This window comes from Carassius carassius, chromosome 11, assembly GCF_963082965.1.
Source record: "Carassius carassius chromosome 11, fCarCar2.1, whole genome shotgun sequence".
NCBI lineage: Eukaryota > Metazoa > Chordata > Actinopteri > Cypriniformes > Cyprinidae > Carassius > Carassius carassius.
In genome coordinates this window covers 11121197-11409554 of record NC_081765.1, presented here as the reverse complement: position 1 = coordinate 11409554, position 288358 = coordinate 11121197, and the positions used below count along the sequence as shown (strand labels likewise).

The following is a 288358-nucleotide window of genomic DNA, read 5'->3' as shown; positions in this document are numbered from 1 at the left end:
GTGTTGGCCCTTCTTTTTCAGGACCTCTGCAATTCGACTGGGCATGCTCTCAATCAACTTCTGGGCCAAATTCTGACTGATAGCAACCCATTCTTTCATTATCACTTCTTGGAGTTTGTCAGAATTAGTGGGTTTTTGTTTGTCCACTCGCCTCTTGAGGATTGACCACAAGTTCTCAATGGGATTAAGATCTGGGGAGTTTCCAGGCCATGGATCCAAAATTTCTACATTCTGGTCCCCGAGCCACTTATCACTTTTGCCTTATGGCACGGTGCTCCATCGTGCTGGAAAATGCATTGTTCTTCACCAAACTGTTGTTGGATTGTTGGAAGAAGTTGCTGTTGGAGGGTGTTTTGGTACCATTCTTTATTCATGGCTGTGTTTTTGGGCAGAATTGTGAGTAAGCCCACTCCCTTGGATGAGAAGCAACCCCACACATGAATGGTCTCAGGATGCTTTACTGTTGGCATGACACAGGACTGATGGTAGCGCTCACCTTTTCTTCTCCGGACAAGCCTTTTTCCAGATGCCCCAAACAATCGGAAAGGGGCTTCATCGGAGAATATGACTTTGCCCCAGTCCTCAGCAGTCCATTCACTATACTTTCTGCAGAAGATCAATCTGTCCCTGTTGTTTTTTTTTTGGAGAGAAGTGGCTTCTTTGCTGCCCTTCTTGACACCAGGCCATCTTCCAAAAGTCTTGGCCTCACTGTGCGTCAAGATGCGCTCACACCTGCCTGCTGCCATTCCTGAGCAAGCTCTGCACTGGTGGCACTCCGATCCCGCAGCTGAATCCTCTTTAGGAGACGATCCTGGCGCTTGCTGGACTTTCTTGGACACCCTGAAGCCTTCTTTACAAGAATTGAACCTCTTTCCTTGAAGTTCTTGATGATCCTATAAATTGTTGATTTATGTACAATCTTAGTAGCCACAATATCCTTGCCTGTGAAGCCATTTTTATGCAACGCAATGATGGCTGCACGCGTTTCTTTGCAGGTCACCATGGTTAACAATGGAAGAACAATGATTTCCAGCATCACCCTCATTTTAACATGTCAAGTCTGCCATTCTAACCCAATCAGCCTGACATAATGATCTCCAGCCTTGTGCTCGTCAACATTCTCACCTGAGCTAACTAGACGATTACTGAAATGATCTCAGCAGGTCCTTTAATGACAGCAATGAAATGCAGTGGAAAGTTTTTTTTTGGGATTAAGTTCATTTTCATGGCAAAGAAGGACTATGCAATTCATCTGATCACTCTTCATAACATTCTGGAGTATATGCAAATTGCTATTATAAAAACTTAAGCAGCAACTTTTCCAATTTCCAATATTTATGTAATTCTCAAAACTTTTGGCCACGACTGTACAAGAAATTATTCAAAATTCTAACTAACGCCCATGATTAAATTAGTATTACAAACCACTTTCCTTGCAACAGCACTTTCTGTTAGGAATATGTAGTTAATAACGTTAATTTTGTAGCAGATGTAAGATCGCACATAAAACAGACGCTAAAGCAAACAGTTTTACTCAATAGTTTCCCACTTACTGCACAAAATAATTTTTTATTTGGTTTTCTTCACGTAAGTCCATATGTGTCACATATACGCACATGACACCATTGTCTTCCTGTTAAATAAGTTTGACTAGCTTTTTATTACGATTTGGGCAAAATTGCTCACTGTGGAAATATCACTTTTAACGTCATTAAGACAAATAATTGTCTATGAACAGCATACTCTGAACAGTTACTCGTGCGAAGTCCCCCTCTGCTGGTGACACTTTGAAACTGCTGCAGACAGTGGTTCTCAAACCTCTTCATGAAGTACCCAGCACTGCACATTTTGTATGTCTCCCTATATCAGACACACCCACTTCAGATCTTGCAGTCTCCACTAATGAGCTGATGAGTTGAATCAGGCGTGATAGATGAGGGAGACATACAAAATGTGCAGGGATGCAGGTAATTCATGGAGAGGTTTGAGAATCAGAGACAATGCATGTTAGAATACATTCCTTAAAAGGATAGTTCACTCCAAAATTATTTAATTAATTACTCACTCTCATGTCGTTCCAAACACGTTTGTCTTCAAAACACAACTTAAGATATTTTTGAGTAAATCTGAGAGCTTTCTGACCCTGCATAGACAGCAACACAACTATCATGTTCAAGGCCCAGAAAGATAGTGAGGACGTTGTTAATCTAGTCCATGTGACATCAGTGGTACATCCTTAATTTTATGAAGCTACGAGAATACTTTGTGTGTGCATCTTTTCATGATTTAAGTGATTTTTGAATGCACAGACACATGAAATATATGACAAAGTCTAGGTCACACTTAGCCACCATTTTATTACAATATTTGGTATATTTAGTGTAAGTTTCATCTTAAATATGAATATTTTCCTTTTGTTTCCATTGTTGTGCATGCGACCGATGCCTATTGGTTTTGAAATAGTAATTACATCACTTGCAGCTTTCCTAGAGGCTGTGCTTTGAGGTCTCACCACAAACTCTCAAATGCCCTGGACTTCCTAATTCTGGTGCTCCAATAAATGTTTGATCCATGAACCACTAAGAGGCTGGCTATGTGACACAAATAAATCAGAACCATCTGCTGAAATGTGATGGAGATTTTGCGGAGAAACTCTGGAGTTTATGAAGCTCCGTTCATTCCAATCTGCAAATGAGGCTGACCCATGCACAACCCACAAACATTTATTTTCTTTTTTTCTTCCTTTTTTATGTATTTGAATCACATGTAACTGATTTAAATAGACTACTGAAGCAAATCATTGAGTCCCGTTTTTATGGTTGTTTATGGCATAGCTTGAAGTAGTAGCTTTGAATCCATTCAGTAATTCAGGTGGTAAAAACACAAGATCCTGCAGAAAGAAACAGCTCTTGTAGGTGTTGGTCTTATGCATTTAGCAGATTTATCTTTTTAGCTTTTTTTTATTAACCTTATCTTATTTGACTTTATCCAGAGCGACTTACAGTGAATTCAGGCTTTTTGCTTAACATGTGTTCCCTGGAAATCAAACCCACAACCTTGGGTTGCCAATGCAATGCTCTACCACTTGAGCCACAGGAACAATCTCAAGTTTATTTATATGTCCCATTTCATTGTAAAATCGACAAGAGGCCTAAAATAATGGGTTGCGGGCGGCCTCGTTGGTGCGACATGAAAAATAGTTTACTGTCTCTTTAAGACTGCGCTATTGTCATTGGTGAACGAGCCTCTGTGTCGAGTGTGCTTGTGCGGGTTTATTCTATTCCAGGGGCGAGTGTTATTATAAGGCCTACAATTGAATGCACCTGCATTGAGCGAAATATTACTCTGTTGAATAATATATTTTAACACATGCTCATTTGAAGCGTTTCTAGCAAATAACACAATCAAGATAAACATGGCTGAATTACCGATGGGGAAAGGGGTCTCCGCAGGAAAAATAGCAAGCAATGTACAGAAAAAAATTACCAGGGCTCAGGAAAAGGTAAGACACCAAAATAACCCGATATACATCAATTACATCATCTCAAAACGGATCTTAGTATTATCTACCTTACATCTCAGTAAAACCTCCTCTATCGTGATAAAAACGCGGTCAACGTATCAGAGCCGATCGAGGCTCATCCATATACTAACTAGCAAATACTAAAATACACGCATTTCCATTTTCCATATATTTGCAGATGTTTTAAGAATTTAATGGATAAGACAATTTTGGAGACGTAAGATCTCTCGCTGTTTATTTCACTGCAGTGGTGCTGCTATGGAAACGAATAGAAAGCTGCTTCTGAAAAACAAGATTTGTGCGTTCGCTCTGTGTGTTTCACGCTTACACAATCAATTTATTGCTTTTGAACCATTGCATTAACCTGTACTCTCTCAAAAGGTGAGCGCGCCAGTGCGGCGGCGATTACCGGATTCGTAAACGAATCGTTCTTTTGAGTAGGATATTTTTTTAATGAACCAGTTCAAAATAAAACAAGTCCAAACGATTCGTTCACGAATCTGATCACTCATCGGCTCACTTATTCATTAACCCGAGATCCGCCACTATCGTGCATGTCATAACACAAGAACTGTATGATGTAAGTTAATTTTAGTATTTTAGTACGTTTAGAATCAAAAAACGTTTTTTATGAGTTGAAAAGTATATAGGTAGAATATAGATTAAGCTGACGTTTTCTTTATAAGATTAATGTCTACTACAAAATAAACTCAGGAATTACAATAAACAAACAAACAAAACAAATATTAATGTAATAAACAGAAATATGAGCGAGCGTGCATTTTGGAATATTTTAGAACATCACGTTGGGATGGCAGCCCAGATAGCAAGCAGTTTCGGCCCAGATCTGGCCACATGGATTTTACGCAGGCCAGATGTGGGCCGGTTCTGGGCCGAAACTGCTTGCTGTCTGGGAGGAAACCACATAGACCGAATAAAAACAGCAGGAGACACGCGATGACGCAATTGCGTTGTTTTAACCGGTTCTTCGAACGAATTGTTCTAAAGAACCGATTCGCGGAAATGAGTCGGACTTCCTTTCACCACGGTAAATGAGCTGCTGCATCTGCCCATCATCCTTCATCACTTTTGATTACCGCAGCCTGACATTTGGCAACTTTATGTACAATTAACCAACAGCTATTTTTTTTAGACTCTTCAAACTCAAAAGTAAATTGTGGTCATAAATGTTACCAGTGGGATTAAATGCAGCCATCTGGCTTTTCTGACTATTAATTCTGTGTTTACTTTAGAATGATGCTTGGGTTCTTCACACCAACTTTCACTGAATAAGGCTATGGAAATTAGAGATTTCATGGTCTTTGAGCAATATATACATCATTGACAGTTTAGCAATAATATTAGTACAGCATTTAGTAAATATAGTCACATTTAGTAGGCTATGTCTCTGTGGTCATCTGTGCAGCCACAGGAGCTTGACTTGAATCTGGTGCTGTTGCTTTCTAAAGAGCAGCAGTCTTTTATGTTGCAGACACATTTATAGGATAATACAGGTATCCAGGTTTAACCTGTGTGGTTCTCATCAATGCAAGGAAGCTCTCTCTCTGGTTTGTCACTGCACATTGAAAATTATTATTATTATTATTTATAATATATGAGCAATGTGGTCAATAATGCAACCATCTTCTCTCAGGTTCTCCAAAAGCTTGGCAAGGCAGATGAGACTAAAGATGTGGCATTTGAAGAGGGTGTGATCAACTTCAACAAACAGCTAGTAAGGATTTTTTTTTCTAACTCAATCATTTTTCAAATGTTCATCTTGGTCTATGACTCTCTGTTTCAATTTTGTACCATGTGCTCACATAGGTCGAGGGTACCAAACTGCAGAAAGACCTTCGGGCCTATTTGGCTGCTGTGAAAGGTGAGATTATGGATTGACAAATTTACACACCTAAATGCAACATGAATGAAATATGTTGTTTTCTTAGCCTTGCTGATGTCTTTCTCATGGTTTCCCCCAGCCATGCATGAATCTTCTAAACATCTGTACGAGTGCCTGGATGACATGTATGAGGCTGACTGGTATGGCAAAAAGGATGTGGACTCACTCCTGGAGGTTATTTTGTACTTAAGTCATTGTCAGTAAAATGTGTTTTAGTAATTAAGGAGTAGATTGAACCCTATTTTTCATATGAGAAAATGTGTTGTTTTTGTCTGACTTTATAAACCATACATTCAGACGAAATTATCTAGAAATAAAAATGCATGTTCTTCCATGTTTTTTATTTTTTTAAATCCCTTTTATACATCTAAAATGTATAGTATTTATTGTAAAATAGACCAAAAAAGTTGTTGACTCGTCTTGCACTGTAACAATCTTGGTCTATTAAGAAAAAAAACTTCCCCAATATCATTTACAGCTGACTGCAAGAAGCAGATCTTTTCCAAATGACTATTGCTGTCTTGCCTCCGCTTTATATTTCAAAAGGAAATCATTTCAGCACAGAACAGAAACTTACAGAAAACAATTTCATGGGTTTAATTTCAAGAGTAAACCAGATGATCAAGAATGACATAAGCTTCCTTTAACAGTTTTAATTGAGGGCACATATGGCACAAGGTATCCCCAACAGCTTTTTTCCTTTTTATATTATTGTTTTTAATTCACGCCCATCTGTCATTTCACCATGCTTTTATTACATATTACACTACAATTAAAAGTTTGGGATTGGTACAATTTTTTTAATGTTTTGAAATAAGTCTCTTATGCTCGCCAAGTCTGCATGTAATCGATTAAAATGTAATGAAAACAATAATATTGTGAAATACTGAAAAGTATTCATTTATTTATTTTTATTGTATCTTACTGACCCCAAACATTTGAACAGTAGTGTAATCTGTGCACATTCTACATGTCCACCATTTTTACTTGATTTCTGCTTTCTTTGAAAGGAATGTTAGGAGTGAGGAAACAGATGGGAGGTAACTCAAGGGGTTTTGATTATAATTTAGCTTTTGACTCATTGTTTTTTCTCATAGCTAGTTTGTAAACATGTAAATGCTATATGGTTTTTCAGCAGTAACCACATTAAAAATATTATTTAGCCACACAAGTAGTTACACTAGAATTAGCCTAAATAGTTTTAAACACTAAGGATCCAGCTGCTCTGTAGTTGTCTCTATGGATACAGTACATGTCTCTGTGAATGTATGTGAAGTTGTAATGTATTTAAGATGGTTTTGCACCATTGTGATATTTTATTTCTATTGTTGTGTGTGTATAACAGGATTCAGACCTCCTTTGGACAGACTTCCATCAGAAACTTGTGGATCATGCGCTTATATCCATGGACACTTACCTGGGCCAGTTTCCTGACATCAAAGTACTAAGATCCCATGACGATGTTGTAGTTTAGCATATCATGCCGTAATTTTCTGTTTAATGTCTGTATAATTCTTTCCAGGCTCGTATTGCAAAGCGCGACAGGAAGCTGGTGGACTATGACAGCGCAAGACACAACTATGCTGCGTTGAACAAAGGCAAGAAAAAGGAGGGGATCAAGATCACCAAGGTGCAGCCCTTAGTTTTGATGTTGTTTTAATTTTTCTACAGTCAGAGGAAGATTTATATTTCATGTATTTTCTATTAATTTTTTTCTCTACGTAGCCAGTTTCCCTGCTGGAGAGGGCTGCCCCAGGCTGGGCACAGGGCATCCTGTCTGCTCATAACGTGGCTCAAACCAACCTCACCAGGAGTCAGGTGACACACTATAACTTAAAATGATAGTCTGTCATCATTTACTTACCCTCAAGTTGTTCCAAACCCATTTGAGTTTCGTCTCTTGGGTGAATGAGATGATTGAACTCCATGTCATGTGATAATGTAATTTGCTGTGTTTATAGGCAGAGGAAGAGCTGGAGAAAGCACAGAAAGTGTTTGAGGAGATTAATATAGATTTGCAGGAGGAACTGCCATCTCTGTGGAACAGGTCTGGATTTATTTACTGTCTTACTTTCACAGATCTTTTCTGTGTTTCAAAGAAATTAGTGGAAAATGTATCTGTTTTAAATAATATGTAGTTTAATTGCTAAGAGCAGGTGCCTCAATCAAAAGTCTGAACATATTTCACAGATTCAGTGCCATGAGCCTCTGTGTTTGCCACTCTGTCAAATACAGTACCAGCACACCCTGAATCACAGAAATTATGTAGAAGCCTGAGAAGCAGTTTGCACCAGATGGGTCATAAATGGTCCATGGGTGTGCCGTCTTAGACTGAGATCTGTTGTCATCTTGTGGAGGGCTAAGATTGTGTTTGCTATCTTCCAGTCGTGTTGGCTTTTATGTGAATACATTCCAGAGCATGGCTGGCCTGGAGGAGAAGTTTCACAGAGAAATGGGAAAAGTAAGGACTGCAGCACAACCCCATCAATATGTTTTGTATATAAATTGTAATTTAATTAGAAGTAAAACGTCTGGTAATGTATGTACAGTATATATTTACAGTATATACTGTATTTTCCAGACTATAAGTCACACTTTTTTCATATTTTGGCTGGTCCTGCGACTTATAGTCAGGTGCGACTTATTTATAAAAATTAATTTGACATGAACCGAGAGAAATGAACTAACAGAAAACATTACTGTCTACAGCCGCGAGAGGGCGCTCTATACGGCCAGAGATGCTGCTCAGTGCTCCTGTAGTCTACACTAAGGAGCATATAGCGCCCTCTCGCGGCTGTAGATGGTAATGTTTTCTCTTGGTTCTTGGGTCTAAATAAATGCGACTTATGGCGCGTTTCCACCGAGTGGTACGGTACGGTACGGGTCGGTACCCTTTTATTTGCGTTTCCACTGCCAAAAGTTGAGAATGGTACCAAAAAGCCGAACCGTACCGTACCACTTTTTGGGTACCCTTCCGTTGGGGTACCTAGCACAGTGGAACGGTACTAAAGGGTGGAGCTAGACTCACTGCAGAACGTTGATTGGTTGACAGAGAATCGTCATTTGCGCGTGCCGCAAGGGGAAAGACACAACACACGAGGCGCCATTTTTAAATTACAACAACGTCGCAACAATGTCGCCGCGCAGCATAATAACTTTACCGTGGTCGACCCAGGAGGTGCAGAACTTCTTGGGTATCATCGGTGAAGAAAGGGTGCAAAGGGAACTCGATGGCATGGTGAGAAACGAAAAGGTTTTTCAGCATGTTTCTGAGAGGATGGCTGTCGAGGGTTACCAGCGGACGTCCGAGCAGTGCCGCATTAAATGCAAGAAACTGCGGAGTGACTATCGTAAGGTGAAAGACCACAACAGCCAGAGTGGTGTTCACAGAAAAAATTGGAAGTGGCTAGAAATGATGGACGCCATCTACGGGCACAGACCGGCGAGTTTGGGACGAGAAGGAGGCATCGATACGGCTACCTCGTTGCTGGAGTCGATGATGGAGCCTCCCGGTAAGTTTGTAATTGTGAAATATAACGTTAGTATACATCGATCACGGGAAAGCTTACGTTCAATGCACAACTTTTGTGCAAGTCTGTTGTTTGTCTGTCAGCCAGCCAGTGTGGTATCAACCGATCATTTGCAAGCTAGCAAAACGCTAACGTTAGTTTATTAGCCTGTGGTGGACGGAGTACATGTCCAGTAACGTTACTTGTAGCCTACAGATACCCTAATAAAATACAACTGTTTTATTACTAAACATATTCTACTAAATATATATTAAAGAGAGATGGGTCCAATGATATAGCTTAAGGAAAGAGTAAGAACTCCGTCTGAAAATTATTATGAAATATCAGAGCAAGGTGAAAATGTCCACATTCAATAGGCTTAAACAGTACAGTAATGTTGTGGGGTAAAAAGTACAATATTATGCTTTGGAATGTAGTGCAATAAAAGTTACTCTTATAAAATTATAGATACTTGAAAAAAAAATACTTATGTACATTATACAAAGTAAAAATGCTTTGTTTGGCTACCCACTCAGTCCTACTACGTTGTATGTTCAGTATTTATCTCAACCGCATTGTTGCCGTTTGTGTTATTAACGTGACTTTTGTAAATTTTCAGTTGAGCATCCTAGCTGTCAGGAGGAAATGGAGGCACTTGATGAGATTTCCATTCTTGAAAGCTCAAGTTCGCCTGCCAGGACATCAACCCCGACACCACCACCAGAATCTGCTCCATCAACTTCGAGTGAACCTCGGCGTATTACAATCGGTAAGACATAAACACCAGAGTGAAAAGAAATGTATAATACTGTAATAATATATACTAGAGGTGTAACAATATATCGTGCCATAATATATTTCGCAATACAAAAGCGCAACAATACGTATTGTGGATGTTGACAATATGTATCATGGATAGTTCTCCCAAAATAAAAATTACTGTGTGAGAAATAATTCATGTTTTCAGAGTGTCAGTACTACATTAAATTACTATATAATGTTGCTTATGATGTATACTAATGCAATGGGGGAATATTTGTGGGTCCTCATAATGGCAAATGTCTTATTACCAGAACGTTAAGAATATTCGTCTAAAATAATTCAGTATTTTCAGCTTCAGAATCATGAATATTTTTATTCTGGTGTCACCATTGTCCTTGGGTTACAAGCACCAAGTCCAAGCCTATCCATTTAAACCCACAATGTAATATCCAAGTTTTCATTTTAATCGACAATAATTTTTTTTTTTTACCTTTTATCATATGTCGTGGAGTATCGCAATATTGTATCATGAGTTCATTATCGTCATATGTTAATATATACATGTCCAATTTAGACATTGTATTGTAGTACTGTAGATATCTCCCCATAATATTGGTTGGCTCAAATCACAAGGATCAAAATGCTTCGCTAAACAAACCAACATTCCTGTCTCTTTTGCATTCCAGGCAAGAGGAAAAGGGGGCAACAGGATGTTCATGCGGCCCTGGTTGAGATGCAGGCAGCTGATGAGAAGCAGCAGGAGTGGTTGGAGAGGATAGAGGAACGCCGTGACCGGCGCTTCGAACTTATGCTGGAGGATGCACGTGAGGCAAGGCGGCATGAGGCTGAACTAACTCGCCAACACATGGAGCAGTCTGCAAGCTTCAATCAGGCCTTCCTCGGCACGCTCAGTCAGCTGGTGCAGGCGTTGAGTAGTCGCCCCAACCCTGTGCCATGATCCAGCCACTTGTGCTCTTTTGCACACAGCACTTTAGACTTGTTTACTTTTTTGGACTTGTTTAATTTTTTTGGACTTATTTAGTTTTTTGTTTGCACTCGTTTACTTTGTTTGCACTTTTAATTTTTGTTTGCACTTGTTTACAAAACCTTTTTTCTGTCGCACAGCTCATTTTTTTGTCAATAGCATTTGTTTGACTTTTTAAATTAAAGTACTTTTTCATTACCTCATGTGTCCTGTGTTCAATGGCCATCTCACACAATTCCTCCCTTACCCATTCTATAAATTGAGGTCGTTTTATTAATGTTCCTGTCATCTGGTGTCAATGACATCTATTGTTTGCTACCTTGGCCATAATGGCCATTTGGGAGATTATGCTTGCCTTAAATACAAATTAGTTAGCAATGTGTTACTTTACATTTATTGCAAACAAAATCTGAATTTATTTATTTTTACAGTCATAGGTATTGCAGAGTAATAAGTTCTTTACCCCAAATATTATAAATTAATATTATAAATATTATAAATTGTTCCCTTATAATTACACGTGTACTTATAAAGTATGTACAATAATTACAGAAAGGTACGCTGTAAATTCGGTGTACTTATGCAGTACTTTCCGGGCTGTAATCATGAATTACTGCATAAATTATTTGTAATTTTCCATGTTTTTTAGCATAATAGGTCATAAGCTACATACCATGTAATATTAAAATAATTAGCCCTTAGTTGGGTAGCTTAGTTATGAAATACTGCATTTTATTTGTATTTTTCATGGTTGTTACTCCTTTATTCACCAAATATTATAAATTGTTCCCCTATAATTACATGTACACACTCTATAATTACCAAAAGGTATGCTGTAAATTATGTGTACTTGCGCAGTATTATCTTAAGCGTTACCAGATTGGCCATTTGATATAGTTACCCAAAATGAATTATTATTGTTTCAACACCATCTACATAAGAGGCAGCGGCAAAAATATTTCACAAAATATGAAGAGGCAGGGTAAAAGTAAAAAGGATTTATTCATGTCCATAAAATCAAAACTTAGCGTTTACACAGGTGTGCCTTTGCTATCTGTACAACAGATTTAACTGTTCAAATAACGCATCAGACCCTCGCGTACATCCCTGCCCTCCTCCTCTGCACCCTGTGCCAGTGGCACCACAGGCTCTGCAGCAACAGGTGTATCCCATTCGTGCTGGTAATCCTCTCCATGCCTTTCACAAAGATTGTGCAGAGCACAACAAGTCAACACCATGGACTTCACCAGTTCGATGTCACTGTCATTCCTCTTCATAAGGCACCGCCACCTTCCTTTGAGTCTCCCAAAAGCATTTTCTACCACCACCCGAGCCCTGCACACTTTTTTGTTGTAGGTCAGTTGTTCTGCTGTCAGCCGGCCATTGTCAGGGAATGGTTTTAGGAGCCAATTCTGCAAAGGGTAGGCAGAGTCTCCTAGCACATAAAAGCCAGCATTCACCCCACTGATGTTCCTGGTGCAAGCTGGGTAGAGGCTTCCACGCTCGACCAACTCCCACAATGTAGATAGTCTCAGAACCCGAGCATCATGCAAACTTCCAGCCATTCCTGCATATGCACTCCAAAATAGTCCTTTTCCGTCAACTACTCCTTGCAGGATGATGGAATGCCAGCCTTTTCTATTAAAGTAATCGCAGTGGTACTCCTTTGGGGCTATTATGGGTATGTGTGACCCATCAATGGCACCAACACACTGTGGAAGCCCCCACCGGTTCTCAAAGTAGGCTGCCATCTCTTTGAACTTCTGCTGGTCAGGGAAACATATCTGTTCTGGAACTAACAACATGCTAGCGGCCTTGCAGAATTCCTGGACGCACCGACACACTGTTGTTCTGCTGACACCAAAAAGATGGCCAATACTTCTGTAGTCGCTGTTGGTTGCAAGCTTCCATAGTGCAATGGCAACTCTTTTCTTAAGGGGAACACACTCTCTGTAGTTTGTGTCCTGCTTTTCCATTGCTGGATGCACCATGGCACAAAGGAATATAAATGTTTCTTCAGACATCCTGAAGTTGTTCAACCACTGTGTGTGTGTGAATCCTGGAACGATCACATCCCACCAGTCATTTGAGCGGCTGAAAGTCCAAACGGTTGGTCTGCGGCGCTGATTTTGCACCAGATTGAGTATCTAGAAAACAAACAAACAAAAAAGTTAAGATTAATACAATGTCGCAGTGATGGTGGGTCATTTAATTAAAAGTGCAACTATCATACGCCGGATGAAAAAATACATAAAGTATTATATAAAGTATTATAAACATTGTAAGAGTTACCCTTGGACACGATAGAATATATAAATTTGTTAAAATATCTAATATACTGCACCAGAGAGGGAACTTTGGTGTCATTAAAGCACAAAGAAAAAATAGCTTACAGATATAACTATTTTCTCAAAATTATACTTCTAATCTATCATTAACCACAACTAGTATTGCACTTGTAATAATATAGGCATCAACAGATTCATGTAAAAGTTTAATGATCTTAAAAAGTAACCTTCATAGTGCTTAATGAATAGACTGTAGTTTACAGTTGGCACAGTTAAAATCTGGTTTCACAGGCAGGGCTTATTGTAATTATTTATTCAGTGTAGGGTTATTTAATCTATAACAATATTGCTTAGTTAGCACATAAGACGAAATACATTAATACATGACATAAAAAAGTTAGCTTAGCTCAAGCTTACCCGCCTGCGCCGTCGTGTTTGTCTTGCCTTGTCTTTACTCGCGCGGTTGTCTGTCTCGTCCCAGCTCCTTAAAATTTCCCAAATTCCCCTGTATTTTTCCGCTGTGTTTTTCCTTGCAGCACGTAGCCTTTGCTCAAACAAATATTGTCTCTTCCTTGAGATAAACAGCCACACACCGAGAAGCAAGAATAGGATCTGCTGTATGTCCTCCATTGTTGTTTGCGGTGAACTTTCCTCTTCCCGCGCGATCGAATGACGTCAAGCTACTTTCCGTCATACACCACGCCTATCAAGTGACGTTATCACTACTTTCTGGAATACACCACGCCTATCAAGTAAGGGTACTGTTGGCGGTGGAAACGCTAGCCAAATCATGGTTAACAGACCGTACCGACCCGTACCGTACCGTACCACTCGGTGGAAACGCGCCATTATAGTCCGGTGCGACTTATATATGTTTTTTCCTCGTCATGACGTATTTTTGGACTGATGCGACTTATACTCAGGTGCGAAACATTTTGTTAGTAACATAATCCATTAGGTATTGCCTACACATTTTTGTTAATAGAATCAGAATATTTTTATGATTGCTTTTGACCTAGATTGTTTATCACATTGATTTGAATTGGATAATATTTTACCATATCGATATAAAGATACAAAAAGTAAGAAAATATATTCAGTTTGTTGTAATTAACACCATATAATGCATTAAACTTTACATTATATCAAGTTTCTGCAAACTGGGGTTCTAAAAAATTCTAAAAAATAAAATCAATTTAAAAAAAATTATTAAATATTTTATTTGTTTACCTGCATGTCATGTGACCAATAGCCAACGTCAGAGAATGGTGAATGTTAATGTGATACTAAATTATTCAAATATTTTTTTTTTATCTAAGTGGTACTTCAAGTAAATATATATGATAAAAAAGATTATCAGCATTACATGTAAATAAAAAATAATGTGAATGTGTACATTTGAATGTGTACACATGGAATGCCTTCCAAAGTGACAGAATTACATGGTTAAAGTAAATCAGATGATCACCTGACTAGTGACTAGTCTTTGCATGAATTAACCTTTCTCTTACAGATTAATCAGAATCTGAATGATACGCTGGAGAAATTAGAAAATCAAGATATGTCCAGGTTAGTCAAATTTATTAGCAGCATACACACATAGTGTTTCATCTATAAGCACTGAATTGAATTTATTGTAAATTTTAACCATGCTGGTTCATTTGTATACATTCTGCCTCAAAATGGTGTCTAAATTGCATATGGCAATAATTAGTATTGGTATAATTACATATACAGTAATTACAGTTTATACAATTAAATAAATGAACAAACCCCAACACCACTCTCATAGAAAAACAGGTAGCCAAGGGGTGAGGACATCAGCAGCCCAGAAGAGGTAACCTTGGTAGCCCTACAGTGGTGTGTTTGTGTTTGTGTTTGTGTTTGTGTTTGTGTGTGTGTGTGTGTGTGTGTGTGTGCGTGTGTCTCTGCATTCTGTACTGAAGCTTTTTGCGTCCCCTCAAGTGCTGCCCAGCTAGACAATGGTTAGTGCAGTCCGTCTGCAGCACTGGAACTGTAGGAGTTATATAGGAATAATTTCTAGCAATAGTTTTGCATTCTGGAATTGTGTTTGCATTCTTTGAAATTTGTGATGCCTTCACAGTGTGTTTGATTTCATTGCATGAGCAGAATGAGTTTGCACAGGAAGTAACTTTGTCTGCATGGATAACTGTTAAGTTTGATAGTATCCGGACTATGTCAGTTCTGGCTTGTAGGTATCCTAGATAGGCTTTTGGTTACACTGTTCATCTAAGACTATGGCTTGCACTGTAAAGTATTGGTGCTTGGGTTGTGCCTAATCAAAGCATGACACAGAGGGGCTCTTCATAGCCATGGTACTGTATATCATTATCTGTACTTTATGCTCCAGTGACAGAACACAAGATGCCAATCACACGTTGAGCCCAGGAGGACTGCCAGCCATTCCCAAATCTCCGTCCAAGGTATGGATTTAGAAAGCAACATGTATTTGCCATGTACAATAACACAGCCCTGTATCTTGCAGAAAAAAAAAGCTAGTGATTTGCAAATTTTTTTTTTGATAATGCAGAGTACAAAGATATCAGTAAAAAAACTTTCCCAGCACATACAGTTTTCACAAAATAAGAATGAACATTTTCTAAATTATATATATATATATATATATATATATATATATATATATATATATATATATATATGCTTGAGCAAAAATTAGTAATTGCCATGATTTCTCAGTATTGCAGTGATTGGTCAATGAAATATGAATCCGTATTTCATATTTATGTGTGTTTCTAGCTAAAGCCTGTGGTTCCTCCACCTCCTAAAGTTACTCCATCAAAGGATATGAAGCAGGAGAACATTATCAATCTGTTTGGTGAGGCTGCCACACCAAACATCAGTGTCACTTCGCCAACACAGGTCAGCAGTACCTTCTTCTCTTGTATTCCTCGTCTTCAGGAATGAAGATGCTTCTTATACTAACAAAATTATAAACGCAACACTTTTGTTTTTGCCCCCATTTTTCATGAGCTGAACTCAAAGATCTAAGACTTTCTCTATGTACACAAAAGGCCTGTTTCTCTCAAATATTGTTCACAAATCTGTCTAAATCTGTGTTAGTGAGCACTTTTCCTTTGCATACCTTTGCCGAGATAATCCATCCACCTCACAGGTGTGTCAAATCAAGATGCTGGTTAGACAACACGATTACTGCAAAGGTGTACCTTAAGCTGGCCACAATAAAAGGCCACTCTAAAATGTGCAGTTTTACTGTATTGGGGGGTCTGAAAACCAATCAGTATCCGGTGTGACCACCATTTGCCTCATGCAGTGCAACACAAACACTTAAGTCAGTAAAATTAATTCCCTGCATGTTGACCAACAGAAATTTTCTCAGTTTAAAAGTGGCAATGGAGCTTTGTTTTTCCTGCAGAATCTCACTGGAATTTCACTAATGTGATGCTACTCTGTTTGTATGCTGTGATCTTTCTGCCCACAACAAGTAAAATCAGTCACTTAATAATATGAAATGCTCACTGGAGTTATAAAACCAAAAATGAAAAAAGGATACTTTCTTCTTTTTATCAGTATGATGCTCCAGCCACTGCTAATCTGCTTGACATGGATCTGGACTCACTTCAGGCTGCCACCACACCAGCCGCACAGGTCTGTCAGAATTAGAGGAACTAAGTATTTCATAGTTTTAATTAAACTTTTATTCAGTTTACCTTATAGCACTGTTCTAGTGCTTCATATATTCATGCAATGGAACTTCAGTGTAAATGCCTCTTAATCAATTTGACAAATCTGTTCTGTCCAGTCATTAATTTTGCTTAGTTTTTGTGCATTTTGACAGACTTGGGATTCATGGGAGGTGAGTGTGCCTTTATGTTTGCTCAAAATTCTAGGGCCCTATTTTAACGATCTAAACGCAAAGTGTAAAGCGCACGGCGCAGGTGCACTCAGGGCATGTCCAAATCCACTTTTGCTATTTTACCGACGGAAAAACGGTTGGCGCGCCCGAGCACATGGTCTAAACGTGTTGTCCCTATTCTCTTAATGATTAATGGGTGTTTTTTGGGCGTAATGTGCAATAAACCAATCAGACTCTCATCTTTCATTCCCTTTAAGAGCCAGTTGCGCTCGTGCCATGACGGATTTGCTATTTACATGGCGGAATTTGGCAAGTGCAAAGACAGAACGCGTCTCCGAGATTAAACGGAGCTGCTCGTGTGTGAGCAAATAGATTAGCCTAATTCTGATACATGCGACTATCCATTATGACATGTAGGCATTTTTATATTTAATTAGCCTACAAAAAAATTCTTATGCATTGCAATCCTTAAATGTAATATTTGGCATGTTTGTGTGCTGCTGTGCGTCCCTGTGTTTAATAAGCAGCGTGTACGCGCACTGTGGACCTGCCTATACTAACACGCTCTTTAAATAACAAAGAAAAAACATTGCGCCAGACTTTAGACCAGATTTGAGTTGGTCTATGGCGCAGTCTATTTTCAGCTTCTTATGGTAGCATTGTGCCAGCAATACACCTGAACAAACCTCTTTTTTAGATCAGCACGGCCATGGGCACAAAAATAGGCGCAAATGCATTTGCTAATTAAACGACGTGGCCCTGGACTGGAAAATGCGAACAGCGCCGGACTGAAACTATTAAACACACTTGCGCTGCGCCTTGTGTTGCATTGCGCCGGGTGTATGATAGGGCCCCTAATGTGTATCAGCATACATAACCTTTCCTTTTAATTCACACAGATTCTTACGCTATTTTAGCCAATATCATTCAATATATGTAATGGTTAGAGAAATCGTTCTGCCTCTGTATGGTGTCAAACAGTTGCAAAAAAGCTATTCCATTAAATTTCCTTTCACTGCAAAGCTTTCCTGCTAAAGATTGTAAATGTCTGTCTGTCCCACTTAAGTAACTGTCCACGATATTAATGTTGCACGTCGCACGTCATTCCATAGAGGCTAGATGACCTCCAGTACTTTGTTCAGGTGCTGTGTTTCACAGTCTTTCTGGCTTCTCATTCTTTCTCCACTCTGAATGATCCCTGCTCATGCTTTTCCCCTGCTCCCACATGCCCCCTTCCCCAACATTCCCATCACCGCCGTACCTGCCCACCTCCATGGCACATGTAGCAAACACAGAATGAAGCTGAGGTGCCTCAGACATGGGACGATGATGATACCCAGCCTGTGCACTTTGGCTGGGGCGATGATGGCACTCAGGCTACCTGGGATGATGATGGTAGCCAACCTGTGCATGCTCCGGCCGCATACCCCGCCTGGGATGATGATGGCTCTCAGGGGAATGTCAGTGATTCTACCCTGCAGGCCCCAGGGTGTGACGATGATGGGGCTCAGGTACAAATCTCATAGAGCAAGCTAACAGGAGCTGAGCTGTGCTATATTGAGGTCATGCTCCTGCAGGAAACTCTGGATGGGAGATTAAAGATGCTTAGCATGGCAACTGGGAGAATGCTGGTAGAAGTGCTAGTAGTAGCAGTAGTAGTAGTTGTAGTAGTAGTAACAGCAACAGCTGGGCTTGCTATGTTATGAGTATAGGTGTGTAATTTGCCTCTTTTTGTTCTCTCTTTCAATTCTTGGCTCTCTCTTGGTATTTCTGCCTTTTATTCCTCAATCTGTATTGGCTCTCTCCTTCTTTATCTCCCGGTCTTTCCCTTTTTGCAGGCCACAGAAAAGGCAGCTGTTACAGAAGAGGTGGTGGCTGAAACTGAAGTAAGTGATGAGTAAATGAATAAAATGGCATAGCGTATGATCCAAAAGTGAAAATCTGATAACCCAAAGCAAGAGCCTAAAAGACATACAGGAAGTCTATAAGTGACTCAAACCTTGCATCAACATAAACTACCGTTCACAAAAAATCACACTGACTACGTTTACATGCAGCCAATAACCCGTTCAAAACCGGGATATTAGCAATAACCCGGTCGCGCACAAGCATGTAAACACCAGCAAAAACCCGGATATGCTCATATCCCGGTTTTTAAAAACCGGGATATTATACCTGGGGTACCCCTTTTCTAACCCGAATATTTGGTCTTGTAAACGCGTTTCGGCATATCACCATCAAAATGTGTGTTCTGCGCATGTTCTATTCGCAAGGAATCTTGGTCTTTTGAGTAGAGACGGCGCATAAAAAAACCCTGCGTGCAGTATAGAGGCACAGTAGTGTCAAGTGCTGCTGGTGGATCAGTACCAGCGCCAAAGCGCAAACAAAGACTATCGCTATCTGCCCCAAACTATTCATTATCCGCCTGCTGCTGCTGTTGTTGTTGTTGTCTTTGTTGCTGTTTTTACTGTGTTTCTGATCAAATAAATGCAGCCCTTGTTGCAAAAATAATAAAAATTCTTTTGAATGGTATTTTATGCTGATAATCAGGTGATTATCACTCCCTCTGGTGGACTGAAGGAGCAGATGCAGACTTTGAAAGGGTAGCATCAGCTTGTCAGGCACTAAGTGGAGAACCTTAAATGTTTTGATGCTAATTATACAAATAATATATTAAAACATATAAAGTCTATGTATGTTGTTGTATTTACATTTCTTGTTTAATCCAGACTGCACAGGCGACCACAGAGAGTGTAGAGATGCCAGAATCCTTCCTGTTTAAAGTAAGTGAAAAATTATTGTTTAATTTAACTATCATTGGTTTTTTTTTTATCAGAATTTGAAGCAGAAGAAGTGAGACAGGTATCTGTGTGAATATAGGTGAAAACGATGCACGACTACAATGCCACTGACTCCGATGAGTTGGAGTTGAAGGCTGGAGATGTGGTGCTTGTAATGAGCTATGAAAACCCAGAAGAGCAGGTTAGTATAGTCGTTGTTTTGACCAGTTCTTACCAAGATCTTGATGTTAGGATCACCTAACTTGACTTTCTGTGCTTACAGGATGAAGGGTGGTTGATGGGAGTCAGAGAGTCTGACTGGGTTCAGAGTAAAGATCTTGGGAAAAAAGGGGTCTTTCCTGAAAACTTCACCCAGAGGATGTGAAAGCCTGTGATCCGCTTGATCTTTTGTTAAACCCCTTCTACATAACTCCTTACTGCTTCCCTTCAAAAAACACTGTACTAGACCAACAAATGCACAGCCACAGGCAGTCTGCTGGTTATGTTTGTGAAAGCTGTTGACAAGTTAGTATTTGCATTGTTTTGGGTGTCCTCACTGTGACTCATATTTGACATGGTGCAAGTTTAAAAAGATTGCATCAACCTTTGACTTAAGTCCTTGCTGTAGATGTTTTTAGACAAGCCACTCTGAACCCTGTCCCATTTTGTGTGGAGATGTTTTAGGCCCAATCCCAATTCTATTTTATACCCCATCCCTTAAAAGAGTGCCAAGGGGTAGGGGAGAAGATATTCCCCTAAGGATTGGGACACCACTACCATGACGTCACACGTCATCAGCGTTCGTCGTCTAGCTCATACAATACACACATATACTGGTGTGCTGGTGTGCATTAGAGCCTTTAATTAACGTTCTGTATTAATGAGCTGCTTACTGACACACACACACATATCGGAAATCGTGCAGCTCACACATCCAGGAGAGAATAAACTTGTCAACGCTGCCCCATGACTTTTATTAAATACAGTTTAAATACTGAATCACTACATTGTGGAGTGCAGTAAGTGAGGAGACAAGAGACGGAGATGCGTCGAGTCAGCTTTACTATCCACTTCAATATATCTATCACACAGTACAGCGAGTGATATCAAAACTAAAAAACACACAAATTAACCAGCACTCGTCATCGTCTAAACCCCCCTTTTCTTAAAGGTGCAGTCCCTTGGTGAATGTCTCTTTCAGACATCCTTGTGGGTCACCACACAGGCCCCCCCAGAATTCACCCATAATAACAGGGCCAGGCCGAACATGTACCCCAAATAGAACATGTGACACTATGCACTAGTGCAAAACAGAACAGTCCAGCACATAACAAAGTCAACGCACAGGGGGGCGGACTGGGCGGCCATACCGGCTGCGCCTAACAGTAGAGGGGCCAAGGGCAAGGGGCGGGGCAGGGGGCAAGGTTGCCGCAGGTGGGCGCCCTCGCCGTGGGGGCAGGGCCAGGGCCAGCTGAAACGGTTCGCCAATATCCACATGAGCAGGCTTGAGACGGTCAATAGCCACCCGCTCAGGCCTGCCCCCCATATCCACAACAAAGTTCTTAGACCCCCCCTCCAGGGCACGGAAGGGCCCATCGTATGGGGGCTGCAGCGGTGTCCGATGGCCATCGTGGCAGATGAAAACATACTTGGCTGATGGTAAATCCTTGGGCACGTAGGACCGGGGAAAGCCATGGTGGGACGTTGGAATAGGAACAAAAGCGTCTGCAATGTCCCGAGACGCAGCCCGATGTGAGGCAACTGACCACGGGGCCGTGGCATCCGGAAGAAACTCCCCCGGGATACGCAGCGGCTGGCCATACACCAGCTCGGCAGATGAGACTTGAAGATCTTCCTTGGGGGCGGAGCGAAGGCCAAGCATAACCCATGGGAGGCGGTCAGCCCAGTCGCTGCCCGTAAGGCTGGCCCTGAGCGCGGCCTTCATGTCACGATGAAACCGCTCGCACAATCCGTTGCTCTGTGGGTTATAGGCTGTGGTACGATGGACCTTCACCCCAAGGACCTCGGCGACCGCAGACCAAAGCTCCGATGTGAACTGCGGACCCCGGTCCGAGGAGAGGTCGGACGGTGTGCCGAAACGGGCCACCCAAGCCGTAATGAACGCCCGGGCCACTTCCGCTGATGTAGTGGAGGACAGGGGAACTACTTCTGGCCACCTGGTGGTCCTGTCCACCATGGTGAGGAGGTATGTGTAACCACGGGAGGGGGGAAGTGGGCCCACCAGGTCCACATTCACATGATCAAAACGTCTCTCTGGCACTTTGAAGGGTGCCAAAGGAGCCTTGGTATGACGAGTCACCTTTGCGCGCTGGCACGCCACACAGGCCGCAGCCCAGGCCCTGACATCCCTCCGCAGGCCCGGCCAGACGAACTTGGCCCCCACCAGCTTGGTAGAGGCCTTCACCCCCGGGTGGGAAAGACCATGGATGGCATCAAAAACTTTATGCCTCCAGGCAGCAGGTACCATGGGGCGAGGTTGCCCAGTGGAGACGTCGCAGAGGAGTGTAGCGTTAGCCGCGCCAAACATCACATCTTCCATGAGCAGCGCCGTGGGGGGCCGTCCTGTAGGCTTGCACCTCAGAGTCCGCCGTTTGATCCGCAGCCATAGCCGCATAGTCGAGGCCCAAGTGGACGGAACCAACGACCGCCCGGGAGAGGCAGTCGAAAGCGCTGTACTTCCTCTCATTGTCCCGGAGCTTCCTGCTGAAAAAGGCCAGCGGCTGCCAGGCTCCGCTCACCCACTGCTCACACACAGCCCCCACGGCGTAATCAGAGGCGTCCGTAGTAAGAGCAACTGGGGCGGTCGGAGACGGGTGGCATCCGTAGGAATTCGAAAAGGCCAAAGGGTGTGATGACCGCTGTTTTGGGGACATCCTGCGGGTGGACAGGCACCTGGTGGTAACCGCGCACCAGGTCCACCTTTGAGAAAATGGTGGCGCCGGCTAGGTGGGCGGAGAAGTCCTGGATGTGCGGCACTGGGTACCGGTCGGGTGTGGTGGCGTCGTTCAGGCGACGGAAATCTCCACAGGGACGCCATCCGCCATCAGCCTTGGTCACCATGTGCAGGGGAGAAGCCCACGGGCTGTTGGAGCGGCGCACGATGCCGAGGTGCTCCATGGTGGCGAACTCCTCCCTGGCGATAGCGAGCTTGGCAGAGTCGAGGCGCCGGGCTCGTGCGTAGACTGGGGGGCCCACCGTGGTGATGTAGTGCTCCACGCCATGCTTAGCCACCGCCGATGAAAACGTGGGCGTGGTGATGTCGGGGAACTCAGCAAGTAGGCGTTGATACAGGTCCCCGTTGGCCAGCGTGTTTGACAGACAAAGCACCCCTGCCCCTCCCAGCGTGCAGGGGTACGAAGCAAAAGAGAGGGCGTCAATCAGGCGGCAGTTTGTAACATCCACCAACAGTCTATAAGCGCAGAGAAAATCTGCCCCCAGGAGCGACGTAGACACAGCAGCCATGACGAAGTCCCAGCTGAAACGCCGCCCGCCGAAACACACTTCCACATGCCTCGTGCCATAGGTACGTGCCAATGGGTGTGCCGTTAGCGGCGTCCATCGGGGGGCCGTGCCCGCCAGCCATGGTGTCCACCGGCTGCGCCGGCAGGATGCTGCGCTGAGCCCCAGAATTGACCAGCAGCCGCCGGCCAGACAAGGTGTCAGTGATGAACAACAGCTTGCAGTCACGGCCAGCGCCCATAGCTGCTAATGAGCGCCGGCCCTGGCTTTTCCCTGGGCTCCAAAACTGCAAGGCTGACGACACTGCTTGGCTTTGGCCCCAAACCTGGAATGGTAATAACACCACCCGTCCTCACGCTGTCGGCGGGCCGTCACAGCAGCTGCAGTGTCTGGGTCGTCCTCCAAGGGTGGAACAGATGTGCGCTGGGTGGGCAGCAGTGCATGGCCAAACTGCTGTCGGTTGGCGAGGAAAATCCTGTCTGCCTCCACCGCCAGTGCTCGGTAGTCTCTGGAGGAAGGGAGGGGGGAACTAGCCAATGCAGTGCGCACGGGTGCTGGCAGCTGCCGCAGGAATATGTGGGCGAAAAGGAATGAGGGATCCGCCGCGCCCAGCACCGCCAGCATCCTCTCCATTAACTCGGACGGCTTGCTGTCGCCAAGGCCGTTCAGGGACAGCAGGCGGTCTGCCTTCTCCAGTTCTGACAGTCCAAAGAGGCTCAACAGGAACGTTTTAAGTGCGTCGTACTTGCCGTCAGCAGGAGGAGCCTCTAACAGCGCCATAGCCCTGGCCGTCGTCGAGGCATCTAAGGCCGCTACCACGTGGAAATACTTTGTAACGTCCTGTGTTATTCCTCTCAGATGGAACTGTGCCTCGATGTGCTGAAACCACGGCCGTGGATTATTCTGCCAAAAGTCCGGAAACTTGATGGTGGCTGCATAGATAGCGCCGACATTAGCCGCACCGCTAGCAGCCGCGCCGCGGCCGCAGCGTTTTCACCACCGTCGTTGTGTGACATAATTCAGCAGTGTTCAACTCGCGACGGGGTCACCAAATGTGGAGTGCAGTAAGTGAGGAGACAAGAGACGGAGATGCGTCGAGTCAGCTTTACTATCCACTTCAATATATCTATCACACAGTACAGCGAGTGATATCAAAACCAAAAAACACACGAACCAACCGGCACTCGTCATCGTCTAAACCCCCCTTTTCTTAAAGGTGCAGTCCCTTGGTGAATGTCTCTTTCAGACATCCTTGTGGGTCACCACAACATTATATTTTCCAGCGACGAGAGGACACAATCACTTTTTTTTAAATTTGTTTTTAAGTAAACTCACTCTAAAGAGATAAACGAACAGACGCGAATACACGCAACCTCCATCTCTCTCTCTCTCTCTCTCTCGAATAGGCAATATTTGAGAAAATGGTTTAGCGATTTCTAATTATTGGGGGGATTAGTCTACGGCAGTTATCATCCTGATCAGACATATGCTGTGGCACTATCATGCAGTCTGTAAGGATATGACGTCAGCAAATATAAGCGATTTTTTTGCAAACATTTCTTTAACATGACCGTTAATATGAACTCACAATTGAATGTAACATAAAACAAATGATTACTTTTCGTTAAAATCTTTATTTATGCCAAAAAAGCTTACATTTATGTGTCTTTTTGTTCACTGTAGCAGCCAGGTTGCCGAGATAATTCATACCCCTTCGTTTGAAGCGTTCACAAGTCTCTATAGTCTAATAGTGAGCACTACCTGAGCTCCATGATCTATATAGTTAAGCAAAGAGTATTTCTTTTTTAAAAAGTGAATAATATTCCTCTCAATGCTGGAATACACTTTAACAGCTGAGCATTCCTGGCTGCTCAGAGTCAAACATCTACCAGCACCATATCTGCATGTTTAAATCGGGAACAAACTAAAAAGTTAAAAATAAACCGGACTAAAGGAGTATTTTATGCTTCTCATTAACACAAAAAACATATGCACTCGTTTCATATGCAGTTATTGTTGACACTAAAGAGGCTGACATAGTTAACCCCTCTTGCTCAGGTTAGATTTAAATGAACCTGTGTGCTGTCTTTCACCTTTAGCTTTACAAAGTATTACTGTCCACCTATTTGTTTGTTTCTTTCTTTTTTGATGAAGCCATTTCAGATTTTAATATGTAATTAATATTGTTCTTCACTGTGGAAATGGAATCATGTACACATACTTGTCTTGGTCATGTAGTAAAATGCAGTTTTATTCAGTGAAGGAGAATTTCTGTCCTTTTTAACCTGAAATGCAATAATCTCTGCATTATTAGATTTTTATTTCTTTATGAACTGTATTCATAGACATAGTCGGAAATCTTGGATATTGGCATTTGGTGATTTGAAAGTGGATGTTAATGCTTACTTGTGTGAATTTTAATCCAATGCAACATTCAAAACTGACTCAGAATATGCATAATACCAATTCAGTCCTCTGTAATTATAGTTTTATTTTTATACATTGTGAGACAAATGAGAGTTAAAATTATTCTATATATGTGCCATAAACACTGGTTTTTAACTGGGGTCTTTTCATGTTTGGATCAAAACGTACTATCATAGCAACAAGAGCAGAGCAGGTTTAGTGAGGATGTGAGCTTTTATAAGGACTGAACTCAAGCTGGTATGGCAAAGATATTGATTCTCCAGTCATCTATTGTGCTGAATGAGAACTTGTTTGCTTGCTACCCCTGATGTCTTGCTAACTGGACATGTTATGTGTGACCCAAGCTTGGAGGAGATCTTGCCACGCTTCACCAGTTTTGAAGCAAGTTTGTGTGTGTTTGCTTACTTGTTTTTTGTATCCTGTACTGAGAAATCAGTGTGATCTGTATAGAGACTGATTAGTGAGTTATTTATGCTGCCAATGAATCTTTAATGACCTTCCGCGGAAGCTCTAACTAAATCGAAAGTCCTCATGTGTGGACAAACACTTCCTCTTCATGTATTTGAGCGCAGTTATGATATTTGCTAGTGTTATTGTGTTGTTGCATTTGTAGCCGTGATCATTGTGTAGTTTTGTTGAGTTTTGTAACCGAAGATACAAATTCTCTGAGCATTTCTATATCTGATATTAGTGTGAATGTGAAAGGGGCATGCTTAAATCCATTAGCAGTGTGTCTGTGTGTAGTTATGTTTTCTTGCTGAAGTGGCCTGGGAAACCAGGGCCACTTTACACCTCTATAAGCCACGAGTTGAAGTCATGCTGCAGTCCTGTATCCTGCTGACACACCAGTGCTAATAAACATGGATTTAGTCCTGTCATATTTCATCTTCTGTGTCCACATTCAAGTACACTATGCTGCAAAAAAAAAAAAAAAAAAAAAAAAAAATATATATATATATTGTTTCAGTAAATGTGAATTATCTTCTGTATGTGCAACTTTACATTTAATATGCACTTAACACTACAGTGTACATAAAACTGAGTATATATTACAGAAATAAAAAATATAAATATATATATACTAAATTTAAAAAAATATATATATATTAAAAATATATACTAAAGTGCATACTGAATGTAACTGCATTAACTGTGATTTTGTTCATTTTAATTAAATTAAAACAAATTGTAGTTTAAGTACTTTAATAGGTAATTGTCATTGAAATATGGTTAAAGTGCACTGCCGAAATTAAAATAAACTTAATGTCATTTCTACTGAATATTTTGTAATATATACATACAAAAAAATAAAAATAAAATACTTGTAATTATTAATTTTTAATGAAGTTGCAAATCAGTACATTAAAATATATTTATTTTAAATGCATTACAATTATGATGAAGTTCTTTACATGTGCTTTAGTATGTTAGTCAAAACAACAACCTACATCTTTAACGCGTGACAAAAGATCATTAAAATAATGATTTAAATTTGACATTATTAAAGTGCAATTTTTATTCTCTGTAAGTACAGTTAAGTGGCATTTTACTTCATTAATATTGGTACACTTAAGTGGCATTTTACTTCATTAATATTGGTACAGTTTTTTTTTAATGAACGCATTTAATATTTGAAGTACATAGCATTTGCACATTTAATACAATTGCAATCAAAAAAAAAATCTGAAAAATCAAAATGGTTTTGTTCCATCGACCTCTGGGTTATGGGCCCAGCATGCTTCCACTGTACCACTCTGCTGTAATGGCCCCAGATGGGACTCGAACCCAAAATCCCTGGTTTAGGAAGCCAGTGCTTTATCCCTTAGGCCACTGGGGCTGTTATATTGTAGCTAACTTTCCCTTTTAAATCTCAATCTTATTCAGGAGGCCTTTACAATACACACAAAGAGTCTTCTAGATGAATGACTATTATGAGAGGTCAAAGTGGCCTCAGCTTTTAACGAACAGCCTGTGGTTGTTGCCCCTTTTTGGGGATTTAGGAATGTCTAGAAGTTAAAAAGACTCAGCAGAGAAAGGTTACGAGCCATAGACCTTTGGGTTATGTGCCCAGCGCATTTCCGCTGCGCCACTCTGCTATAAGACACCTCATGGGGACTCGAACCCACAACCCCTGGCTTAGGAGAACAGTGCCTTATCCATTAAGCCCCTGGGTCGATAATGCAGTTGCTAACTTGCCCTTTTAATTCTCCATTATATTCAGGACTCCTTCAAAATACAAAGTCTTCTGGATAAATGATTACTATGATAGGACCAACCTTCATGACCAGCCTGTGGTTCTTGCCACTTTTTTGGGGACTCAGGAGTGTCTAGAAGTAAAAAAGACCTAGCAGAGGATGGTTTCAATCTATCAATCTCTGGATTAGGGGCCCAACAAGCTTCCACTGCGCCACTTGGCTGTAATCAGCCCAGACAGGACTCGAACCCACACTCCCTGACTTAGTAGGTCAGCGGCTTATCCATTAGGACTCTGGGGCTTTGATGCAGTTGTTAACTTGCACTTTAAAATCTCAATCTTGATCAGGAGGCACTTACAATACACACAAATAGTCTTCTAGATGAATGACTATTATGAGAGGTCAAAGTGGCCTCAGCTTTTCAAGACCAGCCTGTGGTTGTTGCCCCTTTTTGGGGACTCAGGAGTGTCTTGAAGTTAAAAGGTCTTAGCAGAAGACGGTTTCGATCCATCAACCTCTGGGTTATGGGCCCAGCACGCTTCTACTGCACCACTCTGCTGTAATCAGCCCAGATAGGACTCGAACCCACAATCCCTGCCTTAGGAGCCCAGTGCCTCATGAGTGTCTTGACGTTAAAATGTCTTAGCAGAGGATGGTTTCAATCCATCGACCTCTGGGTTATGGGCCCAGCATGCATCTGCTGCACCACTCTGCTGTAATCACCTCAGGCGGGAGTCAAACCCACAATCTCTGGTTTAGGAGGCCAGTGCCTCAGGAGTCTTGAATTTCAAAGGTCTTAGCAGAGGTTGGTTTTGATCCTTCGGTCTCTGGGTTATGGGCCCAGCACGCTTCCGCTGCGCCACTCAACTGTAATCGATCAAATGGGACACGAAACCACAATGCCTGGCTTAGGAGGCCAGTGCCTCAGGAGTGTCTTGAAGTTAACTCTTTGTGTGTATTGTAAAGGCCTCATGAATAAGATTGAGATTTAAAAAGACTTAGCAGAGGACAGTTTCAATCAATCGACCTCTGGGATACAGGCCCAGCATGCTTCCGCTGCACCAATCTGCTGTAATCACCCCAGAAGGGACTCAAACCCACAATCCCTGGCTTAGGAGGCCAGTGCCTTACCCATTAGGCCACTGGGGCTGTAATGCAGTTGCTAACTTGCCTTTTTAAATCTCAATCTTATTCAGGAGGCCTTTACAATACACACAAAGAGTCTTCTAGATGAATGACTATTATGAGAGGTCAAAGTGGCCTCAGTTTATCACGACCAGCCTGTGGTTGTTGCCCCTTTCTGGGGACTCAGAAGTGTCTTGAAGTTAAAAGGTCTTAGCAGAAGACGGTTTTGATCCATCGACCTCTGGATTATGGGCCCAGCACGCTTCCACTGCGCCACTCTGCTGTAATCACCCAAGGTGGGAGTCGAACCCACAATCTCTGGCTTAGGAGGCCAGTGCCTCAGGAGTGTCTCGAAGTTAAAAAGTCTTAGCAGAGGATGGTTTCAATCCATCGACCTCTGGGTTATGGGCTAAGTACGCTTCTGCTGTAAGCACCCCAGATGGGACTCGAACCCACAATCTCTGGTGTAGGAAGCCAGTGCCTCAGGAGTCTTGAAGTTAAAAGGACTTAGAAGAGGATGGTTTAGACCCATCAACCTCAGTCTTATGGGCCCAGCGTGCTTCTGCTGCTCCACTCTGCTGTAATCACCCCAGATGGGACTCAAACCCACAATCCCTGGCTTAGGAGGCCAGTGCCTTATCCATTATGTCACTGGGGCTTTAATGCAGTTTCAACTTGCCCTTTTAAATCTCAATCTTATTCAGGAGGCCTTTACAATACACACAAAGAGTCTTCTAGATGAATGACTATTATGCGAGGTCAAAGTGGCCTCAGCTTATCACGACCTCAGCAGAGGATGGTTTCAATCCATCAACCTCTGGGTTATGGGCCCAGCAAGCTTCCGCTGCGCCACTCTGCTGTAATCATCCTTGACAGTACTCGAAACCACAATCTCTGGCTTAGGAGGCCAGTGACTTAGGAGCGTCTAGAAGTTAACTCTTTGTGTGTATTGTAAAGGCCTCTTGAATAAGATTGAGATTTAAAAAGACTTAGGAGAGGATGGTTTCGATCCATCGACCTCTGGGTTAATGGCCCAGCACACCTTCACTGCACCACTCTGCTGTAATCACCCCAGATGGGACTCGAACCCACAATCCTTGGCTTAGGAGGCCAGTGCCTTATCCGTTAGGCCACTGGGGCTTTAATGTGGTTGCTAACTTGCCCTTTTAATTCTTCATTATATTCATATCTCCTTTAAAATACAAAGTCTTCAGGATAAACGATTACTATGATAGGACCAAGCTTTTCATGACCAGCCTGTGGGTTTTGCCACTTTTTTGGGGAATTAGGAATGTCTAGAAGTTAAAAAAAGATTTAGCAGAGGATGGTTTTCGATCCATCTATCTCTGGGTTATGGGCTAAGCACGTCTCTGCTGCCATCACCCCAAATGGGACTCAAACCCACAATCTCTTTTTTAGAAGGCCAGTGCCTCAGGAGTCTTGAAGTTAAAATGTCTTAGCAGAGGATGGTTTCGATCCATCAACCTCTGGGTTATGGGCCCAGCACGCTTCCGCTGCTCCACTCTGCTATAATCACCCCAGATTGGACTCGAACCCACAATCCCTAGCTTAGGAGACCAGTGCCTCATTTTTTATTATTTTTTTTATTTAAGAAATTTCAATCAATAAAATACAATAGATTAAACACAATCAATAGAAAATAGAGAAAATTGTCTTAACACATCTTTTCCTTACACATCTTTCCTTTACATAGATAATTTAAAAAACTATTTCACTTCCTGGCAGCTTCTACATTAAATCATTTAAAACACAACAAACTTTTGGGGTAAAAACATCATAAAAAGAGTCTAACATATCTCCACCTTTAAAGTATTTCAATATATAATTCTGTTTTCCTTTTAAACACAGTCCAAACATCCAACACATTTTTTTCCTTTTTAGCCACTGTTCTTCTGTCCCATATTGCACTTTTCATTAGCATTACACACAGATTAATGAAACCTTTGTTTTGACACTTTTTTCCCAACCAAACATCACAACTCTGTTCCATTCCATTCAATTTTCATCCCACTCCTCAGTCACATCTTTAATTAAACATTTACATTTCCTTAAAAATTCCTCCAGCTCTCTACAATATAAAAACATATGTAAAATCCCCTCTTCCTCTTCCTGGCACACTTTACACAGAGCATTTTCTTCCATTCCTATTTTATTTAAAATAACCTCAGTAAAAAACACTTTATGCCTTATAAAATACTCCAAACATTCCAACCACACACTTCCCGGTCATGTTTCTCCATATACAGTCGTGGCCAAAATTTTGAGAATTACATAAATATTGGAAATTGGAAAAGTTGCTGCTTAAGTTTTTATAATAGCAATTTGCATGTACTCCAGAATGTTATGAAGAGTGATCAGATGAATTGCATAGTCCTTCTTTGCCATGAAAATTAACTTAATCCCAAAAAATCCTTTCCACTGCATTTTATTGCTGTCATTAAAGGACCTGCTGAGATCATTTCACGATTACTCGTCTTTTTAACTCAGGTGAGAATGTTGATGAGCACAAGGCTGGAGATCATTATGTCAGGCTGATTGGGTTGGAATGGCAGACTTGACATGTTAAAAGGAGGGTGATGCTTGAAATCATTGTTCTTCCATTGTTAACCATGGTGACATGCAAAGAAACGAGTGCAGCCATCATTGCGTTGCATAAAAATGGCTTCACAGGCAAGGATATTGTGGCTACTAAGATTGCACCTAAATCAACAATTTATAGGATCATCAAGAACTTCAAGGAAAGAGGTTCAATTCTTGTAAAGAAGGCTTCAGGGCGTCCAAGAAAGTCCAGCAAGCACCAGGATCGTCTCCTAAAGAGGATTCAGCTGCGCGATCGGAGTGCCACCAGTGCAGAGCTTGCTCAGGAATGGCAGTAGGCAGGTGTGAGCGCATCTGCACACACAGTGAGGCGAAGACTTTTGGAAGATGGCCTGGTGTCAAGAAGGGCAGCAAAGAAGCCACTTCTCTCCAAAAAAAACATCAGGGACAGATTGATCTTCTGCGGAAAGTATAGTGAATGGACTGCTGAGGACTGGGGCAAAGTCATATTCTCAGATGAAGCCCCTTTCCGATTGTTTGGGGCATCTGGAAAAAGGCTTGTCCGGAGAAGAAAAGGTGAGCGCTACCATCAGTCCTGTGTCATGCCAACAGTAAAGCATCCTGACACCATTCATGTGTGGGGTTGCTTCTCATCCAAGGGAGTGGGCTCACTCACAATTCTGCCCAAAAACACAGCCATGAATAAAGAATGGTACCAAAACACCCTCCAACAACAACTTCTTCCAACAATCCAACAACAGTTTGGTGAAGAACAATGCATTTTCCAGCACAATGGAGCACCGTGCCACAAGGCAAAAGTGATAACTAAGTGTCTCCGGGACCAGAATGTTGAAATTTTGGGTCCATGGCCTGTAAACTCCCCAGATCTTAATCCCATTGAGAACTTGTGGTCAATCCTCAAGAGGCGGGTGGACAAACAAAAACTAGAGATGTTCCGATACCATTTTTTCCCTCCCGATACCGATTCCGATACTCGTGCTAAGGGTATCTGCCGATACCGAGTACCGATACCAGTGTGTTAAAAAAAAAAGAAAAAGATCATACTACCTGCATGACATTGATATGATTATCATTCTGGTAAGGCCTGGCTCAGGTTAAACCCTTTGTAAAACATGAATGAATACAGCAAATGGAAGCCATTTATTTTTACATTTATTTTTAAATAGAACAGTATAAAACAGTAGTGCAACAGCAACTTAAATAAATATAGGAATAATTATTTAAAAAAAGAAATAAAGTGCACCCACAATATTGTAAAATAAAGGCATTTAAATTTTTAAATAGAACAGTATAAAACAGTAGTGCAACAACAACTTAACTAAATATAGGAATAATTTTATAAATAAAAACAAATTTTAAAGTGCAGCCACAATATTTTAAAATAAAAGGCATTTAAATTTTTAAATAGAACAGTATAAAACAGTATTGCAACAGTAACTTTAAAGATTCCTTTAAAAAACAAAACAACTTAAAGTGCAGCCATTATGTACTAAAATAAAAAGGCATTTAAATCTTTAAAAAATGCAGTATTTAACAATTAGTGCAACACCAACCTATAAAGTAAACATAAAAAAATACAAATCAAAAGAGCAGCAGCTACACAGTAAACAAAAAAATACTTTAAAACAAGTAGGCTACACATTGCAGTATTTTAGCAATTTAGTATTGCTCATAATTTCAAGAGCAAAGGCAGATTCTTCTTCAAGAAGATAAGCATTTCTGCCCTCTCTCCTCCTAGCCTGTTCCTTCTTGCATCAACAATGTTGGACGCTGCACTGAACAGTCTCTCGCTGTCAACACTGGTACAAGGAGCACAGAGAAACTTTGCAGCTGTGGCAGCCAGGGTGGGAAACCGAATTTGGTTGACTCCCCAGTACTGGAAAGGGCTGTCTGAGCGTGGGACTGTTTGCTCTGTCAAATATGTCTGTATTTGATTTTGAACTTGTGTGCTTGTGCTACTTGCCCCACGTTCCTCATCATGCTCCTGCAGGATTTCCTCAAACAGGCCTTTCAAGCTGCTCTTTCTGCTGCTGCTGCTGTCTGGCTGTGCTTCCATATGTGGAGCTTTATGGGGGTTTTCTGGCACTGTCTCTGCTCCCTCAGGTGTGGTCCTGCTCAGTAACGCCTCCATCTTCTCCACCTCTTGGGTCAGAGCATCCTTGGCTTGCTTGATGCTGTCTGCTCCTGTGAAGTATCAAAAAAAAATGAAAAAATAAAAAATAAATAAATGTCTTTATGTGTAAAATAAACAAATAAACAACCTCCTCCATAGTAGCTTTTAGTGGTAACATTATTAATGCAATAGTAAATCAATAATAATGCAATATCTAGTTATCCAAAACACCATTTAAAAATTTTGTTTATAATATAGATACTTAATAAAAATATTAGACATACCTGTCTTTGAATCGTGGGTCTAAAAGAGTGGCAACTGCATACAAGGGCTCATTCTCAGTGGTTCTGAATCTTTTCTGGACAGCCTCAAGAAGGGTTGTTTTCATGGTTTTTATACCCGTGTCCCCCTCGTTCTCCCGAGCAAGCAGGCGTTTCAGCACTGTAACTGAGGGGATGACTTCAGCTGCAGAAGAGGTAGAGGAGCTAATCTGTCTGGTCAGTTCTTCAAATGGTGCCAGAACAATGATTATTTTCTCCAGTAAAGCCCACTGGTTAGCTGTAAGGGTCACTGGCAGGTCGTGGTCAGCTCCATATGCTGAAATTGACCGCTTCTGCTCCAGTAAACTCTCAACCATAGTAGTACTCTTATAGTAGGTACTGTTCCACCTCGTTGCTATGTCTTGGTGCAGACGTTTGGTGGGCATTTGGAGATCTTTTTGAATATCTTCCAGGCGTGTAGTAGCCAGTGGCGAGTGTTTGAAATGCCCTACTAACTTCCTACCATTCGCCAGTGCATCACTCACACTTCTCTGTGACAGTAACCCTTCATGCACCACTAGCTGGAGAGTGTGGGCGAAGCATCCCAAACTCGGTACATCCATCTCGTCCATGGCTTTCTTCATGTTGCTAGCGTTGTCGCGCAAAACAACATGAACTTTGGACTTGGGGATTTTCCACTTTACTAGCATCCCCTCAATTGCTTCGGCAATTAATGTGCCAGTATGTGACCCTCGGAACTCGTTGGCGTGCAGCACCGCACTTCGAGGGGTAAATGTTGACTCTCTGTCCACCCAGTGTGATGTTAAACTTAGCAAAGACATGGGGCACACGTCGGAGCTCCAAATGTCCGTGGTAAAGCTGATTGCATGCACGTCTTTCAGCATACACGAAATGTGTTCCCTAACTGTCTCATATAATTTGGGTAGCGCAGTTTCTGAGATATATTTACGACCTGGCAAACAGTACCTTGGCTCCAAATGCTCTATTAAGCGGCGAAATCCCACATTTTCGACGACAGACGGGTTGGTCATCCAGGACAATAAACTCCAAAATTTTGTCTGTTATCTTTGTTGCTTTTTGGCTGTCTTTGGGGAATTTATCTCGTCGCTGGAAGGCAGCTTCCAGAGTTTGCTGCTGCAGTTCGTCCTTCTTTTTCCCCTTAGCTTTAAATTCAACGTGCTCTTTAGCGTGACGCGTCTTCAAATGTTTAATTAAGTTGCTGGTGTTGAAATTTGCAACATTTGTGCCACCCCTCGAAATTGATTCCTTGCATATGTTGCATGTCGCCGTCTTACTGTTGGGAGCATCCACTGTAAAATACTGCCAAACCGCCGACATGATGCGCTAATGTTAGCTTCTTTTAAGGAGGTGTCACGCGATTAATTCTTCTTCGCCCCTCTAAAACAGCAGCTGCCGGTGGCTGCACGGCGCAACTGTTTTAAGAGCGGCGAAGAAGAACTGCGTTAGAGCTAACGGAGCTAACCAGTAAATAGATTCCTATTTCTAATAAATTGCGTGGTATCGGATCGGTGCCTGGACTCCAGTACTCGCCGATACCGATGCCAGCATTTTCGGCAGTATCGGACGCATTTCCGATACTGGTATCGGAATCGGAACAACTCTAACAAAAACCCACTAATTCTGACAAACTCCAAGAAGTGATTATGAAAGAATGGGTTGCTATCAGTCAGGATTTGGCCCAGAAGTTGATTGAGAAAATGCCCAGTCGAATTGCAGAGGTCCTGAAAAACAAGGGCCATCACTGCAAATACTGACTCTTTGCATAAATGTCATGTAATTGTCGATAAAAGCCTTTGAAACATATGAAGTGCTTGTAATTATATTTCATATCACAGAAACAACCAAAACAAAGATCTAAAAGGAGTTTAGCAGCAAACTTTTTGAAAACTAATATTTATGTAATTCTCAAAACTTTTGGCCACGACTGTACACTCTTTTTTTAAATCTTTGAATTTCTGCACCCAGTATCCATTTGCAATCGGCTTTTCAAAAACACCATCTCTAAAAGTACAATAAATCATTTTCAGAGTACATTCCTTAAAATCATACAATTTTTCCCCCAATTTCACATAAATACATTTCTCTTTTGGCTCTCCTTCCATACTTTCTATTCTTTTAATCCACTCTTTGGGTATTGCAGTTTTAAAGATTTCATATTTATTTAGTATTTCTTGGTCACTGTAATCCTCTTTTGCCTCCTCCATTGCTTCCACAATAAATTGTGTCGGTTAAAACCCTTCTTTTAAATTCATATAAAACGTGTCTCTCACTCTTGTTATCCCCACTTCCATCCATTTCTTAAAAAAAAATCCCTTGTCTTGCTTTAAATTTTTTTGGTTTAAGAACAGAGGTTGATTTAAAATGTTTTCTCTCCCATGTGGATCATACTCAACTTTATCTAAAAAAATTTCCCCAAGCACTTAAAATTTCTCTATAAAACTCAGGTAAATTTTCTGTCATCCAATTCTTTGTTTTCATCCATAAAATTCCATCCCCCATGTTAAAATCCCCAAATTTGTTTACAAAATATTTCATCGTCTTTTTCCAATCTGGTTTGCCCTCATCTTGTAGGTATTTCTTCACTACTTTCACTCTCAAACAATTTTTCCTCTGTTCCACATCTATTAAACCTAAACCCCCCTTCTCTACCTCACCTAAAATCATGTTAAAAGCTATTCTTGCTGGTTTCCTCTCCCATAAAAAGTCAACCTCTTTTCTGTCCACAATGGCATATGCGACACATATAAAACATTCCATAGCTTAGACACCATTAAAACATTCAATACTAAAACCTTCCCTTTCAAGTTTAATGTTCTTAATTTCCAAAAATTTAACCTTCTCTCTATTCCTGTTACTAGTTCCTCCCACATTTCATCTCTTACTTTCATCAATTTTTTACCCATTAAAATTCCTAAAATCCTAATTTCTTCCACTTCCTTAAAAACTATCCTTTAAAACCATTGCTTTACCAAATCTCATATATACCGTCTTTCCTTCATTTACTTTACACCCAGATCCTTTACAATATTCCTCTACAACATTCATAACTTCTTTGATGCTCTCTTTTCCTTTTACTATTATCGTTGTGTCATCAGCATATTGAAAAACCTTTCCCTCAGCCTTATTTTCTTCAATTTCAATTCCAATTATTCCTTCTTTTTGTTTTATAGCCAATCCTAACGGTTCAGATACAGGTGAATATAATAATGCCGAAAGCGGACAACCCTGTCTTATCGAACTTGTGATTTTAAAACATTCTGTTAAAAACCCATTACATTTTATTCTCGTTAAAGCGCCCTTATATAAAATCTCAATCCATTTGATAAAATATCCCCCAAACCAAATTTATTTAAAACATCAAATAAATACCAGTGTTCAACCCGATCAAACACTTTTTCAAAATCTAGACTAATTATGTAACCATCTTCATTTTGTTCTTTCATGTACCATATTGTTTCTCTTATACTCATTGTTATGTCCGCTATATCCCTTCCTTTTACTCCATATGCTTGGTTTGTTTTGATTATACTTGGCATTACTTCCTTTAACCTGTTTGCTAAAACCTTCGATAAAATCTTAAAATCTGTGTTAAGCATTGTGATCGGAATAGTTTTTTAAATATATTTTTTCTCCTTTCCTTTTTGTTATACTTTCGTTATGACGATTCGTATTCAAGGAGACTCTGGGTGCACGCAGAACTAGTCTAATCATGAGGATTTATTAACTCGACTCAGACTCGCAACATGAGTGTTCACTCTTCAGCAGCATAATACACCCTGAACTTTTTTAGAGCCAATCTGCATAAACTTTACTGGCAAGTGCTATAGCCAATAAGAACATAGGATACAATGTCTCTGACATGTGATTGGTTCTTAGCAGAATGTAAGAATACTACACCCCCCTTCTTTTGAAATAAACAATATAAAGAACATATTGCATATCATATTAAGTGAAAGAAACATTCAGCTTTCAAAAAAAAGTCACATGCACAAACTAGAGCATCCATATAGTATTATACTAAAGTACTTCTTTGTAAGGGCAGCGATCCGCCTACACCCTTGTAAAATCACAGATCCAGAATGACTCTGGGCTTTATCTGGCGTCCATATCTGGTTCTGTAAGTGACGGATTTGGGCAGGTCATCAGTGTGGTCAGGTGTGTGTATAATGTCATTGTGTGGTGCACTGCTGATTGGTGTTTCACATAGCTCAACACCATCATGTCCCAAGGATATGTCAGAACTGTCCTGAGGTTCCTTCGTGTCCAGGAGGTGACGTCTGTTTCGTCGATATTCCTGTCCATCAGAAGTACGCACGTGATACGATCTCTCAGTGCCGGCTGATCTGACGATAACGGCTGGTTTCCAGTATCCTTGCTCATGTACTCTAACTGCCTGTCCCTCCTTGAGCTGAGATAAAGGGCTAGCCAATCTGTCATAATAGCTTTTTTGGCTCTGTTGTTTCTGCAACCTCTTTGCTCTGACATCCTTCCTCCTGACGACTTTTGGCAGGAGCTGCTGATTGGTATTTGGTAGTGTTGACCCCAGGCGACGACTCATCAACAGCTGAGCTGGGGACTTGAAACCATCAACAGGGCTGTTGCGATACTCCAGGAGACTGAGGTGTGGATCTCTTTTGTCAGCCTTAGCCTTTTCCAGCAACATCTTTGCAGTTTGCACAGATTTCTGGAACTTTGTGACTGATCATTGGTTCTTTGGTGTTGGAGGGGCGATATGTGAGGCAGATTGAGCATTTCCTAACTATGTTCTCTATTTCCTTCCCCATCCCAGGCCAGAACATGATGTCACTGGCTCTCTGCTTGGTCTTCTCGACACCTAAATGACTGGCATGTACATGTCATGCCATGAAATTAAAAGGGCTTAGCAGAGGATGGTTTCGATCCATCGACCTCTGGGTTATGGGCCCAGCACGCTTCCGCTGCGCCACTCTGCTGTACTCACCCTTGATGTGACTCGAAACCACAATCTCTGGCTTAGGAGGCCAGTGCCTTATCCATTAGGCCACTGGGGCTTTAATGCAGTTGCTAACTTGCCCTTTTAAATCTCAATCTTATTCAGGAGGCCTTTACAATACACACAAAGAGTTAACTTCTAGACACTCCTGAGGCACTGGACTCCTCAGACAGAGATTGTGGTTTCGAATCGTATCAAGATTGATTACAGCAGAGTGGCGCAGCGGAAGCGGGCTGGGCCCATAACCCATAGGTCGATGGAAAGAAACCATCCTCTGCTAAGTCTTTTTAAATCTCAATCATATTCAGGAGGCTTTTACTATACACACAAAGAATTAACTCCTAGACACTCCAGAGGCACTGGACTCCTCAGACAGAGATTGTGGTTTCGAATCGTATCAAGATTGATTACAGCAGAGTCGCACAGCGGAAGCGGGCTGGGCCCATAACCCAGAGGTCGATGGATCGAAACCATCCTCTGTTAAGTCTTTTTAAATCTCAATCTTATTCAGGAGGCTTTTACTATAGACACAAAGAATTAACTCCTAGACACTCCAGAGGCACTGGACTCCTCAGACAGAGATTGTGGTTTCGAATCCTATCAAGATTGATTACAGCAGAGTGGCGCAGCGGAAGCATGCTGGGCCCATAACCCAGAGGTCGATGGAGCGAAACCATCCTCTGCTAAGTCTTTTTAAATCTCAATCTTACTCAGGAGGCTTTTACAATACACACAAAGAGTTAACTCCTATAAACTCCAGAGGCACTGGCCTCCTAAGCCAGGGATTGTGGGTTTGAGTCCCATCAGGGGTGATTACAGCAGGGTGGCGCAGTGGGACCGTGCTGTGCCCATAACCCAGAGGTCAATGGAATGTAACCATCCTCTGCTGAGTTGTTTTAAATCTCAATATTATTCAGGAGGCTTTTACTATACACACTAATAATTACCTCATAGACACTCCAGAGGCACTGGCCTCCTCAGACAGAGATTGTGGTTTCAAGTCCTGTTGAGATTGATTACAGCAGAGTGGCGCAGCGGAAGCGTGCTGGGCCCATAACCCAGAGGTCGATGGATCGAAACCATCCTCTGCTAAAACCTTTTACCTTCTAGACACTCTTGAATCCCTAAAAATGGGCAACAACCACAGGATGGTCATGAAAAGCTGAAGCCACTTTCACCTCTCATAATAGTCATTCATCTAGAAGACTCTTTGTGTGTATTGGAAAGGACTCCTGATTAAGATTGAGATTTAAAAGGGCAAGTTAGCAAATGCTTAAAAGCCCCAGTGGCCTAATGGATAAGGCACTGGCCTCCTAAGCCAGGGATTGTGGGTTCGAGTCCCATCTGGGGTGATTACAGCAGAGTGGCACAGTGGAAGCGTGCTGGGCCCATAACCCAGAGGTCGATGGATCGAAACCATCCTCTGCTAAGACATTTTACCTTCTAGACACTCTTGAATCCCTAAAAATGGGCAACAACCACAGGTTGGTCATGAAAAGCTGAGGCCACTTTCACCTCTCATAATAGTCATTCATCTAGAAGACTCCTTTTGTGTATTGTAAAGGACTCCTGATTAAGATTAAGATTTAAAAAGGCAAGTTAGTAACTGCATTAATGCCCCAGTGGCCTAATGGATAAGGCACTGGCCTCCTAAGCCAGGGATTGTGGGTTTGAGTCCCATCTGGGGTGATTACAGCAGAGTGGCGCAGTGGGACTGTGCTGTGCCCATAACCCAGAGGTCAATGGATTGTAACCATCCTCTACTAAGTTGTTTTAAATCTCAATATTATTCAGGAGGCTTTTACTATACACACTAATAATTACCTCATAGACACTCCAGAGGCATTGGCCTCCTCAGACAGAGATTGTGGTTTCAAGTCCTGTCAAGGTTGATGACAGCAGAGTTGCGCAGCGGAAGCGTGCTGGGCCCATAACCCAGAGGTCGATGGATTGAAACCATCCTCTGCTAAGTCTTTTTAAATCTCAATCTTATTCAGGAGTCTTTTACTATACACACAAAGAATTAACTCATAGACACTCGAGTGGCACTAGACTCCTCAGACAGAGATTGTGGTTTCGGATCGTATCAAGATTGATTACAGCAGAGTGGCGCAGCGGAAGCGTGCTGGGCCCATAACCCAGAGGTCAATGGATCGAAAACATCCTCTTATAAGTCTTTTTAAATCTCAATCTTGTTTAGGAGGCTTTTAATATACACACAAATAATTAACTCATAGACACTCCAGAGGCACTGCCTCCTCAGACAGAGATTGTGGTTTCAAGTCCTGTCAAGATTGATTACAGCAGAGTGGTGCAGCAGAAGCGTGCTGGGCCCATAACCCAGAGGTCGATTGCTCGAAACCATCCTCTGCTAAGTCTTTTTAAATCTCAATCTTATTCAGGAGGCTTTTACAATACACACAAAAAGCTAACTCCTAGAAACTCCAGAGGCACTGGCTTCTTAAGCCAGGGATTGTGGGCTTGAGTCCCATCTGGGGTGATTACAGCAGAGTGGCGCAGTGGGACCGTGCTGTGCCCATAACCCAGAGGTCAATGCATCGTAACCATCCTCTGCTGAGTTGTTTTAAATCTCAATATTATTCAGGAGGCTTTTACTATACACACTAATAATTACCTCATAGACACTCCAGAGGCACTGGCCTCCTCAGACAGAGATTGTGGTTTCAAGTCCTGTAAAGATTGATTACAGCAGAGTGGCACAGCGGAAGCGTGCTGGGCCCATAACCCAGAGGTCGATGGATCGAAACCATCCTCTGCTAAGTCTTTTTAAATCTCAATTTTATTCAGGAGTCTTTTACTATACACAAAAAGAATTAACTCATAGACACTCCAGAGGCACTAGACTCCTCAGACATAGATTGTGGTTTCGGATCTTATCAAGATTGATTACAGCAGAGTGGCGCAGCCGAAGCGTGCTGGGCCCATAACCCAGAGGTCGATGGATCGAAACCATCCTCTGATAAGTCTTTTTAAATCTCAATCTTGTTCAGGAGGCTTTTACTATACACACAAATAATTAACTCATAGACACTCCAGAGGCACTGCCTCCTCAGACAGAGATTGTGGTTTCAAGTCCTGTCAAGATTGATTACAGCAGAGTGGCGCAGCGGAAGCGTGCTGGGCCCATAACCCAGAGGTCGATGGATTGAAACGATCCTCTGCTAAGTCTTTTTAAATCTCAATCTTATTCAGGAGGCTTTTACAATACACACAAATAGTTAAATCCTAGAAACTCCAGAGGCACTGGACTCCTAAGCCCTGGATTGTGGGTTCGAGTCCCATTTAGGGTGATTACAGCAGAGTGGTGCAGCGGAAGCGTGCTGGGCCCATAACCCAGAGGTCGATGGATCGAAACCATCCTCTGCTAAGACCTTTTACCTTCTAGACACTCTTGAATCCCTAAAAATGGGCAACAACCACAGGATGGTCATGAAAAGCTAAGGCCACTTTCACCTCTCATAATAGTCATTCATCTAGAAGACTCTTTGTGTGTATTGTAAAGGACTCCTGATTAGGATTGAGATTTAAAAGGGCAAGTTAGCAAATGCCTTAAAGCCCCAGTGGCCTAATGGATAAGGCACTGGCCTCTTAAGTCAGGGATTGTTGGCTTCAGTCCCATCTTGGGTGATTACAGCAGAGTGGCGCAGTGGGACCGTGCTGTGCCCATAACCCAGAGGTCAATGCATCGTAACCATCCTCTGCTGAGTTGTTTTAAATCTCAATATTATTCAGGAGGCTTTTACTATACACACTAATAATTACCTCATAGACACTCCAGAGGCACTGGCCTCCTCAGACAGAGATTGTGGTTTCAAGTCCTGTTGAGATTGATTACAGCAGAGTGGCGCAGCGGAAGCGTGCTGGGCCCATAACCCAGAGGTCGATAGATCGAAACCATCCTCTGCTAAGACCTTTTACCTTCTAGACACTCTTGAATCCCTAAAAATGGGCAACAACCACAGGTTGGTCATGAAAAGCTGAGGCCACTTTCACCTCTCATAATAGTCATTCATCTAGAAGACTCTTTGTGTGTATTGGAAAGGACTCCTGATTAAGATTGAGATTTAAAAGGGCAAGTTAGCAAATGCATTAAAGCCCCAGTGGCCTAATGGATAAGGCACTGGCCTCATAAGCCAGGGATTGTGGGTTTGAGTCCCATCTGGGGTGATTACAGCAGAGTGGCGCAATGGAAGCGTGCTGGGCCCATGACCCAGAGGTCGATGGATCGAAACATTCCTCTGCTAAGACCTTTTACCTTCTAGACACTCTTGAATCCCTAAAAATGGGCAACAACCACAGGTTGGTCATGAAAAGCTGAGGCCACTTTCACCTCCTATAATAGTCATTCATCTAGAAGACTCCTTCTGTGTATTGTAAAGGACTCCTGATTAAGATTGAGATTTAAAAAGTCAAGTTAGTAACTGCGTTAATGCCCCAGTGGCCTAATGGATAAGCCACTGGCCTCCTAAGCCAGGGATTGTGGGTTTGAGTCCCATCTGGGGTGATTACAGCAGAGTGGCGCAGTGGGACCGGACCGTGCTGTGCCCATAACCCAGAGGTCAATGGATCATAACGATCCTCTACTAAGATGTTTTAAATATCAATATTATTCAGGAGGCTTTTACTATACACACTAATAATTACCTCATAGACACTCCAGAGGAACTGGCCTCCTCAGACAGAGATTGTGGTTTCAAGTCCTGTCAAGATTGATGACAGCAGAGTGGCACAGAGGAAACGTGCTGGGCCCATCACCCAAAGGTCGATGGATCGAAATCATCCTCTGCTAAGTCTTTTTAAATCTCAATCTTATTCAGGAGTCTTTTACTATACACACAAAGAATTAACTCATAGACACTCCAGAGGCACTAGACTCCTCAGACATAGATTGTGGTTTCGGATCGGATCAAGATTGATTACAGCAGAGTGGCACAGCGGAAGCGTGCTGGGCCCATAACCCAGAGGTCGATGGATCGAAACCATCGTCTGTTAAGTCTTTTTAAATCTCAATCTTGTTCAGGAGGCTTTTACTATACACACAAATAATTAACTCATAGACACTCCAGAGGCACTGCCTCCTCAGACAGAGATTGTGATTTCAAGTCCTGTCAAGATTGATTACAGCAGAGTGGCACAGAGGAAACGTGCTGGGCCCATAACCCAAAGGTCGATGGATCGAAACCATCCTCTGCTAAGTCTTTTTAAATCTCAATCTTATTCAGGAGTCTTTTACTATACACACAAAGAATTAACTCATAGACAATCCAGAGGCACTAGACTCCTCAGACATAGATTGTGGTTTCGGATCGTATCAGGATTGATTACAGCAGAGTGGCGCAGCGGAAGCGTGCTGGGCCCATAACCCAGAGGTCGATGGATCGAAACCATCCTCTGCTAAGTCTTTTTAAATCTCAATCTTGTTCAGGAGGCTTTTACTATACACATAAATAACTAACTCATAGACACTCCAGAGGCACTGCCTCCTCAGACAGAGATTGTGGTTTCAAGTCCTGTCAAGATTGATTACAGCAGAGTGGCGCAGCGGAAGCGTGCTGGGCCCATAACCCAGAGGTCGATGGATCGAAACCATCCTCTGCTAAGTCTTTTTAAATCTCAATCTTATTCAGGAGGCTTTTACAATACACACAAAAAGTTAACTCCTAGAAACTCCAGAGGCACTGGACTCCTAAGCCAGGGATTGTGGGTTCGAGTCCCATCTGGGGTGATTACAGCAGAGTGGCGCAGCGGAAGCGTGCTGGGCCCATAACCCAGAGGGCGATGGATCGAAACCATCCTCTGCTAAGTCTTTTTAAATCTCAATCTTATTCAGGAGGCTTTTACAATACACACAAAGAGTTAACTCCTAGAAACTCCAGAGGCACTGGACTCCTAAGCCCTGGATTGTGGGTTTGAGTCCCATCTAGGGTGATTACAGCAGAGTGGTGCAACGGAAGCGTGCTGGGCCCATAACCCAGAGGTCGATGGATCGAAACCATCCTCTGCTAAGACCTTTTACCTTCTAGACACTCTTGAATCCCTAAAAATGGGCAACAACCACAGGATGGTCATGAAAAGCTGAGGCCACTTTCACCTCTCATAATAGTCATTCATCTAGAAGACTCTTTGTGTGTATTGTAAAGGACTCCTGATTAGGATTGAGATTTAAAAGGGCAAGTTAGCAAATGCATTAAAGCCCCAGTGGCCTAATGGATAAGGCACTGGCCTCTTAAGCCAGGGATTGTGGGCTTCAGTCCCATCTGGGGTGATTACAGCAGAGTGGCGCAGTGGGACCGTGCTGTGTCCATAACCCAGAGGTCGATAGATCGAAACATTCCTCTGCTAAAACCTTTTACCTTCTAGACACTCTTGAATCCCTAAAAATGGGCAACAACCACAGGTTGGTCATGAAAAGCTGAGGCCACTTTCACCTCTCATAATAGTCATTCATCTAGAAGACTCCTTCTGTGTATTGTAAAGGACTCCTGATTAAGATTGAGATTTAAAAGGGCAAGTTAGCAAATGCATTAAAACCCCAGTGGCCTAATGGATAAGGCACTGGCCTCTTAAGCCAGGGATTGTGGGCTTCAGTCCCATCTGGGGTGATTACAGCAGAGTGGCCCAGTGGGACCGTGCTGTGCCCATAACCCAGAGGTCAATGGATCGTAACCATCCTCTGCTGAGTTGTTTTAAATCTCAATATTATTCAGGAGGCTTTTACTATACACACTAATAATTACCTCATAGACACTCCAGAGGCACTGGCCTCCTCAGACAAAGATTGTGGATTCAAGTCCTGTCAAGATTGATGACAGCAGAGTGGCGCAGCGGAAGCGTGCTGGGCCCATAACCCAGAGGTCGATGGATCGAAACTATCCTCTGCTAAGTCTTTTTAAATCTCAATCTTATTCAGGAGTCTTTTACTATACACACAAAGAATTAACTCATAGACACACCAGAGGCACTAAACTCCTCAGACAGAGATTGTGGTTTCGGATCGTATCAAGATTGATTACAGCAGAGTGGCGCAGCGGAAGCGTGCTGGGCCCATAACCCAGAGGTCAATGGATCGAAACCATCCTCTGATAAGTCTTTTTAAATCTCAATCTTGTTCAGGAGGCTTTTACTATACACACAAATAATTAACTCATAGACACTCCAGAGAGAGGCACTGCCTCCTCAGACAGAGATTGTGGTTTCAAGTCCTGTCAAGATTGATTACAGCAGAGTGGCGCAGCGGAAGCGTGCTGGGCCCATAACCCAGAGGTCGATGGATCGAAACCATCCTCTGCTAAGTCTTTTTAAATCTCAATCTTATTCAGGAGGCTTTTACAATACACACATAAAGTTAACTCCTAGAAACTCCAGAGGCACTGGATGGATAATGGATGACTCCTCAGACAGCGATTGTGGTTTCGGATCGTATCAAGATTGATTACAGCACAGTGGCGCAGCGGAAGCGTGCTGGGCCCATAACCCAGAGGTCGATGGATTGAAACCATCTTCTGATAAGTCTTTTTAAATCTCAATCTTATTCAGGAGGCTTTTACAATACACACAAAGAGTTAACTCCTAGAAATTCCAGAGGCACTGGACTACTAAGACAGGGATTGTGGGTTTGAGTCCCATCTGGGGTGATTACAGCAGAGTGGCGCAGTGGGACCGTGCTGTGCCCATAACCCAGAGGTCAATGGATCGTAACCATCCTCTACTAAGCTGTTTTATATCTCAATATTATTCAGGAGGCTTTTACTATACACACTAATAATTACCTCATAGACACTCCAGAGGCACTGCCCTCCTCAGGCAGAGATTGTGGTTTCAAGTCCTGTCAAGATTGATGACAGCAGAGTGGCACAGCGGAAGCGTGCTGGTCCCATAACCCAGAGCTTGATGGATCGAAACCATCCTCTGCTAAGTCTTTATAAATCTCAATCTTATTCAGGAGTCTTTTACTATACACACAAAGAATTAACTCATAGACACTCCAGAGGCACTAAACTCCTCAGACAGAGATTGTGGTTTCGGGTCATATAAAGATTGATTACAGCAGAGTGGCGCAGCGGAAGCCTGCTGGGCCCATAACCCAGAGGGCGATGGATCGAAACCATCCTCTGCTAAGTCTTTTTAAATCTCAATCTTATTCGGGAGGCTTTTACAATACACACAAAGAGTTAACTCCTAGAAACTCCAGAGGCACTGGACTCCTAAGCCCTGGATTGTGGGTTTGAGTCCCAACTAGGGTGATTACAGCAGAGTGGTGCAGCGGAAGCGTGCTGGGCCCATAACCCAGAGGTCGATGGATTGAAACCATCCTCTGCTAAGACCTTTTACCTTCTAGACACTCTTGAATCCCTAAAAATGGGCAACAACCACAGGATGGTCATGAAAAGCTGAGGCCACTTTCACCTCTCATAATAGTCATTCATCTAGAAGACTCTTTGTGTGTATTGTAAAGGACTCCTTATTAGGATTGAGATTTAAAAGGGCAAGTGAGCAAATGCATTAAAGCCCCAGTGGCCTAATGGATAAGGCACTGGCCTCTTAAGCCAGGGATTGTGGGCTTCAGTCCCATCTGGGGTGATTACAGCAGAGTGGCGCAGTGGGACCGTGCTGTGCCCATAACCCAGAGGTCGATGGATCGAAACATTCCTCTGCTAAAACCTTTTACCTTCTAGACACTCTTGAATCCCTAAAAATGGGCAACAACCACAGGTTGGTCATGAAAAGCTGAGGCCACTTTCACCTCTCATAATAGTCATTCATCTAAAAGACTCCTTCTGTGTATTGTAAAGGACTCCTGATTAAGATTGAGATTTAAAAGGGCAAGTTAGCAAATGCATTAAAGCCCCAGTGGCCTAATGGATAAGGCACTGGCCTCTTAAGCCAGGGATTGTGGGCTTCAGTCCCATCTGGGGTGATTACAGCAGAGTGGCGCAGTGGGACCGTGCTGTGCCCATCATAACCCAGAGGTCAATGGATCGTAACCATCCTCTGCTGAGTTGTTTTAAATCTCAATATTATTCAGGAGGCTTTTACTATACACACTAATAATTACCTCATAGACACTCCAGAGGCACTGGCCTCCTCAGACAGAGATTGTGGTTTCAAGTCCTGTTGAGATTGATTACAGCAGAGTGGCGCAGCGGAAGCGTGCTGGGCCCATAACCCAGAGGTCGATGGATCGAAACCATCCTCTGCTAAGACCTTTTACCTTCTAGACACTCTTGAATCCCTAAAAATGGGCAACAACCACAGGATGGTCATGAAAAGCTGAAGCCACTTTCACCTCTCATAATAGTCATTCATCTAGAAGACTCTTTGTGTGTATTGGAAAGGACTCCTGATTAAGATTGAGATTTAAAAGGGCAAGTTAGCAAATGCATAAAAGCCCCAGTGGCCTAATGGATAAGGCACTGGCCTCCTAAGCCAGGGATTGTGGGTTCGAGTCCCTTCTGGGGTGATTACAGCAGAGTGGCACAGTGGAAGCGTGCTGGGCCCATAACCCAGAGGTCGATGGATCGAAACCATCCTCTGCTAAGACATTTTACCTTCTAGACACTCTTGAATCCCTAAAAATGGGCAACAACCACAGGTTGGTCATGAAAAGCTGAGGCCAGTTTCAACAGGGTGTCTTGAGATTTTTAAATCTCAATCTTATTCAGGAGTCTTTTACTATACACACAAAGAATTAACTCATAGACACTCCAGAGGCCCTAGACTCCTCAGACATAGATTGTGGTTTCGGATCGTATCAAGATTGATTACAGCAGAGTGGCGCAGCGGAAGCGTGCTGGGCCCATAACCCAGAGGTCAATGGATCGAAACCATCCTCTGATAAGTCTTTTTAAATCTCAATCTTGTTCAGGAGGCTTTTACTATACACACAAATAATTAACTCATAGACACTCCAGAGAGAGGCACTGCCTCCTCAGACAGAGATTGTGGTTTCAAGTCCTGTCAAGATTGATTACAGCAGAGTGGCACAGAGGAAACGTGCTGGGCCCATAACCCAAAGGTCGATGGATCGAAACCATCCTCTGCTAAGTCTTTTTAAATCTCAATCTTATTCAGGAGTCTTTCACTATACACACAAAGAATTAACTCATAGACACTCCAGAGGCACTAGACTCCTCAGACATAGATTGTGGTTTCGGATCGTATCAAGATTGATTACAGCAGAGTGGCGCAGCGGAAGCGTGCTGGGCCCATAACCCAGAGGTCGATGGATCGAAACCATCCTCTGCTAAGTCTTTTTAAATCTCAATCTTGTTCAGGAGGCTTTTACTATACACACAAATAATTAACTCATAGACACTCCAGAGAGAGGCACTGCCTCCTCAGACAGAGATTGTGGTTTCAAGTCCTGTCAAGATTGATTACAGCAGAGTGGCGCAGCGGAAGCGTGCTGGGCCCATAACCCAGAGGTCGATGGATCGAAACCATCCTCTGCTAAGTCTTTTTAAATCTCAATCTTATTCAGGAGGCTTTTACAATACACACATAAAGTTAACTCCTAGAAACTCCAGAGGCACTGGATGGATAATGGATGACTCCTCAGACAGCGATTGTGGTTTCGGATTGTATCAAGATTGATTACAGCACAGTGGCGCAGCGGAAGCGTGCTGGGCCCATAACCCAGAGGTCGATGGATTGAAACCATCTTCTGATAAGTCTTTTTAAATCTCAATCTTATTCAGGAGGCTTTTACAATACACACAAAGAGTTAACTCCTAGAAATTCCAGAGGCACTGGACTACTAAGACAGGGATTGTGGGTTTGAGTCCCATCTGGGGTGATTACAGCAGAGTGGCGCAGTGGGACCGTGCTGTGCCCATAACCCAGAGGTCAATGGATCATAACCATCCTCTACTAAGCTGTTTTATATCTCAATATTATTCAGGAGGCTTTTACTATACACACTAATAATTACCTCATAGACACTCCAGAGGCACTGCCCTCCTCAGGCAGAGATTGTGGTTTCAAGTCCTGTCAAGATTGATGACAGCAGAGTGGCACAGCGGAAGCGTGCTGGTCCCATAACCCAGAGCTTGATGGATCGAAACCATCCTCTGCTAAGTCTTTATAAATCTCAATCTTATTCAGGAGTCTTTTACTATACACACAAAGAATTAACTCATAGACACTCCAGAGGCACTAAACTCCTCAGACAGAGATTGTGGTTTCGGGTCATATCAAGATTGATTACAGCAGAGTGGCGCAGCGGAAGCCTGCTGGGCCCATAACCCAGAGGTCGATGGATCGAAACCATCCTCTGCTAAGTCTTTTTAAATCTCAATCTTATTCAGGAGGCTTTTACAATACACACAAAGAGTTAACTCCTAGAAACTCCAGAGGCACTGGACTCCTAAGCCCTGGATTGTGGGTTTGAGTCCCAACTAGGGTGATTACAGCAGAGTGGTGCAGCGGAAGCGTGCTGGGCCCATAACCCAGAGGTCGATGGATTGAAACCATCCTCTGCTAAGACCTTTTACCTTCTAGACACTCTTGAATCCCTAAAAATGGGCAACAACCACAGGATGGTCATGAAAAGCTGAGGCCACTTTCACCTCTCATAATAGTCATTCATCTAGAAGACTCTTTGTGTGTATTGTAAAGGACTCCTTATTAGGATTGAGATTTAAAAGGGCAAGTGAGCAAATGCATTAAAGCCCCAGTGGCCTAATGGATAAGGCACTGGCCTCTTAAGCCAGGGATTGTGGGCTTCAGTCCCATCTGGGGTGATTACAGCAGAGTGGCGCAGTGGGACCGTGCTGTGCCCATAACCCAGAGGTTTGATGGATCGAAACATTCCTCTGCTAAAACCTTTTACCTTCTAGACACTCTTGAATCCCTAAAAATGGGCAACAACCACAGGTTGGTCATGAAAAGCTGAGGCCACTTTCACCTCTCATAATAGTCATTCATCTAAAAGACTCCTTATGTGTATTGTAAAGGACTCCTGATTAAGATTGAGATTTAAAAGGGCAAGTTAGCAAATGCATTAAAGCCCCAGTGGCCTAATGGATAAGGCACTGGCCTCTTAAGCCAGGGATTGTGGGCTTCAGTCCCATCTGGGGTGATTACAGCAGAGTGGCGCAGTGGGACCGTGCTGTGCCCATCATAACCCAGAGGTCAATGGATCGTAACCATCCTCTGCTGAGTTGTTTTAAATCTCAATATTATTCAGGAGGCTTTTACTATACACACTAATAATTACCTCATAGACACTCCAGAGGCACTGGCCTCCTCAGACAGAGATTGTGGTTTCAAGTCCTGTTGAGATTGATTACAGCAGAGTGGCGCAGCGGAAGCGTGCTGGGCCCATAACCCAGAGGTCGATGGATCGAAACCATCCTCTGCTAAGACCTTTTACCTTCTAGACACTCTTGAATCCCTAAAAATGGGCAACAACCACAGGATGGTCATGAAAAGCTGAAGCCACTTTCACCTCTCATAATAGTCATTCATCTAGAAGACTCTTTGTGTGTATTGGAAAGGACTCCTGATTAAGATTGAGATTTAAAAGGGCAAGTTAGCAAATGCATAAAAGCCCCAGTGGCCTAGTGGATAAGGCACTGGCCTCCTAAGCCAGGGATTGTGGGTTCGAATCCCATCTGGGGTGATTACAGCAGAGTGGCACAGTGGAAGCGTGCTGGGCCCATAACCCAGAGGTCGATGGATCGAAACCATCCTCTGCTAAGACATTTTACCTTCTAGACACTCTTTAATCCCTAAAAATGGGCAACAACCACAGGTTGGTCATGAAAAGCTGAGGCCAGTTTCAACAGGGTGTCTTGAGATTTTTAAATCTCAATCTTATTCAGGAGTCTTTTACTATACACACAAAGAATTAACTCATAGACACTCCAGAGGCCCTAGACTCCTCAGACATAGATTGTGGTTTCGGATCGTATCAAGATTGATTACAGCAGAGTGGCGCAGCGGAAGCGTGCTGGGCCCATAACCCAGAGGTCAATGGATCGAAACCATCCTCTGATAAGTCTTTTTAAATCTCAATCTTGTTCAGGAGGCTTTTACTATACACACAAATAATTAACTCATAGACACTCCAGAGAGAGGCACTGCCTCCTCAGACAGAGATTGTGGTTTCAAGTCCTGTCAAGATTGATTACAGCAGAGTGGCACAGAGGAAACGTGCTGGGCCCATAACCCAAATGTCGATGGATCGAAACCATCCTCTGCTAAGTCTTTTTAAATCTCAATCTTATTCAGGAGTCTTTCACTATACACACAAAGAATTAACTCATAGACACTCCAGAGGCACTAGACTCCTCAGACATAGATTGTGGTTTCGGATCGTATCAAGATTGATTACAGCAGAGTGGCGCAACGGAAGCGTGCTGGGCCCATAACCCAGAGGTCGATGGATTGAAACCATCCTCTGCTAAGTCTTTTTAAATCTCAATCTTGTTCAGGAGGCTTTTACTATACACATAAATAATTAACTCATAGACACTCCAGAGGCACTGCCTCCTCAGACAGAGATTGTGGTTTCAAGTCCTGTCAAGATTGATTACAGCAGAGTGGCGCAGCGGAAGCGTGCTGGGCCCATAACCCAGAGGTCGATGGATCGAAACCATCCTCTGCTAAGTCTTTTTAAATCTCAATCTTATTCAGGAGGCTTTTACAATACACACAAAAAGTTAACTCCTAGAAACTCCAGAGGCACTGGACTCCTAAGCCAGGGATTGTGGGTTCGAGTCCCATCTGGGGTGATTACAGCAGAGTGGCGCAGCGGAAGCGTGCTGGGCCCATAACCCAGAGGTCGATAGATCGAAACCATCCTCTGCTAAGACCTTTTACCTTCTAGACACTCTTGAATCCCTAAAAATGGGCAACAACCACAGGATGGTCATGAAAAGCTGAGGCCACTTTCACCTCTCATAATAGTCATTCATCTAGAAGACTCTTTGTGTGTATTGTAAAGGACTCCTGATTAGGATTGAGATTTAAAGGGCAAGTTAGCAAATGCATTAAAGCCCCAGTGGCCTAATGGATAAGGCACTGGCCTCTTAAGCCAGGGATTGTGGGCTTCAGTCCCATCTGGGGTGATTACAGCAGAGTGGCGCAGTGGGACCGTGCTGTGCCCATAACCCAGAGGTCGATAGATCGAAACATTCCTCTGCTAAAACCTTTTACCTTCTAGACACTCTTGAATCCCTAAAAATGGGCAACAACCACAGGTTGGTCATGAAAAGCTGAGGCCACTTTCACCTCTCATAATAGTCATTCATCTAGAAGACTCCTTCTGTGTATTGTAAAGGACTCCTGATTAAGATTGAGATTTAAAAGGGCAAATGCATTAAAACCCCAGTGGCCTAATGGATAAGGCACTGGCCTCTTAAGCCAGGGATTGTGGGCTTCAGTCCCATCTGGGGTGATTACAGCAGAGTGGCCCAGTGGGACCGTGCTGTGCCCATAACCCAGAGGTCAATGGATCGTAACCATCCTCTGCTGAGTTGTTTTAAATCTCAATATTATTCAGGAGGCTTTTACTATACAAACTAATAATTACCTCATAGACACTCCAGAGGCACTGGCCTCCTCAGACAAAGATTGTGGATTCAAGTCCTGTCAAGATTGATGACAGCAGAGTGGCGCAGCGGAAGCGTGCTGGGCCCATAACCCAGAGGTCGATGGATCGAAACTATCCTCTGCTAAGTCTTTTTAAATCTCAATCTTATTCAGGAATCTTTTACTATACACACAAAGAATTAACTCATAGACACACCAGAGGCACTAAACTCCTCAGACAGAGATTGTGGTTTCGGATCGTATCAAGATTGATTACAGCAGAGTGGCGCAGCGGAAGCGTGCTGGGCCCATAACCCAGAGGTCAATGGATCGAAACCATCCTCTGATAAGTCTTTTTAAATCTCAATCTTGTTCAGGAGGCTTTTACTATACACACTAATAATTAACTCATAGACACTCCAGAGAGAGGCACTGCCTCCTCAGACAGAGATTGTGGTTTCAAGTCCTGTCAAGATTGATTACAGCAGAGTGGCGCAGCGGAAGCGTGCTGGGCCCATAACCCAGAGGTCGATGGATCGAAACCATCCTCTGCTAGGTCTTTTTAAATCTCAATCTTATTCAGGAGGCTTTTACAATACACACATAAAGTTAACTCCTAGAAACTCCAGAGGCACTGGATGGATAATGGATGACTCCTCAGACAGCGATTGTGGTTTCGGATCGTATCAAGATTGATTACAGCACAGTGGCGCAGCGGAAGCGTGCTGGGCCCATAACCCAGAGGTCGATGGATTGAAACCATCTTCTGATAAGTCTTTTTAAATCTCAATCTTATTCAGGAGGCTTTTACAATACACACAAAGAGTTAACTCCTAGAAATTCCAGAGGCACTGGACTACTAAGACAGGGATTGTGGGTTTGAGTCCCATCTGGGGTGATTACAGCAGAGTGGCGCAGTGGGACCGTGCTGTGCCCATAACCCAGAGGTCAATGGATCGTAACCATCCTCTACTAAGCTGTTTTATATCTCAATATTATTCAGGAGGCTTTTACTATACACACTAATAATTACCGCATAGACACTCCAGAGGCACTGCCCTCCTCAGGCAGAGATTGTGGTTTCAAGTCCTGTCAAGATTGATGACAGCAGAGTGGCACAGCGGAAGCGTGCTGGGCCCATAACCCAGAGCTTGATGGATCGAAACCATCCTCTGCTAAGTCTTTATAAATCTCAATCTTATTCAGGAGTCTTTTACTATACACACAAAGAATTAACTCATAGACACTCCAGAGGCACTAAACTCCTCAGACAGAGATTGTGGTTTCGGGTCATATCAAGATTGATTACAGCAGAGTGGCGCAGCGGAAGCGTGCTGGGCCCATAACCCAGAGGGCGATGGATCGAAACCATCCTCTGCTAAGTCTTTTTAAATCTCAATCTTATTCAGGAGGCTTTTACAATACACACAAAGAGTTAACTCCTAGAAACTCCAGAGGCACTGGACTCCTAAGCCCTGGATTGTGGGTTTGAGCCCCACCTAGGGTGATTACAGCAGAGTGGTGCAGCGGAAGCGTGCTGGGCCCATAACCCAGAGGTCGATGGATTGAAACCATCCTCTGCTAAGACCTTTTACCTTCTAGACACTCTTGAATCCCTAAAAATGGGCAACAACCACAGGATGGTCATGAAAAGCTGAGGCCACTTTCACCTCTCATAATAGTCATTCATCTAGAAGACTCTTTGTGTGTATTGTAAAGGACTCCTGATTAGGATTGAGATTTAAAAGGGCAAGTGAGCAAATGCATTAAAGCCCCAGTGGCCTAATGGATAAGGCACTGGCCTCTTAAGCCAGGGATTGTGGGCTTCAGTCCCATCTGGGGTGATTACAGCAGAGTGGCGCAGTGGGACCGTGCTGTGCCCATAACCCAGAGGTCGATGGATCGAAACATTCCTCTGCTAAAACCTTTTACCTTCTAGACACTCTTGAATCCCTAAAAATGGGCAACAACCACAGGTTGGTCATGAAAAGCTGAGGCCACTTTCACCTCTCATAATAGTCATTCATCTAAAAGACTCCTTCTGTGTATTGTAAAGGACTCCTGATTAAGATTGAGATTTAAAAGGGCAAGTTAGCATATGCATTAAAGCCCCAGTGGCCTAATGGATAAGGCACTGGCCTTTTAAACCAGGGATTGTGGGCTTCAGTCCCATCTGGGGTGATTACAGCAGAGTGGCGCAGTGGGACCGTGCTGTTCCCATCATAACCCAGAGGTCAATGGATCGTAACCATCCTCTGCTGAGTTGTTTTAAATCTCAATATTATTCAGGAGGCTTTTACTATACACACTAATAATTACCTCATAGACACTCCAGAGGCACTGGCCTCCTCAGACAGAGATTGTGGTTTCAAGTCCTGTTGAGATTGATTACAGCAGAGTGGCGCAGCGGAAGCGTGCTGGGCCCATAACCCAGAGGTCGATGGATCGAAACCATCCTCTGCTAAGACCTTTTACCTTCTAGACACTCTTGAATCCCTAATAATGGGCAACAACCACAGGATGGTCATGAAAAGCTGAAGCCACTTTCACCTCTCATAATAGTCATTCATCTAGAAGACTCTTTGTGTGTATTGGAAAGGACTCCAGATTAAGATTGAGATTTAAAAGGGCAAGTTAGCAAATGCATAAAAGCCCCAGTGGCCTAATGGATAAGGCACTGGCCTCCTAAGCCAGGGATTGTGGGTTCGAGTCCCATCTGGGGTGATTACAGCAGAGTGGCACAGTGGAAGCGTGCTGGGCCCATAACCCAGAGGTCGATGGATCGAAACCATCCTCTGCTAAGACATTTTACCTTCTAGACACTCTTCAATCCCTAAAAATGGGCAACAACCACAGGTTGGTCATGAAAAGCTGAGGCCAGTTTCAACAGGGTGTCTTGAGATTTTTAAATCTCAATCTTATTCAGGAGTCTTTTACTATACACACAAAGAATTAACTCATAGACACTCCAGAGGCCCTAGACTCCTCAGACATAGATTGTGGTTTCGGATCGTATCAAGATTGATTACAGCAGAGTGGCGCAGCGGAAGCGTGCTGGGCCCATAACCCAGAGGTCAATGGATCGAAACCATCCTCTGATAAGTCTTTTTAAATCTCAATCTTGTTCAGGAGGCTTTTACTATACACACAAATAATTAACTCATAGACACTCCAGAGAGAGGCACTGCCTCCTCAGACAGAGATTGTGGTTTCAAGTCCTGTCAAGATTGATTACAGCAGAGTGGCGCAGCGGAAGCGTGCTGGGCCCATAACCCAGAGGTCGATGGATCGAAACCATCCTCTGCTAAGTCTTTTTAAATCTCAATCTTATTCAGGAGGCTTTTACAATACACACATAAAGTTAACTCCTAGAAAATCCAGAGGCACTGGATGGATAATGGATGACTCCTCAGACAGCGATTGTGGTTTCGGATCGTATCAAGATTGATTACAGCACAGTGGCGCAGCGGAAGCGTGCTAGGCCCATAACCCAGAGGTCGATGGATTGAAACCATCTTCTGATAAGTCTTTTTAAATCTCAATCTTATTCAGGAGGCTTTTACAATACACACAAAGAGTTAACTCCTAGAAATTCCAGAGGCACTGGACTACTAAGACAGGGATTGTGGGTTTGAGTCCCATCTGGGGTGATTACAGCAGAGTGGCGCAGTGGGACCGTGCTGTGCCCATAACCCAGAGGTCAATGGATCGTAACCATCCTCTACTAAGCTGTTTTATATCTCAATATTATTCAGGAGGCTTTTACTATACACACTAATAATTACCTCATAGACACTCCAGAGGCACTGCCCTCCTCAGGCAGAGATTGTGGTTTCAAGTCCTGTCAAGATTGATGACAGCAGAGTGGCACAGCGGAAGCGTGCTGGGCCCATAACCCAGAGCTTGATGGATCGAAACCATCCTCTGCTAAGTCTTTATAAATCTCAATCTTATTCAGGAGTCTTTTACTATACACACAAAGAATTAACTCATAGACACTCCAGAGGCACTAAACTCCTCAGACAGAGATTGTGGTTTCGGGTCATATCAAGATTGATTACAGCAGAGTGGCGCAGCGGAAGCGTGCTGGGCCCATAACCCAGAGGGCGATGGATCGAAACCATCCTCTGCTAAGTCTTTTTAAATCTCAATCTTATTCAGGAGGCTTTTACAATACACACAAAGAGTTAACTCCTAGAAACTCCAGAGGCACTGGACTCCTAAGCCCTGGATTGTGGGTTTGAGTCCCACCTAGGGTGATTACAGCAGAGTGGTGCAGCGGAAGCGTGCTGGGCCCATAACCCAGAGGTCGATGGATTGAAACCATCCACTGCTAAGACCTTTTACCTTCTAGACACTCTTGAATCCCTAAAAATGGGCAACAACCACAGGTTGGTCATGAAAAGCTGAGGCCACTTTCACCTCTCATAATAGTCATTCATCTAAAAGACTCCTTCTGTGTATTGTAAAGGACTCCTGATTAAGATTGAGATTTAAAAGGGCAAGTTAGCATATGCATTAAAGCCCCAGTGGCCTAATGGATAAGGCACTGGCCACTTAAGCCAGGGATTGTGGGCTTCAGTCCCATCTGGGGTGATTACAGCAGAGTGGCGCAGTGGGACCGTGCTGTGCCCATCATAACCCAGAGGTCAATGGATCGTAACCATCCTCTGCTGAGTTGTTTTAAATCTCAATATTATTCAGGAGGCTTTTACTATACACACTAATAATTACCTCATAGACACTCCAGAGGCACTGGCCTCCTCAGACAGAGATTGTGGTTTCAAGTCCTGTTGAGATTGATTACAGCAGAGTGGCGCAGCGGAAGCGTGCTGGGCCCATAACCCAGAGGTCGATGGATCGAAACCATCCTCTGCTAAGACCTTTTACCTTCTAGACACTCTTGAATCCCTAAAAATGGACAACAACCACAGGATGGTCATGAAAAGCTGAAGCCACTTTCACCTCTCATAATAGTCATTCATCTAGAAGACTCTTTGTGTGTATTGGAAAGGACTCCTGATTAAGATTGAGATTTAAAAGGGCAAGTTAGCAAATGCATAAAAGCCCCAGTGGCCTAATGGATAAGGCACTGGCCTCCTAAGCCAGGGATTGTGGGTTCGAGTCCCATCTGGGGTGATTACAGCAGAGTGGCACAGTGGAAGCGTGCTGGGCCCATAACCCAGAGGTCGATGGATCGAAACCATCCTCTGCTAAGACATTTTACCTTCTAGACACTCTTGAATCCCTAAAAATGGGCAACAACCACAGGTTGGTCATGAAAGGCTGAGGCCAGTTTCAACAGGGTGTCTTGAGATTTTTAAATCTTATTCAGGAGTCTTTTACTATACACACAAAGAATTAACTCATAGACACTCCAGAGGCCCTAGACTCCTCAGACATAGATTGTGGTTTCGGATCGTATCAAGATTGATTACAGCAGAGTGGCGCAGCGGAAGCGTGCTGGGCCCATAACCCAGAGGTCAATGGATCGAAACCATCCTCTGATAAGTCTTTTTAAATCTCAATCTTGTTCAGGAGGCTTTTACTATACACACAAATAATTAACTCATAGACACTCCAGAGAGAGGCACTGCCTCCTCAGACAGAGATTGTGGTTTCAAGTCCCGTCAAGATTGATTACAGCAGAGTGGCGCAGCGGAAGCGTGCTGGGCCCATAACCCAGAGGTCGATGGATCGAAACCATCCTCTGCTAAGTCTTTTTAAATCTCAATCTTATTCAGGAGGCTTTTACAATACACACATAAAGTTAACTCCTAGAAACTCCAGAGGCACTGGATGGATAATGGATGACTCCTCAGACAGCGATTGTGGTTTCGGATCGTATCAAGATTGATTACAGCACAGTGGCGCAGCGGAAGCGTGCTAGGCCCATAACCCAGAGGTCGATGGATTGAAACCATCTTCTGATAAGTCTTTTTAAATCTCAATCTTATTCAGGAGGCTTTTACAATACACACAAAGAGTTAACTCCTAGAAATTCCAGAGGCACTGGACTACTAAGACAGGGATTGTGGGTTTGAGTCCCATCTGGGGTGATTACAGCAGAGTGGCGCAGTGGGACCGTGCTGTGCCCATAACCCAGAGGTCAATGGATCGTAACCATCCTCTACTAAGCTGTTTTATATTTCAATATTATTCAGGAGGCTTTTACTATACACACTAATAATTACCTCATAGACACTCCAGAGGCACTGCCCTCCTCAGGCAGAGATTGTGGTTTCAAGTCCTGTCAAGATTGATGACAGCAGAGTGGCACAGCGGAAGCGTGCTGGGCCCATAACCCAGAGCTTGATGGATCGAAACCATCCTCTGCTAAGTCTTTATAAATCTCAATCTTATTCAGGAGTCTTTTACTATACACACAAAGAATTAACTCATAGACACTCCAGAGGCACTAAACTCCTCAGACAGAGATTGTGGTTTCGGGTCATATCAAGATTGATTACAGCAGAGTGGCGCAGCGGAAGCGTGCTGGGCCCATAACCCAGAGGGTGATGGATCAAAACCATCCTCTGCTAAGTCTTTTTAAATCTCAATCTTATTCAGGAGGCTTTTACAATACACACAAAGAGTTAACTCCTAGAAACTCCAGAGGCACTGGACTCCTAAGCCCTGGATTGTGGGTTTGAGTCCCATCTAGGGTGATTACAGCAGAGTGGTGCAGCGGAAGCGTGCTGGGCCCATAACCCAGAGGTCAATGCATCGTAACCATCCTCTGCTGAGTTGTTTTAAATCTCAATATTATTCAGGAGGCTTTTACTATACACACTAATAATTACCTCATAGACACTCCAGAGGCACTGGCCTCCTCAGACAGAGATTGTGGTTTCAAGTCCTGTTGAGATTGATTACAGCAGAGTGGCGCAGCGGAAGCGTGCTGGGCCCATAACCCAGAGGTCGATAGATCAAAACCATCCTCTGCTAAGACCTTTTACCTTCTAGACACTCTTGAATCCCTAAAAATGGGCAACAACCACAGGTTGGTCATGAAAAGCTGAGGCCACTTTCACCTCTCATAATAGTCATTCATCTAGAAGAGTCTTTGTGTGTATTGGAAAGGACTCCTGATTAAGATTGAGATTTAAAAGGGCAAGTTAGCAAATGCATTAAAGCCCCAGTGGCCTAATGGATAAGGCACTGGCCTCATAAGCCAGGGATTGTGGGTTTGAGTCCCACCTAGGGTGATTACAGCAGAGTGGCGCAGCGGAAGCGTGCTGGGCCTATAATCCAGAGGTTGATGGATCGAAATCATCCTCTGCTAAGACCTTTTACCTTCTAGACACTCTTGAATCCCTAAAAATGGGCAACAACCACAGGTTGGTCATGAAAAGCTGAGGCCACTTTCACCTCCTATAATAGTCATTCATCTAGAAGACTCTTTGTGTGTATTGTAAAGGACTCCTGATTAGGATTGAGATTTAAAAGGGCAAGTGAGCAAATGCATTAAAGCCCCAGTGGCCTAATGGATAAGGCACTGGCCTCTTAAGCCAGGGATTGTGGGCTTCAGTCCCATCTGGGGTGATTACAGCAGAGTGGCGCAGTGGGACTGTGCTGTGCCCATAACCCAGAGGTCAATGGATCGAAACATTCCTCTGCTAAAACCTTTTACCTTCTAGACACTCTTGAATCCCTAAAAATGGGCAACAACCACAGGTTGGTCATGAAAAGCTGAGGCCACTTTCACCTCCTATAATAGTCATTCATCTAGAAGACTCTTTGTGTGTATTGTAAAGGACTCCTGATTAGGATTGAGATTTAAAAGGGCAAGTGAGCAAATGCATTAAAGCCCCAGTGGCCTAATGGATAAGGCACTGGCCTCTTAAGCCAGGGATTGTGGGCTTCAGTCCCATCTGGGGTGATTACAGCAGAGTGGCGCAGTGGGACTGTGCTGTGCCCATAACCCAGAGGTCAATGGATCGAAACATTCCTCTGCTAAAACCTTTTACCTTCTAGACACTCTTGAATCCCTAAAAATGGGCAACAACCACAGGTTGGTCATGAAAAGCTGAGGCCACTTTCACCTCTCATAATAGTCATTCATCTAGAAGACTCTTTGTGTGTATTGGAAAGGACTCCTGATTAAGATTGAGATTTAAAAGGGCAAGTTAGCAAATGCATAAAAGCGCCAGTGGCCTAATGGATAAGGCACTGGCCTCCTAAGCCAGGGATTGTGGGTTCGAGTCCCATCTGGGGTGATTACAGCAGAGTGGCACAGTGGAAGCGTGCTGGGCCCATAACCCAGAGGTCGATGGATCGAAACCATCCTCTGCTAAGACATTTTACCTTCTAGACACTCTTGAATCCCTAAAAATGGGCAACAACCACAGGTTGGTCATGAAAAGCTGAGGCCACTTTCACCTCTCATAATAGTCATTCATCTAGAAGACTCCTTTTGTGTATTGTAAAGGACTCCTGATTAAGATTAAGATTTAAAAAGGCAAGTTAGTAACTGCATTAATGCCCCAGTGGCCTAATGGATAAGGCACTGGCCTCCTAAGCCAGGGATTGTGGGTTTGAGTCCCATCTGGGGTGATTACAGCTGAGTGGGACTGTGCTGTGCCCATAACCCAGAGGTCAATGGATCGTAACCATCCTCTACTAAGTTGTTTTAAATCTCAATATTATTCAGGAGGCTTTTACTATACACACTAATAATTACCTCATAGACACTCCAGAGGCACTGGCCTCCTCAGACAGAGATTGTGGTTTCGGATCGTATCAAGATTGATTACAGCAGAGTGGCGCAGCGGAAGCGTGCTGGGCCCATAACCCAGAGGTCGATGGATCGAAACCATCCTCTGCTAAGTCTTTTTAAATCTCAATCTTATTCAGGAGTCTTTTACTATACACACAAAGAATTAACTCATAGACACTCCAGAGGCACTAGACTCCTCAGACAGAGATTGTGGTTTCGGATCGTATCAAGATTGATTACAGCAGAGTGGCGCAGCGGAAGCGTGCTGGGCCCATAACCCAGAGGTCAATGGATCGAAAACATCCTCTTATAAGTCTTTTTAAATCTCAATCTTGTTCAGGAGGCTTTTAATATACACACAAATAATTAACTCATAGACACTCCAGAGGCACTGCCTCCCCAGACAGAGATTGTGGTTTCAAGTCCTGTCAAGATTGATTGCAGCAGAAGCGTGCTGGGCCCATAACCCAGAGGTCGATTGCTCGAAACCATCCTCTGCTAAGTCTTTTTAAATCTCAATCTTATTCAGGAGGCTTTTACAATACACACAAAAAGTTAACTCATAGACACACCAGAGGCACTAAACTCCTCAGACAGAGATTGTGGTTTCGGATCATATCGAGATTGATTACAGCAGAGTGGCGCAGCGGAAGCGTGCTGGGCCCATAACCCAGAGGGCGATGGATTTAAGCCATCCTCTGCTAAGTCTTTTTAAATCTCAATCTTATTCAGGAGGCTTTTACAATACACACAAAAAGTTAACTCCTAGAAACTCCAGAGGCACTGGATTCCTAAGCAAGGGATTGTGGGTTCGAGTCCCATCTGGGGTGATTACAGCAGAGTGGCGCAGCGGAAGCGTGCTGGGCCCATAACCCAGAGGTCGATGGATCGAAACCATCCTCTGCTAAGACCTTTTACCTTCTAGACACTCTTGAATCCCTAAAAATGGGCAACAACCACAGGTTGGTCATGAAAAGCTGAGGCCACTTTCACCTCTCATAATAGTCATTCATCTACAAGACTCTTTCTGTGTATTGTAAAGGACTCCTCATTAAGATTGAGATTTAAAAGGGCAAGATAGTAACTGCATTAAAGCCCCAGTGGCCTAATGGATAAGGCACTGTCCTCCTAAGCCAGGGATTGTGGGTTCAAGTCCCATCTGGGGTGATTACAGCAGAGTGGTGCAGTGGGACCGTGCTGTGCCCATAACCCAGAGGTCAATGGATCGTAACCATTCTCTACTAAGTTGTTTTAAATCTCAATATTATTCAGGAGGCTTTTACTATACACACTAATAATTACCTCATAGACACTCCAGAGGCACTGCCTCCTCAGACAGAGATTGTGGTTTCAAGTCCTGCCAAGATTGATTACAGCAGAGTGGCACAGTGGAAGCGTGCTGGGTCCATAACCCATAGGTCGATGGATCGAAACCATCCTCTGCTAAGTCTTTTTAAATCTCAATATTATTCAGGAGGCTTTTACTATACACACTAATAATTACCTCATAGACACTCCAGAGGCACTGGCCTCCTCAGACAGAGATTGTGGTTTCGGATCGTATCAAGACTGATTACAGCAGAGTGGCCCAGCGGAAGCGTGCTGGGCCCATAACCCAGAGGTCGATGGATCGAAACCATCCTCTGCTAAGTCTTTTTTAATCTCAATCTTATTCAGGAGGCTTTTACAATACACACAAAAAGTTAACTCCTAGAAACACCAGAGGCACTGGACTCCTAAGCCAGGGATTGTGGGTTCGAGTCCCATCTGGGGTGATTACAGCAGAGTGGCGCAGCGGAAGCGTGCTGGGTCCATAACCCAGAGGTTGATAGATCGAAGCCATCCTCTGCTAAGTCTTTTTAAATCTCAATCTTATTCAGGAGGCTTTTATAATACACAAAGTGTTAACTCCTAGAAACTCCAGAGGCACTGGCCTCCTCAGACAGAGATCGTGGGTTCGAGTTCCATCTGGGGTGATTACAGCAGAGTGGCGCAGCGGAAGTGTGCTGGGCCCATAACCCAGAGGTCGATGGATCGAAACCATCCTCTGCTAAAACTTTTGCCTTCTAGACACTCTTGAATCCCTAAAAATGGGCAACAACCACAGGTTGGTAATGAAAAGCTGAGGCCACTTTCACCTCTCATAATAGTCATTCATCTAGATAGTAGACACTCCAGAGGCACTGGCCTCCTCAGACAGAGATTGTGGTTTCAAGTCCTGTCAAGATTGATTACAGCAGAGTGGCGCAGCGGAAGCGTGCTGGGCCCATAACCCAGAGGTCGATGGATCGAAACCATCCTCTGCTAAGTCTTTTTAAATGTCAATCTTATTGAGGAGGCTTTTACAATATACACAAAAAGTTAACTCCTAGAAACTCCAAAAGCAGTATTCAGGAGGCTTTTACTGGATTCCTAAGCCAGGGATCGTGGGTTCGATTGCCATCTGGGGTAATTACAGCAGAGTGGCGCAGCGGAAGCGTGCTGTGCCCATAACCCATAGGTCTATGGATCGAAACCATCCTCTGCTAAGTCTTTTTAAATCTCAATCTTATTCAGGAGGCTTTTACTATACACACAAAAAGTTAACTCCTAGAAACACCAGAGGCACTGGACTCCTAAGCCAGGGATTGTGGGTTCGAGTCCCATCTGGGGTGATTACAGCAGAGTGGTGCAATGGGACCGTGCTGTGCTCATAACCCAGAGGTCAATGGATCGTAACCATCCTCTGCTGAGTTATTTTAAATCTCAATATTATTCAGGAGGCTTTTAGTATACACACTAATAATTACCTCATAGACACTCCAGAGGCACTGGCCTCCTCAGACAGAGATTGTGGTTTCAAGTCCTGTCAAGATTGATTACAGCAGAGTTGCGCAGCAGAAACGTGCTTGGCCCATAACCCAGAGGTCGATGGATCGAAACCATCCTCTGCTAAGTCTTTTTAAATCTCAATATTATTCAGGAGGCTTTTACAATACACACAAAAAGTTAACTCCTAGAGACTCCAGAGGTACTGGACTTCTAAGCCAGGGATTGTGGGTTCGAGTCCCATCTGGGGTGATTACAGCAGAGTGGTGGAGCGGAAGCGTGCTGGGCCCATAACCCAGAGGTCGATGGATTTAAGCCATCCTCTGCTAAGTCTTTTTAAATCTCAATCTTTTTCAGGAGGCTTTTACAATACACACAAAAAGTTAACTCCTAGAAACTCCAGAGGCACTGGATTCCTAAGCAAGGGATTGTGGGTTCGAGTCCCATCTGGGCTGATTACAGCAGAGTGGCGCAGCGGAAGCGTGCTGGGCCCATAACCCAGAGGTCGATGGATCGAAACCATCCTCTGCTAAGACCTTTTACCTTCTAGACACTCTTGAATCCCTAAAAATGGGCAACAACCACAGGTTGGTCATGTAAAGCTGAGGCCACTTTCACCTCTCATAATAGTCATTCATCTACAAGACTCTTTCTGTGTATTGTAAAGGACTCCTGATTAAGATTGAGATTTAAAAGGGCAAGATAGTAACTGCATTAAAGCCCCAGTGGCCTAATGGATAAGGCACTGGCCTCCTAAGCCAGGGATTGTGGGTTCAAGTCCCTTCTGGGGTGATTACAGCAGAGTGGTGCAGTGGGACCGTGCTGTGCCCATAACCCAGAGGTCGATGGATCGAAACCATCCTCTGCTAAGTCTTTTTAAATCTCAATATTATTCAGGAGGCTTTTACTATACACACTAATAATTACCTCATAGACACTCCAGAGGCACTGGCCTCCTCAGACAGAGATTGAGGTTTCGGATCGTATCAAGATTGATCACAGCAGAGTGGCCCAGTGGAAGCGTGCTGGGCCCATAACCCAGAGGTCGATGGATCGAAACCATCCTCTGCTAAGTCTTTTTTAATCTCAATCTTATTCAGGAGGCTTTTACAATACACTCAAAAAGTTAACTCCTAGAAACTCCAGAGGCACTGGACTTCTAAGCCAGGGATTGTGGGTTCGAGTCCCATCTGGGGTGATTACAGCAGAGTGGTGGAGCGGAAGCGTGCTGGGCCCATAACCCAGAGGTCGATGGATTTAAGCCATTGTCTGCTAAGTCATTTTAAATCTCAATCTTATTCAGGAGGCTCTTACAATACACACAAAAAGTTAACTCCTAGAAACTCCAGAGGCACTGGATTTCTAAGCCAGGGATTGTGGGTTCGAGTCCCATCTGGGGTGATTACAGCAGATTGGCGCAGCGGAAGCGTGCTGGGCCCATAACCCAGAGATCGATGGATCGAAACCATCCTCTGCTAAGACCTTTTGCCTTCTAGACACTCTTGAATCCCTAAAAATGGGCAACAACCACAGGTTGGTCATGAAAAGCTGAGGTCACTTTCACCTCTCAAAATAGTCATTCATCTAGAAGACTCTTTGTGTGTATTGGAAAGGACTCCTGATTAAGATTGAGATTTAAAAGGGCAAGTTAGTAACTGCATTAAAGCCCCAGTGGCCTAATGGATAAGGCACTGGCCTCCTAAGCCAGGGATTGTGGGTTTCCAATCCCCATCTGGGGTGAGTACAGCAGAGTGGCGCAGTGGGACTGTGCTGTGCCCATAACCCAGAGGTCAATGGATCGTAACCATCCTCTGCTGAGTTATTTTAAATCTCAATATTATTCAGGAGGCTTTTATAATACACAAAGTGTTAACTCCTAGAAACTCCAGAGGCACTGGCCTCCTCAGACAGAGATCGTGGGTTCGAGTTCCATCTGGGGTGATTACAGCAGAGTGGCGCAGCGGAAGTGTGCTGGGCCCATAACCCAGAGGTCGATGGATCGAAACCATCCTCTGCTAAAACTTTTGCCTTCTAGACACTCTTGAATCCCTAAAAATGGGCAACAACCACAGGTTGGTAATGAAAAGCTGAGGCCACTTTCACCTCTCATAATAGTCATTCATCTAGATAGTAGACACTCCAGAGGCACTGGCCTCCTCAGACAGAGATTGTCGTTTCAAGTCCTGTCAAGATTCATTACAGCAGAGTGGCGCAGCGGAAGCGTGCTGGGCCCATAACCCAGAGGTCGATGGATCGAAACCATCCTCTGCTAAGTCTTTTTAAATGTCAATCTTATTGAGGAGGCTTTTACAATACACACAAAAAGTTAACTCCTAGAAACTCCAAAAGCAGTATTCAGGAGGCTTTTACTGGATTCCTAAGCCAGGGATTGTGGGTTCGATTCCCATCTGGGGTAATTACAGCAGAGTGGCGCAGCGGAAGCGTGCTGTGCTCATAACCCATAGGTCTATGGATCGAAACCATCCTCTGCTAAGTCTTTTTAAATCTCAATCTTATTCAGGAGGCTTTTACTATACACAAAGAGTTAACTCCTAGAAACTCCAGAGGCACTGGCCTCCTCAGACAGAGATTGTGGTTTCAAGTCCTGTCAAGTTAGATTACAGCAGAGTGGCGCAGCGGAAGCGTGCTGGGCCTATAACCCAGAGATCGATGGATCGAAACCATCCTCTGCTAAGACCTTTTACCTTCTAGACACTCTTGAATCCCTAAAAATGGGCAACAACCACAGGTTGGTCATGAAAAGCTGAGGCCACTTTCACCTCTCATAATAGTCATTCATCTAGAAGACTCTTTGTGTGTATTGTAAAGGACTCCTGATTAAGATTGAGTTTTAAAAGGGCAAGTTAGTAACTCCATTAAAGCCCCAGTGGCCTAATGGATAAGGCACTGGCCTCCTAAGCCAGGGATTGTGGGTTTCCAATCCCCATCTGGGGTGAGTACAGCAGAGTGGCGCAGTGGGACTGTGCTGTGCCCATAACCCAGAGGTCAATGGATCGTAACCATCCTCTGCTGAGTTATTTTAAATCTCAATATTATTCAGGAGGCTTTTACTATACACACTAATAATTACCTCATAGACACTCCAGAGGCACTGGCCTCCTCAAACAGAGATTGTGGTTTCAAGTCCTGTCAAGATTGATTACAGCAGAGTGGCGCAGCGGAAGCGTGCTTGGCCCATAACCCAGAGGTCGATGGATGGAAACCATCCTCTGCTAAGTCTTTTTAAATCTCAATATTATTCAGGAGGCTTTTACAATACACACAAAAAGTTAACTCCTAGAAACTCCAGAGGTACTGGACTTCTAAGCCAGGGATTGTGGGTTCGAGTCCCATCTGGGGTGATTACAGCAGAGTGGTGGAGCGGAAGCGTGCTGGGCCCATAACCCAGAGGTCAATGGATTTAAGCCATCCTCTGCTAAGTCTTTTTAAATCTCAATCTTATTCAGGAGGCTTTTACAATACACACAAAAAGTTAACTCCTAGAAACTCCAGAGGCACTGGATTCCTAAGCAAGGGATTGTGGGTTCGAGTCCCATCTGGGGTGATTACAGCAGAGTGGTGCAGTGGGACCGTGCTGTGCCCAGAGGTCGATGGATCGAAACCATCCTCTGCTAAGTCTTTTTAAATCTCAATCTTATTCAGGAGGCTTTTACTATACACACAAATAATTAACTCATAGACACTCCAGAGGCACTGCCTCCTCAGACAGAGATTGTGGTTTCAAGTCCTGCCAAGATTGATTACAGCAGAGTGGCACAGCGGAAGCGTGCTGGGTCCATAACCCATAGGTTGATGGATCGAAACCATCCTCTGCTAAGTCTTTTTAAATCTCAATATTATTCAGGAGGCTTTTACAATACACACAAAAGTTAACTCCTAGAAACTCCAGAGGCACTGGACTCCTAAGCCAGGGATTGTGGGTTTGAGTCCCATCTGGGGTGATTACAGCAGAGTGGCGCAAGAATGATTACACCCTCCTCAGACAGAGATTGTGGTTTCAAGTCCTGTCAAGATTGATTACAGCAGAGTGGCGCAGCGGAAGCGTGCTAGGCCCATAACCCAGAGGTTGATGGATCAAAACCATCCTCTGCTAAGACCTTTTACCTTCTAGACACTCTTGAATCCCTAAAAATGGGCAACAACCACAGGTTGGTCATGACAAGCTGAGGCCACTTTCACCTCTCATAATAGTCATTCATCTAGAAGACTCTTTGCCAACTCTTCTGTTTTAGCCAACAGATTGAAAGAGGTAATGCCAACCATAATTGAAACAAATCAAGTGTATGGAGTTAAAGGGAAAGATATAGCGGACACAACTTTAAGTAGAATAGATAGAATAAGATATATGAAAGAAAAAAAACAAAAAAGGATATGTTATTAGTTTGGATTTTGAAAAGGCTTTTGATAGAGTGGAGCATGAATATTTATTTGGAATTTTAAGAAGGTACGGGTTTGGGGAAAATTTTATCAAGTGGATTACAATTTTATATAGGGGAGCAATAACAAGAATACAGTGTAATGGTTTTTTAACTGAATGTTTTAAAATTACTAGATCAATAAGACAAGGATGTCCATTATCAGCGCTTTTATATTCTTTAGTTGCAGAACCATTGGGATTAGCTATTAAAATAGACGAAGACATAAGAGGGATAAACATTGAAGGAAGCGGGGGAAATGAAAAAATATTTCAATATGCAGATGATACGACAATAATAGTTAAAGATATAGAGAGTGTTAATAAAGTAATGGAAGTAGTACAGATGTTTTGTAGGGGATCAGGAGGTAAGATAAATGAAGAAAAAACTATATATATGAGATTTGGAGGAGTGACTGTTTTAACAGAGTATTTTCATTTTAAAGAAACAAAAGAAATAAGGATTTTAGGTGTTCTAATGGGAAAAGAAGAAAGGAATGTTAAAGAAAAAATGTGGGAAGAAATAGTAGGAGGTATTGAAAGAAGGTTAAATTTTTGGAAATTGAGGACATTAAGTTTAAAATGGAAGGTTTTAATTTTAAATGTGTTAATGGTGTCAAAGTTGTGGTATGTTTTATATGTGACTGCTATGCCAATGTGGGTGGAGACAAGGTTGAAAAAATGTTTTTTAGATTTTTTATGGAATAGTAAACCGTCAAGAATTGCATATAGTACATTAATAGGAGAAGTAGGGAAAGGAGGGATGGGATTAATTGATGTTGAACAGAGAAAAAATAGCTTAAGAATTAAAATAGTAAAAAAATATCTAGATGATGGTCACCAAACTGCATGGAAAAAGACAATGGAATATTTTTTAAACAAATGTGGGGATTTTAACATGGTGGATGGGATTTTATGGATGAAAACAAAGAATTGGATGACAGAGTGCTTACCAGAGTTTTATAGGGAAATGTTTAGTGCCTGGGGAAAATTTTTAGATAGACTTGAGTATGATCCACATGGGAGAGAAAACATTTTAAATCAACCTCTGTTTTTAAACCAAAACATTTTAAAACAATACAAAGGAATTTTTTTAAAGAAATGGATGGAAGTAGGGATAACAAGAGTGAGAGATGTTTTGTATGAATTTAAAGAAGGGTTTTTACCGACACAATTTATTGTAGATGCAATGGAGGAGGCAAAAGAGGATTACAGTGAACAAGTAATAAAAAATAAATATGAAATCATTAAAAATGCAATACCTAAAGAGTGGATAAAAAGAATAGAAAGTATGGAAGGAGAGCCAAAAGAGAAATGTATTCATGTGAAATTAGGGGAAAAACTGTATGATTTTAAGGAATGTACTGTGAAAATGATTTATTGTGCTTTTAGAGATGATGTTTTTAAAGAGCCGATTGCAAATGGTTACTGGGTGCAGAAATTCAAAGATTTAAAAAAAGAGTGTATATGGAGAAACATGACGGCGAAATGTGTGGAAACAAAATTGGAATGTTTTGAGTATTTTATAAGGCATAAAGTGGTTTTTACTGATGTTATTTTAAATAAAATAGGAATGGAAGAAAATGCTCTGTGTAAAGTGTGCCAGGAAGAGGAAGATGGGATTTTACATATGTTTTTACATTGTAGAGAGCTAGAGGACTTTTTAAGGAAATGTAAATGTTTAATTAAAGATGTGACTGAGGAGTGGGATGAGAATGTAATGGAATGGAACGGAGTTGTGATGTTTGGTTGGGAAAAAAAGTGTCAAAACAAAAGTTTCATTAATCTGTGTGTAATGCTAATGAAAAGTGCAATATGGGACAGAAGAACTGTGGCTAAAAAGGAAAAAATTGTGTTGGATGTTTGGAGGGTGTTTAAAAGAAAAACAGAATTATATATAGAAAGACTGTATGTGTACTTTAAAGGTGTAAATATGTTAGACTCTTTTTATGATGTTTTTACCCCAAAAGTGTATTGTGTTTTAAATGATTTAAAGTGGAAGCTGCCAGGAAGTGAAGGAGATTTTTAAATTATCTATGTAAAGGAAAGATGTGTAATGTAGAGATATGTAAAGACAATGTTCTGTATTTTCTATTGTTTGTGTTTAATCTATTGTATTTTATTGATTGAAATTTCTTAATAAAAAAAAAAAAAAAAAAGCGTGCTGGGCCCATAGCCCAGAGGTCGATGGATCGAAACCATCCTCTGCTAAGTCTTTTTAAATCTCAATCTTATTCAGGAGGCTTTTACTATACACACAAATAATTAACTCACAGACACTCCAGAGGTACTGCCTCCTCAGACAGAGATTGTGGTTTCAAGTCCTGTCAAAATTGATTACAGCAGAGTGGCGCAGCGGAAGCGTGCTGGGCCCATAACCCAGAGGTAAATGGATTGAAACCATCCTCTGCTAAGTCTTTTTAAATCTCAATCTTATTCAGGAGGCTTTTACAATACACACAAAAAGTTAACTCCTAGAAACTCCAGCGGCACTGGACTCCTAAGCCAGGGATTGTGGGTTCGAGTCCCATCTGGGGTGATGACAGCAGAGTGGAGCAGCGGAAGCGTTCTGGGCCCATAACCCAGAGGTCAATGGATCGAACCCATCCTCTGCTAAGACCTTTTACCTTCTAGACACTCTTGAATCCCTAAAAATGGGCAACAACCACAGGCTGGTCGTGAAAAGCTGAGGCCACTTTCACCTCTCATAATAGTCATTCATCTAGAACACTCTTTGTGTGTATTGTAAAGGACTCTTGATTAAGACTGAGATTTAAAAGGGCAAGTTAGTAACTGCATTAAAGCCCCAGTGGCCTAATGGATAAGGCACTGGTCTCCTAAGCCAGGGATTGTGGGTTCGGGTCCCATCTGGGGTGATTACAGCAGAGTGGCGCAGCGGAAGCGTGCTGGGCCCATAACCCAGAGGTGGATGGATCGAAACCATCCTCTGTTAAGTGTTTTTAAATCTCAATCTTATTCAGGAGGCTTTTACTATACACACAAATAATTAACTCATAGACACTCCAGAGGCACTAGACTCCTCAGACAGAGATTGTGGTTTCGGATCGTATAAAGATTGATTGCAGCAGAAGTGTGCTGGGCCCATAAACCAGAGGTCGATGGATCGAAACCATCCTCTGCTAAGTCTTTTTAAATCTCAATATTATTCAGGAGGCTTTTACTATACACACAAATAATTAACTCATAGACACTCCAGAGGTACTGCCTCCTCAGACAGAGATTGTGGTTTCAAGTCCTGTCAAGATTGATTACAGCAGAGTGGCGCAGCGGAAGCGTGCTGGGCCCATATCCCAGAGGTAGATGGATCGAAACCATCCTCTGCTATGTCTTTTTAAATCTCAATCTTATTCAGGAGGCTTTTACTATACACACAAATAATTAACTCATAGACACTCCAGAGGCACTGCCTCCTCAGACAGAGATTGTGGTTTCAAGTCCTGTCAAGATTGATTACAGCAGAGTGGCGCAGCGGAAGCATGCTGGGCCCATAACCCAGAGGTCGATGGATCGAAACCATCCTCTGCTAAGTCTTTTTAAATCTCAATCTTATTCAGGAGGCTTTTATAATACACACAAAAAGTTAACTCCTAGAAACTCCAGAGGCACTGGACTCCTAAGCCATGGATTGTGGGTTCGAGTCCCATGTGGAGTGATCACAGGAGAGTGGTGCAGCGGAAGAGTGCTGGGCACATAACCCAGAGGTCGATGGATCGAAACCATCCTCTGCTAAGACCTTTTACCTTCTAGACACTCTTGAATCCCTAAAAATGGGCAACAACCACAGGCTGGTCATGAAATGCTGAGGCCACTTTCACCTCTCATAATAGTCATTCATCTAGAACACTCTTTGTGTGTATTGTAAAGGACTCCTGATTAAGATTGAGTTTTAAAAGGGCAAGTTAGCAACTCCATTAAAGCCCCAGTGGGCTAATGGATAAGGCACTGGCCTCCTAAGCCAGGGATTGTCGGTTCAAGTTCCATTTGGGGTGATTACAGCAGAGTGGCGCAGTGGGACAGTGCTGTGCCCATAACCCAGAGGTCAATGGATCGTAACCATCCTCTGCTAAGTTGTTGTAAATCTCAATATTATTCAGGAGGCTTTTACTATACACACAAAGAATTAACTCCTAGACACTCCAGAGGCACTGCCTCCTCAGACAGAGATTTTGGTTTCCAGTCCTGTCAAGCTTGATTACAGCAGAGTGGCGCAGCGGAAGCGTGCTGGGCCCAAAACCCAGAGGTTGATGGATCGAAACCATCCTCTGCTAAGTCTTTTTAAATTTCAATCTTATTCAGGAGGCTTTTACTACACACACAAAGAATTAACTCCTGGACACTCCAGAGGCACTGGACTCCTCAGACAGAGATTGCGGCTTCGAATCCTGTCAAGATTGATTACAGCAGAGTGGCGCAGCGGAAGCGTGCTGGGCCCATAACCCAGAGGTTGATGGATCGAAACTATCCTCTGCTAAGACCTTTTACCTTCTAGACACTCTTGAATCCCTAAAAATGGGCAACAACCACAGGTTGGTCATGAAAAGCTGAGGCCACTTTCACCTCTCATAATAGTCATTCATCTAGAAGAATCTTTGTGTGTATTGTAAAGGACTCCTGATTAAGATTGAGATTTAAAAGGGCAAGTTACCAGGGATTGTGGGTTCGAGTCCCATCTGGGGTGATTACAGCAGAGTGGCGCAGTGGGACCGTGCTGTGCCCATAACCCAGAGGTCAATGGATTGAAACCATCCTCTGCTAAGCTGTTTTAAATCTCAATATTATTCAGGAGGCTTTTACAATATACACAAAGAATTAACTCCTAGACACTCCAGAGGCACTGCCTCCTCAGACAGAGATTGTGGTTTCCAGTCCTGTCAAGATTGATTATAGCAGAGTGGCGCAGCGGAAGCGGGCTGGGCCCAGAAGTCGATGGGTCGAAACCATCCTCTGCTAAGTCTTTTTAAATCTTATTCAAGAGGCTTTTACTATACACACAAATAATTAACTCCTAGACACTCTAGAGGCACTGGACTCCTTAAACAGAGATTGTGGTTTTGAATCCTATCAAGATTGATTACAGCAGCGGAAGCGTGCTGGGCCCATAACCCAGAGGTCGATGGATCGAAACCATCCTGTGCTAAGACCTTTTACCTTCTAGACACCCTTGAATCCCTAAAAATGGGCAACAACCACAGGTTGGTCATGAAAAGCTGAGGCCAATTTCACCTCTCATAATAGTCATTCATCTAGAAGACTCTTTGTGTGTATCGTAAAGGACTCCTGATTAAGATTGAGATTTAAAAGGGCAAGTTAGCAAATGCATTAAAGCCTCAGTGGCCTAATGGATAAGGCACTGACCTCCTAAGCCAGGGATTGTGGCTTCGAGTCCCATCTGGGGTTATTACAGCAGAGTGGCGCAGTGGGACCGTGCTGTGCCCATAACCCAGAGGTCAATGGATCGTAACCATCCTCTGCTGAGTTGTTTTAAATCTCAATATTATTCAGGAGGCTTTTACTATACACACTAATATTTACCTCATAGACACTCCAGAGGCACTGGCCTCCTCAGACAGAGATTGTGGTTTCAAGTCCTGTAAAGATTGATCACAGCGGAAGCCTGTTGTGCCCATAACCCATAGGTCGATGGATCGAAACCATCCTCTGCTAAGTCTTTTTAAATCTCAATCTTATTCAGGAGGCTTTTACTATACACACAAAGAATTAACTCATAGACACTCCAGAGGCACTAGACTCCTCAGACAGAGATTGTGGTTTCGGATCGTATCAAGATTGATTACAGCAGAGTGGCGCAGCGGAAGCGTGCTGGGCCCATAACCCAGAAGTCGATGGATCGAAACCATCCTCTGCTAAGTCTTTTTAAATCTCAATCTTATTCAGGAGGCTTTTACAATACACACAAAAAGTTAACTCCTAGAAACTCCAGAGGTACTGGACTCCTAAGCCAGGGATTGTGGGTTCGAGTCCCATCTGGGGTGATTACAGCAGAGTGGAGCAGCGGAAGCGTTCTGGGCCCATAACCCAGAGGTCAATGGATCGAAACCATCCTCTGCTAAGACCTTTTACCTTCTAGACACTCTTGAATCCCTAAAAATGGGCAACAACCACAGGCTGGTCATGAAAAGCTGAGGCCACTTTCACCTCTCATAATAGTCATTCATCTAGAACACTCTTTGTGTGTATTGTAAAGGACTCTTGATTAAGACTGAGATTTAAAAGGGCAAGTTAGTAACTGCATTAAAGCCCCAGTGGCCTAATGGATAAGGCACTGGTCTCCTAAGCCAGGGATTGTGGGTTCGGGTCCCATCTGGGGTGATTACAGCAGAGTGGCGCAGCGGAAGCGTGCTGGGCCCATAACCCAGAGGTGGATGGATCGAAACCATCCTCTGTTAAGTGTTTTTAAATCTCAATCTTATTCAGGAGGCTTTTACTATACACACAAATAATTAACTCATAGACACTCCAGAGGCACTAGACTCCTCAGACAGAGATTGTGGTTTCGGATCGTATAAAGATTGATTGCAGCAGAAGTGTGCTGGGCCCATAAACCAGAGGTCGATGGATCGAAACTATCCTCTGCTAAGTCTTTTTAAATCTCAATATTATTCAGGAGGCTTTTACTATACACACAAATAATTAACTCATAGACACTCCAGAGGTACTGCCTCCTCAGACAGAGATTGTGGTTTCAAGTCCTGTCAAGATTGATTACAGCAGAGTGGCGCAGCGGAAGCGTGCTGGGCCCATATCCCAGAGGTAGATGGATCGAAACCATCCTCTGCTATGTCTTTTTAAATCTCAATCTTATTCAGGAGGCTTTTACTATACACACAAATAATTAACTCATAGACACTCCAGAGGCACTGCCTCCTCAGACAGAGATTGTGGTTTCAAGTCCTGTCAAGATTGATTACAGCAGAGTGGCGCAGCGGAAGCATGCTGGGCCCATAACCCAGAGGTCGATGGATCGAAACCATCCTCTGCTAAGTCTTTTTAAATCTCAATCTTATTCAGGAGGCTTTTATAATACACACAAAAAGTTAACTCCTAGAAACTCCAGAGGCACTGGACTCCTAAGCCATGGATTGTGGGTTCGAGTCCCATGTGGAGTGATCACAGGAGAGTGGTGCAGCGGAAGAGTGCTGGGCACATAACCCAGAGGTCGATGGATCGAAACCATCCTCTGCTAAGACCTTTTACCTTCTAGACACTCTTGAATCCCTAAAAATGGGCAACAACCACAGGCTGGTCATGAAATGCTGAGGCCACTTTCACCTCTCATAATAGTCATTCATCTAGAACACTCTTTGTGTGTATTGTAAAGGACTCCTGATTAAGATTGAGTTTTAAAAGGGCAAGTTAGTAACTCCATTAAAGCCCCAGTGGGCTAATGGATAAGGCACTGGCCTCCTAAGCCAGGGATTGTCGGTTCAAGTTCCATTTGGGGTGATTACAGCAGAGTGGCGCAGTGGGACAGTGCTGTGCCCATAACCCAGAGGTCAATGGATCGTAACCATCCTCTGCTAAGTTGTTGTAAATCTCAATATTATTCAGGAGGCTTTTACTATACACACAAAGAATTAACTCCTAGACACTCCAGAGGCACTGCCTCCTCAGACAGAGATTTTGGTTTCCAGTCCTGTCAAGCTTGATTACAGCAGAGTGGCGCAGCGGAAGCGTGCTGGGCCCAAAACCCAGAGGTTGATGGATCGAAACCATCCTCTGCTAAGTCTTTTTAAATTTCAATCTTATTCAGGAGGCTTTTACTACACACACAAAGAATTAACTCCTGGACACTCCAGAGGCACTGGACTCCTCAGACAGAGATTGCGGCTTCGAATCCTGTCAAGATTGATTACAGCAGAGTGGCGCAGCGGAAGCGTGCTGGGCCCATAACCCAGAGGTTGATGGATCGAAACCATCCTCTCCTAAGACCTTTTACCTTCTAGACACTCTTGAATCCCTAAAAATGGGCAACAACCACAGGTTGGTCATGAAAAGCTGAGGCCACTTTCACCTCTCATAATAGTCATTCATCTAGAAGAATCTTTGTGTGTATTGTAAAGGACTCCTGATTAAGATTGAGATTTAAAAGGGCAAGTTACCAGGGATTGTGGGTTCGAGTCCCATCTGGGGTGATTACAGCAGAGTGGCGCAGTGGGACCGTGCTGTGCCCATTACCCAGAGGTCAATGGATTGAAACCATCCTCTGCTAAGCTGTTTTAAATCTCAATATTATTCAGGAGGCTTTTACAATATACACAAAGAATTAACTCCTAGACACTCCAGAGGCACTGCCTCCTCAGACAGAGATTGTGGTTTCCAGTCCTGTCAAGATTGATTATAGCAGAGTGGCGCAGCGGAAGCGGGCTGGGCCCAGAAGTCGATGGGTCGAAACCATCCTCTGCTAAGTCTTTTTAAATCTTATTCAAGAGGCTTTTACTATACACACAAATAATTAACTCCTAGACACTCTAGAGGCACTGGACTCCTTAAACAGAGATTGTGGTTTTGAATCCTATCAAGATTGATTACAGCAGCGGAAGCGTGCTGGGCCCATAACCCAGAGGTCGATGGATCGAAACCATCCTGTGCTAAGACCTTTTACCTTCTAGACACCCTTGAATCCCTAAAAATGGGCAACAACCACAGGTTGGTCATGAAAAGCTGAGGCCACTTTCACCTCTCATAATAGTCATTCATCTAGAAGACTCTTTGTGTGTATCGTAAAGGACTCCTGATTAAGATTGAGATTTAAAAGGGCAAGTTAGCAAATGCATTAAAGCCTCAGTGGCCTAATGGATAAGGCACTGACCTCCTAAGCCAGGGATTGTGGCTTCGAGTCCCATCTGGGGTTATTACAGCAGAGTGGCGCAGTGGGACCGTGCTGTGCCCATAACCCAGAGGTCAATGGATCGTAACCATCCTCTGCTGAGTTGTTTTAAATCTCAATATTATTCAGGAGGCTTTTACTATACACACTAATATTTACCTCATAGACACTCCAGAGGCACTGGCCTCCTCAGACAGAGATTGTGGTTTCAAGTCCTGTAAAGATTGATCACAGCGGAAGCCTGTGGTGCCCATAACCCATAGGTCAATGAATCGAAACCATCCTCTGCTAAGTCTTTTTAAATCTCAATCTTATTCAGGAGGCTTTTACTATACACACAAAGAATTAACTCATAGACACTCCAGAGGCACTAGACTCCTCAGACAGAGATTGTGGTTTCGGATCGTATCAAGATTGATTACAGCAGAGTGGCGCAGCGGAAGCGTGCTGGGCCCATAACCCAGAAATCGATGGATCGAAACCATCCTCTGCTAAGTCTTTTTAAATCTCAATCTTATTCAGGAGGCTTTTACAATACACACAAAAAGTTAACTCCTAGAAACTCCAGAGGTACTGGACTCCTAAGCCAGGGATTGTGGGTTCGAGTCCCATCCGGGGTGATTACAGCAGAGTGGAGCAGCGGAAGCGTTCTGGGCCCATAACCCAGAGGTCAATGGATCGAAACCATCCTCTGCTAAGACCTTTTACCTTCTAGACACTCTTGAATCCCTAAAAATGGGCAACAACCACAGATTGGTCATGAAAAGCTGAGGCCACTTTCACCTCTCATAATAGTCATTCATCTAGAAGACTCTTTGTGTGTATTGTAAAGGACTCTTGATTAAGACTGAGATTTAAAAGGGCAAGTTAGTAACTGCATTAAAGCCCCAGTGGCCTAATGGATAAGGCACTGGTCTCCTAAGCCAGGGATTGTGGGTTTGGGTCCCATCTGGGGTGATTACAGCAGAGTGGCGCAGCGGAAGAGTGCTGGGCCCATAACCCAGAGGTCGATGGATCGAAACCATCCTCTGCTAAGACGTTTTACCTTCTAGACACTCTTGAATCCCTAAAAATGGGCAACAACCACAGGCTGGTCATGAAAAGCTGAGGCCACTTTGACCTCTCATAATAGTCATTCATGTAGAAGAATCTTTGTGTGTATTGTTAAGGACTCCTGAATAAGATTGAGATTTAAAAAGACTTAGCAGAGGATGGTTTCGATCCATCAACCTCTGGGTTAAGGGCGCAGCTCGCTCCCACTGCGCCACTCTGCTTTAATCAGCCCAGATGAGACTCAAACCCACAATCCCTGACTTAGGAGGCCAGTACCTTATCCATTAGGCCACTGGGGCTTCAATGCAGTTGCTGTCTTGCCCTTTTAAATCTCAATCTTATTAAGGAGGCCTTAAAAATACACACAAAAGCTGTGTCCCAAACCTAAGTGCATGGACTCCGAAGTGCGCATTTGAAGTGCGAATGCGTCACAGGAACGCGACGAAGGGTGTCCCAAACTGAAGTGTGTGGACTCCAAAGTGCGGATGTGAAGTGCGATTGTGTCACAGCGTCACGACGTAAGCTGTCCCAAAGTCAGAATGCGCACTCAGAAGGGCGTATTTGAAGTGTGAATGCGTCACCGCGGTGCGAAGAAGGCTGACGAATTTTGAAAGCGACTTCAAATGCGCCCTTCAGTTCCCATGAAAATGAAGTGTACATCTATGGACACTTCACACCCTATCATATCCCAGAATCCCTTGCGTGCATATGACGACGAAGGCAGTTGAGAGTTCTGTGGAGAACTTCACATTAATATATAAGTAGGCTATTGTATTTTCATTCACTCAAATACCTAGCGAAAGATTTAAAAGGGGTTTTTTTTTATTTAATTTTTTTTTACATAAAGCCCAAAAAACAATAAGACAGCCGCTATATAAGACAATGGTCTTTCTCTTCGTTGTGTTTTTGAAGTGCTGTCATGCAAGAGATGTCTACAAATGTTTTATCCACACTTTAGCACTTCAGTATTTTGTATGCATGGCCTGCTGTGTCATATTTTCTATTGTTAAGATTACAAACCTGTCTTTATATTTTTATAAGTGTTTCCATTTTCTCTTGTTTTATTACTATTCTGGAGCGAGTGAGCCTGCTGGGAAAGACTTAAAAATACAAAGTTAATTGTACTTTTTTTTTTTTTTTTTGCTGAAATTCATTGTGCTGTTGTTGTTAACAGGCATGGTTTATTTGCTAAAGTGTCCTGGGACGGGTGAGAGAGCGAGTGGAGCTGCTCAGGGAGGACATCAATCTCCAGAGAGAGAGAGACGAGCGCAAGTTTTCTCTTCTTAAGAGAATGCATAACAAATACATTCTTCATTAGCCAAGAGATAACAGTAGGAAAAAATGTGTATATTACAGTTTTTCAATATATATTTTTTAAATGTCATATTGTCAATGGAATAAGCTAATTTCTCTAGTTTATTTTTGTGATGAAAGTTAAAAATGAAATGCATAAGTTGTATACATTATTTTTTAGTGTGTAATTTATTCATAAATAAGCCTGAGTAGCCTACTATATCATAAAACATGGCATAAGTGTTTGAAATCGCACACATGTGCAATGACACTCTCTATGATTATGACCAAAGCATTCTTACAATTAAAAGCAATTTAAACGCGAATTTTTAAGAAAACAAAAGTAATATCTCATATACCTTACGAACATCCGGAAGTGAATGAACCTGGATATGCGCATTAATGACAGTCAGTACGGCGCGTACGGCGCACAATCGTATTTACGGTAAATACATATACGTTACTGCGCATACGCGGTAAACACATGTCACGTACATACGTGACATACATACGTGACGTCGCCGCGCTACAGTCTGCAGCGAGGAGTACTTGAAACTCTTTGGCTCTTTCAGTTGTTAGAATTGGGTTATACTTAAAAAAATAAATAAAAATCCTTAGACTGTGGACGGGCAAAATAATCAACTGAAGTATCAAGGCATTCACTGTCTCTATGATCTTTCCCGCCCCCTCTCTTTCACTCTGCACATTGAGTTTGAGCCTATAGCTAGCATGTTTAGTTTTGCTTATAGCTTAAACTTTACCTGAAGGTTCCTGCTCTGACTCAAAAGCTGAACTGTCCACCCCCTCTTGTTCAACAGCAGGAGCACTAGCAGCACTAGTAGGCTAGGCTGTTGCTTCCTCTGTCAAAAACTGTGAGAACATATTTTTTGAACCCGGTTTGTTTTACGTGTTATTTATAGTAAACCATATTACAGATGCTTTGTCAGATTTAAGTTGAACAGCGGTCCCCAGCGCGTGCTGAACCGTTTGTGGTGAACTGAACGGTTCGTTTTTTTCAGTGAACCGTCCCATCCCTAGTAAATATAAATGTAATTCTGACCGACCTGCTCCCTTACTGGCGAACATGGCTGGGATTTCGCAGCAATTTGCTGCGTCTGTGGCCAGGGCTTTTCTCCTTTTCATACGTTCCATCTCTGCTCCTCATTTGCATTTACGGCTCCATTTTTTTACCATATGTTACTTGACATAAAATAAATGTTAACAGGAATAAAACACTGTATTATTTATTAATATCTAAAACCATTTAAACATTTAAAAAAAAAATGAACTGAAATACAATATTTATACATTTATTTATTTTAGGGTTTTAAAACTAAAAATGTATTACTTGAAATAAAATAATTGTTACCTGAAATAAAATATGTCAGCTAGTTGCCTAGGCAAAATTTAAACATTTTCATTGAAGAACTAAAATAACTAAATCTAAATCAACTAAACTATTAAACAGATCAATAAAACTGAATAAAAACTATACACAAATTAAATAATGAAAATTACGTAACCGACCAAGGGTGAAAAAAATATAATGGTATATAAATTAAACTAAAATGAATAGAAATGTTTACTGAACACCAAATCAGCACATTATATCTATTTCTGAAGGATCAACACTGAAGACTGGAGTATTGATGCTGAAAATTCAGCTTTGCCATCACAGGCAAAAATTCCATTTTAAAAATATTATTTAAACAGAAAACAGTTATTGTAACACTATTTGTAAATTATATATATATATATATATATATATATATATATATAGAAGTAGTAATCCCCAGAAGTAGTCAGGAATAAGTGAAGGGACTTCGAGAGTGTGACAAAACGGAGGGCTGCGGCATGTGAGAGGGAAGCAAACAAGACTGATGGGGTATCAATTCAGTTCCTCCTCTCCCTACAGAGGAAGAAAAAGCTTTGGCCATCCTGGGGCCTGTTGCAGTGGAAGGATCCTTGGTGGTATAGATACATGTGCATCAACCAGGCCTTTGTCTTCAAAGTTCAGGCCTCCAACATCAGGCCTTTTCCACCCTCGGCCTCCAACATCAGGACCCTTCTGCCTGGCCCTCCAAAATCAGGCCTTTTCCACCCTGGGCCTCTATCATCAGGCTTCACATCTTCGGAGGACAATAAGAAGAAATTATGCTTTAAATTCAGTTGTTAGCTACACTGCATTATTATGCTGTTGGAAATTTATGGAGGTGGTGGGTGATGAAAGCACACATGACTCTTTTGTGTGGGCCACTTCTCCAGTTTGCAGTTGGCTAAAGAGGGTGCATGGCTTTGGTGATAGCTGGCTGCTGGAAGACAGTGAGTATCCATATATATATATATATGTACATTCACACAAAAACACATCTGTAGAGAGTATTCTATATATCTAATTCTGTAAAAACAACCAAATCACTCACTTATTTATACATTTCTACTTTATTTTGGTACATTCATTTACTATAAAAATACTGTGATTTGAGTGTTAACATTTAATATAAGTGAAAACCTTATATAACCAATATTGTTATATGAGAAATATGTCTTTTGGAATGTTTTTACAAAGATAACTGTCTCAGGTTACGTATGTAACCATAGACACTGCGTCCTCTAAGGGTCGCTTTGGGGAACACCTTGTCGTGACCCGTGTCTGAAGCATACATTGAAAAAACACCAACTTGTTGGCCGGCAACAGCCTCCGACGTCACTACCGGTGCGACTATAAATAAGCACCGGGAGAGCACGTCATTATCTTCTTCATCTGAAGCTTGCGTTTGAAGCATGGCAGGGAGCTAGAGCATGCAGTGTCTCGTTCCCTACTCAGGGAACTATGGTTACATACGTAACCATTGACAGTTCCCTTTCGAGGGAACTCCGAACTGCGTCCTTTAGGTGTCACTTTGGGGAACAGTATACCCACGCCGCCATGCTGAGGGGAGTGCAGGCCAGAATCATGGCGAGCACTAAGTACCAACTCTACCATTTCCATGGGAGTTGCCCCTGGGACGTTTAGACGGTTGTCTGTGACAGTACCCCTTATGGCCAAAAGGCCTAAGCTACATACCCAACTTAATTGTTAGGGCCTCGGCCCAGGGTAGAGCTGAAGGCTTGGAATCAGGAAAGATTCCTTTGAAGGGATACGGCTAAGAACCTAGCATTTCTACCATGTCTTGCCTGTCACACAGGGGCTACCGCTAGCTTACGCATAAGCTTGCTGAAAGAGCTGTCTCGACAGTTCTCTAGTAGCAACACCCTGTTTAGATAGGTATCCGAGGATACATAGGTGGAGTGGCGCCCAAGATGAACAGGGCTTTTACCAACTCAAGAAAGGGCACGAAGCAACCACGCGAAGCCCTCACCATATAGGATTTTATAAGGAATGCAGAATACTAGCGTGCAAACTTACCACAGTGTGGATTCAGAAAGTGTGCAAAGACTTCACGTGCACACTTGCCATAGCATGGATTTTCAAATACTGTTCTAAGGAGGGGCTCTCGTGACACTCTGATAGAGCAGCTCATAGATGGAATGTTGCATCTCAAAACAGTATGATTGAGAGTCATCAACTCGATCTATGGAAACAATACTGGAGCGCTCTGGGGAAAAACAGAGAACGCAGTCTCATATGAGAGGAGAACTCCGAGCTCAGAGTAGTGCGCTCAAAGACGACCCTTTTTTGGAAAAGGGGGAGCGCTGCTAAATTACCACGAGAATCACCCAAATAGCCCCTCATGTTGAGGGAAGCGATGCTTGAGGTGTATAAACAAATACACACTGGCTGAATGGAGCCCAAGGAACCAAGGTCTAATCATCTCAAGAAAGGGAATGAAGCGGAGCGCGTAACCCTTATCGTACAGGATTTCAGAAAGTTTGTAAAGTCTTGTGTGCAAACTTACCACTTGTGGATTTTTATAAAAGTGCACAAAGCGTTCATGTCCACACTGACCACCATGTGGTTTTGAGAAAGTACACAAAGCTTAGCGTGTGTACTTAAAGGTTCCTAAGCATCGCAGAGGTGCTGAATCTCACGGGAGAGGCAAGCTCAATTTTACAAACCTCGGGCGAGGAGAGCATCACCTGAGGCAGCATATACAAGAAGACTTCTGTAACTGCCACCTCCACTTCCCGCTAGATGCGACAGCACCCCTAAGCGGCCAGGAGACCCCTTGGGGTGCTGTGCCAGGCCTGATGATCAAGGAGGCTCCCTCAGAAACCTGTGATTTCAGCAGCCTAATACCGGAACATGAAGCCGGATGGCTGGTGCTGGCGAGTGTTAAGTAAACACTGTAACTTAGCACTGCAAAGGAAACTCACAGAATTTATTAGACACGTAACCACCAGCAATTTAATAAACATAAGTATATACAGAGAGGGTTACAACTACTCACCCACCCTCCTGCGCTGGAGCCCTGCTCAAGGGGCGCCTCCTTTTAGTCAGAAAAAGCCCCCTGCCTCTATGCAGGTCTCTTAGCAGATCAGTCTGATATGCTTGAAGCACCAGCATTGTGTGTAATAAAGCCACAGCCTGACCTGCTACTGCGTATGCCTTGCCATTTAAGCGAGATGATTTTCTGAAGGGGCTTAGATGGCAAAGAGGGAGATTAGGAGAGGATGTTTCCCCTGCAGAAAGAAAAATTTTCCAAAGATAAAAATTATTTATATAAATTTTAGCTCTTTCTACTGGGGGCATTCCCTCATGACCGCTTTCGCGCATCACCTCTATGTCGGCAGATTACTTTCATGCCGAAACCGATGGATGCGAGAAGAAAACGGCATCTTTCATTTCTTTTTAATCTCTGTATGGAGATCATGCAGAAATGAAAGGCTCACCTGAGCTGGAGGGCTATGGTCAAAAGGTAAATTACGCTCAATAACCTCCAACAGCTCTACATACGCAGGGCAGGAGAATTGAGAAGGCTCAGCCTCAGCTTCTTCACCATCCTCAAATATCTCCTGCTTTTCCTGGGTAAAAACCCAGCAGAGCACTAACCTCAGTATCAGAAAGTGTTAAAGATATAACATCATCCTCCCGAGACTCTCTCTCTTGTCCGCCGCCCTTGTTTTTTTTTTTTTTTTTTACGAGCGCCAAAGGGAAAGTCCCTCTTTAAACCATTCAGACAGATCCACCTGTATTCTCACGAGCTCATTCTCTTCCATGCCTCAGCGCGGACAGAGAAAGACAAACGAGAGCGGAGCTTTTTCCATTGAAAAAACCCATACAAATGACGCAAAGATCGCGTGTGTCATCGGGTGTCAAATAATGCTGACACGGATGCACACATCGTCTAAACGCTTGCTAGTTGTCGCCATGATAAACAGAGAAAGATCGCCCTTACCAGTTCTTTCAGATGCACGCTTCAAACAAAACAGTCACTGAAGATGAAGAAGATAATGACGTGCTCTCCCGGTGCTTATTTATAGTCGCGCTGGTAGTGATGTCGGAGGCTGTTGCCGGCCAACAAGTTGGTGTTTTTTCAATGTATGCTTCAGACACGGGTCACGACGAGGTGTTCCCCAAAGCGACCCCTAGAGGACGCAGTTCGAAGTTTCCTCGAAAGTGAACTCACTTGACAAACTCACCATTTCTTCGCACAAACGAAACGATGGCTGCGTTCCAATCGGCATGATTGATGCTTTCAGAGGGCACTTCGAAGGGAGAATAATTGCGAGGACCACGCTGCTATATAGTTTCAGACTGAATTTGTAATAATAATAAACCACAACTTTATGTCTTTTAAATCATTCAAAGTGGATGGTGAAATCTTCTAAAGGAATATGGCATAGGGTCGATAACTCTGAATAGAACACAGCCCAGGTGCGGCGCAATCAATGACGTCAACACAGCAAACTAACGACGAAATATGCCTCTAACCCACTGATCTATATAAAACAGAACTGGATTGCTCATGACGTCATCAAAGTGAAGCCACCGCGCTGCCATATTGTTAATCCCTAGTATGCGAAAACGTTCCATTGAATTAATAGGAATTTGTATGATTTTAATGAGAAAACATCACCTAACAAGTCAGCGTTTATAAATATGAAGTATCTCTGTACATTATTACAATGCAAACACCCTAGGCATGTAAACGGTTATTTTTTAGTTGGCTAACGATGCTTTTGGGAAACACACCCCAGATTGGGAAAGTCATGTAGTGAATTCCAGCCGTTAGTTTGATTTTGAGAGCCATTTCTACAACAGTGAAAGAAGTTTACTTTCACTTCCAAAACTCGTCCAACACAGACACCTTCAGTCATGATTTATGGGATTTCCTGTGTTGCACTGGCTCTTTTACAGCTTTTAACCTGCAGTACATTAGATCAGTGTTTTGCCTGTAAGAAGATTATATCATTGATCTGGGAAAAGTTTCCCAACAAAGCTGTGCCTTGTGTTACAGTCATCTTTGGCTAAAATATTCTTAATTTAATATGAGGTTGAATGTTGTCAAAGGTTATGGGAAACAGTTTAAAGCTTTATATGAGTGATCGTAAGCTCGTATTGGAATCTTGCTTTTGGGAAATCCTTATTGGTTTTTCTCAACTGCGTGGAAGTAGACAGTGCCTGACTGTCTAGTTATTATTATCATCCATCTAAGGCTGTGTAAATGTTTTGATGTGGGGGTGTTTGTGTGCAGCTAAAAATGTATGAATTACAATATCCAGTTTGATGTATTATTTAAAGATTTTATTTATAAATATACATTACAATATATGTGTAGAAATGGACATGAACCTAGATTAATGGTTGTTGGAATATATTTCAAATTAGGTTTACACTACCCTTCTAAAATTTTGGGTAAGATTTCTTTTTTAAGAAATGTATACCTTTTCAGCAAAGTATTGCATTATATTGATCAAAAGTGACAGTGAAGACATTTCAGGATCGTGTGACACTGAAGACTGGAATACTGAAAAGCTTTACATCGTAGAATACAATACATAATAAGTATATATTAAAATAGAAAACTGATATTAAATTGTTATAATATTTTATAATATTATTGCCTTTATTACTATTTTTTGTTGTTGATCAAATAACATTGAAGATAATCTTCTGAAACATAAAAAAAAATCTTACCAACCTCAGACATGTGAAAAGTGTATAAATATTACATTCGATGTAAAATAAAACTATGTGGAATCTGCAAATACATGTGATTTTTTTTTTACTTTTCTAGGTCATTATTGCAATCATTTTTATTCGTTTTTTTTTTTAAGTACATAAAATAACGCAGGTGCACTGACATTTATGCACTTGTTGGGTTACTGTATGTAGGTATTTCTTTAGGTCCACACTCAATAACAGAGATATTGTTCTTGCTCTTGTGTCCGTCCTGTGTAGGTAACTTCTATCTGTGGTCCATCTCATGCTCTCAACAAAGAGAAACACCAGCTTCATTCAGTCCAGGAACAGTCCACACTCATCTGCTTTGTCTTTCCTAGCGACTCTATACCCTGGCTGGACTTCCCCCTTTCTGGTAATGTGAAATTTTTTTTGTTGCCTTGTAGGCATTAGTTGTGTGTTCAAAATGTAAATTTCCACATGCTTTTTGTAAAACATTATGTTTCTTGTGTACTTTCAGCCCCAGCACTCCCCCAGCTGTCTGGAAAAAGCATTGCAGCAGGAGTTGCAGGAGGCCTGTCTGCCAGCATCAGCTCTCAGCATCCTGAGGTAAGAGACTGCACTGATGCTTTCACAGTGGTGACGGTTAAGTTTGCTTATACTGAACTGAATTTTCAGCAGTCATTTCTCCAGTCTTCAGTGTCACATGATCCTTCAGAATTATTTCTAACGTGTGGATTTGATGCTCAAGAAACATTTCTTATTATTATGAATACTGAAAACAGTTTTGCTGCTTCATATTTTTGTGGTCAAATGTTTGGGTTTAAGTAAGATTTTAAAACATAAAACTTTTATTCAGCAAGCAGGCATTAAATTGATTAAAAGTGAGATGAAAGACATTTATCCTGTTACAAAAGATGTCTATTTCAAATAAATGCTGTTCTTTTGGATTATCTGTTCATCAAAAAAAAAAATACAAGAAAAAGCAGCAAATCAGCATATTTAAATGATTTCTGAAGGATCGTTGACACTGAAGACTGGAGTGATGATCCTGAAAATTACATTTTACTTTTCTTCTAGTGCAAACTGTTTCAGGTAAAACAACACTGGAACAACCTTCTGGTTGAGAACCACTGGATAGAATGCAACAGTGGGGTTCTGTAAGTGAAATCCCATTCATTTTCTTTATAGGGGAACTGATTTTTAAGATAACTTATACCTTAAAAGAAGACTAGTCTTGAGCTCCAAAGTTCTCAATCTGTGGTTTATGGTTTTCTTAGAATTTGTAGTGGAAAAACTACATTTCCCATGATACCATGAAGAAAATTCCACCAATGAGATAGTCACAACAAAAGAATGTCCACTGCATGAATCACAGCGAATAACATAAGTCGGGTGTACCTACTCTCAAAAAATTAATTTATGTCTTTTGTGATGCTTCATGAGATTTTAGTTCTTTCCATCACTAAATCCAGTAGACAGTTTAGTACCTTAGGCTTATGTCCGATATTCAAATATCTTTTGTGCTTCAAATAAAAGTTTGTGCTGATATGATTCACCTCATAGCTGGTTGATTCGGTTCATGGCTTGTAACACCATAATGAAGTATTTTTTAATATCCCTACTAGAAAAATGAATGGAAAAAATAGTCCCGGAACCAACGCCACTGAAAAAGTGAATGAGCAGTTATGCACTCTATTATTACACCATATACATTTTAACATGGAGTTCTGAAAACAGAGAAAGTTTGTGAAGAGACTAAAGAAATACAAAGGCAGATATTTCCATAATCTTTAATTCTGAAAAATAGATCTTTAAATAGTTTTACAAATATTATATAATTTCTGACATCTTTAAGTAAAATGTAAATAATGCCACAAAACAGATAAATACAGTAAGTCAGGAAATTGAGTATTACGGCATAAAGCACACATAAGGACTACATAAACTGGCATAAACATTGCTACACATTGCACAGAGTAAATTCTTAATTTGTTTGAATGAAGCTTTCATAAAAGTACTCAAAACCCTTATGTTTTCTAGATGGAGAAATACAGTGTACAATGTGACCATTAAATACTTGATTAAGTTGGGAAAGACACCTCTACGTTTACAGTGAGAAACATTTAACTGACCATATGAATGAACGCAGAACAGTTATCATGAACCGCTCTGGACCTGAAAGTACACTTTCCTGATGTTTTATGGGCCTTAAACCAGTTGTAAAGTGTATGTTTCTATGGGCGTGTTTGTGTGTACCTTCCACTCACAGAACTTCCTCCTCCGTCTCAAACCTTATCAGGCCACGTTGGTCTGATTGCCTGTGGTTGAGTCACTGCATACCTGAGTTTAATGCTAATTCATCTATAGTTTCCTTACTTCAACGGCTAAACGATATGTTTAGGGAATGTGTATGTGTGTATAAGAGAGATAGAGACTGAATAGGAGATATCCGAGCGGAAATGTGTGCGTCTTGATATATTTTCTGATAATGTTCCAGTGTAGGCAGTAAAGAAAACACATCTGAAAAGTGTTAAATATGGGTTTTAAAGATCAATTTTGTCACGTCCAAAGTCCACTTCCTCAAATGAGAGTCAACCCACAGAAAAGTTGTATCCTTTCTAGTCTTTTAGGGTCTATTCAGGGTCATAAGTGATTCTGATCTTCATTTCAGGACTTTTCTTCCTTTATTTTCTTTTTGATCCTTCCAGAACTTCTGTTTTTGCGTGACATTCTCATTCCCCCTGCTTGTTTTCATCTGTCATTGTCCATCATGCTCCAGGGATGGAAGTGTGTTGGATCCAGCAAACGAGTCCCAACCCAGTGCAGGAGTGAGGAATACCAGTGTATCCCCACAGCCTGATGTCCAACTGTCCCTCCCCAGCTAGAAAGTACCCTGAGTGGGCCGAACGCCCAGTGAGCCAGCCAGTTCTGGTAAACGGCAGCGTAGCAGGAGGAAACGATGCCATTGACCACCACCGTGCCATGGCGGGTGAGTGGTGCAAAAACCCCCTTGTCCTCCTGTATTTGGATCCGAGAAACCCGGGACAGATGTCCCTGCTGTTCTGCTCCTCGTGTGGACACCACACACTGACCTGGCAGCACATCACTAGCAAATACAGACTTCAGCTCTGCATTCGCTACAGGCCCTGAGCAGTTCCCTTCGGATACAAACAGGAGATGTGCTGCAGTCAAGCTCAGTTTAGCACCCGAGTCCGTCTCGATGGCGTAGAACTGTTTCTCTGCAAAAGGATCGCGGTCTAGGAAGGCGATGACTTCACTGTAGATGAGCAGCCCACTTCCGTCGCTCTCTGATGAAGCGAGTACTTTCTCTCCAGGATGTAAGCTGTCCATAGTCTTCACGCTTCCATCCTCAACGGTGACAAGAGCCGATGCGGGAAAACAACCACCGGTTTTTGCAGCCACAGAATGCTCTAAAAGAGAAATGGAGAGAATATAATGACAAATGAGCAATCTAATTGACCGTTTTCTCTATTTCGTCTCCTTGATGTGCACAGTAGCCTAAAATAATTCCAAAGGTCATGTGCTCGTTAAAGACTGGGTTTGGATTGTTCAAATGGCACAGTGCCTTCTTAAGATTAATCTTCAATCTTTAAAACACACACACACACCCAAGCACAAACACACTCCCGCTCTCATTGTAAACCCATAAAAATCCAATCAAATTGGAAGCTGCAGTGGTCAAATAACCTGGCGTGTGTGGGCAAACATTTCAAGCGCCATCCTTCAAGCTAATTTGTTTTTCTTTTCGCACGACTCCAGTCAGTGGGTAAAAATGCAATAAATGCTAATAAATAACCACTTGATTGAATCTCAGCTCCCTGTGACTTCTGTCCAACAGAAGTGACTGGGGTCTGGAGTGATGTATGCACTACAAAAAGTTGAATGAGTCTTAAGTCTCTGTTGAGTCCTACACAAATATTTGTGAAAGGTAAGTACTGGGGCCGCGTGATAAGAAAGGTGTAGATAAGAGATCTGAGAAAAGGGGACAACAGAGTTGCCGTCTGGAAAACAAAGGAGTTGGTTAATCATCTCACAGGACTTTAGCAGCCAGTCCTACTTCTTGAGGCACATTCTCTCTCTCTTACATAAACACATAAATACATATTTACTCTTCTAGCATATGTATGTATGTGTGTGCAGACGTGCATAAAGTAAAAATTCAAAACTCCAAATGTTTTGTTTATATTTGAATTATAAAGATATATATCTATATCTATATATATATATATATATATATATATATATATATATATATATATATCATAATATTGCATCTTCTGTTAAACTGTGTCCTTGTTTTGTTTTGTTTTTACACTGAATTAAGTGCCTGAATTCTGACAAATCTGACAAGAGTTGAAGAAGCCAGCTGAAAAACACACCTATAAAGGACTTTGATAAAGCAGAAGAAGAAACAGGTCATGCTTGTGTTTACATGCTCTATCAGAAAGATAACAGAAGGGCCTCAAATATGTCCAGACACAGGTCTCGTTCCTCTCTAGCAGTGGTGAAACACTTTACAGCCTTTTAAACAAACTGGATAGTCAGACCCAAATGGGATGTAATGTGGGATGGGATGTAATCTAACCACAATTTTTTCTCTGGTGACTCAAGTAGAGGCAGGTATTTAAGGTTTAATGATGTGATCTGTTACCTGTTGGTACCTTCATCCCAGGTCTAACATTTATCTCACCCAAGTTAATGAGAAATGACCACCTTCACCACAATAGGACACACCTGATTTAACTGCACACTGAACGCATATGAATCTTTCAGTCTGGAGTCTCTTCAGTTCAAACACCAGAGAACAGACCAGACAGTGTTCTTCAATCAATCATAAACCTGTTTAAAAAAAACTATTTCTTGTTGTTTTAATCTACATACATATTTCAATTTTACCCACACTCTCCGAAAAAAAGGTACAAACGAGGTCACTGGGGCGGTACCTTTTCAAAAGGCACACCTTTGTAACTGAAAAGTCCATACTGGTACCTTAAAGATACATATAAGTACCTAATATGTACATATTAGTACCTAAAAGGTACCACCCCAGTGACAGATTTGTACCTTTTTTCCTAAGAATTCATTTTAGATGGGATGCCTAGTAAAATTATTAGTATTATGGCTGAATATTACATTATATTATTTTGAATAACTCCTTGGACATAGCTAAGTGGCATATAGTTGTATTGTAAATAAACAGAGTGATATATGTAGTGTCAGCCCTACCTGACTTGACGCTGCAGTGGATGTAAGATTTGGACTCATAGTAGACCCAATCAAAACCGGCCTCCACCGCTAGACGTGCTAGCATGCCATATTTATTACGGTCGCGATCTGAGGTGGTGATATCGATAGCTCTTCCTTCGTAATGCAGCGAATCTTCAAAGTGATTGCCGTCTTCATCCCAACCCTCGGTCACCCTGAGCTTCACCCCAGGCCACATGTTCATCACAGAGATAGCCAGAGAGTTCAGCTTATCTTTACAGCGCTGTGAATGCAACAAGGAAAGATGTTTAGACCTGGGTTACACTGTAAAAAATTTTACGCCAGTACAACAAAAAAAATCTTAGTACCAATTTCCTTCAGCTTTTTTTTGTTCACTCAACTTTTGTAAATATCAGTTATACTGACTGAAATTAATTTGTCAGTCATACAAAAAATATTTAATTGGGTCAACTTAAGATTGTTAGTTTTGTGAAGAGGTGCAACTATTTTTTTAACAAACCTTTTTAAGTTGCGCCAATTCAACATTTTTGGTCTGTAGAACTCAATGTCTGAAGTTGAGTGAACAAAAAAATTCTATTGGAAATTGGTACTAAGTAATAATATGTTACGACTGGAAACTACAATAACATTGTCCAAGTCAAAAACTGAAAACAGTGAGTCAATGTTAACAAAACATTTATTTTTGTTGGAGGCAAAAGTTGGTTGGTAAGTGTAATTTGCAACACTGCAAATTGAAATACTGCAATACAGTAAAACAGTTTTACATAACACTGCCAATGCACATGAGAAACACAAACTTTACAAATACTTTTCAAATTTAAAAGAGCATCCATCTACAAAGTAATGGCGCACCTAAACATGAAACATTTAAATATCAATTGAATCAAAAAATATCAAATAAATGAATAAGCATTTGGCTCTTTAGATAATTCAACCCAGTACAAGTCTTAAAAATTCAAAATATTTAAGCCAAAGCGATTCAAAAATAAAAATTGAAATACTGCAATACTGCAAGTAAAACTCCTCACTGCTGTTAAAACAGTATTACAAAGCACCAACTCTGGCTATCAATCCAACAGGGAAAATTTAAATACTGCAATACTGCAAGTAAAACTCCTCACTGCTGTTAAAACAGTATTACAATGCACCAACTCTGGCTATCAATCGAAAAAATAAAAATTGAAATACTGCAATACTGCAAGTAAAACTCCTCACTGCTGTTAAAACAGCATTACAAAGCACCAACTCTGGCTATCAATTCAACAATGAAAATTGAAATACTGCAAGTAAAACTAAACACTGCTGTTAAAACAGTATTACACAGCAGTAACACTATGTTATATGTATATGAAATCTTGCTAAGCAGTAGCAAATGTAAACATAAGCATTTTACTTTTAGAGAATTCAAGGCTAACTTTTAAACACTACAAGCATCTTGAACTGCCTATACAGTAAGTAGCTTATTCTTCAGGGACTGAACTCTGTTGGTGCACTTTTCACCCAATCCCACAAAGATGTTTTGCACTGCCTCAAATGTGTATTTTAGTCCTTTTGAATACTCAATGTTCAGTGCATAGAGAAGTCCAAAGAGTACCATGAAAGCAGTAGGAAAGTCAGGTAGGTCCTGCATGACCACAGTTTCCTCCAGAATGATGCCGAAGTTTAGACATGACTTTGTTGTCTGTGAGATATCGTCCTCCATAACTTCAAGGATGCACAGTTTCACTCCTCTTGTGTAGGTCTCCTCCAAATCACTGTCCTAAGAATTATATAAATTACATGAAAAATTGTTGTGCATATGTACAAATATAAAAAAATAAATCAAAGCTCAAACTCTAGCAAAAAACAAAAAAAAAACAAGCAGGACAAGGATAAGAACCATGGGAAAAAAACGCATCCTGCCTCGTGACTCACAAAAGAGGCCCAGATGACTAAAAGGATCAGAGACAACAGTGCACGACGAGTGAAGACCAGGCCTGGACTATTTTTGGTATGTTTTATTTATGTCTGTGATGCTGTCGTCCGTGAGGGGCTGCTGTTTCAATTTTATTTTGTATTTTATATGATTAAAGGTCCGTTTGAACGATCGCCGGTTTCTGACTTCTCCTTCCCTGATCCTTTAACTGTGTTGGAGCTGAACCCCAGGAAGGAGGAGGCAGGAACCAGCAAATGTTCACAACTTTAATTATAAATAAACACAAAACTAAAGTAAAAGCGGCAGCTCCCCACAGAGCACTGTCGCTCAAACATAATCAAAACATAATGCAAATAGTCCAAGCCTTTATCCTTCACTGTCGTCGCTCCTCCTTTTATCAATCCAAAGCTCTTCTGTGAGACAATCGAAACCGGTGCTGCACGCAGGTGAATTGCCTTATCAATCACGCCACCGGCCTTGCACCATTCTCACGGCTCTCAGCCTCGTACTGCTTGCCACAGGCACAGTACGTGTTAACAACTTAACCTGATGTAAATACTTGATGAAAACAAGCCACATGGAAACTGTCAGCACCTTTATTAAATTTAACCACACATTTCATAAAATAACAGTGGTCATTGAAAATATGACATGAACAAAAGCTAAAAACTTACCAGACAATTCTTTGATATTGCATCGTGCTCCCTGAGGTACAAGGGGAGACCCCGTAAAGCTGTAGCGTTTCTGTGTGATAAGATGTCTGTTGTCTAGAGGGAGATAAATAATTTTAATTATGATTTACTTCTGCATGAATCCTTAAAGATCGTTTAAAGAGACTTAAAGCAGAACTCCGGTCAATTTTAACATTGAGCTAATTTTTTGGGTAAATTTGGAGTGCTGTCAATACAGAGAACAACGATAAAAATAGGCGTTGCCTACACAGTGTTATCTTCTTTTTAAAAAGGCACCCTGTTGACTTCAATGGGGCAATAGTTAAACCTGCTTTTAGGCTCTTAACATCCTTGATGTGTCATTACAAGTGCACAGCCAATGTGAGTGATTCCTTCAGAGTGAACGTGGGTGAATCTGACTGCAGTAGATGTGAAAGATATGGAAAAAAAAAGATAATTATTCAGCCAGCGCTCATACCTGTATTTACATCCTGTTTTCGGTCGAAGTCCACAGTAATCGATTGTCGAGTTCACGCACGTGATCATAGGTAACTAAACATATGCACGTAAACTCCACAATCGATTACTATGGACTTCGACCGAAAACAGTATGTAAATACAGGTATTTGCGCTGGCTGAAATAACATCATTTTTATTCATATCTTTCACATCTACTGCAGTCAGATTCACTCGTGTTCACTCTGAAGGAATCACTCACATTGGCTGTGCACTTGTAATGACACATCAAGGATGTTCAGAGGGTAAAAGCAGGTTTATCTATTGCCCTATTGAAGTCAACAGGGTGCAAATTTTAAAAAGAGGATAACACGGTGTAGGCAACACCGATTTTTGTCGTTGTTCTCTGTATTGACCGCACTCCAAATTTACCAAAAAATGAGCTCAATGTTAAAATTGACCGGAGTTCTCCTTTAAAGGGATACTCCACTTTAAAATGAAAATTCTGTCATTATACTCACCCTCATGTTGTTTCAAACCTGTATGAATTTCTTTCTTCTGCTGAACAGAAATGGAGATATTTAGATGAAATGTCAGTAACTAGGCAGTTTTTGGTACCATTGACTTCCATAGTAGGAAAAAATATATAATATGGAAGTCAATGGTACCAAAAACTGCCTAGTTACTGACATTCTTCTAAATATCTCCCTTTCTTTTCAGCAGAAGAAAGAAATTCATTCAGGTTTGAAACAACATGAGGGTGAGTATAATGACAGAATTTTCATTTTAAAGTGAAATATCCCTTTAAAAGAGTGTCATGGGGCTCAGGGCAAAATAATCTACAAAAACTGACAACAAAAATGTAATCATACTTCCACAATCTTTTGAAATTAGTGGTTATATATTTAAATCGTTAAAATTAATGTGACAGTTTTTTGTATTATATACAAAATTATAATATAGAATATATAATAATATAATTATAATATAATATAATTATATTATAATTGTATATACAGTATGTCACATTAATTATAATGATAATCTTAAATAAGATTTAGAGAAATAACCCCAATTTCAAAATAATCATGAGTATAGAAATCATACCTGCTCATCAAAATGATCCAGAATTCTTTTCATGTCATCTCCAAGGTCTTTACTCTTTGCCCGATACATTTTGATGAGGGCGTTGCTATATTTGTTAAGAGCTGTCATGAAAGCTGTTTTAAGGTCCACACAAGTGATCCTTTGGAACTCTTTACAAACCTGAAAAAAAAAAGGGGAAAAAAAATATGTGAACAATAAACTCCATATACAATCAAGACAAAATAATGTACGGAAACTTGTAACTTACTTGCTCCTCCAAAAAGAGGCCAGGCCATCGTTCTTTGATGACAGAGACCAAGGGTTGCTCATTAACCATTTCTTTTCTCCTGAGAGGGAATGTAGTTTCCATTTTGGTGTTCAGTTTTGTCATGTCAATGTTCTTTTTCTTCACTTCAAGCTCAAGCTGTTCCCTTTCATGTTCCAATGCAGCATCATCTAACCCAACAGGATTGTCTGGAAGGAAGTTGATTTCTGATCTTCTTGGTTTCTTCTGGGGTACTCTTGAACCATCATCTCTTTTATTGTCAAGCTCACTACATCCAGCACTGCGTAATTTTTGCCTGTAATTCCCCATTTTAAATTTTAAGCTCATCTTCCAGCCTTTGCATCCTGTGTCACAGCCAAGTTCCCTTAGACAGGGATGTCTGGAAACTAATGCAAGTGCCACCTGCTCAATTTCAGAATCACTTGGGTAAGCTTTAAAGGAGTACATTGTTTCTGCTAACTTATCAAGTATTTCTATCTTGATGTCTCGTGTAACACACATGGTAGTGTTCTGTTTTTCATAGACTTCATTAGCTTTTCTCAGTCTGAACTCTACATCATAGGAGAAATTTGGAATTAGGAAATTGGGTGGCCAACGCTCTTCCCGGACTGTGGAAGAAGATGGACTGGACAGATTGGATGAGATGCTTGCTGTGTCTAGGGTAAAATCAGTTTCAGACCCTGTTCTTTCATTTCTTGGGGGTTCTTCTACTGAGGCAGTTTTGAACATTTCCCAGATAATCTTCAGTGTGACCTTTTCAGAAGGAAGTTCTTCTATGTCACTTAAATTACAAAGCGAACCATCAAAATCGGGGTCCTCATACTGGATCACAAAGTTTTTATCAATTTTCAGTTTGTCACAAAGAATTTCTTTGAGCTCATCTACTGATGATGGCACTTTGGGGAGTGTCAGCTTTTTTATGCACTCTGGATTCACGATCACTCGCAGCAACATTGTGGTTTTCTGAAACAAAATATACCATTTAGTGATTAACATTCTCTTGCTAAACTGTGTACAAATGTTAAAGGAGAACTCCGGTCAATTTTAACATTGAGCTCATTTTTTTGTAAATTTGGAGTGCTGTCAATACAGAGAACAACGACAAAAATCGGTGTTGCGTACACCGTGTTATCTTCTTTTAAAAATGGCACCCTGTTGACTTCAATGGGGCAAGTTTTAAACCTGCTTTTACCCTCTGAACATCCTTGATGTGTCATTACAAGTGCACAGCCAATGTGAGTGATTCCTTCAGAGTGAACACGAGTGAATCTGACTGCAGATGCAGTGAACGAGATGGATACAAATGATAATTATTCAGCCAGCGCAAATACCTGTATTTACATCCTGTTTTCGGTCGAAGTCCACAGTAATCGATTGTCGAGTTCACGTGCGTGATCATAGGTAACTAAACCTATGCGCGTGAACTCGACAATCGATTACTGTGGACTTCGACCGAAAACAAGGATGTTAAGAGGCTAAAAGCAGGTTTAAAATTGCCCTGATTGAAGTCAACAAGGTGCAAATTTTAAAAAGAGGATAACATGTAGGCAACACCAATTTTTGTCATTGTTCTCTGTACAGACAGCACTACAAATTTACAAAAAAATGAGCTCAATGTTAAAATTGACCGGAGTCCTCCTTAAATGCTGCTTGCAATCCCAATCTGAAAAATGCTAACTTTAATGTAACAAAAAACGTTTAGGTGACACCATGATATTTCCCCCGATACTGTAGGCTGCAAGTGGGTAGAAGTCATTTAAATCCTTGAGCTCAGCAACAATCAGATCTTCGTATGGAAGTTCTTCAACCTTAAAGGCACGAACATGTTCAACATACCAAGAAGAAAATCTCTCCAGCACAAAAGCAGCCTCACTGTCAACAAACAAAATGCAGTGGATCTTTGCAAATTCTGGCAAGCCGCCACAATGTCCAACAGACACCATCATACCTTTGGAGTATGAGGTCCCATGCAATTCAGTGTTTGATGCAAGAGATACCGTGTTAAGGTGAGCATATTTTTTCTCAACAGCTGTTTTCACCCTTCTTTGCAGAGAGGACACCTTCACAACTTTTACTTTGTCAACATGAATGGATTGTTTGAAAAAGCTGGGAGACTGCATGACATGTGCAACCATAAGTTGGTGCTGGGTAGACAATGTCTGCAATATGTTTTTGAAATTGTGCATGTTATGGACAACACGCTTGAAGAAACTGTGTTTTGCCTCAAAGCGCATTGTCCATAACTCCACACAAGGACCAAAATGGCGTATGAGGCTTGGGTAGTGTTCCAGAAAATGGTGTTTTGGTTTCAATTTTTCATTTGGAAACACTTCTTTAAAAAGGTTGCGATGGTCAGATATTTTTGTCTCCAGGTAGCAAAGACTGTCCTCTGAAAACTTGGGTGAAACAACAAGCTCCACTATGTCTTTAAGATCCATCAACAGTTGCCATGCCTTCTCAGTTTCTGGAATAATTTTGCCAATCATGAGTGGTATGAGCCTAATGAGTGTCCAATTTTCGTGTCCATTTCCACCAATGGTTTTTTTGGAGAAGAACGTTTTGGGGATTTTTTGAGGCCGGTTCACCTTGTCAGAGAAACAGTAAGGGAAAGACTGAATTACACTGTTCAACTGGTCAAGGGTAAAGAACTTATCAGCTATTAGCTTCTGGAGACACAAAGACAACTCATACGGCACAATTCCTTCAAACAAATCATGCAATGCATCTGGAGGAAATCCAGTTACTGGGTGAAAGAAAGCGAGATGAGTTTGTAAGACACATTCTCCTTTTACACCTTGTACATTTGTCAGAGTTGGGGTTGCTTTCAGCTCCTCAATAAATTGGTTGTGTTGTTCTATACTTCTTAAGGGAAAAAGTCCCTTGCTCACATCAGTGGTCTGTATATCCTGGAAAGAAGCGAGACAAAACCTACAGAACTTCTCAACACGAAAACTTTCCTGAAATCCTGCTAGGCCATGTGCTCCTAGATTGTCTGCAGAGACAGTAACGACTGTCCCTTTGATATTTTCCCCAAAATGATCTACATACAAACCCTCTCTTTCAAGTGTCTGCACATCCTTCATTAATGGCTCAAAAAACATGTCATAGCCAAATTCTCTTACATCAGCACTCTTACCCAACAAGGCTAGTTGAATAGCATGCAAATTTGCTCTGAATTGGGAGGGCCAGTTCAAAATCACCCAGTAGACTGCTGTAATCTTGTGCTTTTTACGTGATGTTCCCAAAGGATTGGCAACCTCAAAGTCATCAATATATAGACCAAGTGCAATAGCTACATTCTCATCACAAAACAGAGGATGCTCTTTGAAATGCTGGCCATCAAAACAAGATGCATAGAAGCCATTTGTGGTAGGATTAGAAGAACAAGTCTTTTGCACGGTCTCACTATGGTCTAGAAACTTTTTCAAAACTTCAAGAATAGGAACATAAACAAATGATTTATTTTTTTGCCTACTGAATACAAACTCAACAGGTTCAACGACATCAAAGTTTTGTTTGTAATATACTTTTCGTTTATGATCAGTTGATAATGTTCCTTTGTTAGTGGTAGCATACAGAGGATTTGTTCTGTGAACAGCTTCATTGATTTCTGTGATTAAAGATTGGTCAGCTTCACAGTTGTGGTGGCATAAAATATCTGTAATCACCTTTTCTGTGGATGGTTTAGACAGGTTTAATATTTCATTCAGACTTTGAAAAATGTGCTGTGTAGCACTTCTAGATACACATAGTTCTGTCTGCATACAAAGGAACAAAGAAGCTAACTTCTTCTCAAGAGTTTTGTTAATATCTTCAACATCAGCAGCTTCTACATGTATATCATGCAATGTATCCTCAAAGCATTCTGAAGCAGAATCTAACCAATTATCAGAGTCTGTGCGATCGACAGTTACAACTGATGAACTATAATCACTCATTTTGCATTTTTGGTGATGTTTGAACTTGTGACTGTGAAATGTTACATAGACATTAGTTTTAAAATTACAGTGCAAAAATGGGCATTGCACTGTCTCATTCCTTTTCAGATGTGTACCCAGATGACTGATAAAGTTTTTTTCAGTACAAACATTGTGATAATCACATAGGTCACATTTAAATGTAGCTTGCCCTGTTGTTTTATCAGAATTTGTGTGGACCCTATATAAATGAGTTTTCAACGCACCTGGTGTTTTGAAAGAGCAGACACACTCAGGGTACAGGCACAACAATGGTTCACGTCGGCCTGGGCGCCAGTGCTTTAGCCTGTAGTGTCTCAGCAGCAGATTTTGACTGGCACAATTGTATTTACAGTGTCTACACTGCATGAAGTTTGTTCTCAAGGTAGATCTGTTTAAGAGAAGAACACAAAGTGAATGATCAGTTTGAATGATCAGGCAAATACATGAATGAACAATGAAATAGAAAATGAATTTATACTTATGCTTTTTAGTTTTTAGTGTATGACAACTGCTGCACAGAGACTTTCAAAAATCATTATCTCTTCAGAGCATTCAATTAATCTAACTTACTAGGCCTACTGTTGTAGCAATTAATCAGAATTCTTAGCTGCCCTTCAGTACTAACGTTATTAGCAGATCAAGAACCATGTAGCCTAATATGGCTGAAATCAACAGAATGTGAACGACTTCAAAAATATTAACGTTACTGTGCAGCAAAATTCATCTCAACAAAAGATAAAAACTTAAATATTTCACGTAACGTCGTTGAAATTATTAAAAATAAAGCTAATTTAAACATTCAGTAATGTTTATAACTTACAAAGTAAAGTTGTGGCATTTCTATTTTTCCAACGAACCAATATCATCTAATTCAGAAGTAAAGTACAACAAAACCAAATAAAATCACTCACCATATATTCCTCTGGATTATTATCGCCACGTGCTGCTTTGTCTTTAATAAAGATTTTCTTTCTCCGACCGCTTGATGAACACGCCTTGTCTTCTCAAGTTGTTTCTCCCGCATTAAAAAGTGAACGTTGACGTTGACTCACATCAAGGTTGTGCAAAGGTTACGTACTGAGGGGCGTGGTTTGGCCCGAGAGGAAAATATCATTTTTATCGTAAAACATGCTGCTAATTATTTTTAAATGTATGTTTTATTCAAATGTAACATTTCAATTAAAAAATAACTCCTAATTAGGCTAACTGTGTTCTGTTCTGTCTTCGAGGGCATGGGTATTATGCAAACTAGTGAGATGAGAGCATTGGCGCCCACTAACGAACTTCACAGTAAAAGTCTTCTTCCGCCAATTTAATGCTGCCTTACTTAAATTTCCTCCCGCTTTTGAAAGACTTGAGTTCAATTTTGACTTCATGTGTGTGTGTGTGTGTGTGTGTGTGCGTGCTTGCGTGCGCGCGTGTGTGCGTGTGTGATGAAACTAGTATTTATAAGAATTAAATTAGCACGTAAAGGCAGCATAATTTCCAGAGTTCACAATATACTGCTGTGCACAATATACTATACTATTACTTCTAACAATAATAATACTAATACATTACTATTGTACATTATCTGTACAATATATTACAATTTATACAGTGGGGATGATTTAATTTATTAATACTATTATTCACTAATACTTTATTTCCAGACTCCAGACTTCCATAAATAAATAAATAAATAAATATATATATATATAATAACACTATTACATTTGACACAATGAAGTTATTTAAAAAAAATAACCAAACAACATTTTTTCTTTAATGTCCCATAAACAAATGTTATTAGTATTTGCTAGTGGGAGGGCAGGTCCTAACTCAACTTAATAAGTTGGCCAAATTTTTTTTGGATGAACTTGCAAAACCTTGTTCACAAAACTTAACTTTTTTAGTTTATAGAAAGAAACTTGGTTTAGGTTGAATAAATGTATTAAAAATAGTTTTACTGACTTTTTCATAGAAATTTGCTGTGCCAACAAAAAAAAACCCAGTAATTTGAACCTTTTTCGAGTTGGATTTTTTACAGTGTACACACGTGGAAGATCATGACCTGCATTTACTGGAGTTTTGCAAGAAATACGCAAACAAGACAAGTTATAACTCCAAAGGGCAACACACACACATACAAACAAACTTACATTACAGGCCAAGACAAAAAAACAGGCAGAGTTGATTCAAATGACACTGAATTCTGTTGTTGTGGTAAAATAATAAAAACACATTATCCAGAGATCTGCAAATTATACTTTAAAGAGTCCAGGATCACCTCTTCAATGAGTTGAATACGGTCATAACACCACAGAAAATATGCACACAAAAAACCCAAGCTAAAACTTTACATCTTGTTTACATAAAGATTATTTGATCACTATGCTTTAAAATACATTTGAGAAATTATTATTCAAATTCCCTTTGTTTACCCTGTTTTGTGTCTTCCATGCAGAGCTTTCCACTGAACACTTTCCAACAATTAGTTTTGCTTTCCTAAATAAATTAGTATTTAATCCTACACCAACTAATTAAGAGTTACTGTAATCCCTGTATCTCCACATTGGCACCTCTCTTTCATGCCTGAAGAGTTTGCTTTCAAAAGCACCCATGAAAAATATTACATAATGACAGATTATTGAATCATGAGGAGAACTGAGTGATGCCTGAACCCACAAATACATACTGACTTATTTTTACCATTTCACAGGTATTTTTCAACGACCAAAGTACAAAATGTGTACAAAATGTTGAGTGATTCACTTTTACTCATTTAACCTAACCACATTCGCCAAACTTTAGAATACACAAGACAAATTTGCTTTTAACAGCAAATTCATATTTCAGAATAGAAAGTATCATTCATTGCCAAAGCACAGATATAATGTATCTAACCACAATTAAAATGTTTTTTAATTGGAAAGGAAATAAGAGTCATAAGTTCAGAGTCATTTATGATTTATTTATAAATTATTTAAATAAACCACACACTAAATGGAAAGTTTACTTATTTTAGAACTATTTCCATTTATGACTAATTCATGTTTTAGAGTGAATTAACATAAGAAACTTTTAGATTTTTTTGTTTACATTTTTTTGCTTATAAGATACTACACCAAAAGATATTTTTTATATGGTTTGCATGCAAAATAAACGCTGTTATTTCGATCTATTGTGCAAAAACGAAATATTCACATTTTACATAAAAGAGTACATAAACATATCGAAAAGTGGTATTTGACATGTCCTAGATTTTCCTTGAATGTGAAAACCTGTAAGTTCAACAGAGAACCATCATAAGAAATGCATATTCTCTAGTCATTTAGTAAAGTTTTTAGCTTTAAAAAAACTAGGAAACCAACATGTTTATCTGAAGGACCAAAAAAATAATAATAATTTAATATCCAAAGCGCCATACAACCAAACTCAAGAACCCAAACTTATGCTTTTTGAAAACATAATGCCATCGAAGAAGCTTTATTATTAAGCGATTTTAAAAGACAAGCACCTGTCAGCAACCAATTCCTCTGAAAGCTGTGAAGATCGATAAGAGCGCGTCGGTGGGACTGAGCAAAGGGCACACCGCTGAGCAACAGGTTTAATGCGCTCGCAATCGAATCAGAGGATCTGAGAGTGTTTCTAATGGGCAGATAATTGAATTCATTCGAGCTGCATTATCCGAGTGTCGCTCACCTGCGTCATGAGTCGATCCGCACCTGTGTTCTCCTCATCTTTAAAGATGATATCGGGGTTGTAGTTCGGTGTGAGCTCTTTAAAGCGCTCCGAGGTCCTGGTGATCTTTCCCTCGTGTCTCCCACTGGCTCCCAGTGTCTTTTCGGCTACATTTGGACTAAACTGCTTGTAATTAAGGGGTGTCAGTTTCTTTGGAGGCCGCCTTTTCCCATGTCCCCTCCCCGGCCCACAGCCCTCGTTAACAGGTACGAAAATCAGGGCGCACCCGACGAGGAGCCCAAACACCACGGGAAGACGCATTCCACCCCAACCGGTCGGGCACTCCGACACGGAGTGGTACGGTGGCACAGCTCGCCGTTCAAAGAGAAACTACCCTCGGAATAACCTTATTCCCCCCCCTCCTCCCCCCCACGGGGTAAAAGATGGGGAGGACGACAAAACCTCTAGTTCTTTATCACCCTTATCCACGCCATCGTCCGTGCGTAAAAGTCGCTTTACGCAGAGGCTGTCATGGAGAGACTCCGGAGAAAAGATCCAGTGGTACCAAGTGCTCCGTGCCCATAGAATGCGAAACGCTGGTCTCTCGAGAAAATCACCGAAATAAGAGTGAGCAGGCAAGTCCATTTATTTATCTAACAGATTATAGGAGAGAGAGATACATGGCGACTCCGGCGCACACAGGGAGGGAGAGCTGTCAGACTCAGAGACTGTCGCGGCTGCTGTCTTTGAATGAGCACGTCCTTGGGCGCACGTCAAGTGATCCGAGTTGCCGGCGAACTGAGACCGCACCCTGCCAGTTTTTTGCCCCTGTCTGTCCCTGCCTGCCACTCCTCCCCATGGGTCACATTGGGTGCGTCGTATACCCACCGGCTCCCTTTAACGCTTCACAGCGCCTGGCTGGGCAAACACAAGTCTCGGGGAAGAACTGTGAACTCAGACTCTCCTATTCATAGATCCACAAATAGAGAAAGAGCCTGGCTGCTCCTCAAACAAACGTGAGCGACTGTTGCCCTCCCCAACCTGTTTATAACATTGATACGCTTAAGGAAACACACTAGACTAGAACCTGGCGCATTCGTTTTCGTATAAATGATTGATCTTTTATTGACCAGAAGACACCCGTTTGTTGAGACCGTTCTTTTTGGTGACAGGTGTAACTACGTTGCTTATGAGTTAAAGACAAGTTATTATTATTACTTTATTATTATTATCATTTTTTACATGATCTATTAAGTTATGCAATATTACATAAAAGTGGTGTCTAGAAAGTAATTTCATTTTCAAATAATAATATTTAAAAACACTTATTTGTCCAACCGGATCAAATCCAGTGTGGTGTGACAAATAGGATGGAAGTCATTTTGGTGTTTTGTGATCCCCATAGACTCTCATGACTATGTGTCAGGTCATTAAAAATCTGCATTGACCCTTAGATTATAGCTAATAGACAAGATAAGCATTGCGAAAATTTGGCTGAGCTGAAGAAATGTTGGTTTGTATATTACAGCTTCCTGGTTCCCAGGTTCCAATCACATCATTTGTTCAATGGATTTGATTTGTATCAGATATTAGGAGACAGAGCTCCAGTGTGTGCTGGGCTGTGCTGAGGTAATAAGGAGTGGTGGGACATGCATGAGGGGTTCACTGTTCTAACTGAAGATGAAGCTGGTAAAGACGGGACCATATAGCTTGGAAGACTGTTACACAGGAGCAGCTCTATTCTACAGCACTGAGAGAAGACGCTCCACTTACACAAGTCATGACTGTGTGGAGGTAGCCAGCGGTCAGCACCTTAAGAACAGATATATCCATGACACTCAAACTCTGTTCACTTTCTCTTTAAATGAGGGAAAGGAAACAGACCCAAGTCTTCCAAATTAGCTCTGCAAATATTTGCTGGAATGGGGCTAGTGGTTTTGTGCCCATTTCAAAAGCAAATTTAACAGACATGGTGTTTGGTGTTGATTTATTTTTTTATTATTTATGTCTGTAAATATCAAAGTATTTTAGGTTTGTTGGTTGGTATGTCCTCATTTGGAACAAGGAGTAAAAGAGTGTAATTGAGTGGATGAGGAAAACACTCTTTCAATCAAACTCACTCTCATTTTGACCATTTGGTACAGGTCAGTGTGAAACTGTGTGGTGATTTTACCCATCCCTCATTCTTACCATAATGGCCAATTGTTCCTCTAAACAATCATTAAAGTCTTTTATTTTCTATTTATGTTGAACTCTTGTTTTCTACATTAACTGGACCAATCCATCCGTTCTCCAAACCTCTTGACAGAAGTAGGATCACAGGAAATCCAACAAGCCAGTACATCAGAGGGCTAACACAAATAGACATACAAATATTAATTCACATCTATTGGCATTTTTGGCTCTGTAATTCACCTGCATCTCTTTGGATTGTGGGGAAAACTGGAGCAGCCAGAGGAAATCGATGCCAACACAGATAAAACATGCAAACTCCCCACAGAAAGGCCTCATTGCTCAGCAGGGAGTCCCAGGCTGTGTGGCGACAGTACTACCCAATGAGCCACCATGCCGCCCTGTATCTGGACCATTAATCTAAATATATTCTTGGCATGAAATAAGCACTTCATGAATTACAGTCACTAGAGTCTTGAAGAACCCTTGCCAAACTCTCCTCTAAACTTGGTGACTTACTTCCATTAGCTCACCTTCCACAGATTTAATTTACAGGTACTGTAAAGTCCTCATGGAAACCAGGTATGTGTGAGCAATTCCAGCATGCATAAATGGAATGCAACTTGTTTTTACATTTTTGCATCTTGACTCTGAAAGATCACAGAGACACAATTACAGAGTGTGTGGATCCCACTGAGCATGTCCTTTTCCCTTTGATGGATGTAAATAAAGACATGGCTCCTTGCAGGCCTGCCTATTGAACTTGGCTGTTGACAATGCCTCAGAAGTGGTCAGATCCAGTCAGAAATCCCTCCTGCCCTCAAGAAAAGAGCCCACGTCCTTAAAGGCAACACAGTAGTGGCTGTTCCCTGTCAACCGGGCAATGGCAGTGGTTCAGTCACCAACCCAGGCTCTTTTAGTGAGAGTCCATTGATGTAGCAGAGTTATTAATTTGCCCTGTGAAATAAGAGGACACCCGGGCCAAAACAGAGGGAGATGGGTGCCTTTCAAATAATGCCAGCCAGGGAGCCTTTCATCTGCTGTCATTGGGGTGAGTGAACTGGGTCTACTGGGTTCTCACATGGGCACCAGTGCTACCCACGGAACTAACCAACAAAGGGTGGGCAGGAGGGACAGGGAGAATGAGTGCCGAGGGGGAGGAGGAGAAAGAGAGAGAGAAAGAGTGTGGGCAACTTGGTGTTTCTCCACTATTAACTGGTAAACAACTCTGTTTTTAGTTGTTTTCGTTCTTTGGAATGCCGTTCTTGTGGATTGTGGTGGGATTTGGTGTTCTGTGAGCCACTCTTTCAATCCCCTGAAGGTAATAGCAGCTTTTTCCCCCTCACCACTTCCTGCTGTCCCTAAAAACTTCAGGGGAAAGAGGGACAGTGCCCTCAAACTGCATGATAAACTATGTAGGGTCCTAACAACCTCCATACTCCAGCAATTCTCTCTACGGTGGAAGCCAAAGGCAATTTTACAATTAAACACTCTTAGAAAAATGCAAAGGAAAAACCTTTAAAGGAAAAACGTTGCACCTTATCTACTCTTAAAACAGGGATACTGAATTCTGCTCCTGGAAGGTCACTATCATGCAGAATTTAGTTTCAATAATAATCAAATTGGATCTAAACTCTGCAGGACTTTGGCCCTCCAGGAGCAGGATTGGACAATGCTGCCCTAACCGTGAAAGATGTGTCCCATTTTGCAAACTTTTACGCTGTTCTGCGCCACATTGTAGCAAAATAGTGCTAGTAGTGTGTTAAAACACACGAAAAAGTGCAGCATTTGAGAACACTAGCTTTCTAAAATTCCTATATTAGATGACATGGTGTGTAGTTTATGTGCACAATCTATAATATATCATTTAAGACAGAACTTTTGTTAAGGGCACCTGAATCCCAACTTCACTTGAAGTCTCTGGAGGCCTCTGTTTTGATTGGAGCAGAGATAGAAGATGTCACTGAATTCATTCATGCATGCAGAGGGCTGTGCAGTGTCAATGTCCAATTACTCCATTCCTCCACATGCAGTGGAGCACGAGGAGTGGTTGGGGCAGTCACAGCTGGAGCAAGCAGGGAAAAAATAATACCAGAGATGTATAAAAGCAGAGGCTAAAAGCAGCCTGAGCTAGCCGCCTGCTAAAAAAACAAAGCACTGCCCAGGGGACAAGCACAGGGTCGGGCAGTGTGGACCGGACTCGCCACAGCCGCGTCTCCACACGTTAGTGCTACTGCCAAATGGCTGTAATTGAGGCCTAAAGTCAAGAGCCCTGAATAACTCAATGCATCAATAGCAGTCTGTGGGACCTCCCCCCTCTATGGTTCTCTTTACCTTCATTACCGACCTGAAACCTCAGGTCTTTTTTTTTCCATGGATGAGCTGAAACCTCAATCACCTCCATGGCTGTGATGACCTTTACTCTTGGCTGAATATATGAGATAATGGGATGAAAGTGGGTTTCAGTGTTTCTGTTTCTAGAATAATCTCTTTTGAAACTTTCTTTTGTGTTTGGGATTAAGGAATTTTAACTCATGCAGTGTGTTTTGAAGCCCACTTCAAATATATTGTTCATTCATACACCAGAAATTAGTTTAAGATGTCACTCTGATTATGGCCTATCCTAAAAGAACCCAAAAGAAGTCAAAGCTGTTTGTGATTCACAGGGATCTTGATAACGATAAACATAGTGATCATTATTTTGATGATTGTCCAGTGTTGTTTTGCTTAACCGATAGCTGTGAAGGGATCCATCCTAATGGCAGCGTTTAAAATGAATTAGGGCACATGCTGCACATTTCTGCCTGTTTATTGGTTCTACTGGGTTCTTCTCTCAGGCTTCAGAGGCCTGGGCTGCTTTTCTCCTGCACGCATGCCACAGCTGTGGTCACTGTGGTGATGTTTCACTGCTCAGAATGGATTCACCAGCTCAAAAACGTTCTTATTATATTTATATTTTACTATACCGCTGCTGCCCTCGCCAGCTGTGTACTGGCTAACAGCCCGTTTCCTTTAAATAGGCTGTGACAATATGATTAAACAGCTAAAATGAAGGTAAACATCAACATTCAGTGCCCAGTATTGACATAGAGCCCACAAGCAAAAAAGGCTGGATTTTAGGCCTCAGTTTTTGCTGAGAGGCAAGACTAAGGTAAAAGGCAAGAGTACAATGATTCTCAGTGAGCAGGAAATTAAGTTTGATATTATGTCGGAAGCTGTCAAGCTTGTTTAAATGTACACCTGCCAATGCGAATATTTCTGCACTTTAAAGTAATCATTCAAGCATCCCAAGGTTGGATTGATCTTCATGAAACTTATGGACCTATTAATGGATTTTTGTTCTGAAAGGTGGTGCTTGAAGAAACACAGAGGAAGAGGACAGAAGGGATAGAGAAGGGAGAGGGAGACTATTGCGCAATAACGCAAGTGAAGAAAACACCGAACAGATCCTGCGTGTCCATGTTGTACGGGTTTGTCTCGTGATCTACTGGGGATGCCACTGTCACCCCGGCTGTGGCAAGCTGCTGTGGTGCTGCTTCAAGCTTCAAAGACTGTAGTCGTGCCCGCAGCCCTAATTAGAGGGTGCTTGCTTGGAGCTGGGGATAAGCTAGCGGAACGTATGCGCAAGTGCACACACTATGCTTCAGTAGCAGTATGCTGACATGGATGAAGGGAAGGGATAGCATCCTACTCTCATCTATCTCATAATAGTCTCTCTTTCTATCTGTTTGTATCTCTTTCTTTCAATCCATGGCACAGGCCTGGAAGGAAACCATTAGTGCTGTAGATGTAGCCTATCTGCGACTGTAGCTATAGGGAGTCTGGGCCTCCTGTCTGTATATTTCTCTAGGCCCCTGACCTTTTTTAAGATAAGCTTGGACGAAGATGTGTTATATGTGCTATATGCGAATGATTTGAAAAAAAAAAAAAATTAAATGTAAATGACCCAAAATAAAATCTTGCTTGAGTAATTTTCCAATTCTACCAATATTAAAATAAACTTTCTTAAAAAGTAATTTGGTTTTGCGTTGTGTTTCTACATTGCTTCTGTTTTCAGTCTCCTTCCTTTCTTGTCTTTTATGGTGAGCAGATTTTTGTGTTTTTTACTGACAGTATGACTCAATCGGCATATAAAACTTCTCACCTCTCGCCTTGATTTTTTTTTTTCTTATATTGTGGCTTTAAATTAATTATTTTACTGGATCCTAAAATAATTTTTTTTGGTAATAATGTGGATCTCCTTGGATCTGTGGGCCGCTAGAATCATTCCCACATTTCAAGGATATAGTTAGTTTGTGGTTAAAAATACCTGGTTATTTCCTTAGTGTAATGATTTAGTAGACACCAGAGGATTACTGCAACATCCTTTCATCATTCCACAACTCTTAGCCATTAGTACACACTGTGACGATGAATCAGTTCATTATCACGGCCACATCTCCTCCTGGACTGTTAAATGCTGCTTATGATCGGCACAGCAACATAGTGGTCCTTTTTTGCTAATTTTAACCTCCTCCCTGTCTGTCTTCAGGTCCCCTCACATTCCCTGTCTCACCTATATAGGGAGGGAGACCCACAGGCCTGCAGTACAGCTAATCCAACCATAGGTAAACACTGTCTTACCACAGACATGCTCACTTAGGGCTATAATGGACAAAAATACCACACTGCGATGAATGCACACTCACACATCAGTATGCACACATACACCTTAAAGCAGACTTACTGTTTGTTGCTCTCAGAGAGAGCTTATATCATTCAGGGTTTTCCAAGAAAGACCACAATCTGATTCATGACACATTTTCTGTCCTCATGGTTTGTGTATATATTACAGTAAATTGTCCCATAGTGCTTTCGTCTGGGGAAGGGAACTGAATTAGATTGAGATGGGACAATCAGGATACTTACAGCCATCTAATATTTACAATATGTGATTTATTGTTTATTTATTTATTTATTATATAGTTTAGCATTAATAGGTAAGCAACATCATGCTCTGCTTTCTGTTTTTTTTTATATTTGGACTGACTTACTTTCTACCAATACACTTCCATTCAAACGTTTGCTCAAAAGTAACACACAGACATTTACAATGTTACAAAACTACACTTACAAAGGAATTGTATCACAGTTTCCACTAAAATGTTAAGCATCACAACTGTTTTCATCATTGATAATAATAAAAAATAAAATGTTTCTTGCAAATCAGCATAGAATGATTTCTGATGTGACACTGAAAACTGGAGTAAAGACTGCAGAAAATTCAGCATTGCATCACAGGAATAAATTACATTTAAAATATGTCTAAAAAGAAAATCATTATTTTACATTGTAATAAAATTTCATAAAATTCCTGCTTTTATTGTATTTTTGATCTAAATAAATTCAGCCTTGGTGAGCATAAGAGACTTGTTAAAAAATGTAAATGTTAAATTAAAATTTATGAATATCAATGGTGTAAAAAACAAACAAATATTTTTTAACAATTATTTTTTTTTATGTTTCACAGAGGAAAGAAGGTCAAACTGATTTTATAATGACACACGAGTGAGTAAATGATAATAGCATTTTAATTAGCATTTTCATCCCTTTAAATAGATCAATGCAAGAAAAAAATCATATTAGTAAAAATGACATTGCCTTGACTGTAATTTTATTAAATTAATCGCATAACCAAATGTATTAAAATTGCTATATTAATGAACAAGCCAAGACCTAATATTAATTGTTCTCGCCAACGAAAAGCAGTGGAAAAATCCGCTTATATTTTTGGATATCTATAAATGATCAAACTTTTATTTCCGCATATAGATATGGGTGGAGGTGTTCTCTGCAGACTCACAATTGAAAGTCAAATTCAGAATAGGAAGGAAAGTGGAGGAGACTCATTGAACAAACTTCATGTTCACAAAAAGATTCAAATCTGAAGGAAGTAATAATGGCAACTCCCATGCAGCCGCTGGAACTCATTGGTACTCTTGTGCTAGCGTGTGCTAACAGTCCCACCTCAGCCCCAATTTGTCATCAGTAGTGATTTAAAACAGGCAAGTGCAATCAGTGAGCGGCGTACAGATGCACTGAAACCAAAACATTGTTTTGTGATCTTCGCAGATTTCAAACGTCAGCAGCGGGGTGTTTAATCACGCCAGTTTTAATACTTCTGTAAGAACAACAGAATTTACCGGAATTGCCATTTAATCAGAAGTTATAATAATGACTAATGTTATTGTCTCCTATGTTTCAGTCAACATATCTTTTATCTTCCCAGAAACACCCTTCCTGGACAAAATATACTTCAGAGAAGTGTAAAGAAGAGGAAAAAGTTAAAAGCATTATAAGAGAACATGACAAGAAGACTAAACAAGAGACTGAACAAAAGGGGAAAAGAGTGAGAGAAGAGATAAACAGAAATAACCTGACACTCAAAAGGATAAACTGAGTGAACTATTCCACAACACAGTAACATTCGAGTCTATGAATGCACATGGAAAGGTCTGGAGATGAAAGGTATAGCCTGGGTGAGACTGATCAGTGATGTTATATGAGCGAGAGCCAGAGTCACTTGCATCGCTCATCACTCCGGCCCAAAAGTGCACATTCCCACATCCCAGTGCACCACTTTAAAGAGTGTCCCGGCTGCTCTGGTTCGCCACTCCCTGACGAACTGCAACTCTGAAACGGCAAATATCAATACATTCATTATGCACTTTATATTTATACATTTATATTCATGCTTTTATATAATCCTTGTATTTTGCTGCTAATAGTATTTTTAGAGAGGAGATGCAAGGCCGCACTAGACTGGCAGAGAGACTGAATGTTTGTCGAGTGGGTATGCAAGACAGACAGAGAGAGAGCGATTTGGCCGGCTGTGGTTTTTAAAGGGCAAAAGCAATGGGCGCCCTGGTCAGTTCAGAGCACAGCTGTGTAGGAAAGAAACAGCCTCGATCCAACCCAGCTGTGGCTGCTGGTGTGCTGCTGGCACGAGGCATATTAACCCATCTGTAACAACCAATGAGCTTTTCACACCGTTTAAAAACTAACCAACTAATGGCTGGAATGGCATGAGATATTTGTCAGCTGAGAGTAAAAGGAATACAAAAAGGCTTTGGCGAATAAATAATGTGGCTTTAGAGCCAATCAACTGGTTAACCTTATGATGGAATAGTTCACCCAACAATGAAAATTTGCTGTTAATTTACTCACCTTCACGCCATCCGACTGCGTGAACTATGCCTGAACCAGAAACTGAACCATAATATATGACTACATCGATTCAAGAGCAAAAATCAATTATAATAAATCATAAAATGGCGCCGTGCGTAGTTGCCTCAGTTTGTAGCCCCTTGGTACTTTTACTATTTTGTTTGCTTGTCCTGTTTTAACTAACTTTTTTTCCTATCCGCTTGACTATGGACCAACTCCTAAACATCGGAAACAGCACACCAAATGCATTTTGCCAATTTAGGCATTCGGACATTTTACTGGATGTCTGTATTTTATTCACATATAATTATTTCTTATTATCTGTGTTGTTGTTGTCTCTGTGTATTGGATTCCTACAAATTACTTATATGTGCAAACATACTTGGCAATAAAGATCTTTGTCATTCTGATACTGAGATGGATTACAAATTATAATCTGAATATCTACAAACCTAAACATCACCAAAACATCACTAGATAAATATATCTTTGTTTAGTCTTCACATTTTTTGACAGATTTTAACCAGCAAGTAACTTAATGTTACAAATATGAAAAACATACTTCAGATACAAAATTATGAAAAATTATGAAAAATACCATTTCATAGTGGATAAGACATTTTTATGTACTGCAAATTTTCTCAATATAGAAAATGGATGTAAGCATGCTGTTTAATCTCGGCCCATTTTCAGTGCAGTATTTCTTTTAATGGACAGGTTTGCATCACATCTACAAGTTCACAATTACAAACAGCTTGAACATTTATTGACAGGTTGTCTGTAAATGTTCAACCTGTGGAATAAAGGGAAGAGGGCAAGAATGAGTGAGAGAGAGCACGAGCAAGCAAGCAGTATAATCAGAGGCTGCACTGGCCTCTCGTAACCCTTCCTTTCTGATAGCTGCACAGCCTCTGGTCCAATGAACTCTGAATTGCAACACAACTTTGAAAAAAAAAAAGAGCTCAGAGTCAGAAATAGTTATGATGAGGCAATGTAGTCACCATAATATAGATATAATTTTAGGTCTGTTATTGTATGTGAGAGTCTAGTGTACATGTGAGGGTCATTCATCATGGAGAGGTGCATTGTTTGTGAACCTGGAATCAATTATCAGAAATTCACTTTGTTTGAAGCAGAGTTGATAGTCTAGTGGATAATCATCACTTACAGTATTTAAAAGCTTCAGTGCTGACTCTAAACTATAATGATTGATATAAATATGGCAAACTCCATGTACACCCTTAAAAACACAGACGGCTCCAGAAGCCCATCAGGGGGTCTGTCCTGCAGGGCATTGGGCACGAGGGGAGTGATATTTACACTCGGAGACTCCAAACACACTCATTCATTGTTCATGAGTTTATTGTGTAGAGTACAATATTACTTTAGCTGGCTCCCAGAGATTTTGCTGATTGTTCATATTGTTTCATTGAATTTTATTTAAAATGGACCTAAACAAATGGTCAGTGAGTGAATTCGCTTGCTAATGGAGAGTATTTTGCAGTGCCATTTGTCAAAAAATGCCAAAGGGTTCGCCTTTAGTGACGCTTCACAGATCTGCTGCATGAGTCAATTATTTTCTGTCCTTTTCTGATGGTTTTATAATATCGCATTGTTCATATGTGGTTTTACAGAAATATTTTGGCTTAAATACAATTTCAGCTATGTTGACAGCGTTTGTGGGCACAACAAAGAATTCATCCGTCAGATTTTAAAAACAAAGGAAAAATCCAGTGGAACTCTTACAGTGGAAATCCGTAGGGCATATACAGAACAAATGTTGTATTACATTGAAAATATAAACATTAACATTACAAATGTCAGCACGGGACTGATGTGATAGAAGGATTTACCAAGCTAGTCTGTTCTCAGAAAAGCAGACAAACTCAGTAACTTTTTCATGATATCTTTGCAAGAATATACCAAGAAATGTTAAAGCACTTTTTTGCAAAAGGTCCAGGACTCAAAATGCATCTTTCTCTATTGATGATCATTGAAAATTAACTACATATTTTATACAGTAAACATACAGCATATAAAGTAAATAAGATGAGACAGATGCCCTTTCACCTAATTTCTCCTAAGGATATTTTTGTACCGACTGGGTGAACGTGTGGCAGGAAGCAAGTGCAAGATTAATGATATTTAATGAAGACAATGATACAGACAGTACTTGAGACACAAACAACGCTGGGAGGAATGCACAGTCCAAGATGGTGGTGATGAGTGACGAATCCAGAAGACGGAGGTGAGTAGGCAGCAGGAGAGGGTGACACAGGAACTGCGGGGAAGCGAGCCGAAGGTAAGTGGTGTTGCTTGGTGGTGGGTTGCATAGAGTGGACGGGGTTCCGGGGAGCGACGGACATCCAACGCAGAAACACACAAGAAAGCACAGGATAGGTTATAAACACGAAACAATGCTCTCACGAACACAAGACGCTAGACAAGCCAATATATAGGAATGAGTAATGAGTGACAGCTGTTGCTGATGACAATTAACGGAGATGCCCACAAACTAATCAGTGCTGACGCGTAACACACAGACTTCACCCACAAAGTGCAAAACCCAGAGATTACGGTTTACCCCCCTCTAAGAACGCCTCCTGGAGTTCCCAGAAGGACCTACCTGCTGATTGTAATCATCAATAAGGGAGTGATCCAGTATGTCCCTAGCAGGTACCCAACTCCTCTCCTCCGGACCGTAACCTTCCCAGTCAACCAAGTACTGGAATCCTCGTCCCCTCCGTCTCGAGTCCAAAATACGATTGTGACGAGTGGGGCGGGGCCGAGGGACATGGGAGCGAGGCCGGGGGAGTGATTGGAGATGAACTACACCTGTTCGTCCCACCGGTCTCGAGGCCCATGGAGGAGATGGAAGGATATAAAACTGGAGCGACAACAGTGAAGAACGAGAGAGGACCAGGCCTGGGCTTTTAGTTGTGTTTTGGTTTTTATTTTATGCGCACCAGTCGTCCGTGAGGGGCTGGTGCGCTGTTTTGTGTTTATTTTGTTATTAAAATGTTTTTGATTGTCCGCCGGTTCCCGCCTCCTTCTTCCGGATGAATATGAAGGTTGATATCGTTACAGTGGTGCCGAAGCCCGGAAGAAGGAGGCGGGAACCGGCGGACAATCAAAAACATTTTAATAACAAAATAAACACAAAACAGCGCACCAGCCCCTCACGGACGACTGGTGCGCATAAAATAAAAACCAAAACACAACTAAAAGCCCAGGCCTGGTCCTCTCTCGTCCTTCACTGTCGTCGCTCCAGTTTTATATCCTTCCATCTCCTCCATGGGCCTCGAGACCGGTGGGACGAACAGGTGTAGTTCATCTCCAATCACTCCCCCGGCCTCGCTCCCATGTCCCTCGGCCCCGCCCCACTCGTCACAACGATTAACCGAATAGGTCGGTTCCCCATCTACGAGACGCAGTGGCGGGAGAACCGGGGTAGGCGGATTAATACGTGAATAAAACATGGGTTTAATTTTGGACACATGGAAGGCGGGATGTATTCTCCTGTACGCTGGAGGTAGTTTGAGGTGGACTGTCACCGGACTAATGATCTTGGTGACAGTAAACGGGCCAATAAATTTGGGAGCTAATTTGTTAGAAACGGAACGGAGAGGAATATTGTTAGTAGAAAGCCACACTTTTTGACCCACGACGTAAACGGGAGGCTTTGACCGGTGGCGATCGGCCTTGGCCTTAGTGCACTCCCTCATCCGGAGCAGAGTCTCGCAGAGTCTTCAGATTCCAGACTAGGAAAAGCTGGTGGCTGGTAACCTTATGCTGCACTGAAATGGAGAGAGGCCCGTGGCTGACACTGGTAATGAATTGTGAGCGTACTCCACCATAGAGAGTTGTTGGCTCCAGGAAGAAGGATTCTTGGAGACCAAACATCACAACGTTCTCTCTAAATCGTGGTTGGCTAGCTCAGACTGCCCATTACTCTGAGGATGATAACCCGAAGACTGACTAATCATCGCTCCTAGCAATTTACAAAATTCCTTCCAAAATTTGAATATGAATTGGGATCCCCTGTCAGAAACCACGTCTACCGGGAGGCCATGGTCAAAACGACCATCATCCCATTAGAGGGCGGGAGGGTGGTAACAAAATCTAGTGCGATAAGTGACCAGGGTCTCGAAGGGACAGACAATGGTTGAAGAAGCCCCTCAGGAGGCCGGTTAGACGACTTACCACTGGCGCAAACTGAGCAAGCCAAAACAAAATCGTGGACATCACAAGCCATAAGTGGCCACCAGAATCGTTGTTTAACTAACCCCTTGGTTCGGCTTATCCCTGGATGACAAGCAACGTTAGAGCAGTGACCCCACTGAATAACTTTGGGCCGTAACTCTTCCGGCACAAATAAACAGTTCGGTGGGCAACCGGGCGGACGCCTTTACCCCTTCTAAGGCCGTCTTGACCTTCGATTCAACCTCCCATACGAGTGCTGAGACGACTATTTTCTCAGGTAAAATACACTCGGGAGTCACCGGGCGGGCGGAGGGATCAAAAATACGTGACAAAGAATCGGGTTTGACATTTTTGGAACCTGGGCGGTACGACAGAGTAAAATCAAAACGACCGAAAAAAAGTGCCCACCGAGCCTGCCTGGAATTGAGTCTTTTGGCAGTTCTAATGTACAGTCTCTAAATTCTTGTGATCGGTCCAAACAATGAAAGGTCCCCCTGACCCTTCCAACCAGTGATGCCACTCCTATAAAGCTAATTTGAAGGCCAACAATTCTCTGTTACCACTGTCATAATTTCGTTCAGCAGGAGATAAACGATGTGAGAAAAACGCGCAGGGATGCATCTTATCGTCCGAGGCAGCACGTTGGGAAAGAACTGCTCCTACCCCCACCTCTGATGCGTCGACTTCCACCACAAACTGCCGTGTGGGATCAGGAGCTACAAGGATGGGAGCTGAAACGAAGCGGCTCTTGAGGTTGGTAAATGCAGTTTCGGCTGCATCCGACCACCTGAACGGAGTACTGGGGGAGGTCAAGGCGGTCAGAGGTGAGACTAGTTGGCTGATATTACGAATGAAACATCGATAAAAATTGGCGAACCCCAGAAACCACTGTAGGGCCTTACGGGGATCTGGAGATGGCCAATCTATCACAGCCTTAACCTTGTCAGGATCCATACGTATTCCCTCGGACAAGACGATATACCCTAGGAAGGGGACAGACTGTGCATGGAATACGCATTTCTCCGCCTTGACAAAAAGCCCATTCTCGAGTAACCTCTGGAGCACTCGTCTGACGTGTTGAACATGTTCCTGGAGAGATGAAGAAAAAATCAGTATGTCATCCAGGTAAACATTTATAAACTGATCTACCATGTCTCTCAACACGTCATTAACGTGTGCTTGGAAAATCCCTGGCGAGTTGGAGAGCCCGAACGGCATCACCAAATATTCAAAGTGCCCTCTAGGGGTGTTAAAGGCGGTTTTCCATTCATTCCCCTTCCTGATGCGGACTAAATGATAAGCGTTACGTAAATCCAATTTTGTGAATACGGATGCTCCCTGTAACCTCTCGAAAGCTGTAAAGCTTGCCTTTAGGCAGAGACTTACCTGGCACTAAATCTATAGCAAAGTTGTAGAGACGATGCGGAGGAAGAGAAGCAGCACGGAACTTACTGAACACCTCCTTCAGGTCCAAGTACTCTGCGGGCACGTTTGATAACACCATGGTCTCCTTCTGAAAGACAGAAACAGGCACAACAGGACAAGCAGAAACCAGACAAGACTCATGACAACTTTCACTCCACAAGGTGACTGTGTTGGAACCCCAATCCACTCGTGGATTATGTTTGATTAACCAGGGGTGACCTAAAACAATGGGAGCTACAGGGGAGTCCATGAGGTAAAAGGATATGGTTTCACTGTGGTTGCCTGAGGTGAGCAGAGTTATGGGTTCAGTGTAGTGGGTGATGTGTGGCAGTTCCTGGCCATTGAGTGCGGTGACATGGATGGGATGAGACACAGGAAGGACTGGAAGGTTCAAGTGACGTGCAAGGAGAGAGTCAATGAAATTACCTTCTGCCCCAGAGTCCAGAAGGGCGTGACAGTCGTGAGTGTGGTTCTCCCACCGCAGTTTCACCGGAAGGAGAGTTGATGATGTGGTTGAGGACTTCCCGGCGGAGATCCCACCCGATAGTAGCTTCAAACTTACTACCGGGCTGGCTCTTCTTACCGGGCAGGAATGGATGGAATGCCCTGAGCCACCGCAATATAAGCATAGTCCTTGGGACCTCCGCCGCTCTCTCTCCCTCCGGGAAGGCTGAGCTCTACCCACCTGCATGGGTTCGTGATCGTCGATGGGACCGACCATGTTCTCTCGACTCGAGCGGAATCGATCCCACTGCGCCGCCTCGTTCCACTGGCACGTGGCCGCCAGGGCGCGGAACTGAATGGAATAGTCCGCCACCGATGATTCTCCTTGTTTGAGGTCTGAGAGCTGGTGAGCAGCCTCCCTGCAGGCCGCGGCTCGATCGAACACCCGTTTCATCTCTTCGGAGAGGGCGTGGAACAAGGCGCAACACGGATGATGATTCTCCTACACTGCCGTCCCCCATAAGGCGGCCCTGCCAGAGAGTAGGGTAAGAGCAAACGCAACCTTGGACTCCTCTGTCGCGAAGGTGCGGGGCTGCAATGCAAAATGCATGGAACATTTGTTAAGGAAAGTCTTGCAAAAGTTTGGCTCATCGGAGTAACTTTCTGGCGCCGGAAGTCGCGGATCTTGCCGGAAGTGGTCCTGGGAGGTCTCCCGGGGGACGGGCAGCGCAGGCGGTGAGGTGGGCGCAGTGGGAGAGGTGAGTTGATGAATGCGCTGGGTGAGCTCGGACACCTGTGTCACCAGTGCTTGGATCGCAAGTCTCGATGCTCTCCTGCTGCTGATCCATGCGGCTGACGCTGTGGTGAATGAATTCAGACAGTGAAGTGGTGCTCGCTGCTTCCATGTTTGGTGAGAGCGTTCTGTACCAACTGGGTGAAGAAGTGGCAGGAAGCAAGTGCGATTGCGAGATTAATGATATTTAATGAAGACAATGATACAGACAGTACTTGAGACACAAACAACGCTGGGAGGAATGCACAGTCCAAGATGGTGGTGATGAGTGATGAATCCGGAAGGCGGAGGTGAGTAGGCAGCAGGAGAGGGTGACACAGGAACTGGGGGGAAGCGAGCCGAAAGTAAGTGGTGTTGCTTGGTGGTGGGTTGCGTAGAGTGGACGGGGTTCCGGGGAGAGACGGACATCCAACGCAGAAACACACAAGAAAGCAAAGCATAGGTCATAAACATGAAACAACGCTCTCACGAACACAAGACACTAGACAAGCCAATATATAGGGATGAGTAATGAGTGACAGCTGTTGCTGATGACAATTAAAGGAGACGCCCACAAACTAATCAGTGCTGACGCGTAACACACAGACTTCACCCACAAAGTGCAAAACCCAGAGATCACGGTTTACCAACCGTGACATTTTTCTCCACTACTGTCACCTTTTGGTTTCTTGCTATTTCTGGCTTGCTTAGTTGGGGCATAGAAACCAGAAATATTCAGAAGTATTATTGAATTGCACTGACACTACTAGATGAGAACAAAACCAAAACTAAACTGAGCTGGATAATGACAGTATTGTCTTCTGAAAAGATGCTTCATAACTAACCGTTGGCACAGTTATTAAACTGAACTGAATCAACATGACATAAAGCGGCTTAACAATAATAAAGCTGGTTATAGCTGAAATTGAAGACATTTCATAATTGATGAATTTTGCAACACTGCTATTTTCCAGTTTTTCTCTGGGAAGCTGCTTTGAAACAATGTGTATTGAATAAAGCACTATACAAGCAAAGAGAAAAATATGTTTTGCTTTTTTCTTGAGGACTCTTAAACCATGAAATGGACATATTTTCCATGCTTTGACGTCAAAAATCAGGATAACCACTAGTGGGGTGTTTGGGACTGTGAGTTCTTGTGCAATCAGCGGTCAGATGACAATTTTTTCTGCAGAAGCAGTGTTAAAACATCTATGCTGAACTGAACTCCCAGTGGTTTAGCAGATTTCAAATAACAATTTACATTCATGTTCTTTAGTGTTATTGAACCCACACTCTAATCTGAGTAATTAGCAGGTCCCAGCAGGCTTTGTCATGGAAAGTAAGTCTATAGACAACTCAGGGTTTCTGTGTTTTTCTGACTTGGCTCAGTTGGACTTGCATGGACAGCAGCTGCACTGTGTACAGGAGGGCAGAATAACCTCCCATCAACTTCGATGAGGCACCCACAGAGTCGACAACTCCAGGAGATGGCGAAAGAGGCTGATTGTTTGCTCTTATACACCTGTCCCGGAACCTACAGGGCCTGCCCGAATCCAGCATCCCAATATTTGATTGTATGCATTTTTAAGCTTCAGTTATATTAATCTTCACTTCTCAGTCAAGGCATTTCCTTCCCAGGACCTGGGTAAATCAGTGGCTGTTGAACTTGAAATTAAACAACAATTCCCTGAAATGCCTGAGTCATATGTAGCGGTATATTGACTGTGGCCTTTGTGGAGAGGTAGGTTTGGAGGTGCAGAACCAGGGCAGAGGTGCTGAGAGGCCAGCCACAGCGAGCACACAGCCCTGTATGTCCCTCACAGAGCCTGTGCTACTGCTCCGAGCAGGGAACAGGAGGGGGGGGGGTGTGGTTTCAGGGGGTGTTGGGGTTTAAAACTCCCAGCCTCTAATCCTGACACACTGTCTCCACCAATTAGAACTCCTTCAAAAGGCAAAAGGGGAGGAAAAAACAAAACCAGAAAGCCAGCGAGGGCATATTTAGTAACATTTTGGCAAGCTATAATTACATGTATGGCTAACAGAGAGATTTAACTGCTTTTTACCCATTGATTGACAAGGCAGAGAACTACACGGATTCAATATAAGTCTGCAACAGCCAGACACGCAGAGCAAGGACCCGGACAAGTGAGTTCACTGCATTTGAACGAAAGAATCAATAAAATATGTGCTTATAAACACCAGGGCTCTACAATAAGGACTGCCCGATGACCCGAGGCCAGCATGAAAGATGCTCGGGACAGTTGATGGGTTTGTTACAGGCCAGATCATGCCACTGCTGTCGTCATGAAAGTTTATTATTTGCACGTGTTTTTAAGCCTTTCTATTTTAAACATTCAAGCAATTTTAAAGCATTTCAGAAAGAAACGAAAGACAAATCTATTCAGTACTCGCACGCTGTGTTCTGTGTGTACAGTGCACATTCTTGCACTTGGATGGACAAATACATGCAAAAGTATGTCAAAACACCCATCTTGGTGAGTAACTGTAGCTTTAACAATGAATAATCTATTCATACAGTGGAGTAAAGATGCACCGGTCGACTGGCCATTTTTTATTTTATTTCAACCGATTTCTGTTCCGGGCTTGCACATAAACTGCACCGCAATCATTTTCCAAAATGTAATTTGTGTGGAAATATTACAAATTGTGTAACACAGCCATTAACAGACGCTGAAGAAAATACTACCAGATAGAGCAAGCTCACAGTTCGCAATGCACTAAATATTGGAAGAAAATACTTGAATTGGGGGTTTATATTAATGTGTTTCTGAGGGGAACTGACTGTCTTCAGAAAAGTTTACATGGCTTACTTAAACTTTATATGTTTGGCTAGTAAGTACAAATTTTAGCCACTGGCTCGACCAGGCCAGTAGAAAAAATCCTTAGCGTTAAACCCTAAAAACTCACAGAGAGTATGCTTAAAAAAGGGTAAACTTTTATCTGTTTGCTAAAGTTACACTCTTAAAAGTAAAGATTTTTTGGCATATTTGGTTCCATGAAGAAATTTAACAGCCATTGAAAATTTCCATGGCACAAAAGGTTCTTTATAGTGGAAAATATTTGATACATTATTAAAATGTTCTTCAACTGAAGAAAAAAATGTCTCTTTTCAGACTTGTTCACTGAAAGGTTCTTTGGGGAACCAATGGTTCTTCTATGACAATGCTGCGAAAATCTTTTTGGAATCTTTATTTCTAAGAGTGCAGAGGTAAATATTTATGGCAAAATGAAATTCCAGTCACTTTTGATCATTTAATATAGATGAAAATTCTTAACTCTAGCTGTTGATAGTAAGGCTGCTGGGTTGGCGGTGTTCAGAGGGTTAAAATTACCATAAAGGTCAATATTGACTGCTGGAAATCTATTCCTAACTTATAGTAAACATACAGAAATGCATGTTTGTAGTGTGATGTGTATTAAGCATTTTCAAAATCTATTTATGGTATTACAGACCCTACAGAGATAAGCAAAGGAGGTCATTTTGGTCAAAAAATCTCTTTGAAGGTCCTTTGTAAATCCTAAATGAGTTCATCAGGCAATGACCTTCCATCTTTGATCACTCTGTAGTCTGTACTCACAGGATAGGTTGAAGAGCAGTTGATGGAGAGTTTAGGGTACTCTCTCCACAGGGCAAGTTAATCGCATCAAACAACCTTAAAACAAGACCTCTTTTTCAACTTTTCGGATGAGGGAAAATTATTCTCCAGAAATATCTGGCTCTGGACTTCGATGATGAATGTCCTGTTTCATTCATCATAAACTTGTAAAAACATTGACAGTGACAGGGAGCTGTCCTAAAAGTCTGTGTTCAGGTCTGTAGAATGAGAGCAGGTTTATCATTATTACACCAAAGGTGATTCAGGATTCCCTGGGAGACGCAGAGAAAACAAACTATGCTGAAGACACCACATTATGGGAAAGTAAAAAAAAAAGAAGAAAAAAAAGAAAACTCATTTTATGGAAAGAACAATCATTGCTTTTAAACTAGTAGAAATAGCCATGAGACTGAATTCACGTGATTTGTGTCCTGCCAGGAAACCATATGGAGCCACATGCAACCAGAAATTCATATGCATAAGTTTAATGGATAATTCACCCAAAAATTTTAATTCTGGCACCATTTGCTCACCTTGATTTTGCTTCAAACCTGTTTGTCTTTCTTTCTTATGTCGAACACAACAGAAGATATATTTTGAAAATCACTGGTAACCAAAACACTTTAGTTACCATCATTCTTCAGTATATCTTCTTTTATGTTCCACAGAAGAATAATTAAAGAATTAAAGTCAAACAGGTTTGGAATGACATGAAGGTGAGCAAATGATGACAGAAGTTTCATTTTTGGGTGAACCATTCCTTTAATGAATTAGTCACTGTGAAGCTGAATATTACTAATTTTGGTGAAATAGGCCCTCAGTGGTTACAGCCTTGTACAGTGAATAGGTTACCATTATAAAATGTTGATGTTCCTATTTCCCTAATGAAGTGAGAAAAGTTTAAAAGTGATTTTTAACATTCAATTTAGTTTTTGTTAATTGCCCCCATTCTTCAAAGCTTTCAAATCTCACTGAGCAACATCAGATTATAAATGTTATCTTTGTGGGAAACAGTTGACACATACTGTATTGAACTGCATATGTCACATCACACGGTGTGTTGTAGAAAACTGTCGGAGTGCACAGGCGCACACGCTCGCACCACATTGTCCTGTCAGAAGTGAGGAATTTCAAAATCCTGATAAGGATCAATAAGGAAGTTGGTATATATCAAAGTTGTTTACTTTCCTTGCAGATGCCTGACAACAGCCAGCCATCAGACAACAACGTCAAAACAACAGCACACGCCTCATGCGCACATCCCGTAAACGAGCACCAACACCCATATAACAGAGAATTCCACGGCTCCCCAACCCTTCATTTCCTCTGCGAGCTGACGACCTGTAATCACACTTGGAGAAACCACCATACTTTATTACTGCAGTGATTACACCAATTAGCAGCATGTAGGGAGTGGCCCACAATGCCCAGCATCACCACCAGACTGCTCGCTTTCCCCACATGCCAATATTAGTGGGAATTTTCTACTTTGCAGTCAATAAGAACATAGCTCTGCAGTCTTTTGTAATGGTTTATGGCCACAAACAGTGTGGAGTAATGATTAAAGACCATGAGGTGCCTGTTAGAGCACATATGAAATTGAATTTCTAGGAACATTTTATGAGATATTAGGAAAAGGAGCAGGTAACTTTAAAACTCATCTCATTTTTGGTTGTTTTTTTTGTTTCACAGAGCTTCTTCCATCTGCTGTCCATTATTTTTTGTGACAGATGTGCATTTAAGGACATGACTAAATGTGCAATCAAGAATCTGGTGTGAATCACTGTTTATGGACACATTTTCTAGCCACTCATCTTTGATGTGCACTTGTCTGTCACAAAAATATCAAATGAATCATGAAGGAATCTAAAGATCTAAAGGCCCAGTGATCTCTATTCGCCAAAGCCAGAAAGGCTGTTTTTGTCTTTCAACTCAACACATGACATGAATCTGAAAATTTGAGCAGAAGATTAGCAGGTTTTTTATGCCGTACCCCTCTCCCTTTCAACATCTTCCTCTAAGCAGATGTTAGGCTCAGGAGTGGCATCCCAATAAGCCACAAGTGAGCGTATTTTCTTTCCACAGGCTTGAGAGAGAAGCCACAAAACAGTCTGCTGCAACTCAACATAAAACAAAGCACATGAAAAAGAGGGCAGAAATGAAGCGATTTCTCAAAAATTTAGGGAGAGTGGAAACTAAAGAGTTTCTAATGCAACCGTTATTGAGGTTCCTGGTTTCAGCGCAGCAACATTTTTTTATGCGTTTGAGGAACTCCCTGTAATTTTTCTTCGCCACTAGCACTGGACGGGCTTATGATAAAAAGATGTCTATTCTGGGATTCTCTGTAATAATGGCCTCTTCTTGTCTTCATGCACTTCTGTCTTGTCTGAAGACAGACAGACAGCAGGTGATAAATGCCTGGCCAGATGGATAGCTGAATGAAGTCATCAATCCACTGATGTGAATGAAATTAACAAACAAAGTCTTTTTCATTAAAGTGATAATTCATCAAAAAAAAGAAAATATCAATTGTATTAATCAATTCATTTTTTTTAAAATAGAGACGACAAGAGTGGTCCATTAAAGCATCATAATAGTCCCTATAACTTGGTAAGTCTGAAATGATATAATATTCAGCTTTGTGTGAACATTATTTATTATTAGTCATTATTCACTGAACATCTTACTTTACTCTTAAAATTAAAGATTCTTTATTGGCATCTATGGATCCATGAAGAACCTACAACATCCATGGAAACTTTCCATTGCACAAAATAATATTAAAATGTCTTCACACTAAATAAAATAATTAAAAAAAGATGACCGAAAAAGAAAGGATCCCCAAAAAGTTCTTTGGGAAACCCAGAATTGTTCTTTTATGTTCTTCGTTTTTTTTTTTGTGCATACTGTTCCTTTACATGACATTTATCATTCATTTGGCTTAAATCACTGATTACAAGCTTGTGAACACATATACACACATGTAGACAGATGCTTCTCCTATAATTAGAAAGATGTGTCATGTTTAATTAAGCCTTAATGAAAGTGTCGGACAATCCAAAACACCATACTCTTCTCTTTCACAATCTGGTGGCGAGGGCCATTAAAGAAGGACTCATGTGCGGTTTCCCTGTCTAATGGGGTGGATGAATTTCTCCAAAATGAAGGGAAAAAAGTGAAAAACACAGTCTTGTTGCATGACAGAATCCCTCCAAACCAAGACTTGTCCTTTAATACCAAGAGCTTTTCATGTGGCTTCTCCACGATTGCACATGGGGAAATGCAAACCACACTGTTACAGTGCTTATTATACACTGAGAGTATGCGTATGTGTGTTACTATGTGCACAAGGAAAGATCACTGTAGTTGTGCAGCATGCCTTAAACTGAAATGACACGTCTTAATTTGTCAACAAGCTTACCCCTGGAAAGAAAAGAAGTGAATGAAATAAAGGAAGCACTCAGTGCAAGATGCATGTGTGTGTACTACCACTATACAAAAAAATAATAAAATAAAATGATGCAAAGGAGGATGGAACTTCAACTATCAAAAATCTGACTGGAGAGAGCTTTCTCTGTACATACCAATGATATCTATAATACCTGGACAAAGGTATCTGTTGGCATTCCCTTTCTTCTCTGTGACAGTTGCTTAGCTGGCATAGGACCTTGCAAATGTACGTTTTTGAGCCACTCAAGCCATAAATGTTTTGTGACTCACTCTGGAGCCACAGAAAAATTACATCATGACAATACAACTGACTAATTCCAAAACCTTCCCTAGTGACTATCCTGAGCTGTGACGTCAAAGGCGGCAGACAGGAACAAACATAAGACCATTTCATTTCTTAATTTTAAGAGCCTTCAGAAGAGAATCAAGCAATGTTGAAACGTCTAATACAGTGGTTCACAAACAGACTGAAAAAAGCTAAAAGCACAGTTTTCAATTTTCAGCGAAGGATTCCCATGATCTTGAAAAAATGCGGTAGAATAATAAAAAAAGTGATGGGACCTGGAAAAGCTATGGAAATAAATATAGTTTCCATGGGCATTTTGATACGGAATTTTTTTAGTTATGCCAAGCTCTAAAATATTTTATCTGGAAGAAATTGTGCTTAATAATAATTGAATTATTTGTATAGAAAATCAGAAATCAATGCATAACATGTATCAATATAGAAAGTCACAATGGTTGAGAACCACTGATTTAATATAACAGAATAAACTATCTGAAACTTATATTTTGCTTAAAATTATGTAGACAGAATACACAGTTAATTCTGAATGACTGTCAATGGAGAAAGATGTTTCTAAGTACCAGAGTATATAATTATGACCAGCAGGGGCAAACGGGGCCATACTAACTAGCCAAACCCTGACTCCTTTATACACTGCAGTCTCTGTACATCTATCACTCATCACAGAAAAACCTTAAGTTGTGGATTGATTAGGAATTAATTGTGACCACTTATGGAACTGTTCTGTTTTAATGCAGGTGTAATTAAACTTTTGGAAATCAAGGACTTGAGTGCCTAATATGATGTTCTCTGTGTTAGAGATCCCCTTTATAAATTAAAAAAATATTAATAATAAATAAAAAATGTGTATACAAATTAAACTGTGTGAGAAAAACAGTGATATTATGAAGACATGATCCTATGTCACTGTATACTACAACCAAAGAAGTTACTAAAATGGTATAAAGATAAAATGGTGGGAAGTCATGGCCTAATGGTTAGAGAGTCGGACTCCCAATCGAAAGGTTGTGAGTTTGAGTCCTGGGCCGGCAGGAATTGTGGGTGGGGGGAGTGCATGTACAGTTCTCTCTCCACCTTCAATACCACGACTTAGGTGCCCTTGAGCAAGGCATCGAACCCCCAACTGCTCCCTGGGCGCCGCAGCATAAATGGCTGCCCACTGCTCTGGGTGTGTGCTCACAGTGTGTGTTCACTGCTCTGTGTGTGTGCATTTCGGATGGGTTAAATGCAGAGCACAAATTCTGAGTATGGGTCACCATACTTGGCTGAATGTCACCTCACTTTCACTTCACTTAAATAGAACATACACTCATCTAAAGGATTATTAGGAACACCATACTTATACTGTGTTTGACCCCCTTTCGCCTTCAGAACTGCTTTAATTCTACGTGGCATTGATTCAACAAGGTGCGGAAAGCATTCTTTAGAAATGTTGGCCCATATTGATAGAATAGCATCTTGCAGTTGATGGAGATTTGTGGGATGCACATCCAGGGCACGAAGCTCCCGTTCCACCACATCCCAAAGATGCTCTATTGGGTTGAGATCTGCTGACTGTGGGGGCCATTTTAGTACAGTGAACTCATTGTCATGTTCAAGAAACCAATTTGAAATGATTCGAGCTTTGTGACATGGTGCATTATCCTGCTGGAAGTAGCCATCGGAGGATGGGTAGATGGTGGTCATAAAGGGATGGACATGGTCAGAAACAATGCTCAAGTAGGCCGTGGCATTTAAACAATGCCCAATTGGCACTAAGGAGCCTAAAGTGTGCCAAGAAAACATCCCCCACACCATTACACCACCACCACCAGCCTGCACAGTGGTAACAATGCATGATGGATCCATGGTCTCATTCTGTTTACGCCAAATTCTGACTCTACCATCTGAATGTCTCAACAGAAATCGAGACTCATCAGACCAGGCAACATTTTTCCAGTCTTCAACTGTCCAATTTTGGTGAGCTCGTGCAAATTGTAGCCTCTTTTTCCTATTTGTAGTGGAGATGGGTGGTACCCGGTGGGGTCTTCTGCTGTTGTAGCCCATCCGCCTCAAGGTTGTGCGTGTTGTGGCTTCACAAATGCTTTGCTGCATACCTCGGTTGTAACGAGTGGTTATTTCAGTCAAAGTTGCTCTTCTATCAGCTTGAATCAGTCGGCCCATTCTCCTCTGACCTCTAGCATCAACAAGGCATTTTCACACACAGGACTGCCGCATACTGGATGTTTCTCCCTTTTCACACCATTCTTTGTAAACCCTAGAAATGGTTGTGCGTGAAAATCCCAGTAACTGAGCAGATTGTGAAATACTCAGACCGGCCTGTCTGGCACCAACAACCATGCCACTCTCAAAATTGCTTAAATCACCTTTCTTTCCCATTCTGACATTCAGTTTGGAGTTCAGGAGATTGTCTTGACCAGGACCACACCCCTAAATGCATTGAAGCAAATGCCATGTGATTGGTTGATTAGATAATTGCATTAATGAGAAATTGAACAGGTGTTCCTAATAATCCTTTAGGTAAGTGTATATTTCTCATGATTTCCAACCTGTCTTGTAAAGTTTTTTACATTTTCATTTTTAAAAGAGCTTTGAGTCACTTTTTTGAATGACAATAAATTAGCAATAAATTGTTTTCCTCTTTTTGACAGAAACACTACTGTGCAGTTTTTATTTTGCTATTGGAGAAAATAGTAACCAAAAATTATATTTGTTGTAGGCTCTGTTCACCACTAAAGAAGTATGAACAATGATGACTACAGCTTCTTTCCATTACTTATTTAACTACTCACAGTGCAGTACTAGTTAGCTATGGTAAAACTGGATCGCAAGCACTCAGTAAGATACCTTTTTTGCACTGAAATATGTTTTTCACTGTTTGCTCAATCAACTGGGGTGGGAATCGGCACTGGTTTCACGATTCAATTAGATTACGATTATCATGTCAACGATTCGATTCAATTCGATATCATAATGCATCATGATTATATCAAATTTATCTTGTGCATTTTTTATACAATTATAAGCAGGCCACTTTTTTAAAGAATTATGATAATTAATTAATATATAATTAATTAATTATTGTTAAGGATTGAAAGTAAATATAGCTTCAAAACATACAAGCAAATATAAATTTGGGCGGCAGGGACAATTACAACTGATAGACAAAAAGCACTTTCAGTATTTGGGAGTGCTTTAAGTATCGAATGTTTACAGATAATCATAGTTATGGGTTTTTCTTTTTTCTTAGCATTATTGCCATTTGATTATTACTGATGAGATCATAGACACTGGCAGATTTAATAGACTGCATTCACACGAATGCACAGATCTATTTCCACATATCAGATATTTTGTCCTGTTCTGAAAACATAACTGACTGTGTTTACATCAATTTCATATCATAAAAGTAGATGCTTCAGCTTCAGGACAAACAAACTGAAGGTGCACATGAAAGTCTGTCAGTATGTTAGTTTCATGCATTTAATATGTACTGCATTCCAAATGGCAGAAATGAAAGCATATCTAAAGTAAAATACTAAAATAAAAGCGATTTGAAGTAGAAGCACTGTCAAGCAATGTGCATGTGTCTCACAGCACATATTCTGTGCAATGAAACCCACCGCATTTGTTTCTAGCACACATGTGTCATATGCGGGGAAAAAGTAAAGCTCCCATTTAAAAATAGAGAGTGCATTTTAAATACTCGTGTGACAAGCCCATATGCGAATGACGTCATAGGCTATACTTGAGTCTATTACTGCATCGATGCAATGATTAATTTCGACATCCCTAGAATCAACAGCCCACAAATGATGAATAATGTTGATTTAACTATACAGGCCTTTGTGAATGAGGGAAATGTTCAAAATTCACTTGCAAAGGTGAAGTTCATTTCAGTTCACACTCTTTAATTGTGCCTTTTGGAAACATTAGTTCAGTCATGTTGTAATGGGACAACGTGAAATGGGACAAATGTGAATGAGTGCAATTTAAATAGTCCTTCTAACTGGAAACACCTGTAGGTGTAAACAGTTCCTGGTGGAACCCCTTTCTTCCGGGTCCTCACCGCCACACCTCATACTTGCTCCGAGTGGGCCTCGGACCCGATCTCCAGCATGGGAGGTGGATGCACTAACAAGGAGGCTAAATGACTACAGCCATTAGCATTAGTCGCTAGTGCGTCTCTTGAGATCAGGGGAGTGAGGTTTACATGCACAGTACCTGGCCGCTTGAAGATGCTTGAAGATGGCCGCTTCGTGGGCACACTAATAGGCTCTAGAGTTGAGTGCTGGGTAAAGTGCCGCCCCCCTGGCCGAACTGTTCCCATTGCCTTCTCTCCCAAAATCCGGTCTACTTGCTGCCATGCATGAATTGCCAGCCACAGAAAAGTTAAAAAAGAGGAGTCTAAATTAAGTGCCCTTTCATTCCAGCATTTTCATGGTTTGGCTAAAAACAGGGTGCAAGATGATTCACATTTTATAAGCCCTCTCTTGCGGCCGCCTGCGTCACCCTGGCGCTCGGACTCTACAGCTCATTCACACATCTCTCTCCCTTTCTGTCTCTCTGTCCTGGTCTTATACTTTGTCTTCTCTAGCACGCAGTGTTTACAGATCTATCTTTTTAGTAACAGGTGACAAGGCATGGTTAATGAAAGGTATGGGCAACATTATGCATTTCACATTTTTTGTATCAATATTAATCAACAAAAATGTATGAATTACTTTCTCAATATATTATGGGACTTTTAGATGTTTGCAATGTGTCATTGAATAAAGCCTTGATTAATAAACAACTCTGGTTTCACTGGTGTTGGTTTATCTTTTCCTGGACAATATGCTGAATAAACAAGACAGTCCATAACACCCCTGTAACAGATGTAGCCTAACGTTCATGCTTTTAGCAGAACACAAACTTAGTGGTTGGAAGAAAAAGAAATAGGAAGAGGATATGCGTTTCTCTAAACAAGTCTGACAGCTACTACCATTTTGACCACTGTCAGACATTATCATTTCTGCACCATGGCTGCTGTTGGCCTGGCAACTGCTTCCAGAAAAAACAGAAGGCAGACGAACTCATCTGGGTGAAGTACACAGATGTGCTACGGGACAATGACCTGCACTTCAAACTCTTCAAACTCAAAGCCAATATGTGTTGTGTAATGCTGCCCTCTGCTATTCATGAGCAGTTTTGCAGGGAGCAGTAAATAAAATCATTAGGGTGTGTAAACTGGTGGTGTATGGTGTGAGAATAATGACTATATATGCATTTCTAAATGCAACGGTTTACATTTATATCAACTTAAATCCAATTGTACCAAAAAAGTATCAACTCTCAGCTCACAAAAAATATTAAAAGAACATTTTACTAACGTTCCCTTTAAGTTAGTAAAATGTTATTTTTGAATGTCACCTGAACAAATAATTCTGAATAAGGTTTTTTTTTTCTTCTTCTTCTTCTTCTTTTTCTTTTTTTTTATGGTTTATAAAAATTTCTTGGTCATGTGACTTAATGGCAACATTAAGGGAAATGTCTCGTTTTATTATCTTGCAAACATGGGAATGTTACTTTTGAATGTTCTCTAAATCATCTTAGATGAACGTCCCACTAAAATGTTTCAGAAAAAATAAGTTCCATAAACGATGTATAAATATCATATTGTGCCAATGTTTTGAGAATGTAATAAAGACAAGGTGACTTTGAACGAACGTTCTATTAACGTTACCGGAAGAATATTATTCACAACCTTGCCAAAACATTAGACAAAGTTCTGAGAGCGTTCCCAGGAAAAATATTGGGTATGTTTTTGATGGGGGGACTATGGACTTGTACTGATTGAAAGTGGAAATAACTGCAGAAGTTGGTCACCAAGTGATGTGAACATGGTGGTGCGATCATGCTATGTCAAAAATATTAATAATAACAATATATCAAATTTAATGAGCAAGATCGATGGACAAATTAAATTTTATATACATATTTCCGATATGACTCACCACACGCGCGCCACTGAACAGTGAAATGTTTCTGAACCTGCACACTAAAGTGTCATCAAGCAAAAATGTATGTATTTATTTATTTAGAACCTTTTTGCTTTCGCCCTGAATGTCTAAAATATTTCGTTAACAATACAACGTTTATATTCAAAGACTCAAAATTAACTTCTAATAAACATCTATCATTGCTTCATCCTGATCAAACCAAACTGTTTTTAGTTTCCAGAACACATGCTATTTTGGATACAGTTTCCTTCTTATAACACATCTGCTACTAGATATTTACTAAAAATGCTATTCCACAGAAAATAAAAAGATCCACCACAAAGACATGGTAATGAATTAAATTCCATAGTTACGACTGTACACAGATTGACTGAACAACTCTTCCAACCTCCATTCATGCCAAAGCAGGAGGAAGCTCTGGGCAGTTGGCGATAGGAAATGGACGTTGCTGGTCTGAGGTTTGGAGGAAGAATGGGAAGTATGCTGTTACTGTGGTGCTGGTCAGACAGCAGGCTTAAGGTTTCCACACCACAGCTGCCCTGACCACATCTGTCCTTTGCTCTCACTCTGTCTTCTCAGCCATTTAAGCTATAAAATGCTTCCTCACTAAATACGGCTCCACCCAAGTCTTAAACTGTGTACATTAAAAGAACACCCCCTACTACACCCACATAGCAGTGAATTAAATGGGCTTGCTCGGCTGTAAAAATTGTTGGAGCGACCAAGCCAGCTTTTCATTCTCATGTTCTGATGTTGTTTGTGGTCATCATTGCCCCTTTATGAACAAGCAAAAAAAAAAAAAAAAAAAAGCAAAAAAAAAAAGAGCAGTGATGAGAAGGAAAACATTCATGAAAACTGGATTCAATTAGTAACAGGAGAAGAGCAAAATAAATACACACACAAAAAATATGTTTTTAATTCAATATTTTGACATTTCTAAAACTTTAACTCTTAAAAATAAAGGTTATTTATTGACATTTATGTAGAACCTTTAAATTCCATTGAATCTTTTCACTGCACAAAAGGTTCTTTATAGTCTAAAAAGGTTCTTTAGATTATTGAAATTCTTCACACTAAAAAATAAATAAATAAAATAAAATGGTTTTCATTGGCATCACTGGAAAACAAAACCTTTTATTTAAAAAAAAAACCTTTATTTTGAAGAGTGTTGGGTAATATGCAAATCAAGTACTTCACAGTCTATGAAGAGATGAGAAACATTTACCTGTCGTTAGTTTTTCTAAAAACTTTTGCTGAAATAGCCTCATTTTCACCTTTATATTCACCTTGATCTGTATCCAAATATAGTTAATTAAAAACATAGCTATTTTGTAAAGTTTCACACTCACAGGTACTTTTAGCAAACACTGAGATATTAATGAAATCATAAAAACTTAAGCAAAGTCTGCCATTATCCTAAATATTTCACCTGCCCTGTGTTCAATAAACTCACACAAGCTCTGTGAGTATTACGTTTGTATGTAATTTGGCTATTATTTTCTGTGTCACAATCATATGTTGGTTATGAAATAGCATTCCAGTTTGGAATGCTATTTTGATAATACCAAAAACTGTAAACACCATTCGATTTTCTGACTGTAGTGAGAATTCACAGTAGATGAGCTCAAAATCAGTTTACAGTTTCCAAAACATCTCTTTAAACCAATTTTTTATCACATCAATTACTCAAAGAAACATTTTGTAACAAAGTTCTATGTTTTACTGTTACCTGTGATTTACTGTGATTATAATCACAACTGTGGTGTCAATTCAAAATGATTATGTATGGAAATTACAAAGAATGTTTTTCACACAAAACACACTGTTATAGGAATAATTCAACCATTTTATGAGACTATTTGTTTTGTGCAACATTGACATAAACAAAGTTAATATATGCAATGTGTGCAAATATGCCATGCTTAAATAAACTTATAATAATGATAACATGATATGAGTGTTGTTTAAATTAAATAGGCCCACAACAAAAACATATTGTGAAAAATGAACAAATTAATGCATTTAATTTGTAATTTTAAATAAATAATATTTTTTCTGTAGATAAAGTATCATCTACAATATTATTTATTATAATTTATTTGTAGATAAATTATTGAATGATGCACTGTTACAATTCATAAGGTAATTGGTAGAACCACTTCAATGGCTTTTATTTTATGGACTTCTATTGACCAGCGGAAACGAGGGTTGGTCCTTCAATGTAACAGAAACGAAAGAAACCGATGCATTCACTCTTTAGTTCCTACCGGAAGCGTAAAAGCATACAGTAGCGTTTGATTTAAAAAGTTGTGTTCGCCTTCGAAGACTATTGACACGCTACTGCTGGACTACTTTTAAACAAATATATGTGCTTCCATTGATTCAGTGTAACTTTGGATCACGAAAGCCCTCCGCATTTGAAGGTTTTCAAGGTTTTATTTTCTTAAATTGTGGTGCGCTTCTCATAATTATTATTTCCCCCGTTTTTGAAAGGGCTTTAACAAGTCCCGTTAATACGCAATAACACTGCACATGTGAGAATCACGGTCAGCCGGTTTGTAGTGTGCTGCTTCAGTCAAAAAAGGTCGCCATGGCTCAGGATTTCCTCCCAGGCATGGAGAGCTCCGCAATCTCTGTCTTAAAGAGAGCCGTGGAGCTGGACCACAACTCGCGCTTTCAGGAGGCTCTGGTGTGCTACCAGGAGGGGATCCAGCTCCTGATGCATGTGCTGAAAGGTATGATTAAAACAGCCTGGAAATGGCAAACGTCTTCTTTTGCTGTTGGATTGAGATGGTAGTCTTAATAAATAAGATCACTGTTTTTCTAGCTGTGAAAGATGATTCAAAGAAGGGCCACTACAGAGAGAAGATCAAGGGCTACATGGACCGAGCAGAACAGATCAAAGACCATGTGAACAAACTGAAAGAAGGTAGTCGGTTCAACAACAACAACAAAAAGTGCTTTAAACAAGGTGTTTTCAAACTGTGCTCCAGGAACCTACAAAGGACTATGGAACAGTTTGGAGAACAGCCATTAAAAAAAAAATATATATATATATATATATATATATATATATATATATATATATATATATATATATATCTTATATATATCTTATATATATATATATAATGTGATTAAAATAAATTAAATAACTATCATATAATGTGTAGCTGCCTGATACATTTTAGGGCTCCTGGCATGGGGATAATCATATTTGGGGGCCCATGGTATCTACAAAATCGAAAACCCCTGGTTTAAACAACTTTTGCTCTTCACATTGGCTCAGATTTCTCATTGTTGTCTCATCTGTCAGAGGGTAAATACCACGAGCAGATAAAGATAGCAGACAGTTCCATTGGTTTCAGCTATGAATCCCTCTTCAAACCCTACATTAGAGACGGACTGACTGAAGTCTGGGTGGAAGATGCTTATGTACGGCATGTCCATCAGGTAGAGACTGCAGTGATGCTCCTGAATGCACAGTATAACGCAGTAATGTATCTCAGAATGACATCTTACAACTGTTTTCTTTCACCAGTTGTATAATTTCCTTCGTTTCTGTGAAATGCTGCTGAAATGCCAGTGTAAAGTAAAGACGATTCACCTTCTGACCTCGCAGGATGAGGTACATTTTTCCAACTTCCACAAACCGTTTTAGATTTGCATCGACTAACACACAGAAAACTATGTATAATATTTGTCTTTTTTTTCATCTGAGGCTTCCATTAGTGTTGACCTTAATCTTGTGGTTTTCCAGAACAGCTCTCAGCAAACCAGTGCCCTGGCAGAAATAAAGCAGTCTCTGCAGAGTCAAAACGTCTGTCTGGACATCCAGTACTCCTCTACTATTCATGACCGGGAGATCAGGTACATCTCAGATCATTCTCATTTACTGTATATTACAGTAAACACACTGGGCGTTAATGTTACAACATTGTTCTATGTCTAAAATCTATCCAACAATTTTGTTTTCTCAGGTTTGATAATGGCTGGATTATTAAGATTGGCAGGGGACTCGATTATTTCAAAAAACCCAAGGTACCATCTAAATTAAACCGTAATCGTGCTTGTACAATCATATTTATTAAGCGTTTACACCTGTGGAATGTTCAAAAGAGAACCTGCTGTTTGTTCATGCATGCATGCACTTTTTTCTCTTTTCAAGGGTCGCTTCTCTGTCGGATACTGTGATTACGATTTAAGAGAGTGTCATGAGACTACTGTGGATATTTTTCATACAAAACACACGAAGAAGGCATAATCTGGCATATCTATGGGACGTAATTTCAAATGCAGTCCTCACATACCAACCCGGACAACTGGAAATGTGCCTTTTGATCCCATTTACAGCTTTTAAATAATGCAGAAGAACTGATTTTGTTGTCTGTTTTAAAATGTTCTGAAGAAATATTAAGAGGTCTTCTCTATACCATTACTTCTATTCAGCTTTTTTAAAACTATTTGAGCACTAAAAGGCTATAATAAGGTGATACAGATATGTATTTATATGTTTGCTTCTGTAATAAAGATAAAAACCGAAGTGCATTTGTAAATAAGGTAGTAGTCTGTAAAATATTAAAACGTTTTGTAAAGGGGTGTTTTACTGGCTATGCTTATATCAATAAAATATATACTCTATGCTTCAGCAGCGCCATCACGTGGTCAGTGAGTGAAGCTCCTCTCATCTTGCAAAGGCGAATGATGTGCGTTATATATTACACCTTGTGTTCAGCGTCACGTATGGTTTGATAGGACTCAGTTAAAGAGCAAGTGAATCCCAGAGAGCGCCTCACCTGCACTTTCTCAATGATTTACCTCACAATGTGAGTATACGGGTCTACAGTATGTTTATATTAAGTTATAGGACAGTCAAGATGTCCGGTTGTCGTATTAATTTCATTTAAGATATTGTTATAGTGGTTACGGTCATTTTTAGTTGTGTTTTCTAGATCAACTAGACGTAACGTTACTGATTAAACGGTAACGTTAACCCATATAATGCGTTTTTGAATATCTTTTTATATATTTGACATATTTATTTGGCACATTCATAATATAAAAGGCTAGCTGTTGGTGAAAGGCGAAGGACTGTTGTTGGGGTGATGTTGATTTTAAAAACTGTAATGTTAAATAAATGAAAAGCAGTCGGTGTTGTTGTCGTGTGTGTTTGCTTGGATATGTTTGTCTGAGTTGCTGCTTTTGCCTGGCTGTCATATTAGAAATCATTTCATAATATGATACACGCACGAATTCCCTTCAGGAGGAGATTAAATGTATAATCGCCCTTAATCTCGATATGTGCTCCTCATATCGGTTCATGAAAAATACAGAGCGGTGTCTCTAAATATCACTGTTCCTCTCTGAAGGGGACAGACTGGAGTGATGAGGGTCAGGGTGGTCAATCTTATGAAACGAATCCACGGTCATATTAAGGTTTTTTGAATTGTGACACTATTTTCTGGATATTTCAATATGATTCCATTGTAATACAATTTTGTTTTACTGTTATGAATAATTTACGTTGTAATTTAAGCTATTTTGAGAATTGAATTTACTTTTTCTTGGATAAGTGTTGTTTAATTTCCATAAAATGATGCCACATTGGTACTAGTTTAATTAGCCTACTAAATTGAAAACACGTTACAATTTGTCCTGAACTAAAACGTATAAGAGAGAGAGAAATCTCTAAAATCTCCCTACATTTAATAGTTAAATCTTGACTGAATGTATACCAGTGTGGTTTTATTGTGTTTACCTGTTACCCAACAGCTATACAAAAACATTAACTAAACACTAAACTTAACTAAAACTAAACCTTTGTTACTTGAAAGAAAATAAACTAACCGAAAATATATAACAATATATAAAAAGTAACCGTATTTTATTTATACTGCCAAGGAAACATTTTCATTTAGTTCGATGTACTAAAATGACTAAACATAAAACAGAAATAAGTTTAATAAAAAATAAAATAAAACTGCAGGCATATTTGAGAAAAATAAGAAGACAAATTTACACAAAATTACTAAAACCTTAAATAAAAAAATAAAAATAAGCCTAAAAAAATATTGTTCAGCAGTAAAAATGAAATAATTCAGAATGTTTCAAAATATTAATAAAAACTAACAATATCTCAATGATACTACAATACACAAAATAGACACACTCTATTAATTTAAGAGATCTAGGTGTTTGAATCCAACATAAGAAACCACTGCTAGAGGAAATAAGTATTTATGTGTTTGGTATCACTGAAAACCTACGGCCCTTATAACAACTAACACCCTATTGCATATTAATTATCATGACAAAAACAAAGAAACAAGTTACCATAACAATAACATAACCATTATATATTGTGGTTACACTGTACTTGTACAGATATATTGAAAAACAATCGCTAAGCTGTGTGCAATGTGTTTCAACTATGAAAACTAATTAAATGTATAATAAATTAAGTGTATTTTTGCCACAGACCACCTTGCTGACTAAGAGGAAATTAAAACGTATATTAATCAAATCAGATTATGACATGAATGCAAGCAGGCCTTAAATATCTGAAACAATTCATCATACAATGTCAATATATTTTCTTGTCCAGCAATAATCGAAGGAAAGTGTCACTATTGCAGTAGTAAAATGGAAAGTAGTAGCAGTAGCAGGAAAATTCAGTTTACATTTTTGCTTCCCTTCAATATGCATGTCTGAATATTAAAATGTAAATTGACAGAAGGATTATTTGAAGGCTGGACACATATTGTAGGCTGGCTGACAGTAACACAGATGTGGAGTGACTTTTGTCCAGTAGGAGGAAAAGAGAGGGATTTGTGGAAAACTCTGGATCCTGACACAGATTTATGTCTGTATCTGGGGCAAAGCTGCTCTGTGCTCAGAGATAATGTGTAGTAGTTTAATGAGAGAGTAGCATAGGGTTAAAAAGTCAATGAAGGAGACGTGCATAGGTGTATGTCTACAATGGACCCGGTACTTTCTTTTGACAGCCTTGTCTGTCATTTCTTTATCTCACCTTTTAAACATTTCAAATAGGCTGTAGCCTACTTCCACAGTTACTTTTAGTAACACATAGGAAGGAGTTGAAAGCTCCTGTTGTTTGGAAGCACATCATCTGCTTAACTCCACATATCACCTAACACAGATTCGCACTCTGCTCATTTATTTTTTTGTTACAAAGAAGTAGATCATAAGTCTGATTCAGATGATGATGGAGTGGTTTAACAAGTGGCTCTTAACTTATTAGTCTTCCCTGATATGGTCAAATATTAATAAAATGTAACTTCTCAAATGTTGTTAAAACAGCAAGATAAATAGACTTGTTTAGAATATTTTAAAAGACAGAAGAAAATGCTTTTCGTATATTATTGTTGATGTCAAATTCAGCTGTCACTTGGTAATATGGCAAATTCTAATTAATATTTTGCCCCATTTGTAACATTTGTGACATATATACTGCCGTTTTTTTTTTTTTTTTTTGGAAAGAAAAATGTTTTTGAAAAAGGTTACCCAAGCCTGCATTTATTTGATCAGAAACACAGTAAAACAGTATTATAGTAAAATAAAAAAAAATAAAAAAAAATATTCTACTGTCACTTTTGGACCGTTTATTGTGTCTTTGCTGAATAAATTATTAAAGTATTAATTTCTTTCAATAATCATACTGACCTCAGACTTTTGAATTGTAATGTAACTGATCATTTTTTTTTCGTCCAGGTTAAGCGACCTTTGAATGGAATATGACGATATTTACATGATTTGCATACAAAACTGAACTACTCTGACGTTCTGACGTGTCAATGCAAATATTACGCAAATGACATTTGTCCGGTTGTCTTAACAGTGATATTTTCCATAGTCTCTTTAACAAATAATTACAACACAACAGGAATATAAATCAGATGTGATGCTCTGGCTACCCACAGTTGACCTGAATGGTTCTGTTCATTTTATATTTTTTATCAAATAGCTTCCTTATGCTCTTACTATCAACACATACACACTTGCTCTTGCCGATAGAGTGCTGGGTGGTGTGTTATATAGACGGATGCCTTCATCAGCTCTGCATCCGGCCAGCCGCAGCACACTCTCTGTGCTCCTAAAGCTGTTTAGTGTTTAGTAAGGAGCTTAAGTGTGCAAGAAAACAATCAAACATCAAATCCATCAACGCGACTCTTTGTCAGGGCCTGCTCTTCCTTTTCCTTTTCCTCTTCTTCGCTTTCTTTTTCACCAGTTCCTCTCCTCATTTTGCTCTTTCTCCGGTCTGTCCTCCAGTTCCTCCATCTCTCTACATGTTTGTGTTTGAGACAGAGCTCCCGGCCGTGGTTGGATGTAAGGACATGTGTATCTTTTAAAAGGAAGAACAGAAGCTAAATCACACAGAAAAGAGGAACGAGAAGGATTTTTACTGAATAAGTAAGTAATGTCATTTACCTTAAATTTCTATTGTTTGAAGTACTTGTGTTGTCCAGGGTAGTTACAGTACATCAGCATTCATAGCAATTTCATTATTTATATATAATGAATATTCAATCAGTAATCATCAATATTAATGTTGAAATATTTTACCTTTTGAAAGAAAATATTTATATTCAGCAAAGATGCATTCAATTGAGCAAAAGTGCCATTGTCAAAACATATATATAATAATATAATGTTACGAAAGATTTCTATTTGAAATCAATGCTAATCTTCTGTGTTCCTTGTGGATTTATTATTCGTCGTCATGCACTCATTTATAAGTACCTAGCGTGACAGTAAACAGGGTTAGTTTTTGGTCCATTGTTTTTCTGCCACTGTGTGTATTTGTCATGGCAGTATATCAGGCCTTTTCAGTTGGGCTGTGCTGGCAGTTTCTGATTAATCTGTAGTTGTAGGATTAGTGCTGAGTGAATCGTACAGTGATTTCTGTGCAGTGTCATCCAGCAAAAAAAGATAATCTTCATATTCTGTCTGATGCTACTGTAGACATCAGCTTTGTTAACATGGCAGTGACTGCTCACACTTAGGAAAAAGGCACATGTTGACAAGCTGTTACATGCTGATAAAGTATCCATCATTTCATATATATATGCACTGCATATAGTCTGCATAATGTTTTTCCCCCAAAATAATACATAAGAATGCAGTCTTGAGTACTCAAATGTGAAGACATATTTTATTTAGTTTAACAATAGTTTGCATACTGTTGGATAGTTTGCATATTGGATATTCTTCTGTGTAACTTGGCCAAGCAAACACATTAGAGCAGTAAATGTCAAAAAAGGCATGGGCTGGATGGACTTTGCATGTATTTTTTATGTGGTATATCTACGTTATGAAGGCACGGTCAATGATAAGAATGGTTTGTTATTATAATAAAGGATATGGATGCCCATAATGAAATGAGATAAGTGTGATGCACATTGTTCAAAATAAGGACATGGTTTCACATATTTCACTTAAGGTCCATGTACAAATGCAAACACTGATCCTCCATACCCTTCATCAAATGTGCAGTTGCACCCCTGGAAGAAAATACAAGTGTCTGATTACATAGGAAATGTGACTGCGGATGAAACCATTGGTCTCTGTTTGGTTGAGAAAAGTCTTTTGTTACCAGATACAGAATTTATCCACGTTGGCACACCAGAGATATGACATTCCTCTTATATTTTTTTGTGTCAATAAATTACTTGTCTGCTGCTCTGTAGAACAGCCACCTTACTCTATTGTGAATTTAAAGACAACAATTAACAGTTCATTCCACTGACTTTGTCCAAACCCTACCTGTATTTCTTTTTTGCTCCTCGTTCCATGTCATCTGATTTCTGTGTAACTGTCTTCATTAACAGCTGTACCGGTGAAGATGAATGTTCTGGAGGCTTCAGGAGACCCAGAGGGAGAAAGCAGTGACTACTTAACAGGTCGGAAATCTTTCAGTAAGGCCCAATGCTGTCATCAGAAAGAAAGAAAAAAAAAAATACAAATAAAATTTATTGTGCCAGACATTTGTCTCTTTTAATCCACTGTCAGTTAATTATAATATATGAAATACATAATCTAAAGGTATGAAATGTTTGATGTTTAGGAAGGAAGAAGTCTAGGTTAAAGTCTTTTAAGTCACTTGTGTTTGGAAAGATGAGAAAAGAGGATAATGGTGGTATGAAGCTAAGTCGGTCTGAAAGTGACATCACATGGAGTGTGGAAGACTCAGAGTAAGTTTTCACATTGTCAACATGGTTTGAGTTAAGAAAAGCTAAACTCAAATGTTATCGACATGGACAAATTAAAAATTGACATATTTTGATTTTAAAGTAAAAAATCATGAAGCCCTTTTGAAAGAGTAATGTGCTTCATTGCATTGAATGGTGTACTTCAAATCTTACAAATATTACATTCAAATTTAATATATTTGAAATTTACTAAATTGCATGTCACCATTACAAATGTGTAAAGATAAAATGTACTTAAGTTCTAAATAAGTGGGTAAAAAAACACTCTTGTATTCATTTAATCGCATTTAATATAAATTGAAACAGTATACAATTTCAATAAATGAACAAATGCTCTCTTTTTCTTTTAAGTAAATGCCCTTCTCTGCATTTTAAATCTTTTTTTCAAAGCTGTTCCAAAGGCATGCTGTGGTCCCGGGCATTTTCACATGACAGCATTTTTCAGGCAGAGCACAGTCATTCAGACCCTGAACCACTGAGAATTCTGTCTCAAGAGATCATTCATGGCAGAATTCGAGCTCTGCAGGTGAGTATGACAAACCACACACATAAAACACTAAACACACTTATTATAGCTAAAATATACTACTTTATAAACACTCATCAGTGTTCGGTTGATCAGATGAAACTCCAGCAGCAGAAGCTGCATTTGGGTTCTCCCTCCCTTCTGTTGCCCTTTAAACGGCGTGAAGTCTTAGGTGGAAGTTCAGGAGATGACGGCCTTTCTTGTAACCCCTCTGAAGTATCCCACGGTGAAGGACTATATAAGAGCATATCGAACAAGGTGCTTCAACTATAATACAGCAGCATTCTGGTATCTTTGTTGTGACATAGTGAATGTTAGGGTATATACACATCAATATATGTATTGGTTATAAATGCATGTTTTCTGCATAGCTTTGGCCTTTCAGACTATCATTAATCAAACATCTGATGTAAACCTCATTGTTATTGTGTTTTCCGTTTTCTGTCCCTCCAAAGAACCATAGCACCTTGAGCTTAGCTGAAACAGGAAGTGAGGAGGAAGAGCAGGTAGCTTGATGTAATTTTACTGATTTGTTGACATTATACCTGTCATTTATACATCTGATTCAAGTCTTAAATTTGAATGCTTTATTTGATCTAAAATATTGTCTGATGTCCCTTTTAAATGTGTGTTCCCATTTCCTTCCAGGCCTCTGGCTCAGTGGATTTTAGCACTCCCCCACAGTTCACTTCCCTTCTGAACAACTCAGCTGCCCGTCACCGTATGTCCCTCAAGCCTAAGAACCAAAGAGCCAGTGCCAAGAACAGGAGGGCAACCACTTCGGTGAGCCTTTTTAATGGACCCTTTTAAACCTATTGGTAAACCTTTGGTATTCATTGGTTCCCTCTACAAAAAAGCCAATCCGATTTTTTTTTCCATTGGTTCTTAATTATTGTAGAAAGTAAGCTCTGTGACCAACAGGGGTTTATGATTCTTAAACCTTTTGTTCTTGATTCAGTCTTTAATATAATCTTGAAGTTGGAAAGCTTATATTAGAATAGTTAGAAAAGTAAACACAATGATGCTGTAAAAGTGGATTTGGTAGTAGATAAGTTTACCTGCTTGGATTGATGTTTAATGTTCTCACCAAACTCTGTAGTCCCATTTAGCCACTTGTTACCAGCTTTATTTTTCAAGACACATAAATTCTTAAAAAAATCATGAGTGGGGTGTTACTGACGTATTTTAATGTTGTAAAATAAAATGTGAAAATATGAACTTGTGTCAATCATAGACCTTATTTCAGGCATTTAGCCAAGAAAAACATTGACTTGAGAACCAGAATTTCCGGGTTTTTGGACTTATTCCTGAATCACTCTAAAGAGTCATGCTCTAATAACAGTTCGTAATTAATAGATTTTCTATTTTGAACATTGCACTTCCTTTGTAGGCTGGAAGCAGAGCCCGATCTGAGAGTCTGAACAATCTGGATCAATCATTGAACGCTACGGCGGATGAGACTCTCGTTAAAGAGATACCCCGTGCTCGCTCGTATTCTTCACAGGTCTTACGGGGGGAGAGGCTAACGACTTCACAAATCAATAGTCCAGTTCCAGTGTCACCTTTAATGTCTCTGCATACTGCTGGAGACAGTAGAAAACTTTCTGCTGAACCTGAGCTTGAGAGAAACCTCCTGTCCAAATCGCCTCCAAGCCATAGCCTACGAGATACGACTCCAGCTGTGTCACCTTTTGCCAAACTGCTAATCCCAGTGGTGCCAATTGACAAAAAGGGAAAAGGAGAAGTGAGTGAGATGCTCAGTAGCTCCAAACTACTCAAGAATAGCCAAAGTACCATTGTGTCAACTGTAAGCCCAACTGTAAGACCAAGTGTAACTACCACACCAGAATTGAGTACTGTGAAAGATGAGAAGTCTGTTGCTGTGCCAATAGAAACCAAGATGGACAAATGCAGTGTTCAGAATACAGTAAATAATGAAAATCACCCAGCCTCTGCTCATGCTTCAACCAATGTAATTTGTGGAATAAATCTGAGACCATCATCTTTGAGGAGAAATATACCTTCCACAGATGAAAAACAAAAAAAACAGTCCGGGACTCTTCAGCCAGTTAGCACAGCATTGGCTGTTTGTCTTAGAAATCACACTCAAACAGAATCCATAAAGCACCAGAGAACTGGATCGTTCCACTTTAATGTCTCCTCAGACAAGAATCAAGAGCGGCCAAGGACCGCAAGTTTCACTGGAGTAGTTGGACAAGCTGGATTTAAAAATAAACCTCCATGTCCTGTCAAACCTCCTTTAAATTTCAAGATAGAGAGGCAAGTAAGTTCACAAGTTGTGAAAACAGTAAAAGAAACATGCCCTAACATACCACCAGCTTCAAAGAAGGAAGACAAAATGGACACTTCTCCAGTGATGCCAACAAAGTTCACAGATCTAGCAAAGAGTCGCCCTCGGGCCTTGGATGTGGAGGAGAGTCAGGACAACGAGAAGCAGGAAACTGGGGTAGAGGTTACAGAAGAAGGAGTACTGGAGGTGGAGGTGGCAGAAGAGGCACGTGAGGATGTCATGAAAGACGTGACTATGGGGAAAGACAGAGAGGCTACAAATGCATTTGGAGTTAAACTTCGATCTACCTCTCTTTCACTAAAATTTCGCTTGGACAAAGCACAATCAGAAGACAAAGTAAAATTTCACAATGTTGAAGTCAGTGCACCGATTTCACCTTCGGCCTCTCAGTCTGATTCAACCATCTTTGTGGAACCTGAAGACCAGTGCATTGGCATGGGGTCTACAAGAGTCCATGCTAAACTCAAAGACTCTCCTCTACAAACTGATGCATCCTCAACTTTGGTTCATTCCTTTGGTTCGCCACCTAAGAGTTTCTGTAGGGACAAAGAGAGAGCTGGCGTCCTCAGACAGGCTGGTGAGTTTCTTTTTGTGGTTTCCCAAGGTGCATGAAGATTAAGCCTCTGGCTATTAAGTTGCAATTATGATGAATGTGCACAGCTACATATCCTTTGAAGATGATTATCCAGGTCATAACAGGAAAAGTTCAGTGTGCTTGTCTGAGTCAACCCTTTTAGAAAGCTGCTTTGTGCCTGTCTGTGATTACACTGGTAGCGGTTACTTAGCTGAGTAGACAAAGGGTAGATTGGGCTCATAGATCTGTGTTGAAATTATACCATGTCTTGTTGAACAGACAATGGACTTTACTAAATCAATAAACCAATAAAGTCTTTATCACCTTTATTTAATGATTAATTGATTTTAGTATAATTTAAAAAGAGTAGCTATCAGCAGAGCATTACAGTAAGTAATGATATGTGATTATTATAGAATCATAAAGATTGTAGGTATTCTGGTTCCTTAATGCTCTGTTACAATCCAAAAATTGTACTACAACAATTAACAATACTGAACAAAAAATGGTGCTACAACAGCTTACAAGATGCATGAACATTAGCAAAATTTTGTGGGCCAAAAAAGTATCAAATGTATAGCGATGCATGAAACACAGTTCACACAGAAGTTTCTTTCAAACCAAGCTGATTTCTATTCAGTATTTTCTATTCAGCTTTCTATACAGTAAGCATGTGAATTCACTTGAAATCTCAATGGGGTACATTGTTGCCCCTCACGTGAAACTCTTGAACGTGTAGCAAATTAGCTCAAAGGTGGAAATATTAATAATTACTTTTTATAATTAATTATTAATATTTATATAGCTTTATGATTAACTGTAGCAGAATTTATTTTACAATCGACTGATCGGTTCTTCCATCGAACTGATAGTACTACAATCTTTTATCAATTCAAAGTAAGATTATTCTCCTGGCCAACAAGGATAGCTGTCTCACTGTTAATACTAAACAGCACAAGAGCATGTAACAAAATCAAATGTTTAAGTGACCTTGATTTGTGAGCAGCGAACACCGAGACAATCGAGAGTGTATATGAATAAGTTTAATAAATGGGACTAGGTGTAACACAGCTAAACTAAAAAGGAAAAAGTGAGTGAGAGAGAAAGAGAGAGAGACAGAACGGCAAGATTTACACGTTCCCAACCCTAAGAGCCAGCAAGGAATCAAAATCACGTTTAATAAAAGGGTTAAAACTATAGTGCATCTAACAGTTACTAAAAAAGTTTACTTGCATTGGTTTTCTTGAGTAATGAGAGTCTGAAAAATCAGGTAAGGCTGAGTTCAACATAGCATGCTGGGGTTGTTCTTTGTAGGTCTTCCGGGAGGAGTTGCTGTGGGTAATTCAAGCAAAGTTAGTTTGGGAATAAAGTGCCAAAAAGGTCAGAAGGTGTTTGTTGCAACCATAGACTGTATGAGGACTCTATGCAGAGAGTTTGGGTAGGAATCTTTTAATGATCCCTAAGTCACACCCATCTTTGGTGGAATGGCCAATACAAGATATGAATTTTGACTGGGTGAAAATTTTCTTTGTCTCCATTTGCAGCCCATTTGCATGTTTATTGCTGATCTGGAGAACTTCTGCAGTTTTGCCCAAAGTATATTAAAAATAGAATGATGCATTTCATAATCACATAGTGTACACCATTGTTTAGGAAATAAAGAGCAGATAATTTGATACCAAGAAAGATACGACTACACTCAAAAAAATAACTCATTGGACAAACTCAATTTAATTGAGGGCAGGATTTCCATCCAATAAATATGTGTAGACCCAACTCATAAAAAACTAATTCATGTAATGAAATGTAATCAAGCTGGTCCAACTCAATTTTGACCAACTTAAGTGAGTTTGTCCAACTCAATTTTGACCAAATATTTAAGATGAAATTGATACATTTATAAAATTATTTTTATGCTTCTTAAACTTAAAACATTTCATTGAAAAATCAATTAGGAAATCCTTCTTTTGCACCCCATAAAGACAAGAGACAAATCTTGATTGAGATTTTTATTTAGATGTGTTAATGTGAGAAGTACTTAGAAAAATGCAAGTACACATTTTAAAGCCTTTTTTTTTCTCCAGCCTTTGTAGCACATGAACAGTTTATGGAATTCTAAATTCAAAAACACCCTCATGTTGTTCCAAACCCGTAAGACCTCCGTTCATCTTTGGAACACTGTTTAAGATATTTTAGATTTAGTCCGGGGGCTTTCTGTCCCCCCCTTGAAACTGTGTGTATGGTACAGGCACGTGCACACATAGACATAAAAGGGGGCTTGAGCACCTGCCCTTTTTATTCCTGGAGAGAAAGTGCCCTTTTTTCTGGGATGCTTTTTTTTTATTTTTGAAAAATAATATATATTTCTGTTTGCACACAGCTTCCCTGTCAAACAAATATATTTATTGAAATATATTATCTAAATATCAGGTCAGGAGTTCTGAAGCGCTCCCTCTCCCTCTCCCCCGATTGTTAAACCCGATTGTATTGCTTCCGCTAAAGAAAATAGTCCGCTCCGTCTCTACGGTTAGAATCCTGTGAGTCCATAGCAACGCTCTGTTTTTCATGGCAACGGTCTGTTATACTCCACACAGCGGTCTGTTGGTTATAACAGACCGCATTCTACATTGGAATTCAACCAAGCCATGTAATAAAATAAGTTAATAAAATAAGAATATATCACCACCAGGTTATTTTATAGTTATTTTGTTTATCCTATTTACCTGCATTTCCCTGTCAATTAGATGCAAATGTGCGCATTTTAACTAGTTGACGCCTAATTTGCATACAGAACGTCCCCAGTTATTGACTTACATCAAGAGTCTTTCCCCCTGAAATTTAGAAATCTAAATTGGTGAATTTAGAAGAAATCTACAGATGCAAACAGATGGAGGATACACTCTAAAAAATGTAGTAAATCTGAGTAACTGCATCTGGTACATTAATAAATAAAATTGAGTAGAAATAAGTTAACATTAAACTTTAAAAATAACAATATTTATAAATTAACTATTTAAGTAATTTAACTTTTTTTATTTCCTCGAAACCTTTATAAAATAGTATTCCATACCACCACAAATACATACATGACATTGGCTTTTATTGAATTCTGATAACACCAAAATAATTAAAACGATGTAGTGCCTTGTGCAAAAATAAACAAATTATTAGTAAAACACCCCCCTCTGTTTGATGCAGTTATTTAGGTTATTCTAAATATGAAGAGTTCAGATGAAAAATCCTCTAAGTGCCATCTGAAATTTCCTTCAATAATGATCATTTTTATCAAGCTTGTATGTTTGTTTATGTTCACTTATTTCACATTACTGGCAATGAAAATTACCTATTAATTGTCATTTAAGTTAAATTACTGAACTTAAATACGAGCTTGAAAAAAAAAAGCTCATAAGAAAATTTCAGATGGCACTTAGAGGCTTTTGCATCTGAACTCTTCATATATACTTGAAACTAGTATCATAGAAAATGTTTTCAAAACATGCACATTGTGGAATGGTTTTAAATATTTTTTTTTAAAAGAAGTCAGAGTTGCGTTAATATATATATATATATACACTTTTTTGTAAAAAAAAAAAAAAAAAAACTAATTATGAGAAGTGCCCTTTATTTCACTTGAGCCCCTGCCCCTCAAAATGTCTGTGCACGTCCCTGGTATGGTATACTGTCCATGTCCAGAAAGGTAAGAAAAACATCATCAAAGTAGTCCATGTGACATCAGAGGGTCAGTTAGAATTTGTTGAAGCATCGGAAATACATACTACACGCTCACAACAGTCCCGGAAGAGAAGACAATGCTGAATAAAAAAGTCGTAGTTTTTGCTATTTTTGGACCAAAATGTATTTTCGATGCTTCAAAAAAATTTTAACTGACCCTCTGATGTCACATGGACTACTTTGATGATGTTTTTCTTACCTTTCTGGACATGGACAGTATACCGTACAAACAGTTTCAATGGAGGGACTGAGAGCTCTCGAACTAAATCGAAAATATCTTAAACTGTGTTCCAAACGGAGGTCTTACGGGTTTGAAACGACACGAGGGTGAATTATTAATGACAATTTTAATATCTGGATGAACTTTAAAAGGGATAAATGAAAATTTTGTCATCATTTACTCATCCTCAGGTTGTTCCAAACATGTACAAATGTCTTTATTCTGTTGAACACAAAGGAAGATTATGTTAAAGAATATGGGAAACTGAACAGTTCTGGGCCACCACTGACTTCCATAGTATGAAGAAAAAAACAACAAATCAATGGTGGCCCAGAACAGTTCAGTTTCCCATATTCTTTAACACATCTTCCTTTGTGTTCAACAGAATAAAGACATTTATACAGGTTTGGAACAACCCCAGGATCTGTAAATGATGACAATTTTCATTTTTGGGTGAACTATCCCTAAAAAGACATAAATGACTAACTAGAAATACACAAAAAGTGTGTAAGAAAAAGCATGTAAGAATGTATAAAAAGGAAATGTACTTTTTTGTGCGTGTGCATGTATTTTCAAATAATTCACATTATTGCACATGTCATGCAAACAGCTTGATTTTGAGTTGCAGGATCTTTGCATTCAAGTCCATCAAAGTTCATTAGGTTTTCTGGATAAACTCGAAGGTGTACAGTCGTGGCCAAAAGTTTTGAGAATTACATAAATATTAGTTTTCAAAAAGTTTGCTGCTAAACTGCTTTTAGATCTTTGTTTCAGTTGTTTCTGTGATGTACTGAAATATAATTACAAGCACTTCATACGTTTCAAAGGCTTTTATCGACAATTACATGACATTTATGCAAAGAGTCAGTATTTGCAGTGTTGGCCCTTCTTTTTCAGGACCTCTTTAATTCGACTGGGCATGCTCTCAATCAACTTCTGGGCCAAATCCTGACTGATAGCAACCCATTCTTTCATAATCACTTCTTGGAGTTTGTCAGAATTAGTGGGTTTTTGTTTGTCCACCCGCCTCTTGAGGATTGACCACAAGTTCTCAATGGGATTAAGATCTGGGGAGTTTCCAGGCCATGGACCCAAAATTTCAACATTCTGGTCCCCGAGCCACTTAGTTATCACTTTTGCCTTATGGCACGGTGCTCCATCGTGCTGGAAAATGCATTGTTCTTCACCAAACTGTTGTTGGATTGTTGGAAGAAGTTGCTGTTGGAGGGTGTTTTGGTACCATTCTTTATTCATGGCTGTGTTTTTGGGCAGAATCGTGAGTGAGCCCACTCCCTTGGATGAGAAGCAACCCCACACATGAATGGTGTCAGGATGCTTTACTGTTGGCATGACACAGGACTGATGGTAGCGCTCACCTTTTCTTCTCCGGACAAGCCTTTTTCCAGATGCCCCAAACAATCGGAAAGGGGCTTCATCTGAGAATATGACTTTGCCCCAGTCCTCAGCAGTCCATTCACTATACTTTCTGCAAAAGATCAATCTGTCCCTGATGTTTTTTTTGGAGAGAAGTGGCTTCTTTGCAGCCCTTCTTGACACCAGGCCATCTTCCAAAAGTCTTGTCCTCACTGTGCGTGCAGATGCGCTCACACCTTCCTGCTGCCATTCCTGAGCAAGCTCTGCACTGGTGGCACTCCGATCCCGCAACTGAATCCTCTTTAGGAGACGATCCTGGCACTTGCTGGACTTTCTTGGACGCCCTGAAGCCTTCTTTACAAGAATTGAACCTCTTTCCTTGAAGTTCTTGATGATCCTATAAATTGTTGATTTATGTACAATCTTAGTAGCCACAATATCCTTGACTGTGAAGCCATTTTTATGCAACACAATGATGGCTGCACGCGTTTCTTTGCAGGTCACCATGGTTAACAATGGAAGAACAATGATTTCAAGCATCACCCTCCTTTTAACATGTCAAGTCTGCCATTCTAACCCAATCAGCCTGACATAATGATCTCCAGCCTTGTGCTCGTCAACATTCTCACCTGAGTTAACAAGACGATTACTGAAATGATCTCAGCAGGTCCTTTAATGACAGCAATGAAATGCAGTGGAAAAGTTTTTTTGGGATACTAGAGGTTTTCAGGAAAACTAAGATCAAGAGCATAAATGAGACCCATTGATGAATCCCAGGATCACGCAGTCTAGGTTGCTCAAAACCTTAATGCCCTCGATCACAACTCCGATGTCTTCTGTAGTACAATCTCCTTTTTGGATTTTGTAAATCCCCATGACTGTGTTTGGGATTTAATTTTCTGCATCCTCAGTGGCCTGGACAAAACACAAAACACTTTGGTTAAGTGAATTTGACCCTTTATATTTTAAAAGTAATCAGCAAATTGCATTGCTACTTTTCAGTCTGAAACTCAACATCTTCCTTAACTTCTTGGACTGTTTGATTTGGCAAACACAACATTCATAGAATATCAATAATAAGCTTTTCAATAGTGATGAAAGTGATGTGACACACAGCCAAGTATGGTGACCCATACTCGGAATTCGTGCTCTGCTTTTTTAACCCATCCAAAGTGCACACACACAGCAGTGAACATAATGAAACAAAATCTTATTATTCCACTAATACATATTGTTTTATTATGAAATGAAAATTTAGCATTTAGTAATAATCAATCATATATTATAAAACATAAAAGTATTAACAGAATTGTTATATAAATAAATAAAAAATCCCTTACCACATACTCCTTGAAGAAAGAGTCTGTATCTTCAGTCAGGTAGATCATCAGGCCTTTCACGATGCAGGGGGAAAATCAAGACTGAAATAAGTCAAATGCAGAAAGCTGTACAATAACTCTCTAAGCATTCATTCAAGTTTTATTAATTGATTTATGTTCCTTTTGTTTCTTCTGTCTAATTTTTTTTTGTATTCATTTATTACAATAAATTACTTTATATCCTTGCATAAAATCAGGCTGTCATTCTGTTCACAGATGTAGCTGCTGTTATTCTGAGGTAGAAAATTAAAAGCTAAATTTATATTTAGTAAAGGATTTACAAGCTGTCAACGAAGGAATGATCTGTGAACAGCTGACCGACGCCTGCTTTGAATTGTTAATTCAAACGACGTAAAAACGCAGACGAAAGCGGTAAGAATAACGAAAAACATCACCGATGTTCACTCAGTAGATTGGGCTCTTTAAATGTATGCGATGTTGTGACGACGTATGTCACGTGACAATGTCAACATGGCGGATGTAATACGTCCGAATTCCATTCATACTACCCACATTCATACTGTACACATACAGAAACTGAACTGAAGCTGCTTAAGTTTATTTTCCTGACATTATTATAAAAACGTCTTAAGAAATTCCCTTTTGCTGTTGCTTTAAGCTCTATTATACTACTTTATGAAAATGTTAATGTGGTTTTGTCTGAAGCTTTGTGCTCTTATTCATGTAGAAATGAAAAATAAATAAACAAATAAATAGAGAGAATAATTTCAAATGTGACCTGGTGTGTTGGTATTTCTCTAAAGTGTGGCACCCATTCTCAAGACAACATTTATGCTGCGGCGCCCGGGGAGCAGTGTGTGTTATGTGTATTGTAAGTGTGGTGGTAATTCACTGGGCCACAGAGGCATTTGGTGCACAGTGCTGAGTGTGATCATCCTCTCGTTGGAATGAGTTTGAAGTCAGATCTGGAAACCAGAGTACTGTTCTGTTTAGCATCTTCTGGATGGTTTGGGGAGACCCTTGCAAATTTACCACCCATAGAAAAATACAGTAAACTGTGGGGCCAGGTCTGTAATTTCTATGTAGATGTCAAAAGGCTAAAATGATCTCTGAGACATGAAGCCCATAAAAATCATCAATGATCCTATGCAGATGCTACAAACATGCCTATGAAATTTTGCAGGGCAATAATATACATGGCCGCACTTTTAGTAGCAAGTAAACAAGAGCACACCTATTCACCACTACTTATTTAAGTCATGCCTGATTTTGCATTTACCCATTTTACCCATGTTGTTTAGATCACCCCTTTCTGTGCAAATTTGTGATTTTGGGTGAAAAAAGATGAATGGTATTTTGATAAATAAACTTTCTTCTGCATTTTCAGAACCTGCTCAGCCTTCACCATCAGCCAGCAAATCCACTGAGATTGTACATTCACCAGGTAAAGAAGATGCAAAATTATCCCCAGAAGAGACTACAGCGGTGTCCTCTCAGGAGAACGCACCAACATCTACAGCTTCAGAGGTGTCTTGGATGGAGATGGCCAGAGAGAAGACCAGAAGTCTCCAACAGCTCTTTACCAGTAGGCTGCCTGAGTTTCCTAGCTGGCAATCACGATCAACAACCTTGACCACAACACAACCACAAACCCAAACATCCACTTCACAAGCCAATCCAAGAATCACACAGAACATTTCAAGCCAGCCGACAACTACACAACCTCTTTCGAGACCTCCAGAAACAAAACCGTTGCCATCTGCACAGTATTCTGGAAGATCCACACAATCTACCACTATGATACAAACTCAGACCAAAACAATAACAACAAGCCAGCCTTCAGCAAATTCAACTCAGACAACCACTAGTCAGTCTCAAAAAGACAGTGCCAGAGAAGTCCAGTTTCTGTCCAAGACTCAAATTTGTAATTCGACAACAAAACCAACCCACTCTACAGTTACATGCACATCGACTGCACAAACCACCACTGTATACACTGCAAAACAGCCATCACAAGCATTGGCACCGCAGACACCACTCATCCAGCCATCATCACCACTGCGAGCAGCATCACAGACCCCCTCAGAGGCTATACTGCATCCCACACCGCCCCCAGTTTACCCACATCTGTCGTCAAGCCCAAAGTTAACGTCCCACCTTGTGTCCCAACAGTCTGCCAATACTGTCTCAAAGGATCAGCCTCAGAATGAGGGCAGAGCACCAACCGTATTTTCAGGGAAAGCTGACAGGTTGTCTGCGTCTCAGGGGAAGGGGACCGGGCCTGAAGATGGCAGACCCGCGTTGGCAGCAGAATCAGGAAACAAAAACTCGCTCTTACAGCGCTGGGAGAACCAAGCAACTGTGACAACCGAGGTATTATTTTTCCTATAATCTTTAAACCCACTCAGTTTATTTAGTCATATATAAACCAGAGAGAAGACACTTATTTAGGCCTCAAATAAAAGAGTGTGATTGCTTCACTCTAGTCAAGATGCCATTCATGTTTTACAAAAAAAATGTTTACTGCATATCAAAATGTTTACTGATTTAGCAGAAATACTTTCACAAGTATCTAGAATCTTTTTTTCAACTCTAGCACACAAATTCTGTTTTGGTATTTCACATGTTTTTAAAAACTAGTTTGGAAGCACATTTTTGTCAAGAAAAACGACTTCAGCTTAAATACATGTGGGGGTCTCATGACAGAATTAAAAATGCATCCACATCGGTATTATAACATTTAACATTTTTTTCTTTTGTTATGCCGTTATGCTTTTAAATTCTATTAATACCACTTTTGTCATTTGGATGTACAGTAGGTGAAAAGTCAACACAAACAATAAATGCTAACACTGATGCTGGTAGCTAGCATACAGAATTGTTGGTTTGCTGTAAGATCTGGCAAAATTTTAATACTAGTTAGAGACTTTATCCAGCTGAAAAATTGGATTCGTAAAATATATTATAAATGTTATTTCAAAATACTGAACTTGTTTCAGGTAAAAACTGCTCAGTAATATTATATAAATATATACACTACAGTACACATAATATGTTTTTTCAGGATTCTTTGATGATTGGAAAATTCAAAAGAACAGCAATTATTTAAAATAGAATACGTTTGTTACATTACAAATGTTTTTACTGTCACTTTTTATTAATCGTCCCCTTGGAATTATAAGGTTTTATCTGACATTTTTGTCAGAATTTAGTTATTTCCATATTGTTATTCTGTGACAATTTATTTACATTATGTGATAGATTTTTTTTTTTATGTTGTATACATTATGGGATTTTAATTTAAAAAACAATAAGGTTCTATCTACACAGTCGAATAGAATGCAAAAACTTTGATTCTCAATATCTCAAAACTACTGCAGATAGAACCTTATAATTCCAAGGGGACGTAATATAATGCATCCTTGCTTAATAAAAGTGTTTATTTTTCTGCCCCCCAAAAAAATTAATGACCCCAAACTTTTGGACGGTATAGTTAGATAGGCCAGTTATTATCAAAATACAGTCAAACATCTGCAAATCACAAAATAAGAAATTCATAATCCATAGAGATCTAAATACTTTGATCATTGCCATAGGAGCAAAAAAAACTATAATTTTTTACTTTTTTTTCTAAAAACAAGAAGAAAAAAAACCACATGGTGTCACTAGAGTTCAAACTGTGCTTAGCCGCATGGATGTTTGAGTTTTAATGATTAATATGAATTATACATTTATAAATTAAAATAAAGGACTCTTTATGGAGGGGACACGTGTACTTTTTACTCATAGTATCCAATGCAGTATGTTCTGTTTGTGGCGTTTTGGCTTTATGAATTGTTTCAGATTTCCTTTTTACTGGTTTCAATAGACAGGTGAGCTGAACTCTACAGCAGACTCCCGAAGCACATCTCAGTCTACAGTTCCTCTCAGACCGATGTCAAAGGTCTCGGGCACAGGATTCGACTCAGGTTTATCAATGCGTAAGTGAGAGTTTTACACGACAGCTACCTTTGAAGTACAGTATATGCTGATATTTGGTGTCAATATTTCTAGAAGCATCAGTCTCTTCTGTTCCCACGAGGTCAGCAGACAGAGAGAATAAATCACCATCATCATCACCTTCATCATCTCCTCTGCAGTCTGTCCGTGACAATGCCCAACCATCCTGGATGGAGCTTGCCAAGAGGAAATCCCTGGCATGGAGTGATAAGACTATGGACTAAAAAAACATTATATGCACATGGAGGAAGAATTTACAAGTGCAAGAAAGAGCTATTCTGAGTTGGATGCTGAGGTTGGAGGATCTGAGGGCATTTTCATGCTACCATTTCCTAAGTTGCATCCAAGCAATTGTACTTGAGTCAGAGGTTTGCTCCATGTGAGCTTCAGTAGACTTGTTAACAGTTGATGTTAATGCAGTGTGTTCTGGAAGTGAACCACTGGAAGTGTATATTATTGAAGGAAAGTTGCACATTCATCAGTCAGTAAACCTCCTAATAGTGTTTGTTTTCTAAAACCTCATGTGAGCTGCTTACTTTCTCTCCGTGTGAAGAATGAATGTATGCACAGGAGTTAAGTACCAACGAAACAAAAATGAGAAGTTAATGTTGTGAGCTTAATGTCATGTTCTCTTGCAACTCTGGCTAACAGCTGCTGGTAATGTATTTTGTAAATGCACCACAGTGCAGCACAATAAAAAACACTGAGAAAGTAGATCAGAGGTGGAAGGGGAGGGAAACAAATTCAGGTTCAGACTCAATCAAAAGCTCCCTGAGTGAGATCTCAGGAACAGATACATATGGTACCGTATGTTTTACCCACTCACATGTGTTCAGACACACAACAACAATATACAGTAATTGTCTCCCATGTAATATGTTCCTCAATGTTTCTCAGGTTTAACACATTGTTTTCTTGTGAAAATAATTAATTTGATTGTTTCCTTTCCAATAATAAATATTATTTATTGACATGAATTCCATCTGAGAATTTATGTATTGTGACATTGTATCATCTGTTGATTTTCTGACACCTATTAAGTTTAAGGACTACTATTTTATGTTAAATTATGAGACTGTAAGAATATTTCAGATTACTTTGAGATTGCTTTTGAAAATACAGGCTTCCTTGGCCAATAAATTCATCTTATTAAATCTGAGACATGTGATATGTTATTTATTGTAATTGAAAAAATAAATATCAGTTTATTTATATATCTTATATATCTTATGATATTTATATATAAATATCAGTTTGTTATCAGTCGCAACAACAATAGATATTGTTTAATATATATATATATGATATGGTATTTATTTATTTGTTGATTTGTATATTTTTGGATTGAACACAATCTATAAATAATTGATTATTCATATATATATATATATATATATATACATATATATATATATACATACATACATACATACATACATACATATATATATATATATATATATATATATATATATTCTATACTTTTGGTGTTACAATTTTTTTCTCTCTTTTTATTTAATGCCATTTTACCATCTGAATTCTAAATTTGTAATGGCAAATCATCAAATTATGGATTCCATGGTAAATTTTGGGATCAGTAAGGTTTTTAATGTGTTTTAAAGAAGTCTCTTCTGTTCATCATTCATATATATTCATTCCTAAAATATATATAAAAAAACTATAATATTGTAAAATATTATTGCCATTTAACATAATAGTTTTCTATTATTTCTGTGATGCAAATCAGAATTTTTAGCATCATTACGCCAGTCTTCAATGTCACATGATCCTTCAGAAATCATTCTAATATGCTAATTTATTATCAATGCTTGAAACAGTTGTGCTGCTGAATATTGTTTTGGAACCTGTGATACTTGTTTCAGGATTATTTGATGAATAAAGTTAAAAAAGATCAGCAATTATTTAAGAAAGAAATGTTTTCTAACAAAATATGTCTTTATTAACACTTTTTTGTATCAATTTAACACATTCTTGCTGAATAAAAGCATTCACTTCTTATTCTACTTATATTTCTATTTTGAATAAATGCTGTTCTTTTTAACCTTATTTTCATCAAAGAATCCTGAAAAAGTATCACAGATTAAATATATATATATATATATATATATATATATATATATATATATATATATATATATATATATATATTAAGCAGCAAAGCTGTTTCCAATATTGATAATAAATCAGAATATTAGACTGATTTCTGAAGGATCATGTGACACTGAAGACTGGAGTAATGATGCTGAAAATACAGCTTTGCATCACAGGAATAAATTACATTTTAAAGTATATTAAAATAGAAAACCATAATTTTCGATTGCAATAATATTTCACAATATTACCGTTTTTGCTTTATTTCTGAACAACAACAAAAAGAAAAGCAGCCATGATGAGCAGAAGGGACTTCTTTAAAACATTACAAATCTTATTGATCCGAAACGTCTGAATATCAAATTACTCCAGCAATTTGGTGAAAACGTTGGTTCCAGTGGGATAAATAAAACAGCAGAGATGAAGGTCATGCTGCTGCGGTTTTCAGGCGGTCCAGACCGAGTCGCTGTTTCAGACGCAACAGTTTCTGGCCAGTTGCGAAATAAACATGCCGTTAGAAGAAGCGACGCAGCGCCTGTGAACCTGAACGCTATGCTGCTGTTGCTGCTGCTTCAGCTCGTCTCTGCATTAGCGACGCTGCTGTGTGTGGCTGAGGGTTACACCATCAGAAGCGCGGTCTCGTGGGCTGTCAGCAGTGATGTGGTGGGGGAGGAAGAGCTGGACACGCTCTCGGACGAGGCGCCCGCTGTGCTCGGCATCTGGAAACAAGCCTATCCGTCCTCCGTGTACCGGGACGGGTCAGAGAACAAACCCGAGCAGATATCGAAGAGCGAGGACGTGTCATCCGCGTCCCGTGTGTTCTCGTACCGAATGGAGGAGGTGAAGGTTCCGTCCAGCATCCCTCCACCTCCACCTCCTCCACCTCACGAGGAGGCGGCGAGAGCAGCGCGGTACATGGCGCACTATAGCGACTGGGGTCACCTAGCAACCATCTCCACCCAGGAGCAGGTGATGCTGCATTCACTGGATCTAATCCACCTTCCCGCGAAATTCACTCGAAGCTTTGATCTATTCTGTTCAGATTTCTATCAAATAAACCAGTGGTTCTCAACAAGGGGCCCACCAGGGGGCATCAGAAAACTTTTAAGGACCTCAAGATTACTTAAATGATTTAAAATAAAACAAAAAAGCATAAAAAATCAGTCAACAAGTGCTGTTTGTTAGTTCTTAACATAGTAATTATGCTTATGCAGGTTCTTTCTGTCTTGGAAAACCTAGCCTAATTTTAATAGTAATTGCTAGGAAAAGTAATGTAAATGAATACATTTCAAAACCACTGGCTATTTTTATAATGAATGTTTTTTTTTTCCTCGTTATGCCAAACTATAAAATACTTAATCAGGTAGTTACTGTGAATAAAAATGCTTTGTAAAAACCTATAATTTAACCTGTAATTGACGTATGACTGTAAGAAGTCACGCGAATATTGGTGTGGACAAAAGGTTGAGACCTGAGAACTGCTGTATTAAATTTATTTTTTTATTTAATTAATAAGTGTTTTAAAGTCTTAATGAAATTCAGCTAGTCATAGTTCATATATAAATGCTTTGAGCTGGTCTCTGCACCTTTCCCTCAAAAATGTTTATTGTACACACACACATACACACATATACATGTTTACTCTTATTTATATTCATTGGTTATTTGCACTTCTGGTTAGATGGTAACTGCATTTCATTGGCCCTCTTCTTACTCTGCATAATGAAAATAAAGTTGAATCTAATCTAATCTAAATAAAAAATTTACATATGAAATGTCTTTAATTTAGGCTGTTTTGTTTCCGCATCATCTATTTAGATTAAAGGACTTCCATTCGGAAACATTTTCTCTGTAAGCGACGGTCCAGCTGACAACAGCACTGGCATTCCTTATTTTTATGTGACACCGATGGACAACACTGTAACGGATCTCCGCAGCTTCCCTTTTGCCTCCTTGACATTTTCCGAGGCAGAGGGAGATTTCTGCAGGTGTGTTCTCTTACTTCAAAACACTGAAATAACTGGAGTAAGAAGCCACATTTACATATCAAAACAAAAAGTGTCTTTGACAGAGATCATTGTATAATGATCATCTAAAGCATTTTATCCTCTGGCCATGTTTTCCTGCGACAGGAAGCATGTTTATGACCCTGAGGACCCCAGGTGTGCTAGACTCACTTTAACTGGTAAAATGGTGGAGGTGGAACCAGAGGAGCTTGACTTTGCCAAAGAGGCTATGTTCTCCAGGTAATTATGCAAAATTATAAATCATACACACATTTCAGTGGCCGCAGCTAAACACACTTCATTTGTTTAATGTTGAACATAAGGTCTGTGTTTGTATTTGTTTGTTGGTAAAGTATAATTAGTGATTTTTGTCTATTGTTGCTTAATATCTTGATTATTTTCTACTCTGTTCTCATTGATATACTATATAATGTAGCTAGTTTTTGTATCTGATGCAACTGAAACGTGCGCCTACTTATTTTATAGCTGAAATGCATTGCTGATAGACGAACAGTCTTGCCGGATTCACCTTGCAGCTGCATTAGAATAAACTACGTTTTTACCAATAGCAGATTTTTTTATTTCACTTCTCAAAAAAAGGTGCAAAGCTGACTCTGGTGCAAAAATTTTAAATTTACATCCTTGTACCTTATTTACCCCATATTAGTACCATAAAGGTACAAATTATTACTTTAAAAGTTCCTATTAGTAGAGCCCCAGTGATGGTTTTATACCTTTTTGCTGAGAGTATTGGGTAAAAAGTGTGTTTTGCAAATAATGTGTTAATTTTGGTGTGTGCTTTATTTAGGCATCCTGTCATGAAGAGGTGGCCCCCTGAACATGATTGGTTTTTCATGAAGCTGGTTTTGCAGCAGGTTTGGCTGCAGGACTGGGTTGGAGGAGTCTCTGTCATTCCGCTTGAGGAGTATTTCAAAGCAAAACCTTTCTGAAAAAAAGTGCAACAATGTATAATGAAAACAGTACGAGAAGAACTGAACTGATTGTACAGAAGGTGGTTATGTTTTTGTTTCTTTCAACTAGTGGTTTTTGGCCTTGCCATGATGCCGGTTCAGTGCGTCTGAACATATTCCTGCGGATTTATTGAATGTATCAATTATGTTCAACGATGCCTAACATTGTCTATAGAACAATTTCACAGTTACTTAAGGTTGAAGACTTTTATCACGAATAGACTATATAGACACTGTATTGAAAGGAAAGCTATTCATTCATTATAAACGAACAAATCACTCATACACAAAGATACTAAATAGTTTTTGAAAAGGTATATACAGTACTAAGTAGAGTGTTTGCGTGTTTTCTCTGAAACCCGAAACGTGTGTGCGTGCAAATGAGATTTTCATTAGTGTTTATGGCATCTAATGCTTTTCAAGTTTACTTTCAGGTCTGCATTTACTTCTCAAGGACAGTGACTTGGTTCAGTACATGACCAAGTATGTTACACTACCTAACACATGTAATTGACACCTTAATGAAATATCTCAAATCTGACCCTGGACTACAAAACCAGTCATTGGCCTGGTTGGTCTGGTATTGGTCATTGGTCTGGTATCAGTTTCGATTTTTTCGAATTGATGTATAGTGTGGCTGAGATACAACTATTTGAAAATCTGGAATCTGAGGTTGCAAAAAATAAAAATAAAATCACCTTTAAAGTTGTCCAAGTTCTTAGCAATGCATATTACTAATCAAAAAGTAAGTTTTGATATATTTACAGTATGGAATTTACAAAATATCTTCATGGAACATGATCTTCACTTAGTATCCTAATGATTTTTTACGTAAAAGAAAAATCAATAATTTTTACCCACACCATGTATTTTTGGCTATTGTTACAATTATACCCCAGCAACTTAAGAATGGTTTTGTGCTCCAGGGTCACAAATATCTGTTTGTGCCTTGGATTACGTCATCACAATGATATTGATTTGCTAGACAAATTAAATAAGAAATATGTTAAAAATACATATTGTGTGGAAAGAATAGTAATTGCAGTTTTGTGGTTAAGTCCAACCACAGAACCCATGACATAGATTACAAAAATGACTGATTAGAGTAATATGATTGTGTAATACAGAATTAAGCTTAAGATAATATTGCAAAGAGACTTCAGCAAAAGTGTCTTATGTAACGCAGTATCTGGCTTAAGTAAAATTAAAAATGGTCTGTGCAGGTTATAATTAATCATCTCAATTTGAATGATTTCAGCTTTATCTTCAGCCGTACGTGTTCTTGTAAACCAAACTTTTCTGCGAGAAGTACAACAGGCAAAAGGAAGCTTTCGATATCAGTCAACAGTGAGTAAATATAATCACATACTGTAGAACTGAAATGACTGTTGAAATACAAGAGGCGAACATATGAATAAAAATAGATTGGGGGAAAGAGCTCAGTTTATGGAGAGGATTCAAATCCAGGTGATTATATCAAATGAAGATTATACATAATAATAAGAGGCAAAAACTAGGAAAGACAAAAGCAATTTGCATGGGTCACAGTAATACCACAGTAACAGCACTACATTAAAATAACAGGATATGGGGAAATTAAAAGAAAAGATATGACAAATGCATGCATAAAATAAAGGTTCATCCCAGCAAGCTATCAGTGACAGTGAAGGTCAGAAAAGCCAATCAATTATTCATTAAATATGCATTCCCTCTGGCGCCTGCATTCAGACAGCACGTGCACATCTAAATATGGCAGGTCTCTCTCTCTCTCTCTCTTTTAAATTAGTATAATTATTTGAGTAGTAGAAGTAAAAAGGACAGCTTTTACATTTACTGTACTGTGGAAAAAGAAGACATAGATGTGATAGGAAAACCTTTAATATAAATAAATACAACCATCCTAAAGTTTGAGTGAGCTGTGTTTTCAGTGCGGAGGATTTATTTTTTCATGTATTTGTATAATGCATAATTATGCATAAAATATAAATGTACATTCACATTATATAAGTAATATTGTTCTAATAGCCTATTTCTTTTACATTTATTAACAGATAAATTAAGTGATTTTTAAATAATTGAATGATTGACTACTGACTGATACAACATATGTTACTGTCAAAATATACACAATACAAACAAACCGTACGTTCATTTACAATATTTTCATATTCATAATCAATATTCCAAATATAGTATTTCCAATAAAGAAAAATCTGTAGCCTATCTGTCTCCATGCAGTGAAAGTTTGTTAATGAATACTTGCACACTGAACTTATACTCTGACAGTAGTATTTCAGCCGGGATTTATATCCACGCAATGATTCAAACAGAATTGTTGTAAAAATTATCTTAATCTTTCAAGTGCTGAGGGGGTGTGTAATAGGCTCAGACCGCCGTGTGGCGGCAGACAGGAGTTGCGCGCTGACTCCAGCCAATCAACGTCAGTGACGGGCGGGGTCTGATGTATCCAACCAATCAGAGTTGTCGGGTGGGCGATCGTTGGTTTTTGTGGGTGTGGTCTTCAACAAAGCTCGACTGAGAGATCACAGTCACATCACATCACCGCTGACGATTCTGGCAGGACGGTCCGTCTGAATTGCTATTTTTAATAAACATCACAAAACGTGTTTTTGCTCGTTTTTTCACTGGATATTTTTTTTATGAGACTGATCCGCGTCGGTTCGCTGTTCAACAACAAGCCGGAAGGTAAGAAGTGCTGAACTTGGGGTTGTTGCTCATTCCTGTCAGACGTATTTTGGGGTCCTCCGACAGGTAACGTTAGTCAACTCTCTGGATTTTACAGCCCAGGCTGTTTTTGACCATTGAATGTTTTATTTTACCCAGTCACCCTTGCCCCTTAATTAACTATCCTCCGCGGTATTATTTCTGTGTCTCACAGGTTGCGCACATATTTATGCTATCTGTTTAACTGTGTTTTAATCAATGCGGTGCGATAAAGAAAGAAAGAACGGAACCAATACAGTATGTTTTATGTCGATCTATGTGCCTTTCGATATTTTTTTTTAAATGTAACGTTATCCGTATTCCCTTCCAGTAACGGCAGGGATGAGGATTGCACATCTTTCTCTGGAAACGCATCAGTTCCGCTGGTCTGCCTCGTGACTCCAGCAGCGACCGAGAGCCGAAGGAGGAGGAGCAGGAGACAGCCGATGATCCGGGGCCCCGTCCGCTCCCCTGAAGCGCTGATGCACGCCCGGATCCGGAGGACCAGAGGCAGCTGCACGGGGAGGCGCTGAAATGAGATGAGGCTCAGACATGGAACTGTTGCCACTGCGATTGTTTTCTTCACGTCGTTTCTCAGTCTGTCCTGGTACACGGCTTGGCAGAATGGCAAAGGTGAGTTGAGTTCACCTCTGAGGTCAATTCAGTATTGCTACATAACACGAGCAAGAAGCTGATGCTCTTTATTTCTTATCTGTCAAAAAAAAAAGTTCTAAAGGAAACCAGCAACTTCTACATTACATCAAACATCACCGAGTATAAAATCTGGTCTGGAGCAGTGTGAACTGAGTACAATTAAACACTTGCTGCGTCTGAAATAAAGATGCTTTGTGACTGTGAAAGAACTGCATGAGTAGTGTGAATGAAATCCGGATGCACTACATTTGTCATGTTGTCATTTTTGCGTGCTTTCTCGCAATTCACATTTCCCCTGTTGGAGGACCAGGACTGTTGTATAATGAATCAATATGCAAGTTCCTTCAAACAGAATTGACACTTTTTTTGTTTAATTTACTTTTTTGATGGCACTGGTGTAGCATGCAAATTTTATTTAATCAATTAATTGTAGTAACTATTGTGTTTTGCCCTAAACTATCGAATTACTGGTAATATTTTGCAAGCTGTTTGATGGTTTAATATCTGGGCTGGTGAACTAAAGGTTGTAGGTTCAAACCCCACAAGGGGTGATCAGTGAACTGATTCTGGGCACCGCAGGTTGTGGGAACACATCCAGTTGGCTGCACTAGATGACATTAACCTTAAAGGAACTTATATTTTCTATTTCATATTTTCTGCCCTGAAAGTATCTAAAGCGAGCTCTTACAAGTCTTAATGTTGGGATCTTCAGTTTATGATAGCACCAGACCGCCCTTGTTGGAAATCAATGGGCTCTGGAGCACATTGTGTCAGCTCATTGCTCTGTGGTCACTCAATCCCAAGTTAAATCCATCCTAGTATTGATTAGAGTTGTATAAAGCAGATTGTACAATTCTGTATGCTTGTTGTTGATGATGTTTGCCAAGCTCAAATCCTTGCTTCTGTCTCAAGCAAGCTTTCTCCTTGAGATTTAGCCAAATGTAGAGGTTGACAAATTTGCATTCACCCTCATTTGCATTCCCAACACAAACAAATGGAAGAGCATTTGTAATGGCAATGAGATGTTGTACTATATCAGATATTTGAGATATTTTATTCAATTTGCATGCAAGTTAGTGGTGGGGTGACAGTTTTGGCCTTGTAAGATATTTGTTTGTTTTGATGAATTTAATTCGTTAATAATTTCGCGTTCGTTAATAGTGTCTCTACTTTCTTACCTGATATATTAAATGCTACACATTCACATTATACAGACATTTACTGTACATATAAACACATATCTGTCCATATGTATAAAGTATATTGATTTTTGACTCCAAGCAGTGTAATAGACCACAGTCCTGGAGAGGAATCTGGAAAAAATCCCTCTCCCCCAAAAACCTGTTTTATAACATCATAATCATATTCAACCTGTCTTTGAGAAACTGTTAATCCTGGATCTTGTTAAGGTTAATTCTTTTGAAGAGTCTCTTTATAGCTTGAAGGTACAAAGAGACACTTGTGTATCAGCTCATTGGACAGATTTGACACATTTAAGCTAAATCTAAAAATAAATGTGATGCACAACATTAGCAGATGAATATCATAGTCAAACGGGAAAATCTTTGAGAGAAAGGTCACTGTATTCATTGACATGAATCTCTGAACCCCGGCCATCAAGGGTTTACAGTGGCTCATTATTCTGTAGTTTGATGCTCTCAGGTCTGAATAATTCTTGTTGACTTGCTGCTCTGTTGCCTTTTCTCTGTCAGAGTGGTGTTAGTATAGGGAAACATTTATAATGCCATAACTTTTTATTATTGTCCTCTAAGGGTCAGGGTTCAGCCTGATCAGAAGTTCAGCAGGTCTGCAGTTGTTGTGGGTGTGTTATTGGTGTCTGTTGCCTAGCTGAGCTAGCATTGCTTATTTTCAGCTGCCTGTCTTAGTAGCTGATTTGTATTTGTGTTTGTATTCCTCATTTGTAAGTCACTTTTGATAAAAGCATCTGCTAAATGACTTAATGTAAACGTACACATGTACAGGGAATGTTTCCTGAAAGATCAAGTTAAACAGGGCTGTGCTGATTGAGTTTTTTTTATAAAATATACATTTTCAGAAGAAATTCTTTATACTTTAGTTTAGATCATTTTATTACTTTGTGTGTAATCAAAAATAAGAACAAAAACTCATTTCTTATTGTACCACTTCTATGAGATACTGTATTAAAGAATTTTAAAAAAGTACTATTTTTATTAAGCAAGGATGCATTAAATTGATTAAAATTGACAGAAAGTTGATTTGGCGAGAATGCATTAAATTGATCAAAATGATAATGGTTTTCACAAAAATGTTAAGCAGCACAACGGTTCTCAACACTGACGCTAAGAAATGTGTCTTGTAGTATTTGTAAGTACCAGCTGTTGTACTTCACTGTGGCATGGTTAAAGATCTGGCATCTTAACTGAAAGCTTATATATTCAGAGCCCATAAGGGCTGATCCGTGACTCTTTGTTATGCTCTTGATCAAGGCACTTAACCCTAGGTTGTTCCAGGGGTCACTTTAATTAGTTTGCTGAAAGTTGCTTTGGATAAAAGGGACTACTCAATCAAATTAGTAATTAGTTGGCACTTACATCATTCTGCTGCTCTCCTGTTATAGTACCAGAGGTTAAAATTAACTGCACTCTTGCCTTACTCCTCCTATTTTCTTTTCTTCTGCTCTGCTGAGCCTACAGAGGCTTTGCATCCTCAGGGTGTGTGGAAAACACAATAGGCCAAAAATAGCAAAGTAGGGAAGGCGTGATTAGCCTGGGAGAAATGGTGAGGGAGGCCGCAGTTTTCTAATGAAGCTCACGGAGAAGAGAGACCATAAACTTATCACTTGTGCTTTTGTTGGGGCTGGATTGTTTTTCTTCGAGAGGAGCCCACGAGTGCCCTGTCAAGAGGAGAGCAGGAGAGCGAGGGGGTTGTGTTAATCACACTGCTGAGAGAAAAAAGCAGAGATTTGCAATTGAATGCAAATGAACTCTGAGACTTTGAGAGCCAGAGTTTCACCGTGCAAAGAGCTTGGTCTCTATAACTTGATGATGCTCTTATTAATAACCATCATCTCATTCTGAGTGATGCACAATTCGCTGCTTTGCCTCCAGAATCATTCCGGATCATTCCGCTGTCAGCGTTCCAGACAAGTCCTCATTGAGTCACAATTACACTCTTATCACTATGGCATCCCCCGCCATTCTTCTTCCATATTAGGCTTGAGAACGCAGCCATCGTCGTTAAGTCCTTGTATGTTTCCAGCTCATGACATTTTTCAGTTTCAGCACCTCGTGCTCCGTTTCTCCGGAGCCAGCGGCTGCTGTTCTTGAGAGCTGTCACAAGATCTCCTGTGCTGTCATTCCTGGCAGGTGTTATTGGCCTCCCTGTGTCACCTCACATCTTTCTCTCGGTCATACTCTATTTCAGGTGGCATGTCGTTAGAAAAAATGTGGTACATTATTTCTCTGTAGGGTTGGGAATTGAGAACCGGAAAATACTGGAACAGTTTGGTTTCAGTTCCATTATTGGAACATTTTATTACATTAATTCTGGTAGCGTCAGTCTACAAAAAAGATTTGTTTCCTTTATCTAGATGTTTATAACCAATGCCAACTTTTGTTAATATATTTCTGTACACATCAACAAAAATATCTTAACCTTATATATAATATGAGAATAAAAGCTATAGCTTTAGGCTTTGATCTCTTTGTAAATATAGATTAGATAATATAGAGAGGTACCATCTTTTTAAGTAATTAACTATTCAATTAATAATAATAATAAACTGTCATAATGCCTATCAGTATTCTTTTTAAGAAGGACAATCTCTTTTGTTTTTTAATCACTTTAATTTACACAGCGTTAAAGTTAAAAGCTCAGTAAGAATAATAAAAAAATATATATATATATATATATTCAGCAGTGATGCATTTAAATTGTCTAAACAAGCAACTGTAATTACATTTATAGTGTTATAATCATAAATGGTCTTTTGAACTTTTTTGAAATTTTATTATTAAAAAATATCATGGTTTCCACAAAAGTATCAGGCAGCTCAACTGGTTTCAACATTGATGGTTTTAAGAAATGTTTCTAGAACAGCAAATCAGCATATTAGACTGATTTCTGAAGGATCATGTGACACTGAAGACAGGAGTAATGATGCTGAGAATTCAGCTTGGCCATCACTGGAGTAAATTACATTTTAAAATGTATTAAAATACATAATTATTTTAAATTGTAATAATATTTCACAATATAACTTTTTTTACTGTATTTTTGATCAAATAAATGCAGCTTCGCTGATGAGAATAAGAGACTTCTTTCAGAAGCATAAAAAATAGAACACATAATAACAGTCCTGTCATTTTTGTAGATGTTTTACAGATGAACACTGCATTGGTGTGTGTGTGTGTGTGTGTGTGTGTTTTAATGTGCTAACTCGTCAGATTTCCAGCTATTTGATGATATTCATATTTCATCATTGATCGGTTTATTTTATGGTGGCTTTTGTTTATATCAATACTGAATTCTGCTCATACTGCTCGCAGAATCTGTGAGATGTGTAACCTTTTTTTTAATAAGATGGATCATAACTTTTTTTTTACTGTTCTGATGAAGCTGTGTGACACAACAGATATTTACAAGCATTTCACAAGACAAAACTGACATAAATGATCCTTTTTGGCTCTCTTAGTTTTCTCAAAGTGGAGGAACTTTTAATTCTTGCCACATTCACACAGCAGCAGTATACTGGTGTCAGTCCTGGATTTGAGTCATTAATATGTTTGCGCTGCACGTATGCACTTTATGTATTTTCGTGTGTGTTTTTCTTAACTTCCAGAGCTGCAGATATGAGCTGTGTGTAGTCTGAGGTTTCGATCGAGTCACTGTCCTCCATCAGAGCTCCCGTCGGTTCTCTGTAAGAGACTCAAATGCTCCACTCATTAAGTAGAAAAGCAGCCTTCAATTAATCAGGATTTGATGACATGACGAAAAAATTCAGCACAATAATACTATTACTCTGAAGGTGGTCAACGGATGTTATTAAGAACCAAGGGCATGAAAACAAAGCAGAAGTTTATTCTTGTGGAATATCTGTTTTGCAGCTTCTTCAGGGCAGTACATGAAAAAGAATGTCTAATATCTGTCTTACTTTTTTGTTAAACATCTTGCAGATTTTTCATGCCACTTTTCTCATAAGTTTACATATCCCTTGCCTGTGGAACAAGCAGAACTGTATTTAGGCACTCTCTTGTAAAAGAACAGAGGATTTCAATTATTTTCTATAACCTGCAATTAATGAATGCCGTTTCTTTCTTTACCGGCACATACGCTGACAGGAAGAGAGGGAAAGATGAAGGAACTCATTCATTGTTTGTAGGGTTTGAGAACTGTGTTTGTATCCCAGCCATTCTAAACTCCTACCTTTCCCTTTGTTCTTGCTCATTGCCTTTCTCTCTCTCAAAACAATTCACCCACATGTCATATGACCGACACACAATGGCTCAGAACATTTCCTCTGTCTTTGTTTCTTATTCCCTCATTCATAGTCTGTTTATGTTTAACAAGCCTAGTGGTGATGAATTGAAACATGATCTGAAGTGGATTGATTTGGAGATTTCACGCTGCATGTGAAAACTGACACCTTCGATCTGGTTTGACGTTTGGATCGAGGATCAGATAACAAACTTAAAAGTGAATGGTCACAGAGCTTTATCATCCGATTTTTTAAGTGTGTGTGTGTGTGTGAATAATTGGAGTGGAATAAGTGGCAAAAATGTTTTGTTATTTTAGACATTGGTATAGTAACACCATGGTTTGTTTATATGGTATGTGATGTAGTAGTAACAGTGTCGCGCTGGCTGATTTATTGATTAATATTTGGCCATTTGTGATTGTTGCTTTTGCTTATAACTTTTCTTAAACCCGTTTTTTTATCATAAAAAGGTAATGATATTCAAGTTAAATGTAGATTTTAATAATATAAAAAAAATATTAAATATTATCATAAAATTTATATATAATTAAATTAATAATGATAGTGTTCCTGTAGCTCAAGTGTTAGAGCATTGCGTTAGCAAGCGCAAGTTTGGGGATTCGAATCCCAGGGAACACGTTAGGAGAAAATTGTTAGCTTGATTGCAATGGAAGTCGCTTTGGATAAAAGCGTCTGCTAAATGCATTAATTTAAATTTAATTTAATAATGGTTATTAATGATTTTTTTTCTCACTATATTTTTATTGTTACCAAATTCTGTGTTTTAGCGTGTCTGATTATTTGAATGCATATACGTTTTTTTTTCTTAAAGAAGCCTTATGATTTTTTTTTTTTTTTTTGAAATTCTGTGTTTTCCTGTAACATTTTTTTCTGGTTATCATGTGAAGGCATAGAACATTTTTGGCAACAAAGGGGATTTTCTATTAAAATTAAAACATGGAAGAAATGTGTTATTATTCCTTAAAAAACAATGTTTGTTTCATTTCAGTAGTTGTAATAGTAGTACCATATTTTCCGGACTATAAGTCACACTTTTTTTCATAGTTTGGTTGGTCCTGCGACTTATAGTCAGGTGCGACTTATTTATCAAAATTAATTTGACATGAACCAAGAGAAAACATTACCTTCTTCAGCCACGAGAGGGCGCTCTATGCTGCTCAGTGCTCCTGTAGTCTACACTGAAAACACAGAGCGCAATCTCGCGGCTGGAGACGGTAATGTTTTCTCTCGGTTCTTGGTTCTAAATAAATGCGACTTATATATGTTTTTTTCCTCATCATTACGTATTTTTGGACTGATGTGACTTATACTCAGGTGCGACTTATAGTCCGAAAAATACGGTAGTAGTAGTAGTAGTAGTAGTTTTATTTACATTCTACTGAAAAATAGTAATAGGCACAATGTCTTCAAATCAAACCGCCTTTTATTTTGAAGGGGTGCCGTGAATACCTTTACAGTTCTGTGTAAGTGATACAGTCTATGGATATGACGCTAGTTTTACTCAAATCAAATGGTCAAATGCTCATGAAGTGACTCTCAGAGCAGTTCTGGAGATGTTATTCATGTGTTTAGTCCTCATTTAGTGCGACGGCAGATGCTGAAAACACTGCAAGTGTCACGTGTGCTTCAGTGTGTGTGTGTGTGTGTGTGTGTGTGTGTGTGTAGTAAATTAAATTCATTAACAGAGACACGCAGAACATGCAGGAATCATATTTAAAATGACTTTTGGGGCTTAATATGTACAGATACTAGTCCATATCGCGATTAGATTTAAGTGTAATGACCTACATTTGATAATTGATTAATGATCTCCGTGACATTCCACTTTAAACTGTGAATTCTGTTTTTATGACTGGATCCATTTATGACTTGGCTTCAGTCATCTCCAACTGTTGCCCTGTTCCTTATTTATTGTGTATGGGAAAGAAGGAGCATGTTCTGAAATGTCCATATCCCTTTGGGTTTTGATCTCTGCACTCTGTCCTTGTTGGAACCAAAAGCATGTGACTGTCCTCTAAAGACCCTATCTCTGACACACACACATACACACACACCCAAAAGACTTTGTGCTGTTGTAGACCCTTGTCCCAGTGATTCTCAAAAGTGTTTGTGTTTTATAACTTGTGTATTTTAAATAACTTCTGGTTCCTCATAATGTACAGTGTTCATTAAAAAGTAGTGAACTCTAATTTCCAATTTAAAGCAACCAGAGGCTTGCTTCCTGTTAATAATGATAAACTCTCCAGTTTTTAGAGCTTATCTGTTTCCTGTGGGGGGCAGGCTGATGTCTGGTGCAGCATTCAATCACATTTGAACATTTTTAATTTCTTAATGCACACTTCTGGTCTAATTGTGAATGATTCATTGGTGCATGTTATTCTAAAGAAAATCTTTGGTAATGTTTGTTTAAAAGTTAATGAGTTTCTATTTTAGCTGACATCACCTAGGTCACACAGGCATTTGGATAATGTTGAAAATTGGTAAAATGGCTATTTTGTCATTGTTTTAGCAAACTTTCATGCTGTCTGGCACATTTTACAGCACCTAATTCCCAATGGACAAAAATTGAATCCTATGTAGGGGCCATCACAGTGTTTTGAGGCAGTTATATAACATTTTATACTAAATCTTGAGCGATTATATACTCTGTGTAGATGTCACATCAAAGCAGAAGATATACAGTACTGTTTAAAAGTTAGAGTTCAATTTTTTTATTATTATTTCTAATTATGCTCACCAAGGCTATGCCAGTCTTCAGTGTCACGTTTCTTCAGAAATCATTCTAATATGCTGACTTGATGCTTAAGAATCATTTCTTATTGTTATCAATGTTGAGAACGGTTGTGCTGTTTACAAGTTTGGTGTAAACCAGGAGATATGGCTGGACAGTTTTTCTGATTGTATTGATTCATTCAATTTGTAATGTTTTGCTAGAATGCATTTATTTTTATTATAAATTGAAGAATTGTTGTTTGAATAAAAATTTTAGCAAGTGCTACAATTAATCATGTTGATAATACGCAGTGATAACAGTTAAGAGAAAAATGATCCAACCACATGACGTCACACCTCTTTTAACAACTCACATGTGACATGATGAAAGACGTAGAACATAATGCTAGCCCTAAGCAGCTGTTCACACAGAATGCGTTTTTGCAGTGAAAAACACAAGATGCACATGGAATGCAAAACCTGTAAAGATAACTACTATATGTTTGATATTTCATGTTTGCATGCAGGTGCTGTTCTTGTTATACACTAAACGTTCTGAATTAGTTTGGCATATCGCTCAGCCCTAAATGACCTTCTGTATATTTGCTGTAGCTCAGCAGATAAAGTATTTCAGATTATAGAAGTAAGATTGGTTGCAAACACCGTTACATGTTGACATTTTCAGGAGTTTCACCCACAACCTGCTGCTTGAGAGCTGAGAGACTTTCTGGACGTTCTGGCCCCTTGAGAACATCCGCTCATATTCCCATGATGTAACTGAACTGCATTTGGGCACTTTGATTTGAATTTCATGATGCTGGTTTGAAAGTCTTTTTCGTTTCACCTTGTTTCGGTGGCTTAAGCAGCTTTGATTTTTCCCTTGCTGATGTGGTTGCCTATAGGCTTTCATCATCTGTTCTTCGTAGTGCGTCTCTCCATCACGCGACTGAAGTGCATTTGAGTTTGAGAGGGCTCAGGGAAGAGCTTTCACAGCTGCACAAGAATAAAGAAAAGGTCACATGGTCATCATCACTACACTGTCCTCACCCAAAACCAGAAACTCTGCCTACAATAACAAAATTACAACACTTAAGTTGACACCCAGGCAAAAATGGTTACTTGATTCTGTAGTCGTTTTAAAAACAATTGGAAAAAAATTGGACCATTTTTAAATAGAAATGTGAAAAATAATTTGGTTGCTTATATAATCTTCTCTAAAATTTCTGTCTCAGAAGCAACTATTTTTTTTAACCAAGGCCCCATAGCTGTAAAAAAGGTGTGAAATGTTATAAGTGAAATCATTTTAATAGAAATCGACTGGGCAAAAATCTCTCGGGATGCTGGTGGTCACATGAATTTGCCGCATCAACCAACAACAAAATATTTGGTTTAAATGTGACTTCAGTGTGAGTGATCCTTCTTGCTTTTTTTGCCAGTGAAATATCACAGAAACCATCAGCTTCACAGAAATTTCACTGACGTGGCTGCATCTTTATTCAATACTATTACACAACTCTCTGGAATACTTCATTCTGATTGGCCAATCACGGTATTCATCAGTCAAATTATTATTTTTTTCTATAATAATTGTATTTTGCCTATAATAACTGTATTTTTCATATATAACTGATGGTTTATCGTCTCTCATATCTTTCCACACACTTATTCTTGCATATTTAAGTAGCATTGTAATAAGTGGGCTAATGTCCCTACAATTGTTGTAGGGAACACAGGGTTTTTTCTGTGATTAATGTACGAATGACTGCATTATTTCTTATGTCATTGCATAACATATTTCACCTCTTTAGACTCCAGTTAAATCCTCATGGGAAAAAAAAACAGCTCTTGCCCTACATTATTTCCACCTCAATATTCTATTTCACTTGTGCATGTCACATTACATAAGTTCAGTGGGTTACTAATGCTGTTTTCTGTTGGCAAATACAGTGATTGCTATAATGCAGATGTGTATATGTTATAATCACCAGAGATATACCATATTATGCATCAAGACTCATCAAATATGTTTAAGTGTAATGAAATACATAAGGAAAACCTGTTTGTTTTAGGATAAAGAGTATTGTTTCATTAACATGCTGTTAGCAGGGAGGTTGACAGCATGATTGTAAAATGTCAATTTTTTGTCCCCACTGTTTACATCAGAATCAGAAAGAGCTTTATTGCCAGGTATGTTTACACAAAGGCTACGTTCACACTGTCAGTTTTTGGGATTGACAACCACATTTACTCACAGGTGTGAGTCTCGAAATGTCCCGTTCGCACAGCATCTTACAGTTAACGTTTGGAATACTGTCTGTATGAACTGTCAAAGCCATATTCCTTACCAGTTACCAAAGCAACATAATAATATAATAAAGTTTTATCACTTCTGATATAACAAGAGTCCAATTGAGCCGCGATTGGATGGCGATTCAAATCTTCATTAACCGAAAGCAGCTTTTATATTTGGGTGGAGAGCGGCACTCTCCCCGGAGCATTTGGTCTAAATCTTTCAGATGTCACACCCTTAAATAACCAAATACAGAAGCTGCCACAGCACAAACATTATCATGGTTTGAGTCATACTTGCAGGGCAGAGAACAATGTGTAGTCATTGATCATGTAAAATCTGTCCCATGTAAAATTAAGACCGGAATCCCTCAGGGAACCATACTGGGGCCTGTTCTCTTCAGCCTGTATGTGAACGAGATGCCTGAAGTGTGTCCTGAAGTTGGCCTTCAGATGTATGCCGATGACACTGTCTGGCAAAAGCCCTGTTGTTATCGGCAATACACTGACCAAAAGTCTTGAGAAAGTGTCTAATTGGCTAATAAATCATGTTTAACACTTAATCTGAGGAAAACTAAATCAATGTGTTTCTCTATAAAAAGAACGAGGATAATAAATGACCTTAACGTTAAAATGAATGGTGAACTCATCGATCAGGTAGAACAAGAAAAATATTTAGGAGCGATTTTAGATTCTCAGTTAAATTTTAAAAAGTCATATTAAAAATATCTCAAGAAAAATGAAGGCCAGTATGAACTGTTTCAGAATGATCAGGAACAGTCTAACATTTGAATGTGCTCATGTCTTTCTGAACACTATGATCATGTCCCACTTGTCGTACTGCACCACTGTTTGGTCCCAGACTAGCCAAACTACTCTAAAGCCTATTGAGAGGCTTTATAACCGTGCCTTAAAAATTTTAGATAAAAAAGCCCATTCGATTCCATCACTGTTACATTTTATGTAAGCATAAAATCTTACATTTTGTTAATTTTGTTAATCTTAGACACATAAAGTTGTTTTTTAAATGTTTGACTGGACTTGCACCTGAGCCACTGTGTAAATTTGTGAACAGACTGGATACCTCCAGATCAACAAGAGCGGCTACATGTGGAGACTGTAAAGTCCCGTTTTGTAAAACATCTTTTGCCCAAAATGTTTTTTCTGTGAAAGGAGCCAATTTGTGGAACTGCCTTCCTACAAATATAAAGACTTTAACTAAACTGTCCACCTTTAAAAAACTAACAAAAGCCTGGTTCATAGAGCAGCAGCAGTGTGATCATGCCATATGAGATGTGCTTCTGTGTGAGTTTGAGTGAATGTGTTCATTTATTATACTTATCTTTATTGGTGCTAACTGGTTTCTGGACATTTCATTGTATTCGCTGTAATTTTTTTATTTTAATTTTTCTTTCCTCATTATCTTGACTGTTAAAAGCTCTTCTAGGGATAGGTGTTGAGAATTAGCCATGGCTATAAACACTGTGATACATGCATCAGATTGTTCTTTATGTAATAATCTGTTTATTTTTCCCTATAAACAGATTAAAATAAACAGATTACAGTGACAAGACAAAGATGATAAAACTAGAATAAATAAGAAATAATAATTTACAACAAATATTTGAAATAAAATAGGCCTACACAATATACAAGTAGACGATAATAGATGGCATTTGTGTGTACAGGTATTATGTACAAATTCAAGGAAATGTAAATAAGAAGGATGGTGTTTTTAAATAAACAAATAAATGTATAATTAGTGTTGTGTATTACACATTTATTGGCAAGTTAACTCTTGATAAACGGACTGAAATGGTACTGGTGCTCCGATCTCTGTATATAGCACTGACCAGATCGTAAGAGCAAAAAGAGGAAGTTCAAAGAGGAAGTGGTCTGGGCGTGAGGGGTCCAGAGTGATTTTGCCATCTCTTTTACTCACTCTGGAGGAGTGCAGTTCTTGGAGAGTGGGGAGGGTTATACCAATGATTCTCTCAGCAGTCTGGACTCTACGCGGCTATCTTCTAAAGTTTGATTTGGTAGCTAAGCTGAACCAGACAGTTAAGTGCACAGGACAGACTCGACTGAACCGTGTGAGCAGGTCCTGTGGCAGGTTGAACTTCCTCAGCTCATGAAGGAAATGAAGCCTCTGCTGGGCCTTTTTAACAATGGAGTCAATGTGAGTGTCCCACTTCAGGTCCTGAGAGGTAGTGGGGCCCAGGAACCTGAATGACTCTTCTGCAGTCACAGAGCTGTTCATGATGGTGAGTGAATCAACAGCTCTTAGTAAAATAAGCTTAATCAGCAGCACCAAATGGGTTTTAAAACTAGGTTGGGACTTTTGTATATGTCTGAATTATTCACAGAGAGGTTAGACGTGCCTAGAAAAACAATGTGTTGAATTGCCGAAATTCAGAGAATGCGTGGCAGGAATGGAGGGGCATGGGAAAAGATAACAAGATTACTGGGATGTGCAACAGTTTATGTGCTAATCCATTTAAAGTAGCTGCAGTCTGTCGGGATATTGAATGGACTTTCTGTGGTTGAGACAGACACTAGGGTAATGGTGATTTCAGGGCTGACTGTCCTTCTGGCTGATTGGTAGATCCTTGCAAAATTAACTATAATCTGATACTGGCCTGATGTTGTAATGCAGTCAATAACTATTAGAAAAGTCATCTGTACTAGTGGTTGTCAACCAAGAGGCCAAGTCCCATTAGAGGACTAATAAATACTTAAAATACTTAAGTATTTAAATATTAGTTTTTTTTTAATTAATATATTAATATTTCTATCTCTAATTTATGTTAAAAATAAAATGCTAGAAAAAGTCAACATACAAACTGAATTCATATTTTATATTTTACTTAAGTGAAAATTTAGTTCTGGAAATTACATTAAATTTGGTTAAATTAATAAATATATTAAATGTCCCAGCTTCTGCTTGGTCCAGCAGATGGACCAAAATATAATATCTATGAGTCCAATATTTCAGCAGACTTGTACAATAATTTGTAATGTAAAAGCTTTAGTCTGCCTGAAATCATACCAGTTTATTTTTGTGAAGCCAGATAAAGCATAACAGACTTGTGATGTGGTTGTGGCTCAGTCTCATCCATCATAGAAGTTATTCACGTTATTAAACTATTAGACTTGTTTAAATTTAATTGGCCATCATGTGAAACTGTATTTCACACTTCAGGATGATGAAGTTGCTAAATACTGCAGAGGCATTGATATATAAACACAGGCAGGCAGTAAAGTGCTCAGGTTATGACGTCAGTATCATGAACATTTCCAAAAGGAGCTGCTTTTGCTGTATGAATAGGTTGAGTGTGCTGAGAAGGGAGCTTTGGGTTGAGAAAGTGAGACTGGTCAAAAGTTTGAAGTCAGTAAATGTTTTTTTTTTCTCACATTTTTGGAAGACGTTCTGCCTTGCACTCAACCAAAGCTGCATTTATTTGATCATAAATACAGTAAAAACAATAATATTGTGAAATATTTAAAAAACATTTATGTGTAAACCAAACCAACTCCCCTCCCACCCCAGGATTCTTTGATTAAACAAAGTTCAAAGACACAGCATTAATGTGAAATGGAAATATTTTTGTGCCATTATGAATGAGTTTTTGATCAGTTTAATTGCTGAATAAAAGTGTTACCTTCTATTAAGTAGTAAAAAAAATGACTAGCACCAATCTTTGAACCGTAGTCTATGTCTACGTTGTATATTTAACCATTTGCTTTAAAAGACCACAGAGAATCTGTTTATACTCTGTTTTCTCCTGACCCAGTGTACACAGATCCTTGTTTTGAAATGAGTTCAATATGTGTGTTTAAAGCCCTTAAGGATGTAAGGATGTAACACATCCATTCTCTCTTGTGCATCACTCAGCTCACTCAGTGTGTGTGTGTGTGTGTGTGTGTGTGTTTCTTAGACAGACTAACATATAATAGGCCTGCAGCCCTTCAAAGTGTGCCTTCTTAATTTGAATTAGAATCTAGAAGCTTGAACACATCCTGCCCACACTCAGGACAATGTTGTTTTCTTTGTAGTCACACAGGCCTAACATAAAAAAAATTTGTTTGCCGATGGTGTCAGATGTATTAAGAAAATCTGCTGATCTGTGTAATTTGATTCTCTTGTTATTGTTGGATAAAGTGCCTTGACTCTCCAACATACTAAAGTCATTATCTTTGGGAATATGAGCGTTTCCCTATAGCACTGGCTGATTGCCTGCCCAAACCACAGAGGAGTTCAGTAACAGTTCAGCATGATCAGTAATATAGTATTGAGCACAGTAAGCTGTTGTGACCCCATGTGGCTTTAGATGGTTTTATTTTGATGTATAGTATTACCACATGTATGCATTAATCTGCTTGTACAGGTTTACGACTCTGAACTGGTTTACCAACCAACTACCGTAATTCCTCAAATAAAAACCGGTAGTCAAATAAACGCCGGGCCTCTTATAGTGGCCGGGGGCGTAGTCAACATGGACAAATAAAGGGCAGTCTTAAATAAAGGCCGGGGGAAAATTTGTGCAGCAGAGCCAGATAACGAACGTACACGCTCACTGCCGGAGCGTTTCTCGTTCTCGAGTCAAGAACCGGTTGCATCTGTTTTTGGATCACCAGTACACTGAACCGAGAACCGTTTCTGTCAGATGCGTCCGATTCGAGAATCGAGGTGCTGATGATACTGCACATGTGTGATTCAGTGTGAAGCATATTGACACACAGAGCGTCTGAACCGAACTGATTTTTTTGGTGATTGATTCTGAACTGATTCTGTGCCAATGTTATGATCTCTGTCCACTGGAACGCTATCGCTTTTAATTTAAAACGGGTTCATGTCAAATAAATTTTAATAAATAAGTCGCAAATGACTATAAGTCGCAGGACCAGCCAAACTATGAAAAAAAAGTGTGACTTATAGTCCGGAAAATACGGTACAGAGTTGTGTAGAGAGTAAAAGTAATGTGTGTGTGTGTGTGTGTATGTCACACACACACACACACACACACACACACTGCTGGACTGTTTAGGCATACAATATAACTAGTTAATTAATTATTGAGACTATTAGTGAGACTGCAAAAAGTATTTTAAGAGCTAGCAGTGCCAAAAGAGGCCATTTTGAACTCCCATTTAAATTATAAAGGGAGGGGAAGATACCCAAAATATAAACCAAGAACACAGGATGTCACCCCTGCACCACTGTAGATGAAAGGGAAACTGAAATGCTGAGGTGCTGAATCCTTACAAAACGCCTCCGTGGTAAAATGAAGAGCTTGCTGAGAATGTTGAAGCTTAGGATAAAAGAGAGATCAAGAGGAAACCTGTGAGAGACTTGCTGAGGTCAAACAAGCAGTCATTCTTCAGCTGTCATAGCAGAAGTTCAAAGCGATCAACTCAATTGATGTTCTTGTGGCAAATTGGACATGAACATCCTCACTGAAATTGAACTGTGAGCTTTTGGATCTGCAAAAGCGAATCAAAGTTGATTGACCGAAAAGGTTTTGTTTCAGTCAGATACAAACAACCAGCACAGTCTCCATTGCATGTAGACCAAAACATTGAGCTTCATGAAGCTCTGAGACGCAGTCAAATGCAAGGCCTTGTTTCAGGGTGAGATCTGACTCGCATCGCATTGAGTCTGCAAATAAAAGGAGGCGTGACCCAAGGCTAATCTGCTCTATCAGAGAGCACTTCCCACTGGCATGGCCTCAGACCACATTCTGTCTCTCTCTCGATTCTTCTCTCGCTCCTCGTCATGCTGCGCAGAAAGATAACCTTCCTGGAACCCCATCTCTCAGAAACTCTGATGCAATCAGGAAAGGGCTGACAGGTCTGGTTCCTGAAAATAACGCTTTTGCTGACTTTACATGATGTACAGTTGTACTGCAGTGTTCACGAGGTTACTTTTGAATAGCCCCAAATTTATGACAATCTCATGCCAATGTCCGTTGATCTGTTTTTGTAGATTAGCAGCAGTTTTATGCAAAACGCCTTATATTCTAAAGGACCCATTTAGTCATGACAGAATCATTGTAAATTTTAAGCGTCATTCGGCATCTGGATTTTCATCTTACAGTCACACGATCTTGAAAAGTGATGCAGCTTTTTAATGTAAAATACCCTACTTATGAATTTTTTAATTGTAAGCAAAATAAATGTTATGTCCAAGCAATCTTAAACAGGCCTAGATATATCTGTGAAAGTTGACCCTGTGGGCAAGATGTGTCACTGGCTTAACTAATAGTACCCTTTATTATTTTCATATTTTCTCTTCTTCCCTCTGTAGAAAAGTTGGTAGCCTATCAGAGGGAGTTTCATTCCCTGAGGGAGCGTCTGCGTGTGGCGGAGCACCGAACCCTCCAGCGTTCCTCCGAGCTCAACGCCATCCTTGAGCAGTTCAGACGGGCCATTGCAGAAACCAACGGCAGCAAAGATGCTCTCTCCAACTTCTCAGGTTACTGGACGTTAACGTGCATGTATAGTTGTGTCATTGTCATTGTCACTGTATTATTATTTGTCATGCAGTGAACTGGATGACAATTAGGGGGAAAAAATATATATCTGTTGAATAGTACTTGCTGTTTTCTAATTATCAAGCTGTTTTTTTTACCTACATGTTATTAAAGTGTGCAGCAGTGCCTGATCACTTTTACACTTGCCTTGGTTCCGGAAGAATTTTTCCTATTCATTTTTTCCCATAGGGATTAAAAAAAAGCTCTAAGCCTTGAACCAAAGCAACCCCACTAGGAGGTGAAATATAACATTAAATGCTTTAAATCAAAAAATATTTGAAAATCAGACAAAAACGCAAAGCCACTCACACACCCCAAGCCAAACATTAATTTTGAGCAAATATTGTTTAAGATTCCAAGGAACAGCTGTCCTGGACTTGATAATACTGTTTGGCCTGGAGTGTTGTTGGATTTGCCTTTTTTGGATGATGCATTTAAACTGCTCTCACCTGCATCTAAGTACTGAGGATCAATAATATAAAAATTAATAAATAAAATACATTATTGTATTCTTTTTTTCATTTTATATAGTTCATGTATTGTCACAATGCTGAAGTGCCCTGGTTTCTTACAGATGAGACACAGAAGTTGCTGAAGGAGTTGGCTCACAGGAAGCCCCTCCATGTGCCAAATATCTACCACCATCTGCCTCACTTGCTCAACAATGAAGGCAGCCTGCACCCTGCTGTACAGGCGGGCCAGGGACGAACCGGAGGTGAGCATTTCAAGCTCTCACAGTAGATCATTATCAAACATCTGATAAACCGACTGAAATATCACTCTCTTCAATCCAGAGCTGAAGTTTGAATGTCCTTTGAATATGACCCGAACTGTCATTGATGGGTGAAAGGTGCTTCTTTTCACTGTCCTTTGGCCAAGTTCACTAGACAATTGCAAATCACTGCTGTGGCCTTGTTAAGACTCAGAGCTGTCATCTGAGGTTTGTTTTTCACCGTCCATTTTTCACATTTTCACCCAAACAGCGGGGTGTTGCTGTCTGCTGTATCTTTGCTTGTCTTAGTGTTACACGCCTGTTATCCACGGGCTGTTACAGGCCCGGTCAGTGTGTCGGAGATAAAGCTGCAGCCAGAGGCCCACAGACGTTTTGTGCATCCCTCACACACCCAAAACAGACCTATCAGTCTGTTATTAGAGGAATCAAGCCCTCCTGGGTTCAGCAAGGGTAATGGAGACATGAACGTATGGGAACGTAAGGGTGGAAGCCGCAGGGATCGGAACCACTTAACAACATTGTTTAAGGGGGTGGTGCAGTTGTGAAATCTTTTATTAACAATAATAATAATGCATCTTTGTTTTAAAATCAAAGCAGCAAACTAGAGTACTAGAGTTCTTTATCATATCATTATTGTTTAGCATTAAAAAAAAGAAAAATACTTGTAAAATCTGATGGAAACATAAAATACATAAAATAGCAGTTTATTTACAGTATTTAGCTACCATATTGGCCGATAAGAGGCATTTGATTGTGCACACACTCATTTCTTCCGGTTTTAACATTTTGAACATTGTTGAACATTATATATTCAGTTTCTCCTCCCTTTGAGCCTATTTGTTTACTTTCTTAACTATGCACTATTATGTGTTTAGTTGCATTTTACCTGCAACTTGGGCATAAATATGCAAATTAAGCTTGTTTGGTTTTCTATTTGATCTCTGCATGAATAATAATGTGGTTAGTTGCATTTAGTATTTTTTTTTTTTTTCTTCTTCCCCTTCCTTGTGCAAATGTACAATGATGTGCGACACATGTTTGGTTCATGCTCCACCAATTAAAAACTATCTGAAGGAAGTTAGATTGAGTAAGAAGGTAATAAGCGGAAATCTTGAAATATTTCTGCAGTATTTGATGTATCCATAAGATGACTAGAACTTAACACGGTGGTTGTGATTGTAGAGATGTATACAGATATTCAAGATTGGTAGACAAAACGTAAACGTTTAAGAATCTCTTGATTATTAATGTGCATATTGTAAAGTCAGTTTCCTCTTCAATATCTGTAGTGGTTGGCTGGGCAGTTTTTCCTAGTGTAGTGACCAATCCACTAATCTGGCTAATCGACACCCTATGACTGGAGCTGTCGTGCTCTTTTGTGGTGAGCTCTATTTTGTTCTTGTTTTTGTGGTTCATCGTACCACACTATACTGTATCAGGCAGTATGTGGGTTAACGACAGAGGAGTTAAGTCAACGGCTAGGTGGCTTTATTACAAGCGACATCCTATGCTGGGACAGACTGCGGTGAATGACAACAATGACGTTAGAGAATGTAAAAAAAAACTTTTTTATGTGACTGACCCCTGTCACACGAGTAGGTTGTTTTTCTGAGCATATGGGGAAAACAGAGAGAACTCGTTTTTGGAAAGCTGAAGCCCACCCATGCTCTACGCCCACCTCCTTCAAACCCACAGACGGACCTCTCCTGCCAGCTACAGTAATCTCAGCCTACTGTTTCCAGACTGTCTGTAGGCAAGACTTCGGACGGCTCTGGCTTGTGCCCGTGCCTGCGGTCCCTCTCTTATCATTGAGATTGTGGCTTAGAAGGCTATTTTAGCATTAAATGGGGACATCATCTTCTGTCCAGACCCTAGAGACGGTGCATCATTTCTCCAATGACAAAACAAGAAAAAAAGGAAAAAGGTTTTGAGAAATATTTATACCATTGTGCCATGTGGTGTGATGTAACTATGTATGTAAAAAATTGAAGTAAAAAAAAAAAAAAAACTATATATATATATATATATATATATATATACATATAAATATTATGAATTATTAATATAGAAATATCATAAGTTTTGGCAAGTTGCACCAGTTTCTGGAGAGTCGCACCACATGACATTTTACAAATAACCTTTTCTCATTACAAAAAGATTAAATTTTTAAAGACATTTTTTCTCTGAGAGATGATAGTTACTTCTCTCTCTACAAACAGTGAAGCGGTTTAGTTTCTTAGATTTTACCTTGTAGTTTTACCTTGTTTAGTATCTTTGCTATTTTATTAATAAGTCATGGGGCAGCACAGACAATAAGTTTCTGTTTGTGCACAGCGCAATTTGCAATCTCCGACCTTTCTTCACTGTGTTTATGTGCAAGTGATGTGTGTGTGTGTGTGTGTGCATATCATTACCTATGCATTTAACGGTTTTAATGTTTTATGTTTTTGCATGATTAATTTACCACATTGCTTTTTTTGGTCACGCCACGTTACTTTATTTTGGCAGACCATTTTTTCCCAAGTATGCATTGAAGAAATATTAAAGGTCCCGTTCTTCGTGATACCATGTTTTAAACTATAGTTAGTGTGTAATGTTGTTGTTAGAGTATAAATAATATCTGTAAAATTCTAAAGCTCAAAGTTCAATGCCAAGCGAGATATTTTATTTAACAGAATTCGCCTACATCGCACGACCAGTTTGGACTACAGCCCTCTACTTCCTGCAGTAATGACGTCAATAAAACAGTTTTTTGACTAACCTCCGCCCACAGGAATACACATAAAGGGGTGTGGTCTTGTTGCGCTTCGACGGAGAAGAGGAAGAGTTGCGTTTGTGTTTGTTGCCATGTTGTCGAAACGCTGTTATTTTCATCTCGGAGTCCAATCACCTTTGTTTGGGCTTCCCAGGGAAGCTGTACTTGGAGATCAATGGTTACAATTTATGTTTAACTCGGTTCCGAAAATTATAATCCACATGTAAAACTATGTGCAGCACATTTTGCTGAGTACAGCTTCCTCAATCTCAATCAGTTTAATGCAGGATTCACGCAATGATTATTCCTGAAAGATGGAGCAGTTCCCTCTTTGTCTGGAGAAGGCGTTGTTTATGGACCAAAACCGGTAAGTCTTTTTTATTATTTAAGTTGGTGCGTTTAACAGTTTCTGTAACTTATTACACAAAGGGCAACGCTGTTTACCTTTGTTAACTAGATGTTAGAGCTGTGCAAAAAAATCTAATGCGATTTTCATGCGCATCTCGTCAGTAAAAACGCTCCTGTGATTATAAGTACATCTCCAGCACATGCTCCTGCCGACTTGTTTCTCAAAACTAGCCCAATCGTGTTTCCAGGAAGGCAGGGTGCGCTCAGCTGCTGTCGAATCACAACACAGGAACCGCTGGCACAATCAGATCTCGCTACATATTTCTGAAGGAGGGACTTCATAGAACAAGGAAGTCATCAGCCCGTTTTTGAGACAGTGAAAACAGCGGTATACGGATAGAATTTTCGCAACACATGTTATATTGCACACTGTAAACACAATCAAAGCTTCAAAAAAGCAAGAAAAACGGGACCTTTAATGTTTTTACAAGAAATAATAATGAAGCATTATGCCAAATTCCTTAAGGTTTTATTTTAAGAGTTTCATTCTTGTCATTAGTATTTCCCCTTCATTATGATATCAGGAAAAAAGTACCACCCTGATATTTAGCTTTAGAGTCTGTTTGGGTGTCCCATACCTGCAAAGGCTGAAAACCCTTGATATACACAAATTAGAAAGAGAGCTCTGAGAAGTTTGGGAGGATTAGTTTGGTAGACGCCCACACTAATAAAATGAAAATGTTCAACAATATAGGGTTTCAGTGAAAGCCCCTACTGTCTCAAACACAGTTTTTTTTGTCCTCAGTAAGGCACTGTAACATCCCTACAGACTGTCTGTGAATAAATCTGCTGTAGTTCAGTCTCAAGGCACGTTGAGTGGCTGTCTCAAAGAGAAGCATACAGACTTCACATACTGCTGCTGAAGAGCATTCTGGGAGAATGATGCAGCTCAGCGGCTCTTTATGTAATCGAGCGCCTGAAGGCCAAACGTTACTTTTGTGAAAGAGAAGAGGTGGTGTAGGAGAGGATGACTTGTGTTGAATACACATTAGCTTAAAAAGGTTTTTTTTTTTTTTTTTTTAATGTGCCACTTCTATTTTTCTTTCTCTCAGGTGCTTTACCCCTCTGTCTGATAATCTTCCTCTCTTTAATGTGTTCTCTATCTCCCTCTGTCTCTCTTTGATCCTCAGATTACTTTATTCCTTGCCCACCTGGTGTTACCTCTCAAAACACTTTCTGGCTTGCAGTGGGAAGCAGTGCAAAACGAGGACATGTTTTACTATCTTGTTTGTTGTTGATGAAGTGTGACAGAGCTTCTGTCAGTCTGTGACTCAAATCAGCTCTCATGCTCACAACATTTATGTCTTTTTTTTTTTTTTTTTGTACTAGACTTGTGAAAAGACAATTCAATATCCTTCACATGCTGTTAACACTTGTTCTTCCAGACAGGAATCTGAATTTCATTGCTTTTATGATGCTCGGAGATGCAGTACACTAGATCAGAGTAATGTGTTTTCCCTGGGCACCTCCATGTGTGTCTTTCATGTCTGGACTTCCTGTATGAATCCCCTTCTCTTTCTTATTTTAGGGGCGGGTTGCATAAACCGCTTAGACTAGTCTTTAAAAGTTAGTCATCAAATATTTTCTCTTTAAGACTGGTCACAACTTCTTAAAGTCAGTTATAAAAGGGAGAATGTTCTCATTCGAACCCAAAAGGTAAGTTTGATAACCTCTTGGCTAACAACTAGTTAGTCAAACTAGTTTTTAAGACACAGTCTTAACATAGTGGCTATGTTTATGCAACTGGCTCCAGATTTGAGTTATCTATCCAGAATACCGCAATACAGCCACAGAACCTCAATCAACATCGGTGTCAGATATTCATCTTGTATGACAGTCTCTAAACAAACCTAGTTCATGTTATTTAGAGTAGTTTGTCATCTGCCTGGTGATGACTGTATGATGTGCTGATAAATTCAGAAAACAAGGCTGGAATTAAGGTTTTGTTCTCTATTCTGCGCAGTTTCCATAGTGATGGGCATCCCCACGGTGAAGCGGAAAGTAAAGTCATACCTGTCAGAGACGCTTCATTCACTCATCGATAAACTCTCGGCGGAGGAGAAGCTCGACTGCGTCATCATAGTGTTCGTGGGAGAGGTGAGCATTTTTCTCATTGGTTTGAGAAAGTGTTTGCGTGTGAGGATTGTGGCTGGCTCTGACTTCCTGTTTGTGAAGTTTTTGTGATGATGGAAATTACCGTGCCATGCTCACACTCAAACACTGACTAAACCGGTGTCTCTCAACGAGTGCTTCTAATGGTGCCACTGACAACTGGGAAAAACAGTTTTAAGGGATTTTTTTTTCTTTTTGTCCAGGCCTTTCCCCCTTTAGCTTCCTTTTGCATGGGAATTATTTAAATTCGGGATATAGTGCATGTGTATGTTCTCGGAAGAAAACTCAAGGAAGATTGGAGTTCAGTGTAAGATCTGAGTTGTGAGACCATCACCAGCTTTGTAAATGGCTGAGCTGGGTCAAAGGGGTTTGTTGTTTTGTTACCACCCGTTGAGGGGTGTGGGTGATTCACGCTGAGAACAGGGGTCTCGATGCTTTTATTCTGCTGTCTGAACGATAGACATGCAGACATACCTGTCAGGATCTGTCTCCCGCTTCATCTGTTGCAACAATTCTGTATGTTTGATGAACACAGAGTGGGAGGGCCAAACAGACAGTGTTGGCAGCAGTATTTACTCACATATTTTAACCGAATCGTTTAAAAATGTACACTGCTGTTTGTGGTCAACAAGATTTTTTTTAAAGGAAATCAATACTTCTGTTCATCAAGAACGCGTTATATTGTTCGAAAGTGACAGTTAAGACATTTATAATGTTGAAGAAGATTTCTGTTTGAAGTATTTAAGTATTTCTGTATAAATGTATTTCAAATAAATGCTGCCTTTATGAGCTCATTTCATAAACATAAAAAAAAAATATTCCCATACTTTAAAACAGTAATCTATAAAATGACAATTACTAGTGTTTGTTACTGAGAAAAGAAAAAAAAAAACCTTGATTTTATAATATACAAAGAGGCTGTTTTTAAATAATTCATTAAGTTAAAATTCTTCTGCATTAAGAGAAACTATACTTAAATATTTATAATAGGAATGTTGTTACTGTGTTGCAGTGGGATGACTAATCAAAAAAGAGTGTATTTTAATAAACAGCCTAACATTTAACAGTAACACAGTGCTTCTATTCGTTAACCGTCTTGACATAATAAATGTAGTTATTTAGCTCAGGTTTGTGTGCAGTGCTTGTTTGTACCCGGTTTCGTGTCTGTTAGGTCTGGCTGATGTTTTTTGTCTGATCAGTCATCAGCCAGTCTTGTGGTTTTCTGGAACGATGGTTTGGATTAATTTGGAGTGCTTTAGTAAAGAGGGAACACCCAGTGCCATGTGCATCTAAAGACCCTTTAATGAGGCTCTTGTGTTACCCTGTGTGTGTGTGTGACAGAGAGAGGATATCCCTTCCCACATCGCTCACTGCAGTTTTACAGTACTTGCACCCACAGATGGTGTAAGTTGAAAAAAAATCAGTGAGAAAAGACAGTTCATCCTCCTTACCGATATAACAAAAAGCCCAGAGCAGAGTCAGTCCAATTCCCATATTTTTCCAGGATGTCAGGCGCTGCTGGTGTATTTACTTTGTTACTGCACCTGTGTTTCTGCCGAGCCTGTGTGTGTGTGTGTGTGTGTGTGCCTAACCAGTGCTTTCTTTGCTTTCTCACAGACGGACATAGATTATGTAAACAGTGTGGTTGCAGGCCTTGAAAAAGAGTAAGTACCGTTTTCTTTCGACACAAGTTGAAATCCCCCAAGATTAAGTTTTGCCCGTCAATGATCTCAATTGTACGGTTCAGATGCCTTGTTAACCGTTGTTCTTGACTGTCATTGTCCATCAGGTTCTACACAGAGCTGAATTCTGGGTTACTGGAGGTCATATCTCCCCCTGCCAGCTACTACCCAGACTTCGGCAACTTGAAAGAGACCTTTGGTGACTCAAAGGAGCGGGTGAAGTAAGTATTCAGGAAACATTATGCTCTACAGCAGCTACATACATTTACAATACACTAATAGACTGTGGGAAAGTACATTCTTCTGGCTATATAGTAAAACCATTGCCTTGTTGCGTACTGTGAACGTCAGCATATAGAAAAATGTATTGCCTAAACATGATCTAATTTATTACCTCAAAATTATTACAAACTTTTGCACTCAGATTAAAAAAATAATTTTTTTTCCTTATATACAAAGACTGCAGTTGTTTGGTTTAAAAATACAGCTTTTAGTGTATTATTGTTAAATATTATTCCACTTTACAAAAACCTGTTCTCTATTTTGATATATGGTAAAATATAATTTATTCCTGTGGTATCAAAGCTGAATTTTCAGCATCATTACTCCATTCTTCAGAAATAATTCTTATATGCTGATTTGTTGCTCAAAAAACCTTTCCTATCATTTATCAATGTTAAAAACAGTTGTGCTGCGTACTATTCTTGTGGAAACCATAATATACATTTTCAAAAATAATATGATATATAGATCAAAAGGACAGCGTTTGTTTGAAATAGTTATATTATGTAACATTATAAATTCGAATCATATAAATACCTGGAGATGGTAATAGACTCTAAACTTACATTTGAACTAACTGTGAACAAGTCTGTAAAAAAGGGCATCAGCGTTTGTTTTGTTTGAGGAAACTGAATCAATTTCACATTGATAAATCCATCATGACCCGTTTTTATCACATTTTCATTGAGTACATTTTATCATTTGCGCTAGCAGCCTGGTTTGGGAACCTCACTTTGAAAAATAAAAACTCGCTCAATAAAATAGTTCTGTGTTTTATACATGATTCATATAAAATATATATAATATATATAAAAAAATATATATATATATGTATTTTATTTGTCTACAAAACTAATTCAAAGTATTTAATTTCAGTGGAGCGTGCTCGAGCGTTTGACAGGTGGTGTGTAGGTGTGTTGATTGCGGTCTGTCATATGGTTGTTCTGGCTGTTGTGAGTGCACGTGACAGTATTTATAGAGATTTCTGCGGCGAGGATGAAATAAAGTTTTGATTAGCCCGGATCTCATATTTCAGAGCTGATTTACTGTCACAAATGTGATTAGAGAGAGAGATGTCAGTGAGATTTTCTGGAGAGAAAGACCGAGCGAGAGGCGTGGCAGATTTGTTGTGAGACAGGAAGCCACTAAAATCAAGGTCAGAGACATCAACTCCTCCATGTAATCTCAGTCACTCCGGGCATCTCTTTGTTTCAATGCCTCTTCAGTCTTTTGGTGTCATGCTCTCTCTTTTATAACTGTGATTCTGTCTGTTCTAGGGTTGTCACGACTGAGAAATTGATTATGCCAATGCCCAATATTATTATTCTTAATACCACTGAGATCTTCAATAGCAGTTGATATGCTGTTCAACACAATCTTTTGTTTATTCAAACAATATTAATTAAAAAAAAGAACAACAGTATAACATATTAAATTAAATCAGGGCCATATAGTTTTCAAACATTTCTAAATTATGTAAATAAGTAATGTTTTTATTTATTTATTTAACTAAACGTCATTAGTAAAACATTAAGAGCAGTAAGTGGTTGTCTTTTACAAACAGTTTTTTTTTTAATGTTTGGGGTATGTTTTAAAGTTTTACAAGTGACTGGAAAGACATTTATAATGTTACAGAATATTTCATTTTCAAATAAATGCTGTTATTTTTTTTTACTTTATTAAAAGAAGTTAAGCAGCAAAACTGTTTTATTTTCAGCATTGATAAGAAATGTTTCTTGAGCAGAAAATCATATTCGACTGATTTCTGAAGAGTCATGTGACACTGAAGACTGGAGCAATGATGCTGCGCATCACAGGAGTAAATTACATTTTTAGAATCTTTTCAAATAGAAAACAGTTCTGTTCAATTAAAACACACACTCACAAACACATATACTATATGGTAGTGTACATTTGAGTTATTTTTCTTTTACTTTTGACTTTGTACATTAGCAAGGGTCAGATCAAAGGAAATGAGTGACTTTGATGCAAATTTTTAATATTTGTATCTCTTTTTTCTAAATCCCTTACTGAAAATGACGAATGAATAACAAAGGTTATACCGAGTGTGTGTGAGAGATGTGTTTTTGTTTATAGCCTCACTCTACCTTTATTTAGCTTTCCGGCTATCTATGTTTCTGTTTTCTGTTACTGTCAGTCACACTCGTCATAAACATTAACATCTAGAGTTTCACTCCCGGTCAGTTAACTGACTCGTCGTCAACAGGCCAATTGAACCTAGGCTTTTAGGCTCCTGGACATCTCCCTTTTTTAACAAATGTATGATGTGCTGTATTTGTGTGTCTTTGTAGATGGAGGACCAAGCAGAACTTGGACTATTCCTTTCTAATGATGTATGCCGTGAACAAAGGGGTCTATTATGTCCAGGTAATCAAATCACCAAGTGTAAAGGTGAAGTGTGTAATGTCTGCATCATTAGCGTCTCTAAATAGAATTACAAATCAAATGACTTTTCAAACAGGTTCCCAAAACACTCCCCTGTCTGCTATTGGTTGGCAAACTCACACCATTGGTTGAGAGAGTGTGGCTGTCTCAGGATGGTCAGGATGCATATAGAAACAGAGCAATGTTTTGAAAGCATCATAATGTATACACTTTGGGTAAAGCAACCTATGGTTTGCTTATAGCTGTTTCTGCATAAGAAACAAGCTGAAAACTGTAGAAAGCATTTTAACTATTTGCAACCTAATGTCTATTAACAGCATTTGAGGCATGCTGTGAATTGCCACAGACAATAATTAAGATAAGAATAATAGATGGTACCATATTGGTTGTCGATTGATATAAATTATTATTATTATTAATGTAATTTTCAGTAGCAGTTAACACTGGATAGATTAGCTTCTATTGGTTATTTAACTGTATATGTTAGTTCCCCTGTTTTTACATTTATATTATTATTTTGCCATTTATCTTACATTCTATTTTATAACATACTTTTATTTTAATTTTATTTTGTATACATTTTCATACAGTACTTTTATAAATTCACTTATCTAAATTCACTCATGGCGTTTAAGCCTGTAGGTTTTAGTGTAATGTTTTTAGTTTACTTATAAATTATATTATATGTTTATTATTTATACATTTATTTTAATTTTAAGCAGTTAACTGTCACCCGGCCCCTCAGTGGGACACCTACGTTTACTTCACTATATTACAATTAAATCCTAATCTCATGACAGACTATATCTTGTTGGAAAGGTCTAAGACTCCTAAATAGATATCTTATCTTTTTTATTATTTATTTATTATGTAGAAAAAGTATTAGATTAATTTATGGCAAGAGTGCATAAACCGGAGTAATGAATAATGAATAAAAATTCAGCTTTGCATCACAGGAATAAATTACTTTTTAACATTATATTAAAATAGTAAAGTTATTTTAGATTGTAATACTTGACAATTTTATCATTTTTTACTGGATTTTGATCAAATAAATGCATCCCATAGTGTGCAAACAAGACTTCTTTTTTAAAAGCATTAAAAAAACTGTACTGACCCCAAACTTTTGAACAATAGTATGTTTTGTGTGTATTAACTCTTTCTAATGTTAACCATGTTTTCCAAAGACAAAAAATAAAAATAAAAAGCATCCCGTATTAATGTTAATGTCATTCCACTTTCATGGCTTTCTTAGTCTCACGTGCTTCTTTCATGTCTCTGTGGTGGACTGTACTGAATGTTTTCATTACTTTTTTTTTGTTTTTGCTTTCATTTTTTCTTTGCCATGTCAATAAATCTCTCTAGTGTCTCCATGTCTTTGTGCTCTCAATACACGCTGTGCTCTCTTAGGAGAGGGAAAAGGTATTGCTTTCATGTATTTTTGGAACTCAAGTTACTCGAGGTTATAGGAAAACATGCTTTAACTTTGGCCCTGTCCCAAATGGCCGCCGCGTGTCCATGAAGTCCATGAGACGGTGGGGTGTCCCATTTGTCATTTTAGCTTACGGAAGGGTGTTCCCGAGCACCTGTTTTGTGGCCACTATGCACCCTCGATGTGTACTTCTGCTGAGCCCACACTGAGGCCAGCTCTGCGGCAGACTCCTACCCGAAAGCTGTATTACATCACGAAAGTGTGGACTCAGAGGAAGACAGCAAGGGCTTAGGGTGCGATTTGGGACAGGGCCTTAGTGTTTGTCTGTGCTTCTGTTAGTGGCAAGAGTGTGAAGTTTTTTGTTTTTTTCTCCAGGTTGATTGCTAGTTAGATGTGATATTTTTAGTAGGTGCAGCTTGTGTCAAAGCGGATCTTGTTTATGAGCTGTTCTGTATGTTTCATAACTGTTTCCTGTTGTTCTAACAGTTGGAGGATGACATCGTTGCCAAACCCAACTATTTTGCAACCATGAAAAACTTTGCTCTACAACTCGCCTCAGAGGACTGGATGATCCTTGAGTTTTCACAGCTGGGCTTCATTGGTGTGACTACTATATTTTGAATATCTTTATTTTTAAATATATTGTCATCATTTCCTCATCTTCCTGTCATTTCTAACTGTATGACTTTAGTGCTCTTTTCAATATGTGTGTGTGTGTGTGTGTGTGTGAGTAATTTTTAATTGCAAGGATGCATTAAATTAATTAAAAATGACAGTAAACATTTAGAATGTTTCAAAAGATTTCTATTTGAAATGACTGCTGTTCTTTTGAAATTCCTGAAAAATACTAAGTGGATGATAATAAAAAGAAATGTTTCTTTTCACCAAATCATCATACTAGAATGATTTCTGATCATGTGACACTGAAGACTGGAGTAATGATGCTGAAAATTCAGCTTTGGATCACAGGAATAAATTACTTAATTAAATATATATATATATTAATTAAATTTGTAAAATTGAATTAAATATATATATATATATATATAATTCATTTATTTTACAATTATAATAATATTTTACAACACTACAGTTTTTACAGTATTTATATAAAATAAATGCAGCCTTGGTTAGAATAAGAAACTTCTTTCAAAAACATTTTAAAAAAAATCTTATACAACCCCAAAGTGTTTTTTTAATTAATGCATTATTATTACAACTTTTTTTTTTTTCTTTTTTTTTGTCGCTCTCAGGTAAGATGTTCCAAGCCCCAGATCTAAATCTCATTGTGGAGTTTATCTTCATGTTTTATAAGGAGAAGCCCATTGATTGGCTCCTGGATCACATACTCTGGGTCAAAGTGTGCAACCCAGAGAAAGATGCCGTAAGTTAATACTCTCTGTCTGCAAGTGTGTTTCTGTGACCCTGAACTCTCCTTGAGCTCAGCAGAACAGGAACTTGTTTTTTTAGATCTTTCTTTCTCTCTACAAATAGACACGTCATGTCTCTATTTGCATTTCTTTATTTTTAACTCTATTTGTATTGCATCATTCTCACAGTCTAATATGGCTTCACCATTCTTTTTCTTTGCAGAAGCACTGTGAAAGACAGAAGTCGAGTCTGCGCATTCGTTTCAGGCCCTCTTTGTTTCAGCACGTAGGCCTACACTCCTCCCTTGCTGGGAAAATCCAGAAACTCACGGTAACTCTTATTTCATGAGTGTTTACTCCTGATATAAACATCCATCTTGGGTGACCTAACCAGCTAAATTTAAACCGTTTGACAAGCAAGGACACATTATTGTTTACACTACAGAAGAACAATACAGGTGTAGTTTTAGTGATTGTTGTCCAAAACATGTTGAAACTCGGTTAAAACCTGTAATCACATCACCTGAGATGGATGTTATTACTGGCTTTTCATGACCTTGCACAACTGTCAGATCTTCCCTCTAGCTGTTAAAAGTCATGATTCTCTTCCATACAAACTTGCTTTGACTTCCTGTTATCTTGTCTTTCCCCTGTATCCTGTTTTCTTGTACCCAAGAGTTTTTTTTCTTGAATAGCTGACCTTTTACCCAATTTCGCTTGCTGTTTTTACGGTTAAGGACTGTTATAAATCAGTCCGGCCATCAGCTACACTTCTTGTTAACTTTGTATTGTGTTCTGTCAGGATAAAGACTTCCTGAAACCTCTGCTGCATAAGATTCATGTGAACCCGCCGGCGGAGGTGTCCACCTCTTTAAAAGTGTATCAAGGTCATACACTTGAGAAGGCGTACATGGGCGAGGACTTTTTCTGGGCCATTACTCCAATGGCTGGAGACTACGTCCTGTTCAAGTTTGATCGGCCCGTCAACATAGAAAGGTCAGTCTCTCTCAGGATGACTGCGAGAGATACACACACACACACACACTCTTTCTCTCACAGGGATCAACTGTAATGATGGTGCGATGACCTAGAACCAGCGGGAGAGAGGTTCAGGACATTTAAAGGGACCATTATTGCATTTATCCACATTTATTTAATACAGTATTCACATGCAGATACACACACCCAAATGATTTTGTTCTGTAATCCTCACCCTCTCCTGAAAGTGATGTTCGCTGTGATCAGGAGATTCGCACGTCTCCATGTCTCACTGTCCTCACAGGGGAGTAGAGGTGGCTAATGAGAAGCTTCTAAAATAAGACGCTGCAACCCAAAACCTCTGGAGGAAGAGGAAGACAGAGGGATGGAATTGAGAAAACAATGTTGAGCAGATACACAACTCTAGGAGAAGATTCTCACTTTTATTTTTATTCTTTTGCACGCCCAATCTGGGTCAGTTCTTTGGATTTTTGGTTGCCCTGCCAGAACGCCCTGTATTTGCACCAACATATCTGTATGTGTGTCAGAAAATATATTTAGAATTTTGTGAAGCTTTTTTTTTTTTAACAAGGAATATAAATAATAAAACCTATTTTAGAAATATAAATCTTTTGTACAAATAATTACTGAAATAATTTCTAATGCTTTTATCTTATCTTTTTTTTTGTCGTCAATAAAAACAAAACAAAACAACAACTCATCTTCAGTATATCAGCCAACTAGATATTAGGTTAGTGACATAAGACACAGAATTCATAACCATGTTGTTAACGGTGTTGTCATTTACTCACCCTCATGCGATTCCGAATCTATAGTATTTTTCCTCTGAATAACATACACGATATTTTGAGGAATGTTTTGACTGTTTTTGCTCATACAGTGACGATTTCTGTATTTGATGATGACATCATCACAAGGGCTTCCTGCTTCCTGTCTTGCCAGCATTTTTCAAAACATATTTTATAGTATGTTTCACACAGAGCCGTTGAGAGAGAGAGAGTTGCCACATGCTTTGATCTCATGTCACATGGTCACACGAAATAGGATGCCTATGTGAGTGTTGTAACTCTGTTTCTCAATGGCACTGCTTCCACAGAAGAAATTCATACAGTTTTAAAATAACATAAGGGTGAATAATTGATGACAAAATGTCTTTCTTTCTTTCTTTTTTTTTTTTTTTTGGTCAACTGTCTCTAATTTCAGTACAAAAAAAGTATTACGGTTTCTATAAAAGCCTCACAACTGCTGAAAATTCAGCTTTGCATCCTGGAAATAAATTACATTTGAACATAGATTAAAATACAAAATGGTTATTTTAAATTGTAATAATATTTTTTGCTGTATTAGGCCCCGAACTCTTACACCTGTCATGGTACGATAGACCACCCTTATGGTTGATGCTGTTAGTGAATACGAAAGACAGAGAGAGATGAGGGTCATTTCGGAAATAGATGTGGACATACAGTCATGCTGCTTGCCCATTTATTTTCTTTGTCTAACAGAGACCTGTTATAAGTGTTTCTGTGAGAAGAAACAGTGCTGACAAAGACGAAGTATCAATTTACTAACGTGTGACTGGATTTAATTAGCAGCTCAAGGAGGGGCCTATTTAGAAACCCTTCACCTGTGTGTGTTCGGGCCGCACTGTCTGAGTTAGACTCAGTCTTCACAAACTCTTGTCCATGTCCTGCCAGTGTTTGTACATGCGTGTTCTCGAATATTCATGAGTTTGTGCCTGTTCATGCATATTCATTAACAATCGGCCTTTGATTGGCAGGTTCCTTTTTCGCAGTGGAAACCAGGAGCACCCAGGAGACAAAATCGAGAACACTACTGTCGAGTTCCTGCCCTTTTCGGTAAATGAAAAAAAAGCACATTCTCAATTAGATATATACGGTTTCCTCTAAATGTCCCAACAAGCCCCAGGGTGACAGGTTTGTCAGAGTCTCACCGCAGCTTAGGTCTCGGGTGTACGCTGCCACCAGAGCTAATTTGAGTCAACGGCAGGTTGAGCTTCTGTGGTAATGAGGCTGCGTACTGCCATCCTGCTGTGATACAGAGCTCAAAAAGCCTTCGAATGGGCTTTGATGTTTGCTCTTGCAGATGTTCCTTGAATACATGAGGCTGCTAGTGCATCTGAGTTTGTGTAAATGGGTTTGTGAGCTTAGGTTTGCTGCTTATTTTATCATTGAATACAAACGTTAAACGTCTTGCAGTTGTCTAACATTGATAGAATAGTGCAAGTACCTTTCAGACAGGCTCTTGAAGTGCTTCTAAATGAGGATGCACTGTCTCACAGGATGCTGAATTGAAGACCAAAGAGAAGTACAAACGAACAGAAGATCGGTTCTATAAGCTTGGTGAGTTATTACATTCATGGTCAAATCAGCAGTTTTCCACTTGAAGCAAATGACTGTCGTGCCTTCCTCACAAATAGAAGAACCCAGTGCACGGTGTGCTCTTTATAACACTTATTTAGCAAATGCTCAGCACATTTCTCTTTCTGCCTGAAAAAGTATTTCACTTCTATATATTTATATTTATTTTTCTTAGACCCTATGTTTCTAATGTTGCCCTTGAATTTTAACTTGTATATATTTTAAGTGTCTGCCAAATAACTGAATGCAAAATGTTACTATAACTTCTGGTCTCCCCTTGTAGAGTTGAAATATTTTGTCTTTCCTTTGTGTCTGTCTTCAGCTCAGTTTGAGAAAGGAGTGGCAGAGGGGACGGTTGACCCTGCCTTCAACCCTGTGGCGGCTGTTCGTCTGACGGTCCAGAAGGACTCCGCCGTGTGGGCCATTATTAGCGAGGTCTGCTTGCTGCCTTTGGTTTACAGTAAACGGAAGTAGGGATTTTGCTATGCTGTTACTATTGTAGGTTGTAGTGGTCGACCGATATTATTATTTTTTTTTTGACAGCCAATGTCGATACCGATATCTTGGAAAGCAGGGGTGCCGATTTAAATCAGTTTATATCAATTGTGAAGTTTGTGTGCATTGGCAATCATATTTTTCAAATAAAGCCAGACTAACCCTCATTTTACATACAGCACACAGTGAAAATGACATGAATATGACAGTGGGCAAATGCATAAAGCGGTCGACCACTAATTATTATATTAGTCATTAGTTTTGTTTCTTTTTAAACTGATCCCAGACTTATTTCTTTATGAACAATCTTAAAATATATAAAATAAATGCCTTTAATAAGTAGCTTTAATACATTTAGATTAATTAGATGCCTTTAATAAAGAAATACCTTTAATTTGTAAAGTATTTATTTCTGGGGTTATTCATAAATTGACAATATCATGTGATTATTTGATACCTAACTACCCCCCCCCCCCCCCCCCCCCATTGAATTTCCTGCACATACAACTATATTGTTATATACACCACTCCTGAGATATAAAATGACTCATTTGAGTTTTGTTTATACTGTCCAACCCTAGACCAATCACATGCTCTCTCCCTCTTCATGCCTGTGCTGTGAATCATTTGGATAATATCTACAGTTACTAAATATCTTATAAACCTGATACTGTACTTAATGCATTCAAGTGTGCCAACAAATTTCTGATTCCAGAGGAACGTCAGCTTATAAAATATTGTATTTTTCAACTGAAACATGCTGTCGTGTTATTACATAAATTACTACAATTGAAAATGTGGAAATTTAGGAGTGTTTCGACAAAGCATCAAGCCATATTTCATACCCCCTCTGTGTTTTGTATTTTTTGTCATACCCAGCCATAAAAGTCATCTCATATGTCCAAAATCAGAACACAGTTGACTGGACAATAAAAGTGAAATATGTTGTTGTTGTTGTTTTTGGTGATGTGCATAGATGATGCTCTTTGGTGTCTCTTGTCAGATCCATATCAAGAGGATACCTGGGTAACTGCCTGAATGTCTCCAGTGGTCTCGTGCTGCTCGCATCTACAGCGGATCGGGTGACCCTCACATTATCAGAGTGCGTGGAGAAACCCTGGCTTTGTGCTTCACCTCTTAAACTTTACTTTTTCCTCTTTTTTTTTCTTTTTCTTCTCGTCTCCCTCTGGTAGTTTTTACATTCTTTCTTCTCTTCTACTTGCCTTGGCCTCTTTCGTCAGACTTCATTTGACCTTTTACTATTCCCTGAATTCTGTTGTGTGAACGTGACTACTACTGTACAGAAAAAAAAACCAAGCGAACACTTTTTGACAGAATGTTTCCAGACACTAAATCTGTGTCGTGAAGAATTGCAATCATCGCTGTCAATAAGGCTTGAAGTTCAGGATTCAAAGCTGCACCAATGCTGGATAATAAGTTAATATCCCCTACTGATGAAGATTGTCCTCAGCGCTCTGCCGTCTTGGACTGTAACTGACCATAAACTTTGGGTCAGATAAACACAGCTGGAGATGAACGTGGGATGAAAGAAATGTTTTTTTAGGTTTGAGGCCGTTGGTGTTCGACACTCTTTTAAGAACATTTCAAGACCAGTTTATTATTTAATTGACTGCTTTGCCAAAATCTAAAATCGTTATAACTTTGGGCGTCCACCTGGTCTACAGAAGTGGCTTTTCATCCTCTGTGTTGGTTTATTCAAAGAAATCAATCATGGCTTTTAATCCGAAGGTTTTTAATTGCTGTTATTATTATTATGATAATGACGATCTATGAAGGTGAATTAATTTATTTGAAATAAATCTTTAATTTGTACAAAAGGTAAATGCTTTTATTTTATATTCTTTGGCAATTTATGATGTGGTAGAGAATTTATTGTTTGTATCTTTGTGTAGTTGAGACGGGTGCAGGGCCGCCCACCTCTGTGCCTTAACATCCAGCGCCCCAGTTTGGGGCCTGGTAAAGGACTGCCTTGTGCCCTGCATCCAAACACTTCAATCATACAATAGGATAGTTTGTTAGATGCTTGATTTAAGTGAGATGTTCCCGTTTAGAGCATGGCATGTCCATATTTATGTTTCAGAATCTTTCGTGTCTTCATTTGTTCATTGAGCATTTTCCATCTCAAATAGTGGGCTTTCATCACGTCAGTCAGACAAGTTCGTCTTTCTATGCTGTATCACAAGTATCTGAATGTTCAGTGAGGCATGATGAAGTCCAGATGGAATCTGCTGTTTTTTTTCTGCACAGAATTAATTCAAATGTGGTGAAATTAATGTGGTGATAAATGAAGCTGAGGGTACTACGTATCTGAAAGCACAATCTACGGAGACCCTAAATGGACATGGAGATGGGGAAATAAAATGAGCTGACCTTTTTAAAAATGGCGAAAAATTATATTTCGGTGTTTTTGATTCTCTCACTAAATGTTCACATTTCACCAACATACTTTGGGTTCGCAGAAATGTTTCGCATCTCCTGACAAACTGTATGTTTGCTCTCAACGCTTTTGTGATGGAAATATACGTTAGGACCAACAACCATATTTTAACCATAATTTTCGGGGGGGTAAAACGCAGTACTTTTTGCAAATGAGCATAAACGTTTTGTGAGCGAACACCAATTTTATTGGGGGAATGTAACATTTTTGCAATTTAACAAGCAAATTTAAAAGCATTGAAAAAAAATATATATATATATATATATATATATTTTTTTTTTTTCTCCTCATCACCTTGTCCACTTGACTCAATCAAATAAGTCACAATATGTAAAAGTGCGCAGAACCTGACAGCCGTTTAAAGCTTTCTGTGGAGATCTGCAGATGCAGATTCTGTGTGGACCTGGTCAGGAGCAAAATATTTCCAGAACCATAGATTTATAATGGAAATGGAATAGAACCGCTAACGTTACATTTAAGGCCCTTTCACACCAAGCATGATAACTATAAAGATATCATTCTAAAAATCATTCTCAATATTAAAGAATAGCAGAGTCCAATCTGTTATCATTTTTAGAATGATTTTTTTTCCAGCTGATAAACAATACAAACATTGACAGCCAATCAGAATGACGATATTCGCTGGTGTGGACGCTAATATCCTTATCTTTATAGTTCTCGTTCTTGGTGTGAATGGGGCTTTACAGCTATTTTTCAGTAGTGTGAAGTGTGTGTGTGCTGGTTTTGACACCTGGATTTATGAAACTGTACCTTTATCATATTGCAAAGCTATGGATCGTATTTATTTTGCTTCTAGCTCCTGACGTAGGGACTTGATGCTGAGGTAACTGCTGTACAGATTCCCAAAGTGCTCTCATCTCATGTGATTGTAAATATAAGATGGAAGTTTTAGTTCAGTCTGACATAATGTGTCCTTGTGTTTTCCTTGATGCTGAAGTTTCAGAGCATATCCTTTATACATGCATACACCTTCATTTTAGTGACTACTTGAGCAGTGTGTGTTTTTTAATAGAAAGCCAATATACTGTCATAACCATTTGTTTACAGTTCGTTTCTGATCTCTCCTGAGAGACCACAGTGGAGTGGCTTTCAGTTGTTTTGCTGAACTGCTGCCTTTTTAGTCAGGTTCATGCTCAATGATCTGTTTCCTCACCTGTTTTAGCACTGAAAGATGGATTGTTACATCTTGTTAAACTCTCATGTGCCGGTTTCCCATCGGGGGTCAGTGCATGTCCCTCTTGAAACCCACCCTTCAGTCTTACATTGAGATGAACCAGACATGAAATGTGCTCCTCTTGTGTGGTGCATTCTTGACTTTCATGTGCCTTCATCTGTCTTTCTCCAGCTCTGACATTGATTTGAATAAACTGTTCCAAAATAAACCAGTCTTGACATAATTCATCATTTTATGTTTCTGTCGTGTTCCCTCATTGCGCGTGTAATATTTTCCTGTTTTGAAGAGGCATGTTGGGATGTGACGTCAACAAAGAGTGTTGTATGTATGAATTATGCCGTTTTAGGACCTAAACAATATTTTCCTCTCGTCTTATAGAAAAATGGGTCTAAATTTAGGATTTACCCCACAAAAAAAGACATTTATGATATGTATTTCTCAGTACTAATACAATGAATGCATTTTAAATACACAGTAACCAGATTTATATATTTATGATCAGTCAGTTTGTTTCAATATGTTATATTTTAACTGAATATGCTTTGTCCACAGGTATTTCTATTATAGTTATACATGTTTACTGGATAAATTTAATTGCTTTTACAATGAACAGATTCTGAGCAATCTGAATAAATGCATTTTGAAATTATTTAAATCAAATCAAATCAAATAAATAAAATGAATTTAAATAATCTATGCCTTTATTTTTTTTTTCATCTCACTTTTTTTTTAAAGATATATCTGAGAAGTATGCATCACATTAAGTTCATTAATCTGTTTGTTAAAATGCCATTCAATTACATAAAACTTAAATTTAGGCCTAAATATTTTTTAGTGTACAGTTGTATATTAAATCTGGAATGGAATATCAAACCAATTTGCAAACAAAATGCTAGCCATTTAACAAACATGTTCAAAGTACTTGTTTAAACACTTTTGTCTTACAGTACAGTATTTTAATCATTTTCCCTGAAAATGCTGCTTCTTTAAAATAACTGCCACAATTGGTCTAATGCAACGTTATCGACACATTTTCAGTGTGCTCAAGTCTCTAGGTGTCAACGTAAACGTGATAATATACGACAAATGCATTATTTTAGTGCCATCTTCTGGTCAATATAAATACCTCACACTTCTAGGCTATATGACAGTCAAATGACTGAAATCGATGCATAATTGTTGCCTATAAAATGGCGTCATTTAACACTATTTTCAATAAAAATCTTTGCAGCAGTGCTGAGGTTTGTATGCGCGAACCAATTAAACATTTGCGAACTACAGTTCCCACAATGCACCTCCGTTCTACTCCCTTAAATACGTCATACGTAACATGGCCGCTCTCATTAAAATGTCGCATTTGACTCTCCTGTAGGCTATCTGTTGTGTTATATTTGCCTCATCCCATATTTCGCTTAAACAGAATGCCCAAGTATTACGAGGATAAAGAGGACGACGGCCGCGCCTGCGCTGGACTGAGAGAAGATTTCAAAGCCTGTCTCCTTCAGCATGACTGTGTAGCGAAGGTAACATCAAGTATTGTCTTCAGCCGGACAGATATATCATTCCTCTGATTAATTGATTGTTGTTGTAATTTTTTGTTAATAACAGTGCGCGACTTTAACCAGAGCATATTTCTGATTCATGGTGTGCTACAAAAGCCGTTTGATCCATATGCCTTAATGTCTAATAATGATGGTCTCTGTTTGTGTCTCAGGAGGGTAAGAAGCCCAGTGAGTGTCTGAAGGAAGGACATTGCAAAGGCTTGCATGTGGCTTTCTTTGAGTGCAAGAGATCCATGGTCAGTACTGTTTAAATTCTGCAAAATTGATTAGATTCTGATTAATGTACTGTTCAGACAAGGAAAACAACCTCTCAGCTAAGAAAGGGTAAACTATACAGCGAACCCTGTCAGTTAAAATTAAAGACGTACATTTGCAAGAGTCCAAAATCATATATATATATATATATAATTCAGATATATAATGAGTTGTGTACAAACATTAAAAATGTTTTTGTATGAGAGCATTTAAAATTTGATCAACTTAACATTAATTATTTGTTTCTCTCATTCAATGTTCAAATTAAAAAAAATTGAATGGTGATGGTCATAAATCTTAAAACTATGATTCTTTTTTTTTTTTCGGCTAACTTTTATTTGGAGTTACTTTTTTATTATTATGGTTTTAGGTGCTTTTTATTGTAACTTTAGACCTGTGTGCCACTGCCTTCAGTGTAATTTAGTCTAATTTAATTCAGTTTTGTATAGCTCTGTTTCAAACCAAAGTGCACGTTAACGAGTCAGATTGATAATGTCAGAATGTCTTTACTGTATAATAAAAGCCCTTTCCTTCTCCTTTAATTACAGTTGGACACCCGATCTCGATTCCGAGGCAGAAAGGGATACTGAATGATGCCTTTAATGTGAATAACATGTTTTGTATCAAGATGTCAATACATGCTCTCAAATGTGTAAACGTTATGCTTTTTAAGCAAATTTGTCTTGTGGAACTCAGTTGTCATTGATTCATGATGCTCATTTGGGAACATGATGAACTGCATCAACACCAGAAATCATCAAATAAAACAGATTTCCAGTTCTGAACGACTGCTTATAAAATCACTGGATCCACAAAAGATAACCATATTCAAAACATTAGGAGTTTATTTAACAAAATGAAATTCATATTTAATTCGACAGATGAATCAGATGAATTCTGTATGATTGGTTTATTATTTTAGTAAAAAAAGTGAATGATTAAGTAGCTAGTAGTAAATAATTTTCCAAAAAGCTAAAAATGTGATGCCTGCTAATGATCATTTATTTCAAAGCATTCATCATGAGCACTTTAAACCTCTCCAAGTCCACTTTCTTCAAGATGTGGGCTTTGTGAGTCTTCTTCAGGATATCGAGGTGATCGACAACCATCATTCCCCGGCAGCAGTTCCCCGCCAGCTCTACTGTGACGGCTTTCTGTTCAGTTTCAATGACATATGTGTCGTCTATGGCTGCTGCCATGGCATAAGAGTCACAGGAGATGAATCCCTGGCCATCCACCAGCTCCTTCTCAATCCTCTCGCTGTGGGACGACTCCATGCTGTGCTTGAAGATCTGCTTCATAAACCGAGCCTTATCTGTGTCCTGAGCCAGCCAACCGTCACAGAACTCCTGAAGCACACATGTACAAATATAACATATATAAACCGGGTATACAAGAATGTATAAACCAGCAACAGCTGAACATTATACATAATTATCTATATGCATTGTTATAATAATAATCTCACCCAGGGTATTTTACTGCGACAGGTGAACTCCCAGCTTGCAATGTAAACTGGGCAAATGAATTCATTCAGAACAATATATGCTGCTTCAGGATCAGCTGCAAAGTTGTACTCTCCACATACAGTGGTGTTCCCACGAGCTAAAGATAAACAGACGTTATTCTCTAGCATGGTTTAATTGCATAAAAAATAATGAAAAATAGCCAATGCGCAGACTGATCTGCATGAGGCATTAATGCAATGCATTAAATAAAAAAATAATTTGTCCTTCTGATGTAAGTACAGGTCAAAAGTCACTTATACACATCAAGGCCACATTTATTTGCTCCAATACAATAAAAATGGTAATATTGTGAAATATTAATACAATTTAAAATATTTTTTCTATTTGAATATATTTTGTGTAAATGTAATTTAATGTAATTGTTATCAATGTTAAAAATGTGCTGCCTCTATATTTTTTATAAAAAAAAATAAACAAAAAACAGTTTGAGTTTAGGGTGAGTTTTATTAGGGGAAAAAATACTTTTATTCAGCAAGGATGCACTAATTTATCAATCTTGACAGGAAAAACTTTTATATTATATAAAAAAAATTTTTTTAAATAAGTGCTGTTCATTGAAAAAGAATCCTTAAAAGAAAAACTAAATTACCGTTTCCACAAAAATATTAAGCAGCACAACAGTTTCTAACATGAATAATAATAATAAATGTTTCTTGAGCTGGAAATCGGCATGATTTCTGAAGGATCGTGTGACACCAAAGACTTTTAAAATGTCATTTATTTCTGTGATGAAAAGCTGAATGTACATTACTTAATCATTACTCCAATGATGCTGAAAATTCAGCTTTGCGTTAAAAGACATTAATTACATTTTAAAATATAAACAAATAGAAAACAGATTAAATATATTGTTTAATAATATGACTGTTTTACTGAGTTTTTGATCAAGTAAATGCAGCCTGGTTAAGCATATGTCTTTCAAAAACATTTAAAGAAATTGTCTATGTTGTATATAATGATAGTGTATATTGTATTTTGGCTTTGATGTGTATTAAAATCTTTATTTATTTTGAGTGAATCAATTTTAAAGTGAACATTTAGATTACTATTAAATGGAAAGATGCTATAATTGCAACTAAAAAGACATTGCTGCTGGGTAAAAGTCTGTTTTTAGGAATCGTTAATGCCACTGATTCATTAAAATGGTCACTTCAATTCACTGAAATGAATCACTTATCAGCTCTAATATTGGATATAATGTGCAGTCCTATTCTGATAAAATAGTTTGTGTAAAGTAAGTATGAGGGACTCACAGTCTGTATTTCCACCCATAATGTAAAGGCCTCTGAGTTTCTGGGGAAATGAGGGGTCAAGTTTCACAGCCAAAGCCACATTTGTCAGCGGAGCCGTGGCCACTAAAGACACCTTAGAGAAACAGGAACAGAACGTGATTCACACATAACCATTCATTGATATTTCATATTGTATAATCATACAGACCTCTCCAGGATTCTCATTGACTATTCGGATCATGGCTGATACGGCGCCCTCTTTCTGGACAAGTTCCAGGCCAGGAGCATCGGGGTCCGGGACGTCCCCGAGTCCATCTTTGCCGTGAAAATCTCCAGCACTGACGGTCTGTCCCAAGAGTGATTTAGTTGCTCCACTGAATACAGGAATCTAAAGCCATTCAGACACACAATCAGGTTTTCTAATTATGTTGTAATGGCTGTCATGTGCTGGACCACAATGCACTACTGTGCAGCAAGTAAAGATATTCCTGTAGTTATTTAGCTCAAAATATCTCTGCAAACAACTAGAATTATTAAAGGATATGTAACAATGAACATAAAGAAAATAATCAATTCAATAATTCAAGGTTTGACAGAATATTTCAATAAACATTTATTTTGCTGAATGAGGTTCTGATAAACATTTGCATTCACCCTTTCGGGTAGCTATATAAGAGGCCCAAACCCAACTCCTGCTGCAGAAAACATCCCCCAATCCATGCAATCTCAGCGAAAGTGATATAATAAAGGAAATTAGTGCCAGGTGGCAGATTAACACAGATAACTTGCAAGTATTTGTAAGTGTTCTCACATTTTGACCAGAGTTCCTTTTGAAATATCTTGTGTAAGTTTTTATACTGAATACGATTAATTTATGACATTTGCTTAAAGAACAGCCCTGCTACTCCTGTTAGGATTACTTGAAATAGTGACCTCGAAATTTAGGAAATTGTAGGTTAACAAAATAAGACAAATGTGCATAACTTGATCCTTTTCAAAAGTTCACTCCTACATGGTTGAGTTGCCTTCTTACTAAAAAGCATTACTACAAAACAAAAACATAATGCAAATTTGTTCAAACTAACATTTTGCAGATTCTGAAAGGCGTATGTAAACCTAGGCTCTAGGTTTTTTCTATGAGATTTCTCATTTGTAGCCCTGTCAACCTCTTCTTTTTGTTTACCAATATCTTGTGCACCGATTTTTTTCAAGTTTCAAAGTTATGCAAACACTGCACAATACTTTCTGGAAATACTACCTCTCCGTCAAGTGGGTCAAGTATGTGCTCTTTGAAATACCAATGCCTCAAAAAGCATGCCATCAATTGTTAACACCTAGCATTATAATTTCAAAATCTGAATGAAAATCATGAAACGAACAATGCATCACTGCATGATACAAAAGAAATGTCCCTATATTGTGATATGGCATATGGGACCATCTCACCTCCAGATGCTTACACACTTTCAGGATGCGCAGGACGTTCTTGCAGACGTTCTCCACTGAAGTGTTTCCATGAACGCAGGAGATGCCCAGGATCTGCACGTCAGGCACCGCCAAAGCCATCATGATAGCCTGAGCATCGTCCACACCACAGTCCACGTCCACGAGCAGTTTCTTCATGCTGACCTCTAGACAGAGACACGAGAACAAATACATCCAGTTGGTGGGGAAGCCTAGTTAAATATCTGGGCTGATGAACGTGACGCAATCAAAACCAATAAAAATTTGAGGCTTTTCAGTTTCAGTGTGTATTGTCCAAAAAATGAAATGTACTGTTGGATACTTAAGTGTAAATATCAGCTAAATGACTAATTATTAGATTAGTAACGTTACCTACATGAATGTCTCTCTGCAGGATTTCGTAACTCACCTGTAGTGAAGTGTCTCTGGTTGTGTTTCTTGAAAGCCCTCGGTATCTGTAAGAGTCGTCGGTTATCTGTAGGAGAACCTTTGGAGCTTTTGGATAATTAATTACGCAACATGAAAAACAGCACGTTCTCGATTAAAAACGTATTTAAATTGTAGGGCTCTCAATGTTACAGGAAATACTGTATGTGTGGATAAACCCACCCTAGCCAACACGAAACAAATGTTTACCGAGTCTTGTTTAATCCACCTGTCCGTTGTCCTCTAAGACACAGTTCTCTGAATGTACATTTAAATGTTGCGGAAGAGAACATACGACTGATTTTAGAGAAATATCAGCAGCTTGACATGAAACGGGCTGAACTCAGCGCGGAGTCGTCTTTCATGCACGACGCGTCGTGTCGAAATAATAATTCTCTTATATTAACATTAACTGTTGATTTATAACTTACTACAGTGACTTAATTCATTATCTAGATGTAAATTATTATCTACACTAGCGTTTTCCGCCAGGATCCACTTTCAACAAATACTCTCTTCTTGTTCTTCTTGCTCAACGAATCGTTCGTTTGAGTCAGATCATTGTAATGAATCAGTTCACAGAATGATTCTGAACGATTGACTGCAAACAGCGGTGGACTGAGTCGGCCGGAATGGATCTTACAGCGAACCGTTTTACTTACAACAACAAGATAAAAAAAACATAAAACAGGAGTAAAAAGCAGTGTGCTTGCGTGCATGTGGTTTTTACGCACTGATCATATATATAGATCAGTGCTTTTATGTAAAGATTATTATCCCACTCCACGTGTCCAGGTTTGACGTAAACATGGAATATTTTTAAACGGTTCTTAATCTTCTGTTCAAAAGAACCGATTCGCGGACTTCAGTCACGAGTGTACGCTGATGTCACGTGTCAATTGCTTGCGATTTCTACATTAAAACGTTTTTTTTAATTACTTTCCAGAGAAGAGTAGCAAGTTCGGCAAGGAATATTTATATTTATTTTATAAGCTAGTTGTATAAGAAAAATACGTTATGTAATTTGAAGGGGGCTCAATAGGAACTTGGATTCCTGAGCAGTCGAGCGCCCATTTGAAGGATGCAAAAGTAAAAATAGGCAAACGTTACTGTTTTACTGATCCATCCAATACAATAACGGTGTTTATGTATAGGGCTATATATACATTTAATTATACATAATCGGGCGCCATGTCTATGTGGCACTAGAAAAAAACTGTACACATAATTGCGTTGTCATTGTTGAGATGCATGTTATATATGATGTCAGTCATAGGTCAGTTTCAAATGAGTGTGAAGATAACACTTACAGCTCAAATTCAAATTGTGTAAGTAGTTATATTGTGTTTAAACTAAACTACAACAATGTAAACACTTCACTTCACGACGATGTATAAAGTTTTAAGAAGTTTGGACATGATAATAAAGGCATGATACTCATACTGGGAAACACCCATAAAATTCCCAGATCCCAGCAGATCACATATACTAAACACTGTAATGCACCATTTTTTTTAAAGTAAATAAATAGATATTATTTATATAATTAGCAATGGTCATAATGCTGTATCTATGTAAATGAACACAATAGTGCACGAAACAATAACATAGCTTTAAGTTTAACCTGGTTTATAATTTTTATTTAAATTAAGATGTATGTTTGGAGGAAAGAGAGGCATTTTGTACAGCGGGTATTTGAACATACCGGTACATAAAAAAAATAAAATTAAACAGACACTGAAAGATCAATAGCGCAGCATGCTCTCACAACATAGCTTTTGCACTTACAATAGAGGATCAACTCTTGCATGACAATGAAAATAAAATAATTTTTACCAAGTGGTAATATAATTACATGTACATTTATTAATATATATATATTTATATAAAGTGTCAACTTAAATAACAATTGTAGCCTACCTTCCATGCAGTGCATCTGTTTATTTGTTTGTTTTAAGAATTTTAACTAATAATAATTTCAGCAGAGGTTAAGACCCATGCCCTTGTCTTCCAAGTTGCAAATATAAGCTTTCAGTTGTTCAATCTTGCAATATACAAACCAGGAATTACAGATGATTTGTGCATTTATTTGTGCAGAGACAAAGGCTGACAGTCATTACATGTAGAGTTACGCTTGATCTTTTATGATACAACGCCTATTATGGTTTTCATAGAACTATTACAATAAAATAAATACTCTAAATGCTTCTCTCTGCTTTAAGAAAAAAAAAAACCTCCAGGAAATATTCTTATATTTTAAGACCAGCTGCAGCAATGCTCCCTATTAGATCAACACTGACATTCATATTAACATATCAAAGAAACTTTTAACTATGAAAACATATACAAAAAAATCAACGAACATATCAATAGTGTCTTCTCACATATTTCCTTACAAAGACTGTATATTCACACAGTATGCTCACTGTACAGAGACTAGCTGTGCTTGGCAACAGTACGAGGAAGCTTGTCCTCTTGAACTCTACGAACCGTTAAATGCACAGTCAGCAGGGGAAAGGCCTGCATTCAAGCACTAACACTTCAGGGAAAAGATAGTCTCACTGTAAATAAATAAAACATAATCTGCCACATCACAAAGTCATACACAGATTAGAAATATCTACATATTTATCTCAACACAGATGTTTGCAGTGGTGGACTCACTTAAGGCAGCTAGTTTTGTGTACACTTTAAATGAAGTGAGGATGAAGAACGAAGTGCATCTATGGATCCTTAGTAGGATTTAACAGCTTCACTTTTCCTTATAAATCTTAAAACTGGATGACTTCGGGAACATATCGTCTACTAAATCACAGAACAAACATGTTACCTATAACCTACTGAACTTTAAATACAATCTAAAAGATGATGAAACAGTTTTGAACTTTGGATGTTGGTACAAAGACCAAGTGTGGTTCTGGAGAGTATCTTAAAATGTACTTATTGACTAAACATATATGGAATGAATTAAATGCTTTGGGATTATTTGGGCAAATCTCAGATTTTTTTTTTTGTCTTTTTAAGTATTAAGAGTCAAACAGGCCTTCTTACTTTCAGTGCAACAGCCAAGCAAGCTACTCATTTATCTTCAAGTGAATTTCTTTCCCTATCTCCTTTCTTCTCAGAGCCAAGAGGTTGGGGATCTAAAAATATTAGTCTTGTCATCTGGATCATATCCAGAGCTTGTTTCAGCATGACTATGCATAATAAAAATTTCCCTCAGATAAGTGGTGGTAAAGTAAAGAGAACGAGGAGAAACATGCAGTTCTAGTTAGGATGGGCCAGAACAGCAGACTGCTTTCAGCTCAAGTTTCCACTTTCCCGAAGGTGCCCTCTGGGGGTCTGTACTGTTTAGGGAAAGTCTTCAGCTGGAGGGAGTTGAAAGCGTATTTGCGGCTGCCTACGTTTTTCATGGTGTTTTCTCGCCTGCAGCCCTCGCTGTGGAACAGAAAGGTGATTGAGAGACAGAAATGGCTATTCACACACCAAAAACAATAATTATAATGATGACTATATTAGTGTCCACACCAATACATTATATCGTTCAGTTTATTATAAGCATGCACTGCAGTTTGCCACTTTAAATGTTCAAGTTGGGTGGATTCTGAATGGCTGTCAAATGTTTTTGTTGTTCATCAGATCTGGAATTGATTCCAATAATTTTGTTCCTCTGTGCAGTTCGCATTATAGTTGGTTGATATGCTATTCTTTCACAATTAGAATGGTTTTTAAAACTATATCTTCCCTGGGTTTCTATAGGTTTTATGTAGGTAAATTTAAGATTTTTAAGACCAAGTAAAGAAAACTTAAGGAATAAATTAAATGGAATAATATATGGAATACAATATGATAATAGTTCTCTAAATGTAAATAACTTGTTATAGCAACAATTCAAAGTTAGAAAATGTAACTTCCAATAGATTTCCATTACTTTTAAATACATTTAAAGAAAGAAAGTAACTTTAAAAAAAATAACTTTTGATGTGCCTTCTGATCACAATACAAAATAATTATTCATGAAAATAAGTGATTTTTGTCTTGTTGTCCAGTGCAAATGTCCAATTCATAATTCAAGATTATTTAAGAAGCAAAATGACATAAGAAAGTCTTGTTTTATGAGAAAAACTGATCAAAATGAACTGAGTTTATGGTTAAAACAAGGACAAGTATCTACCAGTGGGCTTGAAAAATCAACTTAATACAGGCTTTATACCCCACTGACATATATTTGTTCTTGTGTTAAGCATAAACACATTTAATTTGTTCAATTTCTCAGAAAACAAGACTTCATATATTCAGTTGGTATCTCAAGTAAACGTACCTTGATTTAAAGACGTTTAGATATTGGTATTAGAAAAATATAAAAATAGTGAGGAAAGATTTTTTTTTTAAATTGCAGTTTCATGTAACATTAAATGCCATGACTCTATGAATTTCAGATTTTGTGCCTGTTAAGGCCTTAAATTGTGAAAACATGAATTAAGACACGGATTAAGAGAGTATCATCACCATCATTATAGTTATCATGCTTGGTTTGACCGGTCCTTAGTATGTGAATGAATGATTCCTATCTGCAAATGTTGTCTCACCTGCGCATACAGTCCAAAGCCTGTGTGAAGACCTGCGGGGCCATGCAGTGCTCTTGCTGGAGGATTTGACATTGCTCCAGGGTCACTGACATGGCCGTACGATCCTTTGCACTCTTGCAGCTGGTCACACGCACACCATTCAGACGCCGACAAACCTGACAAAACAAATGAGAACGATATCATCCTGGTGATGTACACTCAGACCATTTCTAGGAGTTCACTAGTGCCATTATTTTGTAATCAGATCATACAGTAGCTCTGAATGATGATTTCCCATGTTTCAGGCACAGGAGACTGTAATAATAATGTCAGATCACTGTACCTCTGCTGCCTGCAACAGGATGTCCACATTCTTGCTCTTCCTGGCATTAACATTTTGACTGAGGAACTTGAGTAGCTCAGGCACACAGTTCTGACTGCGAGAGCGGGGCAGACCTACAGATAGAGTCATTCAGCTGGTTAGGACTGACATAAACCAACTTTCTAGAGGAGATTATAGGAGAGTGTCCAGGACTCACAGTCTTCAGGTAGCACTTCTTTAAACTGGTCATAATAGGAGGTAAGACGAGCTAGACTTTCCATATTCACTACTTCCTGCAGTGATGTGTCCCCAAACCTAAAGGGTAATGCAAAATGAATTTGAATACTTAAATGTATATATTTTCTCTTTTAGAAATAGTGTGTATTTAGAGAGCATCATATGTTTACTGAGAGTGACGAAAGGCTGTAAACAAAAGGTTGGTCTGGGTGTGTTTGTATGCAAATAACTCACCTTAAGCATGCAACTGCTCATTAAATATACTCCAAACATTAGAACGAGATTAAGAATGAATTCATGTGCTTATGCATGTGTTTTGAATTACGTTGACATTTTTTGTGAGAAGTTCTCCTGTGCGTATAAATACTGATAATCCATGCATCCATGTATATTTCATTCATACACTTACTTTTCCGCTAGCGTTTGCTGCTCATTGATTCCTACGTTGAATAATACCGGTTGAACTCGCAGCAGCATCCCATTTTGGATCTCCCGTGGCAACACATCAAACATCAGCCCCGGTAAAGGGACACGCACGTTAAACCCATCTCTGTTGCCCGTGATGACAGGCAGCATGTCGGGGCTGAAGCTGGAGGTCGCCTGGGTCACTTTAAAGGTGACATTCCGGAGGTCCATGACTCCTACACTCATGTCTTCCAGCATGGCGAGTTCCTCCCCTTTAAGAGACGAAAAAAGAGCTCAGAGTTCACACATTCAGATAAGCTGACCACCTAAAATATGTTTGTATGTTTACCATAGGTGCTCAGGAGCCCCTCAAACTGGACCAGTAAACCGATAGTGTGGAGTTGTCTGAGGAAGCCGCTGTCACTGAGACAGTTCCTCAGCTTTACCACAAACCCACAGATCAGGGCCGTCAGCTACAAAGAAATATGTATCTTATTAAAATGGATATGAAACTTTAACTTACAGTCTGCTAGGGAAATTTCTAAACACTGAAAAACACAACATTGCATTATTAAGTGCCAGGATTGCATTATAAAAAGTTTTGTAAAGTAATCTGAAAGTAGAACTATTTTCCAAAAAAAAAAAAAAAAAAAAAAAAAAAAAAATATATATATATATATATATATATATATATATATATATATATATATATATGTATTTCTCCTTTTAATAATAAATTTTAAAACTTGTATCTGTTAACATGCACTCAGAAACTAACATGAACAAAAAATGAAAATGTATATTTTTATTAACCAGCATTAACAAAGACTCATAAATACTGTAAAAATATATTGCACATAGTTCATGTCAACTGATGCAGCAACAAATGCGACCTTACTGTAAAGTCTTAACGGTTAATGATATTACAAAATATATTACAAAATGTAATGTAAGTGGAAGAAAAATACATTTCCAATCTTAAAATACTTTTTGGGTAAATTCAGAAATATATACTGAAACGTTCTACAGAGCACATTCTACGTACGTGTGCCTGGTTATAACCCATTCACAATAAAATGGTGTTGTGTATCTCTATAGAATAGTTTGTACTAACTGTCTGACAGAAAACCACATCTCTGCGGTACTGTAGTGACAAACTCATGCCGATAGTGGGAGCGCTGTCTTGCATCAGGAGAAACACCATGGACTTCTTGGCTTTGTCGCTCATCATTGCTACACACTCATTCAGAGTGGTCAGGAGGGGATACAGAGCTTCACTCCATTCACCTACAGCCATAAATACAGACAGCTAAAAACAAAACTGGACAGCCCACCTATATGTACAGTAGCTGCAACGAATACAAATAGTTTGAAGTAACAGGCTTACCAGGAGAGAAGCCTTCAACACTGGGACTACCATCTAAAGCAGGACAGAGAGAGAATAAGGGGTGCTAAAGACAACAGTAGAGAAGAACTGTTTATGAAATCTTGTGATGTAATGTTTGGGTTGTTAGCACATACATGCACATCAAAACATAAGCAACTAAAAGCAAGCATTTTGTTGCATTCCATTCAACTCTTTATCTTGAGTCTCTAGCAGTGAAGCCCATTGTGAAAAAGAAGTGTGCTTAATTGTATTGATTGTGCATTTGTAGTAACACTTTAGATTAGGGAACACATATTCAGTATTAACTAAGAGTTTTCCCTGAATAAAGTAATAAAGTAAATATGCATGCTAATAAGCAACTACTTATTAGTGAGAACTGGTCCTGAAAATAAAGTGTTACACTAGTTTACACTATATTTTCATCCAATTGCAGTAAACTTGCCATTAAGTATCCAAAAGCATTAAATACGGTTCACACTTAGGTATTTTTTTAAAGTATATTATTTCCATCATAAGTACTCATTACAAAAGTATGCTAAAGAGTACTTTTTCACAAAGGTCTCCTTGACGGTTGAAATCAGAGATATCAAGCAGGAGTGCGCCACATCTGATTTTCAGTGAAGTGCAGAATTATCACTTGTGCCACTAAAAGAGGATGTAAAACTGAAAGCATCTGTGCTATTTGAGCAGTTTTAAAAAGAATCAAAACACGGGGTGGAACCTACAGGAGAGAGTGTTAGGACTGGATGGACATGCAGGGTTCAATAAGGGTGATGAGGACTGAGCTGAAAGAGGGTGTGATGAGGTCAGGGGGGTGGAGGAACCGTCACCAGGGTTGATCCAGAATGCATTGCCCTGGCTACCTCTCTTGCTGGTGTCGGCCTGCTGGTCAGACATGAAGACGTCTTCACTGCTGTCGCTCTGCAAGCGCTCTCTCGTCAGCAGTCTGTCCACACAGCGGATCACACACTCCAGACTCTTATCCACATTCAGCCGGATCTTTTCCTGAAGCAGAAACAGAATTTTACAGAGGAAATATTTTAGGTTCTGCAGTATTTCTAAATCAGGAGAAAATAATGTCAGTCTCGGGATCTTACCCACTCCTCCTCCTGCCAGTTTAGGTTCATGGATGCTCTGTTCCCTTTCCCGCTCCACTTGGCCTGTGGAGAGCCCTGGTCGTTCCTCAAGACCACACGCTCAGTGTTGTGGGTGGACGGAGAGCCTCTGGAGGTGATGAACTCTGGGCGGGCAGCACTCAGTGCCTGGATAGCTGTAGTTAGCAGCTTACTGTCACACACTGTCACCAGCTGCCGTGTCTGAGAGACACACAGAGAATACACTTACCGGTACTCATTAAGTGGATCTCAACAGCTTTTCCTTGCTTGATATGTTGAGCATGAGAAACATTTTGTAATAGCTTTCATAAATGAACCCTTTTCACATTCCTGGGGTTCTCAGAAGCAACTGTAATTAGTAAATGATAAAATGGTAAATGGAAAGCATTTCTATGGCATTCCAAAACGAATGTTAGTGTTGTAAATGTGCATTACATTAAAATAAATAAATATAAAAAACACCCCAAGATTTATGACGTTAATAACTGTGGAAATGCATCATCACAGAATGTGAAAAGGGTCAATAATATTTACAAAATGTATTATATTACCCGATGCATAAAAAAGATTAGAAATATTGATTGAACATTCAGTTTTGATGAAACTTTGATTAATGGTGATTCATAAATATTCATATTCAAATGCACAAGAACTATTGATCTGTTACGCATTATTAAAGACCTGCCCACTCGGACAGGAAGAGACCCTCTGATTGACATATCAAGCAACTCAAAAAAGTTGGTTTGGTTTTATGTGCCATTCAGTGGACAGTTAATTCTGAAATATATCATACCACAATTATAGAGTTATAATAATATATAGAATTAAAGGCAATACAAAATTAAATAATAGAGTTATAATAATTATTTTTTAAATAAAACTACAACATTAATTATAAATTATAATAACGTATAGAATTATACTATATTAAATTAAAAATTAAACAGCGATATAGGGATATAAAACTGTAAAATAAAAAACATATATAATTAAATTTTTATTATTACAGTTTAATTATTTTATATTATTTTATAATGTAACATTTTATTTTTTAAATTCAATTTTACATAAAAATTGAAATGTGTTGTAGTCTCTGTGAATGGTCATACAGAAAATATTTCCAATAGTAATAAATTCAATTCAAATTCAGTTTTTTCAGACATAAGCAATGGAAAATATATAGCTCTGCTTTCTGTTAACTAGTTTAATTGCTAGTTTAAGTGCCTCAAGCAAAACTCAGAATATCTTTAAAAGAGTTTTACTGTGTGTCCTTATTAAGTCCTTATTAAGTTTGGTAAAGCCAGACAATCCGATTGGACTGTGGATTTCAGCTAGTTCTTGCCGGTTTTGAGTGAAATATGCATTAGACGGTCAGTGAACAGACTGTAAATGGTTCATGCAACTCCTCTCACCTTTTCTATGAGGATAGCGAGGGTCCTTTCCAATGCATTGGTTGAGTGTTCTTTGGCAGCGCGGGACAGCCGCTCAGTGTAGTAGCTGACCTGCGTCTTCAGAGTGTTGATATGGGAAATTATTTCTTTAGCTTTCAACACATCCTGTGGCTGGTACCGCATAGAAAGAGGAGCAGATTCCCCGGCACTGAAACGAGACAGATTATTAAAAACAAAACAACAGCACATTCTCCAATTCCCCATTTGTTATCACTAGTTCAGCTGCACAAGCTGTGATCTTCAAATGAGATGTTGTGACATACAAGCACACACAGAAAACATACACATATGCCAAGTGCACATAATTGGATGGAGTTGGAGAGCAGTTTTGTGCTAATACATCCTTAGAAAACACACATGTTGGTGCAAACAAGAAAGATCCTTCACATTTAATGGAAGTGAAGTAAAGGACTCGATGCTGAATGATCATAAACAAGATGAAACACCACCACATTTGAAAATGACAACCCTGAAACTCACCCTTCACCCTCATATGAACTGATCGGAAAGCAAACAACATGAAATCAACTGATTACAATCGCAGTCATGGGATAAATGTGAAATACAATTTTAATATATAAAAAAGTTCAGCTCAGTTTCATTATTTCTGCCACATAATAAAACATTATTCTGAGTTTCTCTCTCACCATTCTGACTTTTTTCTTGCAATTATGATTTTCAGAATTGAGAGATGCATTTCTGAGAAGAAAAGTATTGTCTATAACTCACAATCGCATGATATAAATGTACAATTTTAAGATAAAAGCCTGAATTGTGAGATATAGGCTCACAATTGTGAGAAAGAAAAAAAATCCCAATTATCTTTTTTAATTTATTTTGTGGTGAAAATAAGCTTCCATACCTCTTCCATACCGCTACAAGAATACCACAGAGGAGAATTAAAGGGTTAGTTCACCCAAATAGCAAATGTATGTAATTAATAACTTACCCTCATGTCGTTCCAAACCCGTAAGCCTCTGTTCATCTTCGGAACACAGTTTAAGATATTTTAGATTTAGTCCGAGAGCTCTCAGTCCCTCCATTGAAGCTGTGTGAACGGTCTACTGTCCATGTCCAGAAAGGTAAGAAAAACATCATCAAAGTAGTCCATGTGACATCAAAGGGTCAGTTAGAATTTTTTGAAGCATCGAAAATACATTTTGGTCCAAAAAAATAAAAAACTACGACTTTATTCAGCATTGTCTTCTCTTCCGTGTCTGTTGTGAGAGAGAGTTCAAATCAAAGCAGTCTGGATATCCGGTTCGCGAACGAATCGTTCGATGTAACCGGATCTTTTTGAACCAGTTCACCAAATCGAACTGAATCGTTTTAAACGGTTCACATCTCCAATATGCATTAATCCACAAATGACTTAAGCTGTTAACTTTTTTAATGTGGCTGACACTCCCTCTGAGTTAAAACAAACCAATATCCCGGAGTAATTCATGCACTCAAACAGTACACTGACTGAACTGCTGTGAAGAGAGAACTGAAGATGAACACCGAGCCGACCCAGATAACGAACAATAGAATGACTCGTTCACGAGTCAAGAACCGGTTGAATCAGTTTTCGGGTTAACCAGTAGTTCTTTCGGACAGTTCGATTCAATAAACCGGTTGAAGAAAACGGTTCACCGGTTCTTTTGCGCTCGACGTAATGGCATCCTTGGCGATGATTGCCTTTGATTCAAGCCTTCGGTTTACCCGCGCTCATAACACTTGCACAGAATCAGTTCAGAATCAATCACCAAAAGAATCAGTTCAGTTCAGGTGCTCTGTGTGTCAGTCTGCTTCACGCTGAATCACACATGCGCAGTATCATCAGCTCCTCGGCTCTCGAATTGGACGCGTCTGACAGAAACGGTTCTTGACTCGTGAACGAGTCAGTCTGTTGTTCGTTATCTGGCTCAGCTCGGTGTTCATCTTCAGCTCTATCTTCACAGCAGTTCAGTCAGTGTACTGTTTGAGTACGTGAATTACTCCGGGATATTTGTTTGTTTGAACTCAGAGGGAGTGTCAGCTACATTAAAAAAGTTAATAGCTTAAGTCATTTGTAGATTAATGCCTATAGGAGATGCGAACCGTTTAAAACGATTCAGTTCGATTTGGTGAACTGGTTCAAAAAGATCCGGTTACATCGAATGCTTTGTTTTGAACTCTCTCACAACAGAAACAGAAGAGAAGACAATGCTGAATAAAGTCGTCGTTTTTGCTATTTTTGGACCAAATTTTTTTTTTGATGCTTCAAAAAATTCTAACTGACCCTCTGATGTCACATGGACTACTTTGATGATGTTTTTCTTACCTTTCTGGACATGGACAGTATACCATACACACAGCTTCAATGGAGGGACTGAGAGCTCTCTGACTAAATCTAAAATATCTTAAACTGTGTTCCAAAGATAAAAGGAGGTCTTACGGGTTTGGAACAACATGAGGGTAAGTTATTAATTACATAAATTTGCTATTTGGGTGAACTAACCCTTTAAGAAAAGCCAAGAAACCTATCAAAGCAACACAATTTTTTTTTCTTACTGCTTTTTGGCTTCCTCAAATTTCTGAATGAGTTTCCTCAATCCACTGCCCTTAAAGCCCTGATGATGTGCAGCAGGGGCCCCTGTGGTCACCACATCATATGGTCGATCTGTTCAGAGATGCATGTTACATGAAGACCAACCTATTTCGACAGACTAATAAAGAAGTTCAGTGTTGCAATGCAAATATTGACCAGAGATATCTCACCGTAGCCGGACTCGCCCTGCACCCTCATCCTCTGAACGTGGAGGTTTGTAGGTATAAACTCTAGTTTCTTCTCTCCTTTCAGGGTGCTAGATTTGAAGGAAGGACCTGCCAGATAGTAGGCGAGAAGAATCAGATAAATACAATATTGAAATCAGCTTTAATTACAGCGCTCTCACTTCCTCTTTCTGGTTGAGCAGGTGCCACAACACTTACCCTTGTATTCATGTAAGTTACTGAGAGTCTCCTGATAGGTGAGGATGATAGTCTGGTACTGAGTGATGATCTGTCTCCTCAGATTCTCCCAGCAGGGGGACAACTCACCCAACTCCTCCAGCTCACACACCCTGTGTGCAGACAGAAGTGTGAAACAATATAATAAAAACTTATTTTTAAATATAGAATATGAATTCATAGTATTTGAGTTTTGCTAGTTAGAATCTTATAAATCATGTAATTTCCATATACTGAACAAAAGTAAATCAATTGTTCACCCAAAAATTACATTTGCAGAAAATGTTCTCACCCTCGGGCCATCCAAGATGTAGAAGAGTTGGTTACTGTTTTTTTGGTTGTTCATTAGTTAACAGTAGTTAACCGTAGGTACGTTAGGTAACATGAACTAAGCACGAACAATACTTCTGCAGCATTTATTGATATCAGTCAATGTTAATTTCAACATTTACTTACAATACATTATTAAAATCAAAAGTTGCATTTGTTAACATTAGTTAATGCACTGTGAATTAACATGGACAAACAATGAATAACTGTATTTTCATTAACTAATATTAAAAAAAGATGAATAAATACTGTAACAAATGTATTGTTCATTGCTAGTTCATGTTAGTTATTACATTAACTAATGTTAACAAATGACACCTTATTGTAGTGTTACTGAAATGTAGCATTACATGACTTGCTCACCAATGGGTTTTCTGCAGTGAATGGGTGCCTTCAGAATAAGAGTCCAAACAGAGATAAAAACATCTACATACACTCATCTAAAGGATTATTAGGAACACCTGATCAATTTCTCATTAATGCAATTATCTAATCAACCAATCACATGGCAGTTGCTTCAATGCATTTAGGGGTGTGGTCCTGGTCAAGACAATCTCCTGAACTCCAAACTGAATGTCAGAATGGGAAAGAAAGGTGATTTAAGCAATTTTGAGCGTGGCATGGTTGTTGGTGCCAGACGGTCTGAGTATTTCACAATCTGCCCAGTTACTGGGATTTTCACGCACAACCATTTCTAGGGTTTACAAAGAATGGTGTGAAAAGGGAAAAACATCCAGTATGCGGCTGTCCTGTTGGTGAAAATGCCTTGTTGATGCTAGAGGTCAGAAGAGAATGAGCCGACTTATTCAAGCTGATAGAAGAGCAATTTTGAAATAACCACTCGTTACAACCGAGGTATGCAGCAAAGCATTTGTGAAGCCACAACACGCACAACCTTGAGGCGGATGGGCTACAGCAGCAGAAGACCCCACTGGGTACCACTCATCCCCACTACAAATAGGAAAAAGAGGCTACAATTTGCACGAGCTCACCAAAATTGGACAGCTGAAGACTGGAAAAATATTGCCTGGTCTGATGAGTCTCGATTTCTGTTGAGACATTCAGATGATAGAGTCAGAATTTGGCGTAAACAGAATGAGAACATGGATCCATCATGCCTTGTTACCACTGTGCAGGCTGGTGGTGGTGGTGTAATGGTGTGGGGGATGTTTTCTTGGCACACTTTAGGCTCCTTAGTGCCAATTGGGCATCGTTTAAATGCCACGGCCTACCTGAGGATTGTTTCTGACCATGTCCATCCCTTTATGACCACCATCTACCCATCCTCTGATGGCTACTTCCAGCAGGATAATGCACCATGTCACAAAGCTCGAATCAGTTCAAATTGGTTTCTTGAACATGACAATGAGTTCACTGTACTAAAATGGCCCCCACAGTCACCAGATCTCAACCCAATAGAGCATCTTTGGGATGTGGTGGAACGGGAGCTTCGTGCCCTGGATGTGCATCCCACAAATCTCCATCAACTGCAAGATGCTATACTATCAATATGGGCCAACATTTCTAAAGAATGCTTTCAGCACCTCGTTGAATCAATGCCACGTAGAATTAAAGCAGTTCTGAAGGCGAAAGGGGGTCAAACACAGTATTAGTATGGTGTTCCTAATAATCCTTTAGATGAGTGTATAATCCATGTGACTCCAATCCAATAACATCTTGTAATATAAAAAGCTGCATGTTTTTAAGAAACAAATTGATCATTAAAACATTTTTAACTTCAAACAAGTCCTTAATCTATAATATTGCTTTCTCCAGTGAAAAAGTTGTCTCATCCAAATCATGAGTGATATGCATGGCTATATGCATATCTAAGTATGTCGGTGGATATGAGGGGAAAACAGGGGATGGACTTTTTCACTAAAAGAAAAATTTTGATTGATTATCGACTTTTACAAACACGCAGCTTTTTACTTCACAAGATTGATGTACTGGATTTGTGTGAATTACTTGTGGATTATTGTGATTTTTTTTTATCAGCTGTTTGGATTCACTCAAGCGGATGCATCGGTGAGCAAGTTATGTAATGCTAAATTTCTCCAAATGGATGAAGAAACATATTGGACAGGCAGAGAGTGAGGAAAGTTTCAGCAAATGTTCATTTTTGGATGAATTATTCCTTTAATACTGGCATTTCATAAGGGTGGAAAACAAAAACTATTTTAAACTGGGGAGTTTACCTTGAGCTATGAAACTTGCAGTATGTTTTTATTGTAGCATAACCTGTTATATGTATAAATACAAGGACATTTTGATTTTCCATTTCATATCCCCTTCCAAAAGAGTCATTCTGAGCCTGATCACTAACTGTGAACTGCATTTACCTGGCAGCATCTTCCTCCAAAAGTAGTTTGACGAACTGTCTTGGTATGTGCAGGGAGAGCACGCTCTCTGCCATCTGCTCCAGGACACGCAGGTGGTTTCCATCAGTCGTGGGAAATCGGTACATCCGTGAAATAGTGCCTCCAAACACTGCATCAATCAATCAATGTGTGTGTGTAATAAAGCAGCTACTGCATTTTACTACATCTACTGGAGCATTCATTTGTAACTATCTACGATTAATAAATACTGTAGATTGTATTATTCATTGCTGGTTCACATTAACAGATGTGGTTAACTAATGTGAACAAATGAAATCTTATGGTAACTGTTACTGCAATTCCTAAGTGAAAAATGCTTCGCCACCTATTTTTTTTCTTCAGAGTACATGCTGATAGATGCAGAATTTTATTGAAGCAGAACTAAAGCTTTAAACCTAACATTAAAGAACACTTCGAACTCTTCTTTTTGTTGCCTCAAAGCACTAGTATATCCTTCAATAAATTCTAATCTAGTTACACAATGCTTGATCTATTCACACAGATGATTTAACACTCTACAAATAACCACTCTTGTGTTTTTATGGCTGCAGGAACAGCTTTCAGAACCTCTTTCACACAGCTTGTGGTATTCATGAGTCTTCATGGCAGGAAATGAAGGCTACGGCTCACTGGTTCAGTTATGAAGGGCACATTAAAAATAAACGGCTTCCTCCAGATGGAATGTAGCTGCAATAATTAAGTCAAGTTATTTAGTTTTTTTTTGTAAATAGACATCAAAATTAGACACTCACCTGCCTTTAAAAGAGGGTCTTTACATAGGGAAGGTGATTTAGCTTTTACTCCCATGGATTCGGTCAGACTTTCATCCACAGGTAATACCATCTGTGAGGAACATGAGAACGATTAAACACCAGATTGTCATGTTCTTTGAGGTGACAGTGATTTAAATAGACACAGTAGTGCAAAATAAAATAGAGACGTTCATCTCTTTAACAGAAGTGCCAGTTCCCCTTTTACCAAAAAAATATACAAAATCTACTACTGAAAGTCAGTGTTGTTATCATGGACTACAACCTAAACAGATAGAAAACATCTATATTAATTAAAATAAAATAAATGTTTATTGAAACTAATTTAAATATTATTATTTTTTAAATTCTAGTTTCTAAAGTTGAAGAACTAAAATAAATAAAACAGAAAAACTATATATACATATATATGAAGAGTTTGGCTCCAAAACCTAATAAATCCATTTTTATTAATTTGAGTAAAAATGTGTTCTTTACCAAAGAATGTGGCTGAAGATGAAAACCACTAATTTCTGTTTCAAACTTTCACATAGCATCTTTAGGTTATAATAACATTAAAAATGTAAATTCAGGTTTTGATTTTCAAAAATTCATTATAAAATTTTATTTAATTTTTTCCCCAAAAGCAAAAAAAATTAATGAATCAATATGAAAGTGAAAATACACAACATAGTAAGTTGATCCACATATGACAGCCTCTGAACTTGGTCAATACTAATCTCATATACAGGCATCCATCAGTCATCACTTCCAAAATAAATTCAACGGGTCATCTTGTTAATGCTATAAATTAATTACAGCAATAAAATAATTTTTAAAGATCACAGAAATTCCAAAATGACATTTCCCTAACATTCAACTTCCAAAAGTGCATTCATCTTTGCCATTTTACATTCATTTAGCTGACTAGTGCTATATGATGTGTTAACAATTCATAAACATAAATGGCATTAATAAAAGCACTAAACCTGACAAGCGACGCAATATCTCGTTCATAATCGAATGCGATTCATCCAATGAATGTGATATAGCGTACCTTGTTACTGATCTACGGCTCTGTGTAATAAATGCATCTGAATAATTTCCATCTGAAAGCACATGATGGAGATTAACTATTACCATTTATCACAGAATTGGCTTTACTTATGAGATGGGCATGACAATCACATGCGATTTATCGTGCAGCCCTTGTTTGCTGATCACAAAGTACAGAGTAAATGAGGAAAACTAGGATGCTAGTTGTATTCAAGTGCCGCTACTGCTGTCAGGAGTGTGTGGAATGGTGCGCTGTGATTGGTTGTTACTGTTTACAGTGCGTGGAATGGTGCGCTGTGATTGGTTGAGTGGATATATCACATTCTACAAAAAAGAGAAACTGGCGTTTGTCGCAGTTTGAAAAAAAGGGAGAAAACATGACCTAATAACTCTGCGTATATAGCATTTTGCTTAAAATAAAAAATTGGATTTTCAATACTGACCAGAAACAATATTGATTTTAGTGGAGACTCATTAAAAAAAGCAGTTTATTGTGTTTTGGAACCAAACTCGTCATAAATATGTATATATATTTACACACACACACACACACACACACACACACACACACACACACACACACACACACACTCACACACACACACACACACACACACACACACATAAAACTAATAAAAACAACAAAATTTAATTAAAATGTGAACTATAAAATAAAACCCATCCAGGATATTAAAGGTCCCGTTCTTCGTGATCCCATGTTTGAAACTTTAGTTAGTGTGTAATGTTGTTGTTAGAGTATAAATAATATCTGTAAAATTCTAAAGCTCAAAGTTCAATGCCAAGCGAGATATTTTATTTAACAGAATTCGCCTATATCGTACGACCAGTTTGGACTACATCCCTCTACTTCCTGCAGTAATGACGTCACTAAAACAGTTTTTTGACTAACCTCCGCCCACAAAAAGGGGGCGTGGTCTTGTTGAGTTGCGTTTGAAGAGTGCGTTTCATGTCGTCAAAACGCTGTTATTTTTGTCTCGGAGTCCAATCATCTTTGTTTGGGCTTCCCAGGGACGCTGTACTTAGAGATCAATGGTTACAATTTATGTTTAACTCGGTTCACGAAAATTATAATCCACATGTAAAACTATGTGCAGCACATTTTGCTGAGGACAGCTTCCTCAATCTCAATCAGTTTAATGCAGGATTCGCACAAAGATTATTCTTGAAAGATGGAGCAGTTCCCCCTTTGTCTGGAGAAGGCATTGTTTATGGACCAAAACCGGTAAGTGTATTTTATTATTTAAGTTGGTGCGTTTAACAGTTTCTGTAACTTATTACACAAAGGGCAACGCTGTTTAGCTTTGTTAACTAGGTGGTAGGGATTTTCATGCGATTTTCATGCGCATCTCGTCAGTAAAAGCATTCTGTGATTATAAGTACATCTCCAGCACGTGCGTTCAGATCAGGATTGCCAGGTTTTCAAAACAAATCCTGCCCACTTGTTTCTCAAAACTTGTCCAATCGCGCTTCCAGGAGGGCAGCGTGCGCTCAGCTGCTGTCGAATCACAACACAGGAACAGCTGACACAATCAGATCTCGCTACGTATTTCTGAAGGAGGGACTTCATAGAACAAGGAAGTCATCAGCCCGTTTTTGAGACAGTGAAAACAGCGGTATACAGATAGGTGAATTGTGTGAAAAATACTGTGTTTTTTTACAAGAGAAACATGAACACGTGTTATATTGCACACTGTAAACACAATCAAAGCTTAAAAAAACCCACGAAAAACGTGACCTTTAATAAATACTATAATTGTATATAATGATACTTTAATAACAATGGCTTTGGTAATGTATTTCAAATGTATTATACATCGGTTTTGGACAATGGCCACTTAAAAACTCACATCAGTCGACCACTAATGTATAGTGTGTGTAGAGCAGCGTGTGTAAGCACTTACCCTGCCATTAACTGTGTCTGAACGTGCCAGAGGAGCTCGCTGGTCTCTACTCTCCTCTATCTGCCATGCGATGATGGTAATGTTACCCATCCGCTCGCTCTCTGCTGATCTGAGCCAGAGAAATAACCACAAAAAGGTGTCAGACTACATTTTCTGAAATAACTAATAAATTCTGTGCTAAAGTTATGCTGTGGGATTACACATCAGATTTGTGCCTATATTGATCTCACATACTGCAGAGTGAGGTGTAGCCTGTGGTGTTTGTCTTGAAGCAGCTCTTTCACTGTAAACATAGCCGAACCGAGCAGGTACATCTAATAAAACAGAGAGTTTATGAGGCGGAGCAAAACAGTGCAGAATGTTAAGAATAGCGGTGTCTGTCTTACAGTCCCCTGTGAGCGGTCCTTCACATCGTAGACAGACAGTTTGACTTGAGTCTGCTGGGTAATCAGAGATTCCTGGAAGAAGGCAATGCTGCTCAAGAAGATTGGATTACTAGTGCCCTAAAAAAATAAAAAAATAAAAAAAATACAAATAAAAACATGAAATGCCTGCATTCAAATTCACATCAATTTGCAAAATCTGATATTTAACAGGTTTTAGGGTAAGTTTAACATGTTCCATGGCATTAACATAATACACTTCATACATGTTACATATAATGTTTCTAAATATATACAAAATATTTAAGGCAAGTTTATTTATATAGCACATTTCATGCAAAATGGTAATTCAAATTGCTTTACATAAAAGGAATTAAAATAATCATAAAAATAATAACAACAATGAAATCAAGGAATTACACTTAAAACATTTAAAAATAAAAGATGGTATGGTAAATAACATAAAACACAATGCTACCAGTGTGGACGTGGCATGATGCTCATTCAGTAAACGCACAGCTACACAGATGTGTTTTGAGTCTGGATTTAAATATGGCTAATGTTTTAGCACAGCGTATCTCTTCTGGAAGCTGGTTCTTGCGGGTGGCATAATAACTAAAAGCGGATTCCCCTTGTTTTGTGTGAACCCTTGGTATTTCTAACTGACTTGATCCTGATGATCTGAGTGCTCTGTTAATATTATATTCAGTCAGAAATTCTGCAGCGTACTGAGGTCCTAGGCCATTTAGTGGTTTAGAAACAAATAATTTTAAAATCAATCCTAAAAGGACCTGAGGACTGGTGTGATATGCTGAGATTTTCTGGTTCTAGTCAGAATCCTGGCAGCAGCGTTCAAGTTTTTAAGTTAGTAACATTTAAGTTAATATATATTAAATGTACAAAACTGCAACTTCATCATTATAAATTTGTAAAAACAAATAAACTTTTATAAAATCCATGGCATGCACATTTAAATTAATATTGCATTAAAGCATATTTTTGATCACCATAAATGATAGTCAGAATATTTTGCAGTACAATTTTAACTATATTTCAAAGACAATAAAAGTAATTATGAAAATATTTAAGTTCAGATAATTGGATTTAATATGAGCTATAACACATCATTTATCTGCAAGTAACATGCAATTAAATGTCCATTCAGTTTGCAATTAATTATATTCTTTTAAACATATCATTTCCATAACTAGTACTCTTTTTTTAAAGTATTCTCAAATGTATATTTTCTCAAGAGAAACCAGCATGAACAAAATAAATAAATAAATAAATAAATAAATGTCTGTGAGCCTTACGTACAATAATGGAATCAGATGGCCTTAGCACGCTACTGAATGATATGATTGTACACCATGTTCATATTGCATAGTACTTTTCGTTTTCATCCTCACCTCTATAATTTCAGTCTGTGCATGTTTGGTCCAAAACGCCTGTGGAGGGGTGGTGCAGCTCACTGCTACAAAGCTACTGGGCTTACGGTCCAGCGATGGAGTGAGCAGCTCACTGCATGCTGGGAAAAGAAGACAATAATTCAGTATTTTAATCATGATTTAGCTGTAATTACACTCATAGTAGCATCCAATCTTTGTAAGCAACCATCTAAAATGTTTCTTGCGATAAAAAGTGAAATATGCCATACAAACAAATGTTTAATAACCCTAAGGTGGCTAACTACCAACATGATGTTTCATCATGGAGAGTACAGCTAAAATCCCCAGTGCACCTAACACAATGGAAATACTTGATTTAACAGCCCAGAGATAGGCTTTATAAATGTTTATTACATGTGAGCTAAGAGGGTATGGCTGAGAAGCAGTTCGTTTTCTTTACAAATTACAGCAGGCCGCATATTGTTAGTGGTGGTAACCAAAAAAAGGAGGAAGAACAGGTGGCGTTGTATTACTGACAGGAAATTCACTTCAGTAATGCTGCAATCTGATGACTTTATGATTGATTGAACTGCTGATATACTCACCCAGACTGAACTCAAGCACTGGCTCATCAGGATCCTGACTGTTTCCTAAACACATGTCAAGTCTATTCATTAGTCTGTTAGCCAATTATATAACCTTTACATTATTTTACAATACAAATATTGTTCTAAAACACTATTAAAACACATAATTTAGATGAGTTATGCCTCTTATTCACTATATTATCTATGAATTTAAACTTAAAGGTCCATGCTGATTATCACGGCCACTAAACAGATCATCAAAAATATCTAACTACTGACAATTATGGTATTATAATATATGTTTGTGTATGATAACTTTTATAGGTAACTCATAGAGAAAAATACTGTTTATTATTAAATATTCAAGCAGTTCCGCAGATTAAAATCACTAACTTTTTTTTTAACCTGAATCACAAATTTAAATAGAATTTAAAATAGATTCTCAATTCAAATATGAACAGTTAATAATCTTGAGTTAAATACAACCTTAAGGCTCAGTTCATCCAAAAATGAAAATTCTGTCATCATTTACAATTCTAAATATTTAATTTTGTGTGTTGCCCAGAAGAAAAAAGTCATACACGTTTCGAACTATATGAGGGTGAATAAATCTTGACGGAATTAAAACCTTTCAGAATTCAACTGACGATGCCTTTTAAAATCTATATAACTTTGTGAAATCATTTTTGGGTGACCTATACCTTTAAGATCTATACAGAGCACCGGTGGCATTCTAATTATTACCACAAAAAAACATATCTAAAAACAGACATTTTATGAGCAGACATTTATTATGTGAATTGACATTTATTATGTGTGTATGATTTATGTGTTACTATATATCACTAGGTTATAAGCTTCTTGTAGGCCTACAGCCTAAAGTTATTAGTGTAGGCAAAACCTCACACAATCAAGCTAATAATAATAATAATACCTGTTAGCGCCAGCCCCATCATCTCAGAGGACAAATCAAATGTGTTGGCTCGGTACACAGACCATGGCCTGTGGCGTGGACTGCGCTCTCTTCCTGCCATCTTGGATCCAGTTACTTCAGTGACCAATGTAAGTAACTCTTACACTCCCACTTTATGTTGCCAGTAAAGATTTTCCAGTTATCCAAGCTCTGTCTCAGTCTAAAAGATTGGAATCTAAAAGCAAGAGAGAGAAGGGGACAAAACGGAGAGTCAACACTTGTGTCACCATCTGTCTGGAGATTGAAGAACCAGTGGACCCTGAGACTGTTAACCTGAGGCAAAGAATGAGACTTGTGCTTGATCTCAAACCACCATGTATGTCTCTTTTTTTTATTTATGCGGATTCAAAGGAAGACATTTATAACTGATCACAATGACAGAACAATCAGAAATCCAGACTGCCTTATGTTTGTGAATGGATAATTAATTTCTTAAAGGAAATGTTCCACAAACATGAAGCTAAAAAATCCAAAGACAAGACCAAGACAACGATCAAAAATTACATGAGGGTGAGTAATTTTCATTTTCATTTTTGGATGAACTATCCCTTTTAGTTTCTGCCTATGTATCCAAAATATCCATGTTATACGATTCCGAAAGCTGTGATAGCTATAGTTGACAGTAATATTAACACAGGTGACGAAAGATACTGTATTATCTGAGAATAAAATGACCTACTTGATTATGTATTTTAAGTGTTTCAAATACAAAAAGCATTTCATTACAAATTATATTTGATTTTTTTTCTCAGTGAAATACAAATTACAAAATAGTCAAAAGTCATTAAATAGGTATTTTGAATACATTTAATTAAAAAGTACTGCCCATCTGATCGTGAATGCCTGTGGAAAGCACAGTTAAGTGTGCGTTTCCTAATAATACAATTGTAAATGTTAATTATCATTTTTAATCGACATTCTATTGTAAATAGGATATTTTATGTATTAAATGTGCTGTTAACAAGTTATCAGACAATATCATGTTAATTCGCAGCAAGAGTAGTCTTATACGGCCTATTATAAAGTAGCTACTGGGTGTTTGAATGACAGAATGTTGTTCCATGTGTAACCCAGTGAGAGTTCCTGTGGCTCAGTGGTACAGCATTGTGTTAGCAGTGCAAGGTTGTGGGTTCGATTCCCAAGGAACACATGTTAGGTAAAAACTGTTAGCCTGAATGCACTGTAAGTCGCTTTGGATAAAAGCATCTGCTAAATGCATCTGCTAAATGCATAAATTTAATTTCCTGTGGGGTGCACCATGATCATGCGTGACAAATTGCATGCTGTCGTGAGAAAAAAAGTGCATTCTCATGGCCACATCTGCACAAAGGTGACAGCTATTGTACCTTTTTTTCTGAGAGTGTAATATAAACTGATGTTGGTCACTTTGCCATACATAAAGAATTGGAGACTGGGTGAAGGATTATATTTATCACCAAGCGCTTTAGCAAAGCAGAGAAAATAAGACTGAAAATAGGGTTGCAAGACTCTCAGCATGTCCAACCCTCAGGGATTATTCAGGAGAAATGAACCAGGCCCAGAGATAGCATCATTTATTTCCTCTCTCTGTGTTGTTTTAGTATCCAGTTCACTAAAGGAATTATGCAAACAACATGTGTAAACGTAGTACTACAAAATCAGCTGAACGCAGTTTCCGTCAAACAACTTCCTATTCTGTGTTTGGCTGGGACTCTACAACACGATTGAATCCTGACACAGGAGACAGAGGAGAATGAAGGTGAATGAGGATGCAAATACTGGCAGATGGAGGGTTTTTGGCTTTGGTATAGGCAAAGCAGCCGGTAGTGGGCTGCAGTCTGGGTCTGAAGAGGTGGACGAATGCTTCTGAATCAGGCTTTAGCAAACACGACCAACAACCCACCAGCTATCCATCTGCCTGATATAGTCCACCACACAGCCTAGGACATATCACAATCAACAACACATTATCATAATGTGTTCACAGCAATCAAGAATAGAAATTGCCATAATCAGAATACTCATCTCCCGCCTGCAGTTAAAGATTTCTATAAACTGTAGCAGAAGGTTTGATGATTACCACCATGATGGGGTTATTAGCCTATATTTATATTTAAATTATACTTTTATTCAACAAGGATGCATTATATTGATAAAACAGAAAGACATTTATAATGTTACAAATGATTTCTATTTTTTAACTTTTTATCTTTCTAAGAATCCTGGAAAAAATAAATGTCTCACAGTTTCACAAAAATATCAAGCAGCACACCTTTAGAATAATTTGTGTAAACACTTTGCTTTTCCATCCCAGGAATAAATTATATTTTAAAATACAGTCAAATAGAAAACAGTTATTCAGTTATAAGTTTTACTACATTTTCTTTCTTATTTTTATCATTTAGGGAAGGATTCAGTTCACACTGAGGTCTTTTACTTATTTAGAACGGCACAGGACAATTTTGTTACGTTAGATCTGAGAACAAAATTTGTTTGGATGCCTTAGTGAACACTGCTGGTTCATTTATCAGGAAGAGGAAGTTACAACCAACACTGCTTCAACAAATCATGCCTCAAAGCTCTCTGTGTAAAAACGAAGATGACTTAAAGGAGAAGTCACAAGCAAGACCCCTTTAAAAGGAACTAGAGTATCTGAAAATGGTGCACAGGTTAGCCATCTCTTCAGCTTTGAGAGGACCAGTGTTGTAAAGCTGCACATTATCCCAGAATGATCACTAGCACAGACCAATCAGCTTTGAGCCTTTCTCGCTGTTGATTTCAGGAATAAGAAAACGAGTGAATAATTATGCATCCTATTCAACAGAATCCACTTTTATAAACTGAATTGACTTATGATTATTATTATAATGCTAGTATTGTAGAAAGTGCATATAAATATGGCTAGAAAGAGATGATTCACGGTACGTTCATGGGAAAATAGAAAGGTTTTCATGTTTCGTTGAAACCGGTGTTGTGTAGAGTCTAGGACAGCAGCAGACTTTAATGTACTGTAACTCTCATAAGGCATTTAAATGTACACTACTTTTCAAAAGGTTCGAGCTGGGGTGGGGGGGCTACTTCAAGAAAATATGCATTAAATTGATAAAGAGTGACAAATACATTTTATGTTACAAAATGTTACTATCATAATAATAAATGCTGTTTTTTCTTTTCTTTTCTGACTTTCTATTCATCAGATATTCCTGAAAAAAAGATGTATCACAGTCTCCACAAATCTGTTAAGCAGCACAAATGTTTTCAACATTGATAATAGTAAGACATCTTTCTTGAGCAGCAAATCAGCATTTTAGATTGATTTCTGAGGGATCGTGTGACAATGAAGACTGGAGTAATGTCTGAAAATATAGCTTTTAAATTACAGGAATAAATCACATTTCATTTTATAATTAATATATTAAAATAGAAAATAACGTTTTTTAAAAATATAGTAATATTTTGTAGAATATTTAAATAAATGCTGCATGAAAGGGAAAAATATTGACCCCAAACTTTTGAATGGTATTACAAAAAAAAAAGAAAAAAAGAAAGAAAGAAAGAAAGAAAGAAAGAAAGAAAGAAAGAAAGAAAGAAAGAAAAAAGGTAAAAATTCTTTACACGTTCTGTGAAAATAAACTAGCTGAAGTGGATGTTCAGTGTGTCAGAAATAGAGACGCGTGTCTGTTAGGACAAAGCTCGATGTCACACACTTCCACATTTTTGACAGCTCCACTGATAATAAAGGGAGAGCACAATGGGACAAAAGACAACCTCTGTTTCAGTATTCAAATACTGTAATATGATGACATTATCATTGTTTAAAGAACAATATTTATCTTTATTCTTTGTCTTCTGCAGTGTTTTCTACAGTTAATTCAGCTCAAATCATTTACACACATAAAGACCTGTTTGAAAACAGTTATTTTTGCGAACAATTGGTGGACACGACACAACAATCCATCCGCATACAGACCTTGACATGCATGCTGTTGCAGTGTCACTCTAAACTGTCACTTCTCAGTCTCAGACAACCACATCCTGGCCTTTCGCTTAATCAGGAAGTGTGAGTGACTTTCTCATTATAGTTGAGCTTTCTGGACTGGCAGTGAGCAAAGACTTTCTATTTAACTGTTGCCTCAGCAGAGCTGTGTATATATGCTACTGACCTGCATATTCAGTAATCAATAGCTCTGTTGAGGTGCTGTTTCTTGGGTCCTAATGCAGATGTTTCATTCATCCAGTGCAATGCATATGTTTTACACAGCATCCATCGAGGGCGCAAAACGGGGCTCATGAGCACATTTTTAAAACCAAATTGTCAAATGGGACACCCTACAATCTCTTCATGGATATAAAATGCAAGTCTGCAAATACACATCAAGGGCAGTATTATGGAGAGGGCCTGTCACTCATGTATTTTGTATTCAAAACATAACAGCAAACTGGAAGTGGAACAAAAAGAGGACCAAAATTGGATGTATTGTATCCTCTGAAACAATCTGACAGGGAAATCAAGTAGAAGAGATCTAAAGTATTTATGGCATGGTCGACAACACTTTCAGCATCTCTGAAACTAAAAAAGGCACAGAGGCGGCCAATATTACGGAGGAGGCGGTACAATCATGAGGGAATTTTATATAACGCTTTCATTTAAGAAACACAGAGTGTATGAGATGAATCTTGAAGCTTACTAACTTTTGATCAGAAATCAGAAGTCATTTACACCTTAATGTCGTGTAAACAAGGAATATATATACATATATATCATAAGTATAGCATTATAATCTGAAATCATGCCACCAAGTTATTTGTAAAAGAAAGCATAAATTACAATATTAAGCCTAGAAATGAGTCATGTTTCTATTTATATAGAGATCTTATGTGCATGACAAACATAGAGGAAATGAATCCATGCCTGAGAGTGTTTCTTCATGAACAGCTCTTTACATGCTACATGTGGGCCTGTGTGTGTATAAATGCACTAATCAATGTCCATGTGGTCATACTTTTATTCACTTGAGATGCATTAAATGAATAAAAAGTCACAGTAAAGAGATTTATACTGTCGCAAACAATTTCTATTTCAAATAAATGCTGCTATTTTGAACTTTCTATTAATCAGAAACTATTTTTAACATCGATTACAATAAGAAATGTTTCTTGAGCATCAACTCAAAATATGATGATTTCTGAAAGATCATGTGACACTGAAGACTGGAGTAATGTCTGAAAATTCAGCTTTGCATCACAGGGATAAATTACACTTTAAAATACATAAAAATTTTGAAATGTGTTATTTTAAATTGCAATAAGATTACTATTTTTTCTGTAGTTTTGTCATAATGAAGCCTGGAGCATAATATAATTAATTAATGATTGAAGAGTTTTTCCTTTGTATCCACTTTTGTTTTGCAGAGAAAAAGAGTGGATGCATTTCTTAAAGAAATGGTGCATCTTTCAACTTTCATACACATAAAGCTATCAGAACATGATAGAAAGGCCATATTTTATACAAATGTAAGACAAAAACGATAATTCTGTCAATTTCTACAAAACGTCTTGTCGATTTAAAACTAGGTCTACTGTATATGCTGTATTTTTTCAAGGGACATGAAAATAAATATTTTGAAGAATATTTATTGTGATATCGAACTGATGCACACAACTCAATCCTAGAGAATTAGTTGTTTACAGACCGATCTCGAATCTCCCTTTTCTTTCAAAAATACTAGGCAAGGCACTATCCTCTGAAATATATTTCTTCTTAGAGAGAATTGGTATCTGTGAGGATTTCCAGTCAAGATTTAGATTGTATCATTTAGATTTAGACCGACAACCCATTGGAAAGAAAAATCCAAAGTGAGATCTCTTTAACATCTCAAATATTTCTCCTAGACAGAAATTAGGGTACTTTAAGATTAAATGGAGATTTTCGAGTCTCCCGCTTCTTAAACTAGTCTCCTGAGGCAAAAAAGCTTTAAGAGAGCTCTCAACAACATTGCACACCATGCTCAGATATTTCTCCTTAGCTAGAGACCCTGGATCTCTCACATTGGTCTCTTTTAAAGCTTTAGAAGAAAGCAAAATAATATTATATCTAAAATGTAAGTACTTTATTGCTTTACTGAGCTTGCATAAAATTATTATTTAATGTATCCATGCATCTGCAGAAAAACAGTTATCTTTGTGTGATATTGATTAAGTTAACTAGGCCTACATTAAATTGTATAAATATAAAAAACATACAGAAGGATTTTTGCCATCTACAATTTAGAATGCCTGTAATTTTGAGTTTTAGTAGACTAATAAATCAATCTGCGTGTACTCTGTGTGGTTGGTGATATTTGGTGGCACATCATTACAACAACACTTACCATATCATCGCAGATGATGCTATATCTCACACCCCTGACTCGACCTGAGTAAGAAATGAATCATTCGCAGTTGTGCGTGCACTTGTTTTCACGTGAGCAAAGTTGTAACAATTGCAAACTCCAGACCACTGATTCGTCAAACCTGCTTTCCTGCAGTCTGTGTTCTTCTGGCTATTTTGTAGTAAGTAACGAAAATACTTAGGGGAAATGTATCGGAGTAAAAGTATACATTTTAATTAGGAAATGTAGTGGAGTAAAAGTAAAAGGTTGCTGAAATATAAAAACGTTAAGTACAGATACTCCCAAAAAATACTTAAGCACTGTAATAAAGTATTTTTACTTCATTAAATTACACTACTGCTCCTTTGTATGATCTCATTTCCCAAGTTGTGCTTTAAGGCTAATAAATGTATTTGATGATCTGGGTCATTGTTTAATACAAAACCACACATAATGTTTCTACTGTATCCCTGTCAATCTCTCTGATATTTAGTTAAAATGAGTGCCGTCTGTCCCTGTCTTTAATCAGTTCTGTGAATGACTGTGTGCTCATTCTTTATAAAGTAGCAACAAAGTCGTTGGTAAAGTACAGTACTGTGCAAAAGTCTTAGGCACATTTGTACTTGCACATTTTTTGGGGGGTAGCTTTGCAGGAAGGTTTCTTCAAGCGTCTTGGAGATATGACCACAATTCTTCTAGATTTGGTTTGTCTCAGTTTCATCTGTTTCTTGTAATCACAGACAGATTCAATGATGGTGAGATCAGATCTCCATGTGGAGCACCGGCTGTTGTCAGACTGCTTGTGCATTCAACAATCTCACTAGATTATTATTAAAATTAATGACAAAATGAATGTTTGGAAATGTAAACTGATATTTTCTACTGACACACTACAGCAAAAGTTATAAATAACTGGCCGAGCACCATTCTTTGGGGTGAAAATACAAACGTGCCTAAGACTTTTGCACATTAGTGTATGTATAAAGTAAGCATAATTCAATATTTAAATAAGTATAATTAAAGTATACGTTCATATGTGTTAAGGGCAACATTTTCGCTGGAGGAAACAGCTGTGGTGTGATGAGCGGTGAACGCAGCGAAAACTTTACAGTAGATGAGTAACCGATTACTCCTTCGTAACCTTTGTAAACTGTATTTATGACATGGAACTGCAAAGATATGTGCTGCTCCGCTCGTGGTCTGCTGATTGAATAGCGTGCTGAAAGATGGGGAGGAGACCAGTCTGACGCTGGTTTCATATGAAATTTAAGGGGGTTGACTCTGAGGCGATCGCGAATTTGAGTACAGTTTATGGAGCTGAATGCTATAGCCCCGCTAAAAAAGCCTATAGCTACGCCCCATGCTTCTTGTGTACGTCTCGGAGAACCAGGAAAAATATTTCAATCAATCGCTCAGACATTTAAGAGGCACCGAAATCTGTATTCTGATTCGGTTCGGTTTGGTACTCAACCCTAGTTCATATCCAGTCCAGATGGTGGATCGGCACCTAGAGACAAGCTCAACAGCCCTAAATGTCAGACCATGTAGACTAGATGCACCCCAGAGACAGCTCCCCTGTGAAGACCTCATCACCTCAATGACCATCGGCACAAGACCACGGGAACCAGACAAGTCCTCTGCACAATCTGACCTGTGTTGCAGACTGGAATAAAACCACGGCATGCTGGTTTCGTCTGGCCAGAGGAGAACCAGACCCTCAACTGAGCCTGGTTTCTCCCAAGGTTTTTTTCTCCGTTTTTGTCACAGATGGAGTTTTGGCCCATTGGCACTGTTGCCTTTGGCTTGCTTAGTTGGGGGCACTTGACTGATTACACGGACACTATTGGAAGAGTGCTGAATTGGATGATGACATCACTGAATCATCAAGTAACAAACTTTAGCTGAAAAATTACTCTGTTATTGTTCTCTTGCACTATGCATTATGACAAATTATTTTCCTGTTTGGCATTATGAAGCTGCTTTGACACAACCAGTACTGTATAAAGCACTGTATAAATTAAGGTGACTTGAATTGAACTGGATTGTAATCGAATCGTGAAACCCGTGAAGATTCACACTCCTAGTGAAGATGTCATAACAAGTCATGAAGGGCAGACAGAGACTGACTTGCACAGGAGACATACAGAACAGGAGCAGGGATAAGAGTAACAAATGTGCTATATGTGCGTTTCATGCATGAATTGGCAGAATAACAGTAAAGCACTTGTCATTGGCAGCATCTGTCTAGCAATAAAAAAAATCCATGAACTTTAGGTTCATAGACCATTGTGACACTTTTCAGACTGCGAAATTTTTTTATTTGTTTTAAACCTACAGTTGTCTTTTAAATGCCAGTGAGTACCTCTTGAATTGAGAGGTTGTTGAATAGAGATGATGGAAAAAACTACTAATGTTTGATCAATTGTATATCGTGAAAAATGTTATGCATGAATAGAAACAAAGCTGCAGACTTTTCATTGTAGTTTTCATTTTTTGTATGACATTGAAAAATAATATAATTTCCTTTTACTTCACTTCTTTTTTCTTAATTACTAGTTTTCAGATCCTCCAATTCTTCTAACAAGGTTAAATGGATTAATCTTTTCATTAGTAACCCAGATATTTCACTGGAAGGCTTTGATTTTAAATTAAGGCATGTTCTTGGTGCACCATGTGAGTGTTTGGGATCTTTCCCCAGTCAGCAGTGCCATTAATTCAGGTACTGATTGGAATATTAAAGAACAGTGAACCTTTCATACATGTAACAACAAGAGCTGGTCACATTTGAAAAGGCAAATGCAAAATGTACTGAGGAAGGAGCCTTGAGACAAACAGGCCCTTGTTTTTACAATGAAAACATACTGAATGACGAGACATAGGGTTGATATCGAATCAAAATGTGGTCATCAGAACTTTCAAAGATTCATCCAGTTATGTGACATAAGTAAAACTTGGATCCATCCAAGATCGCATACTTCAGTACTATATATAGTAGCCAAAAAACAGTAAGTGAACAGAGCAGTATGTCACAGTACTCATGAAACAGTAAGCAATAAACACCAAGATGACCTACTATTATCAGTGGGATTCGTAAGTGCACATACAGTGGACAGTTTACAATCCCATGAGGTCAAGGGAGAGGATTTGGGAATGGTAGTGAAGTAACAAAACTAACAGTGGAAGGTCAACATGACAGATGTAGTACATCCGGATTGCATTCATACTGCAGACATTTCTTCTATATAAAACATACTTTTGGTTTTCTAAGGATCAAGGGCCAAGTGACACGGTATAATAAAGGTGCGTTCACGTCATATCGTAATTACCATGTTTATGGGATTCCAACTTGTAAAAAGCGTTCACGTTTTCGTAGAACTCATAATTGCAACTTGTGAACTGGGAGTTTTCTGTGAGCTACAACTTACCGGTATGCCACCTGACCACCTCAGATTCATTAGGCTCTATGTTTAGGCATTGATAGTGCAGGGTGTGGAAAGCTCCAAGTAAAAAGTCATGTGTTGTCATCTCGAAAACAGTAATTTTGACATAGCATGAATGCCGAATATATCAGAAACTAAAGCAATACAATTATTGCAAAAGATGTTTATACAGAATGTTTAGAGATATTTTAAAGGTTGCATAAATGCAAGTCTTTATAGTGGTTCCTAACTATATATCAAATTCGATCACTGAATTTCATTCACTTATTTTAATAAAGTACCACTGTTTACAGAACTCTAGTAAGATATGGTTCAGTATGTAAGCAATAATTATTCAGTACTAACAGTTCAGAGTCTTAATTGTTCTTGATTAAAAAAATTTATTAATTGATCAAAAATAAGTTTGCTTTGATTTACTGAAAATAACCAGTTCAAGAGTTATTAGTTCAGTAATAGGATTGTTTTTGCTTCAGTTAGGCTTACATTGACAGAAGAGAGCAAAGCCTTAACTATATAGTGTCCATCTGCAGTGTATTCAAACAGTCTTGAAAATAATGTCAACAGTCCATTTATGATCCAGCTAATTATTTAACCTCTAGGGACATTATTGGAGCATCTTGCAAAATAATTCATCTACTGCAGCAGCAAAAGTTGACTACATCTCGCCAGCTCATATAACATCTTGACACAGGGTTAATGCTCATGACGGAATAGAAAGACGACTGAATTGGTGATTGCGTCCTCCGTTATGTCTTACAATAGCACAAAAACAATTTGATCTGCTAATCATCACTCACACATCACCCGCTTTTAAAAATACAGCAGGGATCACTTACGTTTCAGTCACTGATATACTCCATGATTTGAAGCTAGTATCAGTGTTTTGATACACAGCGGTCTCCTCGATTCTTTCATCTGCGCTGCCGTCTGGACTCGCCCTGATGTGATGTCACCGCGCATTACGTCAGAGTTGTTGCTCTGAAAGCTCCGCCTCGTTCACAGATGAATCAGAGACCATGGATTGACCATGCACGATTTGAATAATTGTGTGTAATTTTATATTGTTTTATATTGTATATTGTGTTGTTATATTGTTTATTCGTCTGCCTGTATTAAAGAACGCCCTATGAAAATGTTGTTGGTGCATAATTGACAGACCTAAACGAGCGCGTGACAGGTGCGGTCTCAGAAGATCTTGACTCCCATCTAGTGATCACCATAGACATATAAATATGTATATGGTGATCACAGCCTAAAGCTCTTCTACAATAAACTGCAGGTGCATGAATTGAAATGTATAACTCTGTACTACTGTATACTCTCCCATTCTGCAACATTCTGAGGCACCTGCTGTAATAACATTATAACATACACGAGTTTAGGTTGAATTAAGGTGAAATTATATTTTTTTTAGTAGGCCTATGAATAAAATAAAATAACTGTATTAATATTATTTTAAAAACTCTAAGCCCTTAAATTAACACGGGAGTTTTATTTGAATAACTGTAGTTACTATTTTGGCGGAAATTAGGACACTTTGTAACGCATGTGCTCTAATGCACTCATTTGCATAATTCTCGTGAAATACTTCGTAGGAGTTTTACTTCAGAAGTGTTTGTATGGCAGAGAGGAACCGGTTGCCTCCATTAAGAAAATTTCCTGAGATCTGGATTATGGATAAAATGAAATAAAATTACTGTATTAATCGTATTACTTTCTTTTTTTAACCTCTAAACCCTTAAACTAGCACGGGAGATTTATTTTAATAACTGTAGTTACTAATTAAGCGGAAACTATGATACTTTGTAACGCAGGTGCACTAATGCACTAATTTGCATAATTCTCGTGAAACTAGGAGTTTTACTTCAGAAGTGTTTGTATGGCAGAGAGGAACCGGTTGCCTCCATTAAGAATCTTTTTCTGAGAAATAGAGGAAAAGCGAAACTGCAATTTCGAAGACAAGGCCAGATCAGTTGTGGCATCGGTCATCAGCTGTTCCCCTGTCCCCATCTTACCACACACCTGCTCACTGAGACAGAGAGCCAAAACTGTCAAAAGTGTGCGCTTTACTGAGCAAACAGGGACGTAGATGAAGGGAACACTTTTAAAATGTACTTTTAATTATTTTCATATTTACTGTACGTATGCCAATTTATTTATTTAATTTTTTTAGAAAATATGGTGCTTAATTTTAATGAGAGGATGCCTATAAACTTTTTTTCATTTTGCATATCTTGGATACGGAGCAAACGTCGATGTTCCTTTTAAAAAGACTCCTACTTCTCAATCTAAACTTTCCCCTTGGAGCCCAATGGAGGAGACTGGTCCTGACCCGGGTAAAAACACCCAAGAGGTGATTACACTGAACTACCCGCATTCAGATCCCGTTTGATATTACTTTATGGGTGTTACTTTGCCAAAAATAGTTGAGCGATTGCACATTCAGTGGCAAAGCTATTATAAGTGAGTTTTTGATGTTACTAGCAGCCTACTTGTTTGTTTTAAGTGAGTCTATTCCAGTTTTACTAGCACTTTAGGCTATTTGTCAGATACTATACTTGTTTGCGAAACACTGTGCAGGTGGTTACAGTAAAAAAATATATATATATCTCAATTTACAATAGGCATTTTTACTTGTCATATGAAATGGCTTGTCAGAAAGGCAACTTTATTCCCCAGTTCAGTTAGATTCTTAATAATGAGATTTAAAATGGTAAAAAGGTAAAGCAAAGCAACAACAAAAATGACTAATATATACAGTCATGGCCAAAAGTTTTGAGAATTACATAAATATTAGTTTTCAAAAAGATTGCTGCTAAACTGCTTTTAGATCTTTGTTTCAGTTGTTTCTGTGATGTACTGAAATACAATTACAAGCACTTCATACGTTTTATGTTTTTAAGGCTTTTATCGACAATTACATGCAATTTATGCAAAGAGTCAGTATTTGCAGTGTTGGCCCTTCTTTTTCAGGACTTCTGCAATTCGACTGGGCATGCTCTCAATCAACTTCTGGGTCAAATCCTGACTGATAGCAACCCATTCTTTCATAATCACTTCTTGGAGTTTGTCAGAATTAGTGGGTTTTTGTTTGTCCACCCGCCTCTTGAGGATTGACCACAAGTTCTGAATGGGATTAAGATCTGGGGAGTTTCCAGGCCATGGACCCAAAATTTCAACATTCTGGTCCCCGAAAATGCATTGTTCTTCACCAAACTGTTGATGGATTGTTGGAAGAAGTTGCTGTTGGAGGGTGTTTTGATACCATTCTTTATTCATGGCTGTGTGACAAGCCTTTTTCCAGATGCCCCAAACAATCGGAAAGGGGCTTCATCGGAGAATATGACTTTGCCCCAGTCCTCAGCAGTCCATTCACTATACTTTCTGCAGAAGATCAATCTGTCCCTGATGTTTTTTTGGAGAGAAGTGGCTTCTTTGCTGCCCTTCTTGACACCAGGCCATCTTCCAAAAGTCTTGGCCTCACTGTGCGTGCAGATGCGCTCACACCTTCCTGCTGCCATTCCTGAACAAGCTCTGCACTCGTGGCATTCCGATCCCGCAGCTGAATCCTCTTTAGGAGACGATCCTGGCGCTTGCTGGACTTTCTTGGACGCCCTGAAGCCTTCTTTACAAGAATTGAACCTCTTTCCTTGAAGTTCTTGATGATCCTATAAATTGTTGATTTAGGTGCAATCTTAGTAGCCACAATATCCTTGCCTGTGAAGCCATTTTTATGCAACGCAATGATGGCTGCACGTGTTTCTTTGCAGGTCACCATGGTTAACAATGGAAGAACAATGATTTCAAGCATCACCCTCCTTTTAACATGTCAAGTCTGCCATTTAACCCAATCAGCCTGACATAATGATCTCCAGCCTTGTGCTCGTCAACATTCTCACCTGAGTTAACAAGACGATTACTGAAATGATCTCAGCAGGTCCTTTAATGACAGCAATGAAATGCAGTGGAAAGGTTTTTTTGGGATTAAGTTAATTTTCATGGCAAAGAAGGACTATGCAATTCATCTGATCACTCTTCATAACATTCTGGAGTATATGCAAATTGTTATTATAAAAACTGAAGCAGCAACTTTTCCAATTTCCAATATTTATGTAATTCTCAAAACTTTTGGCCACGACTGTACATAAAAATAGGCTACTTGTTAATAAAAAAAAAAGATACAGTAAATTAGATTAAACTTTTCACACACACACACACACACACACACACACACACACACACAATAGGACGTTTCCTTATTGGAATCGGTTACAACAATATTACATGAAAACTATTTTACAACCCGAATTCCGGAAAAGTTGGGACGTTTTTTAAATTTTAATAAAATGAAAACTAAAAGACTTTCAAATCACATGAGCCAATATTTTATTCACAATAGAACATAGATAACATAGCAAATGTTTAAACTGAGAAAGTTTACAATTTTATGCAAATAATGAGCTCATTTCAATTTTGATTTCTGCTACAGGTCTCAAAATAGTTGGGACGGGGCATGTTTACCATGTTGTAGCATCTCCTTTTCTTTTCAAAACAGTTTGAAGATGTCTGGGCAAGTCTTTTTCTTGCTTTGCACTGTTACTCGTGTTTTGACCCTTTGCTCTGGATTCTGGATTACCCCTCTTGCTTACCCCTTTGGATATTGTTTGTTCATCATAGTCCCACACTTATTGTGTCTTGCCCTCTATATACACGTTTGCCATTGTTTGACCCAGGCCTGTTATGGACTGGACTGTCTTTTTGATTGAGTTTTTTTGTAATGGCCTTAATCAACCTCTACAATCTGAGGTTAGATGCGAGGGTCCACGCTCATCACTCTGTCAGTTTTTGGACTATGCTTTGTGGTGTGTTGGCTCTTCATTCACTGTGAGTATCGTGGAGGAAGAACGCGACACCACACTCACTCATGTAATGGCATCCGCACTAGAGCACGAGCACAAAATGGCAGTAACAGCGGAGCACGATTGCAAAATGGCAGCCACAGCTGATCTTCACGAGTCAAGTCAAGGTTCATCTTCATGAGTTAAGTCAAGTCACAGTTGGTCTTCCTGAGTCAAGTCACCTCTTTGCTGACCTTCAAGAGTCTCATCACTTTTCAGCTGACTTTCAAGAGTCCCGTCATGTCACAGCTGCCAATCCTGAGTTGAATCAAGTCACCACTGATCTTCCAGAGTCGAGTCAGGACATGCTTGATCTTCCAGAGTCCAGTCACATCTCAGTTGATCTTCCAGAGTCCAGTCACGTCTCAGTTGATCTTCCAGACTCTAGTCACATCTCAGCTGGATTTGCAGAGTCTCGTCTCGTCTCCGGTAGACTTCCAGAGTCTCGTCACGTCTCAGCTCCAGAGTCTCGTCAAGTCTCAACTCCAGAGTCTCGTCACGTCTCAGCTGGACTTCCAGGGGCACATCACATCTTGTCTGTTGCACCCAAAGCCTGGAGGTCAGCTCTTCAGTATCCCAAACTGGCATCCAGCATGGAGGATCCACCGCTGTTGTCCATAAGAGTGATTGGTATCCCTAAGCCAGTGCTCTCAAGCCAAACATCTGCTGAACTAATTTCCCTTTCTGTATGACTTCCCACTATGGGGATCACTTTATGGTGTATTTGGGAGAGTATTGTTCTGCACATATCCCTCCCCTAGCGATAGCTGCGATACTAAGTCTTTCCGTGTTTATTTTCATAGTCTTGTCTTAGTTTCTAGTTTTCATAAACCTGTTTACGTTTATAGTTTTCATATTCTTGTTTTAGTTTATAGTTTTCATAGTTTAGTCTTTTTCTTGCTTTGCCCTGTTACTGGTGTTTTGACCCTTCACTCTGGATTCTGGGTTACCCCTCTGGCTTAGCCCTCTGGATATTGTTCGTTCATCGTAGACCCACACTTGCCCTAGGATTATTCTTGTGTCTTGCTCTCTTTTGCTGCTTCTAATGTCTTTTGTCATATTTCACAATCTATATTTTTATCCATTATGCTTTACAGACAGTGTCTTACACCAATAAACATACTTTACCCAAGGATATCACAGCCAGGGAGATCCTGATGAGACGCCACACAAGATTACGATGCAGCCTCAGCCCCATAGCACTGTATGTAACACTATATACTGTAAATAATCACTTATTTATACAGGGTACAGAGTGATATAAGACCAAAAAAACAACAACTAAGGATTGTTTTCTAAAATCAGAACACATAAAGTTATACATATTGATCTATATAGTATATTCACTTCAAAATACACTTTTAAAAATAAAGGAGCTTCACAATAGCGTTTTTGTCTAAATGGTTCCATAAAGAACCTTTAACATCTGAAGAACCCTTCTGAATTTACACTTCAGATTACAAAAAGGTAAGAAAGAGATGGTTCTTTAAAGAACCTTTGACTGAATGGTTCTTTGTGGAACCAAAAATGGTTCTTCTATGGCATCGCTTGAAGAACCTTTTGAAGCACCTGTAGTACATTAAGCTCAAAAGGGAAATGTATATGCAGTAAATAATTACAATTAATTATGATTAATTACAATTATTTATATGAGCTGCCAGTAGTAAGGATAGTAGTAAAGTATATTTCTGTGGCCACAGAAAATACAGTATTAATGCATTAGAGCATGTAGCAAAATTGGAATTTTGAGGGACATTGATTTGTAAGGCAGAATCAGTAAATCATGTCATTTGTGAACAATATTTTTATTAACTAAACACTAACGCAAACTAGTCAAACAAACAAACATACATACATACAATCACTCATACAAGGGAAAGGGCAAATGAGATTTGATGGATGATACCATCAGGAAAACCATAGAATGAAGCTATAAAAAGAGTCAGTTAACAACCTGAGTAAAACCATCAGCGCTGTTTATAAAGGGGTCTATAGCTTATACTAAACCTCTATTTCGTTTAGTTAAATGTATGATACTTGCATTTCCTTGGCCTGGAATGAGCGTCTGGATGCAAAGTCTTGATGGTTTGGAGGTTCGGTGGTGTAGGAGTCGCAGTCACATTCTTCCGGTTTTGAAAAGTGATGAATTTCAAAGGTGTCCTGACTCGATGGTGATTAGGAATTTTTTCCCAGTGGAAAGTGAATAGAACTAAGAGAGACATCAGCTGAGATCCTATAAGAGCTTTGGTGAATGGAAAAATCAAGGCATGAGGTCTGGTGAATGGAAAAATCAAGGCATGAGGCCTGGTGCAGACTTTGGGGTCCAAGAGCGTTCTAGCTCACATACTCTTAGCTAAAGAAAGGGGAAGCGAAGCCGGAGGCAGAACTGGTATGAGCCTTTTTAAAGTCTAAGACAGTTCACACCTCTTAAGAAGGGCTTTTCCAATGAGAAAGGCTGAAATTCCAAGCGGGAGTTTGTAAATACTGGGGAGTTTTACAAACCCTTTGTATGAAAGCCTGGTAACTTGCATATTTAACTGGATCATTAGTTGATATACAAACTAGTTAGGATTCTTAGAACACTAAAATGTTAGGTATCAACATATAATATACACTCTCATTTAGATCATCAGAAGACGAATTCATAGATACTAAACATGGTAAGATTACATATACTGTAGGTAAAATTACATGAATGATTATTTCTATCACAAGCATGCATAAAACAGGATACAAGACAATATATAAGAACAGTAACAACATACAGTACACAGTACATCCTGGGCCAATATTCATAAAGAATCTTAATGCAAAAAGTAGCTCCTAGTGACCAAATTCTATGAAAATTCTTAGAAATGTGGGCGTTTACTCCTAAAATTAAAGAAAAAAATTCTATTAAAGAAAAAAGTAATTCAGAAAGCATCTTAACCCTTAAAAGAGGTCTTAAGGTCAAACTTGTTAGGAGCACAGACGAGGACTTTTAAGTGGCTTAAGAGTTTCTTTAGCAGAGGAGAAAATGGCAGAAAGACGAAGAGTCAGAAGAAATGTGTTGCAGACAATGGATGACAGTGAGTTACTGTAATAAGATGCTATAGATTAGATCGTACAGGGATCACGTTTGTGAATGATCTTATTAGAGACATGCTCTGACACAGCACAGAAATGCCATAGAGCCAGAAATTAAAGTGCATTACTACATTACATTACGGCAACTGGGAAAATGCAACAATGCAATAGTGATGATTTGGGTCTGTCACAAACTTCTGTAAGCAGAGTGATCACACAAACAATTAAAGCAGTTTCAGAACATCTTATTGTGTCGCAGTTCATTTAGTTTCTACTGGACATTCCCACCTTGCAGGCTCAAAAAACTGCATTTATGAATATAGCAGGCTTATAGGTGCGCACAAGCAGGGGGAATGAACTGTTAATAGTTTGTGCTATACGCTCCCATGTCTGCTTCTTGTCCCTTGCTGTGACACCTGGCCCGAATTTTCCTTTAAGAATGGCCTTGTGTTCATCCACTAACTGGGCTAACAGTTAACACTGTTCCTCTGTCCAGTTTGGCTTTCTCGCCCTTCTTGATTTTGATTCCATGTTTGATACATTAAAACCAACATTCAAACCGCCACTTAAACAGGACAGCAATCACTGTAATTGGAAAGAGTGGAACAATTTTTATCATTCTAAGCCAATCAAATACCTTATAGGAAATTAAAAGCATGGTAAATAAAAAAAGGATTTATAAACACACATATAATGTGTGTGTGTGTGTGTGTGAGAGAGAGAGAGAGAGAGAGAACGGTCAAATAGAAAAAAATTTACGCATGTAAATTCAAAGTGAGAATTAGAATAGACCCTATACTTAAAAATCACTCTTTTTTTCCTTCTTGGACAACCAACCAATCACAGTCTTCAAAAGATTGTGTCATACATAGCAACGGGGTCAACCCCGCCTCCTCACTAAGATGAAAGTTTTTGTCTTTTCCTTACTCAGAGTTGCTCTCAGATCGGTCCCGAATCGCTCTTAAGCTAAGACTCCTACGTAAAAGTTTTTAAGCTAAATTAAGAATTTTCTGAGAGGATTCTTAGAATCTTTATAAATACGGGCCCTGAAGTATATGTGTGTTCATTCAAAGAAAGGTTTTTCTATGAATTAATTAGAGAGGAATCCATTTTTATAGCACTATGTTTCAGAGAGAACATATTTTTAGGTCATAAAAATTATCTTATCTTGCTAAAATGTCATGGTTGACATTGTAACCAGTGGTCTGGAGTCATTCGCACATTTCACAGACATCCTGGCACCTATATGTTTAGGCTGAGGGGTCTGTGATCATTTGCTCATCTAATGAATAATTTGTTAAATCAAAAGAAAAATGGTGTGTATAACTGGTCCAGATGCTAAAACCTTTATTTTTAAGAGTGTAAATGAGAGTCTTATTTTCTGTCACTGACCATTTCCTTGCTCTTCTACCACCAGAATGCTGCAAAGATGTCCCAGAAGTTTTTCTCTATGCCCATTGGTCAGAGCCTGAACTCAGGATTTCATCCAGGGAGACTTGGTCACACTGGTGAAAGAATATACTGATTTATAGCAGTGCAAAATCATTCAACCATCTCTAGTTGACCCCCTTGGCTCTTGTAGCAAAATCAGATGGATTATAAATATAGATTGCAAATGACATTCTAGTTTCGTTTTTCAGCAATCTAGTTTTCGTCTTTCAGAAATCTTTGTAATATGCTGATTTGCTGATCAAGAAACAATTCCTAATTTATCAATGTTGAAAACAGTTGCGCTGCTTAATATTTTTTGTGACATATATATAAAAAAATAAATAAAGAAATATTGTATTCTTTGATTAATAGGTTTAAAAGCAGCTTTTATATTCTGTATGTGTAGGTGTGGTTGTGTATATGGCTAATGCATAATTTGTCATGCGGGAGTTTTAAATATTACATTGATGCAAGTCAAATGATTTTCATAACTATATTAATTTTAAGCAGCTGTATTGACAGTAATATAGACAGTACACTATTTGGTTGTCTTTAGGAGATTTTGATACTGACTATGCATCAAACAGGCCAACGTTCAGGCATCCACAGAGACTGTTATCTAAAGTGTTGATGCCTCTCAGGCCACTAGACACTCTGAAGGAAGTGGCTTCCTCTATCACCACTGTGGATGAACTGAATGAGGAGCAGAGGGGCTACAGGAGTGCTCATCTGGGGTTAAACGATTTTAGATTTAACTGGATTTAAGTTAAATTATATATTATACAGACGAATATAAAAATCTACTGAAATATCAACTTTATTTTCTATCCACTTTATAAGCAATTACTTGTTTCGTGAAAATTACTATATAGGACAAAACATTAATTTTGTGTGTATTAATTTTACTGTGAAATATACATGGGCACAAGTATTAAAGAAAAATATATTATTAGCACAAACAGTCCTCTAATGTTTGAGATCATTTGACCCTTGCATGCAGTACATACTTTTTAAATGAACTATAAAATAAACAACAAAAGTGCAACAGCAGAATTTTGTGTAGACTCAAGATTCTTTAAAATACATTACAAAAAAAAAAAAATATGTATGACCTTGGTATTTGTGACAGTAACAAAAAAGCCTACATTTAAAATAATAATTGTAAATAGATGAAGTCAGATGATGATAAAAATCTAAACAAAACAAAGACAAAAAAAATAAGAAAACATTTCCCAAACATAAACAACAAGTTTGGGGTAAGTTTTTTTTATAGTTCTCTTATGCTCACCAAGGCTGTATTTATTTGATCAAAAATGGATTAAAAATAATATTTTTTTAGTATTATTACAATAAACAATAAAAAAAAGAATATATATACATATACATTGAGGAATAGAATATTATAGAATAGTTCAAAACAACCGCATTTATTTGTAATATAATTCTTTTGTAATATTATGTTTTTACTGTCACTTCTGATCAATTTAATGCATCCTAGCTGAATAGAAATATTATTTTATTTTAAAACAATAAAAAACAAATCTTACTGTCCCCACCCTTAATTCTGAACAATAGTGTACGGGGGCTATTCTCAAGTTTCTGTACAGATTCATAAAAACATTATTGCTAGCCTTTGAGGCAACTGTTTAACTATACATTTTAAAACACAGAAGGAAGTGAGTTTTCTGTAGTGCATCAACCATAAACGGTGGTTAAACCAGTATCAGTGCCACAGTGAGGTAAAACTCAATCACATAGTTCAGTTCATCCTGCCCAAAATGTTCCACAGTTTTCTTTGAAACATGTACTTGTTTCTTGTTTATGTAACCTTTAGTCTGAAATGTGTCCAGGAAGCATAAAATCAACACATAAAACATTTTTATAATGAATGTCCCACATCTAGTGCTTTGAAGTAGAATATGCTTGACTTTACACTAGTTCTGTCACTGGTGCTGAACCATTTAACAGCAAAATGATCTGATATAAACATTCATCCTACTAGATTTTGCATCAGACCCTGTCAAATCTGCACTTGCTCAGACAGTTGCTCTCTTTCAGTATGACGGCACCGGAAGCAGCCTTACCAACGGGCGCCTCACATTGACATCGTGGCATTTAGTAGCTGGTATTAAGATCCCACATTCTCCAAAAAAAAAACGATTAGATCACCTGAGGAAAAAAATGACAGCTGCCGTCAAAGTTCTATGTCTTCCGGTCACTTTGAGTGGTTTTCACCTCACTGTTTTGAACTCTTGTCTTTAACTTTTGTCTTACTGTCCCATATAGGAGTCCTCATGAATAGCAAACCCACAGCTGCCAGTCCCAGAACAACCCCTAAACTAGGAGGTCCACAGGGGCTGACTTCTTGAGCCAGACCAGACAGCAGTGGTGCTAGGACCCGTCCCACAGCTGTGACCGACTGTCCCGCTCCAATTAACGTCCCACTAGCTTGGGATCCCCCACGCTGCAGCTCTAAGTCAGTGATGCATGTGCGTCCGATAGTGGTAGAGATAGCAAAGAACGTGGAAGTGAGCAGGACCTGCCAAACGTTGGGTGCCGTGGCATACAGGAAGATCAATGTGCAGGTGAGTGCAGTAGAGTGTAACAATAGAGCAGACATGTTGTTGTCATAGAGGTTTGTGACAGGTCCCACCAAACATCCAGCAAGGGCCCCCAACATACTGCTGTAGCTGATCAAATAGCCGGTCACCTTTGGTTTGAGCTCGAAACGCTCCTCCATGGCTAAGGAGAAGTTACTGTAGTAAAGCATTATGGATAAAGCCATTAGAAGACGCACCAGGAACACGTCCCACATGTCGGAGGAAGCCACCTCGCGGATCTGTATCCACACTGAGGTCAGCTGTCTCCAGGCAGGCTGGACGACAGACATGTCTCTCCAGCCCCAGCCTCCATCTGTTTGACAGCGGACTGCTGAGGCATTAGGATGGCGAATGTGCTTTTTGTCTGAGCAGTTCTGCTGGACTGAGTTCTTTACCTCATTGTAGGATTTGCTGGGTTTGGATTTACTGTTAGCGTTTGCATCAATGCAGTGATTCAGCGTCTCATTCCATGGTAACATCCAGACCAAACCTGAGAAAACAACAATTGGAGAAGCTTTGAAGCAGACATTTGAAGGGATCGCTTGTGAAAAAGAAGTGCACTTAACTGTACTGAAAGTGTACTTGCAGTGCACGGAAATTATATAAAAAAAAAAACTGTTCTTGCAAATAATATAATATTAAGGAAATAAAAGGCCACTTCATCAGAGTGCACTTTCATGACTGAAATCATGTACGTGACAACAATAATTATATTGGTTTAAATGTTTTACGTAATGTGTTTAAGTACATTTTGAAAACATTGTTTAATACTCATTTGTAATGCTTTAAAGAAGTACTTATTTTGAATTTTTAAAATTTGTCATACTGAAGCATGAAAAACTATCATTTTAACTGTCATAATTTGGCTTCAGACTTGTAATATTGTTCATATGCTGTACATATGAAGCATTTTTATAATTCTTTATGGTGCTTTTGTGTCCTTTTTGAAGTTTGAAAACTTTAGCTCACATTTATTGCAACTGCATGGCAAACAGTTTTCAACATTTTTTCTTTTGTGTCCGGTGGAAGAAAGCCGTGTGATTTTGGAATGACGTGAGGGTGAGTAGGCAATGACCTAAATTTGACTTTTGGATGAACTACCCTTTCAGTGTATTACAAAATAATCTCAGAAAACCAGAGGTGGGTAGTAACGAGTTACATTTACTTCGTTACATTTACTTGAGTAATTTTTTGGGGTAACTAATACTTTTCGGAGTATATTTAAAGATGGGTACTTTATACTCTTACTTGAGTAAATTTTTGGGGAAAAATCTGTACTTTTACTTCGTTACTGTGGGCGACGCTCCTCTCGTTACTTTATCTTAATGCGATAAATGTTATAAATGCTTCAGTTTATTCCAAACGCGCCGTCTACTTTTCTCTGGACAATGAGCGATGCCCATTCGCGAATGATTCATTCTTTTGAGTTAACTCTGTTCAAAGGCTTGATCAAACCAATTGGCAAACGAGTGAATTGGTTCATGAATCAGTTTGAATGAGTCGTTCAGTTTCCTGCCGCACACGCTGAGCGTCTGAAGCGGTTCACTCAGAGTTGTAACGTTTAACATCAGCAGCGTTGAAAACGTGGCTATGGAACTGCACTGAATTGAAAGCAAATCTGCAAAGGCTATTATTTGCTAGCGATGGAGATCCTTATTAGATGAACACCGCGTGTGCTGTCTACTGTTTAACAGGTAATAACTTGGGCTACATTCGATTACAGTACACGATACCACTGTGACATTAGTTTGTTGTACATGTGTGGCTTATAACAGAGGGGAGTCAAGTTGAATGCAGCTTCCAAAAGACAAAAAATAGCCGATTAAGATTTTATTAATTTTAATACAATCACACCTGTGCGAGTACGTTCAGCAAGTCATATCATCAGCTGCTAAATTCAGATCTGTGATCGCTTGCTGGCGCTGAGCCAGAGATAGATGCGTTTTTAAAGCACTGCGCATTATAACCAATCACACATGAATAATTTGAGCTTATTAAAGCATTGGCCAATCAGAGGTGTTCAGATGAGTCATCGCTGAAATACCGGTGCTTCCTTCACTCGCTCGCTGACTGGAGACCTCTTTTCTGGCGAATTCTCTCGTCAGAAACAACAAAGTGCAGATGTGTGTACGAATCTTTAATTAAGATATTGATTTCACAGTGTTTACAGTTTCAGTGATTTTAATGGGAGTTTCTGAGAGTGATTGAAATCTAGACTGTCAGTGAAAATTATCTTTAATAATGTAAATATTATTTGCTCTCTTTCTGAACAATGAAAGATAAGTAGCAATATTTATATCACATTAACTTTCAATGTTAAATTCACATTTAATATAAAGTCAGTCGTATTAAAAATATGTTATGGCATGACACCTATATCTGTTACTTAAGTAAAAAAAAGTGAAAAAGTGAAAGTGACGTGACATTCAGCCAAGTATGGTGACCCATACTCAGAATTCGTGCTCTGCATTTAACCCATCCGAAGTGCACACACACAGAGCAGTGAACACACACACACACACTGTGAACACACACCCAGAGCAGTGGGCAGCCATTTATGCTGCGGCGCCCAAGGAGCAGTTGGGGGTTCAGTGCCTTGCTCAAGGGCACCTAAGTCGTGGTATTGAGGGTGGAGAGAGAACTGTACATGCACTTCCCCCACCCACAATTCCTGCCAGCCCGAGACTCGAACTCACAACCTTTCAATTGCCAGTCCGACTCTCTAACCATTATGCCACGACTTCCCCCAGACTGGGGGGAAGAACAGACTGGGTTTTATAATAAATTACATAAATTGGAGTAAAGGCTGATGAAATATATACATTTATATACACACACACATACATTACATAAATTGTATCTATATATCTAAATAAAAATAGGCTCAGTATATATGACCCAAAGTAACTAGTAACTAACTACTTGAGTAGATTTTTTATCCGATACTCTTTTACTCTTACTCAAGTAACTATTCAAGACTAGTACTTTTACTTTTACTTGAGTAAATATTTCTAGAAGTACTTTTACTTGAGTACAGTTTTTGGGTACTCTACCCACCTCTGCAGAAAACACTGTTTTTATCTATACTTGTCCGTACTTTTTTAAGGAATAAGTTACTTCATTCATTTAACTTAACTACTGTGAGTCTTGCTCACCTGCGTTTAGAAGGAAAATGGCTGCACAGACAAATGAGGATAAGTAAAAACCGCCCTCATGTTCAGTGAGATATCCCCCCACCACTGGTCCCAGGATGAATCCCACACTCGAGGCGGCATTAAAGTGTCCCATCACTAGAGGCCGCTCTTTCTCCGACACCAGATCTGACAGGAGCGCTCGGCAGATGGACAGGGAGTGTTTAAAGAGCCCTTTACATAGGAAAGGGAATCATTTCAGTAATGCTGTACTTCTTAATTTGCAATATGAACCAAAGTACGCCACTACTCACCCACTGGTATCCTGGCCAGCACAAAGAGTGAAATACTCGTGGACAGACCCAGCAGGCCATATCCAAAGGCACTGAGCAAAAGGCACGTCAGTAGTGAATAGCGTCTCCCAACCACATCACTCCAACTTCCCTGCCAATCAGAGAATACAACACATAAGAGACAGTGAAATATATAAAAGAGGACATTATCAATAACACGGACCTTTGAGGTGATAAATCCATAAATAGTGCAGGTGTTATAAAAAATAAAAAAAAACACCTGCAATAATGTCAGATTAAAAGTTTTACTTTAAATGATCATTAGGCTTTAATAATATTTTGTTGTGTTTAAAGAGGAACATCTATTTTGATGTATTGACTTACATATTAAAGCACATGTAAAGTACTAGTGTAATTTTCTCTTTTACTGTAGTATGTTATTTGGTTTTACATTTAAAGCAAATATATTTTTAACATACTAAATTGCAACTTCATTATTCCAAATGTGTAAATAAATTAAAAAAATAAATAAATGACATACAAGTTTCAATAGAAAGGGAATATTTTATAATTCCAGCCAAAAATCTATTATTCACAGTCTAATTGCATTTGATATCAATTTTAACATTTAAAATTGCCAAAAACATTACATTCAGTTTGCACTTAAGTATATTCTTATAAACTCCTTTTTTTAGCAAATACACAATCTTGTGAGAGTTTTGCACAACATAACCATGTAAAGATGCTGTAAGCAATGCTGGAAGCCAAACTCAGGCAAGTTATGCCTAATTTTTATCAACATGTATCCTGTCCAACCAGAGGCCCGAATACACTGGATCATTGCTACACTCAGTTTAAGAATGCCTACAGAGCTCGCTCACTACCGGCTTTCGGCAAATCGGACCATGCCGCCATTTTCCTCACACCGGAATATAAACAACGGCTCGTTCAAGATCCCCCGGTTCAGAGATTGGTGACGTGATGGTCCGCCCAATCAGAAGCAACGTTACAGGCTGCTCTTGATGACGTAGACATGTTTCGCGCAAGTTCATCTGACGTCAGCGAGTTCACGGATGTAGCATTAAGCTTTGTAAACACGGTAGCCAAACAAGCTACGGATACATTAACTATAAGGACATTCTCAAATCAGAAACCGTGGGTGGACAGATCAATCCGTGCAGCAGTAAACAAACGCACTGCTGCTTAAAAAACTGGTCTTCTGTCGGGAAACATGAGCGAGTACAAAGCATCGTGCTATGCTCTCCGACGCGCAGTAAGAGCCACAATGCATAGAGTCACATTTCCAGCTAAATGACTCCCGACGCATGTGGCAAGGACTAAGGACCATCTGTGCCTTTGGACATAAATCCTCTGCAGAGGTGAGAGCAGATCCGTCGCTGGCTGATGAGCTAAACTATTTTCTACGGCCACTTTGAAAGCAATCTAAGCAGTGTGAGTCTGCCGATCAGCGCGTCAGGAAGCAGCAGTCAGATTAGCGATCATCATGCGATCACCGTGTCGAAGGGCGAGGTTCGGAGGGCACTAAAGCGAGTGAATGTAAGGGAAGCAGTCAGACCTGATGGGAGTTCTGGCCGTGTTCTGCGGTCCTGCGCTGATCAGATTGCTGGTTTGTTTACATCCATTTTTAATGAGTCTCTTGCTACATCGGTGGTTCCCTCCTCATTCAAAAAATCTGTTATCATCCCTGTGCCTAAGAACAATAAACCCTCTTGTCTGAATGACTATCGTCCAGTTGCCCTCACATCAATAGTCATGAAGAGACTCAGCGTTTCCATTCGAACCTATCGCTGTTTTTCTTTTCTCCTCTCCTCTCTCTCGCTACAGTTTTTCACAAGTTCATCAAACAACCGCAGTAAGAATATCGCATCAAGCACAGTGGGTAATGGCTTCTCCTGTTATTGTTACTTGCAATTCTTGCCACATGTACAGTTTATCTATCTCTGTCGCTGATGAGGGATTCCCATGTGATAAATGCAAGGAAATAGTTAGGCTGACAGAGAAGATTTCAGAATTAGAGACACGCATCCAAACTTTAATTGAGGACAGTAAGAATGTTAGGGCTCTAGATACGGCTTTGGATGCGTCTAGCTCAGGGATTCCTGTACATTGTTCGGTTCCGGAAACAGAGCCCCTGCAGCAGGGCAACTGGGTGACAGTGAGGCAGTGTAGTTGTGGGTCAAAACACCGCTCTTCTGTTCCGATCAAAACATTAAACAATTTCTCCCCACTCAGTGATGCACCCACTCAGAAACCTGATGACAGTGCTCTAGTTATTGGTGATTCTATTGTACGGAACTTGAATATAGAGACACCAGCCACCATAGTCAAATGTTTACCAGGAGCCAGAGCGCCTGACATCTTGGCAAATTTAAAAGTGCTGGCTAATGCTAAACGTAAATACAGTAAGATTGTTATTCATGCCGGCGCTAATGATGTTTGACTTCGCCAGTCGGAGATCACTAAAAATAACATTAAAGAGGTGTGTGAACTTGCAAGCACGATGTCAGACACTGTAATATGCTCTGGTCTCCTCCCTGCTTACCGTGGTGATGAGATGCATAGCAGATTGTCATCACTCAATGGCTGGATGTCTAAGTGGTGCCCACAGAATAACATAGGTTTCATAGACAATTGGACGAGCTTTTGGGGCAGACCTGACCTGTTTAAAAGAGATGGTCTTCATCCCTCCTGGGGTGGCGCCACTCTTCTCTCTAGAAATATGGCAAATAGTCTTAGTGTTTATACTTGATTAACTGGGGCCCAGGTCAGGAAGCAGACAGACTGGCTAAACCGACCGTCTGCTAGCTGCCTCTCGTCACAGAGGTCAGTTAATTCTCAGCACATAGAGACTTTTTCACCTAGATATCACACTATAGAGACTGAGTCTGTTCCCCGAACTAGAAAATACAAAAAACGTCCAAACCAAGTTAAGATTAACAATTTAATTGAGGTTCAACAAATAAAAAACAGAAGCAATATGGATAAACAAATGATAAAGCTTGGCTTATTGAATATCAGATCCTTTCTACGAAAACACTTTTTGTAAATAATATGATCACTGATCATAATATAGATGTACTCTGTTTGACAGAAACCTGGCTAAAACCTGATGATTACATTATTTTAAATGAGTCCACCCCCCAAGATTACTGTTATAAACATGAGCCGCGTCTAAAAGGCAAATGGGGAGGTGTTGCTTCAATTTATAACAACGTTTTCAGGATTTCTCAGAGGGCAGGCTTCAAGTATAACTCGTTTGAAGTAATGGTGCTTCATATAACATTATCCAGAGAAACAAATGTTAATGATAAATCCCCTGTTATGTTTGTACTGGCTACTGTATACAGGCCACCAGGGCACCATACAGACTTTATTAAAGAGTTTGGTGATTTTACATCCGAGTTAGTTCTGGCTGCAGATAAAGTTTTAATAGTTGGTGATTTTAATATCCATGTTGATAATGAAAAAGATGCATTGGGATCAGCATTTATAGACATTCTGAACTCTATTGGTGTTAGACAACACGTTTCAGGACCTACTCATTGTCGAAATCATACTCTAGATTTAATACTGTCACATGGAATTGATGTTGATGGTGTTGAAATTATTCAGCCAAGTGATGATATCTCAGATCATTATTTAGTTCTGTGCAAACTTCATATAGCCAAAATTGTAAATTCTACTTCTTGTTACAAGTATGGAAGAACCATCACTTCTACCATAAAAGACTGCGTTTTAAGTTATCTTCCTGATGTAACCAAATTCCTTAGCATATCCAAAACCTCAGAACAACTTGATGATGTAACATAAACTATGGACTCTCTCTTTTCTAGCACTTTAAATAAAGTTGCTCCTTTACGCTTAAGGAAGGTTAAGGAAAACAGTTTGACACCATGGTATAATGAGCATACTCGCACCCTAAAGAGAGCAGCCTGAAAAATGGAGTGCAGCTGGAGGAAAACAAAACTAGAGGTATTTCGTATTGCTTGGTGGGAAAGTAACATATCCTACAGAAAAGCCTTAAAAACTGCTAGATTCGATTACTTTTCTTCTCTTTTAGAAGAAAACAAACATAACCCCAGGTATTTATTCAATACAGTGGCTAAATTAACGAAAAATAAAGCCTCAACAAGTGTTGACATTTCCCAACACCACAGCAGTAATGACTTTATGAACTACTTTACTTCTAAAATCGATCCTATTAGAGATAAAATTGCAACCATTCAGCCGTCAGCTACAGCATCACATCAGACAGTGCACTATAGACCCCCTGAGGAACAGTTCCACTCATTCTCTACCATAGGAGAGGAAGAATTGTATAAACTTGTTAAATCATCTAAACCAACAACATGTATGTTAGACCCTATACCATCTAAGCTCCTAAAAGAGGTGCTTCCAGAAGTCATAGATCCTCTTCTGACTATTATTAATTCCCCATTGTCATTAGGATATGTCCCCAAAATCTTCAAACTGGCTGTTATTAAGCCTCTCATCAAAAAACCACAACTTGACCCCAAAGAACTAGTTAATTATAGACCAATATCGAATCTCCCTTTTCTGTCCAAGATAGTAGAAAAGGTGGTATCCTCACAATTATATTCCTTCTTAAAAAAAATTGTATGTGTGAGGATTTCCAGTCAGGATTTAGACCGTATTAGGGATGGGACGGTATGAAAATTTAATATCACGATTATAGTGACTAAAATTATCACGATTATCAATATTATCACGGTTTTGTTGAAACGAGATGAAAGTGTTCAAAAATAGTTGATGCTCACACTGAAAACATTTCAGCAAGTTTTATATTTAATAATCAACAAACAACTAATAAAACAAGCAACTCTATGCACTTAATTTAAAGAAAGATTAAATTCTGTGGCATTTCCTTCCTTACAATGAAAAGTGTAGAAGCATAGAAAAGCATAGAAAAGTCACTGACTTTCGCCATTCCTTCTCGAAAAAAAACAAAAAAAACATTGTGCGCTGCGCTTGCGTCAGACTGTTGCTGGCTGGACATGATTTAATAGTGAGTTATTAAAACCGCGATAATCAAACACGGTTTTAATGATAATTCATTTTTAAACGATATTACTAACCTTCAGCACATTTTATCACGGTTATCAATAAAACCGGTTATCGTCCCATCCCTAGACCGTATCAACTCTATATTTCTTTGCAGCCCGGTGAAACACACCAATTTGAAAAACTAATGGATTGCATAGTCGATATAAAAAACTGGATGACGAGTAATTTCTTACTGCTAAATTCTGAAAAAACAGAGGTGTTAATTATAGGACCTAAAAACTCCGCTTGTAATAACCTAGAACTGTCTAAGACTTGATGGTTGCTCTGTCAATTCTTCGTCATCAGTTAGGAACCTAGGTGTGCTATTTGATCGCAATCTTTCCTTAGAAAGCCACGTTTCTAGCATTTGTAAAACTGCATTTTTCCATCTCAAAAATATATCTAAATTACGGCCTATGCTCTCAATGTCAAATGCAGAAATGTTAATCCATGCACTTATGACCTCAAGGTTAGATTATTGTAATGCTATATTGGGTGGTTGTTCTGCACCCTTAGTAAACAAACTACAGCTGGTCCAAAATGCAGCAGCAAGAGTTCTTACTAGATTATTCTCTTACTCTTAGTATTTGAATGAGCTCCTTTTACATTATAATCCTCTACGTCCGCTACGTTCTCAAAACTCAGGCAATTTGATAATACCTAGAATATCAAAATCAACTGCGGGCAGCAGATCCTTCTCCTATTTGGCGCCTAAACTCTGGAATAACCTACCTAACATTGTTCGGGAGGCAGACACACTCTTGCAGTTTAAATCTAGATTAAAGACCCATCTCTTTAACCTGGCTTACACATAACATACTAATATGCTTTTAATATCCAAATCCGTTAAAGGATTTTTAGGTTGCATTAATTAGGTAAACCGGAACAGCAAACACTTCCCATAACACCCTATGTACTTGCTACATCATTAGAAGAATGGCATCTACGCTAATATTTGTCTGTTTCTCTCTTATTCCGAAGTCACCGTAGCCACCAGATCCAGTCTGTATCCAGATCAGAGGGTCACTGCAGTCACCCGGATCCAGTACGTATCCAGACCAGATGGTGGATCAGCACCTAGAAAGGACCTCTACATCCCTGAAAGACAGCGGAGACCAGGACAACTAGAGCCCCAGATACAGATCCCCTGTAAAGACCTTGTCTCAGAGGAGCACCAGGACAAGACCACAGGAAACAGATGATTCTTCTGCACAATCTGACTTTGCTGCAGCCTGGAATTGAACTACTGGTTTCGTCTGGTCAGAGGAGAACTGGCCCCCCAACTGAGCCTGGTTTCTCCCAAGGTTTTTTTCTCCATTCTGTCACCGATGGAGTTTCGGTTCCTTGCCGCTGTCGCCTCTGGCTTGCTTAGTTGGGGACACTTCATCTACAGCGATATCGTTGACTTGATTGCAAATAAATGCATAACTGAATCCAATGATGAACTGCCTTTAACTATCATTTTTGCATTATTGACACTGTTTTCCTAATGAATGTTGTTCAGTTGCTTTGACGCAATGTATTTTGTTTAAAGCGCTATATAAATAAAGGTGACTTTGAAGGTTTTTGAGGGACTGGTTAAAAACGTCATCTGCTCCTCCATACCGGATACTTTGGACCCTCTTCAGTTTGCCTATCGCCCAAACAGATCCACTGATGATGCAATCTCTCACATCCTGCACTCTTCTCTCACACACATTGACAGCAATAGCGTGAACTATGTAAGGCTGCGATTTATTGACTATAGCTCAGCTTTTAATACTATAGTCCCCTTAAAGCTAGCTTCTAAACTCATAGACCTCGGCCTGAATTCTTCACTCTGCAACTGGATTCTTGATTTCCTCACCGGCAGACCTCAAGTGGTGAAACTAGTCCCAGTACACCTCCAGCTCCATCACCCAGAACGTAGGAGCCCCGCAGGGCTGTGTCCTGAGTCCCCACATGACTGCGTGTCTTCGCTCAGCTCCACATCTATAATCAAATTTGCTGATGATAGTGTGGTTCTGGGCCTCATTCACAACAATAATGAGACCGCATACTTGGATGAGGTAGAGAAATTAACATCATGGTGTCAGGACAACTGTCTCTCTCTGAATGTGAGCAAAACTAAAGAACTGATTGTGGACTTCAGGAAAAGACAGCAGCAGCCCTTATGATCAGCGGGACTCCTGTGGAGATGGTGAGCAGCTTCAAGTACTGAGGAAATTCAGAGTCTCACCAGCAATCCTGAAAACTTTCTATTCTGGGGCTATAGAAAGTGTATTGACTCAGTGTATCTCAGTGTGGTATGGGAACAGCTCCAGTCATGACTGCAAAGCCCTGCAGAGAGTTGTGCGCTTAGCTGAGCGCATTTCAGGGTCTGCTATCCCCTCTCTACAGGACATCTACCTCAAACGCTGCAGTAGAGCTGCTAAAAATCATCAAAGACTCCACCCACCCCAGTAACCATCTTTTCACCTTGTTGCCATCTGGTAAGCGCTTCCGTAGCCTGATGGCAAAAACCGAGAGACTCAGGAGGAGTTTCTTCCCCCAGGCCATCAGGCTCCTAAACTCAAAACCAGCCTCTTAACATATTCATGTCTCCACTTAATGTTCACTTTATCAGTAAGATATTCATCATTCACTACCTCACATAGACACACTGACAGTGTCACCCTGTTTGCACATTTGCTTCTTGTACATTCCTGTACATAGCTATATTTATGTATATTTTCATCTGTGTTGTTTTCTTTAATAATTGCACTGTCCATGGAGCGGACCTGACTCACATTTCACTGCTGGTTATATATGCTATATATAATTTTGTATGTGACGAATACAAATCTTGAATCTTGAATTAACTGTTTTGCTAAAGAGCTAACCTTGCTTAATTTTAGCAAAACAGCTCACTCCAAAAACCCTGCCTTCCAAATCTGCAAACCAAAAGCTTTAAAATGACTGACATATATCAACCCATGGTCAGACTATTTTTGTTGTATACAGAACATAGTGCTATCACAGATAGACATAGATGTGAAATCTCAGGAAACCAATTTCAGTGATATCCATCATTTGGTAGGACATTATCCGTGTGATATTAATTGCAGAAACTTTGAATGAGAATCTTAGTCATTTATTAAAGAAAAGCATGTCTCGGCGAAGAAAGCTAAAGTTTATAGCCTACAGACAGACAGATCGGACCTGACAAATGAAACATTTCAGGCCCCGAGGCACTACAGGCATCTCCATACCAGCACTCATTAGACTGAGGTATCACACACACACACACACACACACACAGATCTGCAGACACTGCACACTGGTGTAATGCAATAAAAACTTAAATTGGATTTACTGTTCTCTCTGTTTCTGGCCTACAGGCATGTCATAAAGGTTCACTGTTCCTGTCTGCAGTCTCCATGCTTAACATCCAAGAGAAGACAAACATCTCCTTCACTTCTTAACTAGCCCCGTGACCCTTCAGTCTTTAACCAGTTTAAATGTGTGTGCCAGTGTGTTCGTCAATGGTAACATGATGACTCATTTTACAGTAACACACTCTAAATGTTAAAGCAATCTGCAGTTTGAGTCTCCCTGTAATGTTGATTGTAATAAATAATGACTGTGATAGGTGCTTTAGTTTCCATGGGCACAGATCAGATGAGCTAAACATAGATTATTGAATTGACAGCAGCAAATTGATAATCATATTACAGCAGCAAATTCTGCTCACTAAAAAAATTAACTACTTACCACCACGGTGCTAGAGAAGAATTGTAATACTCCGTATGTAGATCCTGCAGTAATGGAAAACAGTAATTTTATTAATCATTATTAACATCACTAAATAAATTAACCACTAAACAAAAGAATAATTTTAATTTCACAATCCAACGGTTGAGAGAGCAAGACCTTGTGATCACAATCTAAACTGCTTGCCTCATGAACTCAAGTGAAAATATCAATTGAGTTGGTGATTTCCAATGACATTATGGGCCATGTGTAAGCAGCCCTTTTAATCAGAGACGAGGTGCAGGCAATGTGCAAGTGATTTCAATGACCTGCTTGTCTAAAAATTACAATCCGCCAGTTATTAAGTCATCTGTTGACTGAAAAAGTAAGAAAAGTGAATTAACTTTGGTCCTTTTGAGAATAGGATGTGCAGATTGGACGTATATATTTAGAAAAACAAAAGCCAATTGTTCCATTAAAAATTATTTGCATTGAATTGATTTTGGGAGAATGGACATTCTGACTCACACTTTTTTCAATACATCAGTGAAACATTTCTGAGTAAAAATATTGTCTTCTTGCATTATTCAACATTGCCGTCTAATATTCATAGGAGTTTGACAGGGATGGCAAGGTGGCATCCTATTCATAAATACCAATGTGCAAATATTTAATGATCTAGTCGGCACCTTTTAAACACAACTTGATATATATATATATCTTTTTTTTACTAGTATTTATTTAATATAACTTACTTGTTAGTAAATACAATTTAATTTAATTAATGGTCTAAGATCTGAGGGTGAAATTTTGCAATTAATTTGCTATAAGCTATTTCAGTAATAATCAACAGGGAAATAAAACTGACTTCAATACAAGGAGTTTTCAATACATACCATTTCTAGGTAGATTTTTATACAAATCTATACAAATGAATTGTATTGTGTATATAGTCTAGATCCCTAAAATGTGAGCTTTTTCTCTGTATAACACCAAAGGATGCTAATTTTCATAACAGGCAACAATAAATGAAATATGTTATTAATACTGGATCTCAGGGCTACCATGGAATTAAACAACAACAGAGACTTACCTACAATCCCAGCAACTGTAGGACTTGCTCCTAGAGACTTCACATGATGACTCAGCAAAGGGATAATCATACTGACCCCAAAGAGGTCCTGACAATACACACACAATGGATTTATACGTCAGCAAATCAAAGCTTAATAAATAGATTTCTAGCATTTCCCTATAACGATTATTACAGTACAATGTCAACAGAATTATTATGAAATGGTAAGAATATGGAATTAAATTGACTGATTACATGAATCCTGAATTGCAAAACAGACCTATATGAGCATTTAAAAAAAAAGAAAAAAAAAAAGAGTTTAAAACGACATTTAAATCTAATTTAAATATTATTCTACAATGCAATTTGCCACTTGATTCATTAAGTAAAAATCAATACATTTTCCAATAAAAAGTTATAATGAACATGTGAAGTTTTCCTAAGATAAAACACTTCTTTTTAAAACTAATAACATTAAAGTGCTTTGTGGAAGTAGTTTAACAACATGCTAAAAACAATGGTTGAATGAAGGTGTCAGCTGTCATTACAGTAATGTCAGTTGGAATAAATAAGCGTAGGTTAACTTAAACAAAAGCCATACACCACTGAGCTTGTTTATCTGGATTTTTATACAGTCATGTCAGCCAAGGACCTGACTGAAGTCACACTGTACCTCAATGCAGTGTCACGGCACTTTCTATTAAACTAAAACTTTTAATCTAACAAAAACCACCAGTGAATTGAAGCCAGGAAAAAAAAACGTGTCTGAGAGGGAAAGAAGAGGAGTTCTCATGGGTGCTGCCAAAATCCACAGACAGGACAACAGATTTCTACTGATGCAAAAAAATTATAATGAAAATAAAAAAATAAAAAATTGCCAAGGCATCCTGATTTAAAAATGGGAAGCTAAAAAAGCACACCTGACAATATTGTGATCATGAACACCACTAAATGAAGAACAACTGGCTTGAGACATCATGAGAGGTAAAATACCATTATCAATGAGCCCTTGAAAACTACACTCCTGCCCTACAACGGTTTTAGCAAATTCATTTTATCCAAGTTTTAAAAATTGTAAATCATTATCATGTGCCACTAGGAGTATGAGAATATGGATCACGTGCCGAACAGGGACATCAGATGTTTTGACAATTTACTGACAGCAGATTAAACTGATGTGTCATTGCGATCAATACCATACAAAAGACCCTCTCCAAATACAAAATAGCATACTCACCATGAATCCCACCACGTTTATACACCGTATGATCAGCGTTGGTCTCCGTCGTTTGTGGGCAAGGGCACATTTCGAGTTATTCATTCTCCCGCATTGACAGAGACTAGTGCAGTCAGTCAATGCGGAAGCGATGGAGAGCGCTGCTGGCTGTGTTGTTCTTGAGGAAGCATCACGAGGTTTAGACCACCTGCCCCTTTAAAAGTGGGGCACGATGTGCTCTGACAGTCATACTCACCTAGAAAACACGAAAATCCTTGGCTAATTGTATTTAATCACTCCAAAAGAGAAGTAGCTTATTTCGTGCGCTCGAATGGGCGGGACTTGACGTGGTTTAATGCCGAGAGGTGGTTCATATAGTGTACAGGATCTCCTGTTTATGGTACAGTCCAGTGAGCGCATCTGGCTGACACACGCGCTGCATTTGAATTGCGGATGATATGAAGCAGGTATTGCAGGTAATCTTCTAAAATTGAACGTTTATTTTGAAATATTTCAAATTGGGTGTTTCTCAATTTTTCGTTGCTTCCTCAAAGCAGAGACAATATAAAAGGACTTTGCTCAAAGGAAGTGAAAATGTTTTAAACACAACAATCCCAGCCAATCTTCATAAATGTTGAATTTATATGTTTGTTGGAATGTTTTTGTAAAATTTTTGCGTTGAAATATTATTAAAAATAATAGCCTATCATTTAATTTGATAAAAAAAACATCTTTAATATAGTCAAGTCAAGGCACCTTTATTTATATAGCGCTTTAAACAAAAAAGATTATGTCAAAGCAACTGAACAACATTAATTAGGAAAAAATGTAAATAAAAAAAATACATTTTAATAGTTAGCCCACGGCCCTCAATCTAGTTTGATTTGAATCAATTAAATAATTAATTTTTCTTTCTTTCTTTCTTTAACCTATTAGCTTAGTATATATATATATATATATATATATATATATATATATATATATATATATATATATATATATATATATATATATATATATATATATATATATATATATGTAGTTTATTGTGTTTTGTACTAAACAGCTCTATATGGTCATAATCATTTATTTTGCATACTTGAGCCCCATCTGGGAGTCTTTCTTCTTTGTCAGACTGTACCAACTTGTTGGGTCACTTGAGTGAGAGGGTGGAAGCCGTTTGAGAACTTGCATGACCTTCGGTTTATATTTCTCACATAACCTGCCTTGATCTACAGACCTCAACAGTTTTTTTTATTTATTTATTTATTTATTTTTTTGTGTGAATTTGAGTATGTACCTATAATCATTATCCACATGTTATACTGTCAGGTGAGCTTTACTCAGTCCAACATTATGTCATGGTTCTCTCTGGAATTTTGTTTACAAATCCTCTCTGGCTTTGAATGTGGAATTGGGGAAGCCAAGACACTCAATCATCACAGAGCAGCTGATACAGTGATGTTCCCAAGATAGTTTACATGAACACACTCACAATTACCCATCCTCACATCTCGTGGTAAAGGAATGCTTTTGATTTTGTATAACAGAACATATAACAGCTTAATTTAAGATAATGAATCCAAATGAACAGTAAAGTAGCATGAACTTTGTCTTCCTGCATGGATGAAAAGGACTGTTGTTTCTCAATATTATAACAGGATAAAGTGTGCAGAGATAAATTGAGCAGCACAGGGAACTCTATATAAAACCACCTCAGCTCTACTGTGCAAAAACACCACAGAGAGTCATTACCACATCACACAAGACTTCCAGCACTTGCAGTCATCAATGTGCATCTGTTGTAATTATTTTTAATTTAAGATTGTAAAATTGTTCTCCTGTTATCTCTAATCCCTAAATATCCCTCTACCCTCAGCTCAATGCAAGGGCAGATGTTCAGGAAAAGCCAGTTTATGTCCACTTCAGTGGCTCTGGTCTTCATTCACAGCACAGTGATAATTATCTGCTCTATGCAAAATGCCCCACTTGACGTATAATCAGAGGTGGAAAGAGTACAAAAATATTCTACTCAAGTAAAAGTACCATTACATTAATGAAATTTTACTTAAGTACAAGTAAAAGTACCAGTCTAAAAAATCAACTCAAGTAAAAGTAAAAAGTAGCTCATTTAAAATTTACTCAGAGTAAAAATTACTTAGTTACATTTTAACAGTGGGAGGGAGTCAAAAATGGGACAGGCCAAGGGTGTCAAACTCAGTTCCTGGAGGGCCACAGTCCTGCACAGTTTAGATATAACCCTAATTAAACACACCTGATCCAGCAAATCTAATCATTTAGGTTTATTTGAAAACTACATGATATGTGTGCTGGAGCAGGGTTAGAACTAAACTCTGCAGGGCTACGGCCCTCCAGGAACTGAGTTTGACACCCCTGGGATAGGCCTATTAATCTCAAACTAGTTGTTTTTAATTAAAGGAATCAGTTATTTAGAATAATAAAACATTTGGGCTGTTACCAGGCAAATCAGTATCAACAAACTCATCTTTTCAATACAGAGGAAATGCAAAAGCTTCATCGGACGTGGCATTTAGATGTATTTACACACTGTTTAGTGCAGGACAAGAATGCATTTAACCTGCAGTTACAAATGCATGAATAATGTTTTGATATGCCAGACATAAAATGTTGAATGCTCATTTGAAATTATAAAAACTTAATTATAAAAAAAAAAAAAATCAAAAGATACTTTAAATGTGAAATTAAATTAAAATGGCCAGTATGTGTCAGCAAGTCACTGTTAATAAGTGAGTCATTGCGATTGAACCAAATCATTTAAACGGTTGATTCATTCAGGAACGAAACACTGTCATGTTGCTCAGAGATGCAAAATTTTGCTTTGGTGGCTGTGTTTGGAATAAATTTTTGTTGTAGAAATACGGCAATATGGTGTCTAAAACGCAAGTCTCTTAGTTTGCTGTCCTGTTGTAAAAAAAAATAAATATATATATATATATATAAATATATATATATAAATATAAATATATATTTAATAAATATAAATATATAAATAAATATATATATATATATATATATATATATATATCAGTGGCGGCTGCTGGTCTTTCAAAGAGGGGAAGCTCATTTTCGGCCTACATTATAACCCTCTGATGGTTTTCATTTGTAGTGACACTCGGGGTCTTTTTGACCCCAGACAATAACATTTCATTTTGTAATAGTAAAATATTTAAATTTTTTACAAATGTAATTTTACTCTGTTCATTTATGTTTTTACTAAACTTTGTACAGTTTTTGGAGGATTTAAATCTTTTACATTTCTATAAATAAATATTTATTTAAATAGGCTTTTTTTTTACAAAAAAAGAAAAAAGCATTTCAGGTAAAATTCACTTCATAAAAGACCCAGATTTCTAACTTTCATACATGGGGATACCATGGATAATTTTATAAGGTTTAATGTAAGATTTTTGCCCATTTTTGGGGAAATTCAGTTTAAAAATTGTAATAAATCACTTTAACCACTAGATGGCTATAGTGTGTGTGTGTGTGTGTGTGTGCGCGCGCGCACATTTTCAATCTGTCTTAGTTACCAATTCAATTTTGTGGTGGTTCTGCATTTTACAAATATCAAGAAATATTGCCGAAGTTTGTCTTTCGAATACACTTGAGAAATCCGCGATCATGGGACTGAGCGTGAAACAGCTTCACCGACTTCTTATGGTGCAGACCGCTGTCAGTCAAAAGGAGATCGACAGATCCTCCAATCATCACGCGGAAGCCCAGTCTTCATTCACCTCCAGAGACGCTGAGCGTCCGTGGGCGGGACATAATCGCAGCATTTATCCAATGACCGTCTAGCTTCGGAGCACTGAAAAAAACTGTTCAAAGCAGCCCCATTGAAGTCGCTCGGCTTCTTCAGGGAAATGCACTGTGACGCTACGGGAATGTATGAGAAGAAAATCGAGTCAGCCGACATGTAGCTGATTAACACAATACATAATACACAATAGTACATATTTGACCGTTGGTTTTTTTTTTTTACATTACGTGGGGTTGATGTCTTGTCGAGATTTTATAAACTGCTAGTTTGGTCTCCCTAGGCAAGCACAGCATACACAGCATAATAGAGTATAAATATGGGCAGGGGTTCACTTCATTTCCTTCAAGTTCAACTTCAGAATATGACGGGGTTTCGTTTTCAGCGGTGTCTGCACCACTAACGCCTGTTTTGTCCGTCTGCATCTTTCTTGTGATTTTAGCGCCAGTTTGCCCTCCTGCCCATTATTTACTGACATAGCTTCCAGGGAGCGATTTTTTTTTTACTCAGTAATTAATGTGTTTTAAAATGTAGCGAAGTACAATACTTCAAACTAAATATACTTAAGTAAAAGTAAAATTACAGATTAAAAAAAATACTTAAAAAAGTAGAAGTACACAAAAAAGCTACTCAATTACAGTAACGCGAGTAAATGTAATTCGTTACTTTCCACCTCTGCGTATAATGAGTGTATTTTCTGACAATTTCAATCAATAGATATAAGGTAAATCATGATACATAGTGGAAGCAGTTATACTGCTGTTTAAAAGTTTGGGGTCAGTGGGATTTGATGTTTATTTATTTATTTATTTATTAGTATGTTTTTGAAAGAAGTATCTAATGCTCTCTGTGGATTAATGTTTTCTATTTTAATATATTAAAAAAAAAAAAATTTATTCCTGTGATTTATACCTGATTTTTAGCAGCCATTACTCCAGTCTTCAGTCCCACATGATCCCTCTCACTGTAAAAATAAAAAAGTTGCGTCAACTTAAAAAAAGAAGGCAACTTATCGCAAGCGCTTTTTTGAGTAAACTTAACAAATGGGGACTAAGGTCCACCCAACTTAAAATAACTTAATATCACAAGTTGTCACAACTTGTCACAATAAATAGTAATGTTAACCTAAAAAATATTAGAACAAAATATTTTTTGTTCACAAGGCCTATTATCGACATTTAGCTGACACTTTTATCCAAAGCAACTTACAATTGCTATATACACATCAGAGGTCACACGCCTCTGGAGCAACTAGGAGTTAAGTGTCTTGCTCAGGGACACATTGGTGTGTCACAGTGGATTTGAACCAGGGTCTTTCACACCAAAGGCATGTGTCTTATCCACTGCACCAACACCAACACCACCATCTATGCATACACAACTTTTTTTATTATTGAAAAATTGTGTCCAAAGCACAAGGACATACCAAGTCTTGTATATTAACTTCTTTAATGAATGCATTTTACACTGAACTCAACACATGGTATATAATGCATGTTAAATAAATCCAGTGTTAATTATACCTTCATACGTTAGCAGTCTTGTATCGGGCGCCGTTTGTAAAGCTGCTCATGCTGAAAATAACAGCAACATTTTGTCACATTTAGCTTCAAACAATGTAAAAAAAACGGTATGAATTTTTTGACGGTCACTTTTTAGCACATTTACAACAATATTTGTCAACTTAGAGATATTTTAAATAGTTAAATATAAATATTAAATGTTAAACCTAAATGTTAAATGTTAAATCTAAATCTAAATATAAAATCTAAATGTTAAACATAAATATAAATGTTAAATCTAAATGTTAAATCTAAATGTTAAATATAAATATAAATGTTAAATATAAATCTTAAATCTAAATCTTAAATCTAAATGTTAAATATAAATGTTGAATCTAAATGTTTCGGTTGAAACTAAATATTTAGCTAATATGCTAATTAAAAATGCCGGAAGTGCCAAAATAAAAGCTCGATGAGGTCAGTGTGTGTTTATAGCATTGTGTTAAATAAGGAACGAATACAAATCATCTCATCCGAGGAAATTGACTCTTGGACATGGATTATCTTGATAATGACTACCGTATTTTCCGGACTATAAATCGCACTTTTTTCATAGTTTGGCTGGTTCTGTGACTTATCAAAATTAATTTGACATGAACCAAGAGAAAACATGACCGTCTACCGCCACGAGAGGGCGCTCTATGCTGCTCAATGCTCCTGTATTTTTTATATTTTTAACTCCACTAATGTTATTTTTTTATATATAGAATTAGAAAACCACAAATCGTTATCTCTATAATACTTTTTTCAATTATTTTATGTGATTTTTTTTTCTTGTATAGGATATCATATGATGAACACGTTACATTTGTATTTACTTTTTTATGGCGTTATGATTGTTATTGTTAAATACGACCGTCTTACCCTGATCTTTTATGTTATAAGTTTGGCAATAATAATAAAAAGAGGTACAGGAGCACCACCACTTCACAGCATCACTAACTCCACAGTCCAGTACAGTTTCTCTCAGCGACTCGTCGAACAGCTGCTCGAAGATCTCACCTTTGGAGAAGACTGATGATTTTATACTCTAAAAATGTAAGTATTACTACTCAAAAATTAAGATTGCCCCATAATGAACTGCATCCTTTGCCCACACCAACACTTACATGCAATAATAATGATAAATGCCAATCAATAATTATATACATTTTTTTCCTTAAAATTACATTTTAGTAAAAGAAGCAAAATGTATTTTCTATCGTGACATAGCTATACATGAATATACACTAATGCAGTTGATGTGAATGCATCAGTTTTCAGTCAAGCAATTAATACACGAATAGATAAAATATTTATATTTTATTTACTGACAACAAGAAACATGTTTAAATGATTAAAAGAATGTATAAATGTTAGCATCACAATAAATGCATACATGTACAGTCAACAACACATGAAACAAAGCTTCATTCAAACTTACTGTTCTAACAATCATGTATTTACAGATGGTGAACCCCACATCTTACTATCATCTCAACACAGCTGTTCTGATTCTGCTGCTGCGCTGTGCTTCACAGTCTCACTCTTCTCAACGGGGATGTCGTTGAGCAACAGGATGAGGAAGACCATGATGTCGGCTCTCTGAACCACACAACCTTGAAGCGAGAGCAGAAGAACACGTGCAGGACAATCTGACTGCTGTGTCTGCTCCAAACAATCGTGTGCCTGCTCTCAATGAGCACCACTACCTTTAAAACATTTACACATAGTTTACAAGTACATGCATTAATTTATTATTTTTGTAGTGGGCTAAACCACTGAACTGGTTCAAAACCAGCAGTATGTCTGTGAGCATGGCTCTTTTCTCCAGGTGGATCAGAGGATTGTAGGCCCCTGTAATAAGAGCACTGTCTTCAGATAAAAGCTCCATCACATTTTTTGATGATGCTTTTTGAAGCTTCTGAAAGTCAGCCTTCATTGTATAAACAGAAACCAGCAGAACAAACTTTACCAAAATCAAATCCTCTGTGTCTTTTGGTCTTTCTCTATATGCTCTCGCTGCTCTGGGGCCACCGATGAGGAAGAGACCACAGCAGCATCTGGTCCTGATGAGACAGTAAGAGCTGGAGTGATGGATAATCTCATCCATATCTCTGGACCATTTCCGGATGCTGCAGTGGACTTCTCCATCCTCAGTGCACACACCAGTCTGCAGACATTTTCATAACCTACACAAATACACACACACACACACACACACACACACACACACACACACACACACACACACACACACACACTACAAAAAGTCATTACTTTATTCTTTTGTTTCAGGTATTTCCTTTTTCCCCCTTTCCTTGCAGCAAATGCACAGAAATCAACAATAAGAAAAGTGCTGTTATAACTCTTTGAAATTAAACTAATTAAAATGTTTCATTTATTTTTGTAGTGTACTTACACAAATCCTTTGATGGCAGCATTTCTTCATCAGTCACTCTACAGCAGATAAACATAATCTGTTCCTGTAACATCCAGACAAGAGTCAGTCTCCTCTGTGATTTATCTGTAATATACTGCATCTGCATGTTGAGTTAGTAAATGATGTAACTCGCTTTTTATCCAACACAAATGTTCCTAAAATTATCAATATTGCAAATGGACAAATAAAATAGATAACCTGGGTTTAGTTACTGTATGTAGATGTGTTTGATTACATGACTTACACTCATCTAAAGCAGTGTTGACAACAATGAGTGAACTCAGATGCCTGTTTCATGTCTGTTAAATGTGCTCACCTGCAATACTTATCAAAGTGTATCTTGTCAGATGATAGACATTTATTAATAGTCTTCAAGATGTAACGTTATATATGGTTTATTTAAATCCACTTTTGAGTCGTGTACTTAATGGAGCTCCCCTGTTAGTTATTCATTATAAAACGTGTTTTTACAGCACAATCACAAATATGCTATATTATGTAAGTAACAAACAGGGTTTAGATTAAGCCAGGATCAGACCATGGCTCAATTAGTCTTGCCTGTGAAACCGGAGGATAGCGTCTTTACACCTTTTGCTTATATGTTGCTGACTTTAGACCTTAGATTTAATAGATTATTAACTCCAAAATCAATACCACTGTATGAAAATAACTTGTTCTCTTAAATTTAAATAATTATTTCGTGAAAAAATATAATCTCACCATTGTAACTCACAACAAGCTGTCATATTCGTCTTCTTCCCAGTTTAACGGCGGTTGGCATCCAGCTTATTGGCCAATACCGCCCTCTTCTGTTCCTGAGTGTGGATCAGATGATAAGTTTTCCTACTAAAACGTACACATCACTCACATTGTTCCCTAACATTAAAATCTACATACACTAGCGTACTCTTCAAATAAAGTTTCTCCAAACGTGTTTATTATTTTAGGTAGTCATTATCAAGATAATCCATGTCCAAGAGTCAATTTCCTCGGATGAGATGCTTTTTATTCGTTCCTTATTTAACACGATGCTATAAACACACACTGACCTCATCGAGCTTTTATTTTGGCACTTCCGGCATTTTGAATTTGCATATTAGCTAAATATTTAGTTTCAACCGAAACATTTAGATTCAACATTTAGATTTAGATTTATATTTAACATTTAGATTTAACATTTAGATTTATATTCATATTTAACATTTAGATTTAACATTTAGATTTAGATTTAACATTTAGATTTTATATTTACATTTAGATTTAGATTTAACATTTAGATTTAACATTTAGCATTTAGATTTAACATTTAGGTGTAACATTTAATATTTATATTTAACTATTTAAAATGTCTCTAAGTTGACAAATATTGTTATAAATGTGCTAAAAAGTGACCGTCAAAAATTCATACCAGTTTTTTAAACATTGTTTGAAGCTAAATGTGACAAAATGTTGCTGTTATTTTCAGCATGAGCAGCTTTTACAGCTTTACGGCGCCCGATAGTCTTGTGGCATGAAGTACCTTTCAACATGTATTTAACATTTTTGTTTGTTTTTAAAGGAACTATTATTTGAAAATTACTTTATTGCGTATTTTAACATCAACATAATCCACTGGGCAAAGTTACGTCCAGTGGACGTCTTTTTATGTATTTGTAGACGTTGAAAAGACGTCCACTGAGGAGACAGAATGTTTTTATGACGTCTTTTTTAAAAATGTTTTTAATGTCTTCTGTACGCCCGATATAGATGTTCACAGATCCTCCTTACAAGGTTTTGTGACTTTATTTCTGTCAGACATCTAGAGAAGCTCTTATTGAGAATTAACAGAGGTTTAAATGTTGATACTTGATTCATTTGAAGTCACCATTGCGGTGGACAGTGTTTGGTTTAGTTGGGATCTTGGTCCAGTTACTTATAGTGTTAGCTTGTCTCTTGCTGCTGTAATGGTGCATTTTAAAACGCTGTTTTTGTGGCGGCGAAAGACGACATTTAAGAGAGCTCAGGTGATATCAGCTCTTTGTTGGTGATGGCTTGTCTCTTGCTGCTGTAACTGTGTGTTGTAAATTGTGGCAAAGAGAGTTGAAGTCAAGTGTATACATCAAACAAAACTTACTTTCTGATCTCAAATACTTATTATGTCTGTGGTTCCCGAACCTGTCCTGGAGTACCCCCAACACTGCACGTTTTCTTTGTCTCCCTAATTAAAAACATCTGATTCAACTCATTGATTCACCCATGTGATAATGAGTTGAATCAGATGTGTTTAATTAGGGAGACAAAGAAAACGTGTAGTGTTGGGGGTACTCCAGGACAGGTTTGGGAACCACTGTATTAGCTATGTGATGACTTTCTCATCACCAACAAAGAGCTGATAACACCTGAGCTCGTTTAATTTTACCTTTCTTCACCACAAAAACAGTGTTTCAGTAATACACCATTACAGCAGCAAGAGACAAGCTAACACTATAAGTAACTGGACCAAGATCCCAACTAAACCAAACACTTGCCACCACAATGGTGAAATGAATCAAGTATCAACATTTAAACCTCTGTTAATTCTCAATAAGAGCTTCTCTAGATGTCTGACAGAAATAAAGTCACAAAACCTTGTAAGGAGGATCTGTGAACGTCTATATCGGGCGTACAGAAGACATAAAAAACATTTAAAAAAAAGATGTCATAAAAACATTCTGTCTCCTCAGTGGACATCTTTTCAACGTCTGCAAAGACATAAAAAGACGTCCACTGGACGTAACTTTGCCCAGTTCCTTTAAAAAAAGAAAAGAAAAATTGTTAAATACATGTGACTTCATGCCACAAGACTGCTAACGTATGAAGGTATAATTAACACTGGATTTATTTAACATGCATTATATACCATGTGTTGAGTTCAGTGTAAAATGCATTCATTAAAGAAGTTAATATACAAGACTTGGTATGTCCTTGTGCTTTGGACACAATCTTTCAATAATAAAAAAAGTTGTGTATGCATAGATGGTGGTGTTGGTGTTGTTGCAGTGGATAAGACACATGCCTTTGGTGTGAAAGACCCTGGTTCAAATCCACTGTGACACACCAATGTGTCCCTGAGCAAGACACTTAACTCCTAGTTGCTCCAGAGGCGTGTGACCTCTGATGTGTATATAGCAATTGTAAGTTGCTTTGGATAAAAGTGTCAGTAAATGAAGATAATAGGCCTTATGTTTAGTAAACAAAAAAAAAATTGTTCTGATATTTTTTAGGTTAACACGACTTTTTATGTTGTGACAACTTGTGATATTAAGTTATTATTTTAAGTTGGGTGGACTTTAGTCCCCGTTTGATAAGTTTACTCAAAAAAGCGCTTGCGATAAGATTTTCTGCTTAAGAAACATTTCAACATTGAAAACAGCAGCTCAATAGTTTTGTGGAAACTGATGCTTTTTCAGTATTCTTATGAGTAGAATGAGTAGATGAGTAGAAACTTCAAAGGAGCAGCATTTATATGAAATCGAAATCTTTTGCAACATTATACATGCTTTTCAGTTTTGATAGACAAATGAATGCATCATTGCTGAATAAAACTATACATTTTTAAACCCAAATTTTTGAAGAGTAATGCATATAAATGTATATCAACATGGTATGTCTAAATTGATGTATTTACTCTATTAACCTGGTTTCAGCTTCATTAACATCCTTCAGAGTTCAGTTCTCAGATGTTGATGGGATTTGTGACAGAGTTTGGAAATGCTGGGCTCTAGTTTCTTCATTTTTATTCCTCTCTCAGTTGATTGTCCTGTGGTGGGATATTTTGATCCACTCATGTCCCTGCTGAAATCCCATTCTTAAACCACTCCTATTAGAGAGACAGCAGGCACCTTCACTCATCTCACCAAAATAGCTCAATGGGCAGCTCTACGCTAGTGTGCTGTCATGAAGCCCACTCCCCATCCAGTGGCAGGTCCTGCTCTGGATAGGGAAGAGGACACTGACACAAACACAACTTTTGGATCTCAAAAGAATACTAAACAGCCACTTGTGTTCACATACTATAAACCTTGCTGAGCATAAATAAACTAAGAAACTATTTTTCACGCAGATTGTGAGGAGTTACTTAATTTCAGTGCCTTCTTTATGTGGGAAGGAGGAGAGACTGTTTAACGCGAAGTAAACAACTGAGAAAGATTGTCATCATGAAGTTACATGTGGCATTATTTTTTGCTGGGCTCTTCGGTGCCTTGGCAACTCTTTTCATTCTCTTGTCTTTTGGCACGGACTATTGGCTCTTGGCATCTGAGACCTGCAATTCACATTCAAATGGTCCGGTTACTTTGCAGGTGGGTGGAAGTGTTCTTTCAATTTTTGAGGGCAAAGAAAAAATGCTTGAAGTGGATGACTATTTTATTGATATGAATATTAGTTCTGGAGCATTATCAGAAGAGTAGATTTAGGGATTGCCTGTCTAAAAATATGAAATGAGTCTCTTTAGAATTGTATGTTTTGGATTTTAGTGTATCTGTTTTGTATTGAAACTAAACTGAACTAGATTTCAGCTCTCTGATCCTTACTGAAGCAAGATCCTCAAGCAGTCATGGGCATATTTGGTTTATAAGCAGTGACAGTTGCATGACATCCTCATATGCACTATTTACAGTCTCAGAGTTGCTTGAGTGTAGACTATCGCATGCTGTGGTTTGACACCACACTTAATACTAAACAACGGAACTGGAATCTCAGTGCAGTGTCTATTCAAATAGAAGTCACAAATGACTTAGGTTTGCCTCATAAAGCACTGGGAGGGATATTTCAGTTGTAACTGAAATGCGTCCAACTCAATCTCATGAGAGAACGCAGCTATTTCACAAGGCTGAAATTCTGAAAAAAGTATGCATCAAAGGTCCACCCCTAAACATAACTGTCAGTGGTTGTATTATGGATACAAATTCATCAAAATGGTTCTGACGATTTGCCACGAGAGTGTGTTGGATGCATCCGTGTGCTTCGAGTCTGAAAGACAGATGCCAACAGCACCAACAGGAAATCTCCAGGAAAGCTTAATGTTGAACTGTTTTCATCTATCATAGTATTTCTTTATATTTTCATTGGTGGTGCTTAAATGTAAATATATATTTTTTTTTTCAGAAAGTAATTGCTATGCTTACCTGCTATTGGTCTAGTGCACACTCCTCTTGAAGTACCTCTTGAAGGTTTCTAGGTGGCCAGGCTGGTCATTAGATGGTCTAAGATCATCCAAGCTATATTTGAAACATTGTCACTGGTCAACGGGTTAACGGTTACCAGTTTAAGTTGAATTTTCGAGCAGGGTTCAGTGGAATGCCATAAAGCACATAATCCATAATGTTCTTGACTTTGTTTTTTTGTAAACTGCATCACATAAAAAGCATATGTCCATCCATAGACTGCAAGTGTCAGTCCTCTAGTTGTTTTTTTAAATTTGTAATTTCAGTGGCTTAACAACATGTGTCCATTGCTCTCTGACCTCTTCTCTCTGCTCCTTCACAGCGAGGTGATATTGTGGTTAACCAGGGTCAGGACCAATTTAGTGAAGACCAGAACATTACCTTTCATCATGAGGGCTTCTTTTGGCGCTGTAGCTTTAATGAAATCATGAATGATGATGATCTGTGGAAGTTCTGGTTTGGTAAGAGGCTGTTATATTTCCCTCGGTGCAACATCATTAACTCATTTTAATTAACTGAACCTTATTATAAACTTTTCCCATTAATTCATTTTACAAAGTGGGATGTGCTCAGTCGTGCTCACTGAACGTGGCATTTAGCCCTCTTGTGAAGCTCTGGGTGAGACTTTGCCACAAATATCACAGGGGTCTGACCTGTTGCCCTGCAGAAGCCCACCAAAGGTTCAAAGGGAGGGAATAGGTGTTCAGATTACCTCAGTCAGCAAACAACTCGGATATGCTACAGTTCTGTATCTTAATTTAAACAATGATTTATATGAAAGAATGAATAATGAACTAGCACACTAAAAAATTACAATTCTTCTTGATCTTCCCTTAGTAAATCAGCCACATGCGAGGGAATGCAAACCTGCATATCTTCTTCCCTTTCCATTCCCTGACCAGAGCTACAACACTACCAGTTATCAGACTGCCATAAGTAAGTTTATTGATCGTTGAAGTTGATTTATTTATCATTTTAGTTTATTTAACACATGAATATTGTTTATGCCCCTAATGCCAAATTCCAATATCAGTATCTTTCAACTCCTCCACACTTCTATTTTTTTCAATTTGTTTTTAAATTCAGTTTATTAATATTTTGTTATATTTAATTTATCCCACTTCTCACCATTAAAATACTCATTGTAGCTGATATGGTTTTATAATAAAATCATACCAACTAACAAAAAAATTGTATATATTTTTAAATAATTGTTTTTTAATTATTGTTTTAATAATTATCTTGCTTTAAATAATTAGCCTGCTTAAATAACTGTGTATCAGCTGTCAATATGAAATTAAAATGAACCATATTTACTTTTTTATTGTCTTATTGTTCTTATTCTAAGTATTAAAAAAAAAAAATTGTAGTAACTTACTCTGTCTCTGAAATGACTTTTTGGTTGACATCACAAACCCCTTATATTTTTTAACGCTCTCCACCTAAACTCAAGATGCAAATCAAGTCAAACCTTTTTTTCCTCCACAAATATCATGCTTCACAGTGAAGCTACAGAAATAAAATGGGTTTCAAGTAGCATACAGCATTGTTTTTAAAGGTCTACCTTAGTGTCACTGCATAGTGTATAATGTTTTGGCTACTGTAATGTGAACTATTTTCCCTCTGGTTTGTGTTAATGAACAATCATTATCATTATTTAGTCTACAGAGGTTTCTGGAGCGTCTCTATGTTGCTGGGTGTGGCTGCTGTGGTGGCCAGTGGTTTCATTATTATTTGCGCAGCTCCATTTGCCAATCACTGCCTTTATAAAGTAGGAGGTGGACTCTACCTCAGTTCTGGTAAGTAAAAGATTGCACGAAGAGGTAAAGTGTATCCCATGTGCAGCACTCAACAATTTCACATACATCTAATTTATACTTTACCCTTTATCTCTCTCTTTCGTGTTGCTATTCATTTGTCCAACTCTCAATGCTGTCTCTTTTCTCCAGGTTTCTTCCTTCTCGTTGTCACTGTTATGTATGTTTTTTGGTTAGATGTTTTGGATGTAATAAGCTCGTATAAGGAATATCAGAAGACGAATAAGTGCTCTGATTTCGAGCTCAGTATGAGTTATGGCCTCTCTTTCATGTTTGCTCCGGTGGGCGTGTTCTTCTGTCTTCTATCTGGTCTTCTCTTCCTGGTGATTGGCCGAACAGTCCAACATCATTATAACTGAACCTCGTGAACTCTTTCAAAACAATTGCACAAAATGCATTAAAGTGATAGTTGACCCCAAAATTTAAATTGTCATAATTTACCCCCCGTCATGTCGTCCCAAACCTGAATGTATTTCTTTCTTCTGTTGAACACAAAAGAAGATATTTTGAAGAATATTTGTAACCAAACAGTTCATGGTAGCCATTGACTTCCATAGTTTTTTTTTTCTTCTTCTCCTTACTATCGATGTCAATGGCTGCTGTTAACTGTTTGGATACCAAAATTATTCAAAGTATGTTTTAATTTTTGGGTAAACTATTCATTTAATTATCTTCAATTCTAATCTGAAGATGCGCTGACTTAATGACAAGGTGGGGTACAGCTATTATTAATTTTGAATTTTGCAAATATGGCTTCAGTATTTGGCCATCATGTGTGCTGTGAGCAGTACTGTAGCCATTGATGAAGGATGGTTTGGGATCATCTCATTTGTAGTACTGTACAAAGCATTCAATTATGTTTAATATGTCTATATCATATGTAATATGTTAATATCTCTACATTTTTATATTACTTGGGAAAAACAACACAACATGTTGGTAAACTCTTTTTGACTGCTTAAACTTTCTCAAGTGTTCATTCAAACATCAAGTGTAATTTTTTGAGTTTGTTCCACATTGCGGTTTGATTATTCATTTATTGGTGATTTTTTGAGTGTTTTCCCTCTCAGGCTTCACACACCACAGCACATATATATTTGCTTTGTAAATAATGTTATATATTGCCATCAAGTACAGCTGATATGTATTGTATTATTTCAAATGATTCATTTAACCCTTAATTAAAAAAATAAATAAAAATTAAGCTCTGTTGAAAAGTTGAAAGGGTTGTCGATCGGATTTTTGAGATGTGGGTGTTGAACTCAAAAAAAATAATGATGCTTGCTGTCAATTGTGAAAGTGAAGATCGGCTTTTGGTTAAAAATGACAAGGTTGTTAAAAAAAAAATGGATGAATTGTTCACAATAAGATAAACTACATGCATTTTAGAAATGGACACAAATTTTTTTTAGTAAAGACACAAAATGATCAGTCTGTGCAAGAAACTTTTTTATTATATATATATATATATATATTGTGACTGATTGTTTTGTGTCTTTACACATCAGTGTATCGTCACGAGCCGCAGGGTTTAATTTGGATTTGTTTATGTTTTTTAATTTTTTATTTATTTTATTGTATGTTTTACCGGTGATTCCCATTCACATCATAAGACTGACATACTGCAACGGTTTGTGTTAAAAATCTCTGTTTGTGTTCTACTGAAGAAACAAAGTCAACTACATCTTAGATGCCCTGGGGGTCAGCAGATAAACATCAAATTTTCATTTTTGGGTGAACTATCCCTTTAACCTTAAGCTGTCAATACTGAGTAAATAAATAAATACTTATTTATTCCCAGCAAACAGAGAATGTTTTCCTAACATTTCAATTTGGGGAACCACATTTTTGGAGAACCAAATAGGAATGTTGTAGGAATGTTCTATGATGTGTGAAGGGAACCAACAATAAACATTTCTTCTGTTTTCTTTTTCTTTTTCTTTTGTTTTCTTTTTTTTTTTTTTTTTTTTTTTACAACCATTTCCAGAACCAAAAACTGCATTCCATTGATAAAGAAACAAAGGAAGCCAAAAGAGAATGCAGTTTTAAGACTGAATATGAGGCAATATTACGTTATCCCATCAGATACAGACAGAAGACGAGACACTGACAGATGCGTTCTTATAACAGCAGAATGGCTAAGAGCAATGACTCATCTATATGGCAGGTGACAGCTGTGTATGCACTCTCACTATAGGACTGTTTGAGGCAATGGTACAAACATTAAACTTAAGAATGCATATCAATAGATGTAATGCTGCATGCTCTCTTTCCAAACTGTTTGTCAGAGAACTCATTGAGGTTGTGTGTATCTATTTCTGCATGTTTGAATATGTAAGCTATTACTGTCAGTCTTTAGTGTGTCTTTGTCTCTATTTGGTTTCTCTCGGGCCAGCTGTAGGCCTCCTGCAATGCCATGCAGTGTGTTATTTAAAGGTCTTGGATAATATTGCACATGAGAACAGAGCTGAGCGTGCTCATGCTAACCTTAGGTCTGAACTGAGGTAATGTGTACAGATGGAAACGATTTAGTGTTACTCGGATAAACCATTTTGACCATTTTTTCCTGAAAAAGGCTGCAGTTATACTGTGCCAAACTAGGTTTCACTTTATGACCTGCGAGTCATTTGATTTGTGGGGGACCATCTACATTTCAGCCACTAGAGGTCACTGTTACATGAGAAATCAATGCATACTTAAAACACTAGACAATGAAATGGAGTACATGATGTTAGAACTTAATGTATGTTTGACACGCGAGACAGATAAATAAATATAACATTATGAACTTACAGTTTTACATTTTTATTGCTCTGGTAATATCTTGTTCATACTTTACTAAAAGGACCTATAAGTTGGTTTATACATTTACTAACAATGAATAGTTACATTATGTATTAAGTTTTGTTAACATTTCTTTAAAAATACAATATATATATATATATATATATAATTTTTATTATTATTATTATTATTATTACTGTTAGTTCATGTTAAGTAAAGTAGTTTCCTAATGTTAAAGTGTTACCAAAATCTTTTTCAAGGCTGATGCTAAAATTCATGGGGCTTATACATTTATTAAATTAGGCTTCTACACATTAAAGCTTTCATGGCACAGTGTTTGTTATTACAACATCACAACATTTCTTTTTAACTTGTGACAGTCTTTTCCGTTAGTAATTTTTATGTGTTTGCGGTAATTCAAATTTCTTATCTTGATTTTATCATATATTATCTAATCCAAAGAGTCGGCTATATTATAATACAACATTTGAAGACATATCTTTTTACATTTTTGCTCTTGGTAACAAGTCATTGCTGATAATCATTTGTTGAATTTATTTACTTACGCTTCAGGATTTTTTATGTATTTATTTATTCAAATTTTTTGTTTTACCTTAAAACTGTCTACTATGAAGTATTCACCTCCACAAAGAATCATCTTAATCATATGGCTGTAGCTTCTTATTTAAACATATCAGAGTTATCTGTGAATCTGAGATGTGGGATTGATGTTCCAGGTACCTTAAACGACTCGCAAGTTTTCAGCATACTCTCCGTGGGATGTGACACAGATGTGCGAATTAATTCTGAATGTATTGAAAAAGAAA

General features: G+C 38.9%; 12 protein-coding genes, 1 long non-coding RNA gene and 17 other non-coding genes across 36 annotated transcripts; 23 read left to right on the top strand and 7 right to left on the bottom strand.

Moving 5' to 3' along the window:
* The first annotated feature begins 3234 nt into the window (after positions 1–3234).
* On the top strand, positions 3235–20215 carry LOC132152761 (myc box-dependent-interacting protein 1-like). 5 transcript variants are annotated; one of them, XM_059561629.1, is made up of 20 exons: positions 3235–3502; positions 5178–5258; positions 5351–5405; positions 5506–5600; positions 6772–6867; positions 6949–7056; positions 7152–7244; positions 7388–7473; positions 7812–7887; positions 14484–14539; positions 14763–14807; positions 15342–15414; positions 15749–15871; positions 16541–16618; positions 16809–16826; positions 18113–18337; positions 18665–18712; positions 19556–19609; positions 19707–19808; positions 19890–20215. In XM_059561629.1, the coding sequence occupies exons 1-20, from the start codon at positions 3416–3418 to the stop codon at positions 19989–19991; spliced, it is 1701 nt and encodes a 566-aa protein (XP_059417612.1). In that variant the 5' UTR covers positions 3235–3415; the 3' UTR covers positions 19992–20215. The 5 variants fall into 5 exon arrangements, with proteins under 5 accessions (XP_059417612.1, XP_059417611.1, XP_059417614.1 ...); XM_059561628.1 differs by having other exon boundaries at positions 5473–5600; XM_059561631.1 differs by lacking the exon at positions 14763–14807.
* Positions 20216–20942: 727 nt separating this feature from the next.
* Positions 20943–23327, bottom strand: LOC132152576 (uncharacterized). The gene is made up of 3 exons (XM_059561329.1): positions 23155–23327; positions 22423–23102; positions 20943–22327 (listed from the first exon to the last, which is right to left on the bottom strand). The coding sequence occupies exons 1-3, from the start codon at positions 23325–23327 to the stop codon at positions 20943–20945; spliced, it is 2238 nt and encodes a 745-aa protein (XP_059417312.1).
* A 5457-nt stretch (positions 23328–28784) lies between these two features.
* Positions 28785–28857, bottom strand: trnar-ccu (transfer RNA arginine (anticodon CCU)). The gene has a single exon. It is a non-coding gene; the product is annotated as a tRNA-Arg (tRNA).
* Positions 28858–29900: 1043 nt separating this feature from the next.
* On the bottom strand, positions 29901–29973 carry trnar-ccu (transfer RNA arginine (anticodon CCU)). The gene has a single exon. It is a non-coding gene; the product is annotated as a tRNA-Arg (tRNA).
* Positions 29974–40079: 10106 nt separating this feature from the next.
* On the top strand, positions 40080–40152 carry trnar-ccu (transfer RNA arginine (anticodon CCU)). The gene has a single exon. It is a non-coding gene; the product is annotated as a tRNA-Arg (tRNA).
* A 264-nt stretch (positions 40153–40416) lies between these two features.
* trnar-ccu (transfer RNA arginine (anticodon CCU)) lies at positions 40417–40489 on the top strand. The gene has a single exon. It is a non-coding gene; the product is annotated as a tRNA-Arg (tRNA).
* A 7719-nt stretch (positions 40490–48208) lies between these two features.
* Positions 48209–48281, top strand: trnar-ccu (transfer RNA arginine (anticodon CCU)). The gene has a single exon. It is a non-coding gene; the product is annotated as a tRNA-Arg (tRNA).
* Positions 48282–51370: 3089 nt separating this feature from the next.
* On the top strand, positions 51371–51443 carry trnar-ccu (transfer RNA arginine (anticodon CCU)). The gene has a single exon. It is a non-coding gene; the product is annotated as a tRNA-Arg (tRNA).
* Positions 51444–56007: 4564 nt separating this feature from the next.
* trnar-ccu (transfer RNA arginine (anticodon CCU)) lies at positions 56008–56080 on the top strand. Its single transcript has one exon. It is a non-coding gene; the product is annotated as a tRNA-Arg (tRNA).
* Positions 56081–58422: 2342 nt separating this feature from the next.
* On the top strand, positions 58423–58495 carry trnar-ccu (transfer RNA arginine (anticodon CCU)). Its single transcript has one exon. It is a non-coding gene; the product is annotated as a tRNA-Arg (tRNA).
* Positions 58496–61502: 3007 nt separating this feature from the next.
* Positions 61503–61575, top strand: trnar-ccu (transfer RNA arginine (anticodon CCU)). The gene has a single exon. It is a non-coding gene; the product is annotated as a tRNA-Arg (tRNA).
* A 264-nt stretch (positions 61576–61839) lies between these two features.
* Positions 61840–61912, top strand: trnar-ccu (transfer RNA arginine (anticodon CCU)). Its single transcript has one exon. It is a non-coding gene; the product is annotated as a tRNA-Arg (tRNA).
* A 1257-nt stretch (positions 61913–63169) lies between these two features.
* On the top strand, positions 63170–63242 carry trnar-ccu (transfer RNA arginine (anticodon CCU)). Its single transcript has one exon. It is a non-coding gene; the product is annotated as a tRNA-Arg (tRNA).
* A 2360-nt stretch (positions 63243–65602) lies between these two features.
* On the top strand, positions 65603–65675 carry trnar-ccu (transfer RNA arginine (anticodon CCU)). The gene has a single exon. It is a non-coding gene; the product is annotated as a tRNA-Arg (tRNA).
* An 873-nt stretch (positions 65676–66548) lies between these two features.
* trnar-ccu (transfer RNA arginine (anticodon CCU)) lies at positions 66549–66623 on the top strand. Its single transcript has one exon. It is a non-coding gene; the product is annotated as a tRNA-Arg (tRNA).
* Positions 66624–67505: 882 nt separating this feature from the next.
* Positions 67506–67577, top strand: trnai-uau (transfer RNA isoleucine (anticodon UAU)). The gene has a single exon. It is a non-coding gene; the product is annotated as a tRNA-Ile (tRNA).
* A 187-nt stretch (positions 67578–67764) lies between these two features.
* Positions 67765–67839, top strand: trnar-ccu (transfer RNA arginine (anticodon CCU)). The gene has a single exon. It is a non-coding gene; the product is annotated as a tRNA-Arg (tRNA).
* Positions 67840–73535: 5696 nt separating this feature from the next.
* Positions 73536–73607, top strand: trnal-caa (transfer RNA leucine (anticodon CAA)). Its single transcript has one exon. It is a non-coding gene; the product is annotated as a tRNA-Leu (tRNA).
* A 3403-nt stretch (positions 73608–77010) lies between these two features.
* On the top strand, positions 77011–77082 carry trnal-caa (transfer RNA leucine (anticodon CAA)). Its single transcript has one exon. It is a non-coding gene; the product is annotated as a tRNA-Leu (tRNA).
* Positions 77083–89376: 12294 nt separating this feature from the next.
* LOC132152759 (indian hedgehog B protein-like) lies at positions 89377–105841 on the bottom strand. The gene is made up of 3 exons (XM_059561627.1): positions 104907–105841; positions 92850–93111; positions 89377–91033 (listed from the first exon to the last, which is right to left on the bottom strand). Exons 1-3 carry the CDS (start codon positions 105204–105206, stop codon positions 90354–90356), a joined length of 1242 nt encoding a protein of 413 aa, XP_059417610.1. The 5' UTR covers positions 105207–105841; the 3' UTR covers positions 89377–90353.
* Positions 105842–106119: 278 nt separating this feature from the next.
* LOC132152760 (uncharacterized) lies at positions 106120–114486 on the top strand. Its single transcript, XR_009436574.1, has 3 exons — positions 106120–108108; positions 110406–111664; positions 113326–114486. It is a non-coding gene; the product is annotated as an uncharacterized LOC132152760 (long non-coding RNA).
* Positions 114487–136696: 22210 nt separating this feature from the next.
* On the top strand, positions 136697–139029 carry LOC132152758 (MIT domain-containing protein 1-like). The gene is made up of 7 exons (XM_059561626.1): positions 136697–137218; positions 137311–137412; positions 137800–137936; positions 138025–138111; positions 138244–138353; positions 138464–138524; positions 138652–139029. The coding sequence occupies exons 1-7, from the start codon at positions 137074–137076 to the stop codon at positions 138745–138747; spliced, it is 738 nt and encodes a 245-aa protein (XP_059417609.1). The 5' UTR covers positions 136697–137073; the 3' UTR covers positions 138748–139029.
* A 134-nt stretch (positions 139030–139163) lies between these two features.
* Positions 139164–159947, top strand: LOC132152575 (mucin-2-like). The gene is made up of 12 exons (XM_059561328.1): positions 139164–139309; positions 144332–144403; positions 144568–144694; positions 145043–145238; positions 145335–145496; positions 145670–145744; positions 145887–146021; positions 146629–148126; positions 156201–156761; positions 156828–157162; positions 158658–158769; positions 158843–159947. The coding sequence occupies exons 2-12, from the start codon at positions 144346–144348 to the stop codon at positions 159010–159012; spliced, it is 3429 nt and encodes a 1142-aa protein (XP_059417311.1). The 5' UTR covers positions 139164–139309; positions 144332–144345; the 3' UTR covers positions 159013–159947.
* A 1358-nt stretch (positions 159948–161305) lies between these two features.
* Positions 161306–164214, top strand: LOC132152402 (protein CREG2-like). The gene is made up of 4 exons (XM_059561173.1): positions 161306–161869; positions 162719–162888; positions 163033–163146; positions 163715–164214. The coding sequence occupies exons 1-4, from the start codon at positions 161321–161323 to the stop codon at positions 163854–163856; spliced, it is 975 nt and encodes a 324-aa protein (XP_059417156.1). The 5' UTR covers positions 161306–161320; the 3' UTR covers positions 163857–164214.
* Positions 164215–166422: 2208 nt separating this feature from the next.
* Positions 166423–203540, top strand: LOC132152757 (alpha-1,3-mannosyl-glycoprotein 4-beta-N-acetylglucosaminyltransferase A-like). The gene is made up of 16 exons (XM_059561625.1): positions 166423–166583; positions 166933–167234; positions 184043–184210; positions 184843–184983; positions 190128–190261; positions 191894–191940; positions 192066–192179; positions 194553–194628; positions 196565–196679; positions 197332–197462; positions 197672–197779; positions 198251–198444; positions 200225–200303; positions 200747–200807; positions 201148–201260; positions 202324–203540. The coding sequence occupies exons 2-16, from the start codon at positions 167141–167143 to the stop codon at positions 202348–202350; spliced, it is 1602 nt and encodes a 533-aa protein (XP_059417608.1). The 5' UTR covers positions 166423–166583; positions 166933–167140; the 3' UTR covers positions 202351–203540.
* Positions 203541–206367: 2827 nt separating this feature from the next.
* Positions 206368–207575, top strand: LOC132152401 (cytochrome c oxidase assembly factor 5). The gene is made up of 3 exons (XM_059561172.1): positions 206368–206496; positions 206688–206771; positions 207339–207575. Exons 1-3 carry the CDS (start codon positions 206395–206397, stop codon positions 207378–207380), a joined length of 228 nt encoding a protein of 75 aa, XP_059417155.1. The 5' UTR covers positions 206368–206394; the 3' UTR covers positions 207381–207575.
* A 194-nt stretch (positions 207576–207769) lies between these two features.
* On the bottom strand, positions 207770–211985 carry LOC132152756 (nucleoside hydrolase-like). 2 transcript variants are annotated; one of them, XM_059561623.1, is made up of 7 exons: positions 211652–211985; positions 211425–211510; positions 210998–211182; positions 209760–209939; positions 209573–209684; positions 208259–208395; positions 207770–208139 (listed from the first exon to the last, which is right to left on the bottom strand). In XM_059561623.1, exons 1-7 carry the CDS (start codon positions 211732–211734, stop codon positions 207792–207794), a joined length of 1131 nt encoding a protein of 376 aa, XP_059417606.1. In that variant the 5' UTR covers positions 211735–211985; the 3' UTR covers positions 207770–207791. The 2 variants fall into 2 exon arrangements, with proteins under 2 accessions (XP_059417606.1, XP_059417607.1); XM_059561624.1 differs by having other exon boundaries at positions 211425–211470.
* A 2750-nt stretch (positions 211986–214735) lies between these two features.
* Positions 214736–244418, bottom strand: LOC132152755 (inositol polyphosphate-4-phosphatase type I A-like). Of its 2 annotated transcripts, none has more exons than XM_059561620.1 (23): positions 244295–244418; positions 233630–233843; positions 232714–232758; positions 232130–232248; positions 230724–230840; positions 230572–230651; positions 230338–230446; positions 227363–227453; positions 226572–226719; positions 223882–224012; positions 223669–223773; positions 223462–223570; positions 220888–221074; positions 219458–219676; positions 219086–219365; positions 218361–218393; positions 218088–218260; positions 217323–217446; positions 216978–217245; positions 216549–216646; positions 216353–216465; positions 216031–216185; positions 214736–214879 (listed from the first exon to the last, which is right to left on the bottom strand). In XM_059561620.1, exons 2-23 carry the CDS (start codon positions 233727–233729, stop codon positions 214747–214749), a joined length of 2937 nt encoding a protein of 978 aa, XP_059417603.1. In that variant the 5' UTR covers positions 233730–233843; positions 244295–244418; the 3' UTR covers positions 214736–214746. The 2 variants fall into 2 exon arrangements, with proteins under 2 accessions (XP_059417603.1, XP_059417604.1); XM_059561621.1 differs by having other exon boundaries at positions 219224–219365.
* Positions 244419–254474: 10056 nt separating this feature from the next.
* On the bottom strand, positions 254475–270296 carry LOC132152754 (major facilitator superfamily domain-containing protein 9-like). Its single transcript, XM_059561619.1, has 6 exons — positions 269986–270296; positions 268767–268854; positions 267695–267738; positions 258899–259028; positions 258609–258818; positions 254475–255943 (listed from the first exon to the last, which is right to left on the bottom strand). The coding sequence occupies exons 1-6, from the start codon at positions 270067–270069 to the stop codon at positions 255090–255092; spliced, it is 1410 nt and encodes a 469-aa protein (XP_059417602.1). The 5' UTR covers positions 270070–270296; the 3' UTR covers positions 254475–255089.
* An 11514-nt stretch (positions 270297–281810) lies between these two features.
* Positions 281811–285187, top strand: LOC132152400 (transmembrane protein 182-like). Its single transcript, XM_059561171.1, has 5 exons — positions 281811–282066; positions 283253–283391; positions 283768–283866; positions 284592–284729; positions 284880–285187. Exons 1-5 carry the CDS (start codon positions 281923–281925, stop codon positions 285104–285106), a joined length of 747 nt encoding a protein of 248 aa, XP_059417154.1. The 5' UTR covers positions 281811–281922; the 3' UTR covers positions 285107–285187.
* Positions 285188–288358: the final 3171 nt, after the last annotated feature.

Excerpts from the sequence above, each read along its gene's own strand:
- LOC132152761 (XM_059561628.1), top strand. The coding sequence starts at position 3,416 with ATGGCTGAATTACCGATGGGGAAAGGGGTCTCCGCAGGAAAAATAGCA. Across the intron at positions 5,406-5,472 it reads CTATTTGGCTGCTGTGAAAG|CCTTGCTGATGTCTTTCTCA; the intron begins GTGAGATTATGG and ends TTGTTTTCTTAG. Across the intron at positions 7,474-7,811 it reads CTGCCATCTCTGTGGAACAG|TCGTGTTGGCTTTTATGTGA; the intron begins GTCTGGATTTAT and ends GCTATCTTCCAG.
- LOC132152576 (XM_059561329.1), bottom strand. The coding sequence starts at position 23,327 with ATGGGCGCTGGCCGTGACTGCAAGCTGTTGTTCATCACTGACACCTTG. Across the intron at positions 23,103-23,154 it reads AACGGCACACCCATTGGCAC|CTGGGACTTCGTCATGGCTG; the intron begins GTACCTATGGCA and ends GCGGCGTTTCAG. Across the intron at positions 22,328-22,422 it reads ACCCGTCTCCGACCGCCCCA|GAAGCTCCGGGACAATGAGA; the intron begins GTTGCTCTTACT and ends CTTTTTCAGCAG.
- LOC132152759 (XM_059561627.1), bottom strand. The coding sequence starts at position 105,206 with ATGCGTCTTCCCGTGGTGTTTGGGCTCCTCGTCGGGTGCGCCCTGATT. Across the intron at positions 93,112-104,906 it reads CGGATCGACTCATGACGCAG|CGCTGTAAAGATAAGCTGAA; the intron begins GTGAGCGACACT and ends TTGCATTCACAG. Across the intron at positions 91,034-92,849 it reads CCACTGCAGCGTCAAGTCAG|AGCATTCTGTGGCTGCAAAA; the intron begins GTAGGGCTGACA and ends TTTCTCTTTTAG.
- LOC132152758 (XM_059561626.1), top strand. The coding sequence starts at position 137,074 with ATGGCTCAGGATTTCCTCCCAGGCATGGAGAGCTCCGCAATCTCTGTC. Across the intron at positions 137,937-138,024 it reads ATGTACGGCATGTCCATCAG|TTGTATAATTTCCTTCGTTT; the intron begins GTAGAGACTGCA and ends TTCTTTCACCAG. Across the intron at positions 138,112-138,243 it reads TTCTGACCTCGCAGGATGAG|AACAGCTCTCAGCAAACCAG; the intron begins GTACATTTTTCC and ends GTGGTTTTCCAG.
- LOC132152575 (XM_059561328.1), top strand. The coding sequence starts at position 144,346 with ATGAATGTTCTGGAGGCTTCAGGAGACCCAGAGGGAGAAAGCAGTGAC. Across the intron at positions 144,404-144,567 it reads AAGCAGTGACTACTTAACAG|GAAGGAAGAAGTCTAGGTTA; the intron begins GTCGGAAATCTT and ends TTTGATGTTTAG. Across the intron at positions 146,022-146,628 it reads ACAGGAGGGCAACCACTTCG|GCTGGAAGCAGAGCCCGATC; the intron begins GTGAGCCTTTTT and ends CTTCCTTTGTAG.
- LOC132152402 (XM_059561173.1), top strand. The coding sequence starts at position 161,321 with ATGAAGGTCATGCTGCTGCGGTTTTCAGGCGGTCCAGACCGAGTCGCT. Across the intron at positions 161,870-162,718 it reads CCATCTCCACCCAGGAGCAG|ATTAAAGGACTTCCATTCGG; the intron begins GTGATGCTGCAT and ends TCATCTATTTAG. Across the intron at positions 163,147-163,714 it reads AAAGAGGCTATGTTCTCCAG|GCATCCTGTCATGAAGAGGT; the intron begins GTAATTATGCAA and ends TGCTTTATTTAG.
- LOC132152757 (XM_059561625.1), top strand. The coding sequence starts at position 167,141 with ATGAGGCTCAGACATGGAACTGTTGCCACTGCGATTGTTTTCTTCACG. Across the intron at positions 184,211-184,842 it reads TGCTCTCTCCAACTTCTCAG|ATGAGACACAGAAGTTGCTG; the intron begins GTTACTGGACGT and ends GGTTTCTTACAG. Across the intron at positions 196,680-197,331 it reads TTCACAGCTGGGCTTCATTG|GTAAGATGTTCCAAGCCCCA; the intron begins GTGTGACTACTA and ends TGTCGCTCTCAG.
- LOC132152401 (XM_059561172.1), top strand. The coding sequence starts at position 206,395 with ATGCCCAAGTATTACGAGGATAAAGAGGACGACGGCCGCGCCTGCGCT. Across the intron at positions 206,497-206,687 it reads AGCATGACTGTGTAGCGAAG|GAGGGTAAGAAGCCCAGTGA; the intron begins GTAACATCAAGT and ends TTTGTGTCTCAG. Across the intron at positions 206,772-207,338 it reads TTGAGTGCAAGAGATCCATG|TTGGACACCCGATCTCGATT; the intron begins GTCAGTACTGTT and ends CTTTAATTACAG.
- LOC132152756 (XM_059561623.1), bottom strand. The coding sequence starts at position 211,734 with ATGTTCTCTTCCGCAACATTTAAATGTACATTCAGAGAACTGTGTCTT. Across the intron at positions 211,183-211,424 it reads CCAGAGACACTTCACTACAG|AGGTCAGCATGAAGAAACTG; the intron begins GTGAGTTACGAA and ends GTCTCTGTCTAG. Across the intron at positions 209,940-210,997 it reads AAGTGTGTAAGCATCTGGAG|ATTCCTGTATTCAGTGGAGC; the intron begins GTGAGATGGTCC and ends GAATGGCTTTAG.
- LOC132152755 (XM_059561620.1), bottom strand. The coding sequence starts at position 233,729 with ATGGCAGGAAGAGAGCGCAGTCCACGCCACAGGCCATGGTCTGTGTAC. Across the intron at positions 230,447-230,571 it reads AGGCTACACCTCACTCTGCA|ATCAGCAGAGAGCGAGCGGA; the intron begins GTATGTGAGATC and ends TCTCTGGCTCAG. Across the intron at positions 224,013-226,571 it reads TTGGAGGAAGATGCTGCCAG|GGTGTGTGAGCTGGAGGAGT; the intron begins GTAAATGCAGTT and ends GTCTGCACACAG.
- LOC132152754 (XM_059561619.1), bottom strand. The coding sequence starts at position 270,069 with ATGAATAACTCGAAATGTGCCCTTGCCCACAAACGACGGAGACCAACG. Across the intron at positions 268,855-269,985 it reads TAAACGTGGTGGGATTCATG|GACCTCTTTGGGGTCAGTAT; the intron begins GTGAGTATGCTA and ends GTGTATTGTCAG. Across the intron at positions 255,944-258,608 it reads CATTTTCCTTCTAAACGCAG|GTTTGGTCTGGATGTTACCA; the intron begins GTGAGCAAGACT and ends TTGTTTTCTCAG.
- LOC132152400 (XM_059561171.1), top strand. The coding sequence starts at position 281,923 with ATGAAGTTACATGTGGCATTATTTTTTGCTGGGCTCTTCGGTGCCTTG. Across the intron at positions 283,392-283,767 it reads TCTGTGGAAGTTCTGGTTTG|TAAATCAGCCACATGCGAGG; the intron begins GTAAGAGGCTGT and ends ATCTTCCCTTAG. Across the intron at positions 283,867-284,591 it reads CAGTTATCAGACTGCCATAA|TCTACAGAGGTTTCTGGAGC; the intron begins GTAAGTTTATTG and ends ATCATTATTTAG.